This window comes from Dunckerocampus dactyliophorus, chromosome 16 (genome assembly GCF_027744805.1).
Source record: "Dunckerocampus dactyliophorus isolate RoL2022-P2 chromosome 16, RoL_Ddac_1.1, whole genome shotgun sequence".
Lineage (NCBI taxonomy): Eukaryota > Metazoa > Chordata > Actinopteri > Syngnathiformes > Syngnathidae > Dunckerocampus > Dunckerocampus dactyliophorus.
This window is the reverse complement of record NC_072834.1, coordinates 10,970,717-11,184,895: the sequence shown is the minus strand read 5'-3', so window position 1 is coordinate 11,184,895 and position 214,179 is coordinate 10,970,717. Positions and strand designations below refer to the sequence as shown.

General features: G+C 40.6%; 17 protein-coding genes across 38 annotated transcripts; 7 read left to right on the top strand and 10 right to left on the bottom strand.

The window, feature by feature from the left end:
* The first annotated feature begins 1,041 nt into the window (after window positions 1–1,041).
* On the top strand, window positions 1,042–7,813 carry LOC129169394 (mannose-P-dolichol utilization defect 1 protein-like). 4 transcript variants are annotated; one of them, XM_054755783.1, is made up of 8 exons: window positions 1,042–1,178; window positions 3,788–3,897; window positions 4,047–4,112; window positions 4,645–4,777; window positions 5,467–5,552; window positions 6,360–6,475; window positions 6,554–6,664; window positions 6,737–7,813. In XM_054755783.1, exons 2-8 carry the CDS (start codon window positions 3,807–3,809, stop codon window positions 6,851–6,853), a joined length of 720 nt encoding a protein of 239 aa, XP_054611758.1. In that variant the 5' UTR covers window positions 1,042–1,178; window positions 3,788–3,806; the 3' UTR covers window positions 6,854–7,813. The 4 variants fall into 4 exon arrangements, with proteins under 4 accessions (XP_054611758.1, XP_054611760.1, XP_054611757.1 ...); XM_054755785.1 differs by lacking the exon at window positions 3,788–3,897 and having other exon boundaries at window positions 1,057–1,178; XM_054755782.1 differs by lacking the exon at window positions 1,042–1,178 and having other exon boundaries at window positions 3,055–3,897.
* A 1,398-nt stretch (window positions 7,814–9,211) lies between these two features.
* slc25a35 (solute carrier family 25 member 35) lies at window positions 9,212–18,646 on the bottom strand. 3 transcript variants are annotated; one of them, XM_054756050.1, is made up of 6 exons: window positions 18,544–18,646; window positions 16,729–17,212; window positions 16,598–16,657; window positions 16,383–16,535; window positions 14,239–14,373; window positions 9,212–11,470 (listed from the first exon to the last, which is right to left on the bottom strand). In XM_054756050.1, the coding sequence occupies exons 2-6, from the start codon at window positions 17,098–17,100 to the stop codon at window positions 11,300–11,302; spliced, it is 891 nt and encodes a 296-aa protein (XP_054612025.1). In that variant the 5' UTR covers window positions 17,101–17,212; window positions 18,544–18,646; the 3' UTR covers window positions 9,212–11,299. The 3 variants fall into 3 exon arrangements, with proteins under 3 accessions (XP_054612025.1, XP_054612026.1, XP_054612024.1); XM_054756051.1 differs by lacking the exon at window positions 18,544–18,646 and adding an exon at window positions 17,950–18,062; XM_054756049.1 differs by lacking the exon at window positions 18,544–18,646 and having other exon boundaries at window positions 16,729–18,093.
* Window positions 18,647–22,088: 3,442 nt separating this feature from the next.
* On the top strand, window positions 22,089–36,062 carry grk1b (G protein-coupled receptor kinase 1 b). The gene is made up of 8 exons (XM_054755875.1): window positions 22,089–22,302; window positions 23,851–24,564; window positions 25,102–25,229; window positions 25,822–25,979; window positions 29,565–29,648; window positions 29,746–29,870; window positions 29,960–30,161; window positions 31,481–36,062. The coding sequence occupies exons 2-8, from the start codon at window positions 23,866–23,868 to the stop codon at window positions 31,762–31,764; spliced, it is 1,680 nt and encodes a 559-aa protein (XP_054611850.1). The 5' UTR covers window positions 22,089–22,302; window positions 23,851–23,865; the 3' UTR covers window positions 31,765–36,062.
* Window positions 36,063–40,170: 4,108 nt separating this feature from the next.
* LOC129169451 (claudin-15-like) lies at window positions 40,171–44,498 on the top strand. The gene is made up of 5 exons (XM_054755868.1): window positions 40,171–40,387; window positions 41,280–41,444; window positions 43,925–44,006; window positions 44,083–44,193; window positions 44,280–44,498. Exons 1-5 carry the CDS (start codon window positions 40,171–40,173, stop codon window positions 44,374–44,376), a joined length of 672 nt encoding a protein of 223 aa, XP_054611843.1. The 3' UTR covers window positions 44,377–44,498.
* LOC129169453 (thialysine N-epsilon-acetyltransferase-like) lies at window positions 43,946–47,560 on the bottom strand. Of its 2 annotated transcripts, XR_008566433.1 has the most exons (7): window positions 47,413–47,560; window positions 47,233–47,284; window positions 47,013–47,090; window positions 46,649–46,750; window positions 46,367–46,407; window positions 44,293–46,151; window positions 43,946–44,180 (listed from the first exon to the last, which is right to left on the bottom strand). XR_008566433.1 is itself a non-coding variant. In XM_054755871.1 (6 exons), exons 1-6 carry the CDS (start codon window positions 47,473–47,475, stop codon window positions 45,972–45,974), a joined length of 516 nt encoding a protein of 171 aa, XP_054611846.1. In that variant the 5' UTR covers window positions 47,476–47,560; the 3' UTR covers window positions 44,061–45,971. The 2 variants fall into 2 exon arrangements, 1 of the variants encoding a protein (XP_054611846.1); XM_054755871.1 differs by having other exon boundaries at window positions 44,061–46,151.
* A 43-nt stretch (window positions 47,561–47,603) lies between these two features.
* On the bottom strand, window positions 47,604–56,901 carry LOC129169452 (thialysine N-epsilon-acetyltransferase-like). Of its 4 annotated transcripts, XR_008566432.1 has the most exons (9): window positions 56,887–56,901; window positions 53,834–53,950; window positions 53,704–53,755; window positions 52,530–52,613; window positions 52,321–52,422; window positions 52,137–52,177; window positions 51,159–51,832; window positions 50,692–50,775; window positions 50,560–50,574 (listed from the first exon to the last, which is right to left on the bottom strand). XR_008566432.1 is itself a non-coding variant. In XM_054755869.1 (6 exons), exons 1-6 carry the CDS (start codon window positions 51,219–51,221, stop codon window positions 47,905–47,907), a joined length of 522 nt encoding a protein of 173 aa, XP_054611844.1. In that variant the 5' UTR covers window positions 51,222–51,636; the 3' UTR covers window positions 47,604–47,904. The 4 variants fall into 4 exon arrangements, 2 of the variants coding, with proteins under 2 accessions (XP_054611844.1, XP_054611845.1); XR_008566431.1 differs by lacking the exon at window positions 56,887–56,901 and having other exon boundaries at window positions 53,834–53,976; XM_054755869.1 differs by lacking the exons at window positions 52,137–52,177; window positions 52,321–52,422; window positions 52,530–52,613; ... (1 more) ...; window positions 53,834–53,950; window positions 56,887–56,901 and adding exons at window positions 47,604–48,084; window positions 49,725–49,765; window positions 50,972–51,023 and having other exon boundaries at window positions 50,473–50,574; window positions 51,159–51,636.
* A 5,999-nt stretch (window positions 56,902–62,900) lies between these two features.
* LOC129169570 (thialysine N-epsilon-acetyltransferase-like) lies at window positions 62,901–70,138 on the bottom strand. Its single transcript, XM_054756108.1, has 6 exons — window positions 70,013–70,138; window positions 69,842–69,893; window positions 63,891–63,974; window positions 63,723–63,824; window positions 63,544–63,584; window positions 62,901–63,457 (listed from the first exon to the last, which is right to left on the bottom strand). Exons 1-6 carry the CDS (start codon window positions 70,073–70,075, stop codon window positions 63,284–63,286), a joined length of 516 nt encoding a protein of 171 aa, XP_054612083.1. The 5' UTR covers window positions 70,076–70,138; the 3' UTR covers window positions 62,901–63,283.
* A 5,203-nt stretch (window positions 70,139–75,341) lies between these two features.
* On the bottom strand, window positions 75,342–82,655 carry taf6 (TAF6 RNA polymerase II, TATA box binding protein (TBP)-associated factor). 3 transcript variants are annotated; one of them, XM_054755200.1, is made up of 15 exons: window positions 82,466–82,655; window positions 81,762–81,919; window positions 81,556–81,642; window positions 81,327–81,480; window positions 80,265–80,321; window positions 80,072–80,188; window positions 79,844–79,965; window positions 79,217–79,294; window positions 78,363–78,464; window positions 78,071–78,253; window positions 76,754–76,828; window positions 76,541–76,666; window positions 76,227–76,400; window positions 75,948–76,139; window positions 75,342–75,845 (listed from the first exon to the last, which is right to left on the bottom strand). In XM_054755200.1, exons 2-15 carry the CDS (start codon window positions 81,915–81,917, stop codon window positions 75,555–75,557), a joined length of 1,914 nt encoding a protein of 637 aa, XP_054611175.1. In that variant the 5' UTR covers window positions 81,918–81,919; window positions 82,466–82,655; the 3' UTR covers window positions 75,342–75,554. The 3 variants fall into 3 exon arrangements, with proteins under 3 accessions (XP_054611175.1, XP_054611177.1, XP_054611178.1); XM_054755202.1 differs by having other exon boundaries at window positions 75,342–75,842; XM_054755203.1 differs by having other exon boundaries at window positions 80,078–80,188.
* A 246-nt stretch (window positions 82,656–82,901) lies between these two features.
* mrps31 (mitochondrial ribosomal protein S31) lies at window positions 82,902–87,112 on the top strand. Its single transcript, XM_054754922.1, has 7 exons — window positions 82,902–83,070; window positions 83,279–83,704; window positions 83,809–83,961; window positions 84,752–84,901; window positions 85,005–85,081; window positions 86,491–86,631; window positions 86,715–87,112. Exons 1-7 carry the CDS (start codon window positions 82,958–82,960, stop codon window positions 86,948–86,950), a joined length of 1,296 nt encoding a protein of 431 aa, XP_054610897.1. The 5' UTR covers window positions 82,902–82,957; the 3' UTR covers window positions 86,951–87,112.
* A 774-nt stretch (window positions 87,113–87,886) lies between these two features.
* LOC129169003 (forkhead box protein O1-A-like) lies at window positions 87,887–111,524 on the top strand. The gene is made up of 3 exons (XM_054754921.1): window positions 87,887–88,883; window positions 104,947–105,138; window positions 105,651–111,524. The coding sequence occupies exons 1-3, from the start codon at window positions 88,362–88,364 to the stop codon at window positions 106,806–106,808; spliced, it is 1,872 nt and encodes a 623-aa protein (XP_054610896.1). The 5' UTR covers window positions 87,887–88,361; the 3' UTR covers window positions 106,809–111,524.
* A 4-nt stretch (window positions 111,525–111,528) lies between these two features.
* Window positions 111,529–128,132, top strand: LOC129169002 (adhesion G-protein coupled receptor G2-like). 3 transcript variants are annotated; one of them, XM_054754919.1, is made up of 29 exons: window positions 111,529–111,664; window positions 114,889–114,977; window positions 115,320–115,378; window positions 116,107–116,231; window positions 116,333–117,060; window positions 117,184–117,205; window positions 117,279–117,316; window positions 117,502–117,632; window positions 117,724–117,799; window positions 119,385–119,422; window positions 119,676–119,720; window positions 119,804–119,871; window positions 119,976–120,013; window positions 120,093–120,132; window positions 120,197–120,231; window positions 120,309–120,436; window positions 122,358–122,496; window positions 122,571–122,942; window positions 123,096–123,252; window positions 123,636–123,803; window positions 124,008–124,130; window positions 125,261–125,306; window positions 125,372–125,475; window positions 125,828–125,952; window positions 126,017–126,388; window positions 126,464–126,747; window positions 126,851–126,952; window positions 127,080–127,223; window positions 127,356–128,132. In XM_054754919.1, the coding sequence occupies exons 2-29, from the start codon at window positions 114,916–114,918 to the stop codon at window positions 127,445–127,447; spliced, it is 3,861 nt and encodes a 1,286-aa protein (XP_054610894.1). In that variant the 5' UTR covers window positions 111,529–111,664; window positions 114,889–114,915; the 3' UTR covers window positions 127,448–128,132. The 3 variants fall into 3 exon arrangements, 2 of the variants coding, with proteins under 2 accessions (XP_054610894.1, XP_054610895.1); XR_008566366.1 differs by lacking the exons at window positions 111,529–111,664; window positions 127,356–128,132 and having other exon boundaries at window positions 114,249–114,977; window positions 126,828–126,952; XM_054754920.1 differs by lacking the exons at window positions 111,529–111,664; window positions 114,889–114,977; window positions 115,320–115,378; window positions 116,107–116,231 and having other exon boundaries at window positions 116,961–117,060; window positions 117,146–117,205.
* Window positions 128,133–128,196: 64 nt separating this feature from the next.
* Window positions 128,197–133,140, bottom strand: sms (spermine synthase). 2 transcript variants are annotated; one of them, XM_054754923.1, is made up of 11 exons: window positions 132,944–133,140; window positions 131,976–132,096; window positions 131,627–131,714; window positions 131,485–131,549; window positions 131,240–131,415; window positions 131,008–131,162; window positions 130,749–130,838; window positions 130,155–130,279; window positions 130,006–130,085; window positions 129,536–129,651; window positions 128,197–129,007 (listed from the first exon to the last, which is right to left on the bottom strand). In XM_054754923.1, exons 1-11 carry the CDS (start codon window positions 132,987–132,989, stop codon window positions 128,900–128,902), a joined length of 1,170 nt encoding a protein of 389 aa, XP_054610898.1. In that variant the 5' UTR covers window positions 132,990–133,140; the 3' UTR covers window positions 128,197–128,899. The 2 variants fall into 2 exon arrangements, with proteins under 2 accessions (XP_054610898.1, XP_054610899.1); XM_054754924.1 differs by having other exon boundaries at window positions 130,165–130,279; window positions 132,944–133,138.
* Window positions 133,141–133,450: 310 nt separating this feature from the next.
* LOC129168760 (uncharacterized) lies at window positions 133,451–139,155 on the bottom strand. Its single transcript, XM_054754408.1, has 6 exons — window positions 139,054–139,155; window positions 137,832–138,598; window positions 137,040–137,298; window positions 136,493–136,526; window positions 136,205–136,376; window positions 133,451–135,390 (listed from the first exon to the last, which is right to left on the bottom strand). The coding sequence occupies exons 2-6, from the start codon at window positions 137,944–137,946 to the stop codon at window positions 135,047–135,049; spliced, it is 924 nt and encodes a 307-aa protein (XP_054610383.1). The 5' UTR covers window positions 137,947–138,598; window positions 139,054–139,155; the 3' UTR covers window positions 133,451–135,046.
* Window positions 138,622–191,576, bottom strand: LOC129168758 (ryanodine receptor 1-like). Of its 6 annotated transcripts, none has more exons than XM_054754401.1 (106): window positions 191,404–191,576; window positions 187,811–187,930; window positions 187,642–187,740; window positions 187,537–187,557; window positions 187,395–187,469; window positions 187,225–187,303; window positions 186,821–186,933; window positions 186,642–186,741; window positions 186,468–186,564; window positions 186,317–186,391; window positions 186,074–186,230; window positions 185,837–186,001; window positions 185,626–185,747; window positions 185,356–185,542; window positions 185,150–185,285; window positions 184,598–184,693; window positions 184,366–184,484; window positions 184,154–184,287; window positions 183,829–184,070; window positions 183,538–183,730; window positions 183,234–183,450; window positions 183,062–183,166; window positions 182,859–182,962; window positions 182,691–182,774; window positions 182,434–182,593; window positions 182,220–182,367; window positions 181,931–182,136; window positions 181,679–181,853; window positions 181,159–181,367; window positions 180,700–181,058; window positions 180,489–180,618; window positions 180,246–180,406; window positions 180,015–180,177; window positions 179,846–179,932; window positions 179,552–179,778; window positions 178,336–178,774; window positions 177,683–178,270; window positions 177,401–177,601; window positions 177,188–177,299; window positions 176,954–177,097; window positions 176,570–176,843; window positions 176,371–176,485; window positions 176,154–176,286; window positions 175,966–176,060; window positions 175,750–175,885; window positions 175,492–175,678; window positions 175,309–175,420; window positions 175,108–175,228; window positions 174,663–174,832; window positions 174,358–174,578; window positions 174,190–174,280; window positions 173,568–173,708; window positions 173,333–173,496; window positions 171,599–171,677; window positions 171,349–171,438; window positions 171,141–171,281; window positions 170,988–171,065; window positions 170,838–170,913; window positions 170,629–170,752; window positions 169,135–169,250; window positions 168,961–169,028; window positions 168,731–168,852; window positions 168,542–168,591; window positions 168,405–168,465; window positions 168,195–168,321; window positions 167,140–167,251; window positions 166,970–167,051; window positions 166,768–166,898; window positions 166,365–166,685; window positions 166,034–166,274; window positions 165,802–165,889; window positions 165,413–165,505; window positions 164,982–164,996; window positions 161,586–161,756; window positions 161,455–161,514; window positions 161,240–161,386; window positions 161,050–161,162; window positions 159,594–159,690; window positions 159,402–159,511; window positions 159,256–159,307; window positions 159,080–159,172; window positions 157,269–157,368; window positions 157,100–157,179; window positions 156,955–157,031; window positions 156,802–156,875; window positions 153,785–153,865; window positions 153,608–153,696; window positions 153,399–153,527; window positions 153,202–153,306; window positions 147,901–147,982; window positions 146,502–147,820; window positions 146,346–146,431; window positions 145,784–145,943; window positions 145,598–145,684; window positions 144,664–144,933; window positions 144,469–144,599; window positions 143,754–143,796; window positions 143,542–143,675; window positions 143,407–143,467; window positions 141,005–141,151; window positions 140,047–140,181; window positions 139,813–139,969; window positions 139,562–139,626; window positions 139,387–139,487; window positions 139,243–139,294; window positions 138,622–139,156 (listed from the first exon to the last, which is right to left on the bottom strand). In XM_054754401.1, exons 1-106 carry the CDS (start codon window positions 191,449–191,451, stop codon window positions 139,061–139,063), a joined length of 15,276 nt encoding a protein of 5,091 aa, XP_054610376.1. In that variant the 5' UTR covers window positions 191,452–191,576; the 3' UTR covers window positions 138,622–139,060. The 6 variants fall into 6 exon arrangements, with proteins under 6 accessions (XP_054610376.1, XP_054610377.1, XP_054610380.1 ...); XM_054754402.1 differs by having other exon boundaries at window positions 161,240–161,374; XM_054754405.1 differs by having other exon boundaries at window positions 146,346–146,428; window positions 161,240–161,374.
* Window positions 191,577–193,185: 1,609 nt separating this feature from the next.
* On the top strand, window positions 193,186–203,537 carry nfrkb (nuclear factor related to kappaB binding protein). The gene is made up of 26 exons (XM_054754397.1): window positions 193,186–193,245; window positions 193,599–193,736; window positions 193,807–194,002; window positions 194,081–194,208; window positions 194,280–194,451; window positions 194,573–194,677; window positions 194,753–194,826; window positions 194,897–194,978; window positions 195,357–195,546; window positions 195,622–195,733; window positions 195,812–195,938; window positions 196,048–196,125; window positions 196,197–196,273; window positions 196,370–196,416; window positions 196,492–196,552; window positions 196,634–196,808; window positions 196,890–196,996; window positions 197,075–197,198; window positions 198,506–198,585; window positions 198,663–198,859; window positions 198,939–199,209; window positions 199,313–199,486; window positions 200,944–201,678; window positions 202,563–202,669; window positions 202,789–202,924; window positions 203,021–203,537. Exons 2-26 carry the CDS (start codon window positions 193,611–193,613, stop codon window positions 203,159–203,161), a joined length of 3,822 nt encoding a protein of 1,273 aa, XP_054610372.1. The 5' UTR covers window positions 193,186–193,245; window positions 193,599–193,610; the 3' UTR covers window positions 203,162–203,537.
* On the bottom strand, window positions 203,259–208,677 carry tmem45b (transmembrane protein 45B). Of its 3 annotated transcripts, none has more exons than XM_054754398.1 (6): window positions 208,610–208,677; window positions 206,134–206,338; window positions 205,846–206,058; window positions 204,137–204,321; window positions 203,896–204,038; window positions 203,259–203,638 (listed from the first exon to the last, which is right to left on the bottom strand). In XM_054754398.1, exons 2-6 carry the CDS (start codon window positions 206,321–206,323, stop codon window positions 203,527–203,529), a joined length of 843 nt encoding a protein of 280 aa, XP_054610373.1. In that variant the 5' UTR covers window positions 206,324–206,338; window positions 208,610–208,677; the 3' UTR covers window positions 203,259–203,526. The 3 variants fall into 3 exon arrangements, with proteins under 3 accessions (XP_054610373.1, XP_054610375.1, XP_054610374.1); XM_054754400.1 differs by having other exon boundaries at window positions 208,550–208,621; XM_054754399.1 differs by lacking the exon at window positions 208,610–208,677 and adding an exon at window positions 208,430–208,569.
* A 1,126-nt stretch (window positions 208,678–209,803) lies between these two features.
* gng8 (guanine nucleotide binding protein (G protein), gamma 8) lies at window positions 209,804–212,722 on the bottom strand. Its single transcript, XM_054754621.1, has 3 exons — window positions 212,587–212,722; window positions 211,928–212,029; window positions 209,804–210,478 (listed from the first exon to the last, which is right to left on the bottom strand). The coding sequence occupies exons 2-3, from the start codon at window positions 212,009–212,011 to the stop codon at window positions 210,350–210,352; spliced, it is 213 nt and encodes a 70-aa protein (XP_054610596.1). The 5' UTR covers window positions 212,012–212,029; window positions 212,587–212,722; the 3' UTR covers window positions 209,804–210,349.
* Window positions 212,723–214,179: the final 1,457 nt, after the last annotated feature.

The following is a 214,179-nucleotide window of genomic DNA, read 5'->3' as shown; positions in this document are numbered from 1 at the left end:
TGTTTAGAACCCTGCGCACATCAGCTGATGTCACCATGAGAGGTGCGTCCTGTGTGCTCCCCAGGTTCAGCCACCCTCTCTGCTCATCAGAAGTTTGGGTGTCAAAGCGGGCATAGAACTCGTTCAGCTCATCTGGAAGTGTGGTTTGGCTGGACGTGGCTACGCTACTCTGCTGTCGATAGTCTGTGATGTGCTGGAGCCCCGCCCACATGCGCCGAGGGTCTGAGGTGGAATAGTAGCCCTCCAGCTTCTGTCTGTACTGTCTTTTGGCCTCTCGTATGGACCTCCTCAGGTCATATCTGGCCTTTTTGTAGTCATCAGCGGTGCCCATGACAAATGCGGTCGAACGAGCACGTAGCTTAGCCCTTACATCACAGTTCATCCACTGTTTTTGGTTAGGGTATTTTCTGTAATACTTGGTGGTGGTAACAGTCTCTATACATGTGCTAATGTAGCCAGTAACAGCAGAAGCATATTCATCCAAATCAACAGTACAATCTTCCCTCCCCGCTGCAGTTTTAAACACATCCCAGTTTGTGCAGCCAAAGCAGTCCTGAAGTACTTGATCAGTTTCTTCATTCCATACTTTAACTGCTGTACTTACAGGGGGAGCTTTTTTGAGAAGTTGTCTGTACGTTGGATAAAGGAATATAGAGATGTGGTCAGCCTTTCCAAAGTGGGGTCTTGGAACAGCCTTCAAAGCACCTTTCATGTTGCAGTAGACTTGGTCCAGGATGTTATTTTCCCTTGTGGGAAAGCTCACATACTGGTAATATTTGGGGAGGACAGTCCTGAGGTTACAGTGGTTGAAATCGCCAGATATAATGAATACAGCGTCTGGGTGTTTGGTCTCGTGTTTATCGATGATGTCATGCAGGAGGCCTAGTGCATTAGCAGTGTTAGCTCGTGGTGGGATGTAAACAGCAGTTAAATACACAGCGCTAAACTCACGAGGTAAATAAAAAGGTCTGCATTTCACCATCAGCAGCTCAATGTCCTGCGAGCAGTGCTTTTCCATCGTCTGTACGTCTGTGCACCACCGTTTGTTTACGTAAACACAGACGCCGCCACCTCTGTGTTTACCAGACGCTAAAGTCCGATCTCCCCGGTAAGCAGCAAATGATTCCAACTGGATCGCCGAGTCCGGTATATCCTCCGTCAGCCAGGTTTCTGTGAAGGTGAGGACACAGCATTCCCTGATCTCACGTTGAGCTGTAATCCTTGCTCGTAGTTCGTCCATCTTGTTTTCAAGAGAGCGGACGTTGGCTAGCAGCAAGCTTGGTAGCGGTGGCCTAGTCGCTCTAGCTTTTAGCCTAGCATGCGGGCCGGCTCGCTTGCCTCGTTTGCCTCAGGTGACATCTTATGGCCCGCTATTACATTGCATTGTAGACTCAGAACTCCAACTATGGATTCTTATCTGTCTGTCTACATGTTATGCAATGATGTCCGTTGTATTTAGCAGCTTAACCAACCAACATCATTTTTTGACATTTAAAAACTAAATGCATCCTCCCGTCTTCGCAATCGCTACATGAACAATAATAACAAGACAGCACGAGGCCCGATATGCATTATTCAGTTACAGATGGTGTAAAAGCTTAGCCTAGTTTAATGGCATAGAATGCTTATATAGCTGTGACAATGGAAAAGCAGTGGTATGTTTGGTCCATTGTGAGAAGTAATTAGATGACATACTTGTAGGATGTTGTGGAACTTTAAGTAATGGACAAAGGCATTTTGTTAGTCTGTCATTCCACCATGGGCATTGATGGGTAGACCGTGTTTTTAGCATGTACATTTGCACACAAAATTACTCTACTCACAAAAACAATCAAAAACATTTAAACAGCTCAATACACATTTTTAATTAGACATCTATTGAAAGTTTGGACATTTGGAATATAAATGTAATTTGCGACGGGGGTGGAATCATTTTGAGTGCAACGATAAGTACATGCAGTTAATATTTAATACACAGTAATGAAAAATGGTCTACAGGATGTTGTTGTGGTGAGCCATTTCCTTATTATGTCTGCCTGACTCCCATTTCCTGCCATTCAAACAGAGTCGTGGGTGTGCCTAAAATCTGACACTTCTGTTATAGGCCAGTTATGAATTCCGCCTGGTAACAAATGGTTACAAACATGTAGGACATGTTAAATGTGGGATGTAGCCTACATTATTGGTTGGCGATGCCATATACATTTACTATATGTAAAAATAGCTCAAAAGGTACTTATTTTTGTACCCTTGAGAAGTCATTTACATCTCCTCACACATCCCTCCCTAATGGCAAAAAATGTCAGTTTACTAAAAACCAAGACCACTACAATTGAATAGGACTACCAAGTCGGCATCCACTTCCTTAGTGTGCCTTACGCGGGCATGTCCTCGGCACACTGCTCAGCCATTAATTGCTCTACTAGACGGTCCAAAAGACCAGATTTGTCATTTTTCAAGTTCCCCAAAAACAAAGACAGGTACAGTACTGTGAAAAAAGTGTTTGCCCCCTAAACCAAATAACTGGTTGGGTCACCCTTTGCAGCAACAACTGCAATCTGCAATCAAGCGCGATAACTTGCAATGAGTCTCTTACAGCGCTGTGGAGGAATTTTGGCCCACTCATCTTTGCAGAATTGTTGTAATTCAGCCACATTGGAGGGTTTTCCAGCATGGACCACCTTTTTAAGGTCATGTCACAGCAACTCAATAGGATTCAGGTCAGGACTTTGACTTAGCCACTCAAAGTGTTCATCCTGTTTTTCTTCAGCCATTCAGAGGTAGACTTGCTGGTGTGTTTTGGATCATCGTCCTGCTGCAGAACCCGGGTTCGTTTCAACTTGAGGTCACTAACAGACCAGCCAGACATTCTCCTTCAGGAATTTTTAGTAGACAGCAGAACTCATGGTTCCATTTATCATAGCAAGTCTTCCAGGTCGTTTTGCAAAAAACAATTCAAACTAGATGTGATTTCTTGACGGGACTGTGGCTTTGAACAGTCTTCAATGAAGGTAAAAGTAACCTAAAATGTTGTCAGATTGGACTATAAGCTGAATATCGTGTTCAACATCTGCAAAAAAAATAAAATTTGCATTTATGAATGAAAAATTTGGCCAAAATTATCAATAGATTTATAATTTTAAAAGCCTTTTCTTCCTTTTTAGAGCTCTTGTACAATCAAAAAACAACATTTTCCCACATTAAAACAGAGTCCTTGAACCTATCATCAATAATAAATCTGCATTTGTTTGAATCTTGTTCCTTGGGGTCGTGACGTCACAGTCAAGATGGCGGCGATTCAAAAAAAACTCGCTGGGCTTTTCAAAATCACCACTTCATTTCACCCTATTTAATATTTGTTTATTTATCTATGACACCGGTATGACAACAAATGTTTGATGAGTGTGAATGGTTTGTCTATATGTGCCCTGCGATTGACTGGCGACCATTCCAGGGTGTACCCCGCCTCTCGCCCGAAGTCAGCTGAGATAGGCTCCAGCATACCCCCGCGACCCTAATGGGGAGAAGCGGTATAGAAAATAGATGGGTGAATACTTTAATTTTGAGGGGGTGGGGGGTTTTAAACTTTTTTGGTGTCATATGGGGGTTAGAACACGCGACTTTTACAAGGTGACAACACACTTTTACGTTTTTGTCAAATAGTTCACACATTAATTAGCCCTTCTGCGTTTAAAGTATCATTTGTCCAATTCATTGAGAGATGTACAAAGAAAGCCCCCCCCGCCATGTACATTTTGAGGGAACCTTTGGACCACTCCCCCTACAGTTGTGGAAGACTCGTCAGCATGACCTCGTCACCTGTGAAAGACTTTCTGGTCGCCCATTTAATGCCAGAGAAATGTTACGTGGAGTTTTTCATCAACTTCAGATTTCACGGTGAGGCTTCTTATTATCGAGTTATGTTTGACGTCGTGGTTGCTTCAAAAGTCACACACGTGTCTAGGAGGGCGAGAATGGTGCGTTCAAGTACAGTCTATGCAATAGCAAGTTGCACATTTATATTGTTTGTGTTCCTCTGTTTGCAGTACCCTGCTTGATGTTTGTCTTTAACAAAATCATCGGATTGTGGATCCTTTTGGACGTGTTTTTTGGTAAGACCGGATCTTTACTCTGGGGAGCTTCATGCCTTTTGGCGCTCAATACAATGATTAGCTCAGTGATTGAGTCTGTTGACAACACAGTGAGTTACTGATAAACGTCTTTATGCATTGCATGATGCTGACCAATGCAAACAACGCAGGGAGTGTGACAATATCAACAACACTGCACACACGCTCCCACGTGTTCTTACTATTACACAAAATTTGCATGCAATCATAATTTGGTATTGGTAGTATGCATTAATAATTTGGATAGTCCAAAATAGGCATCATGTTTTTAGTGCAAGTAATCTCAAGTATCGTCTCTCAGGCATATTCGTACATTCCCACATTAAAAACACAAGTGTAGTTGCACTACCTAGTGGAGAGGTTGGTAAATTACAGATACAAAACGCAATTACTGTTAATAAGTGATTCTTTAGCACTAATTATGTATTAATCTGTTAAAACAGCCAGTGTTGTTGTTCAGTACTAACAAAAGGGTTGCATGTTTGTTTAGTGTCTGCCTGTATTTCCCCCGCAGCACAACTCCTGCAGCTGTTAAAGATTCTATGGAGACGGAATGCAGACGGCTTGAGTCTGGCCTGCGTCCTGCTGCAACTGTACGCCTCGTCTGGACCTGTCCTGTTCGCCGTGGCCCACAACTTCCCCCTTTTGTATGTACATTTACACTAATATTAATTGTGATACAGTGCAGTTGTGCGCTACTACAAGCTGCAACCACAATAATAAACATATTGTTAAATGAATAGGTCCCGTGAGTGTACAAAACAGAGTATTATATTTGTAAAAGCAGGACTGCTGATACAGCTGTCATTGATTGGCATTGGGCTCTGCAGGAGAGCAGTGTATTAACAACACGACAAGATGTGTGCCATTATCGTACGCTAACTGGAGAATGCTCTCAAGCCGAGGCAGACTTGTGGCGTAAATTTTCAACAAAAACATGCTAACCGGGGTGGACGCTAACCAACATTCCACTGCATGGGGTTTCATGCCAGGGCTAGATAAGCAGCGATCGCTGATCACTGGTCTTATATAACTATTTTTATAACTATTTGGCCAATTTTGTTTTTTTTTAGTCATCACAACACAATATCAGTGAAATGTTTTTATTGTGTTATTGTACTGCTGCTCTTTCAAGCTTTTCATGCCTCTGTGGGCTGCAGACGTGTTTGCTTTTGCTGGTAATAGCTCCAAGCTATTACACAGTCCTGTGTGTAAATATGTAAATAAGTACAATTAAACCTTGTCACAAGCCTGCTCATGTTTAAAGGCTGCTGCTCTGACTTATTTTTCTGGATTACCTTTGCATTGTGTGCGCTTTTCTTCAACATGTCTGCAGTGCCTGGGGTGAGAGGCTTTTCTTAACGATCCAGACATCAGTGATTGTCTTCCTAATCCTGCATTATCGTGGAGACACTGTAAGAGGTTAGCATAAATACAAGAACATTGTACGTGTATATACTGGAAGATAAGGCCGGGATTTAACACCAAAGAAGGCGTCGGACATACAACATCGGTCATTGTTTATTCATTGTTCATTTTAGTAATCTTCTTCCATCAGTTTGGTTTTTAATGTTTTTGTTCCATGACAGAACATTCACAAAAAAAAACAAAATAATAATGGTGCTTAGTGTATGCAGAAGCAGTAAAGAGATGTCCATAAGTTAGCAAACAAAGGAGCGCCACCTTGTGGCAGTACTCACTCATTGCTAAATGATTTACAAAATGTCATGAAATGAGGGCACCTGGCCAAATTGGGGCCCAAAGCAGAATTTTCTTTGTTACAGAATGACTGTATCACAAACAGGGGCGCCACCAGGAATTCTCTGCCCCATGAAAAAAAAAAAAAAAAAATCACTATACTATTTGAGTAGAACAGGAATTTAGTTGGATGTATGTGTTGGAGTAATGCAAACACATGGGAAACAAATTGTTCAATAAGTTATTCTAGTAAAAAATACCTAATATAGTTTGACTGGGATCGAACCCCCGCCGTCTGCACCAGCACCTGTACTGTACCATTACGCCACCAGGGATTGACAGGTGATTCATTCTCTTATTGTGTCAATCATTGCCTGCAGCTGACTTAGAGCTCTATCCTTGACAGCAGCGATGTGCCCCCTTGTGCAACATGGGCCCCCCACCTGGATGGTGGAGCCGTCTGCATGCAGGGAGGGGCAGCCCTGCATTAAATCATCTCATCCTATTTTTTTTGTTTTGTTCATGTGACAGGAATTCTGTTTGTGTTGGCTTACGCTGCTTTGATCATCCTATTGGGATCATGTGCCCCTGCACAAGTCATCGCAGTGATGCACTCGTCAAGTTTGGCAGCACTAATTACGAGCAAGGTAATGACAATGAGGGGACATTTGGAGTGAATGTAAAATGTATGAGAAATAATGACTTCTAGGATTTGATGTTTCCAGGTTTTCCAGGCAAGAACTAACTATCGCAACGGCCACACAGGTCAGCTGTCGTCTCCGTCTGTGTTCCTGTCATGTGCAGCATCACTGGGCCTCATCTTTGTCTCCCTGCAGGTATGCACATATTATGTACGCGCATCAGCTATGGCTACCACTAACAAGGTGAATTTAACCTTCTTCTTGCAGGATACGGGAAACTCTCTTGCCACTGCTAGCTACGTCTTGTCAGCCTGCTTGAGCTGCATCTTGCTGGCTCAGGTCCTCTGCTGTGTAAGCAGCACGGCTGAAAAGAAGACGGCGTAAATGTGGAGGACAGAGAAAGCTGGAGAGCAACAAATACAGAATGACGTCTAGTGCTATTCCAAATAAGAACACATTTCAGTGGAGGTTCACTTATGTTAGGTATGTATGTAGTCTCTCATATTTTAGTACTAAACTTTTTTTTTTTTTTTTTTCATTGTCAAATGTGTCACCAGCCTAAAAGTAAACCTTTTCTAGGATTTATTTTTTGTCTTGGTCATTTTAGCAATACTTGTTTACATACCTTAGATCGGGGTGTCCAAACTTTTTCTTCCGAGGGCCACATAATGAAAATGAAAGGGCACAAGGGCCACTTAGTATGAACATCGGTCAGCTCTTTTTTTCCCCCCAATATGCTGTTGTTTTTTTCCAAATATTTAAACTTTCTTCTCAAATAATCGTCATAGTTGTAGTACGTATATAGTAGTTTGTCGAGTAAACGTTATGGTAAACTTGAACTTTACTAAACTAGCAAATACAGTAAACTAAAAGTAAACTTCTAGGGTTTGTTTTTGTCTTGGTCGCTTTATCAAGTAGTCCCCAAACCCCGGGCCGTGGGTCATTTGGTACCGGGCCGCACAGAAAGAAAAAATAATTTCCATTATTTCTTTTTTTTTCAGGTTTTATTTTGAAAAGTGGCTGGATTCTCTGTTACATCCGTCTCACTTGACGCATGTCCATTGTGCGTGTGCTAACTTTCTCTCATGCCGCACAGAAAGACTACTACTGTATTTTTACCATTTTTCTTTCACCTCATATTTGGTCTCAAATGCTGATACTATGTGGGAATGCATAAAGGTAAGTTTTGATGACTTATTGAGTGCTAATGTGCACTTTTGTCTCAAGTTCATTCATGCTAGCACACTGCCTTTTACCACACACGTCAAACAGAGATGTAATCATCTCTCTGGAAAAACTTGACTGGAACTCGAACTGGTGGATGGTGGGTCGGCATTCATTTTGTGCTTTTAATTTGATCTTATTCATGTCTTAGTTTTACACAATACATAATAAATAAGATAAATTAGATCGCTATAATGTACGACGACCCCCCCCCCCCCCCTCCAGCCGCGGGACATTTGTGGGAACACAAGCCGATCCGTGAGTCAAAAAAGGTTGGGGACCGCTGGTTTAAGCAGTACTTGTTTACATGTGGATCATTGCATTATGGATTCGTGTGTATGATTTACTGTACAGTTATCCTGAGCATTCATTTAGCATTTATTTTATAGTACAGTATGTGCAAATGGTACATCATAGTCTCGTAATATGACTTTATTACTGTAATCTAACTTTTTTCCCCAACCTAAGTTTCCAAAAATTACATAAATGTTTTGTTTCTTATTTTACGACTTAAAAAAAAGTTATTCAATATTTGAACTCTATGTTACTAAAATTATTGTTCTTTATTCTTGTAAAATTGCTTTAAAAAAAACTGTTAAAATATGACTCTCGTAAAATTACAGCGTTTTTTTCCCCATGTAAAAAAAAAAAAATTGTCCGACTATTTAAACTTTCTTCTTGTGAATGTTCTTCTCGTAATTATGACTTTATTCCAATATTTGATGGCTTTAACATAACTTTTTCTGCAACTGAATTTTTCCCAAAATTACAACTTCAGTCATTGTTTTGTTTTTCACAATATTATGACTTTTAAAAAATGTCTTTAATATTTCAACTTTATGCCACTAAAACATTATTTTTCCTCTTAATATTAGTAATTCCACCTCTTGCCCAAAGTCCAGCATACCCCCGCGACCCTAGTGGAAAAAGGATGGATGATTATTACGTTATTCTTGTAAGTTCTCAATGTTTTGACTTAAATTTACGGCTGGTTTTCCATTCTTGCCGTTGTTTGTCTTTTTTTTTTGAATTAAAAGCACAAAATGAATGCCGACCCACCATCCACCAGTTCCAGCCAAGTGAGATGATTACATCTCTGTTTGACGTGTGTGGTAAAAGGCAGTGTGCTAGCATGAATTAACTTGAGACAAATGTGCACATTAGCACTCAATAAGTCATCAAAACTTACCTTTATGCATTCCCACATAGTATCAGCATTTGAGACCAAATATGAGGTGAAAGAAAAATGGTAAAAATACAGTAGTAGTCTATCTGTGCGGCATGAGATAAAGTTAGCACACGCACAATGGACATGCATCAAGTGAGACGGATGTAACAGAGAGAATCCGGCCACTTTTCAAAATAAAACACACACAAAAAAATGAAATAATGGAAATGTTTTCTTTCTCTGTGGCCCGGTACCAAATGACCCACGGCCCGGTATGTATTTTCGCAATCAATAAAAAAAATTCTGAGGAGCCATTTGGGAGCTGAAAGAGTTGGCACTTTTTAGGGACTCCCTTAAAAGAGCAAACATTCCGATCATGAGAATATCTGAAAGCGGAACGGTTCTCTAAGTATTGTCGCACTGTCACAAGTGTTACATGAGGACGTCGTTGTGCGTTTAAGGTGCTCCTCCACAAACGCAAATTGTACAACTTAATCAAGTTAATGGGAGAAAATTGATGAAGAAAATGGTGCTGAATACAATGCCCATTACTGTGACCACGATGGGGTTCCTTATTCATTTCTGAATGCATTCAAACTTATTTTCACTTCTGCAATGTCAGAAACCCGTGTAGAAATTCACCCATGAGTCACACTATCAGGTGCTCTTGTGGGATGATGCCTGAAACTGTCATTTGACCTTTCTTGTGAGTGAGAGAAAGCACAACAGTCTTATGATTGCACTCATTAGTAGGACAAATAATCAAGCAAATGCACGATGTAAGTGTATTTTGTCATAAAATGATTTATTTGTGTTTTTTGTACACAAACAATAATTCCCGTCATCTGGTGGAGTAGTCTGCATTACATTCAGTGGACATGTTACATGACTACATAGTAACATGGTTAACACGGCTACACTAGCTGCTACACTAGCCGCATGGAACAAACATTCAAGCATTAATATGGAGTTACTTACAGTCTTTCTTCAATGGCTCGTGTTACAATGTAAAGTAACAACGACAGAAATGGTTTAAATAAAAAACAAGAAAACCTTTTCTGAATAGCCTTACAAGCAAATGCTTTAATGTAAGTCACCAAATCCGTTGCAAGGTTTGGTAGTTATTTAGAAAAGCTCAATAACAATGTCGAAAAGATTCAAAATTGATCCAAATGGCACAATATTTTACACAGATTAGCTGTCACAAATCCTTTAAATTCATCAGGAAATTCCTGATCTTTGAATTGAAATGTATCCATAATGCATAGAAGGTTGTGTATAAATATTCATGTGAAATACATATATAATACAGAGTCAACAAACGGCAAGGTGCAAGCACATCAAAAATGTCCTTTCCATGTTCGCTACTGCCATAAATACATATAGCAAAATGAAATTGAAAATACACATACAAAACTAGGAAAATGTTTTCTTCTGTTGTGAAAATAGGGAACTAAAAATGTTCATCAAATCTCCAAAAACATGATCATTTCATTGCTTCATGAGAGCAGATGCGCATGTCATGGTACAGTAAGTGGAGAACTACAACCACCAAATTATGGTCGATTGAAAATCAACAGACCCTAATTTTTCCATCCATCCATTAAATAATTCAATCAATTGGAACTGCTACACAAGAGGGGAGTTTATGCGTTCCGAAACACAAATAAATAACGGACATTCCTCTCCCATATGGGTATCCATCATTTACATATGATGAATACCATATTCATATGGTGTAAATATATATAAGGCAATTTTATATATATATATATATATATGTTAGTGCACTAATCAATCAGTGTAGCTCAATCACCACTTGCAGCTGGTTAACATAAACAAAATCTATGGAGTGTTTTTTTTTTTTTTACTTTGGCAAAGTTGGTCAGTTTGCCACTTTAGTCCGTATTATACAATTATTGCAGGCACGAGAGGGTGTGGTCCCCGAGAAGCGATCACCAGATACCATCGGGATGGCTATGATACAAAATCAGCTCTATTTTTTCCTCTTACTTCAATAGGACTTGATAAGTTTGCATGGAATGAACAATGGTTAGAGGTAGCACGCCACTTATGCGGCCATCTATTGCATTTTAACAGCCATAAGCCACATTTCATGCAGAGAGGTGTTACATTTGAGGTTACTACTCAAGCGTAAATACGCTAGTTATACTTTCAATATCTATTAAACGACTAGTTTCCACGCAGGTTTCCGTCCTACATTGGGACATTCTGTGTCACCAAGTGCGGTGTTGGACATTTTCACTCCCCTTTCCTTTTGAAGTCCACTAATGTGTTTTCTTTCTTCAATACACTCCTTGGTAAATGAGGAAGAAAAGCCTTCCCTGGTTTTTGTTTAACTTCATATGATACACTCAATTTAACCTGTGCGCTCACAGCTTCATGAATGACCATCTCAGACTTCCTGGTGCCTGGTGTTATCTGAACTGCTGGTACAATTTGCGTAGTTCATCCCAAAAGAACAAAGAGAGAATGGTGTGAGGCCCTATCCGGAAATAAGAGGCTCCCAAACCTTTATAGAGGCCCATTAGCCCTTCCTTTTTCAGCGTCTTAGAAAAGCAGTCGGTAAATCCTTTATAAAGCTGCCCCTAAAAGATAAGAAGGACACATTTAGTCTGGATGTGCTGTATTTACCATGTTTCAATCATGTTAAATGTGGACACATATGGACAAAAGGCAAGATGCATGCTTTACATTGTTTTAAAGAAAAACAGATTGGGGAAGGCCGTCTTCTGTTCCCGCATCCCACTTAAGGCTCTGTCCCATACTGCCGTTCCATGATTCCATCTGCCTCTGTCCAAATATTTCCATCAGATGGTGTCATCCAGTGGAAAATTCTGATCTTTTAGCCGTTGTCGGTTGACAGGACATCATGAGTAATGTCCAAATAGGTCTCAGAAACGTCTTCTAAAGAATTAATGAATAACATCTTCACTCAGCCCAGCTTGTGGAACTTCGAACCCCAGTGAAACGTCTGCTTAAGTTTGAGTAATTAACAAAACCATCTGAATTCCGTTTATCAGCATCCAGTTAGCGACTTATAAGAGGCTAAGCAGAGGCGGCCCAACAATCGACATCAATTTAAATAACCACAGTTTGCAAGAAATATACTGTATAGGCTACATTTACATAATGCAATAAGGCGATATAAAACAACTACACTATAGACGACTATATGCAAAACTAAGTACAAAATGGTGACACTTATTTCTTATCATTAGTAGAAATACTAATTGGCCATTGCTTTACATTTGAGTCAATGTGAGTTTTTCCATTTTAAGAGTTACCGTCATTTCCGGTGTATTTATGTCTTAAATGCTTTTCTCTGGTTCTGCTATATTAGGTCATACAAAAGTAAACATGACTATATGGTGCTGTTTCCTGTCAAGAGGGCTCGAAAAATATGTTAAAAACCATATTCAGAAGGTCGTAGACAGGTTTTCTACCCCATAACAGCGAAAAAATTCCATTAACAAAGAAGGAATCCTGCTTAGCGGAAATTCACTTATCACGGCCGGGTCTGGTATCAATTAACCACGTTAAACGGAGCATTACTGTACTATTAATACTAGGGATGCGCCAATCGATCAGTATCGGCTGATTTCTGTGAAAAATCACGCATGTGCCTATAAATGCCTTTCAACGCCGATCACAATAGCCGATCACCCGTGGCTCGTACTACCGCAGCCTGCAGCGATCACCGCATGCATACAGTGGTGTCTTGGGTAGCGTCCTCCTCCCACTTTCCTTCACACTGTGCAGGCGTGCCAAAACAAAAACAAACATGTCTGCTGTGTGGAACCGCCAACTATCCCGAGGGGCACGTTATACAGCTTTAATTTAAAATGGTATTTAAGAACAAACACTTGTGAGTTTTGAAGGCTCACCGTGTGATCATCAGTCAAACGGCAGCTAACGCAGCCAAAACGGAGGACAACACTCACCCATGTGTGTGTGACAGTCATAAGGGCTAAGCAAATAACCCGGAAAATACGTGAATTCATCGGAAAAGATGACCAGCCACCGTCAGCGGTGGAAGACACCAGGTTCGCCGACTGCGCTCTCACTTGGAGACCACCTATGTGCTCCCTGGAAGCGCTGCTAGGGTTCCACCAGTGTACTCTTACTCTTTAAAGAAGTTGTCTTACCCTCTGTAGGTTTCCCGAGTGATATATTGTCTCTTGAAAAAGTAATGTTTTTGTCTAAATTAAGGTGATTGGCCAATGGCATGAGTGCAGACCACCCTTGTTTCTTCAGTTTCCTGTTCATTTTAATGCCTGATACAACTAAAGGTACCTTTGTTTGGACAAATAGAACAATGACAACAAAAATAGCTCATCAGAGTTAACTGTTTTGGCAGTACAATGCTGTCGCTGTTCATGTCAGAACTGAGGGCATTTTGGTTATCATCAAGAAAACCATGGAAGTTGCCAGTCGCAGTCTGACAGTCTTAAGTGAGGCATTCTTGGAAGAGTTTGGCGTGGGATAACTCTATCAAACAACAGGCCCTCTTTCAGGCCCAACAACAGTGACCTCTGACCTCATACGTGTGCATGAATGGACAAAAATCTCAATTCCAAGAAAATTGTTGTGCTGTTGTGTCCCAATACTTTTGCAGTAAACACTTTCCACCCTTAAATTTCCCTTTGTTGTCCATTGAAAAGACAGCAGCTAGACTGTGTACAATTAAGTAAATACTCGCTTGTACTTGTGAGTTCTGGCGGCAAGTTGCCAGCATACATGGAGAACCTGGCTTCTAATTAACCACAGTTAATAATGTCCCCTTTAAGCCTGTAGTCACTGGCAACACCAGTGTGTGTACATACAGTACAAACCACTGAAGGTAGCAAACATGCTATGAGCAGCTCCACTCATGAACACATGCATTTCACGTGGTCCATCATGTGAGACATCAGCATATTGCCCAATACTTCATCATACAGTAGAAACTCCAAAGTCAAACCTTCCAAAAATGGTACAATTGGGAGTTGAAGGAATATTTTCTGGCAGAATTATCTCAAAAGTCAAACAAAACTTGAGCATCTGAAGGATTACTTCCACATTAATCCCACTTGTTTTGTATTTTTATGTTTTTTTTCTTTGTGATTTCGCCACAGATAGGTAGCGGTGCCAAAAGTGTGATACGTTTGATGATAACCATTGATTGGAAATGGAACAAACAAAAAGGTTTTGTGATGGTGATAGTTTGGCTTTGGAACAGGTTGTTAGATTATTTCATATGGGGAAAATAGTTAGCATCAAATAAACCAGCATCCCAAAATAGATGATGTTCAACTTTGGAGGTTCCACTGTACTTCACAGAATAGACAGAAAGGCACGGGTCGGTTCATCTCACCTTGCCCTGGTGATCCACCGGCTGGTTGTAGAGCCGTGTGCTCACCACATCGAAAGGTGTCATCGCCAGCACCACCGCCACGCTGCTGATCATGCCGGCGCTCAGTGCCACCAACCAGCTGTCCTTTGGAAACACCTTAGGAAGCAGAAATACCACTAAATGCAGGAGAGACACACATGCACATGCACGCACACACACTTTATACATACTGTTTATACCTTCTGTTCCTGTTTGGCCAGAAAGTGTAAACTTGTGGCAGCAATATTTGTAGGAACTATTTGGCATGTGATCTAATGGTGTGTTTAATGGCAGTGACCTGTGATCAAAAGCAGTCGTTCTCAACTGGAGCTGTTTCCAGTGGGTCGCCAATCTTACCAAAAAAAAAATAAAAAATTGGGTAATGACCCGGTGCCCGTGATTGCACCTTGCATCTGTGCTACTTGCTTGCTACATCACTACGAGGTGTGAGCCACGTTTATGGGCGACTTAGCCAAGCTTGAGTGGGAGGGAAGGACACCGAGTGTGAGCTTAACATGCCGTCCATCAGGGTTGAATGGGGGAATTTCGCTCACAACGTGCACCCGCAGCTACGACTATGTAGCTATCGACAGCTATGACGTTTGGCGTTTCATGACCAGTTCGATACGGAGTTAATCAGAGAAAAAGTTAAAATTTGTACATTGAAATCTTTTTTTAATTGTACTTTTTGTTTATCTGAGGAGTTGAATTAGAGAAACTGGTTCAAGCTTGATTTTCTTAAAGCTCTTTCACCTCTCATTCAAGTCCAAGTCCAGTTGCTCTGATTCAGCTCCTCAGATGTACCATGTATTCAAAGCCTTTACACACACTTTTTCTTCAAATAATTGTTGAATTTGTCAATATTTGTGGAAGCAGGGAGAGGCCTGGCAATAATGGTTGCAAAACATCCGAAAGGTAGCGCCCTTAAGTTGGAATTTTCCGCAATTCGGGTCGCCGCTTGTCACTGAGGGGTGATGGTGGGTCTCGCAGCCAAACCAGTTGAGAACCACTGATCAAAAATATAGAAGTAATGATTCCCTGAGGTTAATTACATCACAAGCAGGGAGTGTCAGATGCAGATCTGAGCAGTTTTACCATCTTTATGAGGGGAATGAAAAAATGGGAAGTGGTCTAATCCAGGGGTCTCCAATTCCTAGGCCGTGGGCGGGACCAAAGCATGAAGCTTTCAGGTGCAATGATTTAAAAAAAAAATAGACATTTGTAAATAACTACATTGAATTTTATGTCAATGCATATACATTTTGGAAATATGGGCTATTATTATATTTAAAAAATAATATACAGTTATAAATCCCATAGCTTTTGCATGTATGTTGTTTGTTGCAAGCAGCGACCCGTCCCACTTTGTTCAACGGTTGTTGAATGTATCATTGTGCGTGTGCTAACTTTCTCCTACGCTGCACAGATAGACTACTATACTGTATTTTTACCATTTTTCTTTCACCTCATATTTGGTTTCAAATGCTGATACTCTGTGGGAATGCTTAAAGGTAAGTTTCGATGATGTTATTGAGTGCTAATTTGCAAATTTGTTGGTGCGCAACCTCAAATTAATTCATTCTAGCACACTGCCTTTTACCACGCAGATCAAAAGACGACGTAATAATGTTCTCTCTGAAAAACAAACTCCAGGCTCGTGCTGGTGGATGGTGGGTCTGTATTCATTTTGTGCTTTTAGTTTGATGTTGTTACTGTCTTAGTTTTACACAATACATAATAAATAAGACACATTAGAGCACTCACCAGTGAAGGTATTTTGGGTGCATTTTTTTTTTAAGCAGCAGTTAAAATTACGCCCTGGAAACTCTGGGACTGCAGTTATGCAAGCTCCATGGATTGACCCAGGAGGGTGCCACTGAAAGGTGTCAGATTACTTTTCCAGTTTTGCTTGTAGCTCTTTCAGTTTCACAATAACCACTCCCAGTGAACAAACCACTGTTGACTGTAAATGATCACGGCTCAAGCCTATAACAGTCCTAAAAATAGTCAGCACATCTTGTCATTTAAGATGCCATAACTAGCTTAAGATCTTGCGTTGACAAAGAAATAGGTTTCCTGCCTGGACAGGGTATTGACAAATGGCAGAAAACAGTCAACATTCCAACCTGAAGATCAACCACCAGCTCCTTGGCAGAAGAGAAGGTTGATAGTTGAGAAGCTGAGCCCACGCTGACCCTTGGTATGGCGGCACTGGCGCCCCTCCACAGTCCCATTAATCCGTGCTTCTTGTAGATGACCGCCAGAGCATGTGTCATCCCCTGTGTAGAAAGAGAAACACATTAGTAAACTTATTGATAATCCTAAGAGGTTTCATTGTTACCTGGTGTTTATACTGATGTCCAACAGCAATGGTGGACTGACTCTGCAGATGGGTCTTTACCTGTCATTCAGACCACACACTTATCAATTAAAGAAGAATAATAATCGAGTCAGGTGACCAATCCTACGGACCAAATAGACGGGGCTGCCCATCACAGCTCCCACCACTCCTGCCGCGGCTCCAGCTATGGTGGTCTTCACCGCACTGACCCTTCCATCCGTGTGGATGTAGCCAGAGGACTCAATGATGGCGTACGAGCCGAGGCGGACTCCATTCATAAAAAACTGATACACCAATCCAGGCACCAAACCTTTCTGTAAACCGGTCAGGCCGTCCACTTTACCGATGGTGTAGAAAGCGTGGAAGACATTCCGGTAGTAAACCTGGTAGGTGCCCCGACTCTTGAGCTCTCCCTGCAGTTGCATGCGCGTCTTGACCACCTCCAGCGGGTTGGTCAACAGACACGCTCCGCACGCCGCCACGCCGCTCAACAGGAAGTCCATCTTGAGGTACTGTACCAGCGTGGGTGGCCGATGAAGCTGCTGGAACCCCTTCTACTTGTAGTAGACAGGGCCGCTCTTCACAGCAGGTGACAGCGTGCTCTCCTCGCCTTCACTGCGAGGAAGAAAACTGCTCAATTCACGCGCAAGCGCACCAAGGGGCATAGCCCGTTGTGTGATAGCTTCAGGGACTCTTCGGCCAGTCGTAACTCTGACAGTCGAATAGTCTCTATGTTCTCAGAGAGGAAATAATTAAATCTACTGTACGCTGATAAACACACTAAAGTTTACTATTTATCACCTTCTCTCGATCTACCGTTTACTAAGATATAAATGGCCTGTTTGCTCATGCGTACAGTACATTCTTTTTAATGTGGTTGTAGTTGTGTGGAACTGCTCTGCGTCTTACATTTTCGTCTCATTTTATTTTTTTATGAAACTAAATCAGTTAACCAAAGCATTACATACACCTCTTGATATGCCGCAGTGAAATCTACAATCTACAAAAATGTAGATGCTGTATTTCTACATCTAAAAATAATAAATACGACACATTCAGACTGATTAATAATATTTTGGACAATTGAGAAAACATCTAGTGAAAGTTGCTCAAATGAATTCACGAATGTATATAGCGTCCCGTTTCTCCTTCTTCGTTTATTGGCGGCGTACAAGCATATCTTAGAGGTGTATGCCGCCACCTACTGTATTATGTAATATCATGCCTCTTTGCGGTGTTACGGTCTACAAATTAAACCAGTTTTGAACATGGATAAATAAATAAATAAAGCCCCCATACCCGCCTCTGATTCTCTGCCCATCTTAAAACAGCTCCTATACTCCATTCCCTACCTGCTTCCACAATCTTCGCCTTTAATCTTAATCTCTCTAACCTGTACTGCTGACACTGGAATATGACATGTTCCATCGACTCTACCACTTGCCATATCTCACACGCGTCAGCATCATCCGTTGTGTAATGAGAACCGTCGTTGAAAACAGCTTCTCTAAACTGTGACTGGAAGGGCGTCATGACGTCATCGCGCTAGTCAGACGCGCATCCTCTCAGCCAATGAAAACAGTGTGCGGTTACAGGTTTTTACTGAAGGGGGCGAGATACTGCAATATGTCAGGACGACTCCTCCCTTCGCCTGTCTTTCATTCCTTTATAGCAGTGGTCCCCAACCTTTTTTTTGGGGGGGAGGGGTCGTCGTACATTATAGCGATCTAATATATCTTATTTATTATGTATTGTGTAAAACTAAGACATGAATAACATAAAATTAAAAGCACAAAATGAATGCCGACCCACCATCCACCAGTTCCAGCCAAGTTTTTCCAGAAAGATTATTACATCTCTGTTTGACGTGTGTGATAAAAGACGCTAGCATGAATTAACTTGAGACAAATGTGCACATTAGCACTCAATAAGTCATCAAAACTTACCTTTATGCATTCCCACAGAGTATCAGCATTTGACACCAAATATGAGGTGAAAGAAAAATAGTAAAAATACAGTAGTAGTCCATCTGTGCGGTATGAGATAAAGTTAGCACACGCACAATGGACATGCGTCAAGTGAGACGGATGTAACAGAGAGAATGCGGCCACTTTTCAAAATAAAACATGAAAAAAAAAGAAATAATGGAAATTATTTTTTCTTTCTGTGCCCGGTACCAGGCCGCAGCCCGGGTGTTGGGGACCGCTGCTTAATCATCGCCACTGTCTCTCATTCCTTGATGGCAGCTCTTTAAAAGGCTGCTCCGATGTGAAACGAGGGTCATATATATATATATATATATATATATATATATATATATATATATATATATATATATATATATATATATATATATATATATATATATATATATATATATATGACCCTCGTTTCATATATATATATATATATATACACACACATACACACACTCTTAAGACCAGTTGAAAAATTGCTAGAATTTGCATTTTGCACATTTGGATCTTAATGAGGTTTTAAGTAGAGCTACAATATGCAAAAACAAGAAGGGGAGTGAAAAAATTGGAGCTTGTAATTTAAACAAAAAAAAAAAAAACAAATAAGTTGTTTATCAGCTGATCAAAAGTTTAAGACCACAGGCTATAAAAGCCAAAATCTGCTCAAAATGTTCATTTTCTGTCAGGCATTCACACTGTCATGGCCTCCTGATGGCTAAAGCTAAGAAGCTTTCTCTTTGTGAACGTGGTCGGATTGTCGAGCTGCATAAGCAAGGCCTCTCGCAGCGTGCCATTGCTGCTGAGGTTGGAAGCAGTAAGAAAATCATTCTAAGTTTTTTTGAAAGATCCTGAGGATTATGGAACAAAAAAGTCAAGTAGTAGACCCAAAAAAATCACACCTGCGCTGAGCCGGAGGATCCGATTGGCTGTCCATGAAGACACAGGGCGGTCTTCGACCCAAATTAAGGCCCTTACTGGTGCCGACTGCAGTGCAATAATCGTCAGACGGCATCTGCGTGAAAAGGGTTTAAAAAACAAAAAACTAATTCAAAGACCTCATCTCTGTCAACACCACAAAACTGCCCGTTTAGACTTTTCCAGGGAGCATCAAACATGGGACATTGAAGGGTGGAAAAAACTTTTATTCTCTGATGAGAAAAAATGCAACCTTGACGGTCCAGATGGCTTCCAACGTTACTGGCATGACAAGGAGATCCCACCTGAGATGTTTTCCACCCGGTACAGTGGAGGGGGTCCATCATGATCCGGGGTGCTTTTTCATTAAGTGGAATACTGGCGCTTCAGGTGGTGCGGGGTCGTCAAACGGTGGCTGCTTACGTGCAGATGTTGCAGCGGGCATCCCTCATGACTGAGGGCCCTCGTCTGTGTGGTAGCAGCTGGGTTTTTCAACAGGACAACGCTGCAGTTCACAATGCTCGCTTGACCAAGGACTTCTTCAGGGAGAACAACATCACTCTTTTGGACCATCCTGCATGTTCCCCTGATTTAAATCCCATAGAGAACATTTGGGGATGGATGGCAAGGGAAGTTTATAAAAATGGCCATCAGTTCCAGACAGTTGATGCCCTTGGTGAAGCCATCTTCACCACTTGGAGCAATGTTCCCACTAGCCTCCTGGAAACACTCGCATCAAGCATGCCCAAAGCAATTTTTGAAGTGATTAACAAGAACGGTGGAGCTACTCATTACTGAGTCCTGCTGAGAACATTTTCTGTTCTGGTTTGGAGAGTTTTTTGTTATTTTTTGAACGATGGTCTTAAACTTTTGATCAGCTGATAAACAACCTATTTGTTTTTTGTTTTTTTTTTATATTCCAATCTCCGAATTTTTTTTGTCTCACTCCCCCTTCTTGCTTTTGCATATTGAGGCTCTACTTAAAACCTCATTAACATCCAAATGTGCAAAATGCTAATTCTTAATACTGTCACAAAGCTGAGATGCAGTTTCCTGAAATATATATACTTTTTAGCATACCCACGTGTGTTGGTTAACAAAATATCAACGCGGCCCTTTCATCCTTTCATTTTTCTATATGTGGCGCTCGGTGGAAAAAGTTTGGACACTCCTTCTGTATCCTATCGCATAGGCAGGGGTGCTGCTTGGGGCCCCAGCCCAGTTGGGGGCCCCCAAGGGGTGACAAATTTTGAATTTCTACAACAGTGGAGCTACGCTGAGGGGCACCCTGCGAATTGTTGCTTCGGGCCCCAACAGACTCTAGAATCGCCTCCGTACGTAGGAACTAAAACTCAATCAATTTTGCCTTTCAGATGTAACAAGCTTGACAGGTCTGAAGAAGATGTTCTTCCTTTATTTTTCTAAAGTGGCTGCCCCTCCCATGAAGTCTTGTGGCCCCTGTTATGACTATTTAGCTATCCCAAGTAAATCTACTGTTAAATTGTCTGAGGATCAGCTGATATCATGATCATGGCTTAATAAAGCCCTCCTTTACATTTAATCCTCTGAAAATCACTTACTGCTCAGCTGATTCAGAAGACTTGGCAATTTGTCAACAAACAGTGCCTGTGACACATAATAGGATTTTTTTTTTTTTTTACCTCGCACAGCATTAATTAAACCACACGCCTCTCTGCGTTTCTGGCACAATCAAATAAAGCACACTCACTGGGTGCTTTATTTGGCACACACGCACACACACCGACCAATAAGAGCGCTCCATCTTCTAATTGTGCCTTTAACTAAGATATAAATGGCCTGTTTGCTCATGCGTGCAGTACATTCTTTTTAATGTGGTCGTAGTTGGCAGTTGTGTGGAACTGCTCTGCGTCTTACATTTTCGTCTCATTTCATTTTTTTCTGACTAAATCGGTTAACCAAAGCATTGCATGCACCTCTTGATATGCCGCAGTGAAATATGACATCACTGTAAGCTACACTAAATATTGTTCGACATCATTACATTGTGGCCAGTGAGTGAAAACACCGATACATGACATGATTAGAGATATTAATTTTGTCAATGAACGACACACAGCATCCCGATCTAGGTACAGTAGGTGGGTTTGGTCTTTACCTCTGAGCTGGATTACACTCCAATATAGAATCTGGCTCACCTTTAAACGTTTTAATAGGATTTGTGTTTAGGTTTTTTAAATGGGGACCATCTTGTTGGACACTACAGGGTAAGCATTTTTGTTTCAAGTGACGCTTTTGAACCTTTGTTAATAAATGAATGAATGAATTTAGTTCATGTATTATCAAAATACTGTCTGCAGTATTTCACCCATAAACCATAATATATGAATTCCAAAGTATCTCTAGTCCACTCTGGTAAAGAATGTGCCCTTTGTCAGAATGAATACAAATCTGCTTTGCAGTAAGTGTTTGCTTTGAATGCTTATTAAATGATGCCCACACGCTGAGTCAATGACTTCTAATAACTTAAGACTCCTTGGGCCCGTCACACGAATAGCTTCTGTCAAGTTGCTCCTTGTTTAATCCTGGTCTGCAAATGAAGCACCATGGGAGGATTTCAGTTGCACAGTAAAGCTCTGCCTGGTGCTTCTTCCTTTCACTGCACTGCAAGAGGAGAAAGGGGAGAGCGTCCAGAATTTAGAGCGGTCCAAGACCATTTCTGCTTGTTGTGGTGGATGGAAGGACAATGAGCAACACAAAGAAAAATAATAAACTGGATGTCTCCTGGGTGGATTTAATTTATTGCCCACAAGTCATCGTTTGACTCAAATTAAGGTGAGTATTACTCAACATGAATCAATATTCTTATTTCATTTAATTGCTGAAAGATGAAAGATGCGCTTTGGTAAACAATAAGCAGTTTAAGAGAATAATTGCATGATTTTGTATTCAGTTACTGTAAGTGTATTACTTAAGTGTCTCATTGTAATAGTTTAAATAAACAATGAACACTATTACTTCTTTTTATCATATAGTAAAATATATATTTTTTTCCAAATTATTCTAAAAATTAACTTAATGTATAATACAATGTTTGCCAGCAAATCCCCAAATGTAGGTTAATTACCATTTAGGTCAGTCATCTGTAAATCACAGGTATCAACAGTCAGTCTTAATTGGATTATGCAAAATCGGGGATTATGCAAATCGTGAAGTATCACTTGCTATGGCATGTGTGCCAGGTCAAGATGTTTAAACCACGGAAGTCCTAACTTGGCAGTCCACTTTTCCTGTCCTATTTTCCTCTTGCTGTAAGGTATAATATTTACAAGTATGTTTAATATAGATTTTCCAGTTAGTATAAGGCATGAAAGTGTAATTTCATAAAGAGTGTGCAGCAGCGGCAAAAATAAAAGGTGACACTGTATGTGCAACTTGTAGTGTTTGAACAGCAGGGTGCAGCATAACATAATAGTTCATTAATAATAATAATCGTCAATAATAGTTCATGTTCCTGTCATTTCTCTTATGTTCACCTTACTTTGAAACGGCAGATCGCATGCAGTGCATTCACTGGCCACAATAGGTTTATACACGCCACAATAATATAAACGCGACACTTATTGTTTTTGCTTTTGTTTTTGTCTTTGCTGTACTCTACTCTCTTTCATGAGCTGAACTCAAAGACCTCAAACTTATTCTATATGAACAAAAGGCATATTTCTTCCAAATGCTGTTCACAAATCTCTGTTAATGAGGACTTCTCCTTTGCCGAGATAATCCATCCACCTCACAGATGTGGCACACCAACATGCTGATTCGACAGTATTATTGCACGTGCCTTACGCTCGACACAGTAAAAGACCACTCACAAAATTAGATGTATTTTCTATCTGTGCATTGAGTTCAGTATCCAAGGAGGATGATTTATATTTTACTTCAAAATAGAAAAAACATGTCAGACATTGGTTGTATATTCAGTGTTATAGTGCAATTTTTGATAAGTTGTTCTTTACCAAACCAGAATGGGTCCGTGACCCCCATTTGGGTCCTGACTCCCCAGTTGAGTATAACTACTTAAATGTCCAAGCAGAAGAAAAAGCCACAAAGAACAAGAACAGGATCAAGAAAGAGTAAAGGCATTTCACCATTAAATATAAACACTCAGGAAATAGCATGATTATATGTTCTCGTTCTAAGTTCACAGTTCCAAAACCAACTGAAAGAGACAATTGGAGCTCCCAGAAGAATGAGATTAGGTGGACGAGTCCCTTTAGTCATCCTTAAAAGACAAGTGGGATTTGTAAATGTCATACAAAGCGCAGCAGTAGTACAAATATCACTGTGCACATGTCTTCATCTGGTCTTGATTATTTGTTGCAGACAAAAGTTGTGAGCATGGACATCGGTGGTTTGGAGACAGTGGTGGCCAACTCGGCCTACGTGTCGGCCCGAGGAAGTGTCGATGGTGCAGCCGCCGCCACCTTGCGCGACAAGAAGATGCGAGCCAGGCTGAAACTCCCACACATCAGAGATTGTGAACACATGAAAGTGTCAGTAGGCACCACCTTTGACAGCATATGCGTCAAACAGCCCATCGGCAAGCGCCTCTTCCAACAGTTTCTGGAGAGCGAAGCCACCTACACGACTGCTGGCGAGCTGTGGAAGGACATCGAAGACTATGTCATATGCCAAGAAAAGGACAGAGCTCAAAAGGCCCAAAAGATTGTCAATAAATACTACGAGTCAAAATCAAAGAATTTCTGCAGCTTCTTAGAAGAGAAGGCCGTTGCCAGAGTGAAGGAGGACTTCAAAAATGTCCATGGGGACTTGTTTAAAGAAAGTGAGAAACAGCTCCTAAACCACCTGGAGAAGAAGGCCTTGGACAGCTTCAAGCAGAGCATGTACTTCCTGCGTTTTGTTCAGTTCAAGTGGTTGGAGGGCCAGCCTGTTGACGAGGACTGGTTCATGGACTTCAGGGTCCTTGGCAAAGGTGGCTTCGGAGAAGTGTATGCCTGTCAGGCTAAGGCGACGGGTAAAATGTACGCCAATAAAAAGCTGGATAAAAAGAGGCTGAAAAAACGCAAAGGCTACGAGGTAAAGTTCTGGCGTACACCATAAGCTCATTAAGATAAACACTAAACAGGACATAAGAAAGTAGATTCAAAGGACTGTAGAGGTTTAATTTTTACTATGACGGCTCAGCACAAAGAAGCTTGTGATTCTCTTAAAGACCCCGCAAAGAAGCTCAGCACACCCCAGCTTGTCGCTTCTAATTGCATTGGATAATGAACATGTCGTTTTCTAGGTCAATACATCAGCAACACCGCAAAAAAAGAATTCTACTTCCAAGTCAGCTGCCTATTAATAGCGGTAGATACGTCAAACCATTTATGTCAACAAAGTCCTCCAAAGATCCATTTTATATAGCGTTTATCATGTTCAGGGTCTCAGCAAGACCTTGAGCCTATCTAGGCTGACTAAGAGGAAAAAGTCGGACTAGTCATTTATGTGAACAACTATCCAACCAAAATGTCTAATAAAATGCCTGTTGGTAGGTAGTGGGCATTGACAGATCATGAAAATGTCAATCGCTGATTTTCCCGTACTAATCCTGTCCTTACCCATTTTCAGGGTGCAATTGTGGAGAAGCGCATCCTTGCCAAAGTCCACAGTCGCTTTATTGTGACGCTGGCCTATGCCTTCCAGACCAAGACTGACCTCTGCCTAGTTATGACCATCATGAATGGCGGCGATCTCAGGTGCTCTATGCAAACACTGACTACACCTTCACACACACACACACACACACATAAAATGATGAAGATATTGTAGATTGCATATTGGTTTCTGTAGTTAACACAAGTTCCACTACTAACCCCTCTTCTCCACTAATTAACTAAAGTATAGATAAACCTTAAAGCTAACATACACACTAGGCTGCCTGCTACGTCATGCTTTAAGTCAGACAGTAAGAGTCTTTAAGAGGCTAAAGACATCTTTGGACCATACATATAAACCCTCTTGTTTTTCCTGGGAATATACCATCTTTGCCCTTCTCTTCCAGCGCCTTCCTGTTTTAATACCGGCAGTTTCCCGTATTTTAACCATCTCCCGTTTCGCTCAGTAAAAGTTGGGCAATATTGGCCTAACACATCCTGTAGCCAGTAAAGTAGGACTTCAAAGTAAAATAATCACGGCAGTAGGCAGTTGGGCCTTCACACCAGCAGGGTGGAAAGACCAGACAGAATTTCCCTTATTTTCCACACATTGTCTCTTATTTTCAAATACAAATATTAACAGGTATGCTTTGGACCAATCTTCATTTCGTTGATTTCCTCCATCCTGCCACAGGTTTCATATGTACAATGTGGATGAAAAAAACCCTGGTTTCAATGAGAAGAGAGCGTGTTTTTACACAGCGCAGGTAATCTGTGGACTGGAGCACCTTCACCAGCACAGGATCATCTACAGAGACCTGAAGCCAGAGAATATACTGCTGGATGATGCAGGTGAACTCTTACCTCCTGGTTTGTGCTAATACAGTATGTCTGCACAGACCCCCTGAAAAACCAGTACATGCCTAATGTGACCACCATTTGCCATATCTGTGTGCATTCAAAATTCATCACTAAAATGTACCTGTGTTGTGTATCGAGTGGCACATGGTGGCGGTGGGGTAATGGTATGGGCAGGCGTTATGGACAACAAACACAGGTGCATTTTATTGATGGTATTTTGAATGCACCGAGGTACCGTGACAAGATCCTGAGGCCCATTGTTGTGCCATTCATCCACAACAATCACCTCATGTTGGCGCCATGTTGCAAGGATCTGTCCATAATTCCTGGGAGCTGAAAACATCCCAGTTCTTGCATGGCCAGCACACCCACGGATATGTCACATTAAGCATGTTTGGGACACTGTGGATAAACGTATACAGTAGTGATGGGTCCGGGACCATCGATGCTTTGGCACATGTGTCGAGCTCAAAGAACGAAGTCCCGTGACGGTGCGCGTATCGCTTTAAGAGAAAGTCACGTAATGGATACAGTTGCTGTTTCACCTGTCATTGAGGTGCCAAACTGTGTTTATAAGGAAGCGATTCTGACTTCGGTCATCAGGGTCCAATGTCTCTGCAATAAGAACAAATCTTTTGAAGCATAATTCTTCCATTTAAATCAGTGTAACATGGAGACTGAAAGAAAAGAAAGATTGCCACCGTGTGGGAGCATTTTGATCTTATATCGGCAAATAAGCTATTTCATCCTGTTCCTCTGGAACCGTTCATCTCCTCGTGAGCTGTCGGAATTTATCTGCATTTCAGTGACTTAGTTGAAAATATTTGTTTTATTTTCTGAAGGGGGCTGTGGTTAGCATGTTGGCCACACAGTCAGGAGACCGGGGCCTGGGTTCAAATCTCCTATTGGGCATATCTGTGTGGAGTTTGCATGTTCTCCCCGTGCGTGGCTTTTCTTCGGGTACTTCGGTTTCTTCCCACATTCGAAAAACATGCACGTTAGGTTAATTGGCGACTGTAAATTGTCCATAAGTATGAATGTGAGTGTGAATTGTTGTTTGTCTATATGTGCCCTGCGATTGGCACATTGGCCGAAGTCAGCCGAGATAGGCTCCAGCATACCCCCGCGACCCTAATGAGGATAAGCGGCATAGAAAATGGATTGGATGGATTTCTGAAGGTTCAATGTCATATTATGAACATCTGGCTAATCTGGAACAAGTGCTTACCAGATTACAAGAGTGTGGATTTAGAGCCAATCGCGAGAAGTGTGAGTTCTTCAAGGAGGAGATTTCATACTGTGGACATGTGATTAATAAAGATGGCTTACACATGGTCCAGGACAAGATTGAAGCAGTGGTAAAGGCACCACACCCAGAAACTGTGTCCCAATTGAGAGCATACCTTGGATTGGTGAACTTCTACCACAAGTTCCTGCCTAGTCTGTCTACTGTTCTACACCCTCTAAATGCATTGCCACAAGCAGGGACATCATGGACTTGGACTGTGAGCTGCAAGGCAGCATTCCAAGAAACTAAGAGGCTCTTAACATCACAAAAAGTACTTGCCCCCGTCTTATCATTGATCCTGGCTTGTGATGCCTCCCCTCATGGAATGGGAGCTGTGTTATCACACAAGTTCCCAGGTGGCTCTGAAAGGCCAATAGCATTTGCATCTAGAACCTTGAAAGAAGCGGAACGCATCTATGCCCTAAGTCTTGTGTGGGGCGTCCAAGAATTGCATCATTACTTGTATGGACAAAGGTTTACCCTATTGACTGACAATAAGCCACTTGTGTCCATGCAGAGGTGGGCTCTTTTCTTGGGAGGCCACATGTAGGACATTGAGAACAAGGGAACCAAGCAGCATGGCAATGCAGATGGGTTGTCACACTTACCACGACCAATATCAGGTGCAATGGTGAAACTGGATTCAGCAGCTGTGTTTCCACGATAATTGAACAGTTACCTGTGACTGGCAACCTAGGAGAGAGAGAAATGCACAGGGACCCTGTTCTGTCAGAAGTATATGACATCACAGTCAAATGATGGTCTAAACAGGATGATGCACTGTTTCCAAGAAGGAGCAACTGTCAGTGTGCATGGGCACACTAATGTGTGGATCACGAACTGTAATCCCTACAAAAGTGCGCAAGAGAGCTCTGGAAGAGCTACATGAGGGTCGCCTGGGCACGGTGAAGATGAAAGGAGTAGCTCGTACCTATGGGTGGTGGCCAGGCATTGACAAGGAGATTGAGGATTTGACCAAACGTTGTTCTGGATGTCAAAGCGTCCAGAATGTGCCAACACAAACACCTTTGTATCCATGGGAGAGGGGCATCGTCGCCATGGCAACGCGTGAATATCGACTTTGCTGGACCAGTCATGGACTCAGTGTTTTTGATAGCAGTTGATGCTCATTCCAAATGGACAGAAGTAATCAGAATGAAAACAACCACGTCAGAAAGGACCATTGCAGTTCAAAGGACCATGTTTGCCAGGAATGGGGCACCAGAGCAGATCTGTGCCGATAATGGAAGACAGTTTGTCTCAGAAGAATTCCATAGGTTTCTGCCCCCTACCACCCGGCCACCAACGGCTCGGCCGAAAGATTCAAAAAGGCATCAAGGCGATGGACAATGAAAACTGAACATTACAACACAAAATAGACAATTTCCTCCTTGCTTACCGTAATGCCATACATGCAGCCACGAACAGGACTCTGGCGATGATGTTTCTCCAGAGGAACCTAAGGTCCCAGAAGGATCTTCTCAAGCCAAATGAGAGACGTGATGTGGAGAAACCAATTAAGACACGTGAATGTCAAGACGACACGGCATTTCATTGTGGGCCAGTCAGTTCTTTTACGTGACTGCCGGACTGATAGGTGGCAGCAGGCTACTTTCTCCACCGTAGAGGGGCCCCTGAAGCATACAGTGGCAGTGGGAGACAACCTTTGGAAACGAAACGTGGATCAGATCCGAGACGCTCGGGTGAAACATACATCACCAACGTGTGCGCAAGAGCCTATTCCAACGGTGACCACACGTGAGGTGACACAACCGACTTGTGTTCATTCCACCCTGGAAAAAGAACAGTTCAAAGTGCCCCACATAAATATAACATTCAGGCTGATGATGTGTATGTAAACCTCCAACCACAACTGTAGTATCAGAGCTGTAACAGAGGCAGGACAGAACCTGTGTGTGTCAATAACGCTGGGACACTTGACACTCCCTTTTCCCTTTGTGTTGTAAGCATTTGATATTGTCCCAGAAGTATTTTATATGTCACACTTGTAATAATCTGTGAGATGCTGTGTAAAAACGGGTACAGTTATGGCAATATTCCGCTTTGCTGCGCTCTGTGGTAAAAGGCAAAGGTGGATAAATGTTGGATCTTCTGTCACGACTATTTTGTGGGGTCTCTGTGTAAGAGAGGACACACGCACACAAAATTCTGCTTTTGCACTCATAAGCGAGATGTCTCAATGAGCAACTTTTCTTATTAGCCACTTTGGAGAATACCTTGTAGCCTGTTCAACATCCATTGTAACCATGTATCTCATCACTTTGTAGGACATGTCCGCCTGTCAGATTTGGGCTTGGCTGTTGAACTTCCACCAGGAAAAGACAAAACTACTGGCTATGCAGGAACTCCAGGTAAGTGGGAAATCTTGAAAAGGACTGACTCCTAAAATGTTCCAAAAATATACTGACTTTTAAATGTGTATTTACTGTATTTTGTCATTGAATGAAGGTTTCATGGCTCCAGAGCTGCTCCAGAAGAAAGAATATGATTACACAGTAGATTATTTTACTTTGGGAGTTACTCTGTTTGAGATGATTGCCGCCAAAGGGCCCTTCAGAGGACGAGGAGAGACGGTAGAAAAGAGAAACATAAGTATCTTTTGCATGAAGAAATGTCATCAAATGACTTATTCACCAACTGTTTTTTGTGTTTTTTTTTTCAGGTAGAGAATGACGAGGTGACTCGCAGAATCTTGAATGATCCGGCTCCGTATACACCCAGCTTTAGCAAAGAATGCAAAGATATTTGTGAAGGCTTGATGGAAAAGGACCCTGGGAAACGCCTTGGGTTCAAGAATAACGAGTGCGCAGAACTAAAAAAACATCCTTTCTTCAAAGACATCAACTGGGGCCGTCTGGAAGCTGGTGCGTTCTGACACAAAATTATCAACACCATAAAGTACAATAAACATAGAGATAAAACAGGAGTTGTTTGCATGAAACGTCAGTATTTGCCTTATCTGTGAAGATAATAAATTGATTAAGTTCAGCTACCAGATTCGGCAGGCACACAACATATGAACTCAGTGGCCATTAGAGTAGTTATACTTCCACATTCAAATGAGATCCAGCACAAATCTTTCAATAAAAAATGTCTTTACAAAGATAATTACATTTTGATTGACAGTGTCAGAGGTATAAGTTAACTATAATTATTTCTGCCTCATACTGAGAGGTTGTTCTAATATTTTGCCCCTTTTACTTTATATAAAAAAATAATGTCACCAAAGTATGAATACAGTTGAACCTCGGTTTTCGACGAAAATTATTGTCACAAATGTGTCTTGGTTATTGTACGCTGGCTCGGTTATCTCACAGCCAAACAATGCACCTAACAAACTAGTCGAGTCTTCAGGTATTCCTGGTCTCCTGACTGTGTGGCCAACATGCTAACCACGGCCCCCTTCAGAAAATAAAACAAAGCATCTACGCATTGGTGACACAGACTCAGTGAAGAATGGATAGCGGTTCTGTTAGAGTTGGGACACTATTGACAGATTTAGGCCAGGGAATCCTTGAATGTAAAATGTTGCAAGTGCCACAACTTTGACAAAGAAGGTGAGAAAGAACTTGTAGCATCTGTCCTTAGTGTCCTTAGTTCAACAGGTTGCAGGAGGAACGGTTGAACGGAGACACATATCATAAAGTTTGCCGGGCCAAAAAAAACAAGGTTCCACTGTAATAAGGTGTTTCATTCAAGTCATTGTACTTAAAGGGATAGTTCAGATTTTCTGACATGAAGTTGTATGACATCCCCTTCAGGATTGATCACAAAAATTTGATGAGATATGATTGTTTCGAGAAGGCATTTTTGTGATGCAAATGTATTAATCTTTTGAACGCGTATTGTTTTGAGAAGCCAAACTCTTTACTGAATTGGCCCCAACGACTAAGTGGAACCACGTTCTTCATCATGGAAATCTGACCAAGTGGGGGGGTACGTCGCTTGTTATTGGACTACAACAACTACGCTTCAACGGGCGCGTACATCATACTGAGACATTTTTGGCATCTCAGTATAATATAGTGCAGTTATACACCATTGTAAACTAGAATAACAAATATATTCTTAATGAATTCTTGTCAATATCATGCAGATGTACCTAATCAAGTGTCCTTTTACAGGTATTTTAATACAAATCAATGCAATTATACAAAAATACTTTCCCGTGTATCAACCACAGGCATACTGCCTCCACCATTCGTCCCTGACCCCAAGGCGGTCTACGCCAAAGATATCGATGACGTGGGCGCCTTCAGCACAATCAAAGGCGTGGTCATGGATAACAAGGACACAGAGTTCTTCAACGACTTCGCCTCAGGCAACGTTCCTATCCCCTGGCAGGAGGAGATGATCGAGACAGGAGTGTTCGGAGAGCTGAATATATGGGCTGAGAATGGAAAGCTGCCTAATGACCTCGACCCAAATTATGTGGAATCCAAAGGTGGAGGGTGTGTGCTCCTCTAAAGTAGAACACGTTGTGGGGGGACTTCCAGAGCAAATGTATTCAAATTAAGGAAAATTTTAACATTAAAAAGGAACCGAAAACATGGATCAGTTACTATTAAAAAAGTACGATTGCTAAAAACACTGACATTATACAATGGAATTCCAAAAAAAAGGAAAAACAAGAGGCCAGAACCTGAACAAAAACAAGGCAGGAACGGATGAACCTGTTGATCTCCCAATATGTATTTTTATGTGTTTATTACAGATGGCTTTTTCTGTGCGTGCATACACCCTTTCACAAGGCCATCTGCAGATAATAAGCCAAAGAGCAAAATGGTAATGACAGCCAAAGAACTAAAAAGGGAACTTACCAAAAGTAGCACTAAAAGGTAAGTTAGGCTAATTTACTAATTTACCACAAATTTACTCACGGAATTTCCTTTGAGAAACAGTGTTTGTAATATTTTGGTTATTTATTTTGCCACATAAGAAAGGCAATATGTTAGCTACAGTACAATAAATAAACTAATACAAATACACTAATAAAGGAAGATTTTTTCAAACACCTCATACAATTGTGCAGCTGTACCTAATAACATGTGCGTTAGGTAAAGTACTGTTTAACTACAATAGTGCTGTATATACTGTGTATTTTAATAATGGATCAAATAATGGACACAATATTTACGTATAGTTCTTTAGCAGAAAGGACTTGCAGTTTTAATGTAACATATGATGCAGCTGTGTACTAAACTTGTGTGTACTAAATGCATAGGAACTAATGTAATTGATTTTATTTAATGCAAATACCATAGCTAGAACTGCAATTAATAAAATCCCGCAATGCATAAATATGTGGGCTCCTTCATTGCAAATGAGTGCGTGCACAGACACATGACAGAATGTCGAATCACGTGTCGAATCACTGACCCAGCCCAACATGAACGTGCATCCTTTACTTTCAGTTTGTACCATGTATTTTCACCCAGGTCTCAGGTGGACAACAGTGATGTATACTATATTATATATTATTTTCAGCAATTTAATTCAGCAAATACAAAATCAGTGGTGCGGTAATTTAAATCAGATTTAACAACACCTGACGGAGGCATAAAAAGCTGCAGTCACAGCAATTAATCACACTGATTTATGAGACGGCCATTCAAGCTGTGACTTCACCGAAACTCTGTAACATACTCAAATAATGACTGTTCAAAGGTATACAAATGGATCACTATTTAAATATCGTTTTGCCATAGAGTGAACTCACAGTGCTCCTTTGCATGCATGTCATGTATGAATCCAAAGTCATGTCAAAGAGATTTCACAAAGTTGTACAAAGGATGGTTACGGTACTTTAAATTACCAGACAATATCAGAACCTAGCACGCAATGCAGACTGCAAAGATTTTTAACCCAAATATTATTATGCCACTATAGTAAGGTGCAACACCACTGCCACTATAATATACTGTATATATGTACAGTGAAACATTGGTTAGCGTCATTAATTCGTCCCAGAAGGTCTGACTCTAACCAAATCAATTTTTCCTATAAAAAATAATGTAAATCCAATTAACATGTTCCAAAAAGCTAAAAATGTTAACACAAATCACGCTTTAATAGTTGTACAATGATAGTTTTACATGCAGAAAACAATTCAGTATGCATATAAATACATATAAATGATGAATGAAAGGGATAAATGAACATTCAAGGTTATGTTTCCAAAACACAATGTGGCAGCAAGATCAACATCTTCCTCTTCAACACCGCCTTCCTGTTTTGCCATGGGTTATTTCTTGAATTAAATAGTGTTTCTCACCTCCATAACCCAAAATGGAGCCAAATAACATTGCAAGTGTCAGCATCTTGATAAAAAGGGTGAGAAACACTACTGAATTCAAGAAGGTGGTGTTGAAGCGGGGGAGGTGTTGATCCCGCTGCCACATCGTATCTTTGACAAGACTCAAGTCTTCACTGAAGGTAAAAGTAACCTTAAATGTTCATTTATCCCTTTTATTCATCATTGATATGCACTTACAATTGTTTTATTCGTGTAAAACTATAAAAAAAAAAAAACATTTTTGAGCGTCAGTCGCTAATGACATCATAGGCGGGCGACAGCTGACTTCCGGTTTTGGTTGCCATTTTGTTAGCAAGCTAAGGATGCTAACATGGACATTTGTGATAAAAATACATTAAGAACACAGTTGGACTCACGCAGTGTATTAACAACACGAGAAGACGCGCGGCATATTGTACACTGACAGGAAAATGTACACAAACCGAGGCAAAATTTTGGTGTAAATTTAACCGAAAAACACACTAACTGGGGCGGACGTGAACCGAGGTTCCACATTTTGTCATTAATTTGTTTGAAAAGGTCAGACAAACACTGAAACGTACAGTATGATTTTTCCTGTAGTAAATAATGTGAATCTAGTCAATTCGTTCGAAACACCCCAAAATATCAACAAATAATACATTTGATAGAGAATAATTATAATTTTACATGCAGAAAAGAATTCAAAATAATTATAAGTGAACTGATTGTTGATGCTGACATCCCATCCATCCTGGCGAGATCGAATTGCTGGCACTCTTTCTTTGGCCCCGTGGTGGGTTATTTAGCTGTCGCTCTCAAGTGAGACAGTGAGCCACAGCCAAGTGTAGTTTCTTTGTTTGGGAACTTAATTCTGCTGAAAGATACAGTGCAGGGCAAACGTACCAGTTTGTTACGTGCAATATGTATGAACACAGACTGTGCGAAAACTGAGGGATTTTTTTTGCAAAAAATTTGGACAAAAACTGAATCATACAAAAACTGATGTGTAGGAAAACCAAGATTTGAGTGTAATAACATAATTGTAGAGAAACACACATATAGCATTATTATCTTTGTAAAGAATTTTTAATGCAGTTCTTGATTTGGATGTTATTAGATTGAGTCTGAACCTAATGTAGGGGCCAGTGAGCCACTGCTCACATAAACTGTATGTTGGGTATGAAACAGTTAGGGTATATAGAAGTATTTCCACTGAGGCAAAGTTTATGATTATGCCTTTATGCGCCTTCATGGTGGATTTGAATCATAAACAACCAAGATACTGTATTACACAAGCGCAGACTTTCAACTTTAGTTCAAGAGGGTTCACAAACTGGTACCATTTACAAATTTACCAAAATTTGTTCAGGGCATCAATGTTTGGACAAATTACTGTAGATTAATAAAAAATATTATTTTTAACACTAAAAAACAGTTCTGGTCAATGACAGGCCAGTTTTTGTCATGAAAAACATTTCCAGAACTTCACTTGCTCCTTGCTTGTGGGTCTTGCTGCTTTCCATTTTGTCTGCAGGAAGTTAAAATGAAGCTCAAATGACTTGAGATCGAGCCACTTGCCTTCAAAAAGTTGAGTTGTTTTCTATCACACATTTTTTTTTAGCACACTGGGTACTCTCCCCCCATTGACTACCATTCATTTGACACTTTGTATCTATCTTTTCCATCCTTTCTGTCGGTTTTAGAGCATTTACTATCTGAATGTAAGCAGAAAGCATAGGATTCAGGTGAGGACTTTGACTAGGCCACTCCAAAGTCTTCATTTTGTTTTTCTTCAGCCATTCAGAGGTGGACTTGCTGGTGTTTTGGGTCATCGTCCTGCTGCAGAACCCAAGTTGGTTTCAGCTAGAGGTCACAAACAGATGGCCGGACATTCTCCTTTTTTGGTAGACAGAAGAAACCATGGTTCCATTTATCCCAGCAAGTCTTTCAGGTCCTGAAGCAGCAAAACAGCCCCAGACCATCACACTACCACCACCATATTTTACTGTTGGTATAATGTTCTTTTCTGCGATTGGAATAGAAAATTTTGAAATGCGGTGTTACTTTTCCACCAGATGTAGCGGGACACACACCTTCAAAAAAGTTCAACTTTTGTCTCATCAGACCACAGAGTATTTTCCCAAAGGTCTTGGGGATCATCAAGATGTTTTCTGGCAAAATTGAGACGACCCTTAATGTTATGGTGGAGTCATGAACACTTACCTTAACTGAGGCAAGTGAGGCCTGCAGTTCTTTGGATGTTGTTGTGGGGTCTTTTGAGTCGTCACTGCGCTCTTGGGGTCATTTTGGTTGGCCGGCCACTCCTGGGAAGGTTCACCACCGTTCCATGTTTTTGCCATTTGTGGATAATGGCTCTTATTGTGGTTTGCTGGAGTCCTAAAGCTTTAGAAATGACTTTATAACCTTTTCCAGACTGATAGATCTCAATTAATCTGAGTTATGGCAATCACTTTTTCACACAGGGTCATAAACGTTTGGATTTTTTTCTCCATTAATAATAAAAGTTTCATTTAAAAACTGCATTTTGTGTTTATTTGTATTGTCATTGACTAATAATTAAATTTGTTTGATGATCCGAAACATTTAAGTGTGACAAATATATGGGAAAAAAAAAAATCAGGAAGGGGGCGAAAACTTTTTCACACCACTGTACATGTATTTCACATTGTTTTCTGTAGGCAAAACTGTAATTATTCTCTAAAAAAATGTTTTTTTGTTCATATTTCTGGGTGTCTGAACAGATTTATTGGATTTATATTATTTCTTATGGAAAAAAAGTTGCTCAAGTTTTTGGACATTTCGGTTTTCGTCTGACCTTTTGTTTAACCGAGGTTAAATTGTATTTACATTCGTGAAGGCATCTCTTTATAGATTTTATGATACGCCAAACTTTTGACTATGACTTTTTGAAAGCATAAATATTCACTGACTAAGTCAGTGGCCTGATCTCAAGGCAATTCTCCTACTGAAGACACAACTGAAGGCAGCAGGAACTAGAAACAAGCCGCCAGTGAGGGCCTGGCAAAGCATCTCCAGGAATTAAAGGGAAGTCAGACTTTGGTGATGTTCATGGGGATCTTAAATGTTTTTAAAATCTGACGCTGTCCAAATACTATACCGGACCTACAATGACTGTACCCTGTATATTCCAGGCCGAGTGCCAAAACACGCTTTTCCTTCTGGTCATCTGTTCTGTGTCGTTGAGGTTTGCTTCAAAGCAACTTCTCCTTTAAGCAGAAGGGGTCAACGCGGACACAGGAGAATGCATATTTCAGATGACTAAGGGAAGGGCAAGGAAATAAAATATTAACAGAAAAAAGATTATGATTTAAAGCCAGAATGTCTGGTCAATACTTTAAGTATATGACAGAACTTTGAACTTTCCTGCAGATTACTTGACAACAGCAGAAAATTTACTTTTGATAAGATACAGACTAAAACCATAAAAAAAGAATCACGTTTCAGTTACAGCTTTTTTTCTTGTACATCTACCGTACTCCGCATAACGGCTTCTATTTGCACATATTCCATATGATGCCTAAAAAGAAAACTGTAAACTCTATTATTGCTTAACAAACTTTTGAATCAATATAAACTCAATGTCTTAATCCTAAAAATAATTAAAATAATGTGGCCTTTCGCCAGCTTTGTTTCATGGACAGCACTGTACTCTGTCAACATAACATAAGCTAACAGACATCCTTGTTAAATCTATATGCTCCAGTAGAAAAAAATTATTTGCTAGGTGCAAGAAATTCAATGAATCTTTTGTGTTTTCGACTGGTTAATGCTTAACCTGAGCTAAAATAGGCACTTTCTGCCGCCTATAAATCACCCGCCAACTGCTCTTTACACAGGTTTCAATGTATGCTCTGCCCTCTATTCAGTCTTCTTTATTACTATTTGATTGTCCAACTTGAAATAACCTCTTTAAAATCACAGCTACCAATTGCTCAAAAGGGATGGAGACAAGATAATGTGATATAACCCACCAAAATGTAAAGATATCAATTCCCCGCCCTTCTCTTTGTGTGACTCATCCTACAAGACGTATCCAGTTTTTGTCATTTTGAATATAATGGCTTAAACTAGGGGTTCTCAAATGGTCCAAACCTCATTAAAAGCCATTAAAGCCCTGAACAACTTTGATTTAAGCCAAGCCAATGTAGTGGTTTTCTAAAATCACTGTCATCAATGTCATATTTTCATACATTAATACACAAAATTACATGTGTTCTACAGTATTGCAGGAATTCCTTCAGATAGTTTATTAAGGAAATGAGGAGGAATATGATAACTGCATGCTTACAAATAATGCGTGGATTAAAATTAATGATCAACATTTTACTAAAATGAGTCTGCAAAATCAAATATTTCACCCATAAACGTCCAATGAATAAATACCAGTGAGGAAGATGACTGAACATTGCTAATATTTGTCAATTTTCAGACATAGGTTGTATATTACATATGTGAATTTCATTTTTGACAAGCTGACCGCGAGCCACGTATGGATCCCCACCCACCAGTTGAGAATCACTGCTTTAAACTAATATTGAATTCTCCTAATTGTCTGAATTATACATTACAAATTGTCTCCATTGGGCTTGACTGCAGTGCCAAAGAATCATAATGCATTTTATGGGTATTGCATGATGTAAAGCAGTCTCGTATATTTAAAATATCTCATCTCTGCCTCTGCTAGAACAAACAGGGTTCAATGTATGCTTACATTTCTATGGTAACATGCCAGGCACGTGCAATGTCATCAATTTTGGGCGGGAATAGCAAACTTATAATGTAGCTACAGCCAACAAATCAATGGTCAAATTAGTCCAGGTTAGTTTGAGTGCGTGAGAAGAAAAAAAAAAAAACCCAGAGTGCACTCCAAAATGTATATCAGATACAGAAGTTGCCATTAGAGGTCCTTACAGAGGCAATGTCTTCACAGTTTGGCTGATTAGATGGAGAAGATTTCTTCCACGATGAGAGATATTACTGAAATTACAGCACTTTTCCTTGGTTTTGCTAGCTGGATACTGATTCTTGTATCACTACAAGACCAGTATTGGAAAGAATCCACCACAGAAGGCAGTGTAATTACAACCTCCACAATATATGAGAACCTGTGGATGTCTTGTGCCAGTGATTCCACTGGGATCTATAACTGCCGCGACTTTCCATCCCTTTTTGCCCTTCCTGGTAAGTAAGATTCTTCTTATAAAACAAATCAAAATGTATTGTAAAAATGGTGACAATTACTTGAACTAATTGCTCAGGATTCATATTCATATCACGATACAGTTCTGATGATTCAGCTATAATAGCTGAGTTTGCATTTTCTTTTCATTTAAACATCACATAGAGGACTACTTTGTTTTTCAAAATAAGGAATAGTTTTTTGTAAATATTCAACATCATGTATAGACAGTAAAATCGGCATAAGAAAAAAAAAAGACTGCAAGACTGTGCAATAAATGAAAGAAACAGCAACTTCGGCTCCATAAAAATGCTCTTTTTCTTGCAGTGTTTGCTTTTTGGGCTTGTTAGAGAGTATTTATGGATATGTTTATTTTATTATATACATCTATGTATAGTGTACACATGACATACAGTATAAAAAACTACTGAAAAAGTCCATTGAATTACTACAGTTCACGATTATAATCATTATTATCATATGAGAAGCATCTTCTTTTTCCAATCTTATATTTATTTGATGCCATGAAATTTTACATGTGTTCCGTTTATTGTATAAATTGGAAAGAGAAAACAAAACTTTTATGTAATTCTAATATCACTGAATGCATGTGAAATATGACATTAACCTCCCTAACATTTCTATCGCAGCTCAATGTCTTAACAAAGGCAAACATGCAATTTTATATGTTCATTTTCAATGGTTAAAAAAATATATACTTTTTAACATTAAGGCGGTTTTGTGAGTCCTTATTATCACCAAATCATCAAAGTGTATAAAATACATTATATCTTTCCAACTATAATTGCAAAATAGCTTACTCTTTTTAAAAATATAGTGTCTGCTTGAGTGAAATTTTAAGCCATGACAAGCGAGCGACAAGTCTATCCCTTGTAAAGCACAGTCTTATCTATGTGTGGGTGTGTGATGATGCACCCTAACTAACCCCTGAGGACCACAGACATTTCCATCATCCTTCAGGCAGCCTCAAACTGGGATTTGAATCCCATCAATAATGACTGGGATTTATTGACAGTGTTCAAAGCGACTGTCAGAAGGTGACAAATAGCTTTGAGTCTATAGACATTAGTCAGCAGGTGTGAAGGTTGGACCTCACTTCCCTTAGGTTGGGTAAACACTTGGACCTCTGAAAAGGTTAAAGACATGTGGAAATAATGGGGGAATCATAAGTATGCTGTTGGGAATTAATCATTAATTTGTAGGGTTCTGTCGCATCCTGGCTCAAGGGTTGCTGGGAAATCTGAGTCTATCACACAAACATCCACTGGTTTGTGCTTGAAGATAGTCTAGTCACCGCTTTCTTTCCAGAGACCTCTACACAGGCTGGACCAAAATTTTAAGAAATTAAGGAATTATGGATCCGATAGTGGAAGCTTTCGCCTTCTTCCTGGGCTTTCTGGGATGGCTCATGGTTGGGATCGCTCTTCCGAATCGATACTGGAAAGTGTCCACTGTGGACGGTAACGTGATCACCACATCGACCATCTACGAGAATCTCTGGATGTCCTGCGCCACCGACTCAACGGGAGTTCACAACTGCCGTGATTTCCCATCTTTGCTCGCGCTAAGCGGTATGTGGCCGGTCAAGGGAAAATTGTTGTTGACTTTCTTATCGGGGTTGGATCCATTCCTAGTAGCACGAGCAACAATTCGTTGTGTAGAAAGAAACACCGCAGCAATTGACTACAAATAGCAATTTACATTTAAAACTTACATTAAAAAAAAACTTGTCGGTGGTTTCTCTGGTTGTTATCCACTGGCATCACAGCAGTCGGTCACATTTTACAGGTGATGGTCTTTGGTAAACAGCAGGTAATAAAAGACAGGGAGTATAAAAATATAATGGGATGAAAGATAATAAGCGAGAACGACCACAGTAAAGTGAGCACAATAGACATTCATAAAACGACTTTAAATAGTTTCTTGCCTGTTTGTTGGCCTCACAAGCTGTATGTGGTACACGGTCGACCATGTGAATACAGGATAATATTGTTTTCATGAGTTAGGAGATGACAAGTTCACTCAGTAGTTGGAAAAAAGAATGATTCTTTTCTCTTGTGTTAAGGCTGTATGCTTTTTTTTTAGTATTTACAACCAGTTAGCCTGTAGGGGGCTCCAATCTATGCCGCAACTTTGTTATGATACATACTGTACCGCACTCTGGAAAAGCATTGTGACTCATTGTGTTGAGCAATAGCTCTTATGCTGATATTATGAGAGGATCATTCAATTCACACTGCTTAAAGCCGATACTGCTCACAGTCCCGAGGGGGAATGTTTATATAGAATATGCCAAGTCGTATCATTGGCTGTGTTTGTTTGTGTGTTAATCAGCAATGTTACAGTGGTATTTATTTATCTTGGCAACAGCACCTGTTACCTACTCATACAATACTTGGGGATTATGGGCATTCTTTAATAGTGCTAATAAACACATGATTGTACCTTTGTGTTTGTGTGCAGGGTACCTCCAAGCCTCTCGCGCGCTGATGATCGCTGCCATCGTGTTCGGGACATTTGGGCTGGTGGGAACCCTTGTGGGAATGCAGTGCTCCAAAATAGGAGGAGAAAACTATCTTCTGAAGGGGAGGATTGCTGCAATTGGAGGAGTGTTCTTCTTACTACAAGGTAAAAACAAGGATGGAGGTACATTAGAGTAAGAGACCTCTGCCCAGACCAAACAATCCTAATTTGGAACAAAATGTACACCTTAGATGCCACTTTCAGCACATGGCTGGAGTTTGTGGTCAGGAATAATGCACAATCATAGAAAATGGGATCGCCCTTCACCACTTCATTCATTGATGAAAGCATAACCTCTTGCAGAGGTACAAACTCAACTCAAAAAATACTTAGTTAGAGGTTTCATCCAGATTCTAATTCATTCAAAAGCATCCATGAATCAAATTTGATTATTACCTACAACACCTGCAAAGCTAACATGTCAGGTAGTCTAATCTCTGTATACAGAAGACAAGTTATCAGGTAATGGCTGACCAGTTCAAAGGGTTATCATCACTTGCTCATACACAAGCCTCTTCTTATAAAATGCCAAAGCAGTGTGAAGAGGCCAACACTGTGTAAGTCAGAGTGGTTTTACGCTTAATATAGTCATCATTTACCAGCATGTTAATTATTAGGGCCGCAAAGTGGTTTGCATGTTGGCCACACAGTCAGGAGATCGGGAAGATCTGGGTTCGAATCTCAGCTGGGCATCTCTTCGTGGAGTTTGCATGTTCTCCCCGTGTGTGCGTGGGTTTTCTCCGGGTACTCCGGTTTCCTCCCACATTCCAAAAACATGCATGTTAGGTTCATTGGCGACTCTAAATTGTCCATAGGTATGAATGTGAGTGTGAATGGTTGTTTGTCTATATGTGCCCTGCGAGTGGCTGGCGACCAGTCCAGGGTGTACCCCGCCTCTCGCCCGAAGTCAGCTGGGATAGGCTCCAGCATACCCACGACCCTAATGAGGATAAGCGGCATAGAAAATGGATGGATGGATGTTAATTATTAACAATTACTAAATATAAGTAATCAAATAGATGAGAATGATGAGAATATCACTTTTGTCAGCTGCTGCAGCATCACTGTTGCTACAATGAACTTGTGAAACTTGAAAAGAAATGAACAATCTCAATTTATTGGTTAGCATTTGCAAATTTGAAGACTAGCTGGGCAACATTAGTATATTTATAAAGAAATATTTTAAATGCCAAGATAAAAAGCTTTCAGATTTTGGTTTTGCTTGGGTACATTTCATTTGTCATGAAGTTGTACAAAGTCGTATGGCTGTAAGACGTATACTAGGCCAGTGGTTGGCTAGCTCACATTGCCAAGAAACTACTGTATGTATCTGCAAAGTTGTCATACCAGCTCAAATCCATTTTGCCATTTTTCCACTTAAGATACTGGCGGGGGGCCTTTAGTTTGCTGTTACATGGAAAATGTGCTGCTTCAATTAAATTGTCAAGCAAACAAACATCCAAAACCACAACAATTTTACCATATTGACCCAAATATAAAACAGTACTTTTTCCCAAAAAGGAAAGAAAGTACAGTACAGTAACCCCTTGTTTATTGCGGTTAATTGGTTCCATGATACATGATCAGATGCACATGATAAGTGAATTTCCATGTAATAGGATTCGTTTTTTATACTGTAAATGAAATATGTTCATAGTTATGGCATACAAAACCTGTTTACAACTTTCTAAATCCACAGCCCTCTAGACACAAAATTACATACTTACTGAGTCACCTTTATGCTCATATTACCCAATTTAGCAGACATAATCATAGAAATATGCCATTTAAGACATAAATCAAACTCATGCGCATGTGTGTCCCAGTAAATGTGTTCCCCGTGGTGGACAAGAAGTGACGCGGGGCATTCAGAGTTGAGTTTTAGCTTGTCGGGGCCATAACAGTAGCCAGTGTTATTATTGTGGTTGTTATGTTATTATAATTGCGGCTGTTGTGAGATAATTTAAAAACACAATAAAAGCCTGTTGTTCCGGCAATCATCCGGCAATCAAGTCTGGTGCTTGTCTCACCTTACTGACACCGAGTGACCAAAGTAGACTACTAAATTCACTATTTTAATTTGTCTTTTTAATGACTGATATTTGTATTTTTGTTCATTTAAACAGGAGAGGGAGGAGGAGCTATGATGCAAATTTTAAGGTGATCAATGAAGCAGAGTCAAATTAAATATCTGTCCAACAGGAAAGAACTACCATATTGTTTTTATTGCAGTCTACCACTTCAAATGTCACTGATATTGAAAACATGATTAGCCGTTTTGTCATTTCCCCCCCCCCCCCCCCCCCCCCCCCCCCCCTTTTATCTAGTCTTTTTGTTTTTTTTTCCAAAAACAGGTTTTGAAAAAGAGAGATGGCCTTATATTCAGGGACGTCTTATATTCGGGCCAATACAGTTTTGAATTAGAAACAGTCTTGTGACCCTAAGACTAGCGCTTTAGAATTACACACAGCAATGACTTTAGAACTCTTGAGAGGGGATCCGCAACATTTATTTTAATTGTGTGTTATTTGCATTTAAAATGATAACTTATAAAAGCATATTGTGGGCGTGTGATTTTTTTCAAGGCCTCTGCACCATGATCGCTGTGTCTTGGTATGCAGCCAACATCACCCAGCAGTTCTTTGACCAATTCTACCCAGGAACAAAGTAAGTAGACATAGCGTGACAACTGTGAATAATAACAAGAAATGCACCAATCACCTTAAATGTTACTGTGTCACAGGTATGAAATTGGCGAGGGCTTGTACATCGGCTGGTCTTCAGCTACACTCGCCCTTTGTGGAGGTGCCTGTCTCATGTGTGCGTGCAGGTTTAAAGAGCCTGGTGAGAAAATGTACGTATCCGCACATAAAACATTTTACTCAAGTGTAGTGGGGAAAGAGGGCAACCATATAACCGCAGTTTTTTGGGGCCTCGTAGGCCTTATCCATACCAGCCGTCGTCCCGAGGCCGCCTTCTGTCCACTGTGGCATCCCAATCTGCTCACAGCAACTATGGAAGGAATGCATACGTGTGACATATTACTGGAATGGATGGAGAGTTGAACAAAGTTATGTGTGATGGATTTTCAAACAAAGATGTAATCATACCTAATCTGAATCTCTTTTTTTATATTTTTGAACTACAGATAAACGCCACATGATTATTCACACATATCAATATAATCATAACAGCACAGCAGTGAACATGGTATGAATAGCCTGCATCAGAAAGCTCACTGGATGTAAATATTTGCAGTCAAAGAATGCAGTTTTTCAAGACAGGAAAATATACAAATCATGTTTCATTAGTGTTATTTTTTTTTTTTACACAAAGTTCAGTGTGCGAGCTCCGATTCAGAAATACACAATCACATGTATGTTCAGGACAAAACCAAATCAGTAACAGGATCACTGAGTGAAAAGATGTCACTAATAAACTTAAGGGTTTATGTAATAGTGGATAAATGTTGGAACAGTATGTTTAATACACTGTAGTTACCTTATTAGTGAATATAAATATGGTTTGGTAATTATTCTTTTTTTATATACAAATAAAAACATTTTGGAGTAATTTTGAAGTGGTAAAGTGATTCTATTCCAGTGTTATACAGGACATATCAGTGTATGCAGATCACCCCAGCGAGCTGCTCAATGTCACAGATAAGCGGCTGCCTCGAGGAGCCCGAACTAACTCGAATGTACAGCAAGCATTATATCCCGCCTTCTTGTGCGCCCCATGTAACACACACGTACACACATTAGTTGTGTTTGTTGTCAGCTAATGATAGCGATTTCACAAAAATTTGCTCCAAACATTAGCTGTCATTGAATGTATAGCTTGTAACAATGGCATGACTGAAAATTGTTGCCTTCACGCGCTATGGACATGTACGTGTGCAGTGGGCAGCCGTGGCCAATCACCTTATATGGGCCGAAAGACATTTTTTCCGGCAATTTAACGCTGAAAACCATAGAAAAAGTACAATTTGTTGTTTTAAACCTGGATTAAGCGGCAAAGAAAATGAATGTTCTTTCAAACAATTATTGGCAACATATGCTAACCGATAGTGTTCTTTCTTTTGGTTGGAAAAAAAAATGTAATTTGGAGCCGAAGACATGTACAGCACCTTTAAGGTTTTGTGTATTTGTGGATAAATGTTATATATTTTTAATGCACGCTGATGGCTTTAAAGGTTATTATGCACATTCTTCTGTATTTTTTTATTGTTTTATATGCAAATAAAACATTTTGGAGTAATTTTGAGGACGTACAGTGATTTCTATTCAGGTGGTTAACAAATAAACGTGTGCAGATCATCCCAGCAAGTTAATTATGGTGAGTGTGCCCCCTGCGGGACAGATGTGGTATTACATGTGTTTGTATAAATAATTAAAAATCTTTGCTTTGCATTATTGTCTGTTACAGGGATTATAGGAGATTTGATAAGAGTTGGACCATCTCCTTTCCAGAATTTTATTGTGGTATAGTTATGGCTTGATGTAGTATAAAAAGTCTAAAATCTAAAATACATATTTTCTCCCAAAAATAAACATTACAAAATTATTTAACAGGAATTTTTTATTTTGTTTAAGACCAGAAGAACAGATAAAAGTATGTTATTAATCCCTTTTAATTCTTTGGAGTTTCATTTGCCAAATTTTCTAAGCTTTGTCCATCAAAGCGCACTAAATGCCTTCCTTCCTCAACAGTGAGATCCTGAGCTCCTTTTGCAGCATAGAAGTCTCGTGACGCAGTATTCCAGTCCAACACGTTCAACTGCAAACGCGCACACCGCTTCTCTTTGGCCACCTACACAAACATGACAGTCCTTCAGATAGAGCAGTCAAATAAATCCACATGTCATTTTCATCCATATAACACAAACGAATAAAATATATAATGATTCTTATTTTTTAGGATAAATATGAAATAGCTTCCCAGCTAGTCTTACCAATGGTCCAGGTTTGTCAAGTTAACTTGACATTGTGTTATGCTGTTATTCGTTCATTTATAAGGAGTCTTACCTGAGCGACTGCATTCAGTAAACTTTTTCCAATGCCAAATCCTGTTGAAGAAATCAATTTTTAAAAATGAGGCAAATTTACACTCAAACTATTGGGGTACAATGTCCATTTAGAGCTTGATAACATACAGGTATGTACCAGTACTTTTTTGGCCCTGAAACAAGGTACAAACTTACTACTCCAATAATTAACCCAATGGGATACATTTTACCTTGCAGGACAGTAATAAGTCCGCCATTTGTGAAAGTGTGGTTAATATTTACTAACAAAACTGCATTTTACCTCTGAATTGTGGCATCACATATAAATCCTCTAAATGCATCGACCGTCCCTTCCATGTACTGTAGATGTAAAAGTAAAGGGCGAATCCAACAGTTGTGAAGTCTATCGAGACATGAGAAGACATTAAAAGCAGGTTAAACAGGAAAACAATACCTATAGTACGTGTAAATGTCAGGCTGGAAATGACATGCAGACATGTTTGAAACTGTACAGTGATAAAAGAGGGCTTAAACTATATATAGTCGTAGATGACCACAATATATATCCCCCTAGGCATCCTCCATTTGTTTATGTACAGTACATTATAAGCTGTAAAATAAAAGTTTCAGGAATAAATGCACTAGCAGGGATGGGAACATTTTACCGTCTTTATTCTCCTCGGGTACTTCTGCAACAAGACACTCAAAAAAGGGATTCTGGTGGAAGCCATCACGCTCCAGTTCTTAAATAAAAAAAAAAAGGTAATTCACCAGATAAGTATTTTCCCAGGAAAGACAGTAAGACTTAACATCCCATCATTGACCATGATCTGTAGTAAATAAAATCGATCTTAATCCAGTATGTTGTGATAGGTTTAACGTTACCTTCACATGTTATTTTCACTTGATCAGGCATCTTTTCATAAACCGCCAACTCCTAAAATATAACAAAATCAATTTGGAGCGCTTCGTTAGGAACGACTTGTTGACATTAACAGCTGGCATTTGATTTGCCTTTATACACTGCCATTACCGTCACATTAACCATGAACGTGTCACACTCACCATTATCATTCTGGATATGTCTTTGCAGTCCACTCTGGTCGCAGGTCGAATGTTGACGTTCATGTTTAAGTTAGCAAGTCGGTCACACTTTTGATACCTGACCGACTCAAACGTTTGACTTCCGTATGCAAAACCGGAAGTAACTATTGTGTATCCGTTGACTCTTCGAAATAAATGTCAAAGAGCCGCTACAGGTTTAATTTGTTTTTATTAATTGATACTGATGATACTTTTTGATTAAGTAGTTGCTGTTTTTAAAAACAATCATTTACATTTTACATACCTTAAATCTTTAGATGAAAACACAAGCATAAACGTCGGAGATGATAGCAATACAACAGGCGCTTCTTGACTTGCATCATGATTAAGATCACTATACCTTTTTTATATAGCAATCATGTTACATAATTAACTTTTCATTTATTTTTCTATATAAAATTCCAGTTCCCAATTATTAACATGCTTAAAGCGCTACAGCATTTTCAACAACTTCTAATTCTTTGGAGCTTCATTTGCCAAATGGTCCAAGCCCTGTCCATCAAAACGTATTAAGTGCCATCCTTCCTCAACAGTGAGATCCCGAGCTCCTTTTGCAGCATAGAAGTCTCGTGCTGAAGTGTGCCAATCCAACACATTCAACTGCAAGCGCACACACTGCTTCTCTTTGGCCACCTACACAAACATGAAACAAAAGAGCAGTACAAAATGATGAGCTTGCAGGAAGTCCAGGATTTTATCTTTCTTTGTGTTTGTACGGTATAGCCCTTCGTTTTTGAGCCTTTACAGAAAGGGTGTCCAAATGACATCCCGCCATCTATTTTTAACTCGCCCTTATCAAAGTCTTAAAAAATCATGGGCTCGCCTACACATAACATGTACTTAACTGCTGTGTACGTCTTAGTTTAAACACGAGGTGGAGCTACTGTCTTGAACAAAGCAGCGTCTCCACCACGAAAGCTATCACTGAACAAAAGTTGTTCAGTGTAACCAGAAATGGTGGAACCAAACGGAAGCAAGACTGAAAGCCTACACTCTCCGCTAAAACCTAAACTATGAGACGTCATACTATTTTCTAAGGCACAGTACTTCATGGTAATGAAGTGACACGGTTCCCTGGTCTCATTTGTAATGCAGTAATAGTGTAATAGTGTAATAGTGTCGATGTGTGTGCAAATACCAGACGGAAGGAACAAATGTACTACAGGAGTTCATCAAATATTTTAATGAGGGTAAAACGGGGGTACAATCCCCTTCCGGGTGGTGTAATTGTAAATTGTTTTTCTTTTTGTTTTGTGTTTTGCATTTCTCGGCTACAAAAGACACACCAGAAAAGGAATGTACCAACTCCCCGGAGCTGATTGGTCCAAACGTTATCACTTCCTAGAATACTGGGATTTGGTACATTCCCTTTCTGGTTGGTGTAATTGTAATTTGGTTTGCTTTTTATTACCGTGTTTTGCACTTCTCGGCCACCGTAAATAACAGCTAGTTTGATAACACGGCAACGGTTGAACAAAGCTGAACAAAATTCAACAATGGCACGTTCGGCCTCATTAAACAATGCTTCACTGAAGTCGTGAGAATAATGTGTCCAGAGAAAATGCAGGATTTCAACAATGTCTGCATGTCTACAAATACGATTGTGCGGGAAATTGAAGACTTGGTGTCTAACTTATTACAGCAAGTGTCAGGTAAAGCTTGTGCTTTCAGTTGTTACTCAGTTGCATGTGATGAGAGTACACTGAGACACGGCATAGCTGTATCATTTTTTTTTGTGGTGAGTTGATCATTTTTGCATGACGGAGGAATTGCTTGATCTTCGGAGTCTGACGGGGACAACAACTGGTACGGACATTTTTGAAGCTGTGTTAAATGCAATTTACCAGGTTGCACTTAAGACTACATGTGCTATGCGGGGAGATGCTTCTTTGAGGCGGAACCAGTGGACGATATTACTGTACTCCCCTCCAACCAGGCAATGGCTCAAGCTGGGGGAAGGTGTGCTGAGTCCCGGCGCAGGCCCGTAGGTACTGTGACATCATTAGCCTGGACAAAGGGGCTTGGCTTGCCAATTATTTCTTATTTTTTTGGCTTACCAATTAGCTGAGCTAACTCTTTGCACCATAGTTGTTGTGGTAGTTGTAGTAGTAGCAGCAGTGACTCTGGCAGCGCAAAAAAAACATTTTTACAAAATATAAAATAAATTTAAAAAACACATATACAAATGTCAAAGTGCCCCCAACACCCTTTGATTTTTCAGTGTGCGGCCCTAGTTGGAAAGTTCGGACATCCCTGTTGTACGGAATTCTTACCTTCGCAACCGTGCTCAGTAAACTCTTTCCAATGCCAAATCCTGGGGTGGAAAAAAAACATACATGTTTTACTCACTTAAAACAACTACACTTAAAAAAAAATACTGTAGGTACTACCTTCCTTTTTAGGCTTTAGAAATGGTACAGTCAAGTCCAATAATTACGCCCATTGAGAACATTGTTGTGGACTTTACCTTGAAGACTACTGTGCTGCTATTTCTGACAATGTCGCTCATTTAAGCTCATTTCTACAGTAATCCCTTGTTATCGTGGTTAATTGGTTCCAGCCGCGACCGTGAAAAATGAATTTCCGTGAAGCAGGATTCCTTATTTATAAATGGATGTTTGTTTGTCTACATGTGCCCTGCGATTGGCTGGCGACCAGTTCAGGGTGTACCCTGCCTCTCGCCCTAAGTCAGCTGGGGTAGGCTCAACATACCCACAATCCTAGTGAGGATAAGCGGCACAGAAGATGGATGGATGGATGTTACAGCCATAGCCCAAGCTAAAACTCAACTCTGAACCCCCAATGTCACTTCTGATCCGCCACTAAGGAAATATTCCATTTATAAAGCAGGAATCCTACGTCACGGTAATTCATTTTTCACTGTTGGGGCTGGAAGCTATTAACCACGATAAACGAGTGATTACTGTACACACAAATACATTGAAAAAAGTGCAATGGATGTTAAGTGTGACATTCTGACAGAAAGCAGGAACAAAGTACTGATTTTAAAACACCTTTTACCTCTGAATTCTGGCATCACATACAAGTCCTCCAAATACATTGACCGTCCCTTCCATGTACTGTAGATGTAAAAGTAAAGGGCATATCCCACAGTTGTGAACCCTGAAGATACATGAAGAGACTATCACAGGCTCAACAGGAAGACACACAAAGGTACTATAATGCATTTGTAATACGTCTGCATGTTGTAGTGGTAGGGTTGCCAGGGTAACAATTTACCTTCCTTAGATTTATTCTCTTCAGAGACTTCTGCAACAATACATTCAAACAAGGGAATCTGGCTGAAACCATCACGCTCTAATTCTTGAAAACAAACAAACAGGGACATAGGCTTTGTTAAAAGGGTGTCATTAACAACAAACAATACCTTGCAGTTGCATTTACACGTGATCTTCATGAGTGTTTGAATGAAATATTTTCTTGTAAAATTGTATGACTGTGAATCGTTTGCAAGATCATGTTTATTACTCTAATATTGCTTTATAGGGTAAAATATTACCATCACATGTTATCTTAACCTGATCAGACATCTTGTCATGAACTGCCAACTCCTAAAAAAAAACAACAGTATTTTAATAATAAAAACACGTATTTTTAAAGCATTTGGGGTAAGTCATACGACACAGTTCAAACAATGTTAGTGTATATTTATGTGCATTATACTTCACATGACCTATATCACTCACCATTACTAACCTCGATATGTCTTTGCAGTCTGCTTTAGTCGCAGCACGTATGCTAAACTTCATGTTTGCAACAAATCTTAGTGCATTCCTTCCGCGTACGTAAACAGGATGCGGTTTAGTGTTTGTCCTTCAAAATAAAACTGACTGAGAAGTTGTTGATTTCTTTTGAAAAAGACGACGACTCGTTATAAATAACTATTTTACCAACCCAAATCAAATATGCATGCTTTCTTACACCATCACTAGATTCAAACTCTGTCGTTGTTTCCCCAACTCCTAAAGACTTCCGTCGTCTAAATTAGCTGACGTCATCATCCCAATCTGTCCCCTCTAGCGTCTGTTTGACGCCATTACAACAACATACAGCTGACACAACTGCAGCATACTGTACATCAAAATTAGCTACGAGTTCACAAATAGTAACGTGGATTTCAAGTTTCATTTGTGGGTCTTTATTGCTCCTTTTTGTGAAACACTTTTTAACACTGCCAATGTAAACTTTAAGGAGTTTCGTTTGCCAATTTGTCAAGGTTTTCAGCATGAAAACGTTGCGTGTGCCAGTTCTCAAGGACAGTCACATCCTCAGCTCCTAGAGAAGCGTAGAAGGCTCTTGAATGACTGTTCTGACCGAACACATTCAACTTCATCTCCACACACTGCTTCTCTATCGCCTCCTGCACAAATATGAATAAGAAAAAAGTAGTCAATATAGGTCTTACAGTGCTGGTCAAGTATTACAACTCTCTGAAAAAAGATCTTATTTCTATAATGGAAATCAAATATCCTTCAAAATGTTGCAGAAGGTCCCGTAAAGATGTAGAACTTGTAGCTTGCTCTGCTTTCACTACAGTTCCTGCGAGTGATTTTAAGTCTTGAGTGTTTTCAAGAGGTACTGCATGACGCTGCAGAATGCTTTGGTAGCCGTTTCGGTTCAGGCTGTTCAAAAACGTTTGACCAGAGGTGGAGGTAAAGGTGTACCTTTGCAAGTGTGCTCAGTAAACCTTTTCCAATGCCAAGTCCTAAAAAAGAAATCAATATGATGGGTCAGACCAAAGAGGAAGTACCTTGAAAAATATATGAATCTTAAATAATACTACATCTACAACAACGATGGTGGAGATACTGTAGGTGTAAAAAAAAATCACTGACAACACTGGTTTACCTCGGAATTCTGACATCACATACAAATCCTCCAAATAGACTGATCGTCCCTTCCATGTACTGTATGTGTAATAGTAAAGTGCGAGACCAACAGTTGCGAACCCTGAAAGGGACATAAATGGTCTATTAACCAAAATGAAGAACAGAACTTCTCATGCCGTTACTACATGCCCAAAACTCTCCGATGAGGAAGATGACCATGAAATTTACCTTTTTGAGATGTATTCTCTTTAGGTACTTCTGCAACGAGGGATTCAAACCAGGGTGTCTGGTCAAAAGCGTCCCGTTCAAAGTCTACAGTAAAAAGAAGTAGTGTAACAATATGTTTCTTTTTTTACTAATTGGTGGTTGGTTAATATTGTTTTATTCACTTGTGAGCTGAGTGAGTAAATATTTATTACAAGTAGATTATAGAAATACTGTTTTATTAATTTGTTAACTGAATGGATGAACATTTATTTAAGTAGTAAGAAACACATAAAGATAAAGTGCATTCACATGATCAGCAGATAATCAATCAGATATGGTCACAGAATGGAGCAACTGGACCAAAAATAGGATGTGCTATGCTGGAAGTGCATGTTCTATCTTGTACAGCGGCAGAACGTTCCCAGCAAAACAGACTGAGGAGCAGGTGAGGAAGAAAAAGCACAAAATTAAAAGCACAAAATGAATGCCGACCCACCATCCACCTGTTCAAGTTACAGCCAAGTTTTTCCAGAAAGATTATTACAACGCTGTTTGACGTGTGTGGTTACACGCTAGCATGAATTAACTTGAGACAAATGTGCACATTAGCACTCAATAAGTCATCAAAACTTACCTTTATGCATTCCCACATAGTATCAGCATTTGAGACCAAATATGAGGTGAAAGAAAAATGGTAAAAATACAGTAGTAGTCTATCTGTGCGGCATGAGATCAAGTTAGCACACGCACAATGGACATGCGTCACGTGAGACGGATGTAACAGAGAGAATCCGGCCACTTTTCAAAATAAAACATTAAAAAATGAAATAATGTAAATTATTTTTTCTTTCTGTGCGGCCCGGGGGTTGGGGCCCACTGTTCTATAAGACATTAATAATGTATGCTTCTGAAAATTTCGCACCAGGAATGTCACACAGTCTTTGAGTGCAGCTGAATCCAATTTGAAATAACCCCAACAGACCGGTTGTTCTGTGTGACTTCAGAACGCTCTCAGACGAAAGCTGCTCTAAATTATTGAGTGTCATAAGTCACACTTAACACATTTTGACGACAAAAACAAAGATCTTCAACCTAATATTATATGAAGTCGTCCCCCTTTTCATTTAAAAATATTTGCTGAGATAAAAGTGTACTGTCTTCATAGTGTCAATAATGTGAAGTCTAAACAGATTACCTTCAAATGACTGCTTCACTTGCTGCAGCTTTCCTTCATGAACCGCCAACTCCTGGGGAGAAGAGAAAACATATAACATTTTTAAGTAGACATATGACTGGAATATTTATTTGTGTTGCCTCACACTCACCTTTATCAGTCTCCATATGTTTCTGCAGTCTGCTTTTGTTGCATGACGAATGGTGAAGCTCATCTTTACAACAGCCTGACGACAGCCAACTAAACTTTCTGGATCAACAGCACCCGCCTGAAATGTTCTTGAATTATCTTGCATATAGTCACTGATGTTATGTAACTTCCTTTAAGATGAACTGAAAAGGATTTTCAAGTTTTGGACTATTCTGGCTAGGGCCGTCGCGAGACACTCAGTTCACAAGCTGAGGCGATAACAGAGATTGGGTCTAGGAGAAAGAGACGAGACGAGATTTTAACGTTATTTTTAAGACAAGTACCATGAAAAAATATATGACTGGACAAACAGACGTTTTAATTCAACAGAGTCCCAAAACAATGCAGGTGCATTTTTAAATGTTTATTGTCCCCTTAAATTATTATAGAAACAATTTTATTGTCAACATATTTTGAGACCAAATTAACCACTAATGTTATGATAATGTATCATAATAATAGTTACTGTGTATATATTAGGGCTGTCACAACACACTCATCTAATGCAGGTACTGTTACGTCATATGTGTTTGCGGTGACCCCCAGATGCAGGGACGGGAACGCAGTGCAGATAAAGTATTTTCATAATGTTTGCCGGGCAGACAAAAGGGATCCAAACAGAGCTCATAGCAGAAAAACACACACAGGGAGCACGAGGCATTCACAATGCTTCACCAAAGGATGACGCCACCATTGAACTAAATAAAACAAACACAAATTAGCGTAAGGCGCGTCAGAACAGGAAAGTAACAGAAAAGGCGGCAGAGAGCAAGGCGGAAGAAAACAGGAAGAATTACAAAAAAAAGAGCATGAAAACCAGTACTAAGGAAATAAACTGTCGCTGTCACGCAGGCAGTCATGCAGGGCGTGGCAGGTAGAGCTTAAAATGTTTGATAACTTCGCAAATATGATGTTTTAAATATGACCAGGTGTAGATGTACTGCTGATTGAGGACCACTAGAATTGTCCCTGCGATGTTGATAAAGCCTTTTTTGGAGCATTTGCTTAGTTTCCCCAATGTAGTGCTCTTTGCATTCCTCATCTTTACAGTGGATGGAATAGACCACATTGCTTTGTTTCTGGTTTGGAGCCTTGTCTTTAGGATGCACTAATTTTTGTCTCAGGGTATTTACTGGTTTGAAATAAGTAGGAATTTTGTGTTGCCAAAAGATCCTCTGGAGTTCAACCTGTGGGTACCCACGGTGGGCTTTTAACAAATGTCAAAAGAAGAGAGTAGGGAAAGAAACCCAAAAGCCCACAGAAGCAAAAAGGAGAGGAGTGGTAGTCCCTTATGTAGCGGGGGTCTCCGAAAAACTCCAGAATGTCTAAAAGCATTAATTTTAGGTTGCAGATGTTCATGAATCGGCTAATTGTGTTGATTCAATGTCGTAATAAGGTGTGCTAAACATCTGAGAAATGGAAACCATGCAAAGGGGTTTTAATTGTTGTTGTTGCCCTTTTCACCCACAGGAAGAAGCCAGTGTGACCCCTTCCAAGACTGTTGACACAAGACAACCATTTCTCCTCTGCATCAGTGAGCAAAAGGTGACATCCAGAGGTTCTACATTATTGACCAAAAGCCAGTTCAATGCAAGGCACATACATTTATTGCAGCTTTTGATGAACTGTTCAAAGCTTGCTATGTCTTCAGTCTCTCATATGGTTAAAAATGGATAAGAGCAAACATTTGGGTCTGAATGCTGCCCAGTCATGGTGTCTTCTATGTAACACTCCACTTATATTTGGTGATGTCATTGAAAGGAATAATGATCACTGGAACTTCCTCCTCCTTTTGATGCAGATTGTCATCATACCTGTAGTGTTCTCCTACACCATAACTGATGGAATAATCCTTTACTTGAAACATCTGATAAGTGACCACCACACTCGGTACAAAGCATTGCTGCCTGGTAAGAAGTTGATTCCCAAGCATACAAAACAATGGCCCTCTTATCCATACGTGGTGCATGTGTTTTGAAGCCAAACACAATTCTTTCAAAAGGTGTGGTTAAATTTTCAAAAATCTCAGTCGTTTGTCGTGGCATTTCACTATGAAAATTACTATTTTAGAAGATTTGCATTTGGCTCTACAACATCAAAACAATCTGCAACTTGAGAGGTGGGGAGGAATGTGGTCAGGCATGATGTCTGCAAGCATCTTCCAAGTGTGTCAAGTACCAACTGGGTGAGAAGTTACGGTATAGAGTACCATGTTGGTGTGTTCATATGTACTGGATGTAGCTTTAATCTACCTGTGTTCAAGAAGATCTGTGATATAATAAAACACAAAGAATGTGCTTTCATAATAGCCTGTAATGTAGAAACGATGTACTACAAGTATGAGGACCTGTTTAACGCGTACTGCATAGAAGACCAAATGCTTGAGTTTTCTGTCATGTTTAAATGAACTGACTCATTTCAAGTTGTCAGAGAGCATACGTACTGTAGTGCCCTGCTGTTATTTAAGCTACTGTTGAAGGGTTTTTATATCTCATTTGTGTTCTTATTATGTGCATATTGATCTGCTGAGCCGCTTGCGTCCATTTTGTGCGGGTGGTCACACAGAGCATGTGGTGTTCTCATGGCCTGTGCTCATTACCTTATCTACACATTCCTCACAACTGATAAGCAGCTCAAGGAGGGATTACTTGAACCACAGCAACCCCCTACCTATGGCCGCTGGTTGACCTGCACAACGAACAAAGGCCCACTCCTCTCATCGGCGGGTGCCACCCCACTTTGCTGATTGGTCCTCGGGGACTACAACACCACACCTTCAGCGGCATCTGATAGGATCTCCAACATCTGCAGTGACGGGCGCTGTCTTCTCCCATTGGCTGAGGATCAACATACATGTGCATCTAAAAATGTATAAAGGCCGGGCAGGGATAGCTAGCTGTGCTCTTTCTGTCCGACCCTGTATTAAGACCAACATCTGCGTAGGCCTATAGGGAAAGACGCTAGGCCCGGAGCTCCGTTGTATTAGGTTTGTTTGTCAGGAATAAATTTACTCACTTGAACATAGTCTCATGTAACGTTCTTCCTCCGACTTCGACACCCACAAGGATTAGAGAATCCTTCACTGTCTGTTGTAAATGAAAGGTTTTTGAATAAAATGTATGAAGCCGTCAACTAGTCATATTTTTTATTTTTTATTTTATTTTGAAGTAGTATATTAACACTTTTATAGTGTTAATGTTGCAACTCCTTTTGAGAGTAAAATGACACTATGAGTCAATAAATGACTCTTAAGAGAATTAATTTGTGACACCTCACACTAGTGTTGAAAAAATGCAACACCGGTTGGTGTCGAGGAGTGTTAAATTTTAACTATATAAATAGTTAATAGCAGCAAAATTCGTCACTTCCTGTTGTATGGAAAGGACGCTCACGGAAAAGCTCCGTCCACTATTACCGGAGTTTTAAGCTTTTGCGACCTTGGTGAATACAGTTCGTGATCACAACTTGTGATTAACAACTTTGCAAGTGAGTGCTGTGACTTCTGCCTCAATTCGGACCTGCGAGTGGACTAAACTCACCAAAAGAGACAATCAGGTGGAGCCGACAGCCGTTACAAGCAAGCTATCATGCTAGCCGCGGTTTGACAGCTGCACACGAAGCCTGATTTTAATAACAGGATAACATTTGGAGTTTTCCTGTGCAGCTTTTCCCGGCCCACGAGGACTGGTGGGACTTTGGTGAGATACTGGTGAGAGACAAACTCGCTGTTATAACGAATATTAATCACCGAAGGCATTGCACCACAAGCCAACGGCTAACTGTCGGCGTTACCAAGCAACAGTAACAATGTCAAAGGCTCGAGGGAGAGGAAGCGCAACAAGCGGTGGCTCTAGCAGTTCTGGTCGAAGTACTCCAGATTCAGTCATATATACGGAAGATGTCGATCTAGAACAGATTCCTGAGACAACCGGAGGTGCTTACCTATTACCACAACCGCCGCCGAGACCCAACAAGGATGACACAGTTAATCAGATGACACAACTGAGTGGAAATAGAGATAAAGAAACAGCGAGAACCTTACAGAAGGTTAAACACCGCGCAAAAAAGCAAGGAAGAAGTTTAATGGAAAAGAGTGAGGATACCATGGCGAAAACCACGGAGGATTATGGAAAACAGATGCAGCAACTTGTGGAGAATTCCAACTCCATGCAAAGAGTTATTCAAAGTCTGCTAGAGTCTTCCAACGCCATACAAAGAGAAATGCAAGGTATGAGAGAGCAAGTTCAAGTTCAGAGAGAAGCATTTCAAAATGAAATGGGGATATTAAGGAAGGAAATGCAAGGTCTGAGAGTGGAGCAGCTGAAAAACACCATAGATGACATGGATCAGAACACGCGAATGAATGACGTGGTCGTGACGGGACTTCGAATCAAACCAAGGTCCTATGCCGGAGCAGTGGCGAATACTGAAGAACCAGATGAAATGGATGTCGCCTCAACAGAGCAACTAGTTGTTGCTTTCTTGCAATCAAAGAATGTGGATGTAGACATCCAATCTATTGATACTTGTATCCCACTGTATGGGAGGAACCGTACTACACCCGTCATCATCGTCAAATTCACTAATAGAAAATACAAGGTTGCTCTGCTGAAACAGGGAAAGAAGCTGAAAGATTGCGAAGAAAGCACGTGATCTGAGGAAGCAAGGAAAGATTCAAGGAACATGGAGTGCAAACTGCAAAATCTTTATCAAAGCAAATGGACTTCACAGATACAATGTATAGTTTGAGTTTATATCCTAAAATCATTAGACCAAGCAGAATAACAGACCACTGTGCCACCCTCATCGATAATATATTCACCAATGACTTTGATAACAACACCATCAGTGGCCTGCTAATTAGTGACATCAGTGATCATCTTCCAGTGTTCACAATTTACAATGAACATCATAAGAAAAGACAGGTGGAGGCAAAAAAGACATTTCAAAGATTGCGTACAGAGGACAGCATCCGTGCCTTCAAGATAGGACTAGAAGAACAAAGTTGGGAGAGTGTCTACAGTGCAATAGATGTGGATGAGGCATATGACAGCTTCCTTGGTACTTATATGGAGCTCTACGATAAGAACTGTCCCTGGCAAGAAAAGCCCAACAAGCAAAAGAAAAACAACCAGCCATGGATGACAAAAGGACTAAAAAAACGCCTGTAAGAAGAAGAATACATTATACAGGACATTCATCATTCAACAAACTAAAGAAGCAGAACAAAAGTATAAGACTTACAAAAATAAGTTGACAACTATCTTGAGAGTGTGTAAGAGGGAATATTATAGTCATGTACTAAATAAGAACAAAAATAACATGAGAGCAACTTGGGGCATCTTAAATAGTATTATAAAGAACAACTTTAAGAAAGCAGACTATCCCCGCTATTTCATGGTTGGAAACACTTACAGGAATGACATGAATGCGGTAGTTGAAATGTTTAATGATTATTTTGTAAATATTGGACAAAAACTGGAAGAAGAAATTCCAAAACAAGACACAATTGATGAAGGGAATGATATTATTAATAGGAATCTTAATTCTATGTTTCTCACTGCTGTAACCAAAAAGGAGATCACTGATATAGTTAAACATTTTAAGGCAAAAGCATCAACTGATTGTCATGGAATCGAAATGGAAACAATTAAAAGGGTCATCAATGAGATCGCAGACCCGTTAACATATATTAGTAACTTATCATTTCAGACTGGAATATTTCCAAGCAAAATGAAAACAGCCAAGGTGGTTCCAATTTTCAGAAAAGGAGACAAGCACCAATTTACAAATTATCGGCCAGTTTCCTTGTTACCACAATTCTCTAAAATTGTGGAGAAGCTATTTAATAATAGGTTGGACAAATTTATTAATAAGAATGAATTATTGGCTAGCAGTCAATATGGTTACAGAGCCAACATTTCAACTTCTATGGCACTGATCGAAATTACGGAAGAAATCACTACTGCCACAGACAACAGAAGATGCGCAGCAGCAGTATTCATGGATCTGACAAAAGCCTTCGATACAATTAATCACACTATCTTAATTTTAAAATTAGAAAGGTACGGAATTAGAGGTTTAGTCTTGAATTGGGTTAAAAGCTACCTACCAAGAGGAAACAATTTGTAAAACTAGGAGAATATACATCTGGGAGTTTATACACCATGTGTGGAGTACCCCAGGGGTGCATACTGGGACCAAAACTGTTTAATTTGTACATTAACGACATTTGTAAAGTAACAAACGACTTAAAATTGGTCTTATTCGCGGATGATACCACCGCTTTCTGTTCTGGTGAAAGCACACAAGAACTCATTAAAAAGGTCAAGGATGAAATGGTCATATTAAAGTCATGGTTTGACAGGAACAGATTATCCCTGAATTTAAGTAAAACTAAAATAATGCTATTCGGTAATAGCAGAAAGGACACGTACGACCATACAAATTAATGGAGTGGATATTGAAAAAGTGGAAGAATATAAATTCCTTGGGGTTGTAATAGATGAAAAAATGAGTTGGAAATGTCATATTAAATATATACAGCAAAAGGTGGCGAGAAATATCTCTATATTGAATAAAGCAAAATATGTTCTTGACCAAAAATCACTCCACACTCTGTACTGTTCCTTCGTATTAGCATATTTAATGTATTGTGTGGAGGTATGGGGAAATAATTACAAAAGCAATCTTCACTCACTCACTGTACTGCAAAAAAGATCTGTGAGGATAATTCATAATGCCAAGTATAGAGAACATACAAACATACATTTTATTTTTAAAATCACAGATATTAAAATTTGCAGATTTAGTACACTTTCAAACCGCTAGAATAATGTATAAAGTTAATAACAACTCGTTACCCAAAAACCTAATAAATTATTTTTCTATCAGAGAGGAGAAATATGATCTTAGAGGAAAATTAAACCTAAAACATTTATATGCGAGAACAACGCTGAAAAGCCACAGCATTTCCGTGTGTGGAATTAAATTATGGAACGGATTGAGTAAGGAACTCAAACAATGTACAGAGATGAGCAAATTCAAAAAACAATACAAGCAGTTGATGTTTGCTAAATACAAAGCAGAAGAGCCTTGATTGTTCTGTCAGGGTTTTTTTTTTTTTTTGTTTATTAAAAAAAAAGCTTTGTTATTTATTTATTTATTTAGTATTATTATTATTATTATTAATGTATATATATATATATAAATTTCTTACCGTTATCTATTATGTATTATCCTGACTATCACAGAAAACATGACATGGAATGCAGGAAGTGAACTACATGTACTGTACAAGATGTAGATTTGGATGGGGGGTAGGATTAAATAAGCTTTGCTTTTTCCTACTCCTTTTGGACATGTGGAACTGTGAAATAATGATAATGATTCATGAGATGTATTCCATTGTAAACTTCATGTTCAAATAAACTAAACCAAACCAAACCAATATTGACTCTACAATGGTGTAAAAATGGCTACACTTTCAAAAGTGTTAAAATAACACTTTGTAGAGTGGACCCCATGGGACACTTTGAAAGTGTTGAGATTAACTCCTACAGTGTCAATTTAGGCCTGCTGAATTTGCTGTGCACACAGGGAGCACGAGGCATTCACAATGCTCCACCAAAGAATGATGCCACCATTGAACTAAATAAGGCAAACACAAATTAGTTCTAGCTGCTACTGCTAACCATTTATGTTGATGTGTAGTTATGTAAAGACATGTAAAATAGATTGGAGTAGATTAGCTTTACGTTTACGCTAAAAGAACTACAGTTCCCATGATGCTTAGAGTGCAGAAGCAAGAAGTACTGTAGGTCCAAATTAGACTACTATCACATGTTTTGGTAGAAGACAAATGCAGCCATCGTGTTTTGAGCTGACAAATGTTTAAGTAACTTCGATCAATTGTAGAATTACTAAACTTCTGCTTAGACATTTAACACAGCGGCAGCTGTTGAACTCCAACCAAAAAAAAAAACAGTCAGACTTCGCGAGTGAGTGACTTTTCATACCGAGGTATACCTTGAAACCGGTAACAGGCCCAGGCCTATCTGTCACAGAAGCTAACATAAGCTAATAGCTAAGCTCAAATGTTACTAAACTACAGTATGTTTACATTACGTTAATTTCAGAGCCTGTGTTAAGTGCTTATTATCATCTATCACTATTCTATTCCACCACATATACTGTACATGACTGTAGTCATTACATTTATGATAAACGCACTCTGCACTCCTCCAGTTCGATGATGGAACAGCTGTCAGTCAGGTGAGAGAAGAGGTCTTGGGAGCGGGGTCTTCGGTGGGTCCCGCTTCCAAACTGCCAAAAGTCGGTTTTAAAATGGCCCCAGAATTGAGCTCGTGGTCATTAAATCTGTGCGCATGGGCCACACAAAGTGCGCGTGGAAGGTATTCTACTCACCTGTGTATTGAAACATTCTGCACGTAGACTATTTTTTTGCCTCTCAAATTTTGTCACTTTGGAATTTTGTTTCTGACGCCATATTAAACAAATAAACCATACCAAACCCAACAGGAAGTACTCACAAAACCCATCCATCCACTTTCTTGGTCGCTTGTCCTTACTAGGGTACTGGGGGTATGCTGGAGCTTATCCCAGCAGACTTTAGGCGAGAGGCGGGGTACACCTTGGACTGGTACCCAGCAAATACCCAATAATGTACATACAAAAGAAAAGTATTTTTATTTCAAGGATGCTCTTGTAGGGGTGTCATGAGACAATCAGTTCACGAGACAAGATGATACACAAGACTGGGTCGACAAGACGCGATTTTAACTTTACTTTTAAGAAACGTACTATTAAAAAATATATGACAGTATATTGTACTCTACAAATTTAATTTCTGCTATGTTACATTCTTCTGCATTCTGTGTGTATGCTACCGACTCCGCCTCTGCCCACCAAGACAAAGAGACGGTATGACTGACAAAAGGGCTCACTCCGTTGATGCTGTCGGTGCTGAAACCAATGCACAGAGTGAAGAGAGAGTCCTACCTGTTTGGAGGCTAGCGACAAGAAAACAGACACACAGGCACAAAATTATCAAGTTAATTTTCATTTATTGTGTGATTAATTAATTTATTGTCGTCCCAGGCCTGCTGCTCACAAAACATTTTTGTGAACGGCAAATATTGTCATGTTTTAATCTTGCCACACCTACTCTTTTGTATACTTTGGCTGGAAGAGACTCACTTATTTGAGTTACTCTTGCATTTCCGTCAACATGAAGGCGTATGATGACAATGACTCAAACAGCTCACACATTAACATAGCATACATTTTATATTGGCTTCAAATTCAACAATAGTGGAATGGATTTCAAGTTTTATTTGTGGAACTTTATATTTCCTTTCCAGCATTTCTGATTTCACTGCCAATTTAAACTTTAAGGAGATTTGTTGGCTAATTTATTGAGGCTTTTTGCATCAAAACGTAGTGTATGCCAGTTATCCATGACAGTAACATCCCGAGCTCCTGCAGCAGCATAGAAGCCTCTTGATCGACTGTTCTGGCCCATCACATTTACCTCCATCAAATTACACGACTTCTCTGTCACCACCTGCACAAACATACAGCAGTCATCCCTTCATTCATTCATTTAGTGAAAACGTAGTCTTTTCGAAAGAAGAATAGGTAAATTGCAACCTTAGCAAGTGTGCTCAGTAAGCCTGTTCCAATGCCAAAACCTGAAGAAGAAATCCATACGAGGAGTCAGATAGAAAGTAGTGGTGCATTTAAAAATATACTAATCAAAAAGAGCAAAAAGATGGTGCCTATAGGTGCGAAAATCAAACATTCAATCAAAAGTGAAGACTCTAGTTTACCTCTGAATTCTGGCATCACATACAAATCCTCCAAAAACACTGCCCGTCCATTCCATGTGCAATATGTGTAATAGTAAAGTGCGACACCAACAACTGTGAATCCTAAAAGGGACATAAGGAATCGATGATACAAAATGAAGAACATTAAGTCTGATGAGGAAGACTTACCTTCTTTAGATTTATTCTCCTCAGGTACTTCTGCAACCAGGGATTCAAACAAGGGTTTTTTGCCGAAACCATCCCGCTCAAATTCTGCAGTGAAAAGAAGACGTGCTTAGTTATTGCTTGCATCATCATTTTCAAATGAATCACGATTAATCACTATTTGCAACTATGGCTGAAAAATGCCCACATTTACTGTGGTTTACACCGTGTTTCAAGTTATTATGCAAATAGGGTTTTAGTATCATAAACATAATTTATTTGTTTTTGAATGAAATTCATGGATGCCATTGTGTCTTGGGGCTATTTGGATTACTGATATCGATCTCGGACAACTGTCATAATTAGTTTGCCAGGTGAGCCCAATTCAAAGAAAACTACTTAAACATGATGTTCCACATTATTAAGCATGCCACAGATTTCAAGCAATATGGGAAAGAAAAAGAATCTCCCTGCTGACAAAAAAGACTCAAATATTGCGATGGATGAAAACATTAAATAATTCACAAAAACCTTCCTAAGGTGAAGAAATTTGTGGCTGATTTAGATGACGGCTGGGATTGTGCTGATAAAGGCATAATGAGAAAGGTTTCTGCCCGACAAATGTATGTAATCAAGAGAGCACCTAATAAGAAAGCCATTACAAAGCAGCAAACAAGTATTTGAAGCCGCTGGTATCGCTGAAGTCCCATGAAGCTCAAGGTGTATGATCCTCCAGAGGCTTGCAGTTATGCATAAACCTACTATTTGGCCACCCCTAAACAATACTCACAAGTAGAAACGGTTGCAGTGGGCCAACAAGTACATGTAGATTAATTTTCAAACAATCCTGTTTACTGATGAGGGCCGTGCAAGCTTGTGTGGTCCGGATGGATGAAGTAGAGTATGGCCAGCACATCTCAGCAAGGCTGTGATGTCAGCAAGGAGGTGGCTGAGTCACGCTTTGGATTGGAATCATTGGGAGAGAGCTGGTAGGCCCTTTATGGTCATTGAAGGTGTGAAAATGACCTCAGCAAAGTATGTAGAGTTTCTGACTGACCACTTTCTTCCATGGTACAATATGAAAAATCTGATGATGAAAAGAATACCTACCTCTCTGTCATTGGTTGTTATGGGCATAAAAGGAGAGAAACTCATGGTTTGGCCCCCTTTTTTCTCCTGACCTCAACTCAATTGAGAACCTATGTAGCATTGTCCAGCAAAAAATCTATGAAGGTGGGAGGCAGATCACAACAAAACAGCAGCTGCGGGAGGCTATTCTATCATCTTGCAAAGAAATTCAAGCAGAAACGCTCCAAAAACTCACTAGTTCAATGTAAGAATCGTGAAGGTTGTATCAAAGAAGGGATCTTACGTTAACATGTAACTTGGCCTGTTAAATGCTAGTGACTGAAATAGCTTTTGCTTACAGTAAATATGTCCTCCTTATGCTGCAAACTCAACAACTGACCATTTTCGGTTTCTCAACAACCAGTGAAATGCTTTGAAACTCTGTTGTGCATAATAATGTTTCAAAGTGCATTTTAAATTTTTATAAAAAAAAAAAAAACTATATATAGACTGTTATCTTTGGGAGGTTTGTTCAATAACATTCAAATTGTACTCTAAAGGTTGATGACTTGAAAATTATGATGACTGTAATTTATATTGACTGTTTAGCAAAATTAGAGAAAAATGTCATTTGCATAACAATTTGAACACAGTGTATGAACATAAAGAAAAATGACAGGACAGGATTATATATATTTGTGTATCTGTGTAGGCTCTCAGTCATACAGGAGTTGTCCATCGAGGGAAAGGCTTCTTGAGACGTCATCTGTACTTCTGTGAAGAAGGTGTCGGACATTTCGCTCCTCATCCGAAGAGCTTCGTCAGTGAACTAATAAGTGCTGGTAGCCTAGGCCTTAAATACAGTAAGAGTGGGCGGAATTGGTGTGCCAACACCCTCCTCCTATTGGTTCCTTACACTAAGCCTGGGCGGAGTAGGTCTAATCCTCTCCCGCCATTAGCACCTCCGATAAAAGGGAAGTGTCGCTCCCTGAGTTTCATACCCAACTCAGGGAGCGACACCTGAGTTTCATACCCAACTCAGGGAGCGACACCTGAGATTCATACCCAACTCAGGGAGCGACACTTCCTTTTTATCGGAGGTGCTAATGGCAGGAGAGGATTAGACCTAAATTGCACAAGTGGTCCAAAGTGAGTGATGAGTCCACTTGTGTTTTTCTCTTTATTTAGACCACACATACACGCATAACAGAGATGCAACCGTGTAGTCACAATGAGGAAGTGTTGTTCCCGGGATTTGACTAGAGACGTGTTTGTGAGTTGGAGATACATGTATGATGTTGGAATTGCTCAGCTGTCGATGTGTAAATGTAGCTCAGTAGAGCTCAGACTACTATGGATGAGCGAGTACACCACTATCTGTATCTGTATCTGTCCACCCATCTGTGCTCGGAGTGGGTGGGGCATAAACCGAGAGTGGGTGTGGTTTAAAAATGTGTGGGGCTTAAATCGGTACATTATGTTAAGTCTGCATTGACATGCCAGAAGTTGCTATATTTATTGTTTATTATTCAGCTATATGTGTACTGTGTATGCATGTAAGTCACCTGTAAGACTATTTAATTATTTTTTAATGATCTGTGTGAAGTTGGTGATTCATGCAGACATCCAGTGATGGTAAAGAGGGAAATAATCTGTCAGACTTGTTCACTGTAGTTTTCTCAAAAGCACCACGTTCAGTACTACAAGCCACGTTCTCCAACTGACCATACATCACCAGCCAAATTATAAGCAAGCAGACGAAAAACACGAAACACCGGCAGTGACCGACTCATGCCAAATGCGCTGCGTACGTAACAAAACAAGTTTACCAAGTAAGCTGAGGAAAACTTAAGAAATAAACCCGTCCCGAGTAGAGGCAATCACCAACGTGACGCCAGCCGTTTTCAACTCTGTCTCGTCAAATGCACCGCGTACTCATCTCTGTGGCTCTTTCTAAAAAAAATGTCCAAGTCCCCTCGGGAACCTCGTAGGTTCTAAATAAATGGTGACGCCGTCTCCGAATTAGTTAAACAGCGAAACAGTGGTACTGTCAGAGCTGATTTTAAGATGAAAGCCTGGACATAACCTGGTCCCGACCAGACTATGAGTTTAGTCTAAGTTACCATGGCGATACAGCTGCTTTACAAGGGAGTTGCCTTCACTGAACACGCAAGTTCGGCTTTCCACTCAACACAGCTCGCTAACCCACTAAACTCGCTTCGCAGAACACCCCCTCAGTCTGATCACACACACGGGGAGACAGGCCTATATTGTTGTTAATGTTTCATTGTTTGGCCAGGTCTGGACTCCCTCCTTTGTTGTTGTCGCTGCCTAAGAGTCAGGTCTTGACAAATCAGACCGTAACATGGTAAATGGTCTCTCACTTGTATCGCGCTTTTCCACCTCCGAAGCGCTTTGACACTGTTAGCACATTTACCTACTGATGAAACCACATCAGGATCAACTGGGGGGTTGCCCAAGGACACTTCGACATGATCACGGGAGGACAGAGGATTGAACCCGCAACCTTCAGGTTGGGAGACGACCTGAACCATGCCGCCCCCAAAGACATGTGGCCCTGAGTGGAAAAATGATTGGACACCCCTGGTCTGGGATCATGCTAGCTAGACCACAAGTTGAAAACCACTCCCAGTCAGTCAGTGAGAGCAAACAGGCTGCAGCATCCACAATGCCACAGCAAGCCGGAACCCAGATCCACGAAGATTTCATAAAATTTCTTATGGAGAGAGACTGTCATGCGCATACAAGCCCTTGGGGCAGAGGATAGGAAGAAACCGAGAGCCCCCACAATAAGACCTCCCTGCTCCCTCACCACATTGTCTTACACAACAAGGTACTTGCAAAATGCAGATAATTCAATACAATAATAAAATGAGTTGTGCGTGCTTCTATCACTAAAACTCCAGAGGAAGTGCAGCTTGAAAGCCAAATATCTGCAGTATGTAAAGTATGTGTTAGCTGCAGGCCAAAACAAAGCTTATCTCAGTGTAATCAACTCACTGTATGAGGAATTGCATATATGCTTAACCCTTCTGACTCATTAGTACCCAATTGGGTAATAAAAGCAGAATAAATTGTACTTTGTTGTACAATTTTGTGCAAAGATTTTTTTTGCTATTACAATGATCTTCGGGAGCTTAGATTCATACAGGTGAATTGTGTGCGTGTATCTGTGTGTTCCTGCGTGCACGGGCGCGCGCATCATCTGTTGACACGTGCAGATAAATTATGCGCATTTTGGTGTAAGGTCTGCACAATAAAAGCACAGAATTTCACAAAATCGTATATGCTTTTGCAAAATGCATGTCAGCTTTTATGAAATGCATTTCAGCTCGTCATATGCAATCGTGTTTTCATGGCCATTACCAACCTGTTTGTCGCATAAACATGACGTCACATGTACGCGTTTGTATGCAATCACACGACCACAACATGAAGAGGTTATATTCCACATTAGAAGCGCTCAAGGCTATCCTGGAGTCTGATGACTCAAAACTTAATATCAACGGACAGATGTGAAGCTGATCTAGGGATTTAAACGTTGAAAGAAAAAAAAAATGAATATATGACTTGCTTATACTGTATACTCTAATGGGCGTGGCCCAAACAGTGTCTTTTCAACTTTGGAGTGATTTTTTGCCAAAAACTGTCATTGCTCCATATGTAATAATGCATCAAAATCAAGGTTGTTATGGATTATTGACCTATGCAAGGCTCTAATGACCTCATATCAAATATTCTACTTTTAAACTTATTTTTGGAAAATACTGCCTATTTTGTGATTTAGCAATTTCAAAAATTGTGGTTTCTTTTGGACAAAAAGGCTGAAAAATTAAAAAAAATAATAAAAACTTAATATCAACCGACAGATCTGAAGTTGATCGAGAGAGTCAAGCATTGAAAGTAAAAAAAATAAGAATATATGACTTACTTAATATACTCTCATGGGCGTGGCCCAAACAGTGTCTATTCAACTTTGGTGTGAGGGACTTTTATGCACTGTCGCCTGTGCATTTATGTGTATGTGACAAAGACGCTCGCATCAACTGCCGCGACGGAGCGCTACGGCCATCTTGTTAGCGGAAGAAGATGCGAGTGTCTTCGTCACATTCACATGAACGCACAGGCGACAGTGCGCACGGATACGGCGGGAGACAGATATAACGCCGGGCGTTTTGTGAGGTTGGAGTTTTTTGATGAGGCATTTTTGTGACGCAAATGTTTTAATCTTTTGAACGCATATTGTTTTGAGAAGCCAAACTCTTTACTTAATCGTCCCCAGCAACTATGCGGAACTACGTTCTTCATCACAGAAATCTGACCAGAATTGGACTTAGGAGACCAAGTGGGGGTAAATCGCTTGTTATTGGACTACAACGTTGATGGGGATGTCAAGTGAATGTTATTTAACTTCATGTCGATGACAGACACATCTCTATCAGCCATTACCAGATGACATCTGTATAATTAACCGAATCACTATAAAAGAAAAATACAATGATTGCTTAATTGCTTGATTATTTAATACTGCTTAATAAGACAGCTGCAAAGCCTGCTGCTGAAACACATCAGGAACACCTCCCATTGCATCAGCTGCTATGATTTGAAACAGTGGAGCAAGCTGTTTATGACTTGAAAGGATCACTTCCTGAACATAAGTAGCTGTTAGTATGCATTCCATACAGTACATGGCTCACACTAATCGCACATTCACTGGAAGAACAGAAATCAAAAAGATCAATCCAGTACATGCTTATCTTCATTCTAATATTAGATGAAGTTGTCTTTTCTTTAAATTTAGAAGTCTTTGCAGAGCTAAAAGTGCAGTTTTCATTGTGTTACTAATGTGGATGGAAGGCTTTCCAGCTTATAGGAGCAAATATTACCTTCATAAGACAGTACCACCTCGTCGACCACGTTTTCATAAATTGCCAAGTCCTGGGAAAAAAAAAAGATTTTTCTAACATGCTGAATGTAAGTCACATCACCTTTTTGTGTTGCCTTTACATGTACAGGATATATTTACATTACCTGCACATGCAATGCCTCAGACTCACCTTTATCAGTCTCCATATGTCTTTGCAGTCTGCTTTAGCTGAAGTGCGAATAGTGAAGTTCATCTTTGGTATGGAATCACAGGACTGGAACTGAAACTCATAATCCGACGTATGAATTTCACAAACAGGAAGTGCTCGCAACACATTTGCCTTGCCTTCAAATTAAAAGTAATACTTTTGTGACATGTTTTAGATCGTTAGTCACTTACTCCTGGTCTGCAGACGTTTCTTTGCTGCAGGTCTCAACAAAACATCTTAGCAGATGTTATAAACACTTGATATGCACACATTAGACAGTGCTTTTCTTTCAGAGAAGCTCTTATGCTTCTGAAAAGATCAGTGACCTTTGAGATACTGTTGCCTCTCTCTCGGCTGACCTCGAGTTTTTTTCCACTGACTGCATAGCTTACTTTAAAAAAAAAAAAAACACTTCCTTTAAACGTAAAAACGGATATGCATAGAAATCCTAGTGGATGAGGCGTTTTTGAGATATATATCTTAGCATAGTAAAATGATAGCCAAGCCCAGCTGGTTTAACAAGGATCCCATGTAAACATCACCTCCAAGCATTACTTACGCCTCTCCCCCCACATACACCGGTTACACTAAAATATCCCCCAAACAACTGAATTATTGCAAGAGTTCGGTTGAATCCAACTTTTTCACACTTTTATTTGGCAGTCCTTGAAAGCACCACAATCATGTGCTATGAGATGCTTAAGGGAAAACTGCAGTTTTTGGAATTTTGCCCATCATCCACAATCCTTACGTGAGACATGAACACATATGTCTTCCTCTTTTCTGTGCGTTCTAAAGATATAAAAAGAGACAGCTCATTACTGCACGTGATGGGACACACCGATGCTGCCGACCAAGACCACTATTAAAACACCTCCAACAAGGTTTTATGGTTTTATATACAGTACATGCTGTGACCATGTACAGTATTAACCTGTACTACCTACAGGTAATACTTTGTATTTTGGACCTTTCCTTTCAATATAGAAACGAACACCTAACTTTAACTAGCTGAGGAAAACCTAATAAAAACCCATCCGGAGTGGAGGCGGTGACCAACGCAAACCGTTTTCAACAGTCTTGTCAAATGCACCGCGTACTCCTCTCTCTGGCTATAGGAGTGTATGGAGGGGCGGTACCTGTGTTTGACTGGCCAATCACCGAGCACGAGCATGAAGAGTGAATACCGAAGTCGTTATCCAATGAGGATAATGTCGAGCTGTACCCGTTTCATGCTCATACTTGGTTAAAAATGCATTATCCGTAAAGGCCCTGTCACACCTTGACGATTTAGCCAGCGTACGCCAACGTATGAAAAATTTGGCCAATACGCTGGCGTACGTCAAATAAGTTATGGGTAAGTTTTGTAGAAGTTAAGAGCACGCAGAAGCACGCCGGCATACGTCGTAGTACGTCCAAGTCGTCTAAAAATGTTGTGCATGCACAAAACTTTTCGACGTATGTCAACGTATGATTCATACGTCCTGCATACGCGGGCAATAAGTTCTGCGATCGTTGACGCCTGTTCACACACGTTATTTGTAAGTTACGCACAAGTCGTAATACGTCAAGATAATATCAAGTGTACTTTTGCCTCCTTGTCCACTCGCCGGTAGTCTGTCTTCTTTATGTCCCAGAGGATGGTGTTCTCGCGAAGGAAATCACACATTACCTGCTCCTCTTGGACATTGAGAGAAAACTGTGTCTTCTTCGCTCGCTTCTTGGCAAGAGTTGGCTGAGAGGAGATGGTGGCCACTGGGGAAGCAGCTTCCGGTTCCGTTGACGATGCCTGAGAGGCGTTAGAACCTGCGTCATCTCCATCAGAGTGAGAGTGGGAGGCTGTGGGTGGTGATGGATCCTTCTTACGTCCACATCCTCACCCCCCATCACTGCACTGATACTTCTTGGCAGCGGTCTTGCACATTTTCTTCAGCATGATGGTGATGTTGTCACTGCGATGTCTTGTGAGGTTATGATTAGAGTCATCAAGTGGCAGCCGTTTTATAGGCTACGACACGTGATCGTCGGCCATACGCTACCGTGCGGTTTGCATAAGTTAGACTGGCTTTGGGCATAAGTTGTGAACGCCGGCAACACGCTACGCATTCGTTGGTATAAGTTGTCTATAAGTTATAGAAACTTTCTATATAAGTTACTAATATGTCATGTATACGTCAAACTCGTTATGAATATGCTATGTATACGCCCAAAATTGAAAAAAACGTCGACAGTTCAACGTATGCCGTCAAAAGGATCACGTCAGGCATGCGTTGGCTAAATCGTCAAGGTGTGACAGGGCCTTAACGGATGCTTGTCTAAAATGAGTATGGCTTGCCATGATGCGCATGCGTTAACTAAGGTAAAAAAATTGTACGTAATTAATGAAAGAAATTACGAGTTATTTATAATATTGTTATATACACCTAGCTTGGGTTGGACTGTCATAAACAAAGTGACCCATGAGGTGGGGGCTTCGGCCTTCCAGCAGCAGCAGCAGGTCAGTGGCGTTTCCCTTCATGTGGCTCTGGACACCCTCTGGGTCACAATTCATCACAATTTGCTTGGGTCTCTGGCTCCTACTCCTGCTCCACGCCAGTCTGGGGTCAAGTCAACTCCTGCTCCTTGCCAGCTTTAACTTTTCCAAACTCAAAAGCAGCAGCGGCGGCAGCTCCAATATGTAGCATTACCTTTTGCTAGTGGCCTGAGGCGCTGACGCGCCGCGAGTGAGTGTGTGGTGAAGCTACTTGCTAGCCGGTGTGGTAAGTTGTCAATAGGCCAGTTCGATCGGCGTAACAATGTCGCTGTAGCTTGGTTAACATGCACGTCACATTATATGTAAATGCAGCCTTGTTGGCGTTTTTTGGAGTTTTTTTCAGAAGGCTTTATAGGCGGAAAGTGTTTTCCATTACGTGCGTTCCTAGCTGCGTCTTTTGAGATGGTTTTATATCTTTATAATGTGCAGAAAAGTGAAAGACGTGTTCATATCTCACAGGATTGTGGATGATGGGTAAATTTTTTTTTTTAAACAAGCGCAGTTTTCAAATACCGAAGCATTCAAATACATGAACCATTTCAATGTAAAATGCATGCATGTATGAAATAAACCATAACAAAAATAGTGTAATGACCCCCATGTCCATAAACACACCTTGCGCCGGTGCTATTCACTTGCTACGCCACCACGAGGTGCGTGCCATGTTTATGGGCTGCTTGTTCAAGGGAAGGACATCGAGGGTGGATTTTGCAAAGGCAGTTCTTGCTGACATATTTAACCTGCCCCTTGCACAAGCGTCTGTACCGACCTGCTTTAAGTCCACCACTATAGTTGACGTACCCAAGAAGAGCAGCGTGACCTGCTTAAATGACTATCGCCCTATAGCACTCACTCCAATTATAATGAAGTGCTTTGAAAGGATAGTCATGACCCACATCAAAACGAGTATCCCGGCAACTGTGGACCCTCTACAGTTTGCATACCGCCAGAACCGGTCCACGGATGATGCAGTCAACACTGCCATCCACACAGCCCTTTCTCACCTACAGGACCAGGACACATATGGAACCATGAACCATGAACCATGAACCATATGTCAGAATGCTATTTATAGACTATAGCTCTGCTTTTAATACAGTCAGCCCCCACAAACTCACAAATAAGCTCCTCACACTTGGCCTGTCACCCTCCCTCTGTAACTGGGTGTTGAACTTTCTAACAGGCAGGCCCCAGTCAGTCAGAGTCCACAATCGCACATCCAGCTCAAGAATTGTGAGCACTGGGACCCCACAGGGGTGTGTGCTGAGTCCGCTCCTCTACACGCTCTCCACCTATGATTGCGTGGCCTCCCAGAACAACACCAGCATCATTAAATTTGCAGATGACACTATAGTCATTGGCCTGATCACTGGTAGTGTTGAAACATCATACAGAAGAGAGGTGGCGGACCTCATGAACTGGTGTCATGATAACAATCTACATCTCAATACAGATAAGACCAAGGAGATGATCATTTACCCAAGAACAAGGGAAAAGGAGCTGCATAGACCCCTGTATATTGATGAGACTGAGGTGGAGAGGGTGAAAACCTTCAAGTTCCTTGGCACATACATCAGCGAGGACCTCACCTGGTCTTACAGAACCCAACAAGTTACACCCTTGACCCTAACCAGGATAAGCAGCATAGAAAATGGGTGGATAGTTTGAGCATGTTTTCATGAATCAGCAAATCCTGAAACAAAGATTTTTCTACATTTCTGACCTTGAGACACATCACTGTAGCAATACCTATCGTAATTAAAGTAATACATATATTTTTGTGGGCCGCACGGTGGTCTAGTGGTTAGCACGTTGACCAATACAGGAACAGCCTGAAGATCGGGAAGACCTGGGTTCGATTCTCCCCTGGGCATTTCTGTGTGGAGTTTGCATGTTCTCCCCGTGTGCGCATGGGTTTTCTCCGGGCACTCCGGCTTCCTCCCACATTCCAAAAACATGCATGTTAGGTTAATTGGCGACTCTAAAATTGTCCGTGAGTGTAAATGGTTGTTTGTCTATATGTGCCCTGCGATTGGCTGGCGACCAGTCCAGGGTGTACCCTGCCTGTCGCCCGAAGTCAGCTGGGATAGGCTCCAGCATGCCCCCGCGACCCTAATGAGGATGAAGCGGTATAGAAAATGGATGGATATATTTTTGTGTTGAACTGACAAATCGTGACGGGCCGCACTCTACCTTTTCTTTCTCCATACGTCTTTGGAGTGTGAATGGTGAAATTAGGCTTGACTGCAAACTGAACTTCCAGGATCTCCAGTAAACCAAATGATGCATAAAAACCCTAGTGGATCAGCAGTTTTTGAAATGTTAGAATTCTGACTCTGGCTCATAATAAAATGATGTCCATTGGCCATGTCCAACTAGTTCAACAATGAACATTTTAAGTCAACAAATATTATATAATAAAATGTTAAGTCAACCTTATTTTAAACCACAAAGGTTGAATTGAAAAATCTAGTTGCCTCAAGGTAAGAGTCCAATTCCCTTGACTCAAACTTTACGGATTACCATGACCTGGATGACCGAGAATTTACACACACATAAATATCAAATCTTTCCCATTTAAAACGCAGAATGTTATGAATAAGAATTAAAAAATATATGAACAAATGCAACATAGTGGAATTCTAAATCTAAATTTTCCTTTGTTTGGCTTTGCTTGTGGGAACCTAAGAGACAAAACATCACAAAGCCATTCATTACTTAACATATTGAAGGTAAAAAAAAAAAAAAGTGATATAATCACACATCCAGAAACAGAAATAGAAATACAAAGTCAAATTTATTTTTTGAGTAAAAAAAAAAAGCGCATGACATCAGTTTGAGTCAATATTACAAATGCCACTGATTGACTCATTGTTGTGCATTAACATATTTACACATTTCGATCAACTATCTTCCTACATACCATTCCAGAATTTTTCTTTTAGCCCAAACAAATGCTTTTGTGTGACTGTTAATCTCTTGTGATAAGTGTCAGTGTGGTGACTGTGTACTTGCACCGGGAGACTCCGATCGGTCCGTCTTCAGCCCAGCTTCTAGTGGTGTTGAGGAAATGGGAGTTGGAATTACAGAGCTCTTATTCTCCATGGAAGAGGCGGACGAGGGCAGTGACACCACTATGTATTTCTGCATGGGTCGTGAACTTGGAAGTGCCGGGCCGCTGCCAGGTTCCAGTTTCACCAAGGGCTGCAAGGTCGAAGTGGCGCTGGGCACAGTGCTGGTAACTGTCGAGGCTGACTGGGAAGAGCTGATGGTGATTACCTGCTGGATACAACACGTTCTTAAGTAATAGAATTTGTGTTTGTGCGACTACTGTTTCTACTGAAAACAGACCAGTCTCTGTCGAGTCCGTAAATTCCAAAGTACCTGCTGTGTTGTGGCAGCTCCTGCGCTGGTTCCCATAACAAAATACTTAGTTGTAGGGGGTGATGGCTGTGATGGAGTCCCCGGTCTTGGTGACATAAGGGTAAGAGAACTTGGAACTTTAATGATGCTGGGAGTGCGAGGCCCTGTTGATCCACTGAGTCCACTTTGAGAGACCGAGAGGGTTGGACGAGGCTGCAAGAGGTTCACAATTAAAAATGAGACCCTGAAGGGAGGGACAACCTTGATATATGACCATCATATAATCGAATGTGAATGTACCTGTGTTATTGTTAATGTGGTTCTATTGACTTGCTGGGCCTGCATTGCAGCTTGGGTCCGGGCCTTCATTACATGGGTGCACAGCATGGGTGCGAGGTAACCGTAGTCTGTCCGATATTGTTCCACATTGTCAGGTGGAGGTCGTATCTTGGCAATGACACTGGCGCAGTGTTTCTTAGGAAAGCAAAAAAAACAGTTTTGTATTGTAAACATAAAAAAACAAGATAAGGACTGATCCACAAAAGAAAACTCTGCTTTGCAATCAAAGTGACCAAAAACCTCCCCATTCTAAACATATATTAATCAATTATTACCAGTAAAAGACTTTGAACATGGTCTGCTCCAATCTTATCAATGTTGGAGATCACCGGTCCTTCCATCACCGCTTTGATGCGAGCGCCCTCTACAGCAAGCCGGGGAAGGATCAAAGTCTTTATCACCTGCAGCGACACAAGTAGAAGGTCTGTGCTGACGAAGGAGAATGATTTGAACCAGGAACCCAATTAAGAATGCAGATTGAAACTCACATCAGGTCCCAATTCAGCAAGCCCCGCGATGCAGCCGTATCGTGTGGTCCACTGGGTTTTGTCATCCAGCCAACTCTGAGAAAACAAACCAAGTAAAATAGATACTTTAGTCATCTACAAGAGCAATTAACAGTTTAGAAAAAGTATAGATTTACTCTGATGTGACCAGGGGCGTGTTCATTTACTCAACTGCTGAGAGTATGAGGTGTCTTATTTGGTCTAAGGCCAAGGTTCACAAAGTGGGATATGCGTACTCCCAGGGGTATGCCAATTGTCATGGGGGTACGTGAATAAAAATGAAAAACAATTACCACGTAACACTCGCAATTATGTGTAGACCTGAACACCTCACGGCGTACAGTCAATAGCAGAAAGAAGGAAGGAGACATAGCACGAAGTTCTTCATTGTGCTGTTTGAGTTACATGAACAAGTACGTTTGATGATTATGTTGTGCATTAAGAGTGGTGAATCTTTCAGATTTAATTTATATTGGTGTTCCAATCCCCGCACTGTGAAAACCTGTCAATGTATGTGTGTGTCAGGATGAAGAGTGGGGATTATTATTAGTGGCTTTATCACATGTTGTGTATTTTTGTACTTTGGATACTGATTTATCATGTTTGTGAAACTTTCCCTTTCAATTGATATGAAATTAATATACAGACTCAAATCATAGCGATTGCAAGTGGACAAAAGTGAAGCTCAAGTTCAACCCATTCAAACGGAAGGATCCCAACATCCGGCTAAAATAGAAGATATGTAGGATGAATAGTTATTGATCAGTGCTCATGCAAAACTTTAATCAAAATTTTACCATGCAAAATACACATTTTTGAACCAGAATGACATACTATAAAATGAATTAACCAGTTAATCTTGTGCAATAGTTCAAGTTAATGAAGATTACGGTTTATGTTTTTTTAAGTGTGCAGGAGTCGGGGGTACATGGCTTCAAATGTCTGAAGGGGTATGCGACTGAAGTTTGGGAACCACTGGTCTAAAGGTATTTATTAAGGGGGAGGCCATTATTTACATGCATGCATTTTATATCAATATTATTTTTGTTTTATTATTTCTATTTGTCAAAAACAACTTAAGCTTCAGCTTTACAGATGCCATGTCTTGTTTTCTGGTGATGTGGTGTGCTAAAGTAAACTGCAGCACAAAGTGGTATCGGTCACAGTAAGGTAATTACAGATACATAGGGACACCCAAAATAAGGAGTTGGCAATTTGATGACCAGTGTTTATTCATGTGGACTGTGCTCTTCATACACATTTTAAACCAGACAATGAATTAGTGAAAACACAACTCACCTTAGTAAAAGTCTTGGTGATGCGAGATTGGATGTTGTTGGTCGTGGTGCTGAAAGTTTTACAACTCTGTGCCATGAGGCGAGCAGCAAAATCACGTAAAGCCCAGTGGTTGTCAACATCTGGTCTCAAGCACAGCTGCTTGCTCACAATGCATGTCACTACAGCCGGGATCAGTTCATGCAACTACAACAATAACGGAAGACAAATGTACCCCAAACATTGTAGAAAAAACAACAAATATAAAATACATACAAAATAATAAAACTAAAACCAAAAATAAAAAAACACTCACATATTTCTCCAAGTATAAAGTGGGGTTGTCCATCAGCGCTTTGACCATCCGCATGAGGTAAATCAGGAGCGCTAAGTTGTTTTGCACCACATTAACACGAACCTGCCAACCGAGCAAGAGGTCAGAACATTTAGCATATAATAATACACTAAGTCCCCTACTAATGAACATCCAACGTGCGAACATTCGGAGATACAAACACAAGCCGACTGGTCTATTTTTTCATGTGTTTTGCCTTATAAGTCCATATTTATACTGCTACATGCTTGACCAGCAGAGGGCACTGTGACGCTGCTAATGGGACCAACAGATACAGGAAGAGGAGGAAGAGGAGAGGGGAAGGCTAAGAGTTTTATGATACAACCCAGACAGAGCGTGTGATTAAAGTTTATGAAGTGTTAATAGGCCTGCTTAATTCTACACCACCCACAGAACACAAACTCTTTTAGAAGAGTCTAACGACGACGAGCATTTGTCGTTTTTTCCAATAACTCCTCCTCCTCCTCCACGACGACGTATGCTCGACCACACCTCTTCAAAAGGTAAATAACATTTAATCATTACGTATTATTCTATCATTTTTATTATTGTTTTTTTCATTAATTATCCTTATTTAATATTACTACTGCATCCAAACTCATATTTACATACATACACATATACTGTATATGTATACGCGTACATGTAGTACCTTTATAATTGGTAATATTACCTTTTCCCCGACTTAAGAACAATTCGACTTAAGAACAGTCGTCTGGAACCAATTGTGTTCGTTAGTTGGGGACTTGGTGTATTAGACAGTCATGTGAGATAGGTAATGTTTTCACAAAAGAGGTGCTTTAAAAGATGCTCACTCCTTCTGAAATGAAGGTGCTGAATCTTGGAAGCATTTGATACAGTCCTGGGTCTGTGGCAATACTCTGCAAGGCTTCCTGGATAAACAGAGACATGAAATTAAAATCAAGGTTCTGGCTCTTTCTTGCCAAAGAACACACTGGAATGGTTGAATCCATAAACACTAACTAGCAGGATGCCCACAAAGTAACTTTACAATTGAAAAAACGTATTACAAAAGCAGTTGACGAGATATGTTAATCAGACTTGTGCCATGTAATCAATGGTTAGTTTTTAAATCGCATTTTCAGAAGAGTGCATTGAAAGGGATGGCCCAATTCCCCAGCCACCTCATTCACCAGATAACACTCTCCTGGACTTCTTTTTATGAGGCTACAGATCTCATGTATTGAACAAAGATATGAGACACCAGCGACATGAAGACAAGATCACTGATGGAATTACCACCATTGATGAGGCTAGAAATAGTACCCAAATGGAGGCGTATTAAATGAAGTGAAAAAAACGTCAATATCTCCCCCTCATTTTTATAATTTGCATATATCTGTCTATCAATTTGATTTTGTAATAAATTGGTTAAAATGTAGGGAGGCTTTATGGACACCCTGTATGTATAAATTACATACAGCTCTCTTGGCTTCACATGAGCCGACACATGCTTCAGTGATCTCCTTGTAGTAGAGCTGCTGTTCCACAGAAAGCTCATGGGTGCTGCGAGGTTTGAGCCTTATTGGACCCTTCTCTTTTCCTGAAACAAACACATGGAAGATAAATAAAGATAATTACCAAGAGAAAATTGGGGGAGAGTTGAACAGAGAGGGAATATTACATCGAAATACAAACAAGATAACAACCTTTACCATCAGCCGTTGCACCCTGACTCTTGCCTTGAATTGTACCCTCTTCCTCTTGGCCAGGTTTGACAACTTTGAGAGGCTCCGTGGATTCAGCCTTTTGTTGCTCTTTTGGTGCTAGAAAGCAGTACATTTAAATTCAACTTTCTGATGTATCGCATATGTTGTGTTTCATGATAGCAACTAGTCATACCCGGTGGTGGATTTTCAGGAATAGCAGGTTGAATCCCTTCAATACTTAACCAGTGGGCTGAAAGAGGAGCAGAAACATGTAAAAACTGAGAACTGATTCATGAAGTAGCATGGCATTGAGTTGATAGGACACACTATTGAGTTGAGGATGGGCGGATGAGGCCCATTGCCCAAACTCTATCAGTTTCTTTGTCGTTACTGTCACTCAATTCTGACACCTGCTGGATCTTAAACCTCATTGCAGGCACCCTCGTTGAAAGTTAAGTTAAAGAAAAATACATTCAAGCTATTGTATTTTATATTGTACATCGTATCATTTCATACCTTAATATAAGTTTCAAATATCTTTGATATCTTTAAAATATACAGACAATATATATTGTGAACGCGTGTCATAATGTGAAAATATATGTGAAAGTGTTGTGAATGTGATGTTGATGTACTGTACTTGTCTTTGAGAAAGGGAGGTTTATCTTTTTTAAATACTTTTTTGTTAAATAAATTTTTCCAATGTCTGCACATTCAGAGGATTACATTTTTTACATGCAAGTTCCAGACACCAGCATAGAGGAGGTGCTTTTATTTGTGTAGGAGGGTTCAGTCGAATAATTTCGACACTTAACTTGCAGAAAATTTAATTAATATTTTAAACTAAGAGTCACTTTGAACTGGATTTGAATTCTGATTGTTCAAGCGTAAACTGAGCAGAACAGGCTGAAACAAGGAAATATAAACAAATATCGTATTTGCCGATTAAGATCAAAATGGCCCCAAAATGGTGGAAACCTTTCTTTTTCTTTGGGGCTCCATATCACAACGTCTTGAAAGGAAAAATTGCAAAGATCTGTGATTCTTTTAGCAGAGACACAGATGGCAGAGACGCTTCCATATAAATACAGGTTGCCCACCTGGTGACAGGCGAAACAGCAGCTGTATCGATCACGTGACTGTTTTCTTAAAGCGATACGCATATCGAGGCGAGGTTTCGCTCTATGAACTTGACACATGTGCCGACGCATCGGTGTTGCCGGACACATTACTACATTGAGTAAACGGTGCATACCTTTTAATGACACATCTAGTGGAACTCTGGGCAGTGGTGTGTTAATAATGTCACTAAGGTCCACTTCCTTCTCCTCATAGAAATGAAGTTCTCGTCCACCACCACTTGCAAAACGAAATGGGATAAACTCTTGCGACTGGAATCCATAAAGGGGCTACAAAGAGAAAATGTACTTGAAATACACACAAAAATACTGTATGTAACACAAAGCAGGCATGGTCTGTCTTACCTCCACATTTTTAAGTTTGAGGGCATTATCAATGTCATTGGTGGTTAGTTTACGTCGCTTTCCATGATGCATAAACTTGAGAGCATCCTTTAAAAAGAAAATAAGTCGACAACAACTCAGAAGCGGAACATACGGTATATAAGCACAGCCAAACATGAAGCTTCACTCAATAACGTTGACATTTTTGTTCCAAATCTCTGCTTTACCTGTGTAATTTCTTTAATTCTGTAGCTGACCTCTTCACTTAGGGCTGAGCAGCTGTCCTCTTGAAGCTGGCCCACTCCCACAGACTCTGCCATCGCCTTCATGGACTCTGTAGGGAGGACGACCGAACACTGCTTCTGACGCCTTTCTTCCGCCATGGCTAACAAAATACACAAGTCTGTCCATAAAATATCTCATGTTTGTAGATATACAACTTTAAGCACATATTCAAAATGCAAAGTACTGTACACCGACATATAATGGGACAAGAATGAAGCATGAGTATAGTAAAAACGAAGTGAGGTACAGTAAATAAATGGAGATAAGTAGAGGTAGTGAAGTAAAAACCGGAATGTGCTAATTTATTCAAGCGATGGTCATGATACAATACCACATTTCACTCACAGAAAGTAAGAAATATATGGCAAATGTAATTGTTTAACGCAATTAAAAGAAACGAGGCGATTACACATTTAAACTGTCTGGTTCTGTCTACTAAAGGCGGGTCAATTCCGACAACAAACTACCGACACACTGCACTTATTAAAAGGCAATACTATACAACTAAAACAACACAACTCCATAACCGAACCAAAAATAAATTCGCTTGAATGTTCTTGCTGAGTGCATTTTAGTCTGAATATGCGTTAGTGTGTTAGCCTGAAAGCTAAGTCACCTAGCCTCCGTGGACGTTCTCCCAAGTTACCTGCATCAAGCTTTCTCCTTAGAGTGGGTGAGCAGGAACGAATACCAGTACTCACTGGTACGATATGCGACGACACATGATTCTCAAAGCTAACTGTTTATGTTATAATCCATTATCAGTGGAAAAAACAACCGAGTCGATGGCGGTTAGCACCAGGAAGTTTCATTCGTGACTGAGCGCTTGTGTTCCGTCGCCATCTTCGGTCAACTTCCGGTTATGTTATCGCGAGAACACAGTTATGTACCTTAATAAATCCAAGGAACTTCGCCAAATCTAGTTATTTATTTTGTATAATATTCTAAATACGAAACTGAATAGGAATTATTTCATTAACTTCATGATAAACATTAATTTATCAATCCACTTTGAATCGGTATCCAGCCAACGTCTAACATGGAACTATTACCACTCGTTTACGTTTAAGGGGGCTCTTTTTGGGGTTGAAAACAGGCAAGCAAGTCAGGCTCGTGGAAGGACAGATTTGATATCATTATGTATAGATTAATTCCCCGGACTTTATGCGTCGCTCAAAAGCCAAAAGCGAAGTTATCGGGATCGCGTATTTTGCCAGCAAATTCGGACACGGCTACAGCTTCAATTTTCAGGTGAGTAACTTATACTTGTAGTCCCTTGTTGCATCACTGTGCAATATATGGCATTTTAATTTTATTTGGAAATATGTTGCGCCTGTATCTTTACGTTTTGCATCCGTATTCATGTAAACATGTTTCGGTAGTAATACGGCATATTAGTAATAATGAGTGAGTAATAACCGAGGATATGACATTCAACAGTGTTTTTCTTTTCTCACAGGTTGTCCACTGTGTGTACAGCTAAATACCTCAGCACAAATTCAACCAGGTTATGTGAAAATAAAAACAGTGTTGGCAACTCCAACAATGAAGACCCCACAGAAACCCAAACAGTCTGTAAACAACAAACTACAGAGCCCAGTGACATCAACCAACAGGATGAGCAAAATAATAGAGGTAACATCAAGAAGATGGATGTAATAAATGGCAAAGATGGTGCTGCTAAGGGAAAGGAATTTGACACAACCAAAAGTGGGAAGGAGAGTCTACTTGATCTTCTGGGAGCCATGAGGGTGGACGTCACCAGCAAGAGGCTTAAACATGTGAAAATTAAGCCAAGTGTTTCCACTCCTAACACAAGGCCGAACGCAATGGAGCGCACCGTTAATATGTTTCAAGAGGCTTCAGTTGAGGCTTCATCTAAGAGGTGAGACAGAATTTGTGACACTGCTGTCTGCCTTCTCAAGGTGCCAGCATCATTGTGGTGATGCATTGGTTTCTTCTTATTGACCACGTCCGTCTGTCTTTTAGTCACACCCTGGATCCGGAACTAGTCTCTGCTGCCTCTGCTGCTGCCTCCACTCTTCCTAACCGCATCCAGGCCGAGTCTGAGCTGCTCAGCCAGCTGAGGCAGCATGAGGCTCTTACCGAGGCAAACAAAAAGGGGGACGTGAATGACCTAGGGTAGGTTTTCTTTAGCCCAGTGTGCATTTCTCTGATTGTGTCATTAATATTTTACTAAAAAGCTCGAAAATATGACCCCTTTTAATCTAGTAAGATCCAATTGCAGCACAGTCCAGTCTGAATAAGAATACCGTAAATTCCGGACTATTGAGCACACCTGAATATAATCGCACCCACGAAATTTAAAGAGAATATTTTTTGTACATGCACTATAGACCGCACTTGTTTATAAGCCGCAGGTGTCCACATTGAAACATTGGATATTTACACAGAAAGACACAGTATAAAGCAATCCTACCAACTGTACATTCAGTGTTCCCAGCGACGCTCATTAGCGCCAATGAGTGAGACGTCAGATGCATTTTTCCATTAAGAGTTCAACAGCTGCCGCGGTACAAGCAGTCCAAGCAGTCCAAGCAGAAGCTGTAGTAATTCTACACTTCATCAAACTTACTTAATATTTGTCAGATCAAAACACCATCGCTGCATAAGACTTCAAAACGTGATATTGGCATCCACCTCGCTATTCCTATTCACTACTTCTGAATTTTCACCTAGGCATCATGGAAACTGTAGTTCTTTTAGCAATAAACTAGCCACATCATTGTTTCAAACGCAGGTTTCAAAGCATGTGAAAAAAGTAGAGGCTGATAGTCTGGAATTTACGGTAAATACAATAGCTGGATAAAAACAAGTCTGCTTTTACAAAGACATTTGATTGACACTCTCATTGTGGATGTAGTTTGCAGTGGTGCACTTAGTAGACATTACAAACTCTCTGATTTCATAGCGTGATTCTAGCTGACATGAAAGTGTCAGTGGGAAGTAATCCCAACAGACAGAACGCCCGGCCGGCCAATCAGATCCGGTTTGATGACGATGGGCAGGGCTACAAACCCGACAGAGGAATCACTGCAGAGCTGGACAGCGTTCGCATGAAGTACGGCACTTTATTTTCATCTGGATCTTTTTTTTTTTTTTTTTTTAAATAAAGCCAAAGAGAAGCCCATAGCTAGTGTTCATTATTATTTTTGTTTTTGCAGAAGGAACTTGTTCACTGGAAAAAGACTTAACATCTTTTCCCTCATTCCTGATGATGATAGAGTGACGGCAACAATTGGTAATAAGTCATTTCTGTTGTTCTCTATCCAATTATTTAATTACTGTAATGATTTACAGTAGAACCTCTTAAATTGAATGCCGCTCCGGTGATACAGTGAGGTATTTGACCAAAGTTTTGGGGAATATCCCTTAAAAATCACACAAAAATTACAAAGAGTTTGAATTGTTATCATGTACGACATCACAGCATTATGTAGCTCAATAGTGTTACAAAGCTTTAATTCTTTTATTGAACAAAAGGTGGGCTGACAAGGAGCGGCACGTAACAAAAATGCACAGTGGCAAACTAACAGAAAAACTAGGAGGGAACGCTAAGGCTAGCACAAAATCGCCATGGAAGAAGGATACAGGAATGCGCACAAAAGGAGATTAAGTAAAGATACCAGTATTGGCAGCAGCTCTTTGCTCAAACTAATGTTGCGTAATGAACACATACACTTCTTTTACTGGGATTCCACTGGATGCATTTTTCAAATAAACACTGTTTGTGCAAAATAAGACAAATACTGCAATATGCAATGGAAGTTAGAGAAAATGTGTCATATTTATTTTCAGTATTTTGTCTTAACAAAGTAGTCATTAAAAAAAAAAATTATGACCTACGGCCAACTATTAATAGTGTGTCCTACTATCAACAGCAACGATACAATTTGGAAAGCTGCACATTTCTATCTGGCACAAACATCCGTGTAAGAACAAAGTAAAGTGCGCTAATACAGTCATGAAATTGTAAGCTGGTTATAGCTGGGAATTATTTTTCAGTACCGCTGGTCGCTTCTTACCATTATTTTGCTGCAGGTACGCTATCTGCGTGTGAGTCCCTGTAATTCTTGTAATTCTGAAAAGCAAAATAAAAGTGTCAAACAGGAAATAATGGTGGAAACATAGAAAAGCCCAAACCAAAAGCCAACCTGTCACACGGAATATGACAACTAGAGGTCAGTTCAGCAAGCCTCAAGACTATCTGCATTTTGCTTTTTCATTGGCTTTTTATATCTTTTTCTTGACTTAAAAAAAAAAAGAAATGCCAGTCTCAAAGAAGTATTTATTAATTTATCCATCCATTCATATTCTATGCCGCTCATACTCACTAGGGTCACGGGTATGTTGGAGCCTATCCCAGCTGACTTTGGGCAAGAGGCGGGGTACACCCTGGACTGGTCGCCAGCCAATCGCAGGGCACATATAGACAAACAACTCACAAACAAACACTCACATTCATACCTATGGACAATTTAGACTCGCCAATTAATCTAACATGCATGTTTTTGGAATGTGGGAGGAAACCGGAGTACTAGGAGAAAAACCGAAGCACGCACGGGGAGAACATACAAACTCCACAGAGAGATGCCCCTGATTATTAAATGTCACTTTTTTCTTATCTACAACGTAAATGTTGCTTTTTAGCACGCCCAACCATATGGGACGTGGACTTTGCTCACCAACTGTCTTCGTCGGCCAACCAAATGCCCCAGAACGCCTTTGAGGAGATGATCCAATGGACCAAAGAGGGTAGACTGTGGCAGTACCCAATTAACAATGAAGCATGTGAGTAAATTATACTCTACTCTCATTGGATGTATAGAAGAAGCGATGAAAGCTTGACTTACACTGTTTTTGATCCTCATCAGGTTTTGAGGAGGACGCCAGCGTGCCTTTCTATGAGCATGTCTTCCTTGAGAAGCACCTAGAGGAGGGCTTCCCCAGCCAGGGACCGGTACGTCACTTCATGGAGCTGGTGGTGATCGGTTTGTCCAAAAACCCCTATCTCACCGTCCAGCAGAAGAAGGAGCACATCTCCTGGTTCAGAGACTACTTTAATCAAAAAAAGGATGTCCTCACTGAGGCTGAAGTTTATCTTACTTAAATTTGAACAATTTAAGATGTTTGTTTTTTATAGTTTCCATGCCCCTTAACTATAAGCATCCCAATCCAACCTTCCTCCTGTTAAATTAACATTAACACAATACTGTATGTGAAGGAAGTGAAATGATGCGCTTGTACAAAATATATAATTGTAAAACTCTGACTTTCTAGTAACTTAGTTTACATTCATCATGTTTTATTATTAAGTTTCTGGATATGTCAATTGTATATTGAAATAATTGTGTTCAGTCACACTGGTAACATCGTTAAACTAATATATTTAATGGTACATGTTTGCTGATTAGTTGACAGTTGAATGAACTGGTTGAGTGTTTTAAGGGGCTGTTGAGATTGGTCTGTCAGTATGATTAATGGTGTTTTCTTTGGCAGGCAGTGAAATAGGTTTATGTTGGCATGTAGCATCTAGGACCTCGGCTCGTTTACTGTACATGTTTAAATAGGACTTGAACCTTGTGCCCTTTGCGAGGAAGTGCTTTTGAAGTTACAAACATTTGAACAATGAAGCATGCGGTTTCTTAGTAGTGACCCTCGGCTTTATTTATTGTCTGAGAAAGCTTGGAAAAAGGAAAGCTTGACATTTAAAAACACTCCCGCTTCCACTTGTTGTTCACCTTTCCTTAAACAGTCATGAGTGGCGTGATGATGTGTCGGCAACTTGGCTAATTGCGGGGGAAAAAGTGTGTTTGTTTGTACACCTGGACGACTGCAGACAATAATGTGTACATTCATGACTAAGAAATACTGTACAATGCAGCATGTTGTTTGTGCGTATCTGTTTTATCCATATCCACCACTAGAGGGCACTACCACAAAAGTACAAGTTCGTTACAAATGTAGGCCTTTCTTTATTTGCTTTTTGACCACTTATTATTAATAATGTAAACTTATGACAATGATTTGGAAATCAAATCGAGTCCACAGTTCAGAGAAAACTAATTGTTACGTTCAAGTACTGTATTGAAAGTACAAAAAAGCATAACGTGCAAGACGGTCCTAATTTACAGGTTTCCCATGAGCGCTCGAATTTCTTCAAAAGGCTTAATTTTTTGGTGGTGAGAACATATATTTAAAACATATTAGGAAAACGCTATATAACTAAATTGGACATAAAACATAGTGATTGGATGTCTCCGCAGAAAAAAAACACAGTCCTCATGGCGTCCTCGTCATTCGAAAGTATGCAGATGACCGAGCATGTGACAGGACGTGAAGGCATCATCGGCTGCTCTTGTCACAGAGCGCCAGGCTTGAGTTGAAACCAGTCGGTGGAGGATGCCGTGAACGTCACAGCGCAACTTAAAAGGACCGCCTTTGAGAGCATAACTTGTCTGCAAGCTTTTATTCACGTTTAGGTGAGAGTCTATGATCCTGAAAGCCGCCTTGACCCTGACATGGCTGAGGTCCCACCGCTCCAAGTAGACCCGGACTTTGAACCTCTCACTCGCCCGCGCTCTTGCACCTGGCCGCTGCCGGAGCTCATCGACCCGACGAGCTCTACCACATCCTCCCCGGCCCCGTCCGTGCAGCAGGAGCCGCCAGGAAACGCTCGCAATCTCGGTTTACTGGAGGAGGATTATGAGGAGGATGGCTCGTATGCGTCTCACGCTGACTTCCACCGTCCTGAGGGGCTGCACCTCCATCAACACCTGCATCAGCCAGGCCCGCAGCTACCAGCGCCCCAGCAACAGGTGCCCCTTTCTGGCATGTCTCCCTTGGGGGGCTCCAGCCAGAGGAAGAGCAGCTCGTCCCGACGGAACGCTTGGGGGAACATGTCATATGCTGACCTCATCACCAGGGCCATCGAGAGCTCACCCGAGAAGAGGCTGACTCTTTCACAGATTTACGACTGGATGGTCAAGAGTGTGCCTTACTTCAAGGATAAAGGAGACAGTAACAGCTCTGCAGGGTGGAAGGTAAGTGCATATACGCATGCAATGACTTCATGTGAGGTGGTATGCACTTTTTTTGGAAAACTGCTCTTGTTCTTTGCAAAACAGACCCAAATAAACCAAAAAAAAGGTGCAGCATCAGTTCATTCCAGGTTGGTTTGACTCTCACCTTTTATTTTTGGAATCTCTCTTGCAGTCTACATATCTGGAAAATTACCAATATTTATTGGTGAAATACTTTTTATAGGCAGTGATAATGTGCCCTTGAGCAAGGCACTGGACTTTTTCAACTTCACAGGGTGTGCACCACGCATACTGGTGCATACGTGGGAGCGTAAATATTGTATTTTAATTTCATTATCATTAAGACAATAACCCCTTTATTGTCATGCATGCACAAAATGTGACCTCTGCATTTAACCCATCAGAGTATTGAACACAGCAAGCATATATATGTATATATGTGTGTGTGTGTGTGTGTGTGTGTGTGTGTGTGTGTGTGTGTGTGTGTGTGTGTGTGTGTGTATATATATATATATATATATATATATATATATATATATATATATATATATATATATATATATATATATATATATATATATATATATATATATATATATATATGATATGTGTGTGTATATGTATATATGTAAAATATATTATATATTTAATATATTTATATATTATGTATTTAATTGGTCATTTATCTGCACAGTTTGTAATTTTTTAAATTCATTTACAGCAGCTGCTGAATAATTTAAAGCACAACCGTTTTTAAAAGTAAATATAATATGAGTATTACATATAATATACGTCCGTTTGATTAAAGCAAAAGTTTCCCACTTTTCACTCAGAAAAGACTTGTGTTTCCTGAAAAAGCAGCACTTGTGTTTGCATTTATATTAACAGCCTTTTTTTAAATTATTTTTTTTTTAAAACACCATGTGAAGGGCATACTGTATTTCAATAAAACTGAGACAGTCTGCATTCTTTTCTGACTTATGACAAGCCAAAATTGACCCGTGTCAGGCAATGTTGCCACAGCAACCGCTTCCACAGAGATGCGATGTGGTCAGTTGAGCATGACAGAGAGCTTAATTGTTCTTAATTTAGCAAACTTCGACCACACATGGATAACGCAGAGTGTGCTGAACCTTTTTGTGGCGTGTTGTTTGTTATTCTCGGTGCACACAAGAGTTAAACATTAATATTTCCATGTTTATCGTCTGAGTCACCTTTGAGGATTTAATGATTTGTTTCTTTTGTCAGTGAGACAACACGAAGCTCAATGATATGTTTTATATGCCTTTGCGTAGTGAAAAGCCTTTTTAAGTGTGAAAAGTGCTTTAAACTGGTATTTTCCTATAGAAGAAACAATCTATCCAGTGTTACCATGCACTACACACTCCATGGATAAATGTACAGCCTGACAAACATTAAAAATATTGAGATAATATTTGTCCCAAAACTTTGGAAATGTTGGCACACTATGCACAGACAAAAACAAACAGTTGGCCCCAACAGTGGTTAAGTATATGAAGAAATGACTTCAGCAGACTGGAGAGTCAAATTCAAACCTAAGTCAACCCTATGTTTGATCTTTGCAGCGCTTCCTGGAACCTGTCAGTTTTTGGCGCAATGTCTCTGCCCTTGTGAACTATTATCAAATATAGTTTCCACTGCTAACAGCCTTCAAGGAAAATCCTCATCAAGGCTCGTCATTCTCAGAGCTGTCAATTAAATGAATATCAACACATACTTTGGTGAAAATGAAGAACATACAGTATATAGAGTGAGCTCCCGTCGACAATAACAGGAGGTGACACACCGAGTTCAATCAGTGTTTGGTGAGTCGTGTGTCGAAGGGGATACCGGGAAGAACGTCAAACATCCTCCATTCCTGAGCTATGTGCTCATATCCTCGTGTCGCATGTCTTCTAGAGTTTCCTCAGCGGATGTTAGAGCTCCAGGAGAAAGGGAGGGATGCTCTTTATCGCGTCACTTCCTCCTCTGGCCTCAAACTGGACCTTTTTACTCAAGTTCAAATTCAATGAACCGCATTGTTGTAGTATTACTCAATTTTATGTTTAGTCCTCATCTCTTTTATATTGTCGTATGTTTTCTTTGGTCAACCTGGCCAACTATATTCCACCATATTACATTTTTTACGATTGTAAATGACATTTGTGGTGTCCCCTCACGGTTGTGCTTCTGAATGCGGTGGTTCTCAGCTGGTTTGCCTGCAGGACCTATCATCACCCCTTAAGGACAAGTGGCGACCGAAAATGTGACTCAAACTTCTCAATTAATTTATACTTAATGAAAAGACAATGTAGTTTGGATTTGGGGTGGTGCAAAATAACACACAAGCAACAGATTCTCTCAATAAATACCCCCGTTGAGTTCCATATAGAGCGTATTTGAGCTGTGTATGAGAAATTTCAAGTCAATCCGCCTGAAGGAGGAAAACTTTTGGGTTTAATTATAACAGCTTATAAGAAAAATAATAGCACAGGCCACACTGTAAGGGTGCTGGTTTTGTCAAATTTTCACCCTTTTGAGGGAAGCGGTTCTGCATTTTTTTTAAGGGAACAAAATTCTTCAAAAACAAAATGTGACCAATGTTATAGTTTTTTTTTTTCAGGATTAATTTTTTTTTTAACATTACAAGTATTTTGTTTTTGTTGGCATTTCCCTTCATTTTTAAGTGAATAATGCAAGAATAGTAGGGCTGCAAGTAACGATTATTTTCTTGGTTGATTCATCTGAAGCTTGTTAGACATTTTAATGCCTGGTACAACTAAAAGTACATTTGTTTGGACAAATATAATGATGATAACAAATATAGCTCATAAGATTTCAATTTAAGAGCTGAACTCAAGCAACTTCCATGGTTTTCTGGGTAATAACCAACTTAAGTTCTAACATGAATAGCTATTGTACTGCCAAAAAATGTAATTCTTATGAGCTATTTTTGTTGTCATGTTTTTGGAATGTGGGAGGAAACCGGACATTTGTAGTACCCGGAGAAAACCCACACACGCATGGGGAGAACATGCAAACTCCACACAGAGATGCCCAAGCAGAGATTCGAAGCCAGGTCTTTCCAATCTCCTGACTGTGTGGCCAACATGCTAACCACTCGGCCACCATGCGGCTCAAAATACAAAGATAATACCCATCCATCTATTTTCTATGCCGCTTATCCTAATTAGGGTCGCAGGGGTATGCTGGAGCCTATCCCAGCTGACTTCGGGCGAGAGGCGGGGTACACCCTGGATTGGTCACCAGCCAATCGCAGGGCACATATGGACAAAAAAACATTCACACTTACAGTCACACATGTGGACAATTTAGAGTCACCAATTAACCGAACATGCATGGTTTTGGAATGTGGGAGGAAACCGGAGTACCCGGAGAAAACACAGGGAGAACATGCAAACTCCACACAGAGATGCCCAAGTGGAGATTCAAACCCAGATCTTCCTGATCTCCTGTTTGCGTGGCCAACATGCTAACCACTCAACCACAAAGATAATATTATAAATATAAACATTTTTGGACTTGTTGATTAATTAGATAATCTATTAATCATCGATTGATTGATTGATTGATTGTTGCAACCCTAATGAATATGAATGAATAAAGGTGCTGATCCATTGGGATTGTTTAGTCATGGCGCAGATCTTTGGCTTCACAACATACAGTATTTTCAACAGCTTCATGTGACCTTACATGCATGATGACCCCATGACCACAGCCTGCCGCACTTGTCATATGTTGTTTTTTTCATTTTACAGAACATCCATAAGTATGCATTAATAGAATTTTACATTGTTCTTATGTAAGTCTTAGTTACTTCTTATTACTGCCAAATCATTTACTGTATATTATTGTTTTGGGACTTGAGAGAGATTAAAAGCCAATGACTTGAGCTTGGACCGTTTATTTACTGTAGATTTTTCTTCATCTTTAACCCTTTTTACAAAAGAGCAATGTTTTAAGCTACCATTAATATTAAATCAACACATCTCTCCGTCAACCTCTCTATTGTTGACTCCCTCACTGGGCCTTGGAACCGCTGGCTAATGGTTATTTTTACACTTTCCTGTTAAAAAAACACGGCGGTCCCCCCCCCCCCCCCCCCCCCCCCCCCCCCCCCCACAATGAACTATGACGCATTTCCTGGCAAGTGGATGGAAAACAGTGCCATGTGTTAACATGGCAAAACACGAGGCTCCCGCTTGGAAAAAGTGGAAGGGGAGGAACCAGTAATGGTTGTTTGTGAATTTAATTTTATAAACATTCTTAATGTTATGCTTTCCTTTATTTAGATTCAGGAATTTACATATGTGAGCATCCGTGAGAGTAATGACAGATAAAGGGCAGGCAGCGACCTCAAGGTGGAGGGCGTTGACTTTGATTCCATAGCTCCGCCTATTAAATGACCTGAGGTGGGTGGAGGAAAGAACGGGGGCGATGCTGCTGCCTTTAAAGCTTCCTGTCTGCCTGCCTCGCGTCACAGCGCTTTGTTTTTCCTCTCAAAACGTAGCGCTATCAGAAGATGCCAACAGGGAAGGCCCCTAACTGGTGGGGATTGGTTCCCCCTTGGGATGTTGGTGGATCAAAGCATAGCCGTGTGTTTAACCACTACATCAGTACAGCTCTTATTGTGACTTCAACTAAGGCAACAGGAAGTAGCAACCCTGAGTTTAAGTGGCACGTGCAAACATCTTGGACATTGTTATAATAAAATTATTATAATATAATAATTGTAAATGTAGAATATTTAGGGTGGCTGATGACCAACAAACATGCATGCACAAACAAGGGCACATGATAGGAGTCAATTTGTGATCCATTATGGATTTTGTTTTGTTTGGTTAAAATAATCTTAGGTCCTTAGTCCGTGTTGATCAAGTTTGTTTGGTCAGGTGAATATAAGACGACGCTGAATATAAAATGGCGTCTCTTTTTCAAGGCCTGTTTTTGGAAATATACACTCTGGATCAAAACTTTCAAACCAGCTTAAAGATTGCAAGAATTTACATTTCGCACCATTGGATCTTAAGGAGGTTCTAAGCTGAGTTTCAAAATGCAAAAAGAAGAAATGGGAGTGAGAACATTTTTTGAGTAATGACACTGTTCCAGTGTGAATGGTTGTTTGTCTATATGTGCCCTGCCATTGGCTGGTGACCAGTCCAGGGTGTACCCTGCCTCTCACCCAAAGTCAGCTGGGATAGGCTCCAGCATACCCCCCACGACCCTAATGAGGACAAGCGCCATAGAAAATGGATGGATAGAAATTTCCATGTGTGGAAAAGTATGGAAAATGGAAACTCCAAATATGAAAAAATATTCATGTTTCCAAGACTGTTACCACTTCTGTTTTCTAAAAAGAAAATAATGAATAACTAAAAAAAAAAAAAAAACAGGCACTTGCTGGGGCAGCTAAGATGTTTTTGTGAGAGCACACAGTGGGCAACGCATTGCAGAAAAGATTTGGGACGATTGACAAGTTATCCTCCGCTCTTACCTTCCCCCAACTCTTTGTATGAGCTACATTACCTGGCTATTATCTCCTCGAAATGATATGGTCACATAATGGCATACATATTCAGAATAATGACAACAAACTATTTCACAATTGTACACAGTACACAGCATGTACACAATAATTCCAAGGGCAAAATTAACATATTTTGCCACATATTTCAGATTTTGACGAAATATCATCTGCACATAGATATTAGTGAATTTATATCCTACATACTCTACCTTTTATCTTGTCCTGAAGCTCAGATCCATGAGTTTGAAAGGATTAAAGTTGGACTTAACTTTCGATGTGACTCGGTGTGGTCCAACACTATATAAATATTAAGTACATACCCTAAGTATAAATCCAGTATAACGCGTGGCAATGACTTTGCAGGGAGACTGAATCGAGTGTAGCGTCTAGAGTCATTCTTTACAGGGCAAAAACTCACAAACTTGTGCTCTTTTGAGAGGGCGTGTTGGCTTCAATCAGCCACACTGTCGATGTAGTTGATCATAGGAATATAAATCAATGCATCGATGTATCGATGAATCGTTACACCCCTACTAATTAGCTGTCATTATTTGTTTGCCATGTCGCCACGTAAATCGCTAATGGTAATCGCTAGCGCGTATATGGGATTTCCAATGTAATTTAACATTGAGCTTGCGCATTTGTTTAAATGCATTTTAGCATAACTGACATGCCTCATTTCTGTATGTTCAGTTTTATAGTGCTTCAAATTGAAGGCTCTGAAGTAGAACTCAGCTAGATTCTTTATTGAGAACCTGTTATCTCTGCTGAGCTAGCAAGTAGAGACCAAATGTTAGCCCCTTGCACCCCCCAACTCCTTGCTGGGGGTGCGTCCCACTATTTGAGAAGCACTCATCCACAGTAATGCATCATGTGTAAAAATTAGTGTCACAGTACCACTAAAGGTGCGATATTTACTTATTCAAAAATATGGTTTTAGTCATTTTGTATTGCTACTTTCTTTCATGGGCTCACTTTTTTTTTTCTTACCGAGGACATTCAGGGACACTGGATGAGAGAAATGTTGCACCATGAATAACTGTCAGACAATTGTCTTGGGAATCACAAGGTTAAGAAAGGAGAGGCCCGCCTGGGAACTTAAGGGGCCCACTGAGAGTTTAAAGTAACCCCATGAAGAAAGGGCGGCTTGGGGGCTGGTGTTTTTTTTTTTTTTTTTTTTTTGTAAGAGCGTCTGTGGCTGAAGGGAAGGAGGGGAGCACTCAGCTGACTCAGAGCCCTGCATACAGTCTGTTGTATACCCATGTGTTAGTCTGTGGAATCCTTGGCATGTGCGCTTTGGCATTGTCCCCCAAGTCTGCCCAGGACAATAATACCCCCACCCTTGGATGAAAAAGGACCATGCCTCAAACCATTATGCAAAACAGAGATTGTGCTTGGGTGGTAAGAGAAACTAGAGATGTGCGTTAAGATGAGTGATCAGTGCTTCAAGGAACGTGAAGAGAATTTGTCTCTTCAAAGTCGTCTCTTGCCACATTGCACTTTGAATTTTGCGGCTTCTATCACGTTTTTTTCAAAAATATATTAATAAATCATGCTGTTTCATGGTTGAATATGGCATATTGTTAGTCAAAATTTTGCATATCAAAGCAAATGTTACGTATTGCCTAAAGTAAGTATTTTTTAAACATAAACATGGCTAAATAAACAAATACTTGTACATACTGTAAATAAGGCATTCAGAAGACACATTCAAAGACACTGTGAATGATACGTAGTATTCTACACTGATCACTAGGTGTCAGTAATGTTGACACCCAAACGCCAGACTTGATCGCCGGAACAACAGGCTCTTTTTGCAGGTTAGAATGATCTCACAACAGGCACAATAATCCCTAATAAAAACAAGCACTACTGTTGCAGCCAGTTTTAGCCACGCTAAAACTCAACTCTGAATACCTCACGTCACTTCCTGTCCGCCCGTCACTCATATCCCCTAGCGAACACATTTATAGCAACATACATGACTTTTAGTCTCATCCATCCATCCATTTTCTATACCGCTTCTTCCTCATTAGGGTCGCGGGGGCATGCTGGAGCCTATCCCAGCTGACTTCGGGCGACAGGCGGGGTACACCCTGGACTGGTCGCCAGCCAATCGCAGGGCACATATAGACAAACAAGCATTCACACTCACATTCATACCTGTGAATGTATAGCAAGTAGTCTAGTGGTGCTAACCACTAGACCACCGTGCGGCCTTACTTATTAAAAGGCTTATTTACTGTTGTTATGTCTACTATATTGGGTAATACGAGTTTAAAGGTGACTAATAAGGAATCCTACTTCACGGAATTTCCCATATCACAGTTGTGTCTGGAACGTGATAAAAGAGGGATTACTGTAATTACATAAGTCAAATCTTAAAACTAGAAGAACATTGTCAACTACTGGCCTGGCATGCATGTTACAGCCGGTTTGCATCTCTATATCAACAGGGATTATTTTTTTAAATGGCAAAGAAAAAAGCCGACCTCATTTGCCCTCACCCACTTGTTGTATCACACGTACCGTAGCTCTCCTTCCACTTCGATGTGGTGGTAGAAGTAGGTTGCCAAGTAATATAGTGCATCACGCACCCAGTCAATAAGAGGCAAGATTCTTTCCATACTTAAAGAAGCAACACATTTTCTTATGTGAGCATGCTAATTTTGTTCCGTGTTAACCACTTCCTGGGTCAAAGGACATTTGTGGGGGAGGGGTCACTGTCAGGAAGTCACTGTCAGGAAGTGGCTCATTCCTTTACAGTAAAATCTGTAAGATGTCAGCTCTCTTGTTCTTGTCATGTAAGGTATTTGACTGACTTGTAACGGTCGTGATAATAAAGGTATCTATTTAGCTAAAAACAGACAGACGGTCACATGTTCGAGCCCCATGCACCAAGGAGCACGTAGTACAGTAGAACCTCTGTTTTCATCATTAATCTGTTTCAAAAGGCTCAACTCAAACCTAAACGAATCCAATCCGAAGTCTTGTAAATCCAGTGAACGACACTCAAAAATATGAAAACAAATTACATTTTATAGAGAATAATTATAGTTTTACGTGAAAGTTTTCCAAAAAACAAAGTGAAATATATATAAATGACAAATTAAATGGATAAATGAACCTTTAACATCACTTTTACCTTTATTGATATACTGTATAGTAACAGAGATGAGTGGAGGGAGGAGCGGAGACAGAATAGCCATGCAGACACACTAGTTCGTTACAAACTTAACTTTAAAGGAAAACTGCACTTTTTTTGGAATTTTGCCCATCATTCAGAATCCTTATGTGAGACATGAACACACGTCTTTCTCTTTTCTGTGCGTGCTAAAGATATAAAAAAAAGATAAAAAGAAATAGCTCATTTCTGCACGTAATGGGACACACCTACAGTATGCCGCCTACAAAGATTAAAACACCTCCAAAAGCCTCCAACAAGGTTTTATGGTTTTATATACATGCTGTAACCATGTAGTAATAGGTACATTCATGATAACATGTAATACTTACAGTATTGTGTTGTATTTTGGTCCTTTTAAGCATTACTGGAACTTCCTTCCTGGGCGCATTGATTTCACACAGCAACATAGAAACGAACGCTACACCTAGCATTAACTTTTCCAAAAAAAAACAAAAAAACAAAAACGCAGCAGTAATAGCAGCAGATCCAATATTTAGTGTTACCTTTTGGTAGTGGCCTGAGGCATTGTGAGCGAGTGTGTGGCTAGTCGCTAGCTGTCTAGTCGCTAGCCGGTGTGGTGTGGCAAAATGTTTATACGCAAGTAACGGAGTTCAATCGGTGTAACAATGTTAATAATAATAATAATAACAATGTTGCTGTAGCACGTCACATTATATGTAAATGGAGCGCTGTTGGTGCTTTTTGGGCAAAATTCCAGAAAACGTGCAGTTTTCCTTTTAAGGAGTGAACGGTTAGAGCTGTTTACTTGCTCACTTGAACTTTATTGTAAACTTCAGCAGCAGGTACAGTATAATCATCATTACACACACTGGCCCAGCTCACTATCCGTTATGTGTCTCCCTTAATCGGTTCCTTTTGCAGCCTGTGTTAACGAAGGAACCTATACAGTATATTACAATTAGGAATACACACACCTTTTTTTTCAAGTAACTGATAACTTTTACATCCATTATTTTTTTAAATTTAGATTTAACAGTAGTTTGTGCACACCTGGAGGTGTGCTCAAACACAGTTGGATTTGGCAAACTGTACCTGTAGATTTGTCCTTACCAAATACCATGACATCACTACTATTAAGAAAACATGATTAAAATAGAAGTACAAACCCTGGGTCCAAGTGGTTTACTATCCGACTAAAGCCTGTATCTTCAGCGATGGTAAAGGGCTGGTCATCCAGCACCATCATTTCCATGATGAAATTACAGATCGCTTTAGCGTCGTAGCGGGCCGTCTCTGGCAAACTTTTTTGTACTTTACAAATGATGCGGCGATAGGAGCAAGCCCCGGGCGTCGTAGCGATTCTGGCTATAACCAGGTGGCTGATAAGGTTTGATGTGTCGAAGCTTTATATTTTTTTTCCCCTCATTGCAGAATGTTTGCAGATCATTTGGCGCATGGGCGAATTGGCATCCTCTGAAACAGTGTGAAGTCCCACACGATCGACACCATCTTTGTGTGCAAGTGAGCTCAGGGGAAGTTAAGACGTCGTTTGCAGCACGTCACAAAAAAGGAGCGCTCGATTTGTTCATGCACAATACGGGTAATCTTGTCTCAATGGAGCTTTGTTTTTTTATCGGTTATCGGAGTTCCCTTGAGTAAGACACAGTGCTGCCCTGCTGTAAAGATGCCCAGTGCTCCCTTTATTACTCGGGGTGTCGTGATTTGTTGGAGAAAAGCTGTATCGCGAGAACAGGGCAGCCAAAAGCCAATCAGACTGTGAACTATGGCATCGCTACTATGAATGATAATACAGTAATATAGAAGTGGCAGTGTGCAAGGCATTATTGGAAGTGCACATTAAGTGCTTTATGCACACCTTGCAATCCAACCTACCTCTGTGTTCCCATCATCAACGTCAGCGAGTGACGAATGGCAGTTTTTTCCATTGGAGTGGAACAGCTGCTTGCGCGTAGCTACTTGTTGATGTCCAAGCAGAATCTGTAGTAATTGTACATTTGATCAATTACAGTATACTTAAGATTTGTCAGATCAACGTTGATGTTCGGACTTGTCTGCACCCTTAATCTCTGAGCGGTTCCATTGACGCTCATTACATTTGGCTCAGAGCCAAATTTCAAGAACTGCCGATCACCGGTTCCATTTATAACCCACCTCATACATAGAAGAGATCCATTTAGCGACATTGTCACTATATTTAGCGAGTAAGGGTGTTCACATAAGTGTTTCTTGCATCATGCATCAAAGGTGAAGAATCCGCCGAGCACGTGCGCGAGAGTGAGCTGTGCAATGCGCGTCTGAAAGCTGTAAAAATCCTTCCAAAATCCAACTCAGCCCCTGACCAACAGAGCCAAGAAGGTAGAGTTTGGACACAACCCTCTGTTGCCTGGCTGCACCACGCCTTCCTGACAAAACATTTGTCCAATATTCTTTTTTCATTGTACTTATTTTTTTAATTAATGTTAAAATCTCTTCTCCTCTCGTTCTCATCGATCCAGTCTCGTGCATCGTCTCGTCTCATTAGTTTTATTACTGATGGTGTATGTATCTAATAATAATAAAGTATCATAATATTTATGTGCACTAGTGGTCTCTAGTAGTCAGTTTCTTGCTTCCCTTGTCCCATTTGTATTTGGGTCGGGTGGTGTATTAACATCTGGACCATTTGCACATGAGTCCACTTTCACTGTACAGGCTGCACCTGTCCCTACAGACCGGGACCTTGTTTGTTTACTCATCCTGTGACCGTTACTGCCAGCATCATGCTTGGCTGCACAAGGAACAGCAGCTGTGTCAATGAGATTGTTTTGAGGTCCAGTGGGCGGCGTCTCTTTTTTTGTAACAAGAACATAGATGTCGGGTGGAAATAGGATGGTATTGAGTGTCAGTGATTGTGATGCTTCTGGTGATAGAGTTCTAACTGATGAGATGAGTTACAAGTGGTATTATGCCATCATGTGGATGTGCAACATGGTTCAGTGACTTTATCAGGAGACTCATTTTACAGTTTTGCAACCTCTAGTAAATACAAAGAAATATGTTTAATTTCAAATTGACCCAAGCTAGAACAAGCGGGACTTGCTAGCATGCGAATTAAAGCTATGCATTGCAAAGACAAAATTCTATGCAACCTGAAATCGATCATTTCCTAACAATTTTAATTGTTTCAACTCTTTTGGCGAGTCTCATTTTCAATCTCTCAGCAGATTATTTTTCTTATTTTAACTTAAAATAAGCAAGTAATGTATCTGATTTGTGTATATAGTAGGCCTACTTAAGATATGCAAATTGGTCGAAATACAGGGAGAAGAAATGTATTGTCAGCCAAAAGTATTTTTTACATTGATTTCAGATATTTCATGATTGTTTAGAGTAGAGATGATCGATATTGGTTTTCTTACCGATATCCGATATACCAATATTGCCCAGCACTTCATTACCAACACTGATATCAACCGATACCGATATAGGCAGAAGCTCTTCCTTCAAACTAATGTCACATAATGAACACATTATGCTTATTTTACTGTAATTTTACAAATAAACACTGTTTGTGCAAGCCAAATACTGCAATATCCATTAAAAGTTATAGAAAAAGTGACACATTTATTTGAAACTTTTTGTCTCAACAAAATAGTCACTGAAAAAATAGTCAGCTAAAATACTGTAACATTGTGATTCGTGCAGCAACGTATATCAACGGAAAGTTGCTGTTGATTTTGTTGTGCGCTCCAGTTGTGTAGTATTTGCATCCTGTAGCTGACTACCTAACACCTACACTTTTATTTGCGCACTGTACAGGGAATAACATATTGAGCGACTCTGTGAGGTGTTTTGTTTACAGCAGCAGTATTATATGACTCCCATTATATGGGTCATCATAGCTCATATTACTCAGTAGAAGTTGTTTCTCAAACATTTCTCACTTTCAGGCCTTCCTAATCCAGTCCTGGGAATATCCCTCTGCCCGCAAAAATAGGTCAGTCAAGTTAATCAATTTGTGAATGGCCCACATTCAGATGATGTGTCATGCAGCCTCAGGTATTTTGACTGCTTTAAAGTGGCTCCAGAGTGAGGGCCGTAGCCACGGCATTTTAAAAAGACATGTGGCGACAATGAGACATCCAGGCCACCTTGGGTCGGGCTTTTAGAGGAATAATGTGTGTGACAGGGGCACCTCCTGAATTAGCGAGGCTGGGGATGGCTTTTGTTCTCTTTGGGCTGAGGTGAGGTCTGTCTCAGACGAGGATTATCCCAGGCTAAGGAGAGAATGCCTCTTCCCGGGGACCAGTCATGCAGCCCATGATCTATTGTCACAACTAATCAGAGGGTGTAAACATTTGCATATCACCAGTGATTCACGCTATGTCTATTTTTTTGCTAACTTGTGCTTTAAGACAGGGGTTCTCAAATGGTCTCAACCCGGGCCCCACATTTTCCAGTTGCCATTAAGTCGTGAACCACTTTTATTTATGTCATCTTTTTAAACGTTAATACACATAGTTACATGTCCAAAGTGCATTTTGGAGGAATTTATTACGGCATTTTATTAAAGAAATGATGAGGAACATGATAACTGCATTAAAAATAATGCATAAATTAAAATTAAATATCAAACTTGCGATTAATAACACCACAAATCATATACTACACTTATAACTGTACAATGATTTTATACCAAGGAGGAAGATGACTAAAACTGTCTGCGATCCACCCAGAATGGATCCGCCACCCACTTTTGCATCCCAACCCACCAGTCCAGAATCACTGCTTCAAGCTCTGTATAAGTGAGTCTCCACCACTCAGCTTTACATGCTGATTTCCTGTTTGCATCTGCATTGAGGGAGTTCAATTTTGATTGAAATAAGGAGACATTTTGAATATGGTGTTTACCCCAAACTCTCCATTCTGCCTTTGCAGAATATCATAACTAAAAGTCAGGCAGAGAAAGGAGGTTGTGTCAGAAAGTAGTACGTTACATGTGATGCTCCAGCCAACCTGTTTGCTCGCCTCCGTCAGAGCCGATCGGCTGAGGAGCCTCGTGTTCATTGAACTCATTGACCTCGGCCCACACAGCAACAACAACTCGCTCTGGCACCCTCCCCTCTGCACATGCGAACCCTGTAACCTCCACCCTGCTCTCCTCTTTCGCTCAAATGGGCTCTCATCTTCGCATGAACATAGATGAACTCATTGTAGTTCAGTGTTTTAGCATGATGACAGTCATCCTAAATAATAGCCTCAGTACTTGTAGCTTCTTCTATTTTTACTTTAAGTCCTTCAAATAGTTGTAAATCTTACTAAGCCAACATGAATGATTTGAATACAGTACAGTTGCTCTTTCCAACTACAGCCCCTTTACTGATAATCTGATGTTTAATACACACATAAAGAGAAGCGGGTTATTTATTTTTGAATGAGAGCATCTTAGACAACCTTGCTTGTTCATCCCCGATGAACCTTGTGGTTGAGGACATCTGGCTCCTCTGTAACTGCAAAGGCCATTCAGGGGAACTTCCCCGCTTTTATATCTCGTGCAACATGTTGTTCTGTTTTTCTTCATTTTTGGAAGATTTTGTCTCGAGAGGTCTCGATGGTACAATATGTCTACATACATGTTGCATGGTAGCCTTTTCTTTTATTTCCTTCCCCCATCTGAGAGAGCTATGACAGGAGGCGCCTCTGGCTCCCTTTTTAGACTCATACGGTATCATTAAGGGGAAGCGACTACATGAGGCTTTAGGTTTACACATGTTTGCAGAGGGTTTGAATGACTACTTACAAAAAGTGAGAAGTTTGGATGAGCCCAAAGTGGTGTAACCTAGCTCATTTTCACCTTCAAACTGCTCACTCTCTCGGTAGTGATGGTGACTTACTCCCTTTATTCATGTTTATACATGACCAAATCGCTCTTTTATTTTCTCTGTGCGCTTTTCCATTTTGGTGGGGTGGTTTTGCCACCCCTAGGAGGGTGGGATGGAGATGTGCAGATAAAATTGCAGATCACAGGAAACATGCAATCATCACCTCCTGTGAAGAGAGAAGGGAAAGGCTGTCATAATAAATAACTAGATATTGCAATTCCCTCAGATACTGCATGCAATTATTTAGAGACTGCAGTTGCCAAGCCAAAATGCTAGATAAATAAATTAATGAAGGACTGTATTGTTAGTTCAGTCAAATATTGTTTTTTTGTACGTCCCAGTTTTTTTATGAATCGTTTTTCATCGTAAATTTTTGCAAATATTTTGCAGCGTTTTTTTGTACACTGTCTCAGTTTTGTACAATATTGCACATAACAAACTAGCCCATTTGCCCTGTATTGCATTGTTCTGCATAATCCAGTGTCCAAACAAAGCACCGAAAATGTTGCTGATTCACTGTCCTTGTATTTTTTATTGAGCGCGACTGCTAATAACCCCCAATGAGGCCAAAGAACATTGCAAGTGCCAGCAATTTAGTCAAGAAGATGAGAAACACTATTGAATTTGATCTTGTGAGGATGTACGGGAAGTCTGCATCAACAATAAGTTTCCTCCATTTGTTATTTATAATTATTTTGAATTGTTTTCTGCATGTAAAATTATAACTACAATATTTTTGAGTGTCTAGAATGGATTAATTGGATTTACAGTACATGAGTAGAGATTCCGTAGTCACAGCCAGGAGATCAGGAAGACCTGTGTTCGAATCTCCTTTGGGCATTTCTGTGTGGAGTTTGGATGTTCTCCCCGTGTGTGCGTGTGTTTTCTCCGGGTACTCCAGTTTCCTCCCACATTCCAAAAACATGCATGTTCGGTTAATTGGAGACTCTAAATTGTCCATAGGTATTAATGTGAGTGTGAATGCTTGTTTGTCTATATGTGCCCTTCCATTGGCTGGCGACCAGTCCAGGATGTACCCCGCCTCTTGCCCAAAGTCAGCTGGGATAGGTTCCAGCATACCCCCGTGACCCTAATGAGGATAAACGGCATCGAAAATGGATGGATGGAAGGACAAATGTATGGAAATGATTGTTGATGCAGACTTTTATCAAATTGCTGGCACTCGCAACATTCTTTGGCCCCATGGCAAGGTTATTTAGCAGTTGCACTAAATAAAAAAATGCAGTGAGTCAACAACGGGTAGTGAGTTTTGTTTGGACACTCAGTTTCGTGGAACGTTACAGTACAAACAGCAAAGTGACTGGTTGGTTACATGCAATACTGTACAAAAACCAAGACAGGTTATGACAACCGTTGACATCTCCCAAAGTCAGCTGGGATTAGCTCCAGTGGTATAGAAAATGAATGGATATTGCTATGACATCCTTCGATGACCCACAAATGATTGACTCTCTTCCTGTGTAGAATTCCATCAGACACAACCTGTCGCTGCACAGCCGATTTGTGCGCATTCAGAACGAGGGAACAGGAAAGAGCTCATGGTGGATGCTCAACCCAGACGGAGGGAAGAGCGGCAAATCACCTCGACGCAGAGCTGCTTCGATGGACAACAACAGTAAGTTCGCCAAGAGTCGAGGGCGAGCTACAAAGAAAAAGGTACAGTTCATAAGCCCTACACGTATACAGTATCTCACAAAACTGAGGACACCCATCACATTTCAGCACCTATTTTTATGACAGTGTAACTTCTTAAGGGACAATACCGAAACTTGGATGTACTTTAGAGTAGTCAGTGTACAGTACAGCATTATAGCAGTATAGATTCATTGTCAACTGAAAATGACTCAACACACAGCCATCCATCCATTTTCTATGCCGCTTCTCCTCATTAGGGTATGCTGGAGCCTATCCCAACGGAGATTCAAACCCAAGTCTTCCCTATCTCCTGACTGTGACTGTGTGGCCAACATGCTAACCACTAGACCACCTTGCGACCTCAACACACAGCCATTATTTTCATTTTCAGTGGATAGTAAATCTACAGTATGCTGCTATACAAGCTCTAAATGTGAGGGGTCTGCTCACATTTGTGTTTTTGTATTTATGGGAATAGAATAATCTGATTCGTTTGAGATTAAGCTCAGGCTTTTGTTTTTCCCCACAACCAGCTGGCTCTACAAGAAGGGGCTGAGGGAGGAGCGAGCAGTCCCGGTTCTCAGTACTCCAACTGGCTGGGAAGTCCAAGCTCTCACAGCAACGAGGACTTGGAGGCCTGGAGCTCCTTCCGAACACGCACCAGCTCAGATGCTAGCACCCTAAGCGGCCGCCGCTCGCCTTTCTCCTCTGAGCAAGATGACCTCACAGAAGCCGACGGTCACCTGATGTACCCTGGGGGGAGCAAGATAACCGCTCCCTTACCTAGCCTGTCTGAAGTGTCTGGATCCATGGGGGGCTCAGAGATTGTCATGGAGAGCCTTGCGGATAACTTGAACACGCTGTTTCCGAAGAACCCCTCAATGGGCTCTGACTCTTGCTCCTGTAATGGCGGCATGCTTCAGAGCAGTCCCTATAACTCCCTCCAGCCACAGCAGGACTATGGAAAGTGCATTTACGGCCCAGCTCGGATGAACTCCATGTCCCCTGTCTCCATGCATTCACTTCCAGAGGACAAGCGGGACTATGGGCCTTATGAGAACCAATATATCTGCCCTGCTGGCCTCCTTAAAGAGCTCCTGACCTCTGATGCAGACACCAGGAGAAACATGATTCCCTTCAAGGATTCGCTTGTGTCTCACGTCGGGAGGGGGCGTTGTCCAGTGCCCACCTATGACAGCCAGAGCCAACAGGTGGGTCATAATGGCACAAAAATGAGCCATCCCTCCCTGAGTCTTCCTGTTCTTCACGCAAATCCACAAGCTATACATAACCAGGGTCCTCCAACCTCACGAGACTTGAATAGCAGTAACATGATCCCCTTGACCAGTTTGACTAGTCTCTCAGGGGCCCCTCCTCAAATGACGAGCCTGAGGACACATCTGCAACTGTCCCGTGGTCACCCGGCCCTGGCTAACGATGTCACGGCGACATACCGCAGCAGCAGCAACAACGGCTACAGGGAACGTCACCCACATGCTCATCATCAGGATCGGCTGCCCAGTGACCTGGACAATATGTCCATTGAGAGGTTTGAATGTGACGTGGAGTCTGTCCTCCATGACACCCTAATGGATGGCGGGGCGCTGGATTTCAATTTCGACCCAGCAGCAGGGACTCAAGTGTTCCCACAGAGGGTGAAGACCACCACACACAGCTGGGTGTCAGGCTAAGGTGGTGGATCTCATCCCGTGTGTGTGTGTGTCCCTTTATCCAATCCATCTCTAAATATTTTTTATTCTTCTACAGCTTAACCACATTATAAGACAAGAAATGATTCATGTTGCTTAGAAATGCTCAATATTGGCTTTTTTACCGATATACCGATACTGCCCAACACTTCATGACAGGTATCGATATCGACCAATACCGATATAGGCAAAGCTCTTCCCTCAAACTGATGTCAGATCACATGTCGTGAAATGCTTCTTTTACTGTGATGCCATGGATGCATTTCACGAAATGCAAAATAAGACAAATACAGAAATATGCAATGTAAGCTACAGAAAAAGTGCCATATTCATTTTTAACATTGAATATAGTCATAATAGTGATAAAGAAATCAATTACCAATAATCACTTAAATAACACGTTGTCTTACTATCAACAAGTCAGACAGGTTAGTCTTAATAAATTCACAAATAAGAATCCAATTAAATAATGCTGACAATGATATTGGAAATTGCACAGTTTTATGTGACACAAGCATCAGTAGAACAAAGTAAAGTGCAACGTATGAAATAATTCCAGGCCGCAAACATACTGAGATATCAAGGTTGTTGCTGTGACGACGTCATCCTCGGGTGCCGATGTCATTATTGGCAGAAAAAACGATCCCGATATGAACCGATACCTTGCTTTTATGTCAATAGTGCTAAGTGATAATATCGGACATTCCTAAGCTTGCTCTAGATAATATCTCTTCATGACACTTATATCTTTACCAATGCAATATATTATTTTTAGCCTTGCTTTGCTACATAAGTGGAAAAAATAGGGCTGTTTTAGCTGCAGTAAGCTTGTTTACAAGGACCTGTTAAATACTGGACATGTGTACTTTTTAATTATGGTACATAGTGTAAACCCATAATGAGTCACTCCCTGGGCTAATTTTAAGTTAAAGAGAAGTGTCTGTTTAATTAGTTAAATTGGTATCTTCCAGCTGGAAATGTTGCAAGAAATTGGCAACATATTGTAGTTAATGGAAAACATTTGCTATTGTCATTGTTTTGGGCTTGACTGTACACACATTCAGTACATTCCAATAAAAAGTATCACATTGTCTAGTTATAATAACGTAAACATACAATAATTCCTATTGTACAGTATAATATTTATGCATGGTGTATTCGGAGTTTATGATAGAAAACATCCATAAGTGGGAGTGTCAGATCTTTACTTGCTATAAAGGAGTCAACAGGGTTTATCCTTTAGCACACAGATTTGCAAATCAATGGAACAAATACCTCCATAATATGATATCTTCATCACTCAGTTAGGGTTAAATGTGACATGAACATGACCAGTATTGCGAGGGATATATGCACAAATGTAATGTCCAGCTCTCCATATAAGATTTTAAAATAAAATAAACTCCAACAGTATTTTTGAACATAATAAAAAAAACAACATAAAAAATACAAAGACATTGTACGGTGCCATGAAAATGAAGGTAGCTAAATATTTGCTGTATTTTCCTCAATTGATGCTTAATATGAACTCCATTTGTGTTCTAAAATAAGCCATTATTCACAAACTGTATCATATTTATTTCTGCTTTTATTATTGTGGCTGTTTGGCCTTTTCTCTTTGGCAGTGCGGTATATTATTTCTGCATTTAAAGTAGTTGTTTTTTGTTGGTATTTTTGTTTCAAAACAAGCAGTAAGAGGTGTTGCCATAGTGCATTAATAGTTTGTATTAATGCAATAATTATGAGTGGTTTAGTTTGGAATGCAGGTGTTAGTGAAAACATTTCAGGAATTATTTGTTGTCCTTTGATGGAGTGCTTGTTGTTTTCATTTAAAGTAAAGGGATGCTGAAGAAACACTGCACTGGAGTTATTTTATGTGTACTTTTATTACTTTATTGCAGCTACATTTGTTATATAGTTTTTATTTTAATATTTTAAAGAAAATGCCGAATCACTGTGCTTACAATATCCTCTCAGGCTGTATATATTATATTCTTTACTAGTTTTTTATGGATATTTAAATTAGTTTATGATTATACAGAAATATTCTGCTGCATGTAAGATGTGTTACAAATGGTTGTTTACGTATTTCAGTTCAAACTATACCAGTAAATATACAGTATGAACATTCAATACCTCAAAATAATTTTACCTCTTAAGCCTTGAGGGATTTTTTTTGTCCTCTACTCCATATTTGTATTATTTTTGTTTTGCATTTTCAGCATTTTGAATTCAGAATATGGCCACCTCTCTTGTATATTGCATGTTTTCTTTGAGAATTATAGCCATTAGTTTCTATAGTATATATTTTTAGATCCAAGAAGAAAATCAAACTAAATGAACATGTAATAAATCATGTTGTGCTGTAAAACTAGTTCCGTTTGTCTGTTTTAATGATGTTGTGCAGTAATAATGTGAAAAAAAGATGAGGAAATACCAATTTATGAACAAGGGGGTTTTTCTTTTGTCTTTGACCTCCCGGTAGTTGACAATAACATGTTCTTGCTATTTGATGCAATCAAAAAGGCATAACAAATACTTATTGTAGCAGAATCACTACCTAAGCAGAGAAGCGCCTCTGAGACTTAAAGTAGGTGAAAAATGGAAAATGGGGCCTTTAAGCTTTGTAACACACGGGGTCATGTCAAGCTCACATACAAGCCACACACAATTAATCCCACAGTGGGAGCCATTTACCTGCAACGAGGTGCATACAGGGCATCTACATCACTGGTGTCAAACTCAAGCCCCAGGGGCTACATTGTCTGTACTCACTCATCATCCAACTATATTTCTGGCATCTATTAACCCTTTCATCAGTTATTATATACTGCATTTTCTATTACTTATTATGACAGTGTATTAATTTATTTACAGTGATTATAAACCTTGACTCCTATTGTACCACATTGTCCTACTGTCTTATCATTTTCCAATGTATTTCAAATTGGCAAAGAGTAAATCTGGAATATAGGAAGTAAACAAATGTACAGTGTTTTCCCGCTCTATCGCGGTTCACCTTTCATGGATTCGCTGTTTCGCGGATTTTTTTAATGCTTGTTTTTTTTTTATTACAGCATATGAACACTGTTACAGGCCGAGCCTGGCCCTTTAAGAAGAACTGCATTGTGAAGTGCCTATCTCTTCCCTCTCTGTCTGTTTGCACCGCCCATTGTTGTCTGCATCCTGATTGGCTGTAGACCATTGTCAATCAATCTCTTCTGTCATCGCTAGCTTGCTTGCTTGCTAGCTTGTAAATGAATCTTCGGTTGGTCTGTAGCAATATGTTTTAGCAAGGATACAAAAACGCTACAATACAACGGAACGGTGCCAGGATGAAAAGGCACGGTAACAGGAGTGAAATGTGCGTGACTGACTTAATAATTTATTGTGTTGATCATTAAGGTTGATCATACAAATTCAAACAAAGGTTTGAACTTTTTTGAGAGTGCTTAAACGAGAGAAATGTGAGAAAAGTGTCTGAGAAAAGTGTAAAAAGTGTAAGGTGAGGGGTTTTACAGCCTTAAAACATAATAATTGTATAAAAATGAAGTTCTGCTTTGCGGATTTTGCTTATTTTGGGAACCTATCCCCCGCGATAAATGAGGGTACACTGTATTGTAATTGATGTGAAACGGAAAAGGGGGTAGGATTAAATAAGCTTCTTCCTCCTCATTTTTGGACATATGAAAACTGTGAATTGTACTATGTGAGGTATTCCAATGTAACTTGTATGCATGTTCAAAATAAATTAAACCATTATAGTTAAAAAAATAAAATAAAATAATTACATAATACAATTATATTAATAGACAGTATATTCACTATTACAAGCTGCCGTCTGAAAGCAGTCATAACTGTGATGTGGCCCTCAATAAAATGAGTTTGACACCCCTGGTCTACATGTTCCCGAAGTGGTAGTTGTTTTCAGCTGGACATCATGTCGCCTCTCCTGCCTGACTGATCAATAAAGACTGGGTGGTCAACACGGGTTAAAAGCACACTTGCTTATTTGTTGTACTTTCAACCAAAACATGTTGCAATGCAGTACAACCCACAGTGGGACACAATCCATTCAAGGGTGCTGATTGACCTTCATTTTGGATTTCAAAATAATTAAATTTTTACTTAAAAAAAATATTAAAATAAGTTTGTGTCAAATTGTCACAGTTGTAAAGCGTTTATTAACTGTCATGCAAGTGTAAAAAAAACGTTAACCACAACAGAGGAAAACTTGTGTGCTCCCCATTAACTCTGATGACACACTTTTGCCTTCTGGAAGAAGTTTTGTTCTTTTTTTACAGGTCCACTCACAGTCTCCATAGGTCCCTAATGTGGCACCCTAGGTGAGATTTTGGCCCTGTTCACACCGGAACGTTGTTGGGATTTTTTTTTTCTGAAAAAAAGTCAACTTTCCCACTCTGGACGCCGCTGCCAGTTTACATACTTACAAAAGAACTTCAACAGCATTGCCTTTACCATTGCCTGTACCATTGCAGGGAATTTGTAGGGTAACGCAGGGGTCCCCAACCAGTTTAAAAAAATACACACCAAAAAAAACCAACTTTTTTTAAATAACAAAATACAATTTTAAGTAATCAATTTTGGAAATATGGGCCATTATTTTATTTTTAAAAAATCATGTATTTTGAAGTTTTTGAATGTTTATGTTGTTTATTGCGAGTGTCCCACTTTGTTTGATAGCCCTTGAACGCACCATTGTACGTGCGCTAGCCTTCTCCCACACTGCACAGATTGTCAACTATACTGTATTTTTATGAGTTTTTTTCACTTCATATTTGCTCCCAAATGCTGATACTCTGTGGGAATGCATAAAGGTAAAGTTTGTTGACGTTATTGAGTGCTAATGTGTATATTTGTTGTGTGCACAGCTTCAAGTTAATTCATGCTAGCACACTGCCTGTTAGCACACACATCAAGCAGCGGCGCTATAATCTTCTCTCTGAAAAACAAACTCGAAGCTTATAGTGGTAGATGGTTGGTCTGTATTCACTTTGTGCTTTAAATTTGATGTTGTTCCTGTCTTAGTTTTACACAATACGTACTAAATGAGATAAATTACATCACTATACGACCACCACCACCACTCCCCGTTCCGCGGAGATTTGTGGGAACACGAGCCGGGCCATGGGTCCAAAAAGGTTGTGGACCACTGAGATAACGTGTCAGCCTATTTACATGCTTAAAAAATTACAAATAAATACATAGAAAATCTGAAATAGAACAAAAATACCCACAAAATAAAAGTTCTGTAAACAAGGCAATAAATAATAACAACAGTAAGACATTATAAATACAACAATCAACATCAAACAATTTCATTAACCACACAGCTTGCGCACATAACTCTACATCTAAGCTATATTTACACTATGCAATACGATTTAATACTAATGACTAGTTTGAATATAATTATAGTAAAGGCGAATTTCTTTTCCCGTTTTTTGGCGCCCTCTGAAGGCCACGGCACCTTTAGCATTTACCAATATCTAGTCCCTCGCCACTTCGCAGCCCGAATTTTGCAGCTTTCCTTTGTCACGGTATTTCCAAAATATCTTAACTAATAACTCGTGCTGTTTCGTGATTGAATACAGCCTATTTTCAGTCAAAAAATATGCATATTGAAGCAAATTTCACACGAGTGAAGATGTGAAATGTAATTAAAAATATATACAGTATACAGTACAGTACATGCGATAGCTGTGGTGGACAATACTTTGGAGCTTTGATTTACTATTTATTACATAGTATGTATACATTTATAAGATCAAAAAAATACTACAAACATTTGTTCACCTTTGGAAGCTTATTTGATCCTTGCATCAGCAGATGTAATGTACATTTGTGGAACATACAATCAGTCGATCAGTCAAATTAGCAAATTAATTCTGAACTGCAGCAAGTTGTGTCTTTACTTTGTGTCTATACTTTGCTGCTTTGCTTTGTTTTGTTTCTAGTACTGTTTGTTGAATTTTAGTGTGCCTTTCTGTATTATTTATTTATTATAAATGCTTCAGTGGTTGGAAACTAGCAAGCAACAGCTTCCTCTGTAGGACAAATCATGGAAGTACACCACAAACTAATGCTTAATGTTTTTGACAAAAGCGTAAGACCAGAGATGTTTCTTTCTTTTGGCCAGGGGTGACCAAAGTGCATCGCAGAAATGGTACTGGTGTAATTTTATTTTGAGCATGCATACAGGTTTCATTTGAATGTCCCAAAATGAGTAGGAAGAAGCAAAACTTTTTAATCCTACCCACTTTCCGTTTCACGTACCATTTATCCATCCATGCATCTTCAACCGCTTATCCGAGGTCGGGTCGCAGGGGCAGGGAAGCCCAGACTTCCCTCTCGCCAGCCACTTTGTCCAGCTCCTCCCGTGGGATCCCAAGGAGTTCCCAGGCCCGTTGAGTTCCCAGTCTACACAAGCCGAGGCAAAACTTTGGCGAAAATTTTAACAAAAACTAAATCATACAAAACCTGGGGCGTATGAAAATCACGGTTTGACTGTAGTACAATAGAATTAGTACAGTGGAATGTGTTATAGGACAACAGGAAAGATTTGTTTGGAACTGGAGAAAAATATTCCCAAAAGTAATAGAAAGAGTACAGTAATATTTCGTCAAACTCTACTTTTATACTATGCAGTCCCATATCCCAAAAAAGACGCATTTATTATTATTGATTTGAAATTCCACTGAGTAACCCTGACAAGGCACACCTGTGAAGTGAAAACCATTTCAGGTGACTACCTCATGAAGCTCACTGAGGGAACACCAATACTATCAAAAACGCAAAGGGTGGCTACTTTGAGGAATCTAAAATATAAGACATATTTAGAGTTATTTCACACTTTTTTGTTCTACATGTGTTCATTCATAGTTTTGATGCCTTCAGTGAGAATCTACAATGTAAATAGTCATGAAAATCAATGTATGTATTTATTTTGATAAGCATGCACCGGAATCGCCTGTCTGCATATGTGTGACCAGATAAAAGTATGCGACCCGTCTTGTGTTGATGTTCACTTTGTTCCTTATAGTGAGAATGAAACATAGGTTGTAAAATGTGGAGTAAATTGACAACAGCTTGCCAGCGTGTGTGATTGCTCACATTTCAATCTTATTCGACTTTCTGGCATCTTTGTTTACACATTTTGCCTGGCTCTCAGTGTCTCTCTGGTGGCAGCTAGCTAGCTTGTTTTTGTCCCATGGGCGAGCTGCAAGTGGCTATCGCGTTCAGGGGGTACATGCTAGCTTACTTTTTTAAGTGTCACTTAACAGTCTTGCTCTCTTGTTATCATTTTAATACTTATGGCTTGTCTTCAAAACACTAGTTGTGTGTCTTAAGTTGTTCAGCATAAACATGTAGTGTGTCCAGCTTTAAGACAGTGAGGCTATCACAGGGTCTCCAACAGGTAGCTTGTAAACTAGCTCACCAGCTGATGTTGAGTAGTTCACCAAAGAATACAGTATTTCCTTCACCTCTTTGTACTCTTAAGTGTTCTATTCAAACATGACACCTGTATTTATTGACAAATAAGCACACTGAGTGGAAATGTGCTTTGTAAATAAAGTACAATGTCTGACGCACGACTTCTTGTGACGAATATTTCCGTGGCAGCTCACCGCTGTATTGTGACCATGGAAACAAGCACGTGTCATGTCTTCCATTATAAATACTGGTAGGACTACTTAGTAAGGACACACCCTGAAACTGCTTTGCAGCCAAATATAATAGAAAAAGATACCAACAGGGGAAAGAAGTCCCTTTTTCATCATATGACAATCTAAAGTCATATCAACTTGTGTTTCCTTGATCAGGTGTAAAAAAAAAAAAAAAAAAAAAAAAAAAAATCAGTGAGCTGCCGTGTTTGTCGGGTCGTGTTCTGTTGATGTGTCGAGGGGGCGTGTCACACGTCAGCCACCTTGATTTGATGTGAACCGGATAACTATTGTGCTGCTTGACGAGGCATGAACACGGTCATGTAGCCTAGACTTATTGATTGATTGGTTTGATTATTGGTTTCCTACCTTTGAAGGTGGCCCAGAGCTATGACATTAGTGAAATGTGGATAAAATCATCTTCAAGAGGATCTTCGTGCACAAACGTATTCACCTTCCTTGTCAGGTAACATCGTTTAAATCGCAATAACAATGAAACACACTCATGCTTAGATATTTTTTGTTTGTGAATATGCTTTACTTGAGTTGTAACTCATCAAGCATGAAAGGATGCATCAGCTCGTCGTCGTGAGCATTTAGAGACAATGATGGAGGACTTGCCTAGTACATTATATGGATGTGATTTAAAACAAAAGAACTATTGTTACTTTAATGACTTTTTTAAACCCTTTTCTAATTTAATGTGCAGCATATGTAGTTTATGTACAAACTGCGATGCTGCATATAAACAATATTTGCTGTCTCATATCCTTAAATGTTTTTAAATGCTTTATTTGTTGTGTTCCAGAGTGAAAAAGCGAAGCTCACACTGGGCAAAGACCCTTCCTCTGCTTGTTCTACTCACAGGTAAAATTGCATACTAAAATATTTTTTAAAAAAAGGGGAATTATGAGGAGTTGCAATCGAAAAAAGTAATGACACAATAAAAATGTGTAATATTCTTAGAAGAATTATCTAATTATAGGACAATAAAGTTTTAATATTTAAACTTTTTCCCCATTAAAAAAAATACTTTCCCCCTCATTGAACCCTGCTTTGTTTCTATTCCCCTAAATCCTTCCTATTATTTTTGACTGAACTCAGTTCTATTTTTAAACGATGAGCAACATGCCTTAGCTGACATGTCATCCATCACTTGTCATGTTTACAATCATTCAAATATTCTTCTTGAATATATAGGAAACCTGTTGTTCCAGTCGGAATGTCGTGTGTGCAGTAATAACACATAAAGTCCACAAGGCTTTGCCAACAGAGATGGAGAATGTGACGAATCGGAGGAATGCTATTCACCTCACACCTCAAAAATGTTAGTGTAAGAGAATGTACTTGAATGCTAAACTTTGTGAGTAAGCCCATTTTTAGGCTCAATACTGAGTCTAATTTTCAAAAAAAAAAAGTGTGAAAAATCATTGTCATACAAGCACGACGGTAATATCACGGGAATTCTTTTTCATTGCACGGGACTCCCCCAGGAAGTCCATCTCTCTGTACTCACAATGACTATACTTCACATCCTGTTTTGTCTTTAAGGTATTCCACGTGATAAATGATAACTGTTTCACTTTCCTCGTCAGGTCTTGCTTCCTGTAATCACACTGCCACGACACCACCCTCTGTGAAAAGCGCACTATACTACTTCATTGACATCACTGTTGATGTGACCGGGCCCACGAAGAATGAATCGGAAATCACTTCCTGGGTGTGTTTGCAATCTGAGCATGTGTTATTATCTGCTAAGAAACCAAATGTATGATTTGAATGTTATTCTTTTTTAAAATGATTTGTTATTGCATTCCTCAGCTCCGACAGGTGTTCCAAACCAAGCGGGAGAGTTGCGTTTCTCCAAACGAAGGACACAACTCAACTGCTGCACCCACTACGTTGCCAGCTACGCCTGCAAATGAGACAACAACTTTGTCACAAAACCACAGCACAACTTCACCAACAACAAATGTGACCCAAGGCAACTTTACAACCACACTGCGGAGCAGGAACACTACTACTGCAGAAACAACAGTGCAGAGCAACAACACCACTGTGACACAAAACATGACTGCATCTATAACCACAATACAAAACAACACTACTGCAACTACAATACAAAGCAATACAACAATACCCCCAACCGCAGTACAGAACACTACTGCTGTTACCGCCACCATACAAAACAACATCACTACTGCAGCTATAACCTCATTACAAAATAACACTACTGCTGCTACAACCACCATACAGAACAACACTACTGCGGCTATAACCTCATTACAAAACAACACTACTGCTGCTACAACCACCATACAGAACAACACTACTGCGGCTATAACCTCATTACAAAACAACAGTACTGCTGCTGCAACCTCATTACAAAACACAGCAGCAACAAGCAGAGCTGCAACAGAAGACGCTGACGCTGGCACGAGCGTTGACACCAGCCCCATCACAGCCAACAATGGAGATGAAAAGGCAGAAATATTAAATACCAGCCCGTCAAACAAGGCACGTTTTATTCGAGACGTTGCACAGAGCAGGTAAAATGTACTTCTTTTTTTTTTTATTACCGCTGTCATGTGACCGTACACTGCTTAAGTGGATATTTTTATTTTTCTTTCCTAGCAGTTAAACTAATTCTATATATATGTATTTTATTTTAGCAAGTCAAGTGACTTATTCCAGGTATGTAAGTATCAATGTAAGTATCACGTGCGTGTACACTCATTTATAACACTCACCTTGTTTTTCCTAACAGGGAGTTGAAGTCTCCTGTGCCAAGAAGACTCAAATAAGGTCGGTGTGACAGAGCTGCAGCTAAAGTTAATCTAGCTTTTTATTGAACCAATGTATTTTTAAGGCTATGCATCGTTTTACAAGTTTACATCCAAGGTCCCATGTTGCCAGTCACATCATGAGTATTAATATAAGATCGTGTGGGTGTTCCCAGATATTCCCTTACCCTCACCCTAACTTTTCAGAAGGACCAACTGCTTGGTGATGCTGGCATTGAAGGAGAGTGTGCTGCCATGTTGCGTCCTCCAAATGCTCTGCAAAGCTAATAAAAATTCATCTGATATTCACGTGGAGGGAAAGAGAGCAAATCGTTTGAGTGAGTGCTATGGATTGTTCATATAAAATGGCACAGCTGAGGCTTCTCCCCTCCCCACTTAACGTTCAACCCTCTTTTCCATCATGACTAGCTCCTTTGAGGGACACCTGCAGCGGTGATCATCTGGAGGAACACATCTGTATTTATAATTCAACCAATTCAACATGGTAAAGCTGTTCATGTGCAGTGCCTGACACAAGTCTTGTCGCTTATCAAGGTCATTGGAAAAATACATGATAACTTCACTTTTAGGTCTTCATTATGCTTATCTACTGAGTTGTATCATCTAATTGGGACAAAAAGGTCAGATTGTGCTTGTCGCATACCAAAGTAATGTACGGTAGAAATCATATTTTCCTTCGAAAACACAAACATGCTACAAAAACATCTGAATGCAAAATCAGGGTGCCCATGAGCTTGGTGGACTCCACCTATATGTCTCAGTAATGACTCCAATTACGAATAAAATCATTTGGAATGGCGAAGAAAGCGGTCTTGCACGACTCTCAGACGTCATCAAAATTCTTTGGTTTCATCTTCCAAGCCTCCTCCATCTAACCCCAAACATGCGCAATTATGTTCATGGCTGTTGACTGGGCTGGCCAATCCTGGAGCATCTTGACCTTGTTCAATATCAGGAACTTTGGTGTGGAGACTGAAGTGTGAGAAGGAGCGCCATCCTGCTGAACAATTTGCCCTCTCTCGTGATTTGGAAGGTAATGGCCAACAAGAATTTAGAGAGAACTAAACAATGGCGTTGCATTTGCAAAGGCCCACAACTTGCAGGAAGGATGGACAGTAGAAAAGTGGCAGAAGGTTGATTTTGCTGATGAATCATTCCGTAAACTGCATCTCAATCACCACAAATACTGCAAAAGACCTGTTGGAACCCGCATGAGCCAAAGATTCATCCAGAGAGCAGTCAAGTTTGGTGGAGGAATATCATGGCTTGCAGTTACATCCAGTATGGACGTGAGCAAGAGATCTGCGGAGTGGATGGTGACATCAACAGCCCTAAGTTTCAAAAATACATGTTGCCCATTACCTTCCGAATCACAAGAGAAGGCAAATTGTTCAGCAGGATGGCACTCCTTCTCATACTTCAGTCACCACATCAAAGTTCCTGATAGTGAAGAAGGTCAAGATGCTCCAGGATTGGGCAGCCCAGATACCAGACATGAACATAGTTGAGCATGTTTGGGGTTAGTTAAAAGAGGAGGCTTGGAAGATGAAACCAAAGAATTCAGATTACTATGCAAGACTGCTTTCTTCGCCATTCCAGATGATTTGGTCAATTAGTTATTGGAGTCACTGCTGAGACGTATGGATGGAGTCCTCCAAGGTTGTTGAAGTCATACACAATATGAATTCTTCTTACCAAGGCACCCCCAAGGCACCCTGACTTTATCTTCTCATGTTTTTGTAGCAAATTGTGTTTTCAAAGGAAAATATCATTTGTACCGTACATTACTTCGGTATGCGAGACTTTTGTCCAAGTACAATCTGACTTTTCTGCCCTAATTAAAATGATACAAGACGATACAAGACTTTATTTTGCTATAATCAGCATAATCTAGAGGCTTTTGCCGTTCATAAAAGCTATTTCTGATCCCAAACGAGCAACTAAAAGTGAAATGATTATTTATTCTTCCTTCAGCTTGGATAAGTGACAAGATTATCGTCAGGCACTGTATGTTCCAAACACGAATTGTTTGAAATGTTGAAACTGAAATTTTGTGAATGTCATTTCAGTCAAGATTCAGAGTTTAGGGCGCCACCGTGTGGTTCAGGTGAGTGCAAATACTTCTCCCATAGTCAATTTTGCATTATTTTAACCTTGGCGCTATTTTAAAAATTGTTCACATGTCAATTGACGTGCTTCTGGCAAGTGCAAATATTATTGTAGACTCAATATTGGCAGAATAAAGTAAATTGGCACCCAAAAAGCACAGATACCTGAACGGTTACTCGTGAAGACAATTACCTTGAGAGTGTTATCATTGCCTCCACATACAACTTATAAACACTCTGTCACCTTTACAGATATGAATAAACACTGCAGCTGCTTGTCTTACTGCAATGGGGCTGGTAAGTACAGTGTACAGTATACTGTATATACTGTATGTTCTTATCTCACAACTCACTACTACTTGTATTTGTTTTACTTTTAGATGCATATTACACTTTTGAAATATCACTGAAAGACCCTAAGATGAACCTCTCCTACCCTCTGTCACTGGTAAGATCGCATGCCATGCGTACTTTGTATGCACACTTTTTTGGAATTTGTTCATCAGAGTTAATCAGAGTTAAGTTAATCAGACGATTAACTTCTGTTTCCAGATTTCCCAGTTAAACCAGAGCTGCTCTCCAACAGCAAAGTAAATCCTTTTGTCCAAATCTACTGTATTGGTACGTTTTGGTTACTTTGTCTCTAATTTTAGGACTTTTTCTTCATAGTGTGTCCTGCCCTTTGTCCACCGTTGCTTCTGAATACAAGGTAAGCAGCCATATATCATATTGCATCAAATCTTACAATGACTACTTTTTACATTTCCGCTCAGGATGCCATTGTGGACTGTGGACAGGCTGCAGCAGAGTGAGTCCAATGAAATGATCAGTCACTATCACCAAGAAAAAAAAAGAGTGTTGACGTTAAATCTTTGATCCTCCTAGCCCTCACATTTGCAGAGTGATTTTACACTTGGCTCATGAAGTTCCCATCTGTAACGTGTCCGCAGCCATAACGGCTGTGTTTCAGTCTCAGGAGAATATTACATTTGATGGCCGAACAACCAGGGCAGGTATGCAGTGAAACTCACTTTGGCTTCTCTATAAGAGGAAACACAGTCGTGAGGCTGAAATGTTCTTATTTTTTTTCCTGAAAATTAATTCATTTAAAACAAAAAACAATTTGTCTTTTCAAACGGTCGCCTTCATAAAAGTGTACTTACTGCTATAAATACCATTTTAACAATTTATTTTAGCAATTTATTACAAACGTCCATTAAAGTGAAATACGCTGCTCATCGGCTAATCAAAACTTGAAGACCATAGCTCAAAAAAGCCCCGACCCCCCCTTAAAACAGAAATAAATTGTTCAGAAAAGGACTCAGAAATGAGCAGCTGTGTTCATCCATCCATCCATCCATTTTCTATGCCGCTTGTCCTCATTAGGGTCGTGGGGGTATGCTGGAGCCTATCCCAGCTGACTTCGGGCGAGAGGCGGGGTACACCCTGGACTGGTCGCCAGCCAATCGCAGGGCACATATAGACAAACAACCATTCCCACTCACATTCATACCTATGGACAATTTAGAGTCGCCAATTAACCTAACATGCATGTTTTTGGAATGTGGGAGGAAACCCGGAGAAAACCCACGCACGGGGAGAACATACAAACTCCACACAGAGATGCCCAAGCGAAGATTCTTCCCGATCTTCCCGATCCCGAGTGTTTCCAGGAGGCTAGTCTGGGTCGGGGGTCGGACGCAGCTTTTCGGCCTCCTTGTTGCGGCTCCCTTCGCCGAGCGCGGTGATTTTTTTTAACACCAAAGTAGGGGAAATTTTCTAAATTACTGTGACATATCCGACTCACCGCAAGCACGTGAAGGCATCTACTGTAGACTCCCTTTTGACTGCTGATTGGATGAGCAAGGGATGGGGAGGGAGGAGGTAGGTGAGGGAGTTTTGAGTTGAGCAGAAGTTACTGCGCAGTAAAATAAAACAATCTAATTAACGAGAGCATTGCAATATGTTTTATAACGAGGTAACGTTTTAAAAAGATTACAATTTTAGTAAGTTTATAAGCAGTGTGATGTTTTACGGCTCCCAACATTTTTTTTTTTTTTTTACTGGAAGAGGAGGCAAAATGGGTAAAGGTTGCCAACACCCTGCTCTAGCTGGTGAAGATGGCTTCACAAAGGGTATCCACTGTCTGGAATTGATGTCCATTTTTGTAAACTTACTGTCCGAGGCCTTACTTATGCAGCTCAACAATCCAACTGCTTCCAAAGAGAGAAAGCCTTTTGCCTTTGCCATCAAGAGATCATGACAGAGTGAACACCTGACAGAAAATTGACACTGAATCCACATTTTTGCCGAAACGTGTGCCCTTTAAAGGCTGTGGTCTTAAACTTTTGACCAGCTAATGAACAACTTTAATGCTAAACTTTAATTGTTTGCAATGAATTGCTCCAAAAATAATTTGTCTCACTCCTATTTCTCTTCTTTTGACATGTTGAAGCTCTACTTAGAATCTCCGTCTTAAAATTTGAACCAGGAGTGTATATCAAAACAACAAAACACTGAATCTTAACTTTGATAACAAGTGACATGTATAGTGAGAGTCACAGGACTTCCGATGTGTTCGCCATCCATCTTCTATGCCACTTATCCTCACTACGGTCGCGGGTATGCTGGAGCCTATCCCAGCTGACTTCGGGCGAGAGGCGGGGTTCCGTTGCGTTTGCTCCTGTTCTTATCTTCTTACTGTACTACTCCTTGTGTAGTAGTTTGATAAAAAGCAACACTGCTTGCTGAGCTGAGGTCCTAATGACATCATACATGCTGGCAGTTGGAACCCATTATGTCCCCCCCCAAATCTTGGTTGATTCTGAATTGTATGACTTCAGAGGGATTTGACTTAAAAGGTTGTACTGTTGTTGCAAGACCAGGGTAATGTTGTCTCCATATTACTCTGCCTTTTTATGTTATCTCCTGCAGCGATTTGTGGACATTCAAATGCCAGTGAGAACCTACTGGACTCCCGGTTGACATGGATGAACACTGACCTCCAGCATGCAGACTTTTGCACGGCAGAGGAGGAGGGGGGCTCTTCCCCTTTCCTCGTCACTCAAACGTGGTGTGTAACACCTCATCATAGTTTATCTGACACACCAGATGTTCTTGTGAAACCGAAACCTATTTGTACTACAGTCAAGCAGGGAATAACGTGGTGGTGGAGCTGAAGGAGCAATGCGTTCCGGCAGTGTCAAGCACAGCCAGTTCAAATGTGACAACCACACAACCGAACACAACCTCCACCAACACACCTTCACCCCCAGTGGACACAACAACGGCATCGAACAGCACATCCACTAACGACACTGAGAGCCAAGCTAGTGCTCTCCTTGAGCTGAGCTCTGATGTGTCCAGACTCAACGCCAGTCAGGTGAACCAGCTGGTGTCTCAGCTGGAGGATCTGTTGTCGGGTCCCAACGTGAGCCTGGCTCTGGCCAACATATCCATCCACATCGTTAGTAACCTGCTGGGCGCCTCCCCTGAGACAGTGGCCCAATCGTCCAACAGGTTACTTCCATATGTTCTACTATACTCACATAAACAACTACATTCAATACACTGAGCAATGAGCCATTGCAAGAGGGCTCTCTTCTCAATATGATTCATGTTGCCTTGCATTTTTTCTTCACTGATTTTTTTGTTTGTTTTTTTTCCTGCCAGAATTATTAGGATTGTTGAAACGGTGGGCTTCAAGGTGGTCTTTGAAGGTGAAAACCAGACTCTCCTGGCACCTGCTTTGGCTCTGTCTGCCAAAGCAGTAGATGGGAGCAACTTTCAGGAAGTCTTCTTCTCCATCTTAGACCCCAGCGATGTACAGGTATGACACCGCAGCCTGGTCACGACTTTCTCGCTATTGGACTCCTGTCTCGTTTTAAAACTACGGCGAGTTTATTAAATTTGCTTGTCGTTTGAGCAAATTGTCAGCGCATTGGTACCTGGTACCTAACTGGGCGGATGACTCCTTCATGAGACACCATTGGAGCGCAAAGCATGTGTTTGTGATGCAGATGATGTCTGCCGTTCATAAGGTCACCACATGCCTTGTGAGTTCTCTGTGAGAGAAACATGTACTGACTCACTGTAAATTGGATGCTTGCTGCACAACAATGTGGAAGGTGTTGTTCTACTAGGAAACATGGCTCCCAGTTCGTCACGAAATGTATGCTACGTTTATGTGTGTGTTGCATTTGTGTGTTTCAGGTTCGTGGGGATTCCAGGCTCAGGAGGAACGTGAAGAACTCCTCCGCATCCATCCCTCAGGGCTCCGTCACACTGCCCCCCTCTTTAACCCAAAATCTCACCTCGGAGGAGCAGCAGCTGGCCTCCAGAGTCCACTTCAGCTTCTACCAGAAAAGCACTGTATTTCAGGTCTAGCGCTATGTTTTTATTTAAAATCCCCTTTGAGAAACATTTTAGTAGTAATTTCATGATGAATACTCAATCTTGTGCAAAATTGTAACTAAAATGTTTTCAGCAGTTTATTTCAATGTTATATATAAATAGAATAGAAATTAACTAAATTCATACTGATTTACTTTCTATAATATTTAAAGTTGGCCAATGTTCATGCAGGACAGATCTTTAGGAACACGGAGACTCATCAGCGGCATCCTGGGCGCGAGTGTTGCAAACATGACAGTAACAGGCCTCCGCGATGATGTTGTGATTCGCCTGAAGAACACTGAGCCAATTCCCGTGAGTGTGTTTGCTGCAGTATTAGTCATGTGTCGGTCGCGAACGAATCGGCTCTAAGAGCTCTCTTTGAAATGAACAGCAGGAGCCGCCTCGTGTTGTTGGGAGCCTATTACAAGTAGTTCTTTCCTCGTCTTTTTTTCAAGATGTGTGGCGGCGTGGGCCGCACGGTGGTCTAATGGTTAGCACGTTGGCCAATACAGGAACAGCCTGGAGATCGGGAAGACCTGGATTCGATTCTCCCCTGGGCATTTCTGTGTGGAGTTTGCATGTTCTCCCCGTGTGTGCGTGGGTTTTCTCCGGGCACTCCGGCTTCCTCCCACATTCCCAAAAACATGCATGTTAGGTTAATTGGCGACTCTAAATTGTCCATAGGTATGACTGTGAGTGTGAATGGTTGTTTGTCCATATGTGCCCTGTGATTGGCTGGCGACCAGTCCAGGGTGTACCCCGCCTGTCGCCCGAAGTCAGCTGGGATAGGCTCCAGCTTGCCCCCGCGACCCTAATGAGGATGAAGCGGTATAGAAAATGGATGGATGGATGGTGTGGCGGCGTCTGTGTCCACACTGAGCAGAGGGAGGGGCGGGGTTAAACGCCCACTCTGGTGCTCTTAGAGACGATTCCTTCATGAGAAATTTACATGAAGAGATTTGACCTATCTTTACTTAATTTGTCTATTGAGATGGGTCTTGCTTTTTGTATTTGATTTATAATATAACACTTTAATATAGTTTTGTAGCTGCTCATTGGAGTTTAAATAAATCCATTTAAATAATAAAAATTTGATATCAAACAACGATATTTTTTACATTAGTAATTAATTTTAAACAATACACATAATTTGGTAATACATTAATTTAAGACGACAAAAAAATCTGAGGCGCCACTTGGGAGTCGGCTCTTTTTAGAGAGTCGGTTATTTTGGCTCGACTCGCTCGAAACTTCCATCACTATAGAGTATTTCTGCTTTGTGTAGCAGTGGCGCAAATCCAAACCATATAAATCTGCTGCAAAATGAACCACATGCGGTCCCTAACAAGCTGTGGTTCTATTACTCTCATAAAGCAGTCACTTTTAGCACCAAAGCGAAGTTCACGCCAGCTGTTTTTGTTTCCCTCTCAAAAAAACTACAGGCGAATTTTGTGGCTTCATGTGTCTTCTGGGACTTTGCATTAAATGGTAAGTGTTGATCAAAAATGTCTCGAGTGATATGACAAGCAACAAAGCTTGTTCTCCCTTGGCAGACAGAAGCGGTGGTTGGAACACAAACGGCTGTCGTGTCCAAAACAGCACAGACAATGTGACCGTCTGTGGCTGCAACCATCTCACCAGCTTTGCTATCCTGCTGGTAAGGTTTAGTACTATAAGATCGTAATGCTGACACCGTCAGACAGGTGCCAGTGTAGTTGTTAGAATTGATATTTTTAATGTGTTAATACTAATATTTATTTATAATTAAATTGGATCAATAAATAATACATAAATACATTATTTTTTATAATTAATGTTACCATTTAAATGTCATTTTTATTTGTTAATGTCTGGTAAAAACATTTAAGTTAGTGCCCTCTTGTGGTTAAATGTAATAATGAAATTGTAAAGCAGAATTTGTGATACAGCTCCTGCTCTGAATCTCATTGTATTGTCCAAGTGTACCTAATGTTGTGGCTGAGTACAGTACTTGTTGCCTCCACGTACAGGACCTCGCCAGGCAGCCTCTAACCAGTCGAGTCCAGGCCACCATCCTGACCTTCATCACATACATTGGCTGTGGGGTCTCTGCCATTTTCCTGTCTTTGACCCTCCTCACATACTTGGCCTATGGGTAAAACACACACACGAGTCTTCCAGTACTGCACACATGCATTTACCATGTAAAACCATTGCAGCAAACTGCGCAAGGACATCCCATCTAAAATCCTGATCCAGCTGTGCCTGGCTCTCCTGCTACTCAACCTGGTCTTCCTGGTGGACGCTTGGCTGGCTCTGTACCCAGATGCCATGGGCCTCTGCATCTCCACCGCCTGGTTCCTTCACTACTTCCTGCTGGTGGCCTTCACCTGGATGGGCCTGGAGGCGATGCACATGTACCTGGCCATCGTTAAGGTCTTCAACTCCTACATGTCTCGCTACATGCTCAAGTTTTCTGCTGTGGGCTGGGGTGTGCCCATGATTGTGGTCATAATTGTCATAGCTGTGGACAAGGACAACTATGGCCTGGTGTCCTATGGGAGGTTTTCTGACGGCACAACTGATGACTTGTGAGTCTTGAGCATGACACATTTGTCAACATCGCGTACAAACACTTTCCAATGAAATGCATTTGTCTCACGTAGCTGCTGGCTGAGAAACGACATCGCCTTCTATGTGGCGGTGGTGGCCTACTTCTGCATTGTCTTCCTTTTCAACTTCATCATGTTTCTCGTTGTGCTGGTCCAGCTGTGCCGGATGAAACGGCAGAACCCGCACAACTCACAGCACCGCACCGCAGGCCAGGACGTACGCAGTGTGGTGGGCATCACATTCCTGCTTGGCCTCACGTGGGGCTTTGCATTCTTTGCCTGGGGGCCCGTCAACCTGCCCTTCATGTACCTCTTTGCCATATGCAACTCCTTGCAAGGTGGGATTGTTAGGTATCAATACAAAAGCTCTATTCAAGTCATGTACGCATGCAAACAGAGGACAACAAACTCCTTGTATATTTGGTTGTTCCTTTGTTACAGGATTTTTTATATTTGTGTTCCACTGTGCGGTGAAAGACGTGGTGAGGAGACAGTGGCAGACTTATCTCTGTTGTGGCAAAATGAGACTGGCAGAGAACTCCGGTAAGTGTCTGACATCGCCCTTCTCCTGGCACCTTTTTCAAAATGAAAAAAGGAATTCCAGGATGGTGACAACTTGCAGAGCAAACACGAGATAATCCTTATCGCTAACCTCACCCGTGCGTTCAAGAATGGAGTCGCACAGCAACACAGAAGATGGCAAAGAGGGCGTCCGTGACCAGAGTGACGTCTCTTCCCTCCTCGGCGCAGTCCAACAGCTCTTCCAGCACATCATCTTTCCTTGGTCACAACGTGGAGCTGACTCAAGGCATAGGTGAGCAAAGATGAGCAGCCAAGGTATTCATGGTAATACTTCAGGAGAGAGACTCACTCTTCCTCTCAGCAATGTGATCAGGGAGGTCGTCCGTCAATGGTTATATCCTGTAATGACTCGGTATTGTTGCAGGAAGTCCACTGGACGACAGAATCATGACAGCTGATGAAGAGCCCAGCACTGATGTCATCCTCAACAGCAACAGAAACCAGCAGACACCCTGATTGCTCATTTGAATGGGGACTAAACAGGAGCCAAATATTCATATTGATGGTCTTTATTTTTTTAAGCCCACATTGCACTTAATTTTCATACAGTTGTCTACATGAATAATTGTTGGAACACCACCCCCACTCATGAATGTTCCACTTGGTCCTTCAGTGTGTGGACACCAAAAGACTTCACTTCCTCATAATTGATTTTATTCTCAGAAGTCATGACCACAAAACCACTACTATGAACTTTCATCTGACTCAATAATGACATATTCAGCATAAACTCCATTTTGTTCAATGGTGATGTCAAATATAAATGTGCAGCTTACAAAATGGTCAGTGTAAGTAATGAGTAGTCACTGCAATATTGACTTTTCATGACTGGTGCATGATACAAATCGGTTTTGAACTTGCAACAAAGCCCCTTTTGAGTCAAGTAAATGTATCAATTACTATTTAATCATTTGGCTCGGCTTGTTTAAGCAAACATGACTGAAGCTCGGTGCCGTCGAACATGTCAATAAACATGCAGTAAATGGCCTGCCTCATCTTTAATTACAATATGTCAATGTTAGCATTCCATGTAGAAGCCAGTGTAAATATGATTCATGACTGCTTTCACATTGTTGGATGCTACTTTGAAATCCTAGAAGCATTCATATTATGTGATATGCAGGTTCACATGCTTCCTTAAAACATACAACAGTTTTCCTTCGTAGTTTATAACAAACATCTCTTCCTAGAAAAAAAAAAAACAGTCCGTCGGCCAAAACCACTTTAATTGCTAAAGGTCACAAAATAAAAAATAATAATTGTGTGGGACAATGTCATTTCAAGGAACTTAAAAGGGAATAAATAAATGAGTCCCACGGGGTTGCTTGTAAACGTGCTAGGCAAGCTACATTCAGTGTCCTTCCAATGCGTGAGTGGTAGAAAATGTTACTAATAATAAAACATGACATAAAATAGCACAAGGGTGGAATTAAAGTAGTGGAATCATTTCCCTTTTAAAACATCTTTTGGACATTTGAATGCCAAGCTGGAACAAGAATCTAATCACAGTAGCTGCAACAAAAATAGCTAACAAAGAATTCCATTGTGAGACCATAAATCGGTGTATCGCACAATCTGAGCGGCAACTTAAAAGCCTGAAGGGGTTCTATCAGTAACATTACATTGTCAGTGTATCCGCTCACAGTTGAAAAGAGTGCATCCTTAATAATGTTAACGGGTCTTCAAACAAACGCAAACGATAAATACACAACTAAAAGACAGAGAGGGAAGAATAAAAACGCTCCCACAGATGTGTTCAGAGTTAACAGACCACTGGAGTGTTCTGACACTGCATGCTAATTCCAAGGCGACTGACCATAATCATTGGGCGCGTGTTTGTGTCATGGTGGATTTGTACAGGTATTTCTGTTGCAGAGTGTCTCATTCAGTCTGAACACACCTTGAGGGCTACAGCAGAAAAAAAGCCTGTTCACAATCCAGCATCAGGAGAAAAGGAGAGAAAAAAAAACCTTCAGTGAGAGAATTTACTTCTTCCATACCGTGTAGAAAACCCACCTGACACGCAGTTAAGGATGGAACACCGATTCAGGTTTTCTGCAGCACATTTACGACACAGAAAATTGTACATATTCATGTGATAAGAAAATAAAATGTTGGACTCGGTATATAGGATTCCTACACTAACTAAAATACAAATGGAAGTTTTACGGTAAATCATAAATAGAAAAGGCTCTTTTAACATAATAAAAGACTAAAAGGGTCTTTTAACATAAAAGACTAACTACGATACAAATGAAAGCTTTACAGTGAATCACCTTAATTGGAAAAGGCTCTTAACATAGTAAAAGGTTAAGATCAAAGTACGGACTAATGATGTGGCCACTACAGCATGCTTGGAAGGTCATAGCACTTAACCAGAACCAACCAATTCACAGCCCTGTGGCGGCGGCATATTTGTGCAGTGATGGGAACTGCTGCTAAGATGACAAATGTAGTCATCTGCTTTGCAACACCATTTCAATATCGAGTCATGATGATGTTTTTACCAAAGTGCGTGCTGTCAATCTACTCTTGAAAGGATACAGCTCCAAGTAGGAGGGAACACAAACCACTTTTTTGGAAAAGTCCACAGGACACGAGAGTCTTCCCAGCTGCTCCTCGTACTGACTCAGCGCCTCCGTCAGATTTGCACTGTTGCCCTGATGATCAAGCAGCAGGGGAAAAAGAAGATGTCACATGGTGCCAATGACTTGTTGAACCTGATCTTCATAGTAATGACTGCTGTGAATGGGACACATTCAAACCTAGGGAGTAAAAGCACATGTGTTCAAAGAAGAAATGTCATGAAAGATTGCTTTGAGCGTCCTGACCCCCATCCTGCTCAGAGCCACTAGGGGGCGTATTGCCATTCCTCACCATTCATCTCATTTATGCAGTAATTTTGTGGTTCCCTCTATGATGCACTGACATTCAACAGCATTCTATTCTATCAAGCATCAATCATCTCTGAGTCAAGACTCATTTATGTCACAGCCCACATAACAGTTGTTCACCTGTGTGAAATATTTCCCCTTTGGATGCAGGACCTTTATTGACAGATCCAAAATGAGACGCAGGAACTCCCACGTGGAGTCTGGAATGATCACATCACATCCTTAGACTTGTGTGAACTGATCATAAACCAAAGTGACAATATATTCACTTGTGCACACCCTCTTCTGGTTCTGTTGATATTGGGACTGCGGTGAGGTCGTTAATGATGTAGTCAAAGGTTCTTCCCTCCTGGACGTACTTCTTGAGCACAGGCACACAGTCCTCCACTAGAATCTGCAAGATGACAAAACTTGCTTCCAATGTGGACACTTGTAGTACTGCTAACAGTAATTTGTATTCATGGTGTGTTAGCTGAAATACACACGCGTACAAGTCTGTGTTGAGTCAGCAAGGTGTGTATTAGCAAACAGTGATTAAGCAGTGACTATCCATCCATCCATCCATTTTCCATACCGCTTCTCATCAGGGTCACGGGGGTATGCTGGAGCCTATCCCAGCTGACTTCAGGCGACAGGCGGGGCACACCCCGACTGGTCGCCAGCCAATCGCAGGGCACATATAGACAAACAACCATTCATACCTATGGACAATTTAGTCACCAATTAACCTAACATGCATGTTTTTGGAATGTGTGAGGAAACTGGAGTACCTGGAGAAAACCCCCCCACACACGGGGAGAACGTGCAAACTCCACACAGAAATGCCCAAGGGAGATTTTTTTTAGCAACACTCCTTCACTCACTTGGTAACAGTCTCCCTTCAGGTTATCCAACACATTGCCGCAAGTCTTCCTCATGTACATTTTGCACCCGTCAATCACCTTCTGGTCGATGTATCCAAGCTTGTCAAGGCCAAACAATATTACAAGTCACATGCAAACAGAATTCAGTGTAAACAGAAATCTATATACATATATATAACAGAATAGCCGCCAGCGCTTACAATGGCGTTCGAAGGGAAAGACAAAACCGATTTAATTAGTGAAGATGTTTAAAGGATATCTCCACCATGGTGATCATCTTTGGCTTTTGTTTGACAGCCTGAGCCAGGATGCCTCCATCGCCTCCCCCTAAAATCAGCACCTCCTTGCCAGCGTAGTCCTCCTTGCCACCGCCCATGATAGCTTCAGTGTAGGGCAAGTCACTGTCTGCCAGGTCTGTACAGTTAAAAGTCATTCTTTTAAAAGCCACGTCTGCTAAATAGGACATCCCCAACATGAAATTCCACACTTACTGACATCTCCATTAAGGACCAGTATGTTCCCAAACTGCTGCGAGTGCAATATTTTGATATTTTGGTAAGCAGAGTCTTCGTCGTATAACACACGGTCTATGTCGTACTCGGTCAGTCTTCCGTCAGTGGTGGGCCAGTACCGGTCTACTTTGGCTCCTCGGATGAGAGGCGGCAGCCTGAAAACCCCAACATGAAACGATACGCAGCCTCCTTGTCAAGTCAAGAGCTTTCGCGAGTTTGCTTACCTTTTAATGCGGGTAATCTTGCCATTTAAGAGAACTTTCAGTTTCTTCTCCAGTGTATTTAAAAGCTGATGAAATCAAAGAGTGATTAAACGACAGATTAAACGAGTGGACGGAAAGTGAACACAAGGTTAAAGGCACCTACATTGTCTAGCTGAGCAATGTTATCTCCATCATAACACTGCAGATCGATAGTGAGCAACCCGTGGGCGTGCACACGCAGAATAACAAGCCTGAGGAATAAAGGAGTCAAGTTAAATGGACACACATCAATGAAGTGATTTTCTAAATGGATGGTCTAACACACAAATCATTCATTTCCACATATTTAAAAAGGTCCCATAGGAAGTAAGTCTCACAAGTCCCACAATAGTCACACACAATATTAGTGTTATATCGTCATTAAAGTCAATTTTGCATAATAGGGGGCATTTGATGTTGGGCTGATTCAACTTCTTCATTCCAACAGATGTGTTTATTTTGAAAATATTTACCTGCCGTTCTTTCCTACAAAGGTGGCAAGGTATCCACGCCCGTCTGTGTCATGCACGATCTCTGTCATTTCCTGCTCGTGAAATATGGACAGCAGGCTGGGGACTGTTGATGCGGAGTCAACTGGGCACGAGAGGGATGCACAGATGGGAATATTTATTTCAGTCTTCTACATCACCAAACTAACATGACACACCCAGTAGCACACAAAGTCATGCAATACAGCAGAAACATCTCTCAGAATGATGCAGTGCAATTATACAAACATTTAATGAATACTTATGTCAAAAGGGTACACCATTTAGTATGCTGATCATATATTGCGTTTATTTTTCTTTATCTTTGTCTATTTTTATTTTGCATGCCGTTGTAGTTTGATATTATTACTAGTCTGTTTTATGTTCCACCACAACACCGGAAAAAAGTCCTAGTTTGTGAAACCTGTCACTGACAACGGCAATAAAAAGTATTCTGACTCTGTTTGTAAGCTGAGAAATTAGAACACAACAGCAAGTCAAACTACCACCCAACTCCGTAATTTCAGTAACTCCTCCATTATTATAATGACTCTTCCAACAAACATTGATATATTATATATAAACATGACGAATTTACCCACGTCCGACGCCACTGCGCTGTATTAAACATGGCCGCATGCTATTATCAGCAATATCAGAATGTTCAAATATTCACTGAATAGCGTTTGACAAAACTGACATGTGATTTTTAAAAATCTACTTAAATGTTCCACTCTGTATTTACATTAAATAATGACGGCTTGAAACATAAACGTCGCGTTCGCCGATGTTTCAATGAAATCAATGATAGCTCTTTGAAGGGCAGTGACACACTAGTCTATCAGGTTAACGTCTGTGGGAAGCTAGCTAAGCTAGCTAGCATGGAGCACACCACAGTGAGGTGACCCGCCGTGTTTGGACTGTGCCGAGCCCGCTAGCCGGCCTCCTCTTACCTGCCGACGAGAGGCTGAAGTCGAGGGTATAATGTCGCAGTGCCATGTTTGAAGGCAGCCGTTATCCATTCCTGGCTCAGGCAGGCGCGGCGTGTGCGTGTGCGTATAAGAGCAGCGACAGAGGGGGAGCCCTGCTGCTACCGCTGCTCTGTTACACCGGTCCGACGAGCGATGACAAGCACCGCTACAATGCGACCTACAGCAAAGAGTGTGGACGTGACTCAAGATAGTCGCCCCCCCCTCCCTCGGGCGGTCAAACGCCCCTCGTTTTTTTGTGCGTTGATAGTTTCGCTGAACAATTGGGACCTATATTTTTGTAATTTCATTGCACAATAGTTCGAAAATGCAACAATTAAGTCAATAGCGTTTTAAGTAAAGGCCAAACGCTATGCTTATCTTTTTGTTGACCCTAATCTGAGGTAACAATTTGAAAAATATTATTGTTATTGTCGGTTTAAATGCTGTAGAAGTGAGCACATTTTTTGCTTTAATGTAAAGCAAGGCAAGGCAAGTTTATTTATAGAGCACAATTCATACACACGTTAATTCAAAGTCCTTTACAGAAAAGAAGGGTAAAATCACTTGATAAAATCATTCCATAAAAACATAAAATCATTCTAAATTCGTTACATGAAATTCCATAAATCATTCCATAAAACAAAAAAGATTAGGAATGAAGAGTGCAGATAAAATACTTTCAGTTGTCATATGCACAGTTGAATAGAAGTGTTTTCAGATTGAATTTGAATATTGCCAAAGTTGACGATTGTCGCACATCTTGTGGAAGATTGTTCCAGATTTTGGTAGCATAAAACTGGAACGCAGCTTCACCGTGTTTAGTCCTGACTCTGGGCACCTGCAGGCGACCACTCCCTGAGCTTTTCAGAGCTCGAGATGGTTTATGTGTCTCTAACATGTCAGAGATGTACTTTGGCGCAAGGCCATGAAAAGACTTGTACACAAGCAGAGCTGTTTTAAAGTATGTTCTCTGAGCGACAGGAAGCAAGTGCAGAGACCTGAGTACTGGACTAATATGGTCATATTTCCTGGTTCTAGTCAGGGCTCGAGCAGCAGCATTCTGGATGTACTGCAGCTGTTTTACTGCTCGTTTAGAGAGCCCGGTGAGAAGGTGAGAATGTATAAGATAACAACAACAAAACATTAGGAAAGTCACTCGGTATGATGCGGTCCAGTTCCACACAACTACAAATATAATTCACAAAAAAGAAACTGCATTATTATGTTTGTAAGATATTTATTCCTTATAAAAGCGCCCGTCTTTGTGTGTGGATAGGGCAGGTGTCTCCATCTCTTCAGTCTTTTGAGTTAATTTGACAAAATATAATGAGAGATGAATGTTTTACTTTCTATTTACATTTGATTTTACATCACCACAAAGCAGACCTCCAAATACTGTGGTCAATTGTCATTTGTGTTTTAAAAAAATACGCAATAATGTCTGAGTTGAAGAATTATAAGGACACTCGTTCTTTTATCCTTTGATGAATTTCTCCAAATCAGCTGATGAGCTACAGCTCATAAGCTCCCTTTTTGAGGCACCTATACAGTAAAAGGTGTTCTTGTATTTGTTCAGCAAATTTGCTACTTGCAAACAGGCAACTGCAAGGGGCCCCAGCCCAGTTGGGGCCTGACAAACGTTGAACTCCTACAGCCGTGGTGCTATGCAATGGGGTCCCCTGTGTATTTTTGCCAAGGGCGCCAACAGACTCTGGAACTGCCTCTGACTATTGACATTAGGTTTGCTGAAGAGCAGAAAGTAACGGATTATCAGTTACAATTTGCACATATACACAAAATATGAACATTTAAAAAAATCTAATCTACTATATATGTAATACACTATGGTTGCAGTTGAGCTCTAACTAAGTCAGTGGTATTAATCCATGCATGGTCAGTGGACATACAAAAACACACCTTAATGTTGTAATTCTACCAACATTCACAATCGCTGACAGTGCTGATTATGTTATCATGGTAAATTACATAGAAGGTGTACGCAGTTGTGCACAAAGCGTGCTGTACTGGTTACTGGTTGTTGTCATGGTGTGACAGGAGGGGACAAGCTATTTTTTTTTTTAGCTATTAAAAAGTAAACCCACCACAATCAAAAGCATTAAAGTCAGCGTCCGCCATTTCAAAGTCAAAGCTGTTAAAGTGTGGGGAGGTGATGGCGGGGCTGTCGCTGTGGTATGCCCCTGCCGGTCCCACATCTGAGAAGTCTGCGCTGAGGGGCAGGTCAGGAGCTTTGGCATCCAGGCCGGAGGGCGAGCACGAGCCCAAGTAGCCCATAGCAGAGGAAGCAGCAGCCCCTCCCATCAGCAGGTAAACAGCCCTCACTGTCTGAGCGTTGTTGATGGTGCCGTGACGAAGACAGCCCACTGAGTGTCCACTTCCTTTGTAATACTTGGTGTGTGGAGAGTTCCTGCCTGGGTGACACACAAGCGACATCACATTTAAACACAGTTCCATACAAAGCACACATCCCAATCTTGATCAAAGAAATATTCCAGGTTAAAATCTTTATTGATTCTACCATATAATTGACAGAAACACATCATTAACCCACAAAGGACTGCAAAAGAAACCAAAAATAGAAAAATGACATCCAACTTCTTTGAATTTCCTCATGATGTGGTTCTGTAGTATGTACTATGGCCTCCATGTGCCTGTATGCACTCCCTCCAACATATGAAAATGCTGCCGATGAGATTACACCAAAAGGGGTCGAGCACCAACCGCCAGGAAAACAGTAAAATACTTTCTTCCTGTCTGACGTGAAAGAGGTCATTCATTATAAAATATAACTATGTCGCAGCAACGTAGCTCAGCAGCTTTAATTCTTTCTCCAGGTCATGTTTGCAGAACCACGGAGTTAGTGCCCTAAATTAGCCCGAAACAAATCAACTACTTCGCTGATTTGCTGATCTGCATCATGCAGCAGAGAAAACTACATAAGAGTTGGCAGGAACACACATACAGTACCTGTCAAAAGTTTGGAGACAATCTCTCATGAAAAAGAGAGGCAGAGTTGGAAAGACCACACACACACACACACATGCACACACACGCACACACAGTACCAGCATGAGAAAGTGCATCCAAACTTTTGGTACTGGTACTGTAGAAAGTCAGATAGATACACACTACAGTATAAGCAAAAAAACTTTATAACTGAATCGCTACCCTGTAAGAACATGTGAGCTCACTAAACGGAGATAAACACGACACACTAAAACTGACCTTTGTCCTTTGGGGAGCCAATCAGAGGCCCAGGAGAAGGCGCCTCTCCATTGCTGATTGGTGGAGTAGGTGGATCTTTATCCTGGATTTGATCGGGTACCAGGTCTTTTAGAGCGATGCTGAGCGGCGGCACCTGATGCCGCTTGCAAAGACTGAGAGGTGACGAGATGCTCTAAAGGAACAGAAAAGTCATGAGCAACATAGTTGATAACAGCAGATCCATTACATTCTACATAGAAGTTATCCTTTGCTTCATTTATGCCACAATAATAAAAATACAAATCTCACCTGTTTCACTTTTTTCAGCACGTTCAGCCATTGGCTACAAGGCAAAGAAGTAACTCTGTTATTGGTTATTCACACAAATTCTAATGAATCATTACTCACTATCATTACTCACTTTTAGAAAATGTCTTGTTCAGTAAACTGCACTGACGTGTTTGGGCAGTGCAATAATGCAGCACAGCATTAGTGTGAAAGCAGGTCTCCAGACATCATTAATATTATTTATTTATTTATATTATCTTACTGTTATTACTACATCCTTATGATAGTATTATTATATAATATAAACAAAATAAATAAATCATACTGCATTATTGTAAATGCTCACTTCTCAGCATTTACACAATAAGGATAGAAAAATGTTTATTTTGATATAAAATTGTACTACTGTATTGTGAATGCCTGTTTCTAAATATTCACACAATAATGAGAGCACAATTTACCACAATATCCTTATTGTTAATGCATGTTTCCATCATTCACACCACTATGTCTGATTGTAGAATGACCATTAAAGTGTTTTAAGGTAGAAGAGTGAGGGCCATCAAACCTGCAGTCTGCAGGGCTGTCGGCCAGCAGGAGCAGGTATTTATTTTGAGTCAAGATGAGCGCAAAGCAGCAATCTCGACCCCCACCGGCAGGCAGCTTTGGCAGGTCAAGGATCTCCTTGCCCTCCACGATGGCCTCGCAGCTGCTCTGCAACAACACCAGCTGGTCAGGTGGAGCGGAAGCATGGTGACACACGAGAAGGCTGCCTTCAGCTGTCAGGAGCAGGAACCTCTTCTTCCATTGTTTGAAAAGAAATCCACCTTAAAATGAGAGGTGACAGGCAGGAAAAATAAATCAGATCACTGCTTGGAGTAATTTGTACTCACCCAAAGCATGCTTATTGAATGTATTAAGCAATTGCGCCGTGATCCTGGGAACATGAGGAGCTGCTGGATTACAACATAAACACACTTTCGGCCATCATCCCAGCAGATTATAGAGGCTGTCATATGTTTGGTGGATCAAGGCACTGCACCAATCATAACATAATAACGAGTGTGTGCCTCTATCAAAATCACACCAACACATCTGGATCCCCACAGTGCGTACAACACACGTATGCTTCATGAAATAACCAAATTACAACAAGCAGATATGATCTAGACTTGACTATCACACTGGGTGACCTTCACATGCACAGTGTTTTAAAGTGCTCTGTAATTATGGGTAAAAAGCACCTATTATAACTAAAGACTGATTTAATGAGGAAATGTATGCTGATTTTAAACATATCCATCCAAATGAGCATAACACCTGCAGTCACAAAACAGAACAAATAAGATCTTGTACTCACCATACATCCTGAGTGTCCCTTGATGGATCCCAGTGACGCTCATGGTGACAACTGCTCTGACTGACTGACTCTGGGAGAAATGTAGCGAGCAGGACACGATGGGTAGAAAGCACATGAGGCTCAATGTGAGTTTTAATGCTCAGCCTTAATCCTCATTCAGATGGGATGTTCCCCCGCTTTGGGACCAGAAGAGGTTGTAATAGCACGCATGCCCAGACTGTTGTGTTGCACAAAGATTCTGTGCGTTGTGTGTCTATGGATGTGTGCGTTTACTATCAACACACTTCATTTTAGATACAACTGCACAATCTCATAAGCATCTGGTCTGTGTCTCATATGTTTAGATTGGCACTGTCAGAGAGGTATTAATTTAACAGTATGTTTATTACTGTCATTGTAATTTGCAATGTGTAGGGCTGCACTGATTCCAATAGAACATTTGGACAAAATATCCCCATAGACACACTGTTGCAGCTATATGTAGCTATATGTTCACCAAAACTGAAAATCAACTCTCCATATGATGCATTGCAGTTCTACATTGAAAACTATAAACATAACTCCTGAACACCTGAGTATTACCGTATTATTTTTGTAAAGGGAGATGTTTTCTGCAGTTGTAGCTAATGTAGTGGAAAGTGAGTGTGCACTTGTACAGTGGACACTGTGATTATGTAATTACAGTTCTGTTTTGGGCTAAACCGCTCAAACCTCTAAACCTCTTCGGCTCATTTCTCATCCAAATCCGCACGCCAGCGAACGACCTGCTGAGACATCCACATCAAATTAAAATGAGAAAAAATAACAAATAAGTACACGATTCAAGATGACAAGATCACAATATATTCATCATCGCGTGTGGAGCAGTCAATGAAATCTCAGGATCAAAACAAAACTACACGTAGAAAACACAAAAACACAAATTCAAACAAATAAATAATGTTAGAGCACAATGCATGGATTTGAATTAATAATTATTTCTGTAAGATAAAGACTGATAATGTGAAGCTAACACACATAACGTCTTTCTCTGCAGGAAAATCAAGTGTTCAGATGAAGGCACTAATTAAATAATGTTGTACATTTTAATGCACTCAACGAGTCCAATTATTTGCACATCAGAAACTTTCTCTTCTCACAGTGTCTGAAAGCGAGGTTTGACTTGCTGCCGTATATGTTCATCCAGCAGTTTATATAAAGTATACATATATAAAATAGCTACTTGTTCGTTATGACAGTTGATCTTCATATTGCTTTCGGAAACAGTCTCCAGCAGGGAAGAAGTCCCAGCAACGTTCTTGGTACATCTTCCAAACGTATGACTCCTGTAACATAAAATAGGGAAGAAGAATTTAGAGAAAGTTGATGCCATGTACTGATAAACAAACTTATTACAAGCAATCAGACTGACCTGTCCAGTGTGTTCAGTCTCATCTTTGTTGATGAGGTACATTAAGAAAAACCTGAGAGGCGTTAACATGTTAATAGTCCTCCTGGTGCATATGTATGAATACTAAGTTATATGAGCACACACATTTAGATGCAGTATACTCACATGTAATTAGCCAGGTTGTGTTCATCCAGCGTGTGAGTCTCAAATCCATGTGGTGTTGTATCAAAGTAATCGCTCCCGATGCCACATATGAAGCATTTTGTCTGCAGAAAACAATCAATGATGGTTTATTGGTAACTGGTGCTGAACTGTCAAGTCATAACAACAAATGACATACCTCCATGTCTTCTTTGACCTGCTCTTGTTGATCTCTGAGTTCTCCAAAAGCATCAATGATCAAACCTGCAGCATAGGCACACACAAATATTTGTCATAAAAATGCCTAAACTAATCTACAAATATTGTTCATTGTTTGTTGTAATGTTTATTATTGTGGATGGAGTGGTGTGCAACTGCTCTATTTTTCATATTTTGGTTACCTTATCTATTGTTGTGGCTTGTAAATGGTAAGTTTTATAGTTTGTTTACCCTGGATGATGGCCAGCAAGATGACAATGACAAAGAAGAAGAAAGTTATGTCAAAGACCACTCTGTATAGTTCATATTCATCCCCGGCAGGATCCTCGATTTCATCTCCGATGCCGCCGCCAGCACGTACACCCACGTACATGTGGAAGAGGTAGCACTATAGAAAAAGAAGCAGACAAGAGTGTGAGAGCGCTGGTGAGCGCTGGCTGTGGCTCGACGACTGCAACAACTCACCGTCATCATGTCGTCACATTTCATATCCGGTTCGTCTTCATCCTCGCTCTTGTTGTAAAACTTGCGGAAGAAGTTGAAAGCCACCACAGTGTACAGGTACACTACTACTGCCAGCAGGCCTACTGTCATCATCAGCTAGAGGGACATGAGGAGCAGAATGAGCATCATCATACGGGGGGAGGCTTGAAATATGGACACAAGTGAGGGGAATGCCGCTCTTAATCAATTCCAGCATGACTGGACTGACATGTACGCACAAAGCAAAGTCCATAACAGCATGCATGGATGAGTATAGTTATAGAAAAACTTGAGAGCTGACCTCAACCTTCACACAGACATTCTGAGTGGCACCGGTGACCTTAAACCTCACCTAATGCTCCAAATTCTTGTATAAAGCCATCTTAGCATTCTTACTTTCTGTAAATCTAATGACCGTGTGTCCCAATACTTTTGTCCATATAGTGTCACTTGACAGCACTACTGAGCTTAGATTTTGTCCAGCATCAGTGAACTTCCTGTATTTGTAACAGGAAGGCGACAAATCCTTTTGTCTATTGCGGAAAACTGATGATCATTATTATTTTCTGGAACAGTACTCCTATTGTATCTCATTATAGTGTGCAGTTGTACCTAATAAAGTGTAAGTGTATTGTGAGAATTCCAGTTATGTTTTAGACTAATCTGCATGGCAACAACCTGCTGAGACATCCAAATCAGATTATACATATATAATAAACAAAACAAAGTAACGCTGAGAAGTACAACTCATCTTATGTCATTACTAGTGAAAATGATTTGCAGATATTTTAGAATGAAGGATTAAGTAAGTACACACGTATGAAGATATTGACTAGAAGGACACAACTACATCCTGTAGGTGAAATGACCTGGTGACCCAATACTTTTGCACAAGAGTGTATATTTCATATGTATTTTTGGTTTTGTTTTATGCACGTGCCTGTTTGCCATTGTGCGTCACTGAAGACAGAATGGTGCGCAGGGTCTTGACGCCCATGGCAATGTCCAGCAGGTGACACGCGAAGAAGAAGTTGTTATAGTGGCCGAGCAGAGACATAATCAGATACCAACACAGATAAAGGAAGGTCTGAAAGAGATTTAAAGCACAACATTTAACATGAGTCATACAGTCATGGCCAAATATATTGGCATGCCAAAGATGCCAATTGTTTTTGGCCAAAGATGTCACACACCCAAATCGGCCTAATTTATACAGCCATGGCCAAAAACATTGCATCTTTGGCCAAAAACATTGGCATCTTTGGCACGGCAGTATTTTTGGACGTGAGAATACAAGGGTTGCATCAGACATTGGAACGTTTGCACTTTTCCACATATACGCGCTAAAACCAACAAAGCAAGCTAGATAAAACTTGAAAAGCTAGTTAAACTTGGTAGACAACTGTATGCAGTGTTCAGTGATATGCGGTCTGGGGAGGCAGGTGAGGCAGAGCTTGATAATGCTTAAATAAAAAAGTGAATAATGTCCACATAAAATAAATATTAACATTTTTCCATGGAACTGAAATATAAATGTATTTTTCTGTAGGATCCCAATTGTTTTAAACATTTTGTTTAGTAAAAATTGCTGAATGCGCACATATTTATTATTCACCATGACTTTCTACAGCCTGTGTAATGTCTTTAATGTAAATGTGACATCATTATCCTTGCTAATCAGGATAAATAAAATACAAAGAAATTTCATACGTGGAGGCGCCTCAGTGCTCGCCTCATCCTAAAGGGGTGTTGATTTAAACATTTTTGGAAGGGGGGTTGACAGCAGCAACACCAGCTGCAGCAAGTCAAATGCATTAGAAATGGGTTTTGCTCTCTATGGAGTAACAGCAGTGACAAGCACCTTCCAGCTCATGCACAACCCCACCCCTCAGGATGAAGTGGTACTGCAAGTGCCTTCCATATGACATTTCTTGGTATTATTGTATTATTACGGATATGTATTATTAAGAATTATGATGTCACACTTACATTGAAGACATTACAAAGGTAACCTGCTGACAAACAGAAAATCAGGCACGCGTGATGATCCGACTCAGTGTGCACTCATATAGTAGGCATGGCTGGCGCACTAAGCCGAGAAAAGACGCTCGTGCCAGACTGACGTTAGGTTTCTTTCCTGTATTTGAACAGAAAATGTGAAAATGCCGTCATTTTTACTGAAGAACATGTTGACGATTGGAATCATACAGAAAAATTTGAATACAGTTCAATGGACAAATATTAATTTTATGTTATCATTATTTGTTTTTGATCGTTCATCATGATGCTCTGCCTCACCTGCCTTTCCTGACTGCACGTCACTGGGGATTATATACTCAAACTCATGAGAAGATGATCAGTGTTTTTCAAAAACATATTAGAACTTTTCTGGGCGAAGGATAGGTGCATGTACTTCATATACAAATTGAACTAAGAACACAATGATTTTCATTTTATTAAAAAATAAGTAAATGACACTAAGTAAGTAAGTAAGTATTTGAAAAAGTATTTGAAAACAATTTGGAAACTTTTTTTTAACCAAAGTGAATTATTCTGCTCTTTTTCTTGCTACCCTCTTAATGAGCCACCTGTACAGTATTAAAAAAAAAACAAAAACCTCCTCACTAATATGACCTTTCACCCTTGCTACCTCCATCTTAGTCCTGTTATTGCGATTAGGGTTAATTGGAAATAATGCCTATAAATTGTTGAATTAATACCGCTGTGACAGAATCGATTAAAACCGATTATTATCAGATTGACACAAATATAATACATTACATATCATACATATAACACAATACAAGTCTGGAAAAAAAATGGGCTGTCTTATAGTCGTGGTTTCGAGATTTATACACGCAAACAGGTGGCGCCTAACGATTTCTCCCCATGTCAAAGCTTTTGTTCCTGTCACTCAAATATACACACCAGTGACCTGGAAAGAAGCAGAGACGTACTGGAAAAAAAAAGTGTCTCGTTGGTAATTTTTGTTCATTTTCAGCAGCTAAGAAATATACCAGTTATTATTTTACTGATATTAAATCCATTCATTCATTTTCTGTGCCGCTTAATACTCATTAGGGTCGCAGTGGTATGTTGGAACCTATCCCAGCTGACTTTGGGTGAGAGGCAGGGTACACCCTGAACTGGTCGCCAGCCAATCGCAGATATTGAAAACATGACTATTGAAAAGTATTTTTTTTCCCTTTCATTTTGTCTTAAAATATATTTTTCCAAAAACAGGCCCCATATAGAGTGCTGGTCTTATTTGACTCAATACAGTATCAGTGCGTATATAGACACAATGGCAGAAAAAACTGCATGGAAATTCCTGGTGCTTACACCATCCGTGAACACCACACCAAACTTCCAGATCTGGTACTTGATGTCAATGGTAGTCGCCCTGACGAGACAAACAACACCATGAGTTCAAATTCCATTACAATTTAAAACATCCAAAGCATCTTTTTTGCCTACCATGCAAATGCTGAGTTGTCAGATTCCTCTTGTTTCTTTTCATGCTGCTGACTCACATCCAGGGATGCCAGGTCCACACCCAACAGTTCGGCGATTCTTTCTCGGCCATAAATGTCTCCATATTTATCCAAAACCTGGATGCAGACGTTGGCTGCTTACAATAGATCCAGTAGAACTGTATTTATTTTAACAGCAAAGCAAATATAACTCGCCTTTCGTTTGACAAATTTATCCCAGTAGTTGTTTGGGAAGGACCTATTGGGGTAAAAGGACAGGATTCATTTATGTGATTTTTGGATACCGTAAAAACTGCAATTAAAGCCTTTATTCAAGTAACCACTAAGTCGACACAAGCAAATAACCGCGGAGGTCTCTGTAATTAGCATTGCTTTAAAAAATCGTATAAACAGTTGTCACCCTAGGTAACCTTCTAACATAGTAGCTGCATTTGAAGTATCATGAGAGCTTTTTCTACCCTTGCATGTGCTTTAAAATGTTGGTTGCACTACTCAGCTGTTGGTGTGAAGCTGGTGTGAAATGAGTTCCACTTGCCGTACTGTTGTGTACAATGAACTCAGTAGTATTGGTGCTGGTTGAGCAGTTTGCTCCTTACTGCTATTACAACATTGGTTCTGTTGCTGCTGTGTTGTGCAATACACGTCTTAACAAATGACCATGTGATCAAAGAGAGGTATGTTTTCCTTTCTACTTTCTCATGCAGTCCAAATGATTAAAGTTTACACATAAAACGTGCTATATTTAATCTTTTAAAATTTTGGAGATAACAGCCCCTCTTCAATTATTGTCTGCTTCCAAGTAACGCCCTGTCCTTTTTGCAGTTTAGGTAAATGAATGTCCTAGCTATAATTATACCCTTTGCAGCATACAGTATTCCCTATACATGCAATTCTTATTCCTTCCACATACGGCGTGTTCAGGACAAGACGATCCCACTGGCCCTTGATGTCTTCGTCCTCTGGCTGCTCCGTGATGTAAAGTCCATCAAACTCTAGCTTTCTTGCAAGTTCTTTCTCCCGTTTGAAGATCACCAGTGGAATCTGATAAAATCGAGAAAACATGTGGAACAAATCTGTAGCATCACAGCTCACACCGTCCGCCTACCTTGAGGCAGTTGTAGCCAATGATGCAGATGAAGGAGATGACGGTGTGAAGAATGGCGAGGAAGGACAACGTAGGCTGCATGTAGCCCGTGCTCTCCTCAAGATAGAAATACAGTGGTACATCTTCTTCATCCTCATCTCCATCATCCATTCCAGAACCATCCACCTCATCTCCCGAGCCTTCAAATAGACCAGAGCCTTCGAAGAACCCACTTCCTTCTGCCAGCCCGGATCCTTCCATGTCATCACCCTCAGGTGGGGTGTCAGACACCTTTTCAAACCAGATAATGTGAAATATGTCATTTACATACACACTCTGGACATCTGCTTTATCCAGCCATACCTAATAAAAGAGTTGTGTGAAAGCATGCCTTCAAAAAATTACATGATGCAGTGCAGTTCTAACCCATTCATCTTCTATGCCGCTTATCCTCACTAGGGTTGCGGGTATGCTGGAGCCTATCCCAGCTGACTTTGGGCGAAGGCGAGGGCGGACTGGACTGGTCGCCAGCCAATCGCAGGGCACATATAGACAAACAACCATTCACACTCACATTCATACCTATGGACAATTAACAGTAGCCAATGAACCTAACACGCATGTTTTTTTTTGGAAGGTGGAAGGAAACCAGAAAACCCGGAGAAAACCCACACACACATGGGGAGAACATGCAATCTCCACACAGAGATGCCCAACGGAGATTCAAACCCAGGTCTTACCGATCTTCTGACTGTGTGGGCAACATGCTAACCACTAGGCCACTGTGCAGCCCCAGTTCTAACCACATTGTTGAATTAATACCTCTCTGACCGTGTCATTCAATACTGAGCCTTATTATCTTCATGAAGGCATATTTTTTAAAATTGCGTGCACCCATTATGAGAGTGCAGTATATAGAATCCATTTACAAATGTATACAAACTCAAGACCTCACCCTGTAGAAGAGCAGAATAAAGTTCAGGGCGAAAGCGAGGAACAGAGCCAGAAAACGCAAGTTGTAGAAGTTTCTGGAGAGGTAGTTCTGAGAAAGATAGAGGGGAACAATTACAATATCTTAGACAAGTTTCAGCTGGGAGTAATAGCAAAAATGTGGGGGAAATACTGTAGATCATAATTTCACCATAAATTTATTTCTCTGTGTTTCCAGCTCAGTCCAGATTTGGAATCCCCCTCCCTTTTTAGGTTTCTTTTCTTTTATCGCTGCAGACTTCTTTGGTTCTGTGGTCACTTCTTTCCCCTGAGTCTCAGATTCTTTCTCTGCTTTCTCCCCGGTTTCAACACTGAAAGAAACACCAAGGAAGTTATGCTTTTATCACAATTTATGAGCTTCTTAGAAGTATGATGTAAAAACATCTTAGCCAAGTGAATGTGGTGAAAGAGTGGTTCAGGAAGATCCAATTAATTGAGAAATTTGAGTGGTGATCTGGAAAAAGAAGCTGATCCAGAAGCATTTGTTCCACTTTGTTATAAGGACATTTTTAGACTTTTTCTTTAATTTCTCAGTAGTTAATGCATTAATGTCAATGACCACAATAAGGCTCATGCAGGAGGTAAGTATCTATCAAGGTGCAGATGCAGGTCCTAGGGACTGTAGGTGTCTGAAAAGTATTACAGCATTAGACTGAGGATGTTTGCCAATTTTGCTATGCCAAGAGAAACAACAATCAACTGGCATCTCGTACTCAGCCTTTTCGGGCTCTGGAGGTGTTTCCTCAACAGGAGCTGGTTCTGGAGGCTTTTGGCTGGCATCAGTCTCTTCAGGCTGCTGCTATAAAACAAAGTAATGACTTAACCTTTTACAGTACTTTGCAAAAGTTCACCAAAGTAGCAAAATCTACCATTTTCCTCTTTGTTATAGGCGTCCCCTCAGGTGTTGGTGGTTCAACGGTGGCCTCAACCCCCATGTCGCCGAGCCCACCAGGAGCATCGATACCTGGTATCCTTCCACCTTCCTTCTCCTGGGTATCCTCCTCCTCCTCTTCCCCACTTCCGGTTTCTCCAGTGTCCGTAACCCCTCCCATGTCTTGCTCCTCCCCCATCCCAGGTTCCCCCGGTCCATCACCGTGCACATCATCCTGTGTTGGATCAGGCATGCTGGCCAAAATCTCCGTCACTGTGATATTTTTAGCTCCCTCCACTAAGCCGCCTCCGAACAGGGTATGCCAGATAATCATAAAGAAGCCTTTGCACACGTTGTAGATAAAGTGCAGGATGCTCAGTAGGATGGTCCAGAAGAAGGTGGACAGGGCAACCACAATCTCCTTCAAAGTCATCTTCCTCACCCGGCGATATTGTCTGCGGAGATTACGGAAGGTGAAGATGCTGAAGAAACTTAACATGCTGTTTATGAAGTCTGCAAAGGCTGAGCTGGACTCAGGCGGCCCCTCCTCTCCATTTGTGTCCTCCTCTCCTGTTCCGCTCACTGCTCCTGCTCCTGCCTCACCGCCAACTTCGTCTATCTCGTCATCCTCTTCTCCCTTTTCCTCTTCTTCCTGCTCGGAAATTTGCGAGGCGATATTCATCTCAAAGATGGTGTCCTCACAGAAGTTGACGAACATCTCCATCTTTTCTGACTCGCCGCCCTCGTTCACGACATCAAAGATGAACTGTCGCTTGGATTCTCGGACCTGAGGCATCTCCCACTGTCTGCGGTTGACCTCGCTGATCTCAAAGTAGATGCGCTCAATCTTACGGCTGGCGCCCATGATTTCAATACGGCCCAGGAAGGGGCGGAAGTAGTTGAGCACACTCTCTGCTTGCTCCAGGAAGTTTTGCAGTCGAGTGTCGTGAGGAACGTGCTCAGACAGGTTGGTGAGCAGCACGGCGATGTTGAAACCAATGTCCTTGGCGGGTTCCTGGAAGCGACTGGCGAACTCCTCGTAGTTGATCATGTCGTTTTCGTCCGCCTCTGAGCAGGACAAGAGGAACTGGATTTCCGAAGGTGTGTACTGCTTCTGACTGTCCATGGCTTTCTGGAAGTCCTTCTTGGAAATAAGCCCTCGAGGATCCGTGATGTAATCTTTGAACGCATCAGACGCCACAATGTCTTTCAGTTTGAGGAACATGTCAAAGAACTTAAGGATCATCTCCACGTTGCTTGACGACTCTACTAACATGTCTACCATCTGGCGGGCGATGGTGCCATTCACCACGTTCCCTGAGTGACAGGACACAACAGTTTTATGAATAAAAGTTTAAGAAGTAAAAAAAGTAACTTTTAATAACATAGCCTTTTACCTTCTAATAGCGAGAGCAACATGACAACCATGTCTTTCTGCAGGTCCAGAAGCTCCTTCAGCAGACCAATCTGGCTCGAATCCTGCGACCATAAAACAACATGCCAAGCAATATAAATAATGGCAAGTGACTGCACATTAGGGCCTCATATTCACTTAATGAAATGCAATCATTGGGAAGGGGGGAAAACACAAGTATAAATACTCCAGCTATTACAGTTGATCCCCGCATATTCAGGATTCATCATTCACAACCCCGCAATTTGGTGGATTTTTGGTCAAATATTTTTGTATTTTTATTTAAATAGGCAGTTTTTTCTACAGAAAACACATCTTATTCACCCTAAGTCTGTAGTAATTTATAAATATGTGATAATAAAGCACAAAATATACAGTACAGCATACATGTAATGACATGATGTCAGGGCAAGATGGCGGCACCCTGTTTTGTGTCTACAGCAGCATTCGACAGTCAGCTCGCTGTTACAATCCGGCCTGAAAAACGTGCAGTGAGGTGAACACAAGTTAATATATGATCGTACGTCGTTACTGTAATTACAATAGATAGACAGTGTGGATTATGTAGACGCGGCTTGGAGAAACACCTTCTCCAACAGTTAGCTGAGACGACCCAGGGGCCTGTGGAGAAACTAGGTCGTGTACCACCGGTAGCCGCATGACAGAGAGATGGAGGTGGCACCATAGCAGACAGAAGCTCGGTTGTAACACATGCCTGATAACCAGGCTAAAGACTACACCGTGACTCCGATTCCATCTGTTCTATCGATCCTCTTTCATTATCATTCATTAATGGTGAGCACCCATACGTTTTACAATTGAAAATGTGTTTAATAAATGTGTGTTTAGGGCTTAAACCTGGATTGTGTCAGGAGTGAACAATGGCAGTTGAAGAGAAACGGGGAGGGTTCTGGAGATTAATCCAATCTAATAAGAACATTTTTTATTGCAAATATTGATCTGAAATCGGAGGAAAATAAAGCTAGCAGGAAGGTTTGAAAGGGGATGAGTGAAGTGTCCAATATATAAATTTTTATGAGCGTGTCAATCACTTGTGGATGGTCTGTCAACATAACCCATACAAATCGCGGGGACCGACTGTATGTAGAATTGAGCTTATGTTTTTATAGCAGAAGTCCAACAAATGAGTCACAAATTCACAGCACAAATGAAGGCAGGTTAATAATGAGTAAAATAAAATGGTGACACAGTTGCAAAGTCGATTAAACACAAAGACACACAGAGCGCATGTTGCATTAAAACATATAGTCCAACACCAGAGTCATTTTGTTATTAAAGTATACACTGGAACAGTGGCGGTTAAAAGTCAATCACCTTCTCAGGATGTTTTGTAGTCACCTGCTCCTTTTTCATATGTTTCTGAATGTTAGAATACATGTTGTTCATACTCTCAATTTAAAATGAATCAATTAAACTTTGAAATGTGATGCTGCATTGTAAATGTATTATTATGTAATGATGTCACTGAGACATTTTGCTGTGTGAAGACACATGGCTGCCTTTAGGCACATTCGTATCTTTATTAAATTTGAAAAAAACATGGTTTTAGAGAGAAAAGTGTTTACATGTTTAAGCTCATGCATTTTATGACCTTCAAAGTAGGTGACATTTATGTTCTAAAATGTTACAATTGCTAGTGTTGCATTTGACTTGAAGAAACTTTGTGTTGTTTGACATAAAATGTTATATGTACAATTTAAAACTATACTGTACAGTAATCCCTCGTTTATCACGGGCAATTGGTTCCAGACTTGACCACAATGGGTGAATTTCCATGAAGTACGCTTAGAGCCCTCTAAACATGAAATAACACCCGTATAGTCACTTTTACACTCATATTACCCAATATAGTAAACTAAATAATAGAAAATATGACGTCTTAGATATAAATAAGATATAACTCACACATGAGCATTGACAGCGTACTTTCTACGGTGGCTATTGCATCACCAGTGTAACGTTATTGGCACTAGTGACCACTATCGAATACTGTTTGTAGTTAAGGAGAGACTCACTTCAATCACTTTATTAACAGGCAGAGAACACATACTGTATGCAGTGAACATTCACAGAGCAGCTGCTGTTGGCCACAACCTACGCCAGTATCTGCTCTCTTCACACTGCTAACCAAAGATGCTGCTGCTAACAATCAGCTAAACACAACAGTCAACTGTAGATAGCTGATGTCACACACATCACTCCCCAGGCCACACTCCGTAAAGGCGCACACAAGTCACATTTATTACACTGCATATCACGTCTTCTGAACGCCTTATATTTGTATTTTTATTCATTTAGCCATTCTTATGCTTCAAAATGCTTAATTTAGGCTAAGATTACTTACAATTTGCTTAAATATGCATATTGTTTAACTAATAATAGGCCGTATTCAACCACAAAACAGCAGATCATTTATTAATTAATTTTTGAAAAAGATAGCGTGATGTTCAAACCATGATGTAGCGAGGGATGACTGTGTATGCAAATGTATTCCCTTATTGTTCAACATTCCAGATGCATTTTCCTTTTTTAAGCAGATGGGTATAAAACAGCCTGAGAGGTGAAACCAACACATTATTATGATCACAACAATAGATAATAAACAAAGTGGATACATACTTTACCCTGCATTGAACATGTGGAAGACAGTTTAAATAATCAATAAATTATTCAGTTTTTATACAATTAAAAACATTCATGTGCATAAAAATATGTATTTTGAAATATATGGTGAGAACATTGCAACAATCTTTCGATTTACAGGCTAATTCATAACATTTTTGCCGTCATTTTAATTGCAGGCTAAATTTACGGTGTCTAATTAATAACATGTCTACTGTAAAATACCTCATGTTCACTGATGCACCGCAGTGCATCAAATACTACCATTGCAAAACACAAAGAGTGCAGAGTCATTTGTTAGGCGTATCCTATATGTTAGAAAGTTCTGAACGCATCAGAATGAGTTTTGAACTGTCTAAAACTGGATGTAGAATTTAAACAGTTATACATGCAAGATGTAAGGCATATACAGTAAAAACAGAGTACTATTGGCCTACTGCACTGCACTAAATATAATAAACACATTAATAGAATTAATGCACATGTCGGCCTTAACTAAGAATAAAATCCATCCATTTTCTATACCACTTGTCCTCACTTGGGTATGCTGGAGCCTTGAGAATAATATAGAAAATGTTAATTTATGTTGGTAAAAATAAAGATGTAAGTATGTCGAATTAAAAGCATACATAAACTATGGGTTTTACTAATAAAATCGACAATGGCTGAGTATTCAAGTGACCCATGACAGCCATGACAATGTGACAGTGAGCTGCATGCACAACAAGATGCTGACACTGAAGCAGTTAAACCGAGTTCAGCCATCATCGATTTTATTATTTTCGCATGTGTATGTATTGAAAATTGATGTCAGTGTATATGTTCAGCCATAAGGTCGTATATCAAGCAAAGGTTTTGCAAGCAAGTCATGAAAGGAGCCATTGTGCGGTGCATCCAGGAAATGTAAGCTCTACTAAACATCCACTAGCAAGACATACTGTATACAAACATCATATTGAAGCTTCATGACAGTCAAGATGAATCAGAAAACAAGAAAAAAAACATCCTGCTTTTGATTTATGTGACTGATACAGACTCACTGGCAACAACATTAGGTACACCTGCATAATCTAATAAAATGTACAGTAAATCCCTGCTTTTCGCAAGGGTTATATTTCGGGACCACCAGAAAAAAGGCGAAAATCAAGTGTATTTGTCACATAAGCACACTGTGACACTTTTATTTATTTATTTTTATTTTATTCATACTTAAATTGTAACTATTATTTTACTGTCTTATTTATTTTTATTTTTTCTTGTGTTTTTATGTCTGTTTATTCTGCGCTGTTGCCCAGCACGTTGATGTTCTCCTCCAACTTTGTATCAACATTTCTAATAACAACTGCTGTAATTGTTACATTAGATTTAGTTCCAGAACCCTGCCCCGTCTCTGTAATGTAAGATGATCGATGAACGGATGGAATTGGGAGCCACGGTGTAGACGTTTTATCAGTGGCGGCTGCTCATTGACTACAACAGAAGCTGAACTTGCCCTTTAAATTCAATAAAATAATTTGTCAAATATGCATTGTTAAACTTAAATATAAATTTAAAACTGCATTAAAAGTGTGTTAGAATGAGCTTAATTTTGTGAGTATGTTGAGAATTAATCTGCTTTTGACTAAGTTTGCCCTCTGACACAACCTCCCTTCTCTCGGCAGCAGCACGGACGCCATAGTAAATCTCCATTGAAGCTCTAGTTTCAGCACATGGAAGCCCACAACAAGAAAGTAAGACCCTGATTGGATAAACCATAAAAAAAATGTCCCTCCTTTTCCGGTGTGAATTATTTCACAGCGATTCAATTCTACAGCTATGAATGTACTACATTGGAAGTAAATGACATAACCCGAGCGTGATTGAGTTTTGTTAGCTCGTTGGTTCATTAAGTCATACCACCGTTGTGGGAGGAGTAGTTTGCTAGTTTGCCCAACAGCCACCACTGCGATAGCTATAAGTGTCTCACAACAACAATGGCGTGTTGAAAGACCGGAAACAATCTCTACGCTTGATGAAAAAACTTAATCAGTGAAGCGTAAATATTTTTTTTTACAGTGGTACATGTATACTGTACATCTTATCTGTATTGTCACATATTTATAAATTATTATCGATTTAGTGTGAATGAGATCAGTTTTCTGCGGAAAAAAAAGTCTAGTTTCAGAGAGCTTTTTTTTTTTAAAAACTAAATTGACCAAAGACCCATAAATTTGCGAGGCCATGAATGCTGAATCGCGAATGTGCGGGGATTCACTGTACTACAAAAACTCTTCCTTGACAAATACATGTTTGATTGTCCCTGTCAGTGAGGTATTAATTTAATAATATGCATATTATTTGGGTAATAGGTTGCAATGGAGTACATTTGTACTGTATCATACTGAACTGTTAGGGGTAAATGACAAAAGTAACCATATTGCTAAATATAATTTCTCTCCCTCTCTTCTCTATCTGACAGAGCAACAGTTTTGCAAAGGCAGAATTGTTGATAGTTGTCGTTGCAAGTGTAACTAATGTTGTGCTGTGAGCCAAAGTTGCAAACACATTTGATTCTACCAAACTTTTATAGGTGAAGCAGTTACAAACAGGCTGCAATGACTTTTGGTGATGTTTTGATATGAAATAAATGAAACAATTGTACCTGAGCCAGCTTCATCATCATGTGAGCAAAGACATGGAGGAAACCCACAATAGCATCCCACAGTCTGCTGTGGGCCAGAGACTGCTGATTGCCCGTGCAGGGTCCCTGTGTGGAGAATGTAGTGGATTTTTGCAAGAATAAAATGAACAAATCCTTGCTGATCACTTTACACACAGAAAATGTTACTTGTTTTGTACCTGAATATATTCAGTTAGACTGTTGAAAATCTGTTTTGCTACAGTCATTGCTTTGGAAAAATTCTTCTTTCCCGGCTCATCGATGACATCTTTTCCAGAGTAATACCAGTAGAAATCACTGATTGATTCCTTTAAAGAGAAAATAAAACAGATGTAGTGGACTATCTCGATGTGAAACACAGTGAGAAATTATACTCTATTTTTGAGACCTGCAGTCTGAGCAGGTAATCGACTGTACAGATGATGATGTTGATGGTTGTTGTGCTTCCTGTCTGCGTCCTTAAGTAGTTCTGAAAGTCTGCAAGCAAGTAGGATAGCGGGCATGTTAGTAACTCTCAACGCTCTAATGCAACTTTACGCGAGCATGAAATACAAACCACACTCACCATTATTGTGACCCTCGCAGAGTAACTGCAAGAAGCGGAAGAGGTCACAGGTGAACTCATCATCAGCCATCACCTTCTCATCTAAATCCAAGGCAAAATTTTAGTATGACACGCTGACCCTGTGATAAAATAACACATTACACAAAGCAAGAATTGGATGGGTGGTTGTACGCACTGCATATAACTAGTGTCTGATGGTGTTCTTTGTTATAGAGACTAATGAGGCACTAAAGCGAAATAATTAAAATCATAATTTTCCAAACTAGTGAATGATCTGGCATATAGTCAGCTGGAGAGAAACACCCAGGAGCCATTAGCATCACATGCACACAAATAGAAGTAGCCAAAATAACACTAATCATAATAAATCATAATAACGCATATAGTCATACAAACAATATTAACATGGAAATACTGCGGGACCCAAAGGTGAACTATGCAGTTTTGCTACTAGAGAAAATGCATGGTAAATTTCCTAACAACAGATTCTCGACTCTTGATATTGTACTCAATGGAATACATTAAAACTACACAGAAGGGTTCCTGGAAGGAACCAATGGTTTTACCATTGCCATATACAGAAACTCGGAAGTTCACCAAGACTTTGCTGTTAAGGCGGAAAAACACTGAACATAGTTTGAGGTTTGGGTACAACAACTTGCCAGGTATACCGTATATATCAAGTTAAGCATTGTCTTGGTAAAAGAGGAATGACTGACAATTTCAGTGAAGTTGTTTGGGTTTTCACTTGTGGTGCAATGTCATAACTCGTGATGCAATGTGTTTTCACAAGGACTTGAATGAAAAGCAATTACAGCCATGCATCTCAAATAATGGGGCGGGTGCCACCGTGGTCAGGTGAAGCAGAGCGCACTATATTATATACTATTAAATATACAATACTATCTTTAAAAATACTACAGGTTCTCAATGGTATTTCAAATCAGCAGGGAGTCAAACATTTGTGTCCCCTAATGTGGGCATGACAGAAAATCATAGATAATAATAAATTTGTTTCAAAAGGTTCAACAAAAACCGAGGCAATTATTTCCCATAGGAAATGTAAATTCAATTAATCCTGTCTAGACACCCAAAAATATGAACAAAAAATACATTTTAAAGGGAATAATTATAGTTTTACATGTTGAGAACAACGCAACACAATTCTAAATGACGAATGAATGGAACTTATTGTTAATGTGGGCTCCCGTACATCCTGGTGAATTCAATAGTGTTTCTCACTTTCTTTATCAAAGTGCTGGCGCATGCAACTTTCATTGAGGGTTATTGAGCAGTCGCACTCGATCAGAAATGCACAAGCAGTGAGTCAGCAACACATAGGGTGCTTTGTTTGGGCACTCGATTTTGCAGAACAAAACAGCACAGACCAAATCAACTAGTTTCTTACGTGCAATATTGTTTTTGCCAAAAATGTTTTGGGCGAAAACCTTTGACGATGAGTGAATAATACAAAAACTGGGAAGTACAAAAAGCGAGGTTTGACCAGTTTTGGGTAATCTTGATAACAAACAGGGATGGAATCATACTGGCAGATACAATAGAAAAAAAGTGGGTTTTTTTTGTAAAATACCCTACCTAATTGCCATGATGTAAATACAGATTAAGATAAGCAGGAGCAACCAGATTCCATTTGTTTCCATTTAGAATGAACAAGAAATGTAACTTAAGTATGTAAGCTGTGAACATGCCTGACATTTAAGCCCCCCTGAGCGGAGGTGCAGTGTTAGGGACGGAAGGAGAAAAAAGAAAGAAAGGAGGAGACAGAGAGGCAGATGGACAGACAGATGATTTACCCCGATCTCGGCTCAACTCTGACGACCATGAAAGGATGGACGGGGGAGAGATGGCAGTGATCGAGGGGAAGGGAGAGAGGATCAGTGTGTTGACAACAGTAGAGGACTGAGAGATGAGGACGGGGAGATTAACAACATTCCATGGCAAAGTTCACTCAGCCACCATTTCAAATTAAGTCAACTGCAGACGGGGACCAGCAAGTCAAATAGAAACTATCACAAAATTAAGATTAAAACAAAAATACCGAAATCATTAACACTTATCCAAGTATTAATGATTTTTTTAGGTTAGGAAATGTATTAGGAATTAATATAGATTTGGTAAACTCAATGCCACATATGGAAAACGTCTGTCATCGTCATCTTACTGTACCGTCTTTTTTAATCACTTGATAAGGATTCAGTTTTAGTAAAATGTAATAAATGAGTAAATGAGAATCTGCCAATGTCTTCAGCGGAAGACATTGCTAATATTTGTGAATACAAATATGTAGTGAAACAGATGCTCTACTTGATTGACACATACCATTTAAAGGTCTATGCATGTTTAGCTACATTTTTTCTTGCTGTTTTATCGTCAACTTTTGATGTGCACTTCAACCTGTGGTGTACACATCATATACAGTAGATTGTGGATTGGCGGATCCTAGGTTTTTTTTTTTAATACCGCTAAGCATGTTATGTAAGTCATAATTCCGAGTTTCATTCAGAAGGCAGGAAAACTATATGAATTAATGTCCTCCTGCTGTGGCATTTGTTGTGTTTGTTGTGTGATGCTTTAGATTTACAAAGGAAGACCTTTCAAATTATGTATTTGATTAGCAAATCCAGTTACAAATATAGTTACATTCCGTATACACTGGCCACAACATACAGTCAGCATACACACTCAAGGTCCAATTCCAAAGCTCTATACAGTACGCCTTTTTAAAATGTAGCCTTTGATAATGAAATTTTGCCTAAAATAGTAAAAATCCTCAGTTTTTCTTGCAGTGTCAATCAAAACTGAGCATTATTCTTTCTTTCATCTGCAAAAGAATTCCAGTCTGTGTTACAGCTCACTAGATAGCGTAGGTTTACTTAATGTGGAGGCCATGTGCATATACAATATGTACTGAATGTATCCATCCATTAGCTTTGAACACATCTTCATCCGATAATGTACTAATTATAACCTCAGAAAGCCTCAGCATGATGACTTACTAGTGCCTTCCTCTGAGACCATGCCCAGCCCCTCAGCCTTGTTCTGCCTCTCAAAAGCATTTAGATCCAGGACACTGCGCAAAATAAGACAATGTTAATCGGACTATCAACACAACCAGATTAACCTAAAGGTAATATTCAATAGTTCTAGACCTGCATGTTTGCATCAAGGCTTGGACACTCAAAAAGAACCCAACGTCCTTTTTATCCTTCAGGTACTCTAGCATTTTCTGTTGAAAAAGGGTGAGCAAGTGTTTAGCAATGTTTTATAAATTAGGTTGTCTATAAGAGGACTCACCCGTTGAACCTCACTGTTTCCACCATTGAGGATGGAAATACCCAGTTTGAGGGTTGTTGACACCATTGGGCCTGTCTCACCTACATGAAGCAAAAAGTTGATTAAAATATCATCATATGTGAAGCATTGTTGATGTACTGTATACGCCACATGAAAGAAGAAGTTTCACCTTTGCAGGCGCTGATCATTTGCAGCACCATCTCTGCAGCCCCACGATTGTGAAGCCTGGACTGCTGGTAAAGGAGTCGTTGTTTTTCCATTTCTTTCTCCTGTGGTCAACAACATGATGAATGAGTGCCACTTTGTAGACTCGCAAGGTCAGAATGTAAATGGGTAGAAGATATGCTGTAAAATCCCATTCTATCCATTTATATTCTTGTTAAAATACTCATACTCCTTTCACTCATATCCCTTATGCTTGACCTCATTAATGCCCCATAGACTTACCAGTTTTGCTCAAATGTTCCATTATTTAGGCTTTAGTCATTTATAAGTGTCAAAATCTTGATTCAAGGTATCTGTCTGCACACATTCTCTTAGTTCACATTATTAGTGGTGGAATCACAACACTACTTCTTCACGTTTGCTGGCTGGAGCAAGCGTTAGACTACAGGAAGCAGCAACGGCCCAATATTGCAGGCATGAAGCTTGCATCTTTTGTCCAGACAATGTGGACAAGAGCTGCAATCCCTCTGTGTCGGAGATATTTCTTTGGCATTTAAAAGTAATTAAACCCTTAAATGTACCAATCATGTACTTTCTTTTCTGAGAGTGCAATGTACACCCAAATGGAAAATGCATGGAAAATGACCATTGAATGAATATCTCTGAATCAGAGGACCAAAGGACATTCCTCTGTTCAGCCACATCACAAATCAGCGTGTAGCATCCCACACCCTAAACACCGACCTCCCAACCTCCCACACCACACCCAACCCAAACCTCCCACCACCCACGTGTGCCTATAGCCGAGCATTACCCGTTATGTGTCGTGCTGTACACGCCTAAAGCCTCCGTCATATATGTGATTTTGTTTCTGTATGTTGCATGCCTGTATGGCAGCTCTTGGCTATGTGCATGAACGTTTAGCTTTAAAGGCTTCTGCGCTGTAGTCTGTCAGTAGGCTATGTGAGTGGGAAAGGGAGAGACACTGATCAGCAGCATTCGGTTAGTAAAGTTGGAGGTTAGGAAGGCGAAAGGAATTACATGGAGCCATGGAGCGAGAGAGAGGTGAATGGGACAGCAATGACATTGCAAGTTAATGTTAAAGCACTGTCATTTAAAGTGATAGTATTTTCCCTGTACATTTGGATGTCTAGTCTATTAGTAATAAAAATGTCTGGATATATGTCTTACTATACAGGTATACCATAAAGTTTGAATTGTTCATCTCCAACTACTACAGGGAAACCAAAGAGTGGTTGGTTCGAGTCCTGCAACAAAAAACATGCTGGAAATTGAGACTGGTGACTGGGCAAGGCAACAAATGTCAGTGTTTTTAATGCAAGAGTATAAAAACAGTGTAAAAAGCATTAAAAAAAAAAGTTACGCACTGGAGTGGTTCACACAACTGATGATGTAACATGTATATTTTAAAATTATTAGTATGATTAGATTGGTGCAACATTCACATTAACTTTGATATCTAATTAGACCCCATCCAGATAACAGTGGTGTCTAACGGCAAGTATTTTTTTTACATGTTTTGTTACATTTATTCTTTAATTTGAAAAGCATGGAGCTCCCCATCGTATATATCTGTATAAAATACTGCTGCTGACACCGAGCAAACATCTGGATTGGGGTTTTGTATTCCTAACAAAGCGAATGAAGCATAACAAACAAACACAGAGGGAAAGAGACAGAGACAGAGAGGGTGACCATGATGGTGAAATAATGTCGTGATGATGAGGCCACTCAATGCGTCGAGAGCTACCGCTCCGCTGTGTTCCTGGTCCCCAGCCCCTCGCCGCCCATTACCAGTTCCGACTGTCGCACCTCAAAGGACATCTCATCCTCAGCATCTTCCAACATTTCCTCTCCCCCTTCTTCTTCCTCATCAATATGGCAACTCTAAATGATGCAGGAGAACAGGATAGGCATGTAAATTTGACTTTGTGCAAATTAAAAGCTTAAATGACATTAAAAGGACCCACCTTTGCCATAATGTCTGCATATGCCATATAAAGATGATCTGTGTCAAGTTTACTGAAATGAGAGAAGACAACAGAAGAAAATTAATGCCCTATTGAAATATGGTTTAATATCTTTTTCCCGCATTTTATCATTCCACTGCTAAAACCTTTTTTCTGTTAGAGCAGTGCGACTAAAATGCAGAATAAGCTGGTGAAGGGGATCCGGCTTTGTTTCTTTCTCCTCCTCTTCGTCTCCTTCCTCTTGCTCCATTGCTTTCTGCAATATACAAGGGAGAGCACGGTAGAGTGAACAGAAAAAGAACAATTAAAATTATATGTGAGAGTTAGTTGGCACTCACAGACAAGTCATCTATCATTCTGTCTTCAAATGAGTAACCCTCTGTGTGAAGCCAGTTTCGCTTGTATCCTTCAAGGAACATGTTGGAAGCTCTGTGCCTGCGATGACAAAAAATTATGTTTTGTAAGGTCTTTTCTTACCCGCTACGACAATACTGCAAAATCTAATTGGATTCAATACAATTCTGCCTTTACAAAAGTATTAGTGTTCATATTTGATGCGGTTTTAACCATGTTTTTATTTACTTTGCATTTCATATCCATCTATAGCTGTCCGTGGCAAAGAATATGGCGTAAACCGGTTCATTAAACAATAAACATGAAATATGAATGTATAGAGTATATTACAGTACCGTAAAGCACCGTATAAACCGCATAAACGTATAAACCGCACCCATGTATTAACCGCACCCCCATTTTCAGGATCACGGCGGGGAAAAAAAAATGTTAGTTCATAAATGCTTGCCAACTCTTTCATCTCAAATCAACATGCGTAAAGGTACTAAGCAATTTCAAAAAGAAGAATAAAGAAGAAATCTGAACTTCGGCATCTAGATCTTTAATATTATGGCTAAGCACAGATTAATAATAATAATAATAATAATAATAAATCAAAATAAAGAAATTTGCAATTTTCAGAGATGTTTTGATATCTTATCTTTCACTGCTTCTCTTTTTCTCTATTATTATTTTATTGCATTGCTTCAGTGTGAATTTGAATAAACTCCCAACATTGTATTGTATTTTACAACTGCAATGTTTTAATGGAAGCTTAGGTTAGCTTCAGTGTATATAGAGATCGTTTCACTGTGTGAAAATACAGACAGCCGTCAGATAAGTTAGTTGCATACAAAAGCATTTTCATCAACTGTGCAGCAGAGGGCGCTAAAGTCAAAGCAACTGTCTGACCCACAGATGGCTATTCTAAAATGGACTTGTCAATTTCTGCGTCTCGTCACAGACCTGTCATCGAGTATAAACCGCACCCCGATTTTTTGCTTCTTACCAGTGGAAAAAAAAAGTGCGGTTTATACACTACGGTATGTATTTTATCACTGCTGTATGGCAACGGAGCAGTGCTATAATATGACATTGGAAATTGTGTTGGCATAACAGTTTACACAGATGCGTTGTATAAACATCTATATAATATATAAATACAAATGTATGTATTTATGTAATATAAACATACAAATGCAATGTTTATTATTGTAGTTGTCATTAAGGTACCTTATTTACCTGCATGAGAGGAAAAATACCGTATGTGAACCAAGGCAGTGCAGTTCTACACCACTGCTACAAACATTTTGTTAAATTAATACCTTGCTTGTAGTCTCAAACAAAACTGGGCATTATTATTTTCATGCATTCATTATATACTGATACAGCTATTGTACTGAATGTTATTAGATTGCAGGTGTGCCTAATACTGCAGCCAGTGAGTGGAACCGTATTTACCTTGGGATGTTGTACAGTGGTGTCATTCTGAAGCAAGCAACAACAGCCCTGCGTCTCTGCTTGGACAACAATTTATGCCATACCATCTTCTTGGATTTAAATGGGTGCTCAGTCTATAAAGGAAATAAACCCATGAAAATCACACTTTTCTTTCATAGTTTGTCAGGGCAGGTAAGGAATTGTTGCTCACCACTTCAAGATGATAGAGGACGGCCGACACTTCCTGCACTCTCTTGACCACTTTCACTGGTGCATCAGCATCTTCTGCCTTTCCCGCCATTTCTTTGTAGAGGGCCATCTGCCAGCGCATGGATGGGTTGTCCACCTGTCCACAGCACTGAGAAGTTTAGAAACTCTGATTGATCACAACTCCACAATCTTGCAATATTCATCATGGAATTAAACCTTTCCCTGCAGGTGAAGATTATTTTGTAGGAACTCCCTCACTTCTTCATCAGTGTCTCTCTGGAAGGTAAAAAAGCAATCAACTGTCTGTCTTTTGTATTTATTGCTGGTAGTGTTTACATCAGAATTACCAAAGAATATCGGATCTTAGCCAAGTTGATGAGCTCCTGATCGGCAGGGGAGCACATGTTGAGGCCTATTGGGAGCATTTTCTTCAAAGCAGCAACGATGAGAGAGGTCTGCACGGAGTAGCGATCTCCCCGTTTCTTCTTCTTGGTACGCTCTGCATCCGAGCCTCCGCCCTGACAGAAAGTACAGGCAAGTATTCAAAGTATCTCATAATGTGTCACAAATGACACTGCTGGGTACCAAACACGCTAGAGTCAATAAAGTCAATAAAGTCAAGAAAAGCCCTCAAATAGTTTCACAAGAGTTCATCATAGCTGGGTGATTGACACTACCCTACAAATAACCAGATAATCCCAAGAAGGAATTGAATATTCTATTGTCAAAATAGAACTAACTAAATTTGACTGAAGAAAGACAAAAACCTAATTTCTCTGAGCTCAGTGTGGTAAGTAGAGGGTGTGATAAAAGTGTGGGAGCAATGTGAGGGTCTGGCTGGATTTGTGAAAGTGGAGCTGAACAACAGTGGGAATTAAAGGAATTTTAATCTGTAAAAATGGTTTGACAAAGCATGCAATGAAAATATTAGTAGACAACCCAGTCAGCTAATGGTGAGCAGAATGACAGTGATCAAGCATTCCTGCATGGCAACTGCTTTAGAAAACAAAAGAAGTAGAGGGTGGCGATTAGGGGTGTCACAAGAGTCCCAACTCACGAGACAAGACGATGCACGAGATTGGGTCCACAAGAACCAGATGAGATTTTAACATCAATTTTAAGAAAAGTACAATGAAAAAATATGAATGGACAAACACATTTTTTTATTTACCCGAGTCACAAAACAATGCAGATGTGTTTTGAAATGTTTATTTTCCCATAAATTGCCACTGAACTATTAGTGTCAACATCACTGTTATGATAATATATAATAAAATAACAATAATTAATAAATAAAAATAATAAATAATATAAAATAAATGCATGACACAACTGTCTTTCACTTTTAATGCGCACCCATACTTGCTTAATATAGCAACAGTGCCGCTAAATTGTCAACCCGGATCTGTTCTACGTATTAAATGTGTTATGAAGCGGAACCAGTGAATACCGGTGCTTGCAAAGTTGGCGCTCAACCAAATGTAACAAGCATAAATAAAACAGCTTGATGATTAAGGGTGCAGACAAGTCTGAACAGCTATGTCTTTTCATCTGACAAATCTTAAGTAACTTTGATCAAAAAACCATCCACACGTCACTCGCTGACGCTGACACTGACACTGGGAACACCGAGGTAGGCTGGATTGCGAGGTGTGATTAAAGCACTTATGTGCGGTTCCAATAATGTCTCTCGCATTGCCACTTCCATATTACTGTATTACCATTCATAGCAGCAATGCCATAGTTCACAGTATGATTGGCTTCTGGTTGCCCTGTTCTTGCGAGACAGCTTTACTCCAAACGAAAAATCTCGTCACGTTGTAATCTCGTGAGATCTTGTGGCCTCATGAAACCCCCAGTGGCGATATAACAAAATGAATTGTTAATTTGTAAGTAGTTAACCGGCTGTTAAGAGAACACAGCTAGTCCCTGTGCTTTCCTCCTGCACTCCTTTCCTGCTTCTGTGTTAAGGCCTTTTGAATGATGCTCTTTCTGGGATCTCCATTGTTCAAATGCATGTGAGATGATAAAATGCGCAATTTAATTTGGACTACAATATGTATAGCATGTTATCGAGAATTGTCAGGGAACTTTTCATTATAGAGTTGGTACTGAATGTGTCAAACTATCACAAGAACAATATTCAGTAGCAACGTATACTGTATAGTATAAGTCACTAATTTAAAGTCCATTGTAAGGATGTAAGTGCGTGTAGACCATATTAAAATGAGCATGGGCATTTAGCAATACTTGGATTATTGCAATAGTTTGCAGTCATGTAGAACCGCTTAACTTTAATACTTGTACATCCTTTAAATGTACATAAATTACAAATACAAAAATAATAAAGTGCATCTATTAATGTTGTGAAGGCAGATTTTTTTTGGACAAAACTCTATACAAATGTATATAATGTTGTGCCTGTAAAGCTGAATCTTTCATACATATTATTGTCTTCATATAATGTATCTTGTAAGTGCATCAGCCTTGTCTTGATTTCTGTTTGTGATGCAAGTGTGTTATGGAAGACTAGTTTCAAGGAAACAGGCTGCGAAGCGTTCCAGAGGGAAACATGTAGATATTAAGTGTGAATTAATGTATTGGTTAAACCCATGGTCATTTGGAGCACATTCTAACATGGCAACCCCAAAGCTGTCTCTATAAGGATAGGCCTCAGTCATGTTAAGGCCTCAAGTGTGTTAGTGGGTTTGCATACTTGAAGGAGTTCATAGGAAACTAAACCATCAGGCTTCATGGCAGTTCCATGGAGGAGAGAAGAAAGAGCACAGAGAAGGCTAACATCATCTTCTAGTGGCAGAAAGCTGCATTACACAAGCTACAGGTCAACATACCTGCTAGGAAAGGAAACAAGGGACATTGTAGAAGACTTGAACTCAACTATGATCAACAGAGAGCAAACTGACAGCATGATGGCACTGTGCTCTCACTGCCACTGTGGGCTTGGTGCAAAGTCCAGTGCCATGAGCCCAACTCTACAGATGAGTACTTTCATCAAGCGCCTCCAGACTCCCCCCCTCGCACACTGGCAGGACTGGGCATGTCTGCCCTGATGTCCAGTGATCCTTTAAGAAAGTAGTGTACATGTCTTTCAATCCTAAAGCCACAGGATATCCATGGTGTAAACCTAAGCTGTTCTGGAAAAGATTTTCATATTCTATTAATAAAAATAAGTCAGTATTTATAGCAATGACAATATCTCAACTGACAAAGTGGACACAGCTGCCTGTGCTGGAAAAATTTCACGACTTAAGACATGCCAGGCCATGGCTCTTTATGCAAAGTGCATGTTACTCTATATGTGTATCTAGGTCTACTTATAAACTATATGAACAGATGCATTGGGACAAAGGGCCATTACAACTACATGTTGTAAAAATCAAAGAAAAGTGTTGTTCCACTCTTCTAGAAAAACTCAGCAAAATTTTGGAGTATGTTGTGGGATTTGTTGTCAATTCATCCGAAGAACATGAGGTTCTTCCACACCAAACTCATCCAAGAGATGCAGTAGAATTACTAAGGGGTTGAACCCTGATTGATTAATTAATAAACAGTCTGTCTCAATACTTTTGTCCATATATTATAGGTATACAGTAGTACGTGTGTATGCATTAAGACATGATGAGGATCAGATGTGCCAGTGTGCTGGGGAGGTTGATGAAAAGCTCCCCCAAAGTGAGGTGCCATGCGGTCAGCACAGCGGTCGTGCAGGAACAAGGTCTAACCTCTGAGTCCCCGCCCTGGAAAACCCAGCCGCAACCCAACAGGTCAGGACAAAAAGAGACAGCCAAAAAGAGAATATTGTTAACATAGCTGCTTTCGCTTCTAAGTCGCTCCATCAAACCTTAATAAAAAACAGCAGCAGGGATATCCACAAACTACTGTAAACAAATAACAATGAAGAATAATAATAGTGATGCAACCTGGTAATGCCAGACTGCAACAAATATAAATATTTACAAATCTATACAATTCTCTGATCATGGTAGGTATGTACAACTGGCTTAACTAGTTGTTCAATTATTAAACTACAACACAATTACAACGAAATAACCGGAATATATACCGTATATATAATGTACTGTATGTTCCAAGCTGTATCAGAAATAATGGACTGACAATATAGCAGCCTCACCGAACATGTCCAAGCACTCACCTTGCTCATTTTGCTCTTGCTGTCAGCAGTGAGGAATGACATGTTATTGATCTCATTCATCACCACAAAGTTCTGCTCCTCTCTCTTGAAGTTCTGCATTGGCATCAGAGAGCACAAACATACATACATACAGTAACTTACTACTGTTAATGCCTCAATTAACGCCGCTCTTCAATTAACGGTGAGTACAACAACATTGGTTCTGTTGCTGTTGTTTTGTCCAATATCCTTGTCAATAAATGTCAACGTGGTCAACGATATGAGTTTTAGAAATAGCAACCTCTCACCATAATTATCGCTTGCTTCCAATTAACACCCCACCCTCTTTGCAGGCTACGTAAATAAAAGCATTTATAGTATATTATCTAAGGCTAAATGTGTGTACTCACATGAGATTTCGACCAGAATATAAAGACCTCTCCAACCATGCGGAACAGTTCCTCTGCATCAGGGTCTGGGCAGGTCAGCCATTTCGCCCTGTGGCAGAGTAAATTGTTACATTTGTCACCCAGTCACCAATTTTCCCGAATTTTTCAGATAATAATAATGCATGAATCTTCATGACAAAGTTCCAGTTTGGGCAAGACATGACAATCTATGAATGTGCCACTCTAGTTATACCTGTTATTGTCCACGTAGCGGATGAGGAGCGGGTACAGTGCATACAGGTCTCGACAGAGGACGGCAAACTCATCTCGAATGGTGCCGTCTTCCTCGTCACCTTCTGATTTGCCCTCCATCCGCAAATGGTCTTCCTCAGCCACCACCTTTGATGTGCGCTTTTTCAGCTTTTCCATCGTTGGGATGAAATGGGATTTGAGCATTTCGGGTTTGGCTCGGCTCACAATGGGCTGTGAAAACACTGGGAAGGAGGGAGAAATGGTATCAACTATGAGCTAAATTTATGATACTGCATTTGTATGGCAATCAATAAAGTAAAAACATTGCTCACCAGCCAACCTCTTCATCCAGGAGGCTTCATCAATACCCAGGTTGTTGACTACAATTTTCATAATGCTGCCAAGCAACTGATTGAGGTGTTCTGATGTGACCGCAGTGCAGAGTTGACCTTCCATGTCAGTGAAGTTCTCAAATCCTCGTTCCCACCAGCGAGGTAGGTAGTTACACAGCATGGGTAAAGTGATCTCAATCACATGAGGCATCTCTGTATAGCGGGCCCCTGACTCTGCCAAGTCTCCAATCTCTTTCAGAAGGGAATCCAGCTCTGGTATATCTGGACAAAGCTCTTGGACTTCATTGGGAAGGCCCAAGACTTTCATAGAAGAAGAATCATTTTTAAGTCGTTTTTAATTTTCTTTTTACATAAAATCTGTGCACCACTTGAGCAAACTCACTAGCTCTTTCTCTGGGGGTCTTTGTGGTATAGACAGAGAAAGCGTTGTATTCATTTAGATAGGGTTCCAAGTAGGCCACTGGCATAGCTGCTGCCAGGTGAGCCAAACACTCTCCCAGAGCTGGCCTCTGTCTGGAAATATCAAGAGTGTAGTCAAGTCCTTCTGGATCCTACCATTAAATACATATAATCTTGCCTGTTACCTCTCAACATGTGGATTCTTGACAGTGCCAAGGGAGTAGATGCTACACATGATGCGATAGCACGACATCTGCAGGTCATCCACTGTGTGCAAGCAGTCAGACGTCAGTGATGTACAGTGATGTTGGAGGACAAGTGTGAAAAAATCAAATATTGATGTCAAGGAACTTACAGATGACATCATCTCCAAACTGGTGCTGGGCAATGTGATCAAACAGGGAAGTGAGCACTGGGAGCAAAGCAATGGTTGTGTAGTTGATATTCTGGGACACGCCTTTCACTTGCTATTAGGAAAACAAAAAAATTTATTTGTATATGTACTGTATGTACAGTATATGTACTGTATGACAGGTACATTAAAGAGCTATAAGGCTGATTTTAATTTGCAACGTTCATAGATTATATATACTGTACGGGCAAAAGTATTGGCATACATTGCCACTTCACCTGCAAGAAGTAAAAATGGAAACGCTTTGCCCAATTAATCAATCAATTAAGTGATGCGTCCCAATGTTATTCTTATATTACCTTACCAATATATCACTTCATCTAACAAGTGTTTTATTACTGTATTTTTAGATCTGCAACAATTAATCGATGACTCAATGATTAATCAATTATCCAATTAATCAACAACTGTTTTGGTATTTGATTAATTGTTTTTTTTTACATAAAAATGTAAATATAATCTGATTTTAGCCTCTCAAATGACAATATTTTTTCATTTCCTTACTAATACATGAAAGCAAACCTATCATATTTGTGTTTCAGGCAAAAGGAGATATTCACACACACCAGCTTTGACTTTGGATAACAGTGATAGACATTTTTTCCTCTTTTATGATATGTTGCGGACCAAACCACTAACTGTTTGTGTTTGTTTCATATTGATTTGGTCCATGTAGGGCCTAACGATGACTTGATTAATCGAAACAAGTTTTATATTAACCGACTAACAAAATAGTCATTAGTTGCAGCCCTTTGTATTTTACAGTATGTCCTTGTTGTGTTCTGTGTACAGTGTGAGTGACTTAGGAGTTAATTTAGGCATAGGTTCCGACTTACACTGAAACTCGACTCACAAATTGTGAAACTCTTTGCATGAAATGTCTTCCTATGTAACCTTGTACGCGTGTTTGAAATAAACTGCCGAACATACTAAAACTATCACAGTCTAGCAACGGAACCCGTACGTAACCCGAGGACCAGCATATGTGCATCCAGCACCTGATTGCCTTTTGATACTTTTCCCAGTTTAAGGTTCTCCACCATCTTCTCTATATCATCAGCAGCACTCTCAAAGAATGATCGCAAGCCAGCTTTAACAATCTCTGGACCGGACTTCATTACAGTTCTAAACACAAAGAAAGAATGTTAAAAAAAACAAAAACAAATAAATTGTATCGAATGCATGTATTTAAATATACAGTACTAAACCTTGCATCCAATGATCGAGCCAGAATATGAAGACAATTAACAATGGCCGGTGCGTCCGTTCCTGCACATACAAGTACAATTCTACATTAAGGAATTTTACAGCACCATTTCAGGCTTGTGGAGGGGGAACAGCTTACCAAAGAGAGAAACTCTGTGTCTCACCAGAGCAGACATTTTACAGAAGATACTAAGGAATAGAAGGAAAGGAAAACAGGAAACGAATGAAAGGGAAAGGAAAGAAGATGCATAAACAGGGAAAGATGAGGAAATGTTAAAGGGTGGGATGGAAAGAAGGCATAACATGTGCGTTGTAGGAGAGACCTCACCTTGCAATCATCTCTTTCTCCTTATTGGACGAATGGCCACCACTACCCAGGACTTTTGCAGGCGTGGACAAGAAGTAGAGGCAGTGATTTTTGAAATACTGGTTAATCAGTGGCATCAGGATCTGAAAGAGGTGGTCTCTCACACTTAGTGAAGCTAGTGGATCGAGACAAGTTGAGTCTCTACTGTTCACAGTAAACATTAGTCGCTAGTCATTAGCCATTAGGCACACCTTTGCAAAGAACTTGATTTCCTGTTCATGAGGAGACTTTTCTACTCGTCCACTGCTTACTACAGCCTCTGGAATGCACATTGTAAAGAAACAGTCAAAGAAATGACTTCACTTACTCCACGACCACTGCACTGCATGTAAGACAATCTATTCAAAATCCTTGCCCCTCAGTACCGAGATGAGCGATAAACTCCTGGGCGATTTCCATCCATTTCAGCAGCTTTTGCAGAAAGCCGTAAGCAAATCTTTTCTCTATGGAAGAAATGTCAGACTCCATGTCTTTCAAGCCCCTGGTGAGAAATAAAGCACAGTCAATGTATAAACAAATTTGAGAAAACGGGACTCTATTTTTTTTATTTTAAACAGCCACTCTACACCTCAGCCATTCTTACTTGACATAGAATGTTTCTGCTATAATGTGGCCGGGCTAATGGCTGTCAACCTGAATGGCCGTACTTTTCCCTAAATAAAAAAGTCTGAAAAAAACAAGTAATCTTAAATTCGATTACGGTAATCCCTGGTTTAGCATGGTTAATTGGTTACAGGCTGGATTGTGATAAGTGAATTTCCGTGAAGTAGGATTCCATCTTTATAAATAGAATATTTTTGTAGTTATGGCATAAAAAACCTGTTTAAACTCATGTTAATACGTTTTTTATTATAGCCCTGTAAAAATGAAACACCCATATAGTCATCTTTACATTCGTATTACCCAATATAGCAGATTTAACCCGAGAAAAACATTTAAGACATAAATAAGACTTTTGCTGTGTTGCAATAAATGTCTTACTGACATGTGTACAGAAAGTGACGTTGGGGGATCAGCGTTTTCAGTAGCCCGCGTTGTCATTGTTATGATTATTATGTTATTATTATTATAGTGCCTGTGATCAAGTCTGGTGCTTGTCTCACCGAACAATTACTGACACCCAGCGACCAATGTTGAATACTACATTCACAACTTTAATGCAGCTTTTTAATTCCTTTTTTTCTTTTTCCTATTTTTATTTTAGTTAATTTAGCCATTTTTATGATTGACAATGCTTAATTTACCCCTAAAATACGTAACCTTTGCTTCAATAGGCATATTTTTTTTACTAATAATAGGTCATATTCAGCCACAACACAGCATGATTTATTGATATACAGTATGTTTGAAAAACCATGATGGAGTGAAAAATTCGAACCATAATGTGGGGAGGGACGACTGTATTTGCCTTTCGCGAGTGGTCTCAGACATAAGCCCCACGAGTAGCAGGGATCTACTGTATATTCAGGGTTGTCGTATACTCGGGCCAATACAGTAATAGCAAAGTACTGTGGCTGTGTAGCACTTTAATTCAATGGGCCATTTTCTAAACCTAAGGTCCAGCATAAGCCCCAAAAGCTGCATTTTGTCCTGTCAAGATTGTTTGACCTTTTCAATCACTGTAATAAGAATTGCATAACCACCCATGTCTATATTGCACCTAGTTTGATCAGACAAAAGGTAATCTCCTGTTCTCTAATCATGTTTGTGCCGTCTAAATTGAAAGGTTGTGTGAGGATATTTTGCCAGGGCAACACAAATATTTTTGATGAACCATATGCACGTAAACAGAAATTATATACATATATACAGTATAATTATGCTCTGCTAAATGTTTTCCTGTGTATGCATGTAGTTACCTTGTGACCGCATATCCATTTAGCTGCAGGAACTTGAGCAGCTCATAGGCCTTCTCCCTGTCTCGTGCCTTTTCCTTTGCAGTCAGAGTGTCATATGGAACCAGAAGAGGATGTGTCCCACCACCTGCATTGAACAGAAACAACACCCTTGAAGACAGCTAACCAAAGTAAACTAATAGGCAGCACCTTATTCTAAAAAAATAACTTACCTTTAGCTTGAAGCTCCAGCTTCTTCTTCCTACCCCAGGTGTTATGATAATTTTCTGCCAGCTGCTCAGCCATAGACTGGACAGAAGAAATATAAATGTTGATTGTATGGAATGATATAATATAGTACATAGATTAGAATATCAAAATACCTGTAAGTCTCTTGAGAGAGCCATGTGTGAGATGTCAATAGGCTGTGGACTGTAACCATGACTTGGGTCGTAGGTTGCCTTGAAGGAAATAATGGTCATGTAACATATAGCACAACTATGGTGATGTAATTAAAGCATCCTACTGCTGTATACCTGTGCCGTCTGGGAGATTTTCCGTGATGCCGCCTTCTTCTTTTCTGATTCTTCTTCCTCTCTGGCCTTATCTATGGTCCATTCCCATGCCAGCATGGCTTTGATGGACTCTTTGATGGGCCAGCGATAGATCTCCTTGTCCTGCAAGCAACAGCATCAGTTCTGTCAGAGGCACAGACAAATGAAATAAACATACATGTACACATACCTTCTCTGAGAATGTCTTGTATGGTCTAAGCATGGGGTGAGTTTTCGCATTTTCATCCAGGACTTCACCATACGACCAATTATTCTGGATCTGGAACACAGAATTTTTGATACAACTCTCATATTGGCTTTCATTGAATTCTGCAAGTGTACCTAATGTTGATATATAGCCTAGCTATTAATTTACCTAACCAAAACAGACGTTTGTGCTACACATTCAGATTATTTACAGCAAAAAATAAAAGTTTTACCTTTTCAAAAGCCCATTTATCATGAGTATATTCAGCATATTTGTTGATAAACGCATCCAGTCTTTCCGGGATGATGGTGCTGTTGGAGACAGATTTTTTTTTTTTTTAATTGAACAGGTTAACATGAAAGTTACAGGGGTGTGAAAAAGTGTTTGCCCCATTCCTAATTTCAATTTTTTTTGTATGTTTGTCACACTAAAATGTTTCAGATCAAGAAACTAATTTAAATATTTGTCAAGGACAACACAACTGAACACAAAATACAGTTTTTAAATAAAACTTTTTATAAATAAGGGAGACAAATATCCAAAACCTACATCCAAACCCCGTGTGAAAAAGTGATTGCCCCTTAAACCTAATAACTGGTTGGGCCACCCTTAGCAGCAACAACTACAATCAAGCATGTATGTTCGAGCAGCCGCTATTTGCCTGAGGAGGAATTTTGGCCCACTCATCTTTGCAAAATTGTTGTAATTCAGCCACATTGGAGGGTTTTCCAGCATGAAGCGCCTTTTTAAGGTCATCCCACAGCAGCTCAATTGGATTCAGGTCAGGACTTTGACTAGGCCACTCCAAAGTCTTCATTTTGTTTTTCTTCAGCCATTCAGAGGTGGACTTGCTGGTGTGTTTTGGATCATTGTCCTGCTGCAGAACCCAAGTTCATTTCAGCTTGAGGTCATGAACAGATGGCTGGACATTCTCCTTCAGGATTTTTTGGTAGACAGCAGAATTTATGGTTCCATTTATCATAGCAAGTCTTCCAGGTCCTGAAGCAGCAATACAGCCCCCGACCATCACACTACCACCACCATATTTTACTGTTGGCATGATGTTCTTTTTCTGAAATGTGGCGTTACTTTTATGCCAGATGTAATGGAACACACACCTTCCAAAAAGTTTAACTTTTGTCTCGTCAGACCACAGGAGTATTTTCCCAAAGGTCTTGGAGATCATGAAGATGTTTCCTGGCAAAACTGAGACATGCCTTAATGTTCTTTTTGTTCAGCAGTGGTTTTCATCTTGGAACTCTGCCACGCAGGCCGCTTTTGCCCAGTGTCTTTCTTATGGTGGAGTCATGAACACTGACCTTAACTGAAGTTCTGTATTATATTGTACTGTCGAGGAAAAGGCTTCTTGAGACGTCATCTGTACTTCTGTGTAGAAGGTGTCGGACGTTTCGCTCCTCATCCGAAGAGCTTCGTCAGCAAACTAATAAGTGCTGGTAGCTTAGGCCTTAAATACAGTAAGAGTGGGCGGAATTGGTGTGCCAACACCCTCCTCCTATTGGTTCGTTACACTAAGCCTGCATTCCTCATATACCACTGTAAAGATGAGGAATGCAGGCTTAGTGTAACGAACCAATAGGAGGAGGGTGCCTACACAGATATATTGTACTGTATTACTGTATTATATTCTACAAAAAACTGAAGTACTTGACTGATAGATCTCAATTAATTTCAGTTTAGTTATGTTTTAACAGAGGGGCAATCACTTTTCCACACAGGGCCATGTAGGTTTGGATTTTTTTTCTCCCTTAAAAATAAAAGGTTTCATTTAGAAACTGCATTTTGTGTTCAGTTGTGTTGTCATTGACTAATATTTGTTTGATAATCTGAAACATTTCAGTGTGACAAACATACAAACAAAATAAGAAATCAGAAAGGTGCAAACACTTTTTCACACCACTGTATAAAGAGAGTTAAAAGAGAAAGGTGAAAAAAAAAATCTGATCACTTTGTGGTTTCAACAGGTTTTGGATCAAAGTTGCCCTCGGCATCCACTGATGCCTTCTTTTCTGTTTTGGAAGAATAGCTGGCATCTACATAGTCCGGAGGAATGGCGCCGGCGATGGCACAAATGCATGGCATAGAGATTTTGAAAATCTCTGCATCAAATTTCTGGAAATCACAAAAAACAATGTTACTCTGCACACACTGTGACTTTAGCAACTTTTTCACCACTACAATACCTTGTGTGCAAGAGACTCAAAGATGCCCCAGAACAGTTTGCGGGTCAGGTGCAGCTCTTCCTCTGATGCAACACCAAAGTTGGCCCAACCATTAGGGAGGCAGTAATATTTCCAACAACGCTCATAGTGGTTGGTCAACAGCTGCAGGGCACAGGAAATACAAATCACAGTTCCATTACAAATTGTGTGAATGCTGGGTGATGCAGAAAAAATACATGAAGGACACTGGTCAACACATCAAAGCATATCACAGCAATCCTGATGCAAAAATAAGACCACAGATATCAGATCAAAGCAATCGGTTTAGACACTTTGTAAGTGCAATTATCTTCCCTTCTGGCGCTACTAAGATATCATTACTTTTTCTGACATTTTTATGGATAAAGTTTTGTCACACTCATGTTTGGGATGAGACAAAAAATAGCATACCCATCCAGAATGAGAGAAATATTTAGTTCTTCCGTGAGTTCTAATTTGTTAAACATTTACAACAGTGCTGTCATTACATACACTTAAATCATTTCTCGTTTAGATTTTTTGGGATCTTTGACTCTCATCATTAATTTCACTATGTCAAGATTAGATTTCGATTTTGTTCCTAGACTTTTAAAGATTCACTTACTTTCAGTGGCATTTTGGCATACTCATTGAGAATGGGCACATCAAACACCAGCCGTCGGAGCAAATGTTGAAGCATAGATGGGCGTAGATGCCTGCAGCGAAGATAACCACAGATAATCACAGACATCAAGGAACCAAAAATATGAAAAGTTTGTCATGAGTTTCTCACTTGCACAAAGCCATAAGGCACTCCTCAATGATGTCTCTTTGGGCCTTTGTAAATGCTCGTCCACGAGACAGCCGGTAGATTGTATGCAACATAGAGTCAATCATGATAGCTCGGTGATCACTGCCAGCAAAGAGTGGGGCGCACTTGGTGATGAGTGGCAGCACAGCAGAGCACAGGTAACGGTTCAGAGCTAGGGCCATCTCTGTGGTGCTGAAGGCAGCCTAGTGGACCGAAAACACAACAGTAAAAAATAGTATGCAACTATGAAAAACACACAGAGGACAGTGTTGTCTGTTAAACCTTACTGTGTCAAGAGAGGCAGCAGCCCTCATGTCAGGCAGAAAGCCAACCTCCAGCACATGGAGGAGGAAATCCTGATTATCAATACCATACACTCTGTCGAGGAACAGAACCATTGGAGCCTTGTGATCTGGCACAAAACTGGCTGACATCTTCGGTTCTATGATGCTGTTGTCTAAATAAGACATATAAAAAAGCACCCATTACATACTGTAGACATATTTTGCAATAACCATCAATCTGTCAAACCTGCTTTTATGGGTTATAAAAGTCATGTAATCTAAGACAGGAATATGATCTGAAGGATGGGATCACTTGGTCAAAAGGCCAAAGACAGAAATATAAAGTATAACTCAACTATATAACTGTATTCCTGCTTAATACATCACAGCAAAATCACATACTATCAATATATGCTGGATAAAGTTGAAGTGAGTGTTCACTGTTTACCTTTCCCAAAAGAAGGAATCTGAACAGGAAGGCTAATGACTCCCACCAAATCCTCAATAGGGACCAGAGACCTTAGGATAGCTCGGATCCTCAGGGCCTCGCCTTTTCCAGCCTGGATCAACTGCAAGAGATAAAATCTTGGTCCCTCAGTAAAATTTCCTTTTTGTCTTACCTGTCTGAGAAGTCAAGTAAACCACTTACATGCATCTCCGGGGCACAACGCCCCAGCAAGTCAATAAGGGCAGAGTAGAAGGACATGATGGCGTTTCCAAGGTGCACCCTGTTCTCCTCATGTTGCTCTTCCCCTCCAAACCTACAAATAAAAGACAACGGCTTAACAACTGATAACGTAATGTTCATTTAACACAACCAGTGGAATCTTACATGGGAAAGCGCCTGTCTTTCTTCACACTAGGACCATCTCTTGCAGGATCCTCTGATATTTTTATGGCCTCTTCAATGGCAGCTAACAGACCATTACCACCTTCCCCTCTGAGGGCTGGACCAAAGCATTCTGGCCTCCGGATGAGGAGGCGCACCACAACATTGGCATTCTCCTCTACGCTCTCTCCTGGGTAACATGAATTAGTATTAAAAACAGATACAAAATTATTAAATCATAGAGTAAATTACAAAACGGACCATTTACAAATACAGCAAAACGAAGAAAATCAAGGTATTTCTCTCCTCCGCATGGATTCCAGCCGATGTCCGGGTAGCCTTTGGAGAGGAGCATTGGACAGCTCTGAAGTCCACATCCAGCTAAATACTTCACCACCTGAAAAGACATCACTCTGCTCAAGTACTATGCTATACTTTGCAGCATATGCGCTACTGTAATTATTAGTTGCCTTTTACCATTTCTAGGTCTTGTTCTTGTAGAGCCAGCGCCAGTTCATTGTTGTCAATACAAGAGGCTGCGGCCACATCCAAGGGGGTGGAGCCGCGCATGCCTACAGAACATCGCATAATATTCAGCTTCACACACATCCTGTCTTAAGACAAATCACCAAGATCCATAGCTGCATTATGGGAAATATAGTTACCCAGGCCGATGCCGCTGTTCTGAAGCAGATAACTGAGATGATCAAACATAGAGCGCTGGTTCTGGCGACTGATACGACAGAAATAGCACAGAAAGCGACAACAGTTTGTCACCACTCGGGGAAACCTGATCTCCTGTGGGAAGAAAAGCAAATGAAAAGTTTGTTTATTTAGAACATGCAATGTATTTGGATTTATCTATACAAATGTAGTATGTACCTTTGAGTCTCCCCCTCCAAGTACATTAACCATGACCTCCATGACTGTTTCATGCATGCCCAGAGCTCTCATCAAGTTCGGGTGCTGATAGAAAACTTTGTTGCTCATAATATTCCTAAGGGGAGAAATGTAATGTCGAAATTGAGTCAGTGATTTGACATGGTAAAAGTACATGAAAAATTAAAAATGTTTTATGAACCCAATGCTTTGAATCATGAGCCTCTCCTCCTCTGGACCCATCTGGACTATAAGCAGGGAGCGGATCTGGCCCAAGCACTCCAACAGATCCATAGTGTCCTGGATCGAGACTGCATTGATGGTGTAGGCCTTGGGGAGGGCACGTATGAGCTCCCCCAGCCCGTCATACTGCCTATGGAGGAGGCTGAACATCATACGAACAAGCTCAGGGTTCTGGATAAAGGACTCCTGGGCCCAATGGATCATAGTATGGGAAATCAGCTCCTGAAGGGTGGCTGGGGAGAAAAGAGTACAACGTGTGAAACAATAATGCTGATTGAATAATAATAATTTCAAATAGCTGCTCATATGGGCATGTTTGCATTGGCATAAAAGGCAGACTCACTTGGTTTTTTATCTTCCTCAGGTTCAGGTTCCTCCTCAATCTTCTTCTGGCGGATTTTTTTCACCTTTTCCAGTAAACGGAGCAGTCGTCCACGTAGAGAATAATCTACCACCTCCTCTTGCTCCTCTTCCTCAATATGGACACCTGAATAAGAATACACTTTGACACCAGATCTTTAAAGTGTCCATTTTGAATGCTTATGGTCGTGGGTGCGCTGCCTGTAACACAACTGACCACAATGTTCCAGCAGAGCATTGTGAAAGGCTTGCAGAGCTTCACGGACCTCTTCTGGAACTGGGCAGTCTTCATCTTCTGCACAGTTCTTGAAGTTCATGAGCATGTTGACCTACAAATTTTTGTAAGCAACTACAGCTCTAATTTCAGTTCTAAAAATGAGGAAGAGACCTGAACAATTTAAGACTGTTTGCTGAGTGTACATATGTCTACCTGTTCTTGTGGTGGGGATCGGAATTCACGGGTCTTGCGTGCGGTCTCGGCAGCACTCATTGTGAAAGCCAACATCAGTTCATTGTACCGCTGCCTCTGGTTGGACTGTATCTGGCTGACGAGTTTGTCTGAAAAGGCAATAATAGCTTCTACCCTGTGGCGGAGCTCGCAGTCACAGAAATACTGCAGCAGAGTACACATCTAAAGAAGAAATGTTAGTCATAGTATTACCATATCATTATTTTATTGCCTGCCTTTTTGTCGAAAAACAACACTGCATACCTGTAATTTGACAGACTCAGGTAGCTTCATTTGGAACAGTCCTTGCTCTAAATGTTCCTCTTTAGCCTCACCACTCGGCTCACCAGATTTGATCTCTTTCTCTGTCTCATCTGCTCCTTTCTCTCCATTTACTGGCTCTGTCTCATCAACCATTTCCTCATGTGGCAAGATGGGTTCTGCCTCCTCCAGGTCTTCTTCCTCTTCCTCCAACTCTTCCTCCTGCTCTTCCCCAAGTCCATCATCATAAAACTCCTCCTCCTCCTCCTCCTCTTCCGGCACATCTTCATGTGCTTCATCTTTCTTTATTTGCGCTTTAAGGGATACTTTAGGTTCCTTCTCTTCCTTGACTTTAACAATCTCCTCAACAGGCTCCTCCGTCTTCTTACCACCAAAGACCGTTGGCTCAATCATCTCCAGGATGTGAGTGACATCTTCATCGTCAAACACACCCATGATCAGGAGGGTACTGATGAGCTTCAGGATTGGAACAAAATGGAACTCAACACTACCCCCTACAGGATCTCTCATGGCTTGGCCTCCATCTTGCACAGCTTCTATGAGCATGTTTAGTGCTTTAGTCTTAAGTACCTGCAAATGAAAAAAAAAATATTAGTGAGGTGATTATAGCCTGTTGTCTCTATGTTCTACTTCACCTGCAAAGGAACTACTGGACTCAGTGTGTAGATGTCTGGATTTGTTCCAACAAATCCAGTGGAGGAAAAATGGAGCTTGGGACGCAGGCATGTGGTGAGACCAACACCAGGTAAAGCATGCGACTTGTCAGAGTACAAGGTGATACTACGTGTTTCATCTGACATTGGAACTATGAATTCCTTATTGGTTCCCAGCCGGTTCCTCTTTGCAGACTCGAGGTGCATGCTGATGAGCAGGTCATAAAAGCCGCTCCTCATTGGTCCGGGAAGGTAGGTGTTCTCTATGGCGTAGAAGAGCTGGGATTCATCCACGTGGCTGCATAGAGCGTGAGCCACACGATTGTTGCCCAGGGCACACACTGAACCATACAATTTCAGAGTGTGATAGTGAAACTTCAGCAAGTCCATTCGTTCGGATAGCTCCAGAATGTCAATGCACCTGGAAGACACAACAAGGTTAAATTTGCCTTTTATATATACAGTCAAACCTCGGTTTTCGAATGCCCCAGTTTTTGCATGGTTCTGTTTTTCACAAATATACTAGCCCAAAATCTTGCCGCAGTTTTTGTACACTGTCTCGGTTGTCGTATAATATTGCACGTAACAAACGAGTTTGTTTGCCCTGTATAATATCAATCTGCAAAATCAAGTGACCAAACAAAGCACACCCTACGCGTTGCTGACTGATTGTCTGTGGATTTTTTTTATTGAGTGTGACTACTAAATAACCCGCTATGGGGCCAAGGAAAGTTGCTCCCCTCCTCTCTCTCCGGTCCTCTTCACCAACAAGAGTCATCAATAAACGTCAAATTGATGTTAAATGTTTATTTGGCCATTTTATTCATAATTCATAATTATTTTGGATTGTTTTCTGCATGCAAAATTATAATTATTCTCTATATTATTATTATAATTATTCTCTATATATTTTTATGTGTCTGGAATAGATTAATTGGATTTATATTATTTCCTACGGGAGATTTTTTTGTTGTTGTATTGGTATTGTTGTGTTTTTTGTATGTTTCGGTTTTTGTCTGCCCCTTTTGGAACAAATTAATAACAAAAACCAAGGTTTAACTATATTTATTCTATGTATATATAAAAACAGATTGCTGAAGAAGGTTCACTTTCACCGCAGAGGTGTCCCATGTTTGATACAGCTATTGTATTGGCACTCACTAGATATGCAGGTGTCATGAAGTGCACTGACACTGACCTGTTCTCTTCTGGAATATGGAGGGCCATCATTGTGAGTGGCTCCTGGCACTGAACAAGCCATCCCAGTCTTTCACTAATGCGTCCTGTCTCTGGAGCCAAGAAGTGGTTGGGCATGCGGCTCCAGATGACAGGGGTTAACATTTGGACATCCAATCTGGGAGGGCACTGGGGCACTGGGTTCTTGCGCTCACTCCTGAACATGGCCGCGGAGATCGGCATGATGTTCTGTGAAGTGCACAGTTGAAAATAGTTAACACTGTTTGAAGATTTTATGGCTTAGACTGGAGCTGACCTTGAGCTTGCCAAGGTCAAACTGGATCATATTCTGATTGGAAGGCAGGACAAAGACGGCTGGAAACAGTTTTGTATTGGGCTCCACCTGAAAGACACGTCAACATTGCATTAAACAACAATAACTTTAAACAAAACTGTAGGCCGTATACTGTAAAAGGTTATTGAACCTGGTAGAATGTGTTGATCTCTTTTCCATTAGCAGTAAAGGTCATGAGTCCTGTGTCCAAATCAATGAGGCAGCCAATCACAAAGTCTTCCTGGCTCACTCGGGTCTGCTGGGAGCTGCTGAACTCACCTCCGCATACCATGTAGCAGTTACTGCGTTTTATACTGTGGCAGCGACAAAGAACGTGAGCGCAGGTTTTTCAGTCATAAACGATACCTTTTTATACTTTTACCTGTCATGAATGTTGCCTTTATCATCACCTACGGTGACCGTTACATTTCTCACTTTGCTGAGGTCAAAATGTGGATCATACTGGTGATAGTCGGGTGTGATCCAGCCCACCCACACTCCACTTGGCTCCTGGCCCGCGAACACTCGCACAGAATAGTAGTACTGATAAGGGAAGTAGTTTCATGTAAATTAGGGGATGTACACTGGCCATGGATTATACATGATTCTAAAAATGACCTAATACCGTGGTGGTGTTGAGGATTATGTCCATGTCATCTCTGTCATCTGGCACTACGTCTTCCACTAAGCGGGGCATGGTGGGAACGACAGGTGGTGGAGTTATTAATGCAGCCTTCTTGGCCTTGAAAAGGAATCTGTAATAAAGAGTAAGAGTATTAATGACTTCATATGACAAGATGGAGTCCTCAAGTCACCTAACATGAGCCCACACAAACCCTTTTTTCTTGCTTTTCTCTGTTGAAGCATCCTTCTCGTTTTCGCCATTCTTGAGGGCAGGTATCTCCTTAGGCACAGAGGGTTCTTTCTTCTCTTCCTCCTGTTCTTTGCGGGTGGCTGACTTCTTGAGTATTTCAAAGTCAGAGTCAGGATCCACCTCTACTACCTCATCCTCAGGGATAGTGAGGGCACGAGTGAGGAGGGTGGTCCCTGCAGGGACTTTGAAAGTCTCGTGGAACTCCACTGGCATGCTGAGCCTGAAGAACAGTAAATCTGTGTTGGCATTCTGCGATCCAAATGTCTTGTGGGTCACCTTGAGACAGGGGGCAGTTTCCACTGTCCCATCAACACGAGACACCTAGAATGCATACAAGGCAGCAATTACTGACATTATGAATCATGTCGAAAAATAATAAAAGTACAATTACTGATGAAGACACTTTAATGCAACACAATACCTCAATGTGAGGGTGTTCAGTTGGTACAGTAATGTACTGAGGGAGGCTCTTACTGAACCACATTGTGATGTCTCTTTTCATATTGATGGCAAAGGGTTCGAATCCCTCCTGGAGACCACAGATAGTAAAGTAGCGGAGGCTGCTGACATTCTGACCCAAGTTGATGCGGCCCACCTGGGACAAGCCTAGACTGCATACAGGTAGGAAGCCTAGAGATGGTCCATAAAAACATTATGTGCAATAGGCAAGAGCATTATAAAAATGTGTTCAGACACCATATGGACAATAGTCTTAAGACACACTTCTTAATAAAGTCAATAATCAATCAGGGGTTGGATTTGACCCTTTAGTTCTGCCAGAATTGCTATTATTTAACGTGTTCTTGGCTTGCAAAGAGCCCTAACCACTACTGAGTCAAACATAACCAGAGATCTACTCATTCTTCCATTTTCACTGTCTGTTAGTGAAATGGTCATGTCCATATATAAATGTCTTCATCATCACTTGTTACTTTACTTACCCTCTCCGATCTCAATGTCCTTAAAGGCCATCTCTGAGCCAGAGTCACTGATCAACATCTCTCCATTGAGTGTGAACATGATGTTCATCTCTGTTAGGTCAATCATGCAACCCACCACGTCGCCGGATTGCCACTGCCGACCAAATGACTCATTTCCCACGTGCCATCGTTGGGCCTGGAAGTTAAAAATGGTTTATGCGGGTTTACACACACAGATGCCTCACAAAAATGCTAACTCTGACTCGATCCCACCTTGAAACCATTGAAGACATAGGCCCACTCATCTGCACCAAGTTCAGTGTCAGCTCGAACGCTGGGGCGGGCCCAGCCCACTCTCATCTCTCCAACGGTCACAGCCTCAAATTCAAAGTACCACTTCCCCTGTGTGACAGCATAAGACTTCTCTGCTCTGAACACTCTGATCTTATCTCCACGAGAGTTGCCTGCTCCATGTCCACCTGCAGAGACACAAGCGGAGCATAGGTAAAAACAAAATAATATATTAATGCTGTCCTTTACTCGACTGACTGTACAAACGCACTGCTCTCCTGGTCAGGTGGTTCAATGTTGTAGCCATAGCCGATGAGGGTGCGAACCGCTGCACAAACTGTATCTCTGTTAGTCTTTTTGGTCTTTTCATCCAATAGGTTGTAAGGAACTAGACGAGGATTGCGCTTGTTCATGATATCCTATTCAGGAAAGTATCTGTTAAAGCAATGGCAATTTATTTTCATGTCTTCACTACAGAAGGGTACCTGCACGATACTGTATGTCCAGCCCTGGCGAACTCGGTCTCTGGCCCATACATTGTGTCCATTTTCTGCCAGTCTCTCAACGAGAGTGTTCTGATTAGGAGTCAGCTTGACATGGTTGAGGTCCAGTGGAGCAGGCTTATAACCGCTACTCTGCATGTAACTACAAAGAACAATGTTGTGTATCAAAAAGGTCATTGGGCGCGTTTACAGTGACATCAGAATTCATCATTTTGAGACAAAGTTTCAAAAAAACATACGTTTTGGGAAGCTTGGTCCTTTTCAGATTCTCCTCTGCTTTCTCATCTCCCATTCCTACATGGCAGCCCAGTGCCAGCAAAGTCCTTTAAAATGATATCCATGGAATTAGAGACACAAATATGTGAAAGTGGTATTCATTTTTCAATCAAACTAAGGCACTGACTTACTTGAGAGTCTCTCCTGACATTGCTAAGTTATAGTTTTTCTCTGGTTCAGGCAGACTCTGGAAGTCAACCAAGCAAGGGTGCAGCTTCTTGTTGTCATCCCGAAACTTGATTCAGCCATTAAAAAGGATAGCAAAAGATCAGTTTCAGAGAGTGTTTTATTGTAAAACTAAGCGTTTTAGGTGACTTGAAGGAATGATACTCACTGGTCCATAGGTCCACCCTTGTTCAATACGAGTCACAGCCCATAACTCATGGCTATTCTCGGCTAGCTTCTCTCGAATACGCTCCAAATGGGGAGGAAGCACGATCTGGAAGGCAAAAAAAACTAAGGGCCCTTGTGCCATTTTCAGAATGATTCAGAAGATGACCTTTTACCTGTATAGTGTCCACAGGGCAAGGAGTGAAGGAAGTGTGTGAGAGGGACTGTGTTGGACCCAACAGGTTACGGACACCATCAAAGTCATGCTTATACTCCTTAATGGGCTCAATCCGCAAACGATCCCTTGGCAACACTGCCTCATAGCAAGGAGCATAGCCTGGAGGAGGAAGGAACTTGAAATCCCCATGACGGCCTCCAAGAAGGAATCGGATCCTTGTAGTTGGGGAGGATTTTTTTTTTTTATTCAGTCTCATGTTAACAGTTAACAGCCTACTTATTATATAATTCTATTTTAATTACTTCACGCCTGCAGAGAAGCTGACAACAGGGAAGAAGAGGCCATCCAAGTTGAAGTTCTCAAACATGCCCTGAACAGGATGGCCATTGATGCGGAAGGAAATGCTGGGCACATTGAGGTCCAAACAGCAGCTGATCACATCCTCTGCTGCCAAAATGTGTTGATTAGGTGTGGCAACATGACGCGGAACACGTCCTGACAACAAAAACAGATATGCATCAGATTTTAGCAATGCAGATAAAATAGTCCATGTATTTTGTGGAGAAACAAGAACAATACCATGTTCATTTTACCTGACCAGAGGTGAAGCCCATCAAAACCGTAAGAGTAGAGATCATCCCCGACACCATTGGCCCCCCAGCCCTCGCCTCCACCAGGGTATGGACTGTATCCCTCGGTCAGAGCCCAGCCCACACGCAGGTGGTATGGTTGTGCCGTGAGGAATGGCTCGACGTGATCCACCATCACCTCGAAATACCACTTTTTATACTGAGTGGATCCTTCGCAAGTGCCAAGGAAAATGTTGGGTCTCATGCTAGAAGAAGATTACAAAACAAGAGGTCTTTAGACAACATCTTTATCTTCACATGCACTGCATAAACATACGAACTGACTCACCTGGTGACATAATTGATAATGTTGGTTTGAAGCAGGAGGTCACGCCCGGGAAGTAGATTCTCTGTAATTAGGTTCTGGTTTGACCTCACAGCCACGCCGTTGCACACACATAGAGAGCAGAGCACATCGAGAACCTAGAGAATGGAAATCCGTGAGGTTTTTCTGGTGGGTGCTGCCTTGTACTGTGAAATACAACATTATATGTTCCAGACCTTGTGATTGCGTCCGTGCTTATCCAGTAAAGAAATGATGGACTTTATGTGATTCTCCTGGATGATATTCAGTACCTCTGGACTCTCAATCAGAACACAGTACAACACCTCCAGGATTCCTATAATTAAAACGTCACATGAAAAGTACTACTTCCAACCAAAGCAATGTATCTTAAGCAAGCGTATTTAAAGATAATATAATAAAACTACACAAACAGAGCTTCTGAAATACCTGAAGATGCCTCCAAACGATCCAATTTACTGACCAGCCAGTCAAGGTTATCGCAGAACAGCGCACAGTTTGATCTATTGCCTCGGATCAGAGAAGCTTTGGGAAGAAAAAGCAGCAAACATGATGTTTAATGCACTGTGAGCCAATACACTCAACAAACATATAAACGTAACACATTTTAGCTCCCATCTTTCATGAGCTGAATTCAAAAATCAAAAAATGTTTCTACATACACAATACTGTAAAACTGCACAATTTGGAGTGGTCTTTTTTGTGGCCAGCTAAAGGCAGACCTGTGCATTAATCATGCTGTCCAATCAGCATTTTGCTATGCCACATCTGTGAAGTGTATGGATTATTTCGGCAAAGGAGTTCTCACTAACTCAGATTTAGAATGATTTCTAAAAAATATGTGAGAGAGGCAGGCCTTTTCTGTACATTGAAAAAGATTTAGATCATTGAGTCCAGCTCATGAAAAATGGGAACAAAAACAAAAGTGTTGTGTTTATATGTTTGTTAAGTGTACTATATATGCGGGCAGGACAGTCATACCTAGCAACTCATAGAGTAAATTTACTATCTCCTTCCATGACTCTGCAGCTTCTTCTCCAGCATATTCTGAGAAGTGTGCCGCTGTGTTGTAGACATTCAGACGATCAACGCAGTCTAAAACAAGGGTAATCATCCCCTGTCAAGAACAGCAAAGACTTAGAGAGAAGAAGGCTTTAAAATGATAAGCGGTAATACATTAGACAAACCTCTTCTTGAAAAAGGTTCTGCCTGTTCTTGAGGGAACGGAGTTTAAACTGTTTGTCCTCATGTTCCAGCTCCTCCTCAGGGGGCCGGAAGTAAAAAATCAGGTCTTGAAGTGAGAGCACCACCGTGTCCATTGGCAGATTAGGCGGATTTGCAGATTTGTTTTTCCCACTCAGGGCATCTAGACCTCTGGTGACAAATGGAAAACATATTTATAGTATACAAGACCAATGGACAGCTAAGGAAATTGTGTATGAAATGATAAGCAGTACTTGATGAACTGGTTGAAGAGGCCTGTCGTGCTGTAAATCATCCTTGCAGCTTGAGACTCTTCAGTCTGAGAGCGCGCAACTGTGAGTGCATCATCCATGTGACCTTCTTTATGGAGGATGGCCTATGAGTTGACCAAATGATTATGCTCACAGCCCATCTATGCGTATGGCCAGGATAACACCAGCATGTTTCTTCTATAATCTGGATTACCTTTCTCTTCAGAGGACCTAAACGGGCAGATTTGGCATCCACAGCTGCATATGTGAGCCAGAGACCAGATGAAGCGTGTTGTACAAAGCACATGGACTCTCCATACTTAATCTCCGGGATGCCCATCCCTTCCACATCACGTTTCTGAGTGACTTCAATTTTTTCCTGTAGTTCACATGAAGAGTATTTTGTTCATTAAAGCTGCTGTTTGTTTCCACTTGTTTGCATGTCACTCACCTTTGAAATTCTGAAGCAGAAGGCTGCCATTTTAGAATTGGCCTTCTCGGGGTCCACCAATAGCAGCCCCTTTTCTTCATCTAGGAAAAGGTACCTTCCGGTTGTTATGTGACGTATTCTAAACGACTGGCCCCACTTAATGTGACCACCACTCCACCTGAAGTTCCATGAATTAGAAAATGAAAAGACAAACTGCCAAGTCACTCCAAGTGGAAATTCAGAATTTTTATTTAGGAGACTTACGCGATGCGCAGTGGCTCAAGTCTCCACAAGGACCGAGCATGACTGCACACAGCTCCTCCTTCGTAATGAGCAACTCTTAAAGACATATACAGTAAAACATGTCAGATATTTTGTGCCCAGTTGGAGAGAGGATTTGAGAGGTTTTGCTCACCTGCGCTGGTCATCTCCTTGGTCAGCTGCTGGGATTGCCAAACACTCATCCATGTGACCATGGAAGAGCCTGAGCACATACCCTCCAGTCAGAAAACCTGAAGAGGGTGAGAGTCACACATCTGAAGGAGAGCAAGGAGGTTTATGCATACAAATAACAAGAAGATAAGCAGACCTTCAGCTAGCTCACAACCCGACATCACAGGAGTCATTGTCCACAAGGTTTGCATGAAGGAAGCATCGACCATTAAGTCACCACTGGCGTAGGACAGATGCTGAAAAGAAGTAAAAATGAGCAATTAAAGAGACACTGTCAGCAAATGAACAGGGCCTGTTCATACAATTTGCATTTACCAAATATCGCTCTGAGGAAACGCTGACAAGAATCAGGTCATCTCCCACTCTGACTTTCTCGCCTTCAGATCTCTGCTTGGAGGCTGGATGGATGGTCCACCAGCAGGCTTCTCCTGCAATACACAAATGTATCGACGTGTTTCTAGCTAGTCTAGTGCTGACTAGAACTAGGCAAACAGAACGACTGTATTAGCATTGGCTCCCATTTAAAAGTAAATTGCTCTTCAGCAATAAAGCTTTCACTGGTCAGGCACCAAGAGACCTTTATTTACAGTAAGTGCCAGCCAACATAATTAGGGTTGGCTCAGGTTTATTTCTTAGCTATGCTGCCATTGGCTTGTGAATGCCTTTGCTGTGAATAAAACTAAATCTGCAGTACAGTGAGTGGTGAAGTTTGCAGGCACCTGTGGAGTCTTCCTGCAGGCCCACATCAAACGCCAGTTTGTCTGTGAGTGAGCGTGATGTTGTCAAACAGCTCAAGTACTGTGGCAAAAAAAGGATGTCAAAGAAGAGAAAAAAGGGAAGGTTTACAGGCAAACATTTAAACAACATGTCTGAGTGTAGGTGTGCTCACCATGCTTGAATGAGTGTGTTTCAAGAGGATGGCATGTCCATACAGTAGAGTACGATGACCCCCACCTTGTGAAGACTGACACAAGCAGGTAGAAAGGTTGCTCATTTGTGACCTCTTAGACAGAAAAGTCAAATGAACTTACCCATTTGTCCAAATCAACAGCCTACGGGAGACAAAAGCAGGGGTCGGAAAATGTAAAAGTGACATCCTTTAGAAAAACTATTATTAAGAATAGAGAATGGCTGACCTCATCCACAGAAGTGTTGGACAGCATCTCCTGTAGCGCACGCACAGATAAGGACTGCTCCAGTATGAAGCAGCAGATCGCCAAATCAGGTGGAACATTCTGAAACATGACAAGCCTTCAGCATATACTGTACCAACAAAGAAACTGAAAAATGCACAACACGCTATACCTGAGCATTGGAGGTGGTCTCCAGGAAACAGAGACGATTCCCAAATCCCTCGCATGACAGGCAGACTTTGATCTGCTCTTTTAGGATGGAGGCTGTGCACTGCAGAACCACATGATCATCCTACAATAGACAACATGAGTAGAAAGTGAGTACAAATATATTCAGGATGGGCCTCCATGTGCAAATTGCATTCATGTCATGCCATTGTCAAAACAATCAGATTGTCAGGGGACATTTGCATGGCATTCAGGAGGTTCTATTAACTGTTCTGGTGTCATTTACAGGTGTTATTGTAAGGAAATTCAACATTTCATATTGTTTGCAATGATTATTATTTACTGATAACGTTGAGTGTATTTCTCTAAATCTCTCTCTAAATCAGCTGTGAATCATATAAATCGTCAGTGGGGCACAGCAGCTTGAGAACAGTGAAAAAAAACCTGCTAAGTTGACTTAAATTATGTTTAAAGAAAAATGAATGACTTTTTAGTTTTGATGCTGAGAGTCTGGAGTGAACAGTAACCACCAGAAACCAGTTTTTCAGGGACTAAGGGAGGCCCCAGGATCTAAATTGCTTTTGACCATAACATTTACTGTATTTGTTACTGTATTGCTGCCATCATTGTGGTCAGCCCCTCTTAGTCTCTGAATCTGGCCCCGCTCCCCCACCCCGTCATATAAGCCCTCTATTTCAAGCCACTGCACCTGCTGTTCGCACATCCCCTTTTGGAAAGCACAAGATATTTCAGATTTCACTGGAAAGCGTGTCCCACATTGCCATACATGTTTAATGTATATATTTCTACTATCATTTTATTTTATTTTTTAAAATGGTGTTCCTGCTACCACAAGATGGAGTTCGATTTAATTTTATTTCGATTTAATCAATCTAAAGCAAGTGCTTTAACAAACACACTGTTAAAACAATGTAATATAGTTATGGGGTTTGTTTAATATTTCAGTATACGTTTACTGCACATTAGACGTTACATGTACAGTGGTATCTCGGTTTTTGTGTGCCCCTGTTGTTGTAGGATTTGGTTTTGCACAAACATTATCGCCAAAAATATGTCTCCGCTTTCATACACTGTCTCGGTTATCGTACGGCCAAACAGTGTGGCTAACAAACAAACAAACAGTTCCCAAACAAAGCATCCATGCACTGGTGAGTTAGTGTCTGTGAGGAATGGATAGTGGTTCTTTTAGAGTTGGAACACTATAGATAGATTCCAGCCAGGGAATTCTGAAATAATCTTTATTATGTGTGTGTGTGTGTGTGTGTGTGTGTGTGTGTGTGTGATTTATTTGTTCACAGGATGCACACGAACGATGAACAACTCTGCATCTGTCTCCTTTCTTCCTCTTATAAAGCACTGTGTGCCCTGTGCGGATGAGGCGTTCAAGCGCGCTGCATAGTTAATAGTGTAGCAGTCTGTGTTTTTTTTATTGAGTACGGCTGCAAAATAACCCACCATGGTCCAAAAAAAGTGGCAGGTGCCAAAACTTTGATGAAGAAGGTGAGAAACACTGTCGAATTCAAGAAAGAACTTGCAGCAAAGTACAAAGGCAGCGTCTGTTGCAATAGGGTTGTAATGCAAATGTTCCTAGTTAACACAGGTTGAAGAGGGAACAGTTTAAAGGAGACACATTGCCGAAAGCGAGCCAGGCCATTGTAAGTAATGATGACAGTACCTGCTGCTGAAGTTGACAATTAAGTTATTTTTTTTAATAAGGTTCAATTGAGCAAATACACAGGCCTAACCGTCCACTCTTTAAAGTTAAGTTTGTAACAAACAAGAGTCCTTCCTAGCTCCTTACCGTGCCCACCAACAAGAGTTATAAACATAAAAGTGAGGTCAAATGTTCAGTTCCTGAACTAGTTCCTTAGTCATTTATATGTATAGTATTTCACATTGTCTTCTGCATGGAAAACTATCATTTTTCCCTATAAAATATGTTTTGTGTCTGGAACGGATCATTTGCATTTGAATGACTTCTTATGAGAAAAATGTATTCAGTTTGCATACGTTTCAGTTTTCGTCTCAACTTTTGGAACGGATTAATGACGAAAACCAAGGTAACACTGTATATAAGAAGTGACAACCACAGTAAACCAGTTTTTCACTGGCACTTAAGGCAATTATTATAGAGCCCTATGAAATCTGCCTGGCAACACATGGCTGCGTAGATGTACACAATGTGCAGACCAGCAGCCAATGATATAATAGAACTGTATAAATGGAAAAGTTACCTAGAAATGTTGTTGAAATAAGGTGCCATGAGAGAATATGTTCACAGAGTAAATAAAGTGACCTACTGTAGTTCCCATTTAGCATGATTTAGAACATGATGACAGCTGATGTGTCTTAATAATTGGTCATATGATTTAAGTGGCATTGATAATAGCGTAATTGACAATACCTACCAGTGTAACATACAGTATATGTGTCTGCAGTGCTGCTGGCACACCTAATCTACTAAGAGAGCAGCCAAAGCAAATGACAGATGTGCGTGTTAAGTTTCTATGACGTTGTGATTCTAAATTAATGTGTGTACAGTTATGCCACGGCAGGCTGACAGACTGACTGACCTACGGACACAAGGACAGCTGTTATTATGACACCTCCAGGCTAACAAAAATTGGGGTATTGCTGCAAAGCATTAACAAGCACATACTGCATGCGTACTGTATGTGTATATGTAACGTATGGGAAGTAGCTGGGTGATATCGAACGTGCGTCTCTAATATCCTCAGCGGCCCAATTCCCACATGGACTGAAGTAAGCAGGTGCTGAAACGGGCCTGGCTTTGAATCTGCTAATCCTCACACAGTATATATAGACCTCAGCAACTGACACACACTTTATGAAGCATTGTTAGCGTGCTTTGGCTCCTGCTGCGTCACAGTGGCAACTGAAATATTGATCTCATTTATCATTTTAATTCATGGAATGGATTAAATATGAGGTGTGTTTCTTATTTTTGCATGTAGAACTGTAAGTGAATGAGATGGCGATGACCTTCATCCAGGCAAAAAGCAACAAATGGAGGTGATCGTACATGAATAAATACCAGTATTAAGGCAAAGGTCACGCTTACCTTTCAATAGTTAGATGGTAAGTGGGCACAATATACTGCAATCCCCGATATAAACAAAAATAACACAGTGCTGGGAGTCTTTTTTGTGGCGTCTCTTCTAATATACTAAATAAACGTTACAACAATGTCATTTTCTATAGTAAAAAAATAAATAAAATGTGAAAAGACCTAGTATTTGAGTCACACACTTTACACTTCTTAACAGATTGTCCTCCATTTCAAGCAATTTTCAATTACTTTTGTGTGCTAATGCTTAAGGGAACATTTGTTCTTGGTGATAAACCAGAACAATATCAAGTATCCACAGGGATATAAATAGATAACAATGTGTACAAGACCAGCCAACTGTTCTTGTCAATCAATTCAAACACATCGAAAAAAGTGAAACTGGAGATGATTGAAATGACTGAAATGGTTGTTTGTCGTAGAATAAAGGCTGTATTTTTATGGTTTTAAATGTCATCATCCAAGAGGAGGAATACAGCATCACTTACCGTACGCAAGAACTGAATCTCTTCCTCTCCATCTGCACCTTCTGCCATTCTGCTGAGGCATTAAGAGCACCACCTTGATTGAGAGAAATGTGCTTCTTGGTTCTCCTGGTGACTGCAAGGAAAGGGGAAATGTTGCTGAAGGGTGTGTGAAGGGCGATGGGGGTCCCGGCCCCTCTATCTCTCTCTGACTCCTTTATGAGAGCTTGGGGGACTGTCATTCTCCTTCATAACTGCATCATGGAGAGGAGGAGCAACTGGATCGGGCAGCTCTTCAAAAGTTTTTCTTTCTTTTTAATTGATTTAGAAACGGCTGCATTTTAATTGCTTTGAAAGTTATGGGTATTGTATTCAAGTATGGAAAAAAAAGATTATTGTACTGTTATTATCATATTATTATTAGGGCACGAGTACCGAGCAATAGCGGTGCAAAGGCCCTATTGGAACTGCTATGATTACTGGTATTATTATTATTATAAACATTTCATCACTTTTTTTGGGGTGCCTTAACTTGCATGAACACTCACCAAAGTTTGCAAGTGCATAAGGTCCTGTGAAAAATGTTATATTTTAACAATCCTTAACATGAACCCCCAAAACTCACTTAAAAACAAACTTAAAAAAAAAAAAGCCACCAGTTTCACCGATCACCACCAAATTTTTTTTCTCCAAAATGAGGGGTCATATTTTGACAAACTCTTCCTAGAGACTTTGAACAAATAAGCCCAAATCAAAGTCACCGATACCAGACAGATGGGTGGTGATATGGTGCAAAGCATTTTAGCTTAAGCCACAGGATGTGGGCAGGGCATAGTGGCAAATTAGATGATTCACTCTGACGAGTCGCCACAAAAATGTAAACGTTAATATCTCTGCCCCTTTGTTTTACATTTTACAGAGATGAGAATTATATATATTTAAACGTCCATGTTGGTTTTGCCAAGAAGAGATCAGGCGGACACACTTTTTTTGTCTTTTGAATCTTTTCGTGAAAAAATGTCACCGCTACAGGCAGTGCCGAAACTAGAAAGTAGCTAAGCTAATACTCTACGCTTGAGTCACGCCCACACAGGGGCGTTCATTCCTTCCTGATTGGATCAGTATGTAATTATGTGATAGCATTTAACTGGTTCCAGCTTGTGCCAATCAAGGGTTGTATGGGCGTATTCTACAGCGCAAACATGTAGCTGGCTTGACAAAGTTGCCATGCTACCTGTCTGTGCAAAGAGTCAATCATAGATTACTTCTACAGTACTTCATTGTCTAATTCTAATCAACTTTAGCAATATATATAAACATAATAAATAAATAAAAATGAAAATAAACTGACCTGACAAAGTCTGTGGCTACTTTAAACATTTAACACAACATTAAATCCAGAAACTACATTAACTTGGCTAAGGATGTCTGTGATTAAGTGTATTAATTACACTGTAATTACAGGAGATGTTGTAAGTGTTACAAATTGTAAGCAAATTTCAGAGACATTAAAGAATTTTAATTTGAAAAAGCATTCGATATATTTACCTTACTACCGTGTAGCATCAATGCTAACATTAGCTTACACATTGTACTTAGTATCTGCGTCCAGTCAGAATTAAAGTAGTTCATTTTCTGACTTGTAAAATAATTTTAACCAATCTCAAGCTGTATTTGAGAAACGAAGACATTAAAATGGCACGATAACTTAATTAGATAGTACAGTAAATGCATTACCGTAGTTCACTTTACTGCCTGTGAGGGCGGACAGCAAGCTGAGAGCGTCAGCCATTACATCCTATTACAATAGAAGAAGAGAACGGTCCGTCGTAAAAACAGTCCCCTCGACAGGCTCTCAAAACAGAGGTAAGCGGCTAATTTACTAAGGTTTTGACAAACAAAAATAAATTCACTCTAGGCGTGCAAGTATGCTAACATACTAGTGTACATACAGTATGCATACGGTGTACGTTTATTATATTTTTGCCGGTATGTAAGGCTTATACGTTCCAAAGTAGTGGAGCATGCTAAGTTGCTGTGTGCTAACTGTTATGCTATAAACAAACGCCCTTGTTGTTTGCCAGTAAAGACACGCTAGTTGTTTGTCGGGTTACTTTTTAGAATCTTCGTACGTTTGCGATGGTGGCATAGAGATGATTTACAACATGGTGTCATTCTGCGTTTTAAATTCATTTTTGTGGGTTATTGTGTGTCAACAGGAGAGGAGGAGAATGGATGTCCTCACTCACATTCTTACAGACCCTCTTGAGCCGAAAGAGGAAGAGGACGGTCAGATCACTGAGGAGTGCATGCTGGGTAACTGCAGGGTCAGCCTCCCAGAGGAACTACTTGAAGACGTGAGTGATGTGAAATTAATTTCCTCATTTGACATTGTGTTGTTAAAATGTACCAATGTTTTGTCATCAGCCCGAAATCTTTTTCTCTGTGATGAGTGAAAGCACCTGGAATGAAGTACTGTCAGACTCCCAGAAGCAACACCTCAGTCAGTTTTTACCACAGTTTCCTGACGACGCAGAGCAGGGCAGCACCATTACAGACCTGTTCAACAATAGAAACTTTCATTTTGGAAATCCCCTTCATCTTGCACAAAAACTATTCCGAGGTAATTAACAGACTGATCAATCAACTCCTAAACCTAACATATTGGTGATGTTTTTGCTCATTACTTCAATAAACCCAGATGGCTACTTCAACCCTGAAGTCGTCAAGTACAGACAGTTGTGTGCCAAGTCTCAGCAAAGACGGCAGTTGTACTCTCTCCAGCAGTATTACCACAGACTACTGAAACAAATCCTCGTCTCCCGAAAGGTATTTGTAGCGGAATTTTAAGCCGCAATCCCGCACATCAGCTGATGTTAATATTTATTTTCTTCCTGTAGGAGTTACTAGATTTTGCAGTTCACAACGGTCTGGACTTTCCACCGAAAAGAAAGCAACAGACAAGGAGTCACGCTGAAATACGTGAGCAAAAGGTTAAAAGAAGGCTGAGACGCATCTTAAAGGAGGTTAAAATGGAGTGCTGCGACAGCAATGCTTCATCTGATGAAGATGGTCAGTCTGTTTTCTTCAGTTCCACTCTTACTAGCTTTCTGTTACAAGAGCTCACAAGCTGGATTATGAGGCGAGTTTTTACTTAGCAGACTTACTTACCTACATTATCGCATGCTTGTAGATCTATCCTTGTGGACACCGGCGCCACAATCTCCCTCCTCCCCGATACCCACCGTCTCACTCAGAGTTCTGCCCAGCCTCTCCACCCAAGATATGAAGACTACTGGTAAGTATAATTTTGCTGTGGTGTCCATTCGCTCACCTGGACTGGTTTCTTAAGACAACTTGTTATTTCTGACAGAAAAAATCCAGCTTGGAGAACAGGACTTGAAGGCCATGCTCCAAAACCATCGGGAAAAGAGGAAGCGACAACCAGTGAGTTATGTCTTGATGTGATTAAAGTAGTTGTAGTGTTCAGTTACTAACCAATAATTCTTCCCCTCAGGACCATCCAGACTTGATGACCTCAGATATCCACCTCTGTGACATACTCTCCAGGGCCAATATTGGTCGCAAAGCAGCCTTATGTGAGTCAGTTCATTGGAAAACTGTATTACATACGTGTGTAGATCCCTCACAATTTAGCACCCATCTTCTCAGGGGGGAAATAGTATGGAAATGAAACTTTAGTCAGTGCACAGCATGTATTGTTGTGTAGATTTACAATCCACTGAAAATAAGGCAACACAAATGAGTCCACCTCACAGTGACCATGGCCAAAGTGTGAATATTTTAGTGTGAGGATTATTATCTAGCACGGTCTTATCCTCTTGGGCATGGAATTCATCAGAGCTGCGCAGGTTGTGACTGGAATCCTCTTCCACTCCAGCACGGTGACATCACTGGTGGGGCTGGTGGACATTCGACACCTTGTTTTACTGACACATCTCTTGTTTTTCTACCAGCACTCTTTGAGCTATCTCTACCCAAGAAAAAGATTAAAGATGAGCGAAGGAAGAAGAAAATGAAGACGGTGAAAGTGGAAGCCGAGGATCCTTGTGATGCTCTTACTTCAGAAACCTCATCAGTCCCTCTGGCAAACATCAACTCCCTGCCAGACACCCCATCGATACCACTGGCCAACATCAAGGAGGAGTATGTATACAGAGCTGATGCTGTGTTGGACATCGCCATCCTCAGGCTAAAAGTAAGTAACCGGCATTTTTACAGAATCCTGGAGGAGCCTCAAAGCAGCCCGGTCGTAGTTGAAGAACTAGCTGTCAGTTTCTTCAGCTTGTTGGAGACCATCTTGAGGGCAGAACATCTTGCCAGCACTTCACTGGTACAGTATATGAATTCATCTCACTTGCTTGTTAGTCTGTGTGTTAAACCACCAACGTTTGTGTTCATCTGCGCCCAGTTAGAGGAAAAAGTCCAAATGTGGCAGTTATCTCCTGCCAGTTCGCTCAACTCCTGGTTTTCTTCTGCCTCCTGCTGGTCTGAATTGGTCCTCCATGCTCTGCAGTTTCTTGCAGGAGAAAGTAAAGGCATGTAAATTTGTGATGTTTATCACAAAAAAAAACCATGCTGAGGCATGGAAAAATGTCTACTTTTCCACCAAAGATCTAATCATTGTTTTACTCTAATATTTTCCAGAAGGTGTAATGGCTCTCCCCAGTGGCTTCCTGCCATTTGTGGAATTTGTTGATGAAACGCAGCAGTGGAAGTGGATCGGTAAGACGGATAAATAGAGTGACAGTCCTGATGGATGCTGTGATACACATCCATGATGATGCTTATTTCAGGACCCACTCACGATGCAGAGAAGGACCTCATTGCACTTTGTCAGCTATGGCTGGACTCCAAAGATTTGGTTGTCAAGGTATTCCACACAGTATATACAGACACAGATGATGTTGCACATATTAACTGTGTCGATGTATGTTGTTTTTTCAAACAATATCGATGTCACCCACAGACAGAAAGTGAAGAGCTCTTAGAGATGACACCGCCGATGCCACGAGTGTAAGTCTCAATCTATGCAAATGCAATATAATGCAAAGAATTACAGTATTAAGAGCGTGAATATATTTTTTACAGGTCAACTGATTATGTGGTGAGACCCAGCACAGGAGATGAGAGACAACTGTTCCAAATTCAGGTATCTTTCTTTATTTCATGTGCCTTTTTTTTTTTTTTTTTGTCTACACAAGCTGACATTTCATTGATTTGTGTTGATTAGGAGCAGCAGCGATACAATCAACCTCACAAAGCCTTCACGTTTCGGATGCACGGCTTTGAATCCGTGGTGGGACCTGTTAAAGGAGTGTTCGATAAAGAGATGTCGCTCAACAAAGCCCGGGAGCACACCCTGCTCCGCTCGAACCGCCCACCGTATGTCACAATCCTCTCGCTAGGTCAGAGCTTCTCCTTGTTGCGGCTTCAAGTGTGCATTTAAAGAAAACTACTACATTTTGATCCCCTTTTTTTCTTTTTAGTGCGGGATGCAGCAGCCCGGCTACCCAATGGAGAAGGAACTCGTGCAGAGATCTGTGAACTGCTCAAGGACTCGCAGTTTCTTGCCCCAGATGTCACAAGTGCACAGGTCAAGATCCACTTTTACCACTCTGTCATTTTTTTTTATGATATCGGCATTAAACAGGCTTTTGCTTATTCCATGTAGGTGAACACCGTTGTCAGCGGGGCTCTGGATAGACTACACTATGAGAAAGACCCCTGTGTGAAGTACGACATCGGACGCAAGCTGTGGATTTATCTTCACCGCAGTCGTAGTCAGGAAGAGTTTGGTAAGCGGCAATACACACACAACTTAATTAGAAAAAAATAATGATAGTGATTTGTAATAGACTATGAGAGGGGTATTAGGTTATAGTGTAAATATATTAATTAATGTTATGGTGTAGTACTGCACTGCATCATACTGAAAGCTGGAACATTTAGAATACCTGTTCTAGCTACATGACAGGGTAAGAAATGCTCCGATTATAGCCACGACATTTATTTAGCAAAACCACAAAGAGTTAATTGCAAGTAGGCAATAATTGGAAAGAGGCTGTTAATTGTTAAATGTCAAAACTCATTATATACAACACCATATTTTTAAAACTTTAATAATGATTAAGAGTGCAGGAGAAAATGAAACCAGATAAAAACTCTCTTTGACCACGGGGTCATTTATTATCAAGTATATTGCACAACACAGCAGCATCAGAACCAGTGTTGTTGCTGTGTTTTTATTTTTGAGTTTGGAAAAGTTAATGCTAGGTGTAGGCGTTCCTTTCTATGTTGCTGTGTGAAATCAATGCGCCCAGGAAGTAAGTTCCGGTAATTCTTAAAAGGACCAAAATACGGAAAAATACTGTAAGTATCACATGTTGTTTTGAATATACCTATTACTACATGGTTACAGCATTTACGGTATATAATCACTCATTACTCTTCATTCTTGTGAGTTTATTGTCAGTACTCACCTATTATTACAACCAAGTTCAGTTATGTCTACTGCATTTAAAGTAATTATTTATTTATTTACTACTATACTAATTAAGTGATTATTATTTATTATGGTTGAAGAAAAACCCTGACAAATATATTACTACATTGTTACATTACATTATCATTTTCCATTGTACCAACTGGTAAAGACTACATCGGAATACAGGAAGTGAATAAATGTATTGCAATTGATGTGAAATGGACGAGGTGCAGGATTAAATAAGCTTTGCTTCTTCCTACTGCTTTTGGACATGTGGAACTGTGAATTGAACTATGTGATGTATTCCATTGTAACTCATATGCCTGTTTTAAAAAAAAAAAATTAAACCATTACCATCTGTTTTTATATCTTCAGAACGCACAGAAACGAAAAAGACGTGTGTTCATATCTCACATAAGGATTGTGGATGATGGGCAAAATTCAAAAAAAGTGCAGTTTTCCTTTTTAAATGGAGAATTTACTGTATGATCTCAGTGCACTGCAGTGGAGTTCTGCACCACTGCAAACTACAACATACAAAACTACATGATAAAGTCTCCACGATGATGTAATCTTTTCTCTGTTGTGCTATTATTGGTTCTCTTCTAACCCACCCAGAGAGGATCCACCAAGCTCAAGCTGCTGCTGCAAAAGCAAGAAAAGCTCTGCAGCAGAAGCCCAAACCTGCATCCAAGCCTGTGAGACAGCTACCTTGTCATTTATTTGACGATTTCTTACTTAGAAGTACCAAATTTCAAATCCTTCTCTATTTCAGAAATCTGGAAGCAAAGATGGAGGTAGTAAAACATCTGGATGTTTGGAAGCAGGACAGGATATAGGTTCCAGTCCAATGTCACCAACCCCCTCTACGCCTACCCCAAACACACCCGGGACCCCAAAGTCACCCTTACCCTGCACAGCCTCCACACCAACAAAGACTGCAGCCCCTGATGCAATTAAAACCAGCACAGGGTTTGTTTTTCTTTCTTCATGTCAGTGCAACACACCCTTGTTCATTCATTTACCTTGAAATCAATTGTCTCTCCGACAGCGTCCTCCTCATGTCTCCCCCTTCCTTGCCTCAGCTGGGGTCCATCTTACCCACCAGTCAAGCTACTCCGGCTGCATCACAGCCTGTCACTTCCCAACACACGGCACGAATAGTGAGTCACCTGGCAGCAGGCTCCCTCCCCCAGGTGAGGGTCGTCTCTGCTCCACCTGGACTGGGCTCTCCAGCAGTAAGTCAGCAGGCTGCACTGGTCCATCAGAGCCCTCATCAGATCAGGATGCCGGTGTCAGTGGCGGCCAAGGGCATCCCACAGGTAAAAGAGCAAATGAGTTAATGTGTTGTAGTTTTTTTGCATATAATACAGTATATACCAAACACAGACAGGCATTCTTGTGTGTGTATCTTGTACATAATAGGCAGTGGTGTCGGTGCCTCTGAGAGGACAGTCTGGTAGTCCAGTCCACATGGCGAACACGGTCTCCACAGTAACTGTGGCCAAACCTCAGACTGGGTCACCTGGTAGCCCAGCCAGCAACCCAACAACAACGCCTGCTGTGCTGCAAGGAGTGGCCAGCCCCAACATCAAACAGGTACACAGGTTGACTGTCACTGTCAGAGAGGCATTCATTTAACAATATGTTTATTTTTATTGTTGTAGCTTACAGTGGTGGCCAACTCCATAGCATCTTATTGAGAAACCCTGCTGTGTGACAGCGTAAACTATAAGTAATACTTAGTAGATCTCCGGAGAATGGCAAAAAAAACAAATAAGAGACGCACCCATAAAAAGCCCTAAAAATGCCTTTTTTAAAATAACCCTATTATATTCCTGTCTGTTATTAAACACATTTTAATTGCAGTTGTATACATTAAGACACAATCACAGACATACAGTATAGTGCAGGGCTCACAAACGTTATTCCTTGTGAGAGCTACTTTTACAAAATGAAAATGGCCAAGAGCTACTCATTTTTGTAACATTTATTTTCAGAGCCTATTTTAAATCCAAACAAAGCGAATATGCTTGTTTTACCAGAACATTAACAAAATGCTGGTGTCCACAACTCACATTTTGTATTTCAGAATGCATTTCTTTCTACTGTTCTTTCATTATTAACTGAAAACCTGAATGAAAAGCAGGCTTGCGGGCACCTCATGTGGTCGTGGGGGCCTACCTCACCACGTTGGTGACCCCTGGTATACGGTATTGTGGATCCCCATACATTCACTATTCACGGGCCTGTAAGTTCTCAAATTTGTGATCATAAAATTGGGTTGTTTTTTTTTCTCTTTTTTTTTGTGCAGAAAACACATCTCATTCACCTTAAGTGTAATAAGTTATACCTATGTGATAATACAGGTAAAATGTACAGCATGCATTTAGCGCTGTGAGAAAGCCCCACAAGTTTTTACATTTGTCTTTATGCTTCACTGATAATGTTGAGATTTCGTACTTTGTTTGTCAGTCCTTGAACGCAACATAGTTTAGGGATGTGTGACAAACGTTTGTTTGGCTACTGAAGCACTTGCTTTGACAATCTTTCCAGCCTCAAAACCTTCAGTGAGGTGAACACAAGTTAATATACGATTGTAAGTCATTACTGGAATTAAACGCAGGCAAGGAATGTGGATTATGTAGATGCGGCTAGGAGAAACGCCTTCTCTAGCCCGCTAGCCTCTATCGCTAGCCTGACGGCCAGGCTAAAGGCTACACTGTGTCTCCGATTCCATCTGTTAATCAATCATCTGACATTATCATTCATTAGAGGCGAGTATCTATATAGTTTATACTTTAAATGTGTTTAAGTATGAAAAATAGGAGTGCTAAATTATGCAAAATAAGAGCAATGAGGAGTATGTGAGCAGTCTGGGTAAATTCTGTTTCTTTGCCAAATGTGGAGGCCAGGAAGTGGTGATGTAAAGGTTGAATATCCCCAGTTTTGTCTTAAGAGGTGTTTTTACTGTCTTAGTGTTTATCAATCCTTGTGTTTGATCTAATGTGTGCAGGTGAACCAGATGTCAATATCCATGTATTGTTGTATTTCAGGTGTCAATCACTGGCCAGTTAGGAGTGAAAGCTCCAGGAGCAGCAGGAATTCCACTCACTGCCACAAACCTTCGCATCCAGGGTAAAGATGTATTGCGTCTTCCACCTTCCTCCATCACCACAGACGCCAAAGGTCAAACGGTCCTCCGGATCACCCCGGACATGATGGCGACTCTCACCAAATCTCCAGTCACTACAGTTAAACTAACTCCGGACTTCCTGGGCACCGCCACAGCAGGCGGCAACAAGAGCATATCAGCCACTCTCCACGTCACATCACCCCACCCGTCAGCCTCCGCCGTCACTGCCGCTGTATCCTGCACAGGGGAGGCCCCCACCACTAAAGCTGCACCCATGGCTTCCACCCTGTTGAAAGCCGCAGGGGACACGGCCATACGTCTCATGCCCACACTGGCCGTCACTGTGGCGGAACAGAAATCTCGCACTTTCTCCACAGTCACCTCCCCGGACAAGAGCGGCACCACCATCCGTATTATGCCAGGCCTCGGGGTGATCCCACAGAAACAGGGTCAGACCATCACTATGGCCTCCACCAGTGGCAGCAAGCCACCCACGGTGTCCACCTGTGCCAACGTCATGACCATGGCCACTAACGTAGTGGCTGGGGCCAAGGGCATGACAGTGGCCACTGGAGCCTCTACATCTCCTCTCAAGCTGGGAACAGCCACCGCCACTGTGCGCCAGGTCCCTGCCACCGTGGTCAACACACAACCAGTAAGAGGACTTATTTGCCACATCATATTGATTATTGCATTTATTCATCCATTTTAACCCTTTATTGACAATACAAAATTAGAAAACTTTCTTCCACAACTATTACGGCAACCCATAATCGAAATCTAAAAAAAGATTGACCGACCAAACCAGTCACCTTGTGATATTTTGTTAGCATTAGCACACAGTTTGATGATGTTTTCAAGTATGAGGGTATAACATACCAGTTCTACTGGCTCGTCTTCTGACCATTTGTAATTACCCTTGCACAGTATCAAACCCAAGGCCCGTGGGCCAGATATGACCCCCGAAAGCCTGGGAATTACTGTAATGTGTGTCAATAGTGCACTTCACCTTTTTCCTTTTAAATGTATTTATTTCATTTTGAGAGAAAATTTGTACTGCGTGCAGTTCTTCTAACCTTTAGTATTATCTGATCATGCAACAAGATATTCCAAGCATTTTGTTATCAAATATAAATACTTGAATGTCTGCTTGTCACCTTGACATTGTCGCTTCACTTCTCGTGGCTAAGAATCCATCATTTTGTTAGTAAACATTATCATCAAATGCATGGGCATTTGTGTAATAACATCATCAGGCTATATTCAGATTAATGTTAATATATATTGACACTTACAAGTGGCCCTCAAAGAAAACGAGTTGGCACCCTCCTACTCTAGCGTTTAAAGTTCCACTTCACAACGGTAGGGGGAGCCCTGGTACAAAAAATGACCTCACCAGGACCTCGTTTTTTTAAATAGCTGAAAAATGGCTTAAGTGGTCATCAGATGCAGTTTTTTCCAAAGTAAATCCTCCAGGAATCAGATGAGTGTGTATTTTCATTTTTCTGACATAATTTGTTTGTTTTGACCTTGCCACAGGGGAAGTTACCTGCACGGATTACAGTTCCTCTTTCTGTCCTCAACCAACCACTGAAAAGTAAAAGTGTGGTGACTACACCTATTGTGAAGGGAAGTCTCAACACAAAGTAAGTGTGAACATATGCACTTTACTTAATATATTGTGACCAGTGAATACATCAATTTCGTCTTTTTTCCCCCCAGTTAGGGGTACATACTTACACTTTCCTTGTGTTTTCCCATGCAGTATCGGCAGCCTGGGGAGGAACATCATACTGACCACCATGCCTGCAGGTGCCAAGTTGATCGCTGGGAACAAACCAGTTAGCTTTGTCACGGCACAGCAGTTCCAGCAGCTGCAGCAGCAAGGACAGGCCACACAGGTTTGCATCAACGCAAACTCACTGCATGAATATCATGAATAACCATTCATTTGTGAATACGTGGACACCTTGCCTTGTCAACTCTCTCTCATTCAGGTACGCATCCAGACGGTTCAGGCCCAACAGCTTCAGCAACACATGGCTACAGCTTCCCCCAAATCTGTCTCAACAGTCGTCGTCACAACGGCGCCCTCGCTAAAATGTCCGCCTGATCTTCCACCTCCAGCTCCTCAATAATTTCAGCGAGCCATATTCAGTCAACTATGTAGTTATTTGTGTGTTTCTGTGGCATTTCTGTGTGTCTGATATTTGTTATCAATGTCAGACAATGTTAATTAATTTAAACGACAGTACATTTAATTTCCTTAATATTAAAGCAGAGTATGTTGAATTATGAATATCACTGATTAAAGCTCACACTTTCACTCTGTATAAGATGTATGGATATTCATTAAGTCTTAGGTGTTTTTATGTGTGCATTTTGGACCATAATACGATCAGATTTCAACTCAGGCTTTTTGTATTTTTGTATCAATCAAATTTGAGTTGCACTGTGAAAAGAATCATTCAATAAGACAAAACCACAAAAAAAAATTCAGCCATTATTCCTCCTCTGATTCTTCAAGTAAAGCTTTCTCTGAACTTTTGTTGTGCAACCTATTTCGTAGCACTATCTCAATGTCTTGTCCTTCTCTGGAGAATCTCCTCATGGTGCTTTTGGAAGGAAAACAGATGAAATGCAGGTTAAACATGTGATAGAGACTGCTCATTAGCTATTACTAGTACTACCTACTAGTATCTAGTATACAGTATGCATAGCTGCCCCTCCCTACATGCAGAACACGCACTTTCATAGGGTTCCACGATCCACGGGGGACCCCAATTTGCGCAAGGGGGCACATTTTTTGCAAACGCACAAGGCACAGAGCACGTAAGCCCGAGGCAGTACAAAGACAGGAGACCATACTTACATCCAAACGGCAGCAGATGTGCAGGTGACGACTATCAAGGCCACAGCCAAATGCCAGCAGAAGCACATTGTGACAAACATGATGTTGTTATGCAAAGTCAAGTCCCACGTGGGTCCGCTGGGTGGGTACAGTACAAAACCAATCTGCAATGACAACATACATTGTTCTTTTGATACAGCTCACATATCGGATCTGGGCAAGTATACCTAATAACGTGTCTTGTGACTTGTGTCTGCATTACCTGGTAGAACCATGAGCCCTGCAGGATGAACAAGCAGGCTCTCAGCAGTTCCAGAATAATGTGGTCTCTTATGAACACTTCAATCATGGTGCTGATTGACCCACTGAACACCACCACCAGGAGCAGGGAGTGGATGTGAGCGTCAAGCGGGGGGCGACTATGCACGTGGTAGTAGAACAGAAAGCCTGCAAAGAAACATGCAAGCTCAGTAGCAACAGGAGTGCTGGCAGATGACGATGAATACGCTACATGCGCAAAAGTACTGAGACACTTGGCCAGTAAGTGAAGCTATAAGATGCTGTCAAAGGTCACAACCACTGAACTAGCTCAGCCTAATGGGGTTAAGGTCAACGGTCAGGTTCTTCTACGTCAAAGTTGTCCAAACAGTTCCCACAAAGTTGGAAGCATAATCTGAGATCGCTGCTTAGATTACTGCTGCTGCTGCGGCTATCTAGCTGTCTGAAACAACATGGCACTTTCTGTTATACAAATATTACCCACAATCAGTGGCGGAGCTACGGGGTGGCCATGGGTGCCCGTGGCCACCCTTGGTCATCCTCCGGCCACGCCGGTGGCCACTACCATGGCTGGGGAACAATTTTGACAAACACGGCTCTGTGGTGCAGCACATTAGTTAAGCCTAACCGCCGTTTCCGCTTAGTTAGTTAGTTAGTTAGTAATTAGTTAGTTCCAGAAAGCCAAAAATGTATATTTATAGTTTTACAATTACAGTTTTCCGTGCAGAAACCAATTCAAAATGCATGTCCTGCAAATACATATAAATGATGAATGAAAGGAATAAATGGACATTTAAGATGACTTTTACCTTCATTGAAGACATGACTGCGACAGCGAGATCAACACGGGACCACATTTGTATTTTGCTGCAAGTTATTTCTTGAAGCCAAAAGCGTTTCTCAAGTCTCTGCTTTTCTTTTGATCATGGCTGAAAAACAACCCAAAACGGGGCCAAAGAAAGTTGCAAGTGTTTTGATAAAGAAGGTGATAAACACGGCTGAATTCGAGAAATAACCCGTGACAAAACACTAAGGTGGTGTCTGTGTTGATTTCACGTTGTGTCTTTCGCGTCAATCACATCTTCAGTGAAGGTAAAAATAAACTTAAATGTTCATGCATCTCTTTCATTCATCATTTATATGCGTTTACAATTGTTTTATGCATGTAAAACTATAAAAACGTGTTTTCTGTTAATATTTTTGACACTTGTGGCGTAACTGTGTTAGCAAACAACTACAGAGTCAACCGCCGATGACATCATAGTCATCGGACATCATAGTCCATGTAGTGGCAAGCTAACAAGGACATTTTGTGATTAAAAACTATTTTTTTTGTCCTTGCAGGTACATTTTTGCTTGTTTTTAGCTCATAGCTTAACTTCCTCCAGATGGCATGATTTTTCCTAAGATATTTTTTTATGATAATTTAAAATGTGTCCCTAGGTCAACCAGACGCCCAGGCCCAATTCCCCATCCTTTTTTGTCCTCTGGGGACCCAAAAGTGTGGGAAATTAAAGACCCCAGAGGTTTTAGAACACAGTTGGATTCATGCAGTGTATTAATAACCCGACAAGACGTGCGCCATATTGTACGCTAAGTTCCTGACATCTGGCCAGAGTCTGTTTGTGGTGCTCTGTGATTGGTCAGTCTGGGTTTCATGTCCACAAATAGTTCACTGTTGCTTCCTCTTACCTTCTACAAAAAGAGCCAAGGAGAGGGCAAAGCGGTCCACGCCAACGGGCACCGTTTTGGACATGGTGCTCACAACCAACGCTACTCCACAGATGCCAAAAAAGAGATACATGGTGCTGTGCTGCCAGTTCATCAGCTTAACCCATGAATTGTTCTGCGTGTCGTAAAGATGAGCGTGCGGTCCATCCACCACAAATTGCTCCACCATGATGCCTGAGATGGGAGCACATGAAGTTAGAGCCGCTTTGAAGTTGGCCTTTCAACGACGCATTTAGAAGAAAGACTGACCAACAAATGAGGCGAAGATTTGGAATCCTCCTTCAATGTAGTCCATCTTTTTAAAGACAGGAGGCAAAATGGCTCTGCTTTTGGGATGACTCGTCCTCCAGTAGTGCTGGAGAGTGTGTTTCACCGTCAGCCAAAATCCAAAGAGCAAGAAGAAAGAGCCGGGGATGGCGTGCCCTCCGAAGTTGGCCATGGTTTGGCCTAAAAACTGAAATAATACACAAAAAATGTTGGTTACCACTTTTATCTGAGGAGTGTAAGTACAGTTCAAGTTTAAAGTGCAGGCTGATAACTTCATGTTATGATCTTGATGACATAAGAAGCATGAGTGAAAACGTCATTTACCACAAAACCAGAATACAACATGACCCCTTTTTAAACCTTTTTTTAAGGAATCCTACTTTGCGGAAATTCACTTATCACGATTGGGTCTGGAACCAATTACCAGTGATTGTATTTTCTGCAAATATGTATATTGCATATTTCAACAAATGTAAAAATGTTTTTTGGTTCTGACAAGTAATTTAATCAATCAATCAATCAATCAATCTAACTTTATTTACATCAGCTGTAGCTGAACCAAAGTGCTGGACAACAGTGCAATATAAACAGCAAAATAACACGAGATGAATATAATAAAACAATAAATAAAATGTATTAAAAGAATACAAATAAATAATGCATCTTATGTCTCAAACGCAGTTCGAAAAAAATGAGTCTTAAGTTTTGCCTCAAATAAGTATACATAAGTCTGTGATGGTCCGCAATTCAACAGGTAATACGTTCCGCACCCTGGGACCAGCTACAGAAAAGGACCAATCATCCACTGTTTGGAATTGGACCGAGGGACCTCAAGCAGCTGTTGGTTAGCAGACCGCAGAGCTCTGCTGGGGTGATGGATGTTTAAAAGCTCACATAAATAAGACGGCGCAGCACCATGAACATTAAAGGTTTAAAATCAACTCTGAAATGGACTGGAAGCCAGCGCAGACAGCACAAATGGAGAGATGTGGCTCTGTCTACGATAGGAGTATTGGTCAAAAGCCGCGCAGCAGCATTTTGTACCAGTTGTAAACGGTTGTTGATACCAGCATAGAGGGTGTTACAGTAATCAAAGCGAGAACTAAACGAACGCACGCATCGCCTTTTCAAGATCTCGCCGACTAACAAAGGGCTTCACTTTAGCCAGAAGTGGGAGCTGGAAAAAAACAGCTCCAACGACAGAACCAATCAAAGTTCAGGTAGCTATCAAATTAACCCAGATTATTACCCATAGATTTACAGTAGGGGGCAAGAGAGTCCAGATCGGGGACAGCACCAGTGAGCAAATTTGATCCAAATACAAGAGTTGGAAGTCGTAGGCATAAAAATGAAAGAAAAGGTCATGCTTGTCAATGACTAACTCAATAAAGAATAAAGAATACTGGTCCAAGAATGGATCCCTGTGGCACACCCGAGGACAGCGAAGCAGTGGAAAAGACAAAATCATGAATCATGACATCAAAAGTCCTGTCTGTCAAATATGACTTAAACCACTGAAAAACGGACCAACGGTCTGAGCCAAACGTTGGAGGAGGATGAAGTGGACCACAGTGTCAAGTGCAGCAGTGAGGTCAAGCATCACCAGCAACACAGGTCTTTTGGAGTCATGTGATAAAAGGATGTCATTCTGAACTTTAAGTAGTGCTGTGTCGTTATAAAACCAGACTGAAACTTATCTAAAATAATATTGTTTTCTGACTGCACAACCTTTTCTAAAACCTTAAGTGAACTCTAAAAATGATGTAACGTTAGATATAAGGGTTGGATCAAGGCTGTTTTTTTTAAATAAGTGACCTGAGCGTTTCATGTTTAAAAACAGTCGGAACGACCCCTGAACTAAGACAGATGTAGTCTCCATCTGCATTTGAATCATTTGAGAAATTATGATACAATGTCTGCCACCACAAAGTTCATTTAAGCATTTTGTATTTATTAATAAAATAATAATTTTGCAGAATTAGATGTAGTGCCTGACTCCCATTATTCACATATTTAAAAACAGATATTTAAAAAAACACAACGTTTAAATAGCAATAAAATAAAATGTATATTTAAAAAAAATAACATAGCCAAATGATAGTGGTAAAAGCAGACATTAATAACGCCCCACGCATCGAGTGGAAAGTGGCATAAGTCAAATCAACTGAAATCCGATCCTGTTTAAGAGTCGTACAGATTCCTTCTATTGACTAAACATTTTGTTTCCACACTTGGACAGTACAGTGAATTGACTTAAGAAAAGTCTTTTTGTTCCTACCTGCGGACTGTGTTTGCGATAAGGACACGCACAGTTGACTAAACACACGTCAGACCAGTTTTTCTCGCCTAACACCAAGGAACCGAACCAGATATCTGGCACAATTAACACGAGGAATACCTTAAAACTTCTAACTCCGATTCCCAAGGAACGTTGCAGATTTCTTGCAAATGTACGTACCTTGCCACCTGTCACACGGTATGGCGTGTGTGTGTGTGTGTGTGTGCGCGTATGACGTATTGGCCCCACCCAACATTTCCTTTGGCAATTCTGTCAGCGCAGTTCCTCCTGAGAGACAACCTCCAGGGAGAAGTTTGCCCTAATTTGCCCTGCCAGAAACCTATGATAAGAAAGAAGCCTTGCTCATGTTTTACTAATGAACTCATTGTCTTCATCTAAATAAACACATCGAAAAAAAATATAAAAAGTCACATAACACTGGGAAATGTATAAGGGAAAGCTAGGAAATGCTAATGCAATAAAATACAAAATTCATTTAAAGCATAATTTTGTAAATCGAGGTAATATACCCCCTAGAGGCTGTGAGTAGGAAATGCAATCTGACTGGACAGCCAGTAAGCAATACTGTACCCATCCATCCATCTTCTATGCCGCTTATCCTCACTAGGTATGCTGGAGCCTATCCCAGGTGACTTCGGGCTGGACTGGTCGCCAGCCAATGGCAGGGCACATATAGACAAACAACCATTCACACTCACATTCATACCTATGGACAATTTACAGTCACCAATTAACCTAACATGCATGTTTTTGGAATGTGGGAGGAAACCGGAGTACCCGGAGAAAACCCACGCAAGGGGAGAACATGAAAACTCCACACAGAAAATGCCCATCGGAGATTCAGACCCACGTCTTCCCGATCTCCTGACTGTGACTGTGTGGCCAACATGCTAACCACTAGACCACCGTGCGGCCTGATACTATATATGTATATCTGTGTGTGTGTGTACGTGTGTGTATATATGTATATATATATATATATATATATATATATATATGTATATGTATATATATATATACACACACACACACACACACACACACATACACTCTATATATATATATATATACATACTGTACATACAGTATATACTGTGTGTGTGTGACAGTGATCCAGAACCAACTTAGTGGCGCAAGAGAAGCCGCATCGAGTTAATGTATAAGCTCTAGTGACACTGCGTGAACACATGGCAAGGCGGCCGCTTATTTAATTGAACTTTGCACTCATTTTGCAGAAAAAAGTATTTTATTGCCATTATCATCTTCAAACATGTGAGTGAGCTACAGGAGCAAAACACACAGACACCAAATGTAAAATGCATACACTATTGGTGAAAAGTTTTAGTACACTGCAGTTTCTCTGGAGGAAAAACCTACATTGTTAAGTGTTAAGATGGTCCGTCTTTCTTTCATTGTTAATTCCATTTTTTCTTGCCATTTTTGTAGCAACAAGTGACTTTCTCCAGTACAAGGCTGTTCAACTGATGTTCACGAGGGTATAGTACCACAGTGTGTTCCCAACACTGTTTTTATGCAGACAGAGGAGGGTAGTAAGTACTCCAGAACTTGGAGCACCTGTAGGAATTAGTTGCACCAGCTGCCAAGGCTTGATCAACCTCCATTTCTGCACAACAGCTTTAAATTTTTGACCCATTTTGTGGACCCTGAAACAGGCCCCTAATTCTAAAATACACATTATTTTTCAGTTTTGGGTAACATTGCCTTTTTTTTTTAAAACTCTGACACTTCGCCACTTACCTTTGTACCATTTCAAGCTATTCATTGGCCTTGAACGACTTGAATTTCAATAAATAACTGGAAAAATTGGGGTCTTCTAAAACTTTTGACAGGTAGTGTATATAAACCACAAAGAAAAATCTACAAATATTGGTACAGGGTTTAAAGTATCTCACAGAATAACTTCTTCTCTCTGAAGGGGTTCTCTGAGGAAGGTACAGGCGTAACGAGGGGGTCCTCTTTGGCATGGGCTTCACAGTAGGCCATCAGGTCCGCTGCTGCTTTGGACACCTGGACAAATATCATTGGAAGAGCTGAAATTAGGCTTTTTATTAAAATGATGAATAGGTGTTCGAGAAAAAAAACTATACGGATGTAAAACAAGTTTAGCTTTTTTATATATATATATACAGTTCATGTTCCCATACTTGACAATTTTAAGCAATATTCCTGCAGGCGTGCTTGCACCTGCAGCAAACAACACATGGTGGTGCTGTTATTAAACTCCAAGCTCTTCTTGTCACATTTAAAAGCCTCACACAAGACACTCAACAAACCAAGCTCTTGGAAACTACTTATAAAACAAAAGCAAGTGACTTGAAAAAGTCCAGCTCCAATAAAAAGTACTTTGGGGTGTAAAATTTCCCCAGATGGGTTTGCTGTCATGAAGCCCCGAATTCAGGAAGTTTAACGAGTTGCATTCATCACCCCGTATGTTAGATTGACTTGAAATTTCTCACGCAAGTCCAGCTCACTGTGCTCTACAAAAGACTTTTCAGACCAGTGAGCAGTTAAGTTTAACGGACTCTTAAAGGCCCATCTTAATACACTCAACAACAACAAAAAAAACATCAAATTGAAAATGATAAGTGAATTTCCGCAAAGTAGGATCCCTTATTTATAAATGTAATAATTTTGGAGTCAAGAACATAGAAAACCTGTTTCAGACCTTTTAAATATGGTTTTTAACATTATTAGAGCCCTCTAGACTGAACACCCTATAATCACCTTTACACTGGTATTACCTAATATCTATCCATTTTCTATACTGCTTGTCCTCACTGTATTACCCACAATAGTAGACATAATAAGAGAAAATAAGCCATTTAAAACATAAATAAAACTTGTGCTTGTGTGTTTTGCGGTAAATGTGTTCTGGATGTGTGGAGGACAGGAAGTGACGCTGGCAGTTCAGAATTGAGATTTGCTCGGTGTGGGTAATGGCTGCAGCAGTAACCCGTGTTATTATTACTATGATTATTATTGTGAGAAAATTCAAATCTGCAATTAAAATCCATTTCTGACGTTTGTATGTTTCACCGAACATTACAGTCAAATTATGGACACCTAGTGACCAGAGTAGAATACACCGCACCACAATTTCACAAGCATTTTAGTTCATTTAGCAATTTTTATGCTTGAAAAGGCTTAATTTAGACGAATAATACGTAACATTCACTTAAATATGCATATGTTTTGACTAATAATAGGCTGTGTTCAACTACAAAACATCATGATTTTATTAATCAATATATTTTTGAAAAACCGTGATAGAGTGAGGCCGCAAAATGTCATGTGGCGAGGGACGACTATTGTGCAAAACATTAGCTTACTCCAAGCATTTTTAGTTCGGCCGACAGAGGGTGACATAAATGCTAAACTCCAGGTTAGCAACAGGTAGCAGGCCTATTTCAGTTGTTTGTTATTACTTTGCTTTGTATTGCCATAATGTGCACGTACCATCATCCTCTCTATGTTGACCTCCAGCTTTAATTGCTCTACCGTCTTTCGAGCATCCGCAATCTTGGCCATGTTGTTAGACATCCTGTCAAGATTGCCAGCCTGCAGCAAACACACACAGAGAAGTGTTGATTTTTTTTACACAGTAACACATAAACACATCAAGTGACAGTTCATTTAAAGTATCTCGGGCATGAGTACAGAGTCTGTTTCAATTTGCTCATTAATTCTTCGCCCTGGGTCTCAGCTGCAAGAGGCGCAGCGAGGGTCTCCGAGGAGGAGGGCAAAGGGGAGGAGGCTCCCCTGGGGGGGGGACGCTATAGCTGAGACTGTAAATACACCTAGTAGTAACATTAACCTGTTTCTGTTGAAGACAACGGTATAGACATGCTATTTATCAATGCAAGTACTACAGGTACATTTTAAAAAACAACATACCTTGCTAAGTAGAAAGACTTACATAACATTAACTCCGTTTTGTACCATACAGGGAAACAACACAACTGTTTTTCAGCCTGTTTGAATGAAAAACAATGTGAATACTAAATCATCCCTATTTTAGACCCAGTAAAAATAGTACAACAATAGATATAAACAGCCACAGACAGACTTGTTAAATAAAAAAGAAATGTAAAAAATAGCTCAAATGAATCACTCACGTCGAGACACTCCTGTGTTGTGAAGTCTGCTGGAGTCGTCCGCAGCAACTTGCAGTATAAAATGCAGTGAGATTAATGAGAAAGATGAGGAGGGAAGCCTCAACAGGTTCCCCCCCACCCTTCAATTAATTAGTGCTGGTTCTGCCCCGGGGATGGGCTCAGTGCAGCGTGGGTGTGAGGCAACATGCCGTGGTGATCTTATTGACATATGACATAAGACATACTGGAGTAGAGTGTACACAGATTGGAAAAAAAAACCCCCACCTTACTATATGACATTGACCAATAATAACATGATACAATATTTCATTATTGTTAGATGTTTTGAATGAGAGTATACAGAGCAATAATTTTACAAAAGGTTTATTACTGTGGCTGTGCACCACCATTAATACACAGTATAGCACAGAGCGGTGTTCCCATTCCCATTTGCTGTACGAAACATCTCTCACCGCTACAAACTCCAGCCACAATAAATAATAGATACTGCTCAAGTATCTTGCTGTTAAATGACTCATTCTTGAGTTAAATTTGATTTTATATATATAATTTACTGGGTTTTTGACTAGTCTAGCACTGTAAACCATTACAACTTGACGATACATGTCATCAAAATATGTCAGGGCTACAGCAGTTGACTATATGCATGGTTTGTGTTAGGAGACCATATGGAAGTATGGTGACAACGGAGGGTTGAAATAATGATATTTTGTGACGCAGTCTTATAGCCATATAGCGCTGACAGTTATTACACGCAGCACCAGGGGGCAAAGTGGCACTGTTGTGGAGTTTAAATGTCAGGTGCCTCATTAACATTTGTTTCCCCACTATTAATTGGTCTCTCTCTGTGGACGATTTATGGTGGAGGAGTAAATGAAGAAAGAAAGCTGTTCTCGGTAAATGACAGGACATGATTCTAGATATTTGCATTTAACAGCCCCAAATGAACTAAAAATTTACATCAAGCTAAAATATAACACACGTCTGAAAATCTATTTGCCTAAAACACGCATCTGAATCACACTTTAACCGTGTTATTCAGCAATGGGGGGGTTGCGTTCAAAGACACAGTGCATTTTCTGGGATGTCCGAGCACACTTAAATGGTGATGAGAATATCCACTGTTTGTTTTTCTTTATTTCTGTTTATTTAAACGGCACATACATGCGTAATAAATATGTTGTTGGGACTTTTGGAGTTCGGAGTGTCCGTGAATGCATCCTCCGGTAGTGTAGTGACAATGAGGAAGTGTTGTTCTGAGGACAGACAGAGAGACGTGTTTGCAAGTTGGGGATACATACAGGTACGTGGTGCTGGAATTGCACTGCTGTTGATGTGTTCAGGTCAGAATAATGTTATGAAAGCGCATCAGACTCGGTGTGACTCTGTGGGGACCCTACAGTGTGCCTCCATCTGCTGTCATAACAGAGAAGTGCGTTGGCATGAATGAATATTTTTGCTCACACGACTGTATGTAATACAAGGCAATAATAATACATAATTATTCATATATAATAATTGGATTTTGTTGATATTGCCAGACTGTCCAGGGCGTGTTTTATTCTGATTCTAATCATGATCAACTAATTCAAG

Coding starts and splice junctions, on each gene's coding strand:
- gng8 (XM_054754621.1), bottom strand. CDS start 212,011: ATGTCTAACAACATGGCCAAGATTGCGGATGCTCGAAAGACGGTAGAG. Junction 210,479..211,927: donor TCAACATAGAGAGGATGATG/GTACGTGCACAT, acceptor ATATTTGTCCAG/GTGTCCAAAGCAGCAGCGGA.
- LOC129169002 (XM_054754919.1), top strand. CDS start 114,916: ATGTGGATAAAATCATCTTCAAGAGGATCTTCGTGCACAAACGTATTC. Junction 119,423..119,675: donor GGCGCCACCGTGTGGTTCAG/GTGAGTGCAAAT, acceptor TCACCTTTACAG/ATATGAATAAACACTGCAGC. Junction 120,232..120,308: donor TGTGGACAGGCTGCAGCAGA/GTGAGTCCAATG, acceptor TGATCCTCCTAG/CCCTCACATTTGCAGAGTGA.
- sms (XM_054754923.1), bottom strand. CDS start 132,989: ATGGCACTGCGACATTATACCCTCGACTTCAGCCTCTCGTCGGCAG. Junction 131,163..131,239: donor GGTCCTTAATGGAGATGTCA/GTAAGTGTGGAA, acceptor TTAACTGTACAG/ACCTGGCAGACAGTGACTTG. Junction 130,086..130,154: donor CCAGAAGAGGGTGTGCACAA/GTGAATATATTG, acceptor TGATCATTCCAG/ACTCCACGTGGGAGTTCCTG.
- tmem45b (XM_054754398.1), bottom strand. CDS start 206,323: ATGGCCAACTTCGGAGGGCACGCCATCCCCGGCTCTTTCTTCTTGCTC. Junction 204,322..205,845: donor CTTGGCTCTTTTTGTAGAAG/GTAAGAGGAAGC, acceptor GTTTCTTTGCAG/GCTTTCTGTTCTACTACCAC. Junction 204,039..204,136: donor AGGGCTCATGGTTCTACCAG/GTAATGCAGACA, acceptor TTGTCATTGCAG/ATTGGTTTTGTACTGTACCC.
- LOC129168760 (XM_054754408.1), bottom strand. CDS start 137,946: ATGTGCTTTCTACCCATCGTGTCCTGCTCGCTACATTTCTCCCAGAGT. Junction 137,299..137,831: donor AGGGACACTCAGGATGTATG/GTGAGTACAAGA, acceptor TCTCATTTTAAG/GTGGATTTCTTTTCAAACAA. Junction 136,527..137,039: donor GACAGCCCTGCAGACTGCAG/GTTTGATGGCCC, acceptor TTTGCCTTGTAG/CCAATGGCTGAACGTGCTGA.
- mrps31 (XM_054754922.1), top strand. CDS start 82,958: ATGTATAGATTAATTCCCCGGACTTTATGCGTCGCTCAAAAGCCAAAA. Junction 83,705..83,808: donor GTTGAGGCTTCATCTAAGAG/GTGAGACAGAAT, acceptor TCTGTCTTTTAG/TCACACCCTGGATCCGGAAC. Junction 85,082..86,490: donor TAGAGTGACGGCAACAATTG/GTAATAAGTCAT, acceptor GTTGCTTTTTAG/CACGCCCAACCATATGGGAC.
- grk1b (XM_054755875.1), top strand. CDS start 23,866: ATGGACATCGGTGGTTTGGAGACAGTGGTGGCCAACTCGGCCTACGTG. Junction 29,649..29,745: donor TGGCTATGCAGGAACTCCAG/GTAAGTGGGAAA, acceptor CATTGAATGAAG/GTTTCATGGCTCCAGAGCTG. Junction 29,871..29,959: donor TCAGAGGACGAGGAGAGACG/GTAGAAAAGAGA, acceptor TTTTTTTTTCAG/GTAGAGAATGACGAGGTGAC.
- LOC129168758 (XM_054754401.1), bottom strand. CDS start 191,451: ATGGCAGAAGGTGCAGATGGAGAGGAAGAGATTCAGTTCTTGCGTACG. Junction 159,308..159,401: donor ACTGCTCTAACAGAAAAAAG/GTTTTAGCAGTG, acceptor CTCTCATTTCAG/TAAACTTGACACAGATCATC. Junction 140,182..141,004: donor TGACGCACAATGGCAAACAG/GCACGTGCATAA, acceptor ATGTCCCTCTAG/CTGATGATGACAGTAGGCCT.
- LOC129169570 (XM_054756108.1), bottom strand. CDS start 70,075: ATGAACTTCACTATTCGCACTTCAGCTAAAGCAGACTGCAAAGACATA. Junction 69,894..70,012: donor ACATATGGAGACTGATAAAG/GTGAGTCTGAGG, acceptor TTTTTTTCCCAG/GACTTGGCAATTTATGAAAA. Junction 63,585..63,722: donor TGTGATGCCAGAATTCAGAG/GTAAACTAGAGT, acceptor TTTCTTCTTCAG/GTTTTGGCATTGGAACAGGC.
- nfrkb (XM_054754397.1), top strand. CDS start 193,611: ATGGATGTCCTCACTCACATTCTTACAGACCCTCTTGAGCCGAAAGAG. Junction 194,452..194,572: donor TGCTTCATCTGATGAAGATG/GTCAGTCTGTTT, acceptor GCATGCTTGTAG/ATCTATCCTTGTGGACACCG. Junction 194,979..195,356: donor TGGTCGCAAAGCAGCCTTAT/GTGAGTCAGTTC, acceptor TTTTTCTACCAG/CACTCTTTGAGCTATCTCTA.
- LOC129169003 (XM_054754921.1), top strand. CDS start 88,362: ATGGCTGAGGTCCCACCGCTCCAAGTAGACCCGGACTTTGAACCTCTC. Junction 88,884..104,946: donor ACAGCTCTGCAGGGTGGAAG/GTAAGTGCATAT, acceptor CTTCCTGTGTAG/AATTCCATCAGACACAACCT. Junction 105,139..105,650: donor GGCGAGCTACAAAGAAAAAG/GTACAGTTCATA, acceptor CCCCACAACCAG/CTGGCTCTACAAGAAGGGGC.
- LOC129169394 (XM_054755782.1), top strand. CDS start 3,747: ATGTACATTTTGAGGGAACCTTTGGACCACTCCCCCTACAGTTGTGGA. Junction 4,778..5,466: donor GCCCACAACTTCCCCCTTTT/GTATGTACATTT, acceptor ACATGTCTGCAG/TGCCTGGGGTGAGAGGCTTT. Junction 6,476..6,553: donor CAGCACTAATTACGAGCAAG/GTAATGACAATG, acceptor TGATGTTTCCAG/GTTTTCCAGGCAAGAACTAA.
- taf6 (XM_054755200.1), bottom strand. CDS start 81,917: ATGGCGGAAGAAAGGCGTCAGAAGCAGTGTTCGGTCGTCCTCCCTACA. Junction 80,322..81,326: donor ACTAGATGTGTCATTAAAAG/GTATGCACCGTT, acceptor CTCCTCTTTCAG/CCCACTGGTTAAGTATTGAA. Junction 76,829..78,070: donor TCACCAAGACTTTTACTAAG/GTGAGTTGTGTT, acceptor TTGTTTTCTCAG/AGTTGGCTGGATGACAAAAC.
- LOC129169452 (XM_054755869.1), bottom strand. CDS start 51,221: ATGAAGTTTAGCATACGTGCTGCGACTAAAGCAGACTGCAAAGACATA. Junction 51,024..51,158: donor ACATATCGAGGTTAGTAATG/GTGAGTGATATA, acceptor GTTTTTTTTTAG/GAGTTGGCAGTTCATGACAA. Junction 49,766..50,472: donor TGTGATGCCAGAATTCAGAG/GTAAAAGGTGTT, acceptor TTTCCACCCCAG/GATTTGGCATTGGAAAGAGT.
- slc25a35 (XM_054756050.1), bottom strand. CDS start 17,100: ATGGACTTCCTGTTGAGCGGCGTGGCGGCGTGCGGAGCGTGTCTGTTG. Junction 16,658..16,728: donor TGGGCAGCCCCGTCTATTTG/GTCCGTAGGATT, acceptor TCTGAATGACAG/GTAAAGACCCATCTGCAGAG. Junction 14,374..16,382: donor AGCTGGTGGTTGATCTTCAG/GTTGGAATGTTG, acceptor CTGCTTCCTAAG/GTGTTTCCAAAGGACAGCTG.
- LOC129169451 (XM_054755868.1), top strand. CDS start 40,171: ATGGATCCGATAGTGGAAGCTTTCGCCTTCTTCCTGGGCTTTCTGGGA. Junction 44,007..44,082: donor CAATTCTACCCAGGAACAAA/GTAAGTAGACAT, acceptor ACTGTGTCACAG/GTATGAAATTGGCGAGGGCT. Junction 44,194..44,279: donor AAAGAGCCTGGTGAGAAAAT/GTACGTATCCGC, acceptor GGGGCCTCGTAG/GCCTTATCCATACCAGCCGT.
- LOC129169453 (XM_054755871.1), bottom strand. CDS start 47,475: ATGAACGTCAACATTCGACCTGCGACCAGAGTGGACTGCAAAGACATA. Junction 47,285..47,412: donor ACATATCCAGAATGATAATG/GTGAGTGTGACA, acceptor GTTATATTTTAG/GAGTTGGCGGTTTATGAAAA. Junction 46,408..46,648: donor TGTGATGCCACAATTCAGAG/GTAAAATGCAGT, acceptor TTTCTTCAACAG/GATTTGGCATTGGAAAAAGT.